We start from the raw sequence: 288,358 nt of genomic DNA, 5'->3' as shown, positions 1-288,358 counted from the left end.
TATGTAGTTTTTACCGACACAGTCTATACCATTGCCCTTCACGAACTACCAGAGATGTGTAACCCATTATTGCTTCCCTTCACTCAAACGTCTCTCAGGCCATCACTGGAGGGTCAAACTATGTATCAGATTGGAGCGACATTACTTATTGAGCGCCACGAGACTCCCGATCATTGCGAGTGTAGATTCTTGGTAATGGTCAAGGGGCTCTCCAGACATGTGCCTCAGTCTGAATGATATGTAGATGGTCTTACTGTCCACATGGTCATCACTGGTGCTCTTGTCATAGGTAGAGAGAACAAGCAACATGACCCCCCCCATTTCCCCCCCAAACAAACAAACTGTGAAGTAATGTCCGTGTGACCGTCAGCTGTGTTGATGACGTCTCTATCCGTAAGTTGTATCCCAAACTCTGACGTTAACAATAACTATATCAGCTCTTTAATTACTTATACTGATCCCGGTTTTACCTTGAGAAATGACAAACGTGGAGGAAAGTTATTGAGAAAACGTAGAAAAGACTTTGAGAATTATCTAAAGGTGTGGACGAACAGCAAGGGTCTTGATCATGAGAGGTAGTGTGATCCCAGGTAGCATCATGACTGGTATAGAGAAGTGGTCAGAAATAAGCAGCCAGGTATAGTAACTCTAACCTAACCTGTTGTGATGGCTGCCTACATGACCTCGGGGGGTGGGTGGGGGCACAGCTGTTGTGGTTAAGGTGTTGGCTGCAGCACCGTCGAGAAGTGTGTCAAGGTCAACAAGTAAACATTCACCTTTTATACACGGAGTTGTTTACCATCCTCCTAGCTCATGTCACTCACTTCCCTCATGTCCCTCACTGAAGGCGGGGACCAAGCTGCTGTATACAAGAGTGACAGATGAGACTAACTAACTAACCAAGGAATGAGTTAACAAAATTCTTGGGGCAGGAATAAAAAAAATGACTAAGATTTTGAAAACTTTTGACAGTTAGATGTAAGCATAAATTCATGGGGTGTGGATTCATGATGTTAGCAGTGTCTTGTGTGTGTCTTTGTGACCTTTCCTACTAGCTGCCATAGGATGGACATGGTGTGCATAATGAACTAGCCGCTCTTGCAAGACAACCAACGAACGTGTATAAAACTGGACATTATTCTGCGAAGTCCCAATGACTAGTAGAGCCTAACAGGGAAAGGACATGTCTTCACCATTTCCTTTCTGTCTATAATGACCGTGGGAGAGTAAGCAGATTGGGAAGTCTTAACCCCCTCCCCCCCCCTTACTATACTGTACTTAGGTGACTAAAATGGTTGGTGACACTGTCGTTACTCAAGATACTTTCGTAAATATACGCTAAACCAAGCCTACGTCACCAGTTCACATAAATAGCATTTCATCATTCGGGTGAGAAAAGCTCTCTCCTCGACGGCCGGGGTTCCCCATAAGATGCGTCACAAGATACCTGGTAAAGTGGTAAGACTGGTGGTGACTCCATGGTGGTGCGGCTGTCGATGGCCACTCACCAGTACCTCGTGTCAACAGTTGATAAAGATGGCATTTAGTTTAACTTGTGTCGTGATGCATCTCGAATTTTGTCACATTTTATAACCAAATTAGGATAGTGTTTGTGGTGGCGTCGTCATGCTCGTTTCCTGTATGGCGCAAGTGTGTTAAAACATCCTGCCTGATAACACGGCCGTCTATGTTCCCCCCCCCCCCCACATGTGTTATGTGTCCCACGGCCTGCCTCATGTGCCCCCTTGTTATGTGTCCGACAACTGGTTTGTGTGTGTGTGTGTGTAATCTATGCTATGTGAACTTGACTGTGTTGTAGGTGTAGCCAGGACGGGTGTAATACAGTAGTTAACAGGCTGTGGGACAACATGATTGGTGTGTTGTAGGTGTAGCCAGGAAGGACGGGTGTAATACAGTAGTTAACAGGCTGTGGGACAACATGATTGGTGTGTTGTAGGTGTAGCCAGGAAGGACGGGTGTAATACAGTAGTTAACAGGCTGTGGGACAACATGATTGGTGTGTTGTAGGTGTAGCCAGGAAGGACGGTGTAATACTGTAGTTAACAGGCTGGGGACAACATGATTGGTGTGTTGTGTGTAGCCAGGACGGTGTAATACAGTAGTTAATAGGCTGTGGGACAACATGATTGGTGTGTTGTAGGTAGCCAGGAAGGACGGGTGTAATACTGTAGTTAACAGGCTGTGGGACAACATGATTGGTGTGTTGTAGGTGTAGCCAGGACGGGTGTAATACAGTAGTTAACAGGCTGGGGACAACATGATTGGTGTGTTGTAGGAAACAGGACGGACGGTGTAATACAGTAGTTAACAGGCTGTGGGACAACATGATTGGTGTGTTGTAGGTGTAGCCAGGAAGGACGGTACAGTAGTTAACAGGCTGGGGACAACATGATGGTGTGTTGTAGGTGTAGCCAGGACGGACGGGTGTAATACAGTAGTTAACAGGCTGTGGGACAACATGATTGGTGTGTTTGTGTGTAGCCAGGAAGGACGGGTGTAATACAGAGTTAACAGGCTGGATAACATGATTGGTGTGTTGTAGGTGTAGCCAGGACGGACGGGTGTAATACAGTAGTTAACAGGCTGTGGGACAACATGATTGGTGTGTTGTAGGTGTAGCCAGGAAGGACGGGTGTAATACAGTAGTTAACAGGCTGTGGGACAACATGATTGGTGTGTTGTAGGTGTAGCCAGGAAGGACGGGTGTAATACAGTAGTTAACAGGCTGTGGGACAACATGATTGGTGTGTTGTAGGTGTAGCCAGGACGGACGGGTGTAATACAGTAGTTAACAGGCTGTGGGACAACATGATTGGTGTGTTGTAGGTGTAGCCAGGACGGACGGGTGTAATACAGTAGTTAACAGGCTGTGGGACAACATGATTGGTGTGTTGTAGGTGTAGCCGGGACGGGTGTAATACAGTAGTACAGGCTGTGGGACAACATGATTGGTGTGTTGTAGGTGTAGCCAGGAAGGACGGGTAATACAGTAGTTAACAGGCTGTGGGACAACATGATTGGTGTGTTGTAGGTAGCCAGGAAGGGGTGTAATACAGTAGTTAACAGGCTGTGGGACAACATGATTGGTGTGTTGTAGGTGTAGCCAGGAAGGACGGGTGTAATACAGTAGTTAACAGGCTGGGGACAACATGATTGGTTTGTTGTAGGTGTACAGGACGGACGGGTGTAATACAGTAGTTAACAGGCTGTGGGACAACATGATTGGTGTGTTGTAGGTAGCCAGGACGGACGGGTGTAATACAGTAGTTAACAGGCTGGGGACAACATGATTGGTGTTGTAGGTGTAGCCAGGAAGGACGTGTACGTAGTAGGCTGGGGACTTTGGTGTGTGTGGTGCAGGACGGTGTAATACAGTAGTTAACAGGCTGTGGGACAACATGATTGGTGTGTTGTAGTAGCCAGGACGGACGGGTGTAATACAGTAGTTAACAGGCTGTGGGACAACATGATTGGTGTGGTGTAGCCAGGACGGGTATCAGTAGTTAGGGGACAACATGATTGGTGTGTTGTAGGTAGCCAGGACGGACGGGTTACAGTAGTTAACAGGCTGTGGACAACATGATTGGTGTGTTGTAGGTGTAGCCAGGACGGACGGGTGTAATGTAGTTAACAGGCTGTGGGACAACATGATTGGTGTGTTGTAGGTAGCCAGGACGGGTGTAATACAGTAGTTAACAGGCTGGGGACAACATGATTGGTGTGTTGTAGGTGTAGCCAGGACGGACGGGTGTAATACAGTAGTTAACAGGCTGGGGACAACATGATTGGTGTGTTGTAGGTGTAGCCAGACGGGTGTAATACAGTAGTTAACAGGCTGTGGGACAACATGATTGGTGTGTTGTAGGTGTAGCCAGGACGGGTGTAATACAGTAGTTAACAGGCTGTGGGACAACATGATGGTGTGTTGTTACGCTACTGGTGGTGTTGATGGTCGCGTTTATCTCCACACTGTATCCTGTTGTGTGTACTCCACCACCCTTACTGTAGTGGCACTGTACACCACCACCCTTACTGTAGTGGCACTGTACACCACCACACTTACTGTAGTGGCACTGTACACCACCACCACTCACTGTAGTGGCACTGTACACACCACCACCACCCCTACTGTAGTGGCACTGTACACCACCACCACCCTCACTGTAGTGGCACTGTACACCACCACCACCCTACTGTAGTGGCACTGTACACCACCACCACTTACTAGTGGCACTGTACACCACCACCACCCTTACTGTAGTGGCACTGTATACCACTACCCTTACTGTAGTGGCACTGTACATCTCCACCACCCCTTACTGTAGTGGCTGTACACCACCACCACCCCTTACTGTGTGGCACTGTACATCTCCACCACCCCTTACTGTAGTGGCACTGTATACCACTACCCTTACTGTAGTGGCACTGTACATCACCACCCTTACCTGTAGTGGCACTGTACACCACCACCACCCTTACTGTAGTGGCACTGTACATCTCCACCACCCTTACTGTAGTGGCACTGTATACCACTACCCTTACTGTAGTGGCACTGTCTCCACCACCCTTACTGTAGTGGCTGTACCACTACCCTTACTGTAGTGGCTGTACACCACCACCACCCTTACAGTAGTGGCTGTACACCACCACCACCCTTTGAGTGGCTGCATCTCTCCACCACCCTTACTGTAGTGGCACTGTACACCACCACCCTTACTGTAGTGGCACTGTACATCTCCACCACCCTTACTGTAGTGGCACTGTACACCACCACCCTTACTGTGGTGGCACTGTACACCACCACCCTTACTGTAGTGGCACTGTACACCACCACCCTTACTGTAGTGGCACTGTACATCTCCACCACCCTTACTGTAGTGGCACTGTACACCACCACCACCCTTACTGTAGTGGCTGTACACTACCCTTACTGTAGTGGCACTGTACACCACACTACCCTTACTGTAGTGGCACTGTACACCACTACCCTTACTGTAGTGGCACTGTACACCTCCACCACCCTTACTGTAGTGGCACTGTACACCACCACTTACTGTAGTGGCTGTGCATCTCCACCACCCCTTACTGTGAGTGGCACTGTACACCACCACCACCCTTACTGTAGTGGCACTGTGCACTACCACCCTTACTGTGCTGTGCCACCACCACCCCTACTGTAGTGGCACTGTACACCACCACCACCCTTACTGTAGTGGCACTGTATACCACCCTTACTGTAGTGGCACTGTACACCTCCACCACCCTTACTGTGGTGCACTGTACCTTCACCACCCTTACTGTGAGTGGCACTGTACACCACCACCCCTTACTGTAGTGGCACTGTACACCTCCACCACCCTTACTGTAGTGGCGCATCACCTGTAGTGGCACTGTACACTACCACCCTTACTGTGGTGGTTACACCACCACACTACTGTAGTGGCACTGTACACCACCACCACCCTTACTGTAGTGGCACTGTACACTACCACCACCCTTACTGTAGTGGCACTGTACACGACCACCACCCTTACTGTAGTGGCACTGTCACCACCACCCTTACTGTGGTGGCACTGTCACCACCACCACCACCCTTACTGTAGTGGCACTGTACCACCACCACCCTTACTGTAGTGGCACTGTACACCACCACCACCCCTTACTGTAGTGGCACTGTACATCTCCACCACCCTTACAGTAGTGGCATGCACCACCACCACCCTTACTGTAGTGGCACTGTACACCACCACCACCCTTACTGTAGTGGCACTGTACATCTCCACCACCTTTACTGTAGTGGCTGTACACCACACACACTACAGTGGTAGGTGTGGTGTGAGGTACTGACAGGTGTGTGGCTTATCTTATCGCTTAGAATCGAGGCGCTTCCTGTGGGAGCCAGCTGGTGTTGGCTTATTGCACCCCCTGCTGCTACACCTACAGCGGAGTGAATGTGGTTGTAGGGTTGAGGCAAAATTTGGCTCAGTCCCGTTATTGGATCGAGACGTCAAAATCCATAATAATTGTAAGTAAACAAAAGATAAGTAACTGCCATTGTGAGGTGTGTGTGTGTGTGTGTGTGTGTGTGTGTGTGTGTGTGTGTGTGTGTGTGTGTGTGTGTGTGTGTGTTAAATATATTCATTTCTCTTATGATAGATAACAGACGCAGCCCTTCCCTCCTTTCTCCTCCAGCGGGACTAATGTAGACCATCCTCCCTCCTCCCTCCTCCCTCCTTCCACCTTCTCGTCTTCCTTCCGTCTCCCACCCTTCAACCCTCTCTTCCTCCAACCATCCCCATCTTTCCCTCCCTACAATCACCTTTCTTCCCTCCCTCCCTCTCGATACCCTCCCTCCCTCACTCCTTGCCTCCCTGTCTTCCACCCTACAATCAACCTCCTCCTCCCACAATCAACCCTCCCTCCTCCTCTCTACACCCTCCCCCTCACCCTCCCCCTCCCTCCTCCCCTCCCTCCTCCCTCCCTCCCTCCTCCTCCCTCCCTCCCTCCCTCCCTCCTCCCCTCCTCCCTATTTGTACCAATTTACTGATTGTGGTCTGAGATTGTTGGGGATCCGACCTTCATCATGTAGAGTGACAGGTCGGGGTGTGGTGAGTGGAGGCCGGGGTGTGCTAGTGGAGGCCGGCGTGGAGTGGAGGCCGGGGTGTGTGTGGGGTGGGAGTGGAGGTGGGGTGTGTAGTGGAGGAGGCGTGGTAGTGGAGGCTGGGGTGTGGTAGTGGAGGCCGGGGTGTGGTGTGGTGGCCGGGGTGTGGTAGTGGGCCGGGGTGTGGTAGTGGAGGCCGGCGTGTGGTAGTGGAGGCCGGGGTGTGGTAGTGGAGGCTGGGGTGTGGTAGTGGAGTCGGGGTGTGGTAGTGGGGTCGGGGGTGTGGTAGTGGAGGCTGGGGTGTGGTAGTGGAGGCCGGGGTGTGGTAGTGGAGGCCGGGGTGTGGGGCCGGGTGTGAGTGGGGCGGGGTGTGTGGTGGAGGCCGGGGTGTGGTAGTGGAGGCCGGGGTGTGGTAGTGGAGGCGGGGTGTGTGGAGGCGGGGGTGGTGTGGTAGTGGAGGTGTGTAGTGGAGGCCGGGGGTGTGGTGAGTGGAGCCGGGGTGTGTGGTGGAGGTCGGGGTGTGGGTAGTGGAGGCCGGGGTGTGGGTAGTGGAGGCCAGGTGGGGTAGTGGAGGCCGGGGTGTGGTGGTGGAGGCCGGGGTGTGGTAGTGGAGGTCGGGGTGTGGTAGTGGAGGCCGGGGTGTGGTAGTGGAGGCCGGGATGTGTGTGGTAGTGGAGGCCGGGGTGTGTAGTGGAGGCCGGGGTGTGGTAGTGGAGGCCGGGTGTGTGGTAGTGGAGGCCGGGGTGTGGTAGTGGAGGTCGGGGTGTAAAGCCACCAGTTTAATATAGATGGAATAAGGAAAATGAAGTTCTTAGTTATATGTGTGTGTGTGTGTGTGTGTGTGTGTGTGTGTGTGTGTGTGTGTGTGTGTGTGTGTGTGTGTGTGTGTGTGTGTGTGTGTGTTGTCAGTAGTCCCTCAGTGTCATTATTCCCTCCCCCTGTGCCCAGTGACGCGTGACTCCCTCGTTCCTCCCCCCTCCCTCCTCTCTTCCCTCTTCCCGTTCTCCTCTCCCTCCTGTTATTATTGTATCTTACTCCTCCTCACCCTTCATTCTTCCTCATCTTGTCTCTCTCTCTCTCCTCTTAGCCTCTCGGTCTGTACATCATTACTCATGTCTCTCTTGTTGTTTTGGTTGTTGTGGTTGTTAGGGATCTCAGTTAACTTGTTTACCGCCACACACACACACACACACACACATGAAAGAACTAAATTCATAAACAAACTAATAAAAAAAAACCTCAGCACACCATTCGATTATTTCCTGGGGGTCAAGTCAGGTCACGTTAATAATTCTCAGACTTTGACCTGAGTGGAAGAAATGACAGGTTATCAACACGTAATCATCTCTGACCTTGTTTCTTCCACCTGGAAAACTCCTAATGAAGAGGACTTGACTAATGAAGAGGACCTGACTAATTTACCTGTGATGAGCGACCTATGATGACACCTGTTTGTGCTAATTACTTCCCGTCTCCTTGTGGTGTAGTGCTGTTGATGATGTTGTTGATACTGAGCTTGTTACGAGGCTGCCACCCTCCACCCACACCACCCTCCACCAGCCACACCACCCTCCACCAGCCACACCACCCTCTACCAGCCACCACCCTCAGCCACCTCCACCAGCCACACCCTCCAGCCACACCACCCTCTACCAACCACACCCACCCTCCACCCACACCACCCTCCACCCACACCACCCTCCACCAGCCACACCCCCTACCAGCCACACCACCCTCCCACCACCTCACCACCCTCCACCCACACCACCCTCCACCACCTCCACCCACCACCCTCCACCAGCCACACCCCTCCACCCACCCCTCACCCACCACCCTCCGCCCACCACCCTCCACCCACCCCTCACCCACACCACCCTCCACCCACACACCCTCCACCAGCCACACCCTCCCACCCCACCAACCTCCACCCACACCACACCCTCCACCCACCACCCACCACACCCTCCCCCACCACCACCACACACTCTCCCCCACTACCCACCACCCTCCACCCTCCCCTCACCCACCACACCCCTCCGCCCACTACCCCATACCCCACAATTCATGTTAAGCTCTCGTTCTCTTTCTCATCGTGATTCTCTCAATCATTTATATTCACATGTTGTTTAGCCTCGTCCTTCCCACCCCATATTTATTGTTCCTCCCCCATGCGCTCACCCGCCCATGGGTCTCACACCCAATAACGGATGGACTCTCTTCCTCCGCCCTCCTCCTCCTCCGTCCTCCTCCTCCGTCCTCCTCCTCCTCCCGTCCTCCTCCTCCTCCCGTCCTCCTCCCGTCCTCCTCTCCTCCTCCCGTCCTCCTTTCCTCCCTTCCTCCTCCTCCCTTCCTCCTCCCTCCCTTCCTCCTCTCCTCCCTTCCTCCTCTCCTCCCTTCCTCCTCCTCCTCCTTCCTCCTCCTCCCTTCCTCCCTTCCTCCTCTCCTCCCTCTTCTCCTCTCCTCTCCTCCCTTCCTCCTCTCCTCCCGTCCTCCTCTCCTCCTCTCCTCCTCCTCCCCCCTCTTCTCCTCTCCTCTCTCCTTCCTCCTCTCTCCCTCTCCTCCTCGGAAGTAACAATGCGAGGCAAATTGTGTCTACTTGCGCTTTATTGTTATACTCTTTCACCCCCTCTCTCTCTCTCTCTCTCTCTCTCTCTCTCTCTCTCTCTCTCTCTCTCTCTCTCACTTCTCCCTCTTTCTCTCGCCACCCATCACCCTCCTCACCTTCCCTCTCTCTTTCCCTCCAACCATTACCCTCCTTTTCCCTCCATTCCCTCCTCTTCCGTCCACTTCTACTCCCTCATACCCCTCCCTCAACCCCCTCACACCCTCCCACCCCCTCCTCGCCCCCTCACCCCCTCCTCTCCCCCTCATGGTCCACTGTGTGATTGTGTTAAGACTCTGAGTGACAAGTGTAGGAAAATATTCGATTACACGACTAAAATTTATGCTGTTACATTCATCTGTGTGCGAGCTGCCTCTTGTTGTGGCTATATTACTGCTACTACCACTTGATGACCTGTTGTGGCTATATTACTGCTACTACCACTTGATGACCTGTTGTATTGTTTGTGTTTTTTTGTTTTTTTGTGTTTTTTGTGTTTTTTTGTGTTGTTTTTTTGTTGTTGTTTTTTTTGTGTTGTTTTTTGACCTGTTATTCTGCTATACCTTGCCTGTGTGTTACTCTACACTCACGACCTGTTGTATATTATCTGATGCTGTTGTATTGACCTGACTGTTTTTTACCTTGACCTGTTGTGGTATATTACTGCTACTACCTTGATGACCTGTTGTTATATTACTGCTACTTGACCTGTTGTGTATTTTTTGTGTTTGTTGTGTGTTTGCTGATGGTTGTATATTCTCTACTCTGTGTGTGTGTATTTACTACTACCTGACTGTTGTGTTTGTTGATATTACGACTTGTGACCTGTTGTTTTTGCCTTGTGACCTGTTGTGTATTTCTGCTACTCGTGACCTGTTGTTATTATTACATGATGACCTGTTGATTTATGATGACCTGTTGTTGTTATATTACTGCTGTGACTGTTGTATTTACTTACATGATGACTGTTGTTTATTAGTATATGTGATTTGTGCTATTTACCATTGTGATGTTGTATATATGTCTTGTACTGTTGTATTTCTACTACTGATGACCTTTGCTATATTACTGACTACATTGATGATGTTGTATTTCTACTCCTGATGACCTGTTGTTATTTCTTACCCTTGACTGTTGTATATTACTACTTGATTGTTGTTATATTATTTGATATGTTGTCTATTATTACCCTTGATGACCTGTTGTGTATATTCTGACTGATGACCTGTTTGGCTATTTTTTTACTTTATGACTTATCCACTACTATATGACTGGTGGCTATATTACCACTACTATATGACTGATGGCTATATTACCACTACTATATGACTGGTGGCTATATTGGTGACACTTGTGGCTATATTACGCCAGTAGGGGGACAGTAACAGGGAGGAGAGGATGGGTTCAGTCCCCACAGTGATGGCATCAGAGGAGGTCAATTTGGCGTTAGATGTTATCCAGCTTCCTGCACATGGAGTACTGTGTCTCTCTCTCTCTCCCCCATACAATTATGATATTATCCTCTCTCTCTCTCTCTCTCTCTCTCTCTCTCTCTTTTCTCATCCATCATTGCCTCCCTCACTGTCCTCCTCCACCAACAGTTCCTCCTACATTGCCTTCTCCAACAACAATGCCTCCCTCACTCTCCTCCTATAATGCCTCCCTCTCTCTCCTCCTACAATGCCTCCCTCACTCTCCTCCTACAATGCCTTCTCCAACAATGCCTCCCTCACTTTCCTACAATGCCTTCTCCAACCATACCTCCTCCAAGTATGCCTCCCTCACTCTCTCCTCCTCGTCAGATTTACAATGTGTATTTATGGGATGTGTGAAGCAGTGGCGGTGGAGGGCGTCCTGTCAATTACAGATCAATTATGGTGATAAGTCAGCAGTTCCCTCCCCTCCCTCCCTCCCTCCTCCCTCCCTCCCATATATGTTCTCTCCCCTTTCATAATTACGTCCTTCCTCTGCCTACTTTCTTATTCCTACTTCCTTCTTCCTATTCCCAGTCATCCTACACATTAACACACACACACACTATTACTACTATTACTACTACTATTTTTTTTACGGGAATTACGGGCGCAGGTCACTGACCCACATCGGGGCCTGGGGGAATGTAATAATAATAATAATAATAATAATAATAATAATAATAATAATATAATAATAATAAATAAAGAACAGAAATAAAAATAAAAAAGATCAAGAGTGAGAAACAATATATGTATGTTGTGTTGTCAATAGTAAGAGAAACAATTGAGACCCTGCAATTGTGTGTAAATGAGGCAGAAAGTCAGATCAGCAACCTGGGACTTGGTCACAATTTTTGTGATGCCATATGGCAGCAGGGTCTACCATTAGACAATGCATTATGCTTCCAATATCTTCCCAGGCGGTAGTACCTCCCTGTTTGGTAGCTGCCTACTACTATTACTTTGCTGTCACTCGGAATCGAGTATGACGATCATCCAGCTATGATATAATGATATGAGTTATTAAGGATGTCTCCTTCATTGGTGAGTTCTGAGGTGCCGAGAGGCCGATAATGGACCGGCAGAGTCGTTCACAGATGTTGCATGTGTGGAGAGCTACATCTAGTGCGGGAGGGGCGGCAGCAGCGTCTTTCCAGTGTTGGCGCTTGTCTGCCTCGGTTTGCAGTCGGGCTAGCTCGAAAGTATTGACACCACCTTGTGTGGTGCTCCTCCAAGTCTTACGATGTGGAGTAATCGACTCCCAGGTGAGGGGGTCGATTTGGCACTTTTTCAGGTTTGTCTTAAGACTATCCTTATACCTTTTCAATTGCCCGCCGGCATTATGTTTACTATTCGTTAGGTAACTGTAAAGTAGCTGCTGTGGCAGTCTACTGTCGTCCATGTAGGTAACATGGCCAGTCAAGTAGTTGTTAATGGATAATGGTAGCCTCGATGCTCCTACAGTTGGTGTCAGCAAGAATACTGGCATTTGTTCTCTTGTCTTCCCAACGAACTCGAGGATGGAATTTCGACTACGTTGGTGCAAGTTTCAAAGTGCCTTGAGGTGCCTCCTGTATGTGACCCATGTCTCGCTGCCATATAGCAGGGTGGGAGAACCACTGCTCGATATACGTGCTACTTTGTAGATAATTTCAGCTCCCCAGCTGAAGACACGTATGGGTCTGCCAAAGGCTCGAGATCGATCTGATCGATGTTGAATCTTCATAGATGTCCGCGGTGGTGGACGGGTGGAACCGGATACTGAAAGTGGGTAACATTAGAGAGGGTAGTACCGTTAAGCTGGATGGATGGTGGAGGTGTGACTGAACCAGGGGCAGGCCGAAGAGGAATCTGAGTCTTACATACATTCTCCTCAAGGCCGAAGTGTGCATACGCAGCTGCATCGGCTGTTCAGGATCTGTAGGATGCATTCAGTGTGAGCGACAAGGGTGAGGTTGTCCGCACACTGAAGTACAGTAATGAAAGCTGCCGACACCTTTGTTCCTGCCTGGAGTTGTCTTATGTTGAAAATGCCCTTCATCCAGTACTGAATGTCCACCCAGCCAGCTAAATTGGCATTGGCATGAGCAAGGCAGCCAAGAAAATGGAGTTGGTGCCAATACACGTCCTTGTTTTATCCCCGTTTGGATGGGGAAAAACTCAGACTGTGTGCCGTTGTACAGGACACTGCCGTTCATGCCATTGTGGAGTTGCCTCACAGTGGCAATGAATTTTGGTGGGCAGCCAAAAAGATTGAGGGTTCCCCATAGGGCTGCCCTGTTGACCAAGTCGAAGGCCTTGGTTAGGTCAATAAAGGCCATGTACAGGTCACGACTGTTCTCTGCACTTTTCCTGTATCTGGCGGGCAACAACGATCATGTCAGTGGTGCCACGTGATGGTCTAAAGCCACATTGAGATTCTGGGAGGAAGGTATTCACCTCAAGAAGAAGTCTGTTTTGAAGGATTTGGGCTATAATCTTGCCAGCTACGGACAGCAGCGAGATCCCACGGTAGTTGCCACAGTCTAACCGGTCTCCCCTGTTCTTATAAATATTGATGATGGAGGCGTCTTTAAGAGCTTGGGGATTTTCCTTGTCCCATATATTCTCCAGGAGAGGTCCTCCTGCTTTATACACCTCGGCTGGGATTCCATCAGGCCCTGAGGCTTTGTTATTTTTCATTAGTTTAATGGCAGTAGTTACCTCATCCGAGGATAGAAGATATCTATGGTGGGTCAGCTCTGGATGCTGAGGGACCTGCTGGGTAGTCAGGGCATCCACATCGGTGTTTTGATTGAGCACCGAATAGTAGAGCTCTTTCCAGCACTGAAGGAGGCCTTCTTCGTATTTAATTAGGGAATTACTGCCGGATGAGCAGAGGGAGGCTTCGCCATGAGTGATCGGCCCATAAAATGATTTAGTGGAATTCAAAAATTAGCGCATCTTGTGTTGATCTGCAAGTTTTTGCGTTTCACGTGCTATATTTTTAAACCAGCCATTCTTTTGATTGAGAAGTTTGTGCTGGGCCACCGCTTTCTTCTTGCAGAAGGTATCAGACTGAGGGTTGTTTTGCCAGTCAGTTACAGCAGCATGTTTGTCATCGGAAGTACATTGATTTCTTGGTCATTCTCATCAAACCAGTCCTGGTATTCTCGATCTAGCCAAGGGTCTCTGCAGGTTTTTGTCATGACAGTGTCGAGAATACCTCTTTGGGCACTAGGATTTGGGTTGTTTATCAGCCCATGTTCGAGCTGTTCTCTGAAAGATTATGCTACCGCTGGATCTTCCAGACGCTCAGTGTTAAAACCTTGTAGCCTTCGCTGTTTTGGGGCTATGTGAAGTGAGAGCTTGCCTGACAAGCCGGTGATCAGTGTCACAGTGGTCTGAGCCACGCATGGCTCAGGTGATAGGACATCTCGGCGATCTCTCTCTGACAATGATGTAGTCAATGAGATGCCAGTATTTGGATTGTGGGTGTTGCCACGAACCCTTGAACTTGGTGGCCTGCCTAAACAAGGTATTGGTGATAGTGAGATTGTGTGCTGCACACTTGTTGAGGGGGAGTAGGCCTTTGGGATTACATTTGCCTAGTCCACATCTCCCTATGATTCCTTGACAAATTTCGGCATCTCTGCCAACTCTAGCATTGAAGTCACCAAGGAACACAACCTTATCTTCTGGGGATAGAGGTTAGCACTCTGTCAAGGTCGGCGTAAAAGGCCTCCTTGATGTCATCCTCTGCATCTTGTGTTGGGGCGTATGCACTGATGAAAAGTGGACTCAGAGTGTCATGAGGCGCTCGTTGATGCATTGCCAACTCCATAGATGCGGTTTCTCTTCACAGCAGGCTTACCCTTCCAGAAGAAGGCATAGCCAGACCCCCGTTCTGTGAGTCGACCCTCGTCTGGGAGCTGGGACTCACTAATGGCTGAAAGGTCGATGCTATACCTAGCCAGCTCTTTTGCCAAAAGGGTCGGTTCATCTTTCAGGACACTCATCTGTGCCTTTATCCAGAAGGGTCCTTACATTCCATGCAGCGACCATAAGAATTTATATAGTTTGTTTTTTGGTATGATCTGTGATTATGATTGTGTTTTCGACCGCAGAAGGATGACCTTGCTGGGTGCGGTCGCCCACTCAGGTTGGTTCTTTTGGCAGGCTGTGTTTAAGGCACCTTTCTCAAGCCCCCCCCCATGTGGGGTGAGCAGAGTGGCTTCTCGAAAGGGCTGCTCAGTCGCACAGACAGGAACTGATTGCACTGCTGCCTAGATCCCAGTGCATAAACGACCATCTTAGCTGTACCGCCATGTGCAGAGTTGTGACTAGAGACTCCCGGCAATTATCTCTGCCTGTCCCCGTCGCCACTCTTCTATCGCCATACGACTTTTGGGGGTATAGGGGTTTTGGTGATGAGAAGAAGTATGATGAGTTGGATAATGGCTGCGCGTGAGTTGATTTATGTGGGGAGGCGGGAGTGCAGGCTGGAACCACGCATCTTGGCTCTCCTTTACCTGATCCAGTGATGCAACACACACACACGGCCCGGGACAGGAGGCCCTCGAGGCCCCTCTTGTAACATTTACTTAAACGTCACTTAATCTGGAGAATGGACGACGCCTTGACACACCCCATTTATCCCTCGCCATCCTAATTTGATCAGTGGAGGGGGACAGTTAGCACCCATCTGCCTCCCTGCCTCCCCCCTATTGAGTGTTTCCTCATGTTGAGTGTGTGACTCGCCTCCCCCTGTTGAGTGTGTGACTAGCCCCCCCTGTTGAGTGTGTGACTCCGCCTCCCCTGTTGAGTGTGTGACTCGCCTCCCCCTGTTGAGTGTGTGACTCGCCTTCCCTGTTAGTGTGTGACTCGCCTCCCCTGTTGAGTGTGTGACTCGCCTCCTCCTGTTGAGTGTGAGCTCGCCTCCCCTGTTAGTGTGTGACTCGCTCCCCCTGTTGAGTGTGTGACTAGCCTCCCCTGTTAGTGTGTGACTCACCTCCTCCTGTTGGTGTGACTCGCCTCCCCCTGTTAAGGTGTGACCTGCCTCCCCTGTTGAGTGTGTGACTCGCCTTCCCCTGTTGAGTGTGTGACTAGCCTCCCCTGTTGAGTGCCCCCCTGGGGTGTGACTCGCTTCCCCGGGAGCGGGTAGTTTGTGATAATAAATATGGAATGTGTGTAGGGTGTAGTACAGTGTGTGTATTTTGAATGATGTGTAGCGTGCAAAAGGTTGACTGTGGAGGATGTTTAGGATATAGAATTTGTAGTATGTAGGATGTGTAGGGTGTGTAGTGTGTAGGATTTGTAGGATGTGTAGGATGTGTAGTGTGTGTGTGTGGTGTGTGTGGTTGTGGGATGTGTGGGATGTGTAGTGTGTGGGGTGTGTGTGTAGGATTTGTGGGATGTGTGGTATGTGGGATGTGTGGGTGTGTGTGTGTGGGTTGTGGTGTGTGGGATGTGTGGTGTGTAGGGTGTGTGTGTGGGGATTTGTGGGATGTGTGGGGTGTGGTGTGTGGGATGTGTGGGGTGTGTGGGATTTGTGGGATGTGTGGTATGGGATGTGTGGTGTGTGGGATTTGTAGTGTAGGATGTGTGGTGTGTGGGGTGTGTAGTGTGTGGGATGTGTGAGTGTGTGGGGTGTGTAGTGTGTGGGATGTAGTGTGTGGGGTGTGTAGGATGTGTAGTGTGTGTGTAGTGAGAAGGAGAACAAAATGATGCTTCATGTTGTGGGCGCGGACAAGTGGTTGTGCTCCTCCTCAACCAGCCCCTGGGATGGACGGCACCTATTAAGATGATCCCAGTACCACACTGTTTCCTATGACCACTTGGCCTAAGGGGTAATTCCCCTTGGCCAGGATGCTGTGCTCTAGGCTCTTGTCATACCCAAGTGGTGATTTTGACGATGGAATCCGGAACCATTGCTCATGTATGGGTGTGTGGACCGTCTAAGTTATTGCCTTTATGGATTAACTGTCACTGTGTCTCTCTCTCGCTCATAAATGGATGTCTCAGATAAGCACCCAGTTGGATATTTTTGCCTCAGTTGCTGTATTTGTTACGGTTACTCATATCTTGCCGGGGTGGTCGAGAGCCTGAGTGCTTCCTCCTAGATCGATTCGATGTCCTTTTAGTGTGTGACGTACGATCATCGAGTGTTTACCAACGAAAATATTGAACAGTATTAAGATGATATTGAAAGTGGGGAGTATTTAGTAGTTTGAAACATATCTTAGCGGGAAGAAACTTGGTATTCTGTTGTTTACTTTTTATATCTAAGGACATAAATACAGTAGAAATTAAAAAAAAAACAATATTATGTTCATTTACGTATTGTAGAGTCAATGTGGGAGGGTTGGTTTTCGAGTTGTCTAATCCTCCCAGTGTTAGTACAGCTCTGGGGACACATCTTGTAATTCCACTCATCCATCCCAGTCTCTCCTTTACCCTCAGTTTACTCATTATTGTCAACCAGCATCAATTCTTCCCTATTCATTTTCCAAGTATTCCTCTAGCCCACACACAAGCACGAGGACACGTGGCTTTGTACCAACCTTTTTACTCAAACTATAACAAAAGGGATAAACAGCAATGGAATGAAATGAATTTGATGAATGAGAGAGAGACCCTCGCCATCCCAGACAATGACTGTCTAGGAGTGTCTGTCCATGCTTCCTGTTTATGTCTCTGTCTATACTTCCTGTCTCTATTTCTGTCAGTTAATGTTACTTGTTACTTTAAGATATAAATTATAACATATATTTATTTATTTTCGTCTTGTTCTTTCAGACTTGGTGAAGCGAACGACCAACGGGAACCAACTGACTGACTGACTTATTGTGAGGTTAGTTTTGTTGATTTCAGGGGCAGAGGGGCAAGCAGGGAGCAGGCAGGGAGGGGGGAGAAGCAGGGAAGGGAGGCAGGGACATTATTCTGGGACACCCTATATAAGTTGGGTTAGGTTAGGTCTTCCCTGTTATCCTCGTAGGCTCATGTGCCATTGTTGGGAGCATCTCGTCACGATTCACTCCAGGTATCAACACAACAGAGGAATGATGGCGTATTCCTTTCAGTGTTCTTGTATTTTTATTAATATTGTTGATTGTTGTGATGGCTTTTTTTTACTACACCGGATCCAGGAGGGTAAGTGCCCGAACACCATACCCAGCCCACAGTGCCCTAACACTATACCCAGTCCACAGTGCCCCAACACTATACCCAGCCCACATTGCCCTAACATACCCAACCCAGGCCCAACACTATACCCAGCCCACAGTGCCCGAACACCATACCCAACCCACAGTGCCTAACACTATACCCAGCCCACAGTGCCTAACACTATACCCAGCCGTGCCACCACCCCAGCCCCAGTGCCCTAACACCATACCCACACAGTGCCTAACACTATACCCAGCCCACAGTGCCCCAACACACACCCACAGCCCACAGTGCCCGAACACCACCCAACCCACAGTGCCCTAACACATACCCAGCCCACAGTGCCCCAACACCACAGCCCACAGTGCCCTAACACATACCCAGCCCACAGTGCCCTAACACCATACCCAGCCCACAGTGCCCTAACACTATACAGTCCACAGTGCCTCAACACTATACCCAGCCACCGTGCCCCAACACTATACCCAGTCCACAGTGCCCCAACACTACCCAGCCCACAGTGCCCTAACACTATACCCAGCCCACAGTGCCCCACTCGTCCTTGCAACACTATACCCAGCCCACAGTGCCCTAACTGCCCAGCCCAGTGCCCCAACACTATACCCAGCCCACAGTGCCCGAACACCATACCCAGCCCAGTGCCCGAACACCACCCAGCCCACAGTGCTAACACATACCCAGCCCACAGTGCCCTAACACTATACCCAGCCCACAGTGCCCCAATACTATACCCAGCCCACAGTGCCCGAACACCATACAGCCCACAGCCCTAACACTATACCCAGCCCACAGTGCCCTAACACTATACAAGCCCACAGTGCCCTAACACTATACCCAGTCCACAGTGCCCCAACACCACACCCAGCCAGTGCCCTAACACTATACCCAGCCCACAGTGCCCCAACACCATACCCAGCCCACAGTGCCCCACACCACACCCCCACAGTGCCAACACCTGCCCAGCCCACAGTGCCAACCCCAGTCCACAGTGCCAACACCACCCAGCACAGTGCCTAACCTACAGTTGCCCCAACACCATACCCAGCCCACAGTGCCCAACACCATGCCAGCCCACAGTGCCCCAACACTATACCCAGTCACAGTGCCAACACCACACCCAGCCCACGGCCCTAACACTATACCCAGCCCACAGTGCCCCAACACCATACCCAGCCCACAGTGCCCTAACACCATACCCAGCCACAGTGCTAACACATTCCAGCCCACAGTGCCCTAACACTATACCCAGCCCACAGTGCCCCAACACCATACCCAGCCCACAGTGCCCCAACACCATACCCAGCCCACAGATGAGAGCCCGCATGGTATACATAAATGGCAGCCATGAGTTGTCTGGTACAATATTGCCTGGCACTGTGACTAGAGTCCAGGCTTCAGTGTGGCAGTAATGTTTGAGGTTCTGAGGAAGTTTGCCGTGGCTATCTCATTGGGCGCCAGTGGGGGTAGGTGGTGGGTATGGCGTGAGTGGGGGTAGGTGGTGGTGTGTGGCGCCAGTGGGGGTAGGTGGTGATGTGTTGATGCAAGTGGGTGGTGGAGTGTGGCGCGCTAAGTAGGGTTAATAATAATAATAATTAACGGTTTTTGAAAATTTCTGCAGCCGAGGCTGAAAATATACATTGGACATATATGACTTAATACATACATTGGTGGTTTAACAAAAGCCTTCATTAGAAAGGTAAAGGAACATACAGTGAACATACAGATTAATGTGGGTGTTGAACAGCAAACATGTAGTGTAATAACTCCCTCCCAGATGGTGTTAGGAGGGCCTCACGTGGTGTAGTAGTTCCCTCACAGATGGTGTTATGGGGACCTCCGTGGTGTGTAATTCCTCACAGATGGTGTCATGAGGGACATCACGTGGTGTAGTAATTCCTCACAGATGGTGTCATGAGGGCTCAGGAATTCCCATCACGTGGTGTGGTCCTCACAGATGGTGTTATGGGGGCCTCACGTGGTGTGGTAATTCCTCACAGATGGTGTCATGAGGGACATCACGTGGTGGAGTAATTCCTCACAGATGGTGTCATGAGGGCATCACGTGGTGTCAATTCCTCACAGATGGTCATGAGGCCTCGTGGTGTGTTTCACAGATGGTGTCATGAGGGACATCGTGGTGATAATTTCACAGATGGTGTCATGAGGGATCACGTGTGTGGTAATTCCCTCACAGATGGTGTTATGAGGTGTGACGCCAGTGGGGGGTAGGTGGTGGAGTGTGGCGCTAGTGGGGTGCGTGGTGGGTGTGGCGCCAGTGGGGGGTGGTGGAGTGTGGCGCTGAGTGGGGGTAGGTGGTGAGTGTGGCGCCAGTGGGGTGTAGGTGGTGGAGTGTGGCGCCAGTGGGGGTAGGTGGTGGGTGTGGCGCCAGTGGGGGTAGGTGTGGAGTGTGGCGCCGGTGGTGGTGGTGGGCAGCCGGTGGGGGTAGGTGGTGGAGTGTGTGGCGCTAGTGGGGGTAGGTGGTGGAGGGTGGCGCCGAGGGAGAGTAAGTGGTGGAGGGTGGCGCCGGCTTCGTGGTAGCGGCGCGGGTGTTGGTGGTGGCACCGAGCGCCACTCGCCTCACTCGCTAGCTGTCCGTCGCTACTTACCATTGTCGCTACTTTACCCTGGCGTGGTACACAGTATAGGATGGTTGTGTGGTGGTGGTGGAGGAGGACTCTTGAGTGCACCGACGGAAGTGTTGGCGAGTGTAGTATTTAGCGCCAAGCTGAGCAGCAACCCCTACGACCCCAGGTAAACATTTCCGACCCCCTACAAGCTGAAATTATCGCCCTTGCCCCCTCAAAGTTGAGATAGTCGTCCCTGCCTTCCTACAAGCTGAGGTAGGCATCCCCGTCCCTCCTACAAGCTGAGGTAGCCATCCCCGTCCCTCCTACAAGCTGAGGTAGGCATCCCCGTCCCTCCTACAAGCTGAGGTAGCCATCCCCGTCCCTCCTACAAGCTGAGGTAGCCATCCCCGTCCCTCCCTACAAGCTGAGGTAGGCATCCCCGTCCTCCTACAAGCTGAGTAGCCATCCCCTCCCTCCTACAAGCTGAGGGTAGCCATCCCCGTCCCTCCCACAAAACTGAGGTAACCATCCCGTCCCTCCCTACAAGCTGAGGTAGCCATCCCCGTCCCTCCTACAAGCTGAGGTAGCCATCCCCGTCCCTCCTACAAAACTGAGGTAACCATCCCCGTCCCTCCTACAAGCTGAGGTAGCCATCCCCGTCCCTCCTACAAGCTGAGGTAGCCATCCCGTCCTACAAGACGGGTAGTCGACCCCCTGTACAAGCAGTCAAGTGAAGGACGTCCACATCCGTCTTAGCTGGAAGGTGGAGGCGTGAGAGGGAAGTAGTCATGATATAAGACCGACTTAGGCTTGACCAGCGGGATTATGGGGATGCCAGCTCACTCACTCACAGGAAATTATATCACCAACAAGTGTAATCCGTGGGTGTTATGTGTAGATTATTCAGTGTGTGAGTTATCTACATGCTGATCCTAGTTCTCAGAATATATAATATCGAAGTCTGTTGTATTTTCTACCGTAAAAATTTGGTAGTTCTTTAAGAAGTTAGAAAGTGCTTTACCAGTATCTTGGTGGTGAAAGATATGGTGTTGTTTAGATGGTGTGTATATCATCACCACAACACGAGTGACGCTGGTAACAACACTCACTTGTATATTCAAGAGATTTCAATGTGAGTCTTGGCTCTGTAGCAAGTGAGTCTTCCCGGTCGCCTCCCGACAGTGGGCGTGTAACTCCGCCCCTCTTTCCCTTCTCTACCAATGGTGCGTCAGCTCACTGCTCTTTGCCCACTATTCCAGCTGCCCCGCCCCCTCTGGCCCTTCCTAGCTCCGCCTCCTGCGCCCTCTGAAGCTTTTCCCCTCCTCCTTCCCCCGTGTTGCTCCCTTCTGATCCCTCCTCCTTGTTTCCTCCTTAAGACCCCCCTCACCTACCCCATCTTTCCCCGCTGCTTGTTGCCCCCCACCTTGTCTCTCCCCACCGCCTTGTCTTCGCCCTGTAGCCTTCCCTTATATTATTTCTTGTAGCCCTTCTAGCACGGCCCTTGTGAACCTCAGTGGCTGGTGGTCATGGCACTGTTCTTTACATCACCCTCCTCCTCCCCTCTGCTTTCCATGTCCTCCCCTCCCCCCCCCCTCGCCTCTGCCTCGCTGATTCACCACTATAGTGTACCCACACCCCCTAGGACCAAGGCATGTGTGCAGATTAACGGGAGATGCATAATTTGAGGATAGAGTTAATGGCATTCTTATGTGAATCCTGGGGTGGGTTGCGCCATTCTACCACGTCGGGAACTTTTACTTATACCAATGGCAACAGGCAGGATGTTCTTGCCCTCAGTGTGGTGTTTGGGGGTGAGGGGGGGATATCTGATGAGATAATACATTCTAGCTTCCCTGGAATGTCTGGAAACCTTACTCCCCCAGGCAAGAAGTGGATTCTTCCAGGAGTGTTGAGGGGCAGGGATTGGTAACAGTATCATTCCGGCACACGGAGCGCTACGATTGGTCAGGCAGTGTGCGGGCTCATGCGGATTCGACGCAGTGATGGTTGAGGTCGTGCTGTTTCTTTAGTCCCTTGTAAGACCTCCCAGTGACAACAGTACCTTGTCCAATCCCCAAAAGTATCGTGTGAAGAATGGCCTCTCTACTCCCATTAAGCACATTTTCTATTAGTCTGCCGAATTTCCCTCAAAATAACAACTTTGCCTTTGAGAAGCGACACTTACGACTTTTACAGCTTCTCACCTTCACAGCTCTTCATTGGAACAGTGACTTAGGTGAGTATGTTAAGCTCTTGCAGTGAAACTTTCTCTTCAGTTTTCACCAATTTTTTGGGGGTCCTCAACCAAAATTGGAAATCTTGTACAAATTTTGACCACACGAGATATGTTTGATAAAAGTACATATTATAGGGAAACTTATTGTACTGAAAATAACATTATGGTAGTGACCTTTAAGAAGAAGTAGTGAACCTCAAGACGTTTTTAGGATTTTCTTGTCGTTTAGAAAATTTTTTGTGTGTTACTGATTTGTGGTGGACGACACTGTTTATGTTTGTGAGGCTGAACCTTTGTCCAAGAGGCTGACCTTACACTGTTCTATGTTTGTGGGGCTGATGCCACTGTCCAAATTGTGGGGCTGACCTTACATTGTCAAATTTGTGGGGCTGACCCTTGTCCAATGTGGGGTGACCCTACACTGTCCAAATTTGTGGGGCTGACCCTTACACTGTCAATTTGTGGGGTCACCTGACATTGTCCATTGTGGGGCTGACCTTACACTGTCTAGGTTTGTGGGGCTGACCCTGTGTCCAAATTTGTGGGGCTGACCCTTACACTGTCCAAATTAGTTGGGGCTGCCTTACATTGTCCAAATTTGTGGGGCGTACTTGTCCAAAATTTGTGGGGCTGACCCACTTCGTGGGGCTGACCCTTGCACTGTCAAATTTGTGGGGCTGACCCTTACACTGTCCAAGTTTGTGGGGCTGACCTGACTGTCCATGTTTGTGGGGCTGACCACACACTGTCCAAATTTGTGGGGCTGACCTGACACTCCATGTTTGTGGGGCTGACCCTGACACTGTCCAAGTTGTGGGGCTGACCTGACACTGTCCAAATTTGTGGGGCTGACCCTTACACTGTCCAAATTTGTGGGGCTGACCCTTACACTGTCCAAATTTGGCCAGGCTGACCCTACACTGTCCATGTTTGTTGGGGCTGACCCTTACACTGTCCAAATTTGTGGGGCTGACCCTTACATTGTCCAAATTTGTGGGGCTGACCCTTGCACTGTCAAATTTGGGGCTGACCCTTACACTGTCCAGATTTGTGGGGCTGACCCTTACACTGTCCAAATTGTGGGGCTGACCTGACACTGTCTCGTGCTGTATTACTGCTCTGACCCACTGCCTTGCCTGTTGTCACCTGTCATGTCTCCTGCCATGCATCCTGTAGCTCTTATCACCTGGCATGGCTCTGTCTGCCTATGTGTTCTTATCACCTGTTACTGGCTCCTTATCACCTGGCATGGCTCTTGTCACCTATCATGGCTCTTGTCACCTGTCGGCTTTCGTCACCTGGCATGGCTCTTGTCACCTGTCATGGTTCTTATCACCTGTTATGGCTCTTATCACCTATCACGGCTCTTGTCACCTGTCGGCTTTCGTCACCTGTCACGGCTCTTGTCACCTGTCACGGCTCTTGTCACCTGTCATGGTTCTTATTACCTGTTATGGCTCTTATCACCTGGCATGGCTCTTGTCACCTGTCACGGCTCTTGTCACCTGTCACGGCTCTTGTGACCTGTTATTACTGTACCCACCTGCCATAAATTATCGCAATGATTATTTAACAAAGTCTTATTACTTATTTGATGTACAGAAAACTTTGTGTGTGTGTGTGTGTGTGTGTGTGTGTGTGTGTGCGTGTGTGTGTGTGTGTGTGTGTGTGTGTGTGACCCTGTTTTGTGATTGTAGGTTATATCCTGTGTTTTGAGGAGAAAAAGCGTATGTTAATCTACATCACGAAGATGCCGGAAAACCAGATTTTTTAGGCGAGATAGATTGTAAGAGTATGGAAACACAGAAGAAGGCAGAGCATTCCACAGTTCGGCTGTGTGAGGAAGGAAGGATGTACTCTAACGGGTTATTCTAGTGTGACCGACAGCCACAAAGAAATGGTGGACACCGCTGGCAAGACGTGTGGTACGAGCCCACGGCCTTGCCGGCGGTACACAGGATGCCAAATCCACCGAACATTGCCCGTTAAAGTCCCTGTAAAAGAGAGAGAGTGAAGCAACATTGTGGCGAAGAGAAAGGGAAGAAAGATTATCAACTAAAGGAGGAGAGTTAATAAGACGAAATGCATTTGATTCCACCCTATCTAACAGTTGGTCAGAAAAAGAGCCACCCCAGATATGAGAGCAGTACTCCAAGTTAGGACGAATGAATCCTTTATAAACTTGAAGCAACTGCTCAGGAGTGAAGTAGCTACGGGATCTGTACAGCATTCCCAGCTTTCGGGAGGCAGCTTTAGCAATGTTGTGGATGTGTGGCTTCCATGACATATGAGAGGAAATGATTGCGTCCTGAAATGTGATTGGTGGAAGATCTTCTATTTTTGAAAGTGTAATTGGTAAATACTGTGTTTTATTACTATTGAATTTAACCAAATTTCTACCTTCCCATTCGGAGATGCTGCACAGATCCGCATTGATAGATATAATGATATCAGCTCTAGAAACAGATCTAGTTTGAAATTAGGGGGAAGGGGAAAATGAGAAGAAGAGTGAAGAGTAGAATCATCAGCGTAAGAATGGATAGACTTATTCGTAGTGTGAAGTAAATCATTGATAAAAAGAAGGAAGAGATTAGGTGTTGTGTGTGTAGAGGTTGTGAGTGAAGGTTATACGCTTGTTATAGGTACAGGTGTTGTCTGGGGTTGTAATAATGAATTTTCACAACAATGAGGATAGAACTGACAGATTAGGGTTGTAATACATAACAAATTAACAACAGCGTGGAAACAAGTACAATACGCTGATGTTGGTTGCCAAATTAGGTTTTTTTTATTATTGTTTTGCTTTTATTTTTATATTTTTTAGCATTTATTTTATTGTATAATTTTTAAACATGTTATTTATTTATTGCCATCATTTATTTTACTTATTTTTGTCCTTTTTTTACTTATATATATTTTTGACGTATTATTGTCAGATATTTTTTCTATTTATTATTTTATTTTTAGTATTGTAATTATTTTGTTTATCGTTATATATTTGTAACTTATTATTTTATTGTTATATATATTTTTTTAAGTTCGTATTCCCTGTTAGTTTTGTGTAAGGATCAAGATGTCGTCTGTGCCTTTACTTGTGAGTATTTCTGAAACTGATTTTTTTAATTTGTCAAAACCTGATGACGTGAGCGCATGGTTAATGGTTAGGTTAGGTTACGGTTAGGTGAGTTACGTAAGAACTCAGTGGCTCCCCAATGTGCAGTTCGCGGACGTCAAACCATATTATAGAGGCCACAAAGGTTTGTTAGAAAATTGTGAATTATTTGGGATTCTTTGTAAGAGTGAATTTTAAAAAAAATATGTAATAACCAGATACAACTATATAGTTTGAGAGAGAGGGAGGAACTGCTCGTTTGTCGGAGTCTGTCGTGTACAGTACTTGTGTATTTACCCCACACCGGGCCCAGAGAGAGAGAGCCAGCCTTCTCACTGGGGTAAATACACACGTCCTGTCCAAGAGGAAATATAAAAAGTATGTAACTGGTAACAGACGTGTAGAACTGCAAACAACTGTGCAGTATATAGGAGATTTTTTTCCTTCTTGAATGTAGATCCAAAAGTTTGGCGCCGTCCACTATATTTACAATGATAAATGTTGCCCAGAGCCTACAAAGGTTGGGGACCGCTGCAAGTACGGTTAGGTTAGTTTAGGTTTAGGTTAGGTTAAGGTTAATTTAGGTTAGGTTACTTGGGACTAAAAACTCAAACAATTCAAGTGGATATTGTGAAAGATAGTGTGTGCACGGTCACCAGGACGACTGTAAGAGTGTGCTCGGTCACCAGGACGACTTTAGGAGAGTGTGCACGGTCACCAGAACGACTGAACGAGTGTGCACGGTCACCAGGACGACTGAACGAGTGTGCACAACCCTGGGACGACGCTGCCGTTAATGTGCACAGTCACCAGGGCGGCTGTAGGAGTATGCACAGTCACCAGGACGGCCGTAAGGTTGTACACGGTCACCAGGACGACTATTACGAGGTGTGTGCACGGTCACCAGAGACGACTGAACAGTGCACGGTCACCAGGACGACTGTACGAGTGTGCGGTCACCAGGACGACTGTACGAATGTACCACGGTCACCAGGACGACTGTACGAGTGTGCGCACGGTCACCAGAACGACTGTACGAGTGTGTGCACGGTCACCAGGACGACTGTAAGAGTGTGCTCGGTCACCAGGACGACTTTAGGAGAGTGTGCACGGTCACCAGAACGACTGAACGAGTGTGCACGGTCACCAGGACGACTGAACGAGTGTGCACGGTCACCAGGAGGACTGTACGAGTGTGCACGGTCACCAGACGGCTGAAGGAGAGTGCACGGCCGCAGACGGCTGTAGGAGAGTGTGCACAGTCACCAGAACGACTGTGGGTGTGCACGGTCACCAGGGCGGCTGTGGGGTATGCACAGTCACCAGGACGGCTGTAGGAAGTGTGCACAGTCACCAGGACGGCTGGCAGGGGGTGTGCACGGTCACCAGGACGAGCTGTACGAGTGTGCACAGTCACTTGGGACGGCTGTGGGAGTGTGCACGGTCCTGCAGGACGGCTGTGGGAGAGTGTGCATGGTCACCAGGACGGCTGTAGGAGAGTGTGCACAGCCACCAGGCGACTGTGGGGAGAGTGTGCATGGTCTGGGACGGCTGTGGGGAGAGTGTGCTTTGAGTCCTGCAGACTGGCTGTAGGAGAGTGTGCATGCTCACCAGGAGAGTGCACGGTCACAGGCCATGGTTGAGCATCGGATGAGACGTATTTAATAAGACATAATAATAGTAATGAGTCATTGAGATTATCATCATCATCATCATCATCATCATCATCATCATCATCATCATCATCATGCCTCAAAGTATTGGTATAAAAATATAAACAAGTAATTATCTGGCCTTTGTTCCTCAGTCACACAAACAGTTAGGTGATGGACAGCGGGTGAAGGTTGTAAACAGTGTTATAGATATATCTCTTGTAAGTGTCAGTATAGTATCTTAAAGCATTAATAAACCTCCTTTATGACGGCTCCAGGGGTGGCAGTTACGGTATGACATTATTCGCCTTCAGCTACGCCTACAGGAAGCTCACACGGGGTAACAGTTCACTCCAGCAGGACGAATATGTTGGTGACGCGAGAGGACGAGTGCCGTGTACCTCAAAGTTCCTCGTGAGTGCCGTGTACCTCAAAGTTCCTCGTGAGTGCCGTGTGCCTCAAAGTTCCTCGTGAGTGCCGTGTGCCTCAAAGTTCCTCGTCTTGGTAATCATATCCTCCACTTGTCTCTTAAACGCAGCGTTGGTCCCTATGTTAACTCTCTCGTCAGCACAACTCCCTCTCGTCTCGGCTTATTTCAGCTGCGCCACAACTCCCTCTCGTCTCGGCTTATTTCAGCTGCGCCACAACTCCCTCTCGTCTCGGCTTATTTCAGCTGCGCCACAACTCCCTCTCGTCTCGGCTTATTTACTACGGTTACTTGGAGCAGGGGTTTCCCAAGTACGTCTTCCCTTATCGTCTTCTCTGCGTTGTAGTTGATAAGGTGTGTAGTGGATGAGGCGGGTAGCGTGTTGTTGTGGTTATTGTATCACACCAAGTACTCGTGTCTTCTTCATCTGTCGTGGTTGTCTGTCTTGTGGGTAGTTATCAATTGCTTCTGTAGATAAACGTTGTGATTGTTACGTTGAAGAGTTCCCAGTCATTTGTTTCCTGTTGAAGGATTGGTATAGCCGTTAGGGATTATATCCATCACAGGCAGGTGTTGAGGGATTGATATAGGGATTATCTCTATCACAGGCAGGTGTCCGGCATTGAAGTCACCCAGGATGGAAGTCGAGGGTTGGTTAAACAATGATCTCACAGTTCCCAGAGTTATGACTTCATTATTTACTTGGGTAGGTTAGGGTTTGGGGGTTAAGTTAGGTTAGGGTTGGGTAAGGGTATAGGTTAGGCTAGTGTTAAGTTAGTGTTAGATTAGGGTTGGTTGAGGTTAGGTTTGGTTTAAGTTAGGTTAGTGTTAGGTTAGGGTTGGTTTAGGTTAGGTTAGTGTTAGGTTAGGGTTGGTTTAGGTTAGGTTTGGTTTAGGTTAGGTTAGGTTAGTGTTAGGGTTGGGTTTGGTTTAGGTTAGGTTAGTGTTAGGTTAGGGTTGGGTAAGGGTTGGTTTAGGTTAGGCTAGTGTTAAGTTAGTGTTAGGTTAGGGTTGGTTTAGGTTAGGTTTGGTTTAGGTTAGTGTTAGGGTTGGGTTGGTTTAGGTTAGGTTTGGTTTAGGGTTAGTGTTAGGTTAGGGTTGGTTTAGGTTAGGTTTGGTTTAGGTTAGGTTAGGTTAGTGTTAGGGTTGGGTTTGGTTTAGGTTAGGTTAGTGTTAGGTTAGGGTTGGGTAAGGGTTGGTTTAGGTTAGGCTAGTGTTAAGTTAGTGTTAGGTTAGGGTTGGTTTAGGTTAGGTTTGGTTTAGGTTAGTGTTAGGGTTGGGTTGGTTTAGGTTAGGTTTGGTTTAGGTTAGTTTTGGGGTTAGGTTAGGGTGATTAATGTTTTTTGGGGGAGAATCTTCATGTAATTAACGCCATGATAATAAAACATCAGGTAATGGCTGGGTAAAGTACACCTCTTTGGGAGTAAGATCAAAGGATACCTGGAGTGTCTACCTTACTGCAAACATCTGAGTGACATTTTTTTTACCTTAATTATTTTTTCACTGTCAACTTTAGATATCAAAATTAAGACAGTGTTTACAGCTATATACACCTGTTATATAAATCTTCCGTAATTAACACAACTGACTATTCTTACCATGTGGAGTAGTCGCGTGTTTGTCGTACGAAGGGAGTAGTCGCGTGTTTGTCGTAGGAAGTGTATCATAGTGTTTACAGTCATGGCAGTTTAATATAAGCCATCAAGTTTAATTAACCCTTGTGAATTATAGCCTTAATGTAATGGATATACCTGTAGATGTTAAGGTGTACTACGTCCACCACACCTTCAGGAGACTATAGTATACTTGGTCTTGAAAACATACAGTGGTGAGGTGTTTCGTTCCCTCGTTTGTGTTCCTCCCCTTCCTACTACTACTACTACTGCTCCCTCTGCTCAACGAACCTCATATCTACGTCTCAGTGATTCCTTTTGTTTTAGAATTTCCTCCTCTAATCTGTATCCTGTGTATCGTGTTAGGCGTCAGTGATGTGGTGTTGTCAGGCGTCAGTGGTGTGGTGTTGTCAGGCGTCGGTGGTGTGGTGTTGTCAGGCGTCGGTGGTGTGGTGTTGTCAGGCGTCGGTGGTGTGGTGTTGTCAGGCGTCGGTGGTGTGGTGTTGTCAGGCGTCGGTGGTGTGGTGTTGTCAGGCGTCGGTGGTGTGGTGTTGTCAGGCGTCGGTGGTGTGGTGTTGTCAGGCACGTCAGTCACTTCTGGAAAAAAAAATAAACCGTCCTTTTGGTTATTTAAGGCAGAAGACAAATCCTGATGGGAAGAAAGTCAGGTTGAATGAAGATCGGTGTTCAAGAGGATGTTACCCGTCATGTGTGTTGATGGTTTGTGGGAATTTAATATTGTTTTATTCTTTTCGGGCGTTGTGTTTGGTATTTGTAGTTTTACCATCCTCCACTTTTCAGTTTACTAACCGTTCGGGTGTTAGCTACGACTTTCATTGTCTGGAAACTGAAGGATCAAAGGAAACTTAAACTATACTTAATGGGGTCTCACTGAACAACGTCCATGTCGCATCTGACCCGGACGAGAAACATACCCGGGACACAGTAGTGAGAGGAACACATCGAATAAACCAGTTACAAATCTCATGAAGCGGAGAGGGAGGTGGGTGGGGAGGGGTGTACCGGTTTTCAGTAAGGCGCTGGTGGAGGCGAGTCGTCCCTAGTGTTACAGACATTGGTCACTGAAGAATCCTCATATGTTCCACGAGTACATTATGTCAGTGATATTAACCAAGTGTCAGTGTGTGTGTGGTGGTGAACAGAGAGAGGCCTGCGGACGGGGTGAGTGACGGCGCGGCGGGTAGGAGAGTGGAGCAGGCGAATATCGGGGTCATGTTTACGCGGCGGAGAATGGTAATAGTAGTAGTAGTAGTAGTAGTAGTAGTAGTAGTAGTAGTCAGTCAGTTTTTAAACAAAGATAGCCCAAAGGAGACAAGTAGAAGCTTCTGGTCATTGGGGTCCTTATGGGAGATTGGGATAACTAAGCAGGTAACAATGTGAAAACAAATCATGTACTGAGACTAGCGGCTCCTTTTCACAATACTGTACAACAAACATTGGTTAGCAATATAGAAAATCACTCCCTTTTATTTTGAATTATTTAGCATTTACTGGAATTCATCTACAGCAGGAAATAAGTTTTTATTATTATTATTATTATTATTATTTAAATTGACCGTTATTGTACACCAAACGCTACAAAATTATGTTTATTGCCTCTGGTGTCTTATTGATCCAGGTCCTTAATTCTTGAAGTAAAATATTCTTGATACAAACTGGACAATTATAAACACTAATATTAATTTAACCTTTTCACCAAAATAAACCCCACCATCGTGTGTATAATTTGTAGATTGTGTTAAGGCAGTGTACCATGATGGAGTAATCCAAATGACGGGACGTGAGAGTATCTTAAGTCCTTTGGGCCTCAGCTGGCAGACATTGGGCCTTCAAAGGAGTGGTAGTTACAGGAATAGCGAGGTTATCCTAAAACTATAGCTTGCGCTTGTGAGACCTCAATTGGATTACGCAGTTCAGTTCTGGTCACCGTACTACTGAGTGGATATAGAATCCCTAGAAAGCATTCAGAGGAGAATGGCAAGACTAGTCCCGGGCATTAGGAGCATTGAGCACAGAGACAGATTAAAGCATCTTAATTTGCACTCCCTCGAGAGACGCAGAGTGAGGGGCGATATGATCGAGGTGTATAAATGGAAGTCAGGGATAAACAAAGGTGATATAACAAAAGTACTCAAACTATCCAACCAGGAGCGAACTCGTAGCAATGGCTTTAAATTAGACAAATTTAGATTTATGCGCGAGATAAGTAAACATTGGTTTGGAAATGGAGTAGTGGATGAATGGAACAAGTTACCAAACATCATCATTAACTCGAATTCTCTGGATAACTTCAAACATACAGTAGGTTGGATGGATATATGAGCGATAGGGGTTGGGTTTAAACGGGGCTGCCCATTATAGGCCAGTAGGCCCGCTGCAGTTTCCTCCATTCCTATGTTCTTTCTGTAAATATATTTTATCGTAGCATAGCCTTTTTGTGCAGTGTTATTTATCACCGCCTGTAACACAGATATTGATGTTCTCTCTAGAAAATTAGTTTAGAGTTTTTCTGTGTTTCAGTAAAGCACAAACCCAATGTGGCCAGGCGATTACCCCGGCCAACCGTCCGTTCCTCAGGCTACTCCGACCTTGCGCCAGTGTCCTGCTGGCAACACCACTTACCCTTATATCACTCAGGCTGTTGCTGCTTGTAACCTAACATCTTCACTGCAATATAGTCATTATAGTTTATCAACCATTATAATGATTTTTTTCTTCAAATGAACGGCCTGAAACCCGGAGATCAATTACCCCGCGGAGCACACGCCAGCGTACGACATCCGGGAATATGTAGAGTTAAAAATAAATGACATACACCAAGGATTCTATACTGAAGGAGTATAGAATCTTTCCATACACATAGTTTAGAATTTAAATGAAAAAGAAATAACGTTTTAAATTCCCGTCAAACGTATTATTAACTTTCAGTATAAATCTTTCTCGCAGTCAAACACGCCATTAAAAAACAAACCGCAACTTATCTGCGGGAAGCCTCATCCGGTTTTGGGCGTGGCTATAGTTACTGTACCGGCTCCGTCGCTGAGATACCGAACTGTGTGGGGGAACAGGAGGAGTGTTAAGTCTTACATGATATCCCAAAAGATAAAAACCGTCAGATATAGACAGATAATAGAGATAAACACAAGATAACACCGTATTGGAAAAGGTAATACTTTATAACCTGACACTTGCATAATTTATCAATGTTTAACCTTTATCAGTTGTTTATCTCGTGTGGTTTACATATATTTATGGTCAGGTTAATACTGAGTGAAATATCCCTTACAACTAGAAGTATCTTTGCTGTAGGTTATTGGTATTGGTAGTTTTAAAGCAGCTATTTTTAAGTCATCATTGTAAAAGTAATCTACCTTACAGGTGAGCTAACACTCCCAGGGTAGGTTAGGTTAAGTTAGGTTAGGGGCATAAGTTTCATAGTATCTGGTGACAGTCAGGACTCCTGTCATGGGATCAGAAGGCTCCCCCCCCCACCCCTGGGCACTCGTAAGAACATAAGAATGGAGGAAACTGCAGCAGGCCTATTGGCCCATACTGGGCAGTCCCATTTACACCCAACCCCTATTGCTCATATAAGCATCCAGCCTATGTTTGAAGCTATCCAGCGTATTCGAGTTAATGATGATATTTGGTAACTTGTTCCATTCATCCACAACTCTGTTACCAAACCAATGTTTACCTATTTCACGCCTAAATCTAAATTTGTCTAATTTAAAATCATTGTTAAGAGTTCGCTCCTGGTTGGATAGTTTAAGTACCTTTGTAATGTCACCTTTGTTCAGCCCTGACTTCCATTTATTACACCTCTATCATATCACCTCTTACTCTACGTCTCTCGCGGGAGTGCAAATTAAGATGCTTTAACCTGTCTCTGTACTCAAGGTTCCTAATGCCCGGGATTAGTCTTGTCATTCTCCTCTGAATTCTTTCCAAGGATTCTATATCCATTCTGTAATACGGTGACCAGAATTGAACTGCGTAATCCAAGTGAGGTCTCACAAGTGCAAGATATAGTTTTAGGATGACCTCGCTAGTCTTGTAACTAACACTCCTTTGTATGAACCCAAGTACTTTATTAGCCTTGTTTCGAGCAAATACACATTGTTTACTTGGCTTAAGGTTCCTTTTTATCATTACTCCTAAATCTCTCTCGCAGTCGGATTTCTCAATGGTATCGTTGTTCATCTGGAATCTGGTTTCTCTGTTTACATCTCCTATACTGAGTACTTTACATTTGTCCACATTGAATTTCATCTGCCATTTTTCAGACCATTCGAAAATTTTTTAAATCTTCCTGTAGTTTTGCGGAGTCCTCGTCAGATTTAATAACACGTCCTATTTTAGTGTCATCAACAAATTTACTTATGTTGCTGTCTATGCCGATATTTATGTCGTTTATGTATATAATAAATAATAATGGTCCAAGTACTGAGCCTTGGGGAACTCTGCTAGTGACGTTGCTCCAATAGGATTTAGTGCCGTGTAGATATAAAGGACCTCACTTGGTCATGGAGACACCGGGTGGTGTAGGGTGGTGTCACATTACCTCACTCTCTGCTGGTGGTGTGTGGTATCTCGTAGTCAGGTGTAAAGCCGACCCACTGTTCCCGGGGTGGACTAATTAACACCTCCTGGTCAGAAGATGGTGGTCAGTTCTCAGGGGTGTTTATGTCACTGGTGAATCACTGCTCTCGCTGGTACTGGCTAGTGCTGAGTTCACTGGCTTAAACACTGTTCATCACTCTTCAACACTGATCCCACTTTTTTCCGAGACGAAATTGTCACTTTTGGTGGGATTATGTTGATATCCCGGTGGTGAGGATGGGTCGAGGAGAGGGACTTGAGGAATGGGCCTACATTGACGGGGAGCAGCAGGAGCAACCCCTGATAGCTCTTGACCCTCCGGTGATCAAGGATGTAGTGTGTGTGTTGTAGACATAAGCCAACATATTGTATTTTAAGTTTACTTGGTTCAAGGACACTTTTGTGGTGGCCAAGAAGCGGCCCTGCCACTCCTGGACGGTGGATGAAGCCACACCATTCATGGCCGAGTGAGTTGCAGCCAATGCCCCGCTTACAACAATGACATCACTATGACGACACGAGAACCCGAGGGCGCCCAAGGATTAGAGAAGGAGGCTTGAGTCGTAACTCCAATGTGAAATAATAGCAGAATGACAAGATTCCCTCCCAATCAGACTTAAATATCACTCATTAATGTCACCATCAATATAAAGTATCTGGCCAGTAGCTTGACAATTCAGTACTGGAGGAACTGTATGTAGAGCAGCAGACTCATGTTTACAAGTTCCGTTTTCTGTTGCACCGTCGCGCGGGCCCAGTACTGAATAACTGTACTGTACCAGTCTAGGCGATATTATCTATTCAAATTACTTTTTTCTCTTCGACCATATAAACTCGTATGCATTTTTATCGAAATTATAATATTTAGAATGAGAATTTAGAGACTAATTTATCACCTCCATTTGTCTGTTTACTAACCATTCCGCCAATTCTTTGTTACGACTGTCTTTGTCAAGTGTTAACGCAGGAGGAAATCGGAGAACCTGGAGAAAACCTGCCATGGTTGGTACTGGTTAGGGCCACACTGAATAACACCCTTCTCATATCCGACCCAGGGACCGAACCCGCGACAAGGGGGTGAGATGCAAGTGGGCATTGCTGTACTTGCGAGATTAACTGATTACAAAACTCCCGCACCATCGTATATCTTCACACTATCATACCTGTAATTGGCCAAGACAACAGTAGGGGGTGTACACCGTGAGGAAGCTTGTGTTTGTCTCTTTCCTCATAACTATCACAATTAAATTTGATAGTCAATAAATTTTCAATAAACATTTCTTATTCACGTTTTTATGGGATCGCCGCCACTAAACGAGACGACCTGCGGACACAAGCCGTACATCGATTATTCGTTTGTATTAAGTGTTTTCGGTGTGGCAGCAAATTATTTACCAAGCCTGATTTTATGTCAGTCATAAAATATAATTAATTCAATTTTCAATAAACGTTCCATGGATACAGAAGCATGGACACTTACGGCAGACACCAGAAAGAGGTTGGAGGCCTTTGAAATGTAGTGTTATAGGAGAATGCCAAGACTAAGCTACACCGACAGGAAAACAAATGAAGAAGTACTAAGATTAGAAAAAACTTCAAGAGAAATACTTGAAATGTAGAGAAAAAGAAAAATGAGATACTTTGGTCATATAATTAGGGATAAGGGAATAATAACAGAAATATTAATGGGCAAAGTTGAGGATAGGAGGACCAGGGGGAAGGCAGAAAGATACAAAACCTAAGAGGATTGGTAAAAACAGCCCGAGAACGTTTGGAGTGGAGGACTGTGGTCGCCAACCCTCAGATATGAAGACCGTACTTTGTCACCAACTCTAGAGTGGACGCCCTGGGGCTATATTGTCAATAAACGATTTGTATTATTTTGCATTGTTTACGTCACATATACGATTTATAATTACATAATTAATACACTACGGAAAATTAAAACTGATTGTTAAACGTATGCATCAAACACTAATTCCATCTCGTTAGCTTGTACTGAATATAGTTCCTCGGCTTGAGTGGATGGTTATTGGGCCTGAGTGGGTGGTTACTGGGCCTGACTGGATGGTTACTGGGCCTGAGTGGGTGGTTACTGGGCCTGACTGGATGGTTACTGGGCCTGACTGGATGGTTACTGGGCCTGACTGGATGGTTATTGGGCCTGACTGGAGGGTTACTGGGCCTGAGTGGATGGTTACTGGGCCTGACTGGATGGTTACTGGGCCTGACTGGAGGGTTACTGGTGACTGGATGGTTACTGGTCCTGACTGGATGGTTACTGGGCCTGACTGGATGGTTACTGGGCCTGACTGGATGGTTACCGGGCCTGACTGGATGGTTACCGGGTGGGGGTGACTTCTTGATGTTGTGGGGGGGGGGGTGATCTGTACCTCCCTATCATCACCAGGCCTTACAAACAAACGTGATTGCTCAAAGGTTACCATGGTGATAGTGGTCATTTGTGGGTTGACAGCTTCCCTTCCTCTCCTCACAGGCCCTCACATTCACCCACACCTAGACACACACACACACACACACACACACACACACACACACACCTAGACACATACACACTCATACACTGTTCCGGCTGCGTCCCCCTGAACCCCAACATGTCTGTGTGTGTGTGTGTGTGTGTGTGTGTGTGTGTGTGTTGGATATTTAGTATGTGTCCGTCATTATTTTTATCTGTATTTCATCACCACCTTCTCCACTACCTCCTTCTCCATCATCACCACCACCAATTTCTCCACCACCACCAGCACCTTCTCCACCACCACCAGCACCTTCTCCACCACCTTTACCACCACCACCACCTTCACCACCACTGCCACCACCTTCACCACCACCAACTTCTCCACAACCTTCACCACCACCGCCAACTTCTCCACCACCTTCACCACCACCACCACCTTCTCCAGCACCACCACCACCTTCTCCACCACAGCCACCACCACCTTCTCCACCACCTTCTCCACCACAGCCACCACCACCATTATAAGTGATGGCCCAAGCCTCTCCCTTCCACTCTATTTGAATAATTTGTTTGGGTGATAACCTGACGTGTGCATATATAGCTTTCCACACACACACACACACACACACACACACACACATATGTTATCTTGCCTTATTACGCACATTGTCATGAGGCAGGTGTCGGGTGTCTTTAGGCAGGTGTCATGGATCAGGTGTCATGAGGCAGTTGTCAGGTGTCCTGGAAATGGCACAATATAGACTGGTCTTTCAAGTCAATATATCTCAGGTTTTCATAGAGTCACCCAATATATATTTACGTGAATGTGTTGGTACTCTCAGCTCTTCATCTGTCGAGTTTGGTTGTGTGATAAGGCATGACTATCTAATCAGACAGAGGCTTAGAGAATATATAAGATTATATTTAAAAGGTGATTGCATAAAGTGATAAAAGTCTTAGAAGATTGTTAAATAGAGTTTTAATTATAATACGGTATACAGTAGCTAGTATAGTGTGCGTTTTACTACAGTTTATTACAAGGAGAGATATAGTACTGTACTGAACAAGAAGGTGATATGTTGTGCTGGTCTCTAAAACAATTTTTTCCCCCAGATATATTGTAATACCAAAAAGAAGAAAGCAAGATGGCGCTGGCACTGAAGATTCATATTGTTGAACAAAATGTGAGAAAAATGATACAGTTTGAGCCCTCCACGATGGTGTACGACGCCTGCCGCATCATAAGGGAGAAAATCACTGAAGCTAATTTAGGCCAACGTAAGTACTGTTCAATATTAGCAGCAGTTCGTTTACTATAGTATTTTTGTTACACACACACACACCCACACCTTTTTCTAAGCAGGGATATACAAATACAATACAGTACTGATGACAGAACTTAATTGATTGATTGTTGAAATATATCCTGTACATGTATAAAATTTTTTGGGGAATTTAGGATTGTCACAAGTCCACTGTACTGTATATAGGAAATGTTACTTTTACCTACCACAAGATACTGTAATATGTAATATACTCAATGTACCGTGATATTTTAGTTATTTTATTTATTTATTTTTTTTTTCAGCCAAAGATTATGGTTTATTCCTGGCTGGAGATGAGGGAACAGGAGTATGGTTGGAGCCAGGCAGGAACCTCAGTTACTACCTTCTAAGAAACCAGGTCTGCTTTTTATTACTCATGTTTACTTATTATTGTTGTGTTAGGAGCAAGGTGTGAGTCACTGGACTGTAGTTAGTTTATAAGTTTCGCTACAGATACAGTGAATGAATACAGGCAGTACAGTAAGTAAATATATGTGTGAAAACTGAAACTATTGAAACAAAGTTCATTATGAGTCACAGTATAAATAAGGACTCTCTTCCCCCTTAAGAAATGCCAAGTTTTTAACAGACTCTCTTCACAGGATGTGGTGGAATATAGGCGGAAGGTGCGCACATTGAAGGTGCGTATGTTGGATGGTACCGTCAAGACCCTCCTGGTGGATGATTCTCAGCCTGTATCACAGCTTATGGTTGTTATCTGCACCAAAATTGGTATGTTGAAACTGTCATGTGTTGTTTCTCTAACTCATTGATATTAACTTTAGTTTCATTAGTTGAAAATAGATTACCAGATGAACAAGAATTCTTAGTTTACCTATTAAAGTTTTATTGGTGGCAAGTCTTCAAAATATGACACAGTAAAAAAAAAAAACTTGCCAGAAAATATTACACTACTTGTGGTATTAATTTTTTATTCACCCACAGGAATTATGAATCATGATGAATACTCCTTGGTTAATGAAATTGAGCAAGAGGAGATTGAAAACAAACCCAACTTTGGAACTCTAACACTGAAGAAGAAAAGAGAAGGAGACAAGGATCGTGATGCTAAGATGGAACAACTGAAAAAGAAATTACGCACAGATGATGAAAGTTAGTTTCTGGATACTTATGTTAATTTTTAATGGGAGTAGCTTGACCAGTTGTATTAGCCTATTGGTCCCCAGAAGTATACCAGGTCAGAGCCAGTTATTGTTCTGGGAGCTTGTAACTTCTATACTGTACACTCACAAATACCAATGAAAAGTTATTTTTTATCCAAAGACACATTCTGGGCTGCACACCACCAAAAGTACATTATTTCCTGAGCTCCACACCATACTTAACCTTAAGTGTTTGGTGTTTTGAGCTCTGACAAGGGAAGAAACAAACACTGGGCATTTAAAAGTAAGCTCACATAAATAATCCTATTGAGACGATTTCATATCTTTGTGATGCAGTTTATGTATCTACTGTACAGGGTAGTGATTAATAGGTGCAGTACTGTATACCTCTTCATACTCTGTAAGTTAGAAATATTATTTGTCATGTAATATATTTTATTTATTATGTACCATGTGTGTGTCATATCATTTTGTTGTAGTAGATTATGTGCTGGTCCAGTACTGTGTCTGCTGAAGTTTTGGAGGATTATCTTGCATATGTGTTATCATTCAGTTTGTATTAGTGTATAATTAAGTGATTATTTACTGCTTTGTTAACACAAGAATATATCTTCCTTTGATTTAATATTTTTTGTTGTCCATTGTAAGGAGCAAATGTGTGCAACTTTGCATCTTTTAAAGTAATTGCTTATATGAAAAGTAAAATAAGGATATCAGTTAAAACTATTATATTATGAACATTGAACTCATTATTTGATGCATTGCAGTTAACTGGGTTGACCACAGCAAAACCTTGAGAGAACAAGGTATTGATGAGACAGAGATCTTGTTGCTCCGAAGAAAATATTTCTTCTCAGATCAAAACATTGACTCCAGGGATCCAGTTCAGTTGGGACTTTTGTATGTTCAGGTAAGTACAAAATAATTTTTTTGAAGAATGAGAGCACAGGGAGTAAAGTAAATGAGAAAATTACATAGAATATGAATAGATATACACTGTACAATATGACTGAATAAAAACTTCATATATTAAAATAGATACAGTAGTGTAACTACAGAAATAGAATATTCACTGGTTAAGTTAAGGATGAATATGACTCATTTGAACAGATGGAATTGTGGTAATAGAGAGAACACAAGCAGACATTGGGAATCTTACTGTTTACATGTGCATCAGCCTTATACCCTTCCTCAGAGTCCTTATGTTAGGTTTTATTAAGAGAAGTGAAGGACCCTGGAGGAGTTAGTAGAAGCACAAACCGTACCATATATACTCAAGTATAGTTCTAGTTTTTGTGATAAAATTTTTATGCCCAAATTAAGGGATCGAGCTTCAGTATACAGTATACGTACGTATGCGTAATATTTTTGAGGGGTTAAAATTCATGCATTTCCGTGTGTCATTTATGGTGAACCATAGCTACCCAGTACATGCTTGCAGTACGCTAACTTTACCACTAAGCTCCTTTATCCTGGACTGTACCCCTAGATTCTTTCTTTAAAATTTTTTCATGAACCTCATTCATTATATATGCCGCTTTAAATTTATAAATAATGATTCAGATGAAGATTTACATATAGCTTTCTTTTCATTTGTGTTTGTTAACATTGTTGGTGGCATTGTTGCCAAGTTAGACTCGTCACTGTAGCTATATCTCCTTAGCTGTCTCGCTACCAGGCTGAGCTGTGAGCTGTGTTATGGTTATTTTTCAACTCGTAATTTTTGGTAGATTTAAATGGATGTAACTTTTTTTTATATACTCAATTACATGTGCACACAATCCTACATACAGAATGTGCACACAAAAAGATATTACGTATAGGTAAAAAACACAAAAGGAATAAACATTTCTTTTGGGGCAAAAGTTAACATGCTGAATAGGGGAGGAGGTAGCAGAGCGAGGGAGCTCCGTTGCTATGGCAAGCATTGACTCCAGGCAACCAGCGTGTCTGAGACTGACATAGTGTGTACATTAACTTGTACAGTATCTTTTTTTTTTTTTGGTATACTTCCATCAATGTTATTTATTTGCCTGCAAGTTTTGATGTTACAGTGTACAGTTAAAGCTACCTTTAGGGATGAATCTAGTAAATATCAAGAGGAGATGGTAAATGGCAGCATTCAGTTTCAGGAATGGTAACACTATTCATAGCAACAGCTGCCGTGGTGGTGATCTAGGTTCAAGATGCGTTGTGAGAATCGGGTGCCTTGCTACAAAATATATCTAGGATTACACCTGGTATTTCTCAAAAGCTAGCATTGAATTACACACGAGGTATATGAAAAATCAAGCTGCTTTACTCCAAAAATCATTGGCCGGATTATATATGAGATAGGCTTATGCACGAGTATATACGGTATACTGAATTTGTCCTAATAAATAAGATGTGAGAGAAAGATAGATAAAGAGAGAGTTACAAAATGTTATTTCTTTGTATCATTATTTACTTATTTGCTCTTTTGCTTTAAAATCTCATAACAGTGTCGAGATGCCATCATTGATGGAACACATCCTGTGACCTTAGACCGAGCCTGTAGGTTTGCAGGCATTCAGTGTCAGATACAGTTTGGTGACTATGTTGAAGCAAAACACAAGGCAGGCTTTCTTGAGTAAGTTATTCTTCTTGTTTTATATTATTTTCTTGTGAAAATTTCATAAGGTTGAAAATTGTTATATATAAATGATGTTATTTATCATTTCAGCTTGCATATAATATTACTATCTCCTTCAAATTCTTCCCCACACAACACATCACTTTGACCTCATTATCCCATACTTCATCCCAGCAGAACCTTCACACATCAATCACACTACATCTAGTACAGTGGAATATGCTATAACGAATCTAATTGGTTCTAGAACCTTGTTCGTTATAGCATTCGTTCGTTATAGGATTAATCCGTTCCAAGCCCCCAAATACAACCACTTAACACTGAAAAATATAATATAAAATTGTAAAAATTTAAAAAAGTGCATAAATATGCATTTAAACTCCTGAAATAAAGAATATCATTAATACTTGTAATAAAAAACAATATATTCATAAAAAAAAACTGTTCGTTGTAGGAGTTTCGTTCGTTATAGCATTCTCAATTTTATAGGTAAAACTGTTCGTTATAGGACTATTCGTAGTAGAATCCGTTCGTTATAGCATACCCACTGTACCTCTCCCAACTTTATGTTTGCCACTTGTATAAAATTATATATTCTTCACTCCATAATGAGGGAATGATAACTAAAAATCTATTTTCATAATATCTCGCCATTCCAGTGACCAAATCTGAGCAAAAACGAAATAGCTGAGCTTTCTCACATAATATAGATCCACACAAAATTTAATAAGTTTTGTCACTGTTTATACCAACTATCATTGTTGACATTACACTTAATTAATATTTTCAAAACTTTTCATCACTTTATGTGTGTGTGTGTGTGGCGTGTCACATTCTTTTATATATGCCTGCCTTTTTTTTTATAAACTTGATACAGGTATTAGGTCTGTTTAATTTATTTTTAGTTTATTGCCTTGAAGGAGAGGGAAGCCACTGATTGTTTAAAAGCCCATTGTTCCTGATGAATTTATCCTTCATCAGTTAAGTATCCAGTGATAGTCCAGGAAGAAACTCATGTACCTTGAGAAAAACTGTGATGCTTTATAGGGTCACACTAAAGAACTTTCTTACATCTGACCTGGGGACTGAACCATGGATGTAGTGGTGAGGGACAAGTGTGTTATCACTGTACACCAAGGATTTTATACAGTAGAGCTTCAAGATGGGCTAATTAATTCACAAGTAATTAGCACAAGAAAACAGTGTATACAGGAAGCCTCCAAGAGTACAATGTTAAGGTATCTTAGGTTTTCATTCTCTTGTGGATCATTTTGTCATTTTCTCTGCCATATTCCTCTTTGACCCCCAGAATTGTTGCTTTCCTCCCAAAGATGTTAAATAATTATCTAACTCTTCTGCTAAAATGGAAGAACTGATTGAAGGAATGTACTGAAATAGGCAAGCCAAGGTAGATGTGAGAGTAGAAATCAGATTGAACAATGTGCTTTAAAATGGTGGTATTGGGGTCAGCTATTGTGTCTTGGGAAACATGTTAGGTACAGCTATCAACCAATACTGTACCAATTAAAAGTTCCATTATTCACATTTATATGTTTTCTTTATTTTCCTTATTTCAGCCTCAAAGAATTCCTGCCTCAGAGTTATGTGAAGACAAAGGGCATTGAGAAGAAGGTTTTCCAAGAACACAGCCTACATTCGGGTAATAATGAGCTGGATGCCAAGGTGGGTAAAAACTATTTTAAGTTATGGATTTAAGTCGATCATGAATATTTTGTGCCACAATTCAGGGGGCAGTTGACGGTGGGAGCTAATGTTTATGCAGTATGACCGATACTAGTTTTATGGAGAATACGAGTAATCTTTTAATAGTTACAACCAACAATCATTGGCAATATTAATTGATAAAAAAATAATAATATTTTTACAGGTTATATATGTTGGCGAGGCCCGATCTTTGAAGACCTATGGTGTAACGTTCTTCCTCGTGAAGGAGAAAATGAAAGGCAAAAACAGACTTGTGCCTCGATTGTTGGGAGTGACCAAGGACTCAGTTTTACGTCTAGATGAAAAAACCAAAGAAATTTTGAAGACATGGCCACTTACCACAGTAAGAAGATGGGCAGCATCACCAAATACATTCACCTTAGGTTAGTAGGAAGTAATTTGTTAAAAATTCCTAAATATTTTTACCCTTATGATACAGTATTTGGGAAAGGGTAAAGAGAGGCCTTGTGAGATGGTATGGTATGGTCATTGTAGAAGGATATAGGAGGAGGGAGATTATTAAAGAGGAAATTGATATATCAGATGCTTTGGGTAGTAGGAGTCTGACTGCATGGTGGGAGGGAGAGGTGAAACAATATATTCAGGAGAGAACAGGGTAAGGGGATAAGAGAGTATAAGGAAGATTTGTAGTGATAGGGCAGCCAGTAGAGAGCTCTCTTGTGGCCACCCATGGAGTAGTGAGGCCAAATAGCTAAGAAGAGACAAATAAGATATGATAGAGTAAATAGTGTCAGAGGAAAAGAAGAAAAAGTAACAAGGGATGAGTAAGAGACACTTGTTGTGAATGAGCTGATGAATAGTAAAGTGGCAGGAGGAGATGGAATGGAACCACTGTTTTTATGTCTATAATGAGAGGTGGATTATTAGTAGGAGGGATGATGAGTGTGCAGATTATGTATGACCGGAAAAGGTACCAAAGAAATTGCAAAATGCATGTACAGTTACCACATATAAAGGGTAAGGTGGTTCAAGGAAATCAAAGATGTCATACCCTTTGTGCCCCATCTACTGGAGTAGGAAACCCCCTGTTTGTAATGTCATTCCAGTGTTTACACATTTTTATTTTATGAACTAATGAAAGGTCCAACAAAGAGTCTCCACTCCATATTTCAAGAGTTTTTATTCAGCAGTTCCTGAGGTATAAGGATTTCATAAATTTGCATATATTTTGGTCATAGTGACCTTCGACTTTCAAGGTCCAAATTTTTATGTTACACCCCAAGGAGTCTCCCCAATTAATATGTATAGAAGATAGGATTCAAGATATGTGTTATATATATTTATTTTTATTTTTTGCGTTCTATTCAGTTTTGTCAAAAAAATCATCTCTAGCATGATATTTTTGAGAAATTTTATACTGTATAGAAAAATATTTTAATGACACTTTTGATGTTCCCTTCCTTGAGGAATGTAATGCACTATGTCCCAGCCTTGTCTGATGCTTCATTCCAGAGTTATCATGAAATTGGGTTTTTGAGCTTTTGATTGACCATGATCTCCCAAAAAACTTCAGTGCTTACTATATCCTCAACATAGTTCATTAATGTTATATGATCAGAATTGGTGCTGATATGGCTAAGATATGCTTCATTATATTATTGACAATAGTGCAGATAAAAAAATCACACACAGGAGTCATTCTAACACTTCCCTTCCCTTTCGGTGGCAAGATAATTAAAATAATTATAGAGGAATAAATAAGTGTTCCTGGGAAGTATATGGTAGAGTTACTATTGAGAGAATCCTAACAAGAATAGTGGGTGTATTAAGGGAAGAGCAATGTGTATTCAGAAAAATACGAGGATTTGATGATCAATTCTTTTGCATAAAAAACCATAAGTGAAGGGGGAAAATATGTTTGCATCACCTAAGGATTGATGGCAATGTCTTGAGTGTACTGGCATGGTTTTGTGTATAGCTAGGCTGAGATGGTTTGGTCATGTGGAGAGAATGGAGGGGAGGAGAACTAGGGGCATTCCATGAATGACTTAGGGAGAGTTTGGAGACAGATACACTACCTATATATACACACACACACACACACACTCACTCACTCACTCACTCACTCACTCACTCACTCACTCACTCACTCACTCACTCACTCACTCACTCACTCACTCACTCACTCACTCACTCACTCACACACACACACACACACACACACACACACACACACACACACACACTGCATATAAATAATGTAATGTAATCTCTTTTCTTTTCACTTTTTTTTAACTAGATTTCGGTGACTACTCTGATCAGTACTACTCTGTCCAGACTACAGAAGGTGAGCCAATTGCTCAGTTGATTGCTGGTTATATTGACATCATTTTGAAGAAGCAACGAGCCAAAGATCACATCGGCATTGAGGGAGATGATGGCTCAGCAATGGTAGAAGACATGGTGTCCCCTATTAAGTAAGTACAATATTCACACCTTTGTTGCATATGTTGCTTTCCTTATTATAATACTTCAGCTTTTTAGTGATCTCTTACACATCATGTGAATATCAACTCTGTGGATGGGAGGAGCTAAGAGTGGATGAGTTTAATGTATTATGAGTCATATAGACTCCCATTCTATACCATGTTCAGTTTGAGCCACTTGATAAGAGGTGACTGAACAAATACTGAGTATACTTAAAAAAAAAAATCCTAAAAAATTATCAAAATGAAATGAAGTCCTTGGTAGGCAGTGTCTTATCCACACTTTGTTGGAAAATAATTATTATATGTACTACTGTATATCTTTTCATATATTTTTGGTCTAGAGTTGTGGCTCCATGGGTGGTCTTGTAGATTGCCAGGAGTGACGAACTATTTTCAAACAGATTTTTTAGTACAATAGTCAGGCAAGTAGTTGTTAGAAGCTTTTATATATAGTTCTGTAACCAGTTGGAAAGTGATTATCCAAAATTCATTGATCATAGCTAATAAGAGCTGTTTGCTTGCTTTTGTAGGGCAAGCATACTTCAACATGGAGACACTGGGGGAGGAATCCATCATGCAGAGGAGGAGTCTATTGCTAAGCCTGCTGTTATGAGGCCTGGAGTAAATGGTAAGTTTACTGTACTAGAGTCGGCATAAAGGACGATAATTAAAGACCCGTGAACAGGACTTGTTTTCTCCCCCTGTGGAACAAAGTGGATACATCTGGGTCTCCACTAATATGTAAGATACAGTACAGTACTTTCAAAATTGGAATGCAAATTAGATCCCAAGTGTGTTTTGTTTATTTGCCCCTCAGATTTTTCCTTTAAATATTTTTTATATATATTTTTGTATGGGTAAAGAAATATAAAACTTAGTTCCTCCTCTTTCTTCCTGTCCAATAATACCTATCTAGACTAGAGCATTTCAGATCTTGATGTATATATATATACACACACACAGTTTTATACAGATTCTCAAACCCCATATGTTTCATGATTTATTAATGTGTGAGGCGAACTTCTGCTGTGCCGTCTTCCTTAACTTTGTGTTTAAATGGAATTGATATGATACACTTCAGTTTCTTCTGTGACACTGTACAAGTTATCCAGGTGCTGCTAAGTTATGGTAAGATAGATGAAGCACAGAAATAGTGAGTTGTTGAACAGTAAGACAATTGATATAACATATACCTGTACAAGTATTAGAGCATTCTTTTCATCTACTCGGGTGTCACCTATAAACTGTGCTAATGGTGGTTCATGCTAGGGGTATGTTTGCGTCAGAAATGGCTTGCAGAAGTAAAGTATTGCAGAATGATATTTGATTGTAATGCCATGATCAGGACAGTTATCTGCCCTAACACCTACCATGGTTAATATGTTTGAGAGTTTTTCTTTAATAATTATAGTATTTAAATCATGGGCATTCATATATGTGTGTGTGTATATATATATAACAGAACAGATACTAGTCTGCTACTTCCTGCATTTAGCTGAACCTCCAAAAATTGTCTACATATACAGAAAGTACATAATGATCTCTTACCAATAATTGTTATACCTTAACTGCACTCCCAAGTTTCTTGTAAGCATCTAGGTAATTTCATTAGCATTTTCAATTACAAAAAATCATTATATTTGTCCAGAGACATGCAGTCACTCATTCACAGATAAAAAATGAGATTTGAAAATTTTGTTTTCATATATCTGCAACATACCTTGTTCATTATATTTCTACTTCTTACATTAGCTTTTTTGTTTCTACTGGTAGCGCACTACACATCCACACATTACTGTACCTTGATATTGGTGTACATAAAATTGATTAGCACTGTGGTGTAAAACAATAGAGGGAACCTTGGTCACGACTCACTAACCTCTTACGTTTTTTTAGGAATATGGTTGTAACGCAGATTAACTACTGAGGGTAATCATTAGATGAGTATTAACAAGCATTGTCTTAGTGGGTCTTAGGTTTTAATCCCATAGACTTCTTAGGCATTGCACAAAATGCACCAGACTCTGTGCTCAGTCTTACGGGAATTCAGGATCAATCATACTTTTCTAAGGCAAGGATTGGATGCAATTAAACAGTCAAAACCTTTCCCTGAGCTGGATGCTGATGTAGATAATGAAGTAGTCCCAGATAGAATAACTCCCCTCCATCTGCAGAGACAAACTTAGAAATTCAGTTGTCTTTATTTTTATCTTTTTTAAACCAAATAGTCAAGGGCCTACTGCATATGGGTAAATCATGCACATGACATGAACTAGATAATATTGAATGATTTATGTTATTAGCAAGTCATTATTATGAATTTTTTGAACAAGTTTTGTGATGTTTTTAAGAAAGTTGAAGATATTATGTCCAAAATTAATATGTGTTGACAGACAACTGTTTTAATTATTTCTGCTTTTATGAGTTTTGAGAATATGTAAAACACACACACACACACACACACACACACACACACACACACACACACACACACACATCTATCTTTCAGTCTCTCTATATACACGTGCTTTTTATGACTCGGTTTTTTCTGTTATGGTGTATTTTGAGTTATGCATCTCCTTGGTAGGCGCGCAGAGCTTCGGTACAGGGTCCATGCCAGGGGTGCAGTCAGTGGCCATAGTGGGGCAGATCAACCTTGCCCACCAACCTCCTTCGGTAAGTATAATTCACTGAAAGACATTATGATGGAAACACTGAGTAAGATCTCAAAGTTAAGAACTGGATGTCTACTGTATTACTGTATCCAATATTTTACAAAAAATTACCAAGTGGAAAATAGTTTGGTCTAGGAAAAGTCTACTGAATCTCATTAGTTCACATTGTATTTGGTAGGGATTCCAGGATGAGTATTGAGAAAATTTTCCTTAGAAATGCATGTTGGTTTTACTGTCTTACGGTGTCATGTTCACCTTCTTCTTAGTAAAACGTTTAATCTTGCTTTGCATTCTACATGTACAGTTTTTGTTTGCTTTAATTTCTCCATTTTAGAGCAGGACAATATATTCATCACACAAATTTATTAAGATACAGCCCAACATTTTCATTCCTAATTCATCTGAAAATAGTGGTATGGTAATTGAAGCTTCATAGGATTTATAAGATTTCACCCTCTTTATCAATGGAGAACTCAGTTTGTGGAGGTGAAGGAAATGAGGATTGTTCTGTATATTGACGAAATAACCCTTTTGGATACCATTGGTGGAGGAGTCTTCTGAAGGTGTGAAAGGAGCGTTCACCATTGTTACCACCAATCCTGTGTGTTAAACAGGATACTCTTGTTGATCTAAGAAAGTAAAAAATGGCCATGTGCTGTCTGTAAGAAGGGTGGTGTTAGTAATTTCATAATGTGGAAGATGTGTACACAAGAGATACAATTAAAGGAATTTCTCTGTACTTCTCTCAGTTGAAGTTTGGATATTTTCAGATATGGAGTGACATATTAATGGATCTCTTGCAACAGATCCTTGCAAGGGATCATAAATTTGTTTCACTCAGCACTTCCTAAAACTGAAATAGCTGTTGGCATATTTTTCTTTCCTAAGTTTAATTAATACCAAAGGTTTCAACATATGCCTTCAGTTCCCAGTCTGAGTAACCAGAAAAGATGAACACCAATGTCTTTGTCAACGTATGATGTGGTGTGGTGAGTACAGTATAAAGTATTCCACAAACCTTTGTCCTGGATCATCAGTTGATGTTAAGTCGTATAAAGATGACTTATTAAATCATTAATGTGGCACACCTGGGAGTGGTGATTAAGATTATGTCCTCGGGGATCTCTCTGAAGAACATTTATTATTCCTTACATTTATGAAGAGAAAATGTTTATTCTGTAAGACTGGGTTGGCCAATTTAAACCAATAGTTTAAACCAAAAACCATTGTTTATTTTGTTTTGTTTTTAATCTAGGCCTTTTTTCTTGTGTTTAATACGCTTTTTGCTGATTGTTATTACTTACAGATAGTTTTAATGAATTGTAGTAGATTTGGAAAAGACATATGATGGGGTGAACAGAAAAGTATTGTGGGCGGCTTTACTAGTGTATGGGGTGGGGGTAAGGCTATTAAGTGCAGTAAAAGCTTTCTATGATGACAATAGCAGGGCAACAGTAAGAGCAAATGAGAAAGAAAGTGAAACATTTGAAATACAATGTAAATGTGGGTGTTAGACAGAGGTGCATTGTGCCCCTGTGGTTGTTCAATATAGATGTGGATGTGAACTTTTATACACTGGTGAATGTGGTGATAATAAGCTTTCTTACAGCGCTACACACATCTTAAATCCTGATTATAAGGGAGCCAAGTTAAAGCATTTAATTTTTTTTTTTTTTAAACAATGGTTTTGGTTTCATTTTTATAAACCAATGGTTTTTGCCAACCCTGTTTTAAGGACTTTTCTCTCAAATTCTTCAGGAGAAGTTTACACATGTTGACTGCATGGCACTATGAAATATTTAATGTTAATCATTATCTATGCTATGGTTTGCAGTTATTAGATTTTGTGAATACTGTACCTGTAACTCATTTTTTATTTAGCAGTTCTAAAATGCTAATCATTTGCAAAGCCTGTATGTGCAAATGAGGGATTGAATCCTGAACTTCTAATGCGGTTGAGGATGAAGCAAATGATTTGGCTCCTTCTTCCTCTCAAGGGATGACACAAAGGTGGTTAGAAGTACAGTAAGATCTTGCATTTCGCGAGTAATATAGAATGGAAAAATTGCGCCAAATGCAAATACAGTACATAAACTAATGGGAAAAATAACAATATAGACTGGCCACTGTACATCAACCTCTGATTTTCCCATTTATAACCTCCAAATGATACAAATTCTGCCTTTATTGACTTGATTGTGCTTTCCGGAAACTAGTTTTTAGGCCTTCCTCAAGTAATTTAATCACACGCTGCTTATCCTGCATCAAGTACTTGGCAAACTTAACTCCCTTATGATAGTCCCACTTCTCCTTTTCCTTATTTGGCCGCTTAGGTGGGTCTGTCCCACCCCCACCAACACCAGTCCAGTAGAGGTAGAGGTCATTATCTTGACTCGACAGGTGGTAGCACCACCCAAAAAAGCACACAATAACAGCCCAGGCGGCCACTAGGATGGCGCGGGCTACAACACAATAGTTTGCGTTCTTGTAAACCTCTTTTACGTTCACCACCGGCAATTCGATCACCAGAACGCTTCTTGGAATTATTCTTTTTACCTTGTCTTTCCGTATTCATCGCTAACACAACAAAATTGGAGAAAATAACAAAAATCACGGAGTAATTGACAAACCGCACAATTCAACTGATCACGTGATGTAAACAGAGAGCGCTGTTGTAAACCGTTATTAGTCCTCACTGCGAAACATTCTTTTAACTTATTCATTTCATACAGTATTTATGGGTAACATCTAAATTTGCAAAAAAATAAAATAAAATTTACAGGGTACCTCTCAAACAACACTTCACAAACAAAAGACACGAATCAATTGAACATGCGATGTCAAACATGAACTGTAAACATTGCATAACCCCGCGCCACGCTTAAAACGTTGAGAATGGAATCAAAACGTTGAGGATGGAATCACGCTATAGCCAACATTCGTATGCAAAAGTTCACGTTTTACAAACAGCGTTCCCCTATTCATCAATCGCGTTGCAACCAATTTGCGTTGACAAAATACGCTTTGTAGCAGAAATGACTGTAACTGATATGGGGGCTGTGACGTCATTCAAGATGGTGGCCAGCATTCAGCTTGCTGGATCTCGAGAAATTCACGATATTTTACGCCAAATATAAGACTTGGTTACTTTAGGTAGTGCTCGCGAAATATGAGAACTTTACGTAACCTTTATTTCCTTTAGACCTTTTTTTGGCGGAGGAGTCAAGTGAATGGTACCGAGTGTGTGGAGGCTCTGGCCACAAATAAGTAACTTTTCTACCTAATATGATAGCAACCATCTCACAGGAGGACCTTTTTCTTATGAACCAAGAGATCCAATTATGGCAGTAGGGCAACTCTTTCAGTAACAATCACTGCTTTGTCCAGTTGTGACAAGGCAGCTCTGTCATGAAGGGTTAGTGAATTCTATAAATCATCCTCTGTCACAAAAGGGTATTTAAGGATTCAGTCTCCCATTTGTCATTTAACTTCATTTTGTAAGTGAACACATAAATCATTGTCTTCATAACACAGGAGTGAAGGTTGGATGTGTTCTTTCCTTCTTAATTAAGCAGCAGTATGTTGTAGAGCAGATCCCATGAGAAGTTATCTGTACTATCATTGTAGTTGTATTGTTATTGGCAGTGTTTTCTTTCTTTTACAAGCTCCTTATCTTGGAGTACTAAGATTACAAGTAGGTGTCCTGTATACACCTGACTCATATCAGTGGTGTAAGCATGAACATAAATGTACTGTATTATTATATGCTGATGAGCTTTTTATTAGTAATACTATTATTCATAGTGTTCATGTCTCATTTTGTGATAAACTGCTTTATATAAAAACATTTGATATAGTTTCATTTTTAAAAGAAATTAATATTATGCATAAAATTCTCCTCTTCATTTTCCTGCATTATCTCCTCAGGCCAAACATCCCCAAGTAACAAGTGTCCTGAGCAAGCCACAGAAAGCACTTGTCTCCACAATAGAAACTGGGCAAGTGATAATTGGAGAATGTGCACAAAGTTTGGAGACAAAGGCCGAGCTTCCAGAACTGGGCACAGATCCAGCTTCTATCAAGTGGAAGCAAGTGACCCTCGACTCCAACAAGCAGACCGTCACAAGTCAGATTGCTGCCATGAATGCTGCCACAGCTGAAGTTGTCACACTAACATCATGTAAGTATAACTGGAGCACTTGAATGTATTTTTAAGCTAAAAATGGTTCTGTTAAAGGATGTAATGGCAAGATATGAGCAAGAGTTCATGAAAACTTTAAATTGATACAGTATCCCCATGTGTACGGTCAGACCATAAGTTTTATTGATCCCTGCGGCGTCAGAATAATATGACAAACCAGTAAAAAAAAACATCACATCCAGGGGCCAAAGTGATTTGTGGTCTTACTGTGCATTAATACATATTTTTTTTATTATTTTATGTTTGGTCATTAAAGTATCCAGCATATATCAGCATTAATGAGTAAGGGAGAGACAGTCAAGTTTGTTCTGTAAAAAAAAAAAAAAAAATCTGCACCTTTACGGTATTATATGATATGACTTGGTTTTGGAGGTGAATTTTTTAGATAACAGATGATTGAAAAATTCCTCGCGTTTTTTTCTATGAGGTTAGATATTCTTGATTTCCTAATAGAAAACTTCATTTTGGTTAAGAAAATAAAAAGAGAAATTGTTGGAGTCATTCACTCAGTATAACAGAGAGATGGATTTTCTTGTCACAGTCATATTTCAGTGAAGCAGACCTGATACAGTAACACTAGTATTTTATGGCTGCATTTCTTGTACCTATTTGTTACCTAATTAATATTTTTTTGTCTAGTGTAAGACAATAAGCTATTGCACAAATATTAAAGCCACCACTTGGGTGTAAAGTTATCCAAAATTTAGTAATAAAAACAGTAAAAACAACAAGAAGAAATTCAACATTATTACTTTTTTCTCAACTACCAAACAATACTGCTAACAGCAAATGGACACGACTCCCAGAGCTATAAAGAAGAAGTATCAACAACCTTATTCTCAGTGGTACAGCACTGAGACAGGTGTGAGTAGGGTCATCAGCCCACACATACGTGCTCGCCCTTCCCTTATTTAACTTATTAATTTTTTGTTTGTTGCTTCATATCAATATTTAATTGTGCAAAAGTTAAGAGTTCTCTATTTTTTTTAATACTGTACTGTACAAGCGAAAAGGTGAGTGAATATACTGTACAGAATCATGGCCTTGTCTTGGTTTTATACAGGACTGTATTACCAGTATAGATATATAGTATCTTGATCATTGTTTAAATGATATTCCTTCTGTAACTGTTGTAAACTGAATATTCCTTTCAAAATTATCCAAAAACATAATTTCATCAAACAGTTAGTCAGTCAGAGACAGACAGACAGGCAGGCAACAAGTAATAATCCTGCACCTTATGTTGTGTTGTGGTTAATTAACCTTATTCTCTCTGTTTCAGCTGTACATGAAGAGGTAGACCATACTGCTGTAGGCGCTGCTATACATACCATTACTTCTAACTTACCTGAAATGACCAAGGGTGTTCGCATGATTGCTGCCCTTCTTGAGACTGAAAATGAATCTACTAATCTGCTAGGTGCAGCAAGGGTGCTCTGCACTGCCTTTTCTGATTTGCTGATTGCAGCTGAACCTGAAAGAAAGGAACCACGTCAAGGTTTGCTGACAGCTGCTTCTCAAGTTGGAGAGGCATCAAATGCTGTCCTTCACACTGTTGATGCTCATCTTGATCACGAAACTCAAGATATTCTTCTCGGACTGGCCAAAGCTGTTGCTAATACCACTGCAGGCCTTATTCTGAAGGCTAAAGCAGTTGCATCACGTTGTGAAGATCAGGAACTTCAAAATGTTGTTATTAATTCTGCCACTGCATGTGCCTTAGCCACCTCCCAACTGGTTGCATGTGCAAAAGTAGTAGCTCCTACCATTGATAGCCCAGCATGCCAGAGTCAGTTAATTGAAGCAGCAAAGGAAGTTGGTCGGGCTGTTGAGTGTATGGTTCAGGTGTGCCAGCGTGCTACTCAGGATGATGTGCTTCTCCGTGATCTCTCTCTGGCAGCAGCTGATGTAACTAAAGCACTCAACGACCTTCTCAACCATATCAAGACTGCAGGTGAACAAAAAGGACGTCTCAGTGTTCATGATGAAGCTGTGGAAACCATCCTTGTATCAAGTGAAAAACTATTTGCCTCCCAGGGTAATGCCTCAGAGATGGTAAGACAGGCCAAGATCTTAGCACAGGCCACATCACATCTTATACAAAATATTAAATTTGAAGCAGAGAGCCAAGGAGATGCTGATCTTCAGAATAGATTGTTAGCAGCTGCCAAACAGCTTGCAGATGCCACTGCAAAGATGGTAGAGGCTGCAAAGCAGTGTGCTTCTCATCCTAATGATGAAAGGAGGCAATTAATGCTTAGGGAAGCTGCAGAGAATGTGAGAGTTGCAACCAATGCTGCTGCAGCAAATGCATTGAAGAAGAAGATTATTAAACGCCTAGAAAATGCTGCTAAGCATGCTGCTGCTACAGGCACCCAGTGTATGGCTGCTGCCCAAGGAGCTGGTCCACACAACACCAGTCCACCCACTCAAGATGAGCTGATATCTGACTGTAAGTCAGTAGCAGATGTTATTCCACGACTAGTAGAAGGTGTGAAGGGTACTATCAATAACCCAGATTCCCCACGTTCTCAGCTGGCCCTCATTAACTCATGCAATCAGTTCCTGCAGCCTGGTACAAAAATGGTAGCCTCTGTAAAAGCTGCTTTGCCCACTGTCTCAGACCAATCTTCTGCCCTGCAACTGAACAATTCTTCTAAACAATTTGGTCAAGCCCTGGTTGACCTTAGATCTGCTATTGGAAAAGCCCAGGAAGCTTGCGGATCATTAGAAATTGACTCGGCATTAGATGCCATTCAAGGTCTCAGTGATGATCTTAGTGACCTTAGGAACGCTGCAGAAACAGGTACTTTGCGACCTTTACCTGGAGAGACTCCAGAGAATGCTGCACAACAACTTACCAACTCCAGCAAAAGTGTAGGTTCCACCATGGCTCAGTTACTGACATCATCATCTCAGGGTAATCAACATTTTACAGGATTGGCTTCCCGTGATACTGCATTAGCCCTCAAAGACTTTTCTTATGCTGTTCGAGGTGTTGTTGCTACATCTGTTGATCATAATCTGAGAGATCGCTTGATCGAAGCTGCACGTGAAGTAATGATCAAGTCATCAGAACTAATAGAAGAAGCCCGTATAGTGGTGCAGGGTCCTCAGAGTGTTGCATCACAGCAGAAGCTCGCTCAAGTAGCTAAAGGAGTATCCCAGGCTCTTAATATGACAGTCAATTGCTTACCTGGCCAGAAGGATGTTGATGATGCTATAATGAACATTACAGACTCGACCAATGATCTAAATGCTGGCAGGTTCCCACGAGGTTCCAGGCCATATGGTGAGCTACAGTCTGAATTAAGCAATGCTGCTGCTGAACTCAACAGTGTTACATCTGAAGTAGTGACATCAGCTCGTATGTCTACACAACATTTGGCCACATCATCGAAGAAGTTCTCTGGGGCATTCGGCAGTCTGATGGGCGTTGGTATGGAGATGGCTGGTACTACCCAAGATTGTGAAGTGCAAGGACAGATAGTTGTTAGTCTCAAGAGTGTTTCTATGTCCTCATCTAAATTATTAGTGTCTGCTAAAGCAGTTTCTGCAGACCCTAATGCACCCAATGCCAAGAATCAGCTAGCAAGTGCTGCTCGTGCTGTTACAGACTCTATCAACAACCTAATCAATGTTTGTACTTCTGCTGCTCCAGGCCAGAAAGAATGTGATAATGCTGTCCGTGCTATTCATTCGATGAAGCCACTTCTTGATCATCCTACTGAGGCTGTCACTGATATGTCATACTTTGAGTGTTTGGATACTGTTATGGATCGCTCAAAGAGTTTAGGAGATGCTATGACTGGTATTGCTAACCATGCTAAGAAATTGGAACATGGCAAATTTGGCTATGCTGTAAAAGATGTGAGCGATGCCATCTGTGGATTGGTTGAAAGTGCTGCTCAAGCTGCATATCTTGTTGGTATATCTGACCCAACAAGTGTTGCTGGACGTCCAGGATTAGTGGATCAGTCTCAGTTTGCCCGTGCAAATCAGGCAATTGTTGCTGCCTGCCAGACACTCATCGATTCTAACAGCAACCAACAGCAGGTCCTCAGTGCAGCAACTATTATTGCTAAGCACACAAGTGCCCTGTGTAACAGCTGTCGTGTTGCCTCTGCTAAGACCAACAATGTTGTGGCCAAACGACATTTTGTGCAGTCTGCAAAGGATGTTGCCAATGCAACTGCTCATTTGGTCAAAGAAATTAAGAGTAAGTATTATTATGTGTTTATATATATATGTATGTATGTATGTATGTATGTATGTATGTATGTATGTATGTATGTATGTATGTATGTATGTATGTATGTATGTATGTATGTATGTATGTATGTATGTATGTATGTATGTATGTACGTACGTACGTACGTACGTACAGGTACTTCCCGACTTCTGACCGACTCGACTTACGTCCACCTGCACTTACGACCTGCCTCAGTCGTACCAAAATGTTGTCAAATTATGTATTTTTGAGTCTCAAAGTCAGTACACAGACAAAATTTTCATCTGTAATTCACTTTAAAATGGCTGGCAAGCTTAAAAGTGAGTGTTTTGTGGTGCTGAGAAGAAAAAGAGACCCAAATTTTCGATTTCCTATGTGTTATTTAAGCATTTCCGACTTACGACCGTTTCGACTTACGACCCGGATGTCGGTCCCTAACCCCGTCGTAAGTCGGGGAGTACCTGTATTGTAATGCAAAAATAGTCAGTAAGCACATATTGAATGGCTTCTGGACAAATGTGGAGGATTGATTCCTATACTGTATCCCATTTTATGGCCAAACCTTGTACATGTACTCTACTAGAAGGCTTGAAAAATCTTCCTTCCTGTTATGCGTTAGTGCGGAAATCTGCCAGGAATTAATAGGATCATATCTTGAAGAACGGGGTGGTTGACCCAGACTGCAAGGTCTGCACTTGCTTTTAATTACATCACATGCTCATTTGACCACCACCTTGTATTGTCTGTGAGGGAGAAGCCTTTGTTCCAAATACTGTACAGGTACTTGTTTAAGTGTTATAATGCTGGTAATAATAGGGGAAGTTTACTAGTCATTTAGATTAGTGTCAGCCACTAATATCAGGTCTTTTGGCTCTAGAGTCTAGACCAATGGCATGACCATATGAGGGAATATCAGGATTAATCCTTAATTTAATATTATTCTTTCTCAGTGTTCTATATTTTATCTCCTGCATTAGAAACACGTAAAGTAAAGTAGTTAAAAAAGAATAAGGTGAAATTCTTACTTGTCCACACATTCCTCTGATGTCATAATTTGCTTGTGTTGTATTAATGTCTTTTGTCTTAGCACTGGACCAAGACTACAGCGATGTAAACCGTGCTCGCTGCAGTGCTGCAACCAGGCCCCTCTTAGAAGCTGTTGAAAATCTTTGTACCTTTGCAAGCTCTCCAGATTTTGCTTCGGTTCCTGCTAAGATTTCCGCCAAAGCTCGTGAGTCACAAGTACCGATCACATCAGCAGGCAAGTCAATCATCACTGGTTCTTGCTCCATGATTGAATCAGCAAAGAGCCTGGCTGTTAACCCTAAGGATCCACCCACTTGGCAGTCTTTGGCAAGTCATAGCAAGAGTGTTTCTGACAGCATTAAGAGTCTTGTGGCATCCATCAGGTAAGATAATGTTAACTCAGATCATTTTAAGGTCTAAGTAAATTTAATATAAGAAATTTATGCTGTAGAAAATGTATATTATAATTTGGTATTAATTTAGTGTTCTGTTTTTGCTACTTTATTATTGAATGTATATGAGGGGATCAGATATGTAAACCTTTGATAGAATGCTTTGTCTGTCAGCTGTAAAAATAGGTTGTTTTGAAAGTCCATTAAATTTTCCTTCTGTTAATTCTCATTTCCAGTTATCTTTCTTTTCATTATATTTTTGTAGTTGATGATGGACCATCCTTCTCTTTCTTTTCATCAACAACCATCTTTCCTTAAACCAAACTCTCAAGCCTCATTCCATTCTCTCTCTTACTGCTACTGTAAATTGGGATCTTATAGGATTTCTCAATAGGGTGAAAGTAGTTCAGTGACATTAAATACCTTTTGGCCAAATATCTTCATACTGTATTTCTCTTTCTAAAACTCTATGTGCCTTTCCTGTTTCCTTTGCCCATATGACAATTGTGTATCTTATTTATTTCTTTATCATTAAATCTGTCTCTGGTTGAAGCCTGATTAAAAAAGTGTGTATACAATTCGCTCTATGGAGTACAGTAGTGTTTTGGGCCTTAGTTATTAGTGGAAACACATCCATGGACTAAGTTAATGTTCATTTCTAGCTCCTTTTCCATTCTTTTTTCCATATTAATGAGATTGCAATACTGTACTGGTGTATGTGATAAAAAGGATTTGAGGTATGCGGGAAATACTCGATAACATATGAGGAAGAACTCCGGAAAAACCTTGAAAGTAACTTAATTAAAATTTTTGCAGGGATAAGGCTCCTGGTCAGAAAGAGTGTGATGAAGCTATTGATAAACTGAACATGAATATAAGAGACCTGGATCAAGCTTCTCTCTGTGTGTTGGACCAAAACCTACAACAGCATAATGAAAACAGCCTTCAGGTATTTCCTTCACTTTATTATTTCTTCCAGTTTTGACCTCAACACAGTGGTTTAAATTGTTTTCATAATTTTGACATATTAAGGTAGAATGAAAACAGTAGAACTAATAAGAGCTCAGTCTATTTACTAGGCACGAAGTGAAGTCCTATAGAACCATATATGGGCATTAAAAAGAGGTCATTCATATTGTTTTTTTTGTCTGAAAGTTTAAAAGTTTATGATAGTCTACATAATTGTAAATAATTAAGCTTTACATCAATTGATTTTAATTTCAGTAAAAAGTTTATAGGCAACATTAACATTTATACACTTGTCATAGTTATGTATATACTAATAATAAAAATATTATTCATACAGGGATACAATGAACAAGTTGAAAATGCCGGTCAAGCACTTCTGAACAATATTGAGAAGGTACGAAATGCTGCCAAGAGTGAAGCAGAAAATCTTGGTCATTCCATTACCCAGATGTCCAGCTACTTCGACCCCATGGTTACAGCTTCCATTTGTTCAGCATCAAATATGCTCAACAGGTAAATTCATTATCACATTATACTTCCATGTCTGTTTACTGCAATTAGATAACTTTTGTACTGGATATAAAATATACAGAACCAATATAATTATATCTTAAATTTTGTAGCAAATTGGATAACACAGAATACATAGAAATACTTTGTTTGTTTCTTATGACCAGCAAACAGCAGATGTGTCTCCTAGACCAGACCAAGACTGTGGCTGAATGTGCTCTGCAATTGGTTTATGCATCCAAAGAGGCTGGGGGTAACCCTAAGGCTAGACATGCTCACCCAGATGTTGATGATGCAGCTGACACAATGAAGGAGACTCTGCAGGTGGGTGTTATCATTAGTAGTATATTTTTTGTTGTACAATTGAAACAAAAATTTGGAAAAAAATTTATAAACTATTTGAGGATAATGTAATTTTCACACCATTTTATAGGAGCTGCTGTCAACTGTGGAGACAATTGCAACAGAGGCTGGTGTTGTCTCAGGATTAGTGGAGTCTATTACTACAGCAATGCACCAGATTGAAAGTCATTCTGTAGTTCCTACAGATGACAGTGACACCTTTGTTGATTATCAGACACGTATGGTCACAGCTGCCAAAGAGATCGCACGACTTGCTCAGGATATGGTAAGCCAGAGATTTATAATTGAAAGTATCTCCAGTGTTAGATCTGTTGAAATTATTGACCCTTGGGAGCACTACCTCAGTGACGAATTATACTTACATGGGCTACAGCAGCATACAGAAATCAGAACAGTCTTCAGAAACTCGCGCACCATTTTGGCAGAAATTTAGAATGCCCAAGTATTTGATTTTTGGATGTTGTAAGAATATGAATATTTCAGACTTAAGGATTTTCTGAAAATTAAACAGTACATTACTAGGTTAAGTGTTGGTACCTAAAGTTTGCACATATTGGGATTTTTGGTAATATATATTTTATTAATTATTTTTTTTGTTTGTGTGTGTTGGAGATTTGTAGAAATTGTATTCAATATTGAATATTTAATGGACTGAATTATTAATTTTTCTGGAAATTTTAGGGATGAAGGTCACTGTTGCCTAAAGTATGAATGAAAAGAGATATAGTGGCATGCATTAAATTATCACTGTCCATTTAATTAAAGGTGTTGTGAATGGTTTACCAGTATACAGCACTGTAATATTCTTTCAGGTGGGCAAGGCCACAGCTGATGCTTCACAACTCGGAAATCTGGGAGCTAGTGTGTCTCACCAGTACGGTTCTCTCACCTGTGACTCAGTTGGGGCCATCCGACAGACCACAAATGTTGAAGTAGCAAGCCGACTGCGCACCAGGTCAGCATTTCAATAGTAATCTTAGTTATGTGTATTGCACATTGGGACCAGAATTCTCTATTTCCTCTTCTTTTGGGTTTGCTTTATTGGGTCTTGAATATACTTTATGCAATCCAAAGGCATCCCTTCCTTTTGTAGCTTAATGTTGGCCTTCTAGGGTTTCATCTCCCCAACTGGTTCAGTTTTTCCCAAATCCTGTCCCACTTCCCTCATTGGTTTTAAGTGAGAGAGTGAGGGAGGATGTGTTCATGTACTCTGGTCTTCAGTTCTCAAGTTTGTTTTGATCTTTTTGGTGCTGTTTTTATGTTCTGTAATTATGAAGATGTTTGGATCTGAACTTTGAGTTTTTTGGAATTCATTGTGAGGAATATATAATACTGTACAGTATATCAATCTAGTTGCACTCATTGAACACAGGATCTGTGTGGTGATGTGTCATAGTTGAATGTTCTATATGTGACTCAGGCCTCATAAGTCTTTCCCACTGTGAAGGATCTAAGTGTTGACTGTTTTAGTAACTGTTACTGGCCCAGCACCTCAGGAATGCTGGTGGAGGAGCAACTGCCGCATGATAAAAAAAATAGCTTGTCCTGTCTGAAATTTAGGACCAGTTGTAAAAAATAAAAATAAAAATTGGCAGTAAAGGAGAGAGAAGTAGTGATTCAGATATGCATTTTGTAAAATATAAGTACAGTACTGTATAGAACAGGAGTATTCACAACAATTTTTAAGCTCTGATGAAGACAGAGACATCAAAGCTTTTCTTTGTATTTCCAAGATAAAAATTTGTTTAGTGGTGGTGATGAGAGGAGCTTAACAGTTACTTTAGTGACATAGTTCATACATAGAGTTCATTGTTAGTTTTCAGCTTCTGCTCAGTCTTGTCATAAGAAGTATGGAAGGTGCTGAGCTTGTTAATGCTACAACAAAACACCACCTCATGTAAACTAGGGTAGTGCCGCCTTGTTTGGCCAGTTCTATCGTCCAGATTATAATCTCATAAGGGTTTCATAGGCTACCTGATGCTTTTATTTATGTGTGGCTAAGTACATGGCATATTTGTGAGCTAGGAAGGATACAAACTGTCGTATGAGATCAAACACCTTCATTAATCAAGGCTTTATTCAACTCATAAATCCATATACATCTGCAACAGAACAAAACAAAACCCAATTAGAACAAGAGAATATCTAGAGTAAAGGTAAACACAAACATAATTTATTCCATAATATGACACAAATCACATTGCATAAAGTTTTCACAGAATAGTTGCATCATCAAAGAGGGTAATGGTAGAAGAAAAAAAAATCAGTCATAACAATATTTGCATTTTAAATATAATTTGCTAAGAATATTGTATCAATCTTTTCTCTCCTGTGTAATATTCATACAGCTGTAGGTGGATCACTTTCTTTAGAATATATAAATGCTATTATCATTTTATCTTAACGGAAATGAAGGTGAATCTTTGATTTCAGTGTGCATGAACTTGGTCAGGCAACTATTGAGCTAGTAAAGGCTGGAGGATCTTGCCAGGCTGCTTCACGTGACACCTTCAGTCAGCGAGACTTGGCTGAATCTGCTCGTCATGTTAAAGAGAAGGTTTGTTGAAGTACTGGATTGAAGTTGTTTAACTGTAAAAATTTTATTAGTTGTAGTGCAACACCAACATGTCTTGAGTTACTGTTATTGATTTTTTTTTTATAAATATCATTCATTCAAATTTCTCCATCTTAATCATTTTCAATGTTTAAAATTTCTAGGCTTCACATGTCTTGGCTGCACTCCAAGCTGGGTCCCGAGGGACTCAAGCGTGCATCAATGCTGCCTCCACTGTGTCTGGCATCATTGGTGATCTAGATACTACTATTATGTTTGCCACTGCCGGTACACTTAATGCTGAGAAAGAAGGAGAAAACTTCTCAGATCATCGTGAATACATTCTGAAAACTGCAAAGGTAATTGGAAGAACTTTCACATTAATTCATATTTATTCACTTTGGTCATTTACCCCTTTTTAACTTGGCAGAGGTTAGCATGTGAGATCAGAATCATACCTGCCACACTGTGTGCCAAGTAAGTACTGTATGAGAAGTGGGTGTGATGAAAATTATAGTGATACCTAAATGAGTTTAGAGGAATACAGACCTTAAATATTACTTTTTTCACTGATTGAGATATGATGATATCACTTGAGAGTTAATATGTATCTATAATATACAGTATGTACTTTTTATCAGAACCTGTAATGTACTCCGGTAAATCAATGTAAAAAAATTCACCCCTGGGTTAAGTCTCATGTTTACTTTCAATAAGTCTGCTTATAATCACCACTGGGAGATTGTCCCTTTTCTGTGTGGGTGGGGGAGGTTATTCCCTTCAATCACCAAACATTTTTAGGAAGTTGGCAACTTTTCATGAACTGCTTCCTAGGTTAATCTCTATTAGCTTTGTAGGACTTGGTTTCCCCTTTCTTTGTAGTAAGTCATATTGTAAATTGAAAACCTTTTATTCAACTTTCAAACAAATGTTGGATCCAGAGATATGATATTACCCTCTGATGAGAATTAGAACAGGAACTTCCTGAGGGAGGAAATGAGTTCTCTTGTTTCTCTTCCTTCTCTCTTGGGTGGGATTCAAAATTAACAGAAACTGAGGAAAATGGAAGCATGAAACATTAGTTATAGCTGAATGGGTTTGGAATGTACAAAGTCCTGTAGAGTTCCCAAAGCTTCATGTGGGCTTTCAAAGGAACCACTAGGATAGGTGCTTGTAGGAGTGATTCAACTATGGTTTCACAGGGCAAGGATTAGGTGCATTCTCTGTCTGGATAAATATCATGGTGTTAGATGTGTGAGAGTTCTGTGGGCGATGGAAGGTTCTGCCAGGAGGTGTCTTACGATATAGATTTCACAAGATACTCATTTCTTCCTTCTGTATAATGGGATATCATGCTTCAGTCCTCCATTTTTATTCATTAGTATTAAAGAAACATACTGTATTTTCAAATTCACAAAAGAGTTAGAACGTTGTTTCTTCATGAAGTCATCTTGCACATTCCACATTTTTTGCATTCATTGGTTTTTCTTCCATGAATTCAACTAATAACTTTACTTGTCAACTTGCCCACCAATAAAGAAATAAATCCTAAATATACTTTATATCACAGGCACTAGTTGAAGACACCAAGACACTCGTGGCTGGTGCAGCATCTTCCCAAGAACAGCTCGCAGTTGCTGCTCAGAATGCAGTCAGTACTATAGTCCAGCTCTCAGATATTGTCAAAAGTGGAGCCTCTTCATTAGGAGCTAACAACACAGAACCACAAGTAAGAAAGAAATAAAAAAAGTTCAGTAAGAAAACCGTAAATAGATACTCCAGCATTAAAAGCGTCATTATTTACTTTATAATTCTTGAGTATCTCACAAAATATTTAAAAAAGTAATAGGCCAACCTCACTACAAAAGGGTAATTATAATTTATTACAGGTGGTCTAATATCAAGGTCACTGCCAGAATAAGGGACTAACTTTTAGTCAAGGTCACTGTGAAAGGTCCAAACAGCATTGTTAAGAGCCAGAATAATGTACTGTATTAAGAGTGTAAACATAGGAAGAAAAGGTAAAAATTGGCAGATTCATTTTTTATATCTATTTTCATCACATTTCTGTAAGTTTATCGTCTTCATTTATTATTTTGGTAAATTATTTTCTGTTTCTAAGTACAGTAGGTTCTCAAATTTTGCGAGTTTTAAATTCGACGTTTTTTATTTGGACACAAAAAAAAAACTACACAATTTCAAATTTCGATGGCGGAAACTCGATTTTCGATGGGTTTAAGCGGCCCGCCAACATTCAGACGTGCACAATCGTGTAAACAGCATCATTTCTCTTATGTACAAAAGGTTCATTATTGTTTATTATTGAATGTCTTTTTGATTGAATTAATGTTTATGTGTGCAAAATGAACAATACAATTCATTAATAATACGTAGAATATTAAAACACACGAGGAGACGAGATGGCATTGTTTTCGTTAATGTTTACAAAACCAGTGACTGGTTCTACAAATAAAACTGAAGAAAGTAATAACCTGGTTGTAGCTGTAGTAAAATTAATGTAAAAAAATAATATGGTTGTTTTAAGTAATGTTAATAAATGGAACAATAGAATGAGCTAACCATTATTGGCAAAGAAAAAAGTGAGACTGCGCTTATGTAAGTGCGCACATCTGAAAACATATCTTCATTACTCTACATAAGAATATGAAAGCAACACTTATTTACTGTTCAAATATGTTTTAATTAATGTTTCTGAATTTAAAACAAAAATTCTACTCACCAGTTGTGGTAAAGTTGAAAACATAAGGACCGCCAATGTTGTTGTGTTTGTTTTTATTCGGATGAAGAAGTTGCCAAGTCATCATTCAACTCTAGCTGAAGCTGTAGAACATAAGAACTTTTTCTGTGTTGTTTTTAGTTTTTATTTAACTTTATCTGTGATATTTTTGTTGGTTTATTAGGATGTTGCTTTATTACAGGTAGTAATTCGCCAAAAAAGTAGGGTAAATAAGGCAAAATTTAGCCTTACATCGAAAGTACCAGACTCAAATTAATTTTCTCCGTAGGAAGTTGTATTTAAATTTGGACGATTTGAATTTTCAGAGGTTTTTACAGTCTAAATAGGTGTCCAAATATGAGAGCCTACTGTACAGTAATAACAAATAATATGTGTAAATTTGGGGGAAGAAATTCCACTATACAGTTATGCACTACTAAATATTTACAAATAAAACACAATGCACCAATGAGCACTGTAACATATCTCACCGTCTACATCATTGAGAGAGGCTGTCTCAGTCTTGTAAGGTACCAGTTTGGTGATGAGGTGGTGGACTTCTCAGTGTACCCAGAATGTTAGTTTTTATTTTGATTTACTTGGTCCTTTTCTCATCTATTCAATACTACAATAATATGCAGAACTTGAAACCTTTATTTTAATTCAGTCTCCTACTCATAGCATCTAACGTGAAATAATAATAGACGAGATGATATGGATAACTTTTGAAGATTGACTCCCTGCTATACAAATATCAGGAAAAGCAAAGTCTTTGTCATTTTTATTTTGTGTAAGGAAATATAATATTGTATTCCATCCTGCAGGTGATGTTGTTGAATGCAGTCAAAGATGTCGCAATGGCTCTTGGGGATTTGATTCATGCCACCAAAGCTGCTTCAGGCAAATCTCTCAATGATCCTGCAATGACTACACTGAAGGAATCTGCCAAGGTAGGATCTTGTAGTTTAATTATAATGTTAAAGCTTCCAGTCTGTGATATGTCTTTAAAATGTAGGACATAAAACAAAACAAAATTAGAGGGAAAAGAAAAAAGGTAACCACAAGGAATTGCTGAATTTTCTATCAACAACTCAGGCAGTTCCTTCCTAAAGCCATTATTACCGAGTTGAATAATGGTATCATTGTCAGAACTTTTGTGGCTCTTGTAGGAAGTTCAGAAGGACTATGTTGACAGAAGGAACCTGAGATCAAGTTTTATATTTTACTAAGACAAAGGTAACCATACAATGCCCCCTGAAATCACCCTATGTCATACACACCTAAGGTAAACGGTTAAGAACTGTGATGGTTAGTTGGCTGTATCCATATACTGAAGGTTACTTAATAATATGTCTCTTTTTGGTGTTCATTTTTTTCTTTAGTTTTTACCAAAACTAGACCCCAAAAAACAATGCGATTTTTTTCAATAAGTCAATGGTAAAATAGGATTAAATTTAATGTTGTATTGCATAATGTCATGTTTGCCAGGAATACATCCCCAATATTGAAGACTTACTGTCTTGATATACAGTGTGTTATCAAAGGCCATCAGATCACTGAGTTATATTCTATACTGTACTAACTAGGCACCAGACATTGCTTGGGTTTTTGACAAAGTTAGCATAAGCATACCAAATTTTACCATGGCCAACCTCCTAGATTGCACCTTTAATTACATAACCATGCCAAAAACAAAGACACAAACATACTTGAATTAAAGGGGCAACTCGTAGCCTATGTCCGTCTTAGGCCAAAATTAAGTACACATGCAAAAAATGTCCACACCAAATTTAAGCTCTTGTGTTAAAAACTTTGGTCATGGGGAGACTGACCCCCATTTTAGATGTTTGTGAGCATTCTCAGGGCTGTTTACCTAAGCATACCAAATTTCAGCTTCAGCTACCAGTCTTAAAAACTATTTGTGCATAGTAAAGAAACAGAAAACTGGAAGTGCTTTTAATGAGGCAGTTCCATCATTATGGTGGGGGGCAACTCCCCAAAATTCCAGTCATGACACTTCTGAGGCAGCTACGATTCTCAAAAGTTTATACAATAAATATTCCTTATAACTGAAGGTGTAAGAATACGCTTAACAGGTTGACTTCAGCTAAAACACAAAAACATCCAAATGATTTTGTCTGGTGTTAAGTGAAAATGTCTGACTGTGAACCAAATGGTACTAGCACCCATGTTGGGCTTCCCGTACAGTATTTGTTCCTCTGTTTTTCAATTGTTTTTAGAGTTACCTAAATGTTTTTTAATGGTTTTCAGGTTATATTATGAATGTTTTAATATACTGTATAGTGAGGTTTGTAAATCATTGGGCTGGGTAAGGTGTTTTTTTTTCTTCATTCCTAAGTGCTTGTACAGGTGGTGTCTGGCAGGTCAGTAGGGGATGTTGACAGTGAGGGAAGTGTTATCATACTTTAATGAAGTACTGTACATCTATGAAGTATTTAATAATCTTTATTTCATTCTCTTCACCTAGAGGAAAGAGTTATATCACTGCTTCTCTAAACTTAGGTTTATCAAGGGAGCACAAAGTTTTAGTTATTTTAGGCAGGGGACCAAACTTATTAAAATTGTTGAATTAATACAAGTGAAAGTTTTCAAAACTTTCAATACTGAAAATTTAAAGACAATTTACAGTATTTTCCCCTTAAAAGTAAGTTGTTAAATCCAGTACTGAGTGTGTATACCAACATCCCATATTAAGCTTTGAAAGAAGAGTTACAACCTCTATATCATTCAGGAATTAATATGATATATTTAATAGTCTTAAACTTTTTATTGTGTTTTTCTTTCTCTCTCTCACTGAGCATATTCATGTGTACTGAACAATGTAGCAAAATCATTACAATAATACATTGACAAGCAATTCTGTTTGAGATATCATTGTATTGATCCCTTTTAATATCTAATATCTTAGCACTTAGAGTGACTAAAAATCTTTAACATGACGGCACTGCATGCTACCTGGGAGGGTGGACTTTTTGAGGTTTTTATGTGGGTTTAATGATTGCCTGGCCTGTTGCGCACGTTCTGTGGTTTCCCGAGTACATTGTTTGCATTTTCCTACCCTAACATTTACTCTCGATGAATATAATTGCGGCAGAGAACCAAGATATGAAAGGTTATCAAAGTCCACCTACTCCCAGGAGAATGGGGTGTCTGGTCATTGAGGGATATTACACAATAATGCTCTATATTTAGGATTTGGTTGATAAAGTGTGTTTTATATAAATAACTGAGAACTGTTAAATATGGATTTCTCCATTATACTAAATAAGATATTGTATAGTCTTGATGAAGGCATTGGCTTTCAAAGTCAAGACGCTAAACACAAATCTGGGTTCTCTGCCGAGCAGGGTTGGTCCGACTACTATGAGTCGGATCGGGAGTGGCTCATGTCAGATCAGGAGGAGGAATTGATCCGTCTACTCTCCGTAGAACACATCCCCGATAACCGTCATCTGACCAGTGATATTTTGATTGAGACCGTTTAATGTAGATCTGTGATTTATATATTTTTATGTAGGGATTAAAAAAAATTTATTAGGAGTTATATGTGTAAAAAGGTTATTCATAACACTACTTCTCGTAACACCACGGATACAGTCCATGTTAAGTGGAATTTATTGTATGTTTTCAGAAGTATATTGTGATCCATGTAAATGTTTTAAGAGCAAATGCTTATTTTCTCAATTTAATGGAAGGATAAGTATAAATGTATTATCTGATAGTGTTCCAAGCTTTTGAGAATTAATGTAGGTGAGTTAGTGTCAGATATGAAGTTGTTTCTTGAAGCATTATACAGTATTTGGTTGGTTCTTCTTCAGTATTGAGGTTATGCATCAGAGTATTGAACCTATGCCAGGAATGTTGCCAATAGTGAGGCATACATATGCCAGTATCAGCATCTTACCTTAGTATTTCACCTTTTTCCTGTTGATGTTGAATATTAAATTTAAAGTTAAAATTTGTTGTAGCTACAGTATTTCATATAGGAAATATGGGTGATACGAAATCATTTTATTTTAACATTAATGAACGATATCAAGATATACATTAATTTTCATTTGTTTAACGTTGCCTTGGGAGCAGCTTCTTTGAATCTTACTATAATACTGAGAAGTTGTTATGAAATTTCACAGCAGATCTCAAGTAATAGAGTTTACTGTTAATTTTGCTGTGTCAGAGCTTATCTTTATTTCATAAATATATTTTAAGACATTGACTACCTGTCAGATATCCCCACTACCCTCCCACTGTCATTTTTTATTTAATGATTGTTATATCTCTGTTGTGCTGTGATCATATACTACTGTTTACATTTTTCTCTAGATCTTGTGTTAATTCCAATAAAATTATTATACATAATTTTTGAAGAGTCTAAACAAATCCCTTTCTTACGATATTGATCTTGTGGGAACAATTGTAACCAAGGTAGAGGACCGTTTTGGAAATTATACAGAAAATTATCAAACTAATGAGAAAGGGGCTGTGTTTACCGTAAACAAGATGATTAATAGAATTTGGTTATTTTTACTCCTGCAAACTGTGTGAATTATATTTGAATACACAATGCAGCTTCTCAAAAAATATTAATGATCTGTACTTTAAATTCCAGATATCTTTGCATATACTGTACTGAGTTGTTGAAATTTAACTATATTATCTGATAATTAAATACAATTTGCAGTGGATGGTTTTATATAATATATAATACATACTACTGTACATTACAGTAATTTTGAGACATTTCTCTAGCATAAAGTTTGACAGAATATTCTGCTACCCAGTACATATTGAGCTAGTTTGCACTTGCAGCTAAAATTACATGTTTCTCATTAAGTGATCCTCACACACACATATGCATGCATGCACATACATATGTGAGCATGCACACACACGTACACACACACATGCACGATGCATGCACATATACATGCACACACACACACACACACGCAGAAGCCATATTTTGAAAATTAAAATGTAATATTGTCTAGTCATCATTTAATAATAGATAGCTAAATATCACTGGTCATGATGGTAAGAGGAAGGTGAGCTGGGAACCTTGAGATGAACGTGCCACTAACTTTTTTTTTTAATTTTTGTCACTAGTTTTAAACAAATTCCCTCCTACCCCAAGAAAGCTGTTTTTTTTTTTTTTTGTCTTGTTTGGGAAACTAATGGCATGGTTTTTTAATAATTACCATAGTAGTTTAATATATGTATCTAATACTGGTGTTTTTCCAAGCTATACCATACTCGCAGATTTTTTGTCATCAGATGGTATAAGTTGATATTCATTACACTGAAAACAGTCCAGAGCACACTGAAAAATGTCTTTGCTATACTCAAATTAATTTCAGTAATAAATGAAATACAGTAATCTCCCTCTTAGCTGGATTAATTGGTGCAGAGTGGTTCGGGGTTTGAGAAATATCCAGACATTGAGACGAATTTTCTTATCCCTGAAAAAAATTGCATATAGTATATGGATTTTTTCCGACACTGAATGTTTCCACATCGGACTGCAGTAGGACAGACACAGAGCTGTATTTACTTATACAAACACTAATGTATACACTCTACTGTACTCACCAGCAGATGCTGTCATCTTGAGCTTGTAATGCAAGCAGGCCAAATATTGGTATGGTGATATAGGATGGCCTGCCTTTGTCCTGTACCATCTACTGCCACAGGTGTTAATTATATACTATACATACACCCTCTACACACTAGCCTACAGTAGGTATACACTGTTCACTCTGCCATGTACAGTACTGTACATATGGTATTTTCACATTTACTGAATGTACAGTACAGTAGACATAACTGTAATGATATTTTACGTCTTAACAATGCTAACCCACTCACATGCTCAGCACATGATGCAATCTCTCGGAAGTTTGTTCAGATGCCTGGAGCTGAGAGATTTTTCTCAGAAATTTTCAGAGCGCTAAAAAAAAAGGAAAGACTATCCAAGTATTGGAAATTTCCAGGGATTGAAGATTCCGGCTGACAGGGAGATTACTATATTGCTTGTGTATTAGCTGTATTTAGAGTTTGTATCTAATAGTGTTAAATTACCATATGTCAACTCACATTCTGATATATTTTCTAATGATTGATCAGGTATTAGTTTTAAGTCCTTGCAGTTTGTCATCAGTGAGGTATATAGTGCTGTACACTCTTATGCTCTTCTAATAGATTTTCTGGTGCTGAATTATTTAAGTACAGTATTGTTGAACAACATGTTCAACACACAAACAAAGTTCTCTTTTTGAAGTGATGGCACAACTGTTCTAGTTATTGTGCGTGAATTAACAACTATTGTGGATGTTTCGTACACTGTTAATGGGACTTTTATTTATGGAAAATTATTTTTATGAAATCTAATGTGAAAATACCATCTCAGGACAATGGAATGTTATTGCAAATATGTTAAAATGTTTGAAGCTTTTAATATTTACTCAGTAATAACAAAGTATGTGCTCTTATGACATCTAAACCAACATGATGAATTTTGCAGCAAATGCTTTGAGTGTTACTGTTAGGCCTTTGCCTCTGTCATGTGTAAAGATGGGCTGTGACTCAAGTGTTTGGAGGAGGGTCAGTCTGAGTCATCCTGTAAGAGTCAACTCATCACATACACATAGACTAATATAGTGTTAACCTTATACAGTATCACAACCCTAAAGTTTGTTCCTTGTGTGATTAAGAAAATTGGCATTTATGAATTCCAAGGCACTTGTGCTGAATTATGCAAGTCATTGAGTACAGTATTGAATACAGTAATGTGCTGTGTTTTTTTATGTAGTATATATTTTTTAAATTACTGCTGGGAATAATGGGTAGGGCTTTGTATTACCATCAGACATGTTGAAATTCTTTATCAATACATAATTGTTGTATTATCTTTTAAAACTTTACAGTTACTAATTGTACAGTAGAATCCCAGCTATCCGGTTTCCAGGCAACCAGTAGATTCAACTAACCGGCACCAAAATTAAATAATAATAAAAACAGAATTCCTCCAAAATCAGCTAGAATCGTTTGTTTGAATACCGTGCACAATGGGGATGAGCTGCCATATTTATTGCTATGATAAACAATAAAATTAATACATAGCATATCATAAAATACAATAGCACATATTTTATGTAAAAAAATTAGCTCCTTCCACACTCAGACCATCCACTGAGCAATGCGACGCAGTTCAGGCAATCAACTCAGATGTATGGCAGCTGCAATAGCTTTGTGTGTATGCTGTGGCATCACATCGGGAGGGAGCACAGCCATGCACTTATAGCTCAGTAACCCACTGCATCATAACACATTTATTTCCCACACTTGCTCTTAATTTTTCTTATTTTATAGTTTTATATTATATTTTATTTATTTCTAAGCCACATTAGAGTATTGTAATGATTTTTCGTCGTTTTTTATAGTTTCATTGCACGTAATAATAAACACGGCAGCTGAGCTGACGAGTTGGAGACGTAGTTATAGCCCACCACCTCCACACACACACACACCCATGCTCTTCAATTTTCTTATTTTATAGTTTTATATTACATTTTCTTTATTTCTAAACCACATCTTTTATATAGAGTGGAATAATTGTTAAAGAAGTCCATTTTTCTGAGATACAAATTTGCAAGGTCGGCCTAAATCACTGTGCACTGTAGGATTTATTGTGGAATTCTAAGAGTGAGTTTCAACTAACCGGAAAAGCTCTACATCCGGCATCTCTCAATCCCCGTAGGTACCGGATAACTGGGATTCTACTGTATTATGGTTGATTAAAGAATTTTGCCTAGAGAAGGTATTTCTAAATGTTGAGAGGCTTTCTCTCCACATATGGCAACAGGATGTGCATCTTGATGTGCCTCTCCATTGTCATTTTAGCTTGACACTACAATACTGTGTTTTCATCCACCACATTACCTGATGTAAGATTTAACAGGGAAGCAAAAGGAGTCTTGTAATTATATGCCGTAATGTTCTTTACACGTGAAGGTTTGTTTTTTAGATTTGTTACCAGAAACATTTACCATTTGAAATTATTTGTGTTTTGTTTTGTCTGTATTTTTTTGTGCTGTAGTTACAGTATTCAGATATTTGTCTATATTTCAGCTGTGAAATCTCTTGCATTGCAGAAATTATGCAACTACTATTAGTTAATATTTAAAGTAAAATGTCAGTACAATTAATCTGAAACAGTATATCCTAAAAATCTTTAAAGTTGTTTAATTTTATATTTGTGTACTGATTATGTCTTCTTAATAACAGGTTATGGTGACCAATGTAACATCACTCCTAAAGACAGTGAAGGCCGTGGAAGATGAACACACACGGGGGACAAGAGCTCTGGAGGCTACAATTGAGGCCATTGCACAAGAAATTAGGGTAAGTTAAATTTTATTATTTATTTATTTATTTTTATTTTTTTGCTGTTTCAGTGACTTTACCTATAGTTTACATGTAACATTGGCTAGACACACAAATTCTCTCTGTGGTTGATAAGAGTTAATATAATTACAGGCCTTTGATTCTGATGAAGCCCCCAAGACCAAGGCAACCCCTGAAGATTTAGTTCGATGCACCAAGCCCATAACACATGCTACTGCCAAAGCTGTTGGTGCTGGCAATAGCCTCAAGCAAGAAGATGTCATTGTAGCTGCCAACATGGGCCGCAAGGGCATCTCAGACATGCTTACCACATGCAAGGTATGTGTCCAATACTTACTTGCATTAAGTCAGTTATTTAGCTCATCTGCACAAATTACAAAAGAGCTTCAGCTTTACTTCAGGCACAATTCTTCATTATTGTTGTTATCACTTTTGTTAACAAATGTTAAGTTCATATCATTAAGTTAATAGTTCAGTAATTCAGCTCAACACCATCTCCAGATTTGAGGGATATGACCATCTAATGTTGCTAATCATCTTCCTTAACTCACTGTGATATATACCTTAAGAGAAACTATAGATCATGTGAAGTTTTATGACTAATTCTGCTTTTACACTAATGCAATATGATAAAGCCTCAGTCACCAGACTTTATATTCTAATGATACTGAATTACCTCCCTGCAGACTAAGGTAATAGTATGACTTTTTTAAATACTCTAGGTGGTGTTATGTCTTATGTCCGACCCTGGTTCTATGTTCACGCAATGTGCCAGTCACTGTACTTGATGTGTATATTCATTTAAATAACACTGTAGTCTACTACAGGCACCAGACTTCATGAATATCATTGTTTAATTATTCGTAGTTATTTGTATATCTGCTTTGTTGATTTTGTATAACCTTTTGATAAGGTGAAGCACAATAAACTTATAAGAGATCTTTGAAAATATAGGCATTAATGAAGGATATATTAAAATTCTAATGAATCTTTACTGGCAACAGGAGGCTGCAGTGTTAATAAATAATGAACTTATTAATTGGTTCATAGTTTGAAAGTAAGACATGACTGTGTTCTATCTCCAACATTGTATAATATATATTAAGAATTCTTAATGAGAGAAGTTATAAGTGATAATGAAGGAATAAAAGTCAATGGTAAAATAATATCAAATATATGCTGTGCAGATGATCTGGTGAAGAGGCATTACAAAAAAATCATTAATAGATCAATGGAAAAAGGTGAAAAATATGGTTTAAGAATTAATGCTGTAAAGACTAAAATAATGGTTGCTTTCAAATTGGAAATAAATCCAAAATAAAAGTTATGGGAGGCAACAGGGAACTTAAACAAGGGAAAAGTTTTGTGTATTTGAGAAGTAACATTAACCGTGACGCTAGATGTGTGGAAGAAATCATAAGAATAGATCAAGCTAAAACAGCATTTAATAATCTAAAAGATTTAATGAAAACGGACATTAACTTCAATTTGAGAAGAAGGTTGTTGGAAGGCTTTAAGGGCAAGGACTGATGTATGGGTCAGAAGCGTGGACACTTTTAGCAGACACCAGAAAGAGGTTGGAGGCCTTTGAAATGTGGTGTTATAGGAGAATGCTAAGACTAAGCTACACTGACAGGAAAACAAATGAAGTACTGTACTAAGATTAGCAAAAACTTCAAGGGAAATACTTGAAATGTAGAGAATAAGAAAAATGAGATACAGTCCATTGTATTGATGTATCGGTACTGTATACTGTACTGTATCATATCAAGTATAGTATGATAATGAGGTCTTACTGTACAGTGATTTCTGAACATTATTTCAGTGATTGTTCTTAATCTAGATAATTTTAATTTGGTTACTTCCTATGATTCGATCTTGAAATTATAAAATATAATTTGTCTTGAAGAAAGGTGTGCAAGAATTTCTTCTCTCTACTAATACCCCCTCACATAACTGATGTCCTCAGACTTGTCATCACATCTCATTTGGTTTTTTCAGCATCTTATATTTTTATTTATTTATTGTAAAGAAGTGGTTACTGGTTATGGTTTTCTTGATTTTTTATATTAAATTAAGTCATTACTATCAAACATGAACTGTGTAAACCTTGTAGGCATCACTGGGAGTTTATATTCTTCAATAAATTTTTTAATAAATTTTTTCATTTCAGACTTGACATCTCCGTGTGTCAAATAGTAAATTATTTTTCCTCAGGATTTGTTCTTTAAAATGGGTTAAGGTGTACTCCATTACTTTGGAGGAGAGAAAATGGTTTCTGTTCTAAAACAGGAATTCCTTTTATTCTGCAGGCTGCAGCATGGTGTGGTGAAACCATTGAGCTTCGCTCAAAGGTGATGACCGCTGGACATGATTTGGCTGTGCAGTATCGGGAACTTCTCCAGATGGTGATGCATCTTCTACACAAACCAAGTCCTGAGGCCCGGAATGCTCTGAGCACAGTGTCTCGCAAGATTGCCCAATGTGTCACAGACTTGGTGGCTACAACTGAACCATTGAAGGGTGAGCTAAGAAATTTAAATATAGTAATGGGTGGCTTGTTAGATGGTATGAATATTTATATTTGGTTTGATATGGCCTGCTGTTTGCTGTTGGCTTTGTCCCAGTTGGTTTTAAAGTCACCTAGGGATAAGAATATCAAGAGATTAGCTAAGTTAGAGTTGGATAGCTTGCCTGTGTAAGGGAAGAAGTAAACATTGTAATGGTGAATGGGGTTTTGGGTTCTACAGGTATGCCACATAAAATTTATGAGCTGATAAAACAATTGTTTCATGCATGATGTTTGGCATCGGTTGAATTGCATGGTTTAAAAATAATATACCTGTATTAAAGTTTGCACTCTTGGAGGGTTTGTTTTGTAGTAAAAACATATTACTCAAGTCAAGAAAATTAAATTCGTTTCCCTAGAATTTACTCTGTCTAATAAGGATGAGATATAAGTGGAGTATGGCAGGAGGTCATCTTGTGTACAGCAGGCAACAACACAATCACCTCTATCAGAATATCCTGGGGCTGGGGTTGTACACTCGGTAAAAACACTACCGTACAGGTGGGGTCCGATGATTTTCCAACTGAATATTCCCGTTGTCTCGCGAGGGTTGGCAGGCCTGAATGCGAGACATTTCGTACTTAATTTGGTAGGCCGAAATTAGCTATTTCCTGGACAATATTGAATTACTGTGTTACAATATGATTGGAGAATGTCAGTACAGTATATCTAGATTAGTTAAACTGTATGTTATATTAAATGTTCCACACACCGTGGACTACAGTAAACATGGAAGTGGATGAGTTGTCATATAGGAATGCATTATATGTTTGGCAGAATTAGTGGATAGAGTAAAGGTATAAGATTATTTTACAACCGAATTTTGAATCTGTATTTGTATTGCTACTTCACTTTGGGCTGATGCCACATTATGTTATTCTTTATTCGCATTGGAAAATATACCACGCTGTTCCGAAACATTTGAATAGCTCCATAGTTCATATAACATACACATTCTTTATGTTAGATCATAGGAAATGTTGGTAGCACTAATTACGTAAATCACAATATTAGGCTGCTACAACACCACTCACAATGTGTATTCCACATGGAGAAATGAGGCATAGAGTTCCGATCAAGTTTCAGATTGTGTTAGTGTGGCAGCACTAACTCTGACTCGTTTCAGAGTGCCGATCACTTGTTTCGAGCACGTGTGGCCGAACTCATACACACTCAGGGCTACCAATGTGAGGAATGCCTCAGGGGCCTTTTTGAAACACTTCGTTTGTAGTGTCAGTTTGTTCCACGCAGGACTTGTAACGGTATTTGTTTTTACCGAGTGTACTTCCAGCCATTTTGGTGATATAAGAGGAATCATAATAATAATAATAATAGCTGGTCTTTTGTTTCTCAAAAGCTTCAGTTCTTTTAAAGAATTAACTAGCACTCGAAACAGTACAAAGTCAAGGACTTGAGAATAAAAAGAAATACTGTACTGTACTACAATAAAAGATAAAAAAAAATGTCAACTGTATGAAAATCCATTTTAAATGTGCATACAAGTGATATGAAAAAGAAAAGATTATTTGTACGTAGGACACATTTAGAATTTACCATTGGTCACATGCCTTTTGTTTCTTACTTCAGTATTTAGTAATATGTACAGTACAGTATATGGGTTTTATGTGGCTGGTTAACCAAAGCAAAGATTATTGTATAGTGTGCTAAGAACTGTTGCAGTGGGATTTATGGATATGTATAACCTATGAAACATTGGGAGTGACCTTATCAATATGTTATTAACTAATCACTGCCAAGCACCTTGGACAGAGGTTGCCAATGCCCAGAAGGCATCCATTACCTTATAGCAAGTTACACTATCCACATGGACAGTATTTTGCTGCAAGTGATCATGTACTGCACCCTTCTCACCTAGAAAAATATGGATTCAGATTTTGAATCACAAGTTGTCTCAGCAATAAGAAATGAGTTCAGGTCAGGGGTCTTCAAACTCTTGACCTCATTACCTTTGAAGTGCACCTGATCACGGGAAATTTATGCTTGAAACCTCGGTATACTTCAACACCTTCCTTATGAAACTGACACTATGTGTTCAGTCTGAAAATCTATAAATGCAAATTGTTGTATAATATAGGAGTTAAACCAGCTTAAGGCTTCTGAGAGCTGCAGCTCTTTTTATGAAGTACTGTACATGAAAAGCGCTTCTGGAAATATACTTTGAAATATTCCCACACTGGTTTTAACCAAGTACGTATAGCAAGTACTGGTAAATGTGGTAGGATATGGTTTGTTTTGGTGTAAGTACAGAGGTGGAAATGGACAGTCAAATGAGGAAGTCAGACATGACTTTATCCCTTTTTTTAACTGGTTCCAATTACATTAGCCATCAAAACCAGTCATTAGATCATTAAAGGAGGATTAATTCTGAAATCCATTTTTACGACCAAGCCTGAAACAGGTGACTCATTCTTCCCCTTCCCTATTAGTAGATAAGGTGGAAGTTAGGTTGGTCCTGTAGGCTGAACAATATGATCAGGCCAGCATGTGTGGGTTATTGCTGGGTTTTTACCACTTTTTTTCATATATAAATTGTTTTTTAAGCATTTCATGAGTTGTCTGATACATTTTGGGTTATAAAAAGGAATTTCAGGATCATGCTTCCATTTTTTATTATCTAGCAAACCATTTATGCTATACTGTAGAGTGGTTGGATAGGTGATTCCTCAAGCAAAGCCTTTTGGCAGGAACATAATTTTCCATGTGTTTTTGTGAGGTTTCAAAGCTACCTAACTCAAATTCTTCACTGGTCACCAAGACAGCTGGGGGATCCTAATCAGAATCAGGAGTCATAGCAGTGAGACAGCTGTATTGCATCAGTGGTTGGAGCAAATACTCTCTACCTGGATAGTACTTGTCCCCTGAACACTGGCTGACTCTGGTTAGGGGATGTTCACAGTTTACTTGTTCATTTCTTTAGCCATAAATGGATTTCAAGTCTCAATTAATATTTTAGAAATTTAATGTTTTTGTGTATCTTACAATGCTGTACACAGTAGAACCATGCTGAATTGGAAATTAGCTTTATCCGACACCAGTCACCCACCAGACTGGAATACTTGTGTGAATCCAATATGTCTGGTGATATTCCATTAGCCATCCATACTTGTTTTTATGTGTTGGCATTCACAACCATGTATTTTGTCCCTAAGTAAATGACAAAACTGTATAATATTATATACTGCTGTATATTTTTAATTCTTGTAGATATTCAGTATGTTGCATATGTCTATTTACACTGTAATATTACAGTATTACTGACGTCCACCTCCACCCCACATAACTGTATTAACAATAGGGAGCACCACAACTACACACAAAACACACAAGCTATGTCAAACTACAGTACAGTACATGATCTCTCAAGCATAATGTCTGTCAAATGCAAATCAATAATATAGACTAAGCACTCATATTCTTAGAGGAAGGACAACTGACTTAAACAAGTGACAGATGAGTGGCAACACGTTAAACTGTAGCGATATATGATTTAATCTTGTACATTTTCCAGTTTTTGTGGGGAGAATCTAAGTGGACCGTGTATTGAAACAAACTGATGAGTAGAGCCAGATTAATTTTTTTTCCATTTAAGTACAGGTGGTTCAGAAAGATTATAGTTATCCAGGTTTCTCGTAAGTGATTTTAATTTAAGTGGGAGCTTACTGTATTATAATGTAATAAAAGCTCATCACAGTGAGAGTGCATGTGATACTGCAGTTAATCATATGTTCCTTGCAACAGGATATAAAGGATTGTAGTCATCTTTGCAGCACATTAAGTTTGTTTATCATTTTGGGGATTACATTATATCTCATAAAAAAAATTATCATTATCATCATTTCAAAATGTGACTTCAGTTGGGTATACAGTTTTTGAATGAAGCCTGTATAATTATGAAAAATTTACTTTTTTCATCATATTTTTCGTATGTGCACTACTTGCAAACTGTTTTCATTACTTTTACATTTTGAATCTACATAATCTTTTTTATGGCCTACAGGCCTTTGATGAGTGGCCTGTGTATACTGAACACCCCATGATATAGGCCATTGGCATGTCTGGGTAAAGTCAGTCAGTGGCAGGGATGCCTAATTCATGTGAATAATGTAATTGCTGCAAAGCAGTTCTTCACTCATTTGCACTAGGAACCTTTTAATGTTTCCAGTGCTGTGGTGGCTTCCCTAATGACTAATGGAACATTTCAAAAAGATGCTAAACTCTCATCATGTGAAGCTGCTCAAAGCAGTCATGGTGGTACAGTAGTATATGAATTTTGAAATGATGCAATTTAAATTGCAATTTATTCCTAAATATATATCAGTAACAGTTGATGAAATGGAGAAATTAGAAATGATTAAATTAAGGATTATCATATTTATTACTATGTATAGTAATATGTCACAAGGAAAATTATACATCACTCAGCCTGTTGAGTGCAGTCTTATTGATGTTCCATTTCTAAGGGAGGAGGGGCCGTTGGATGGTCATGAAAGGGTTAACTGCAAGATCATTGCTTCCTACTGTAGAATTTTTCTGCTTGATAACATAATGAACACCAATGGAATATTCGATGGGTGAGGATATCTGCTGTAATGCTCACCAAAAGGTTACAAAGCCAAAATTTGGGATTTCAGGTTTCAGTCCTCTATTTATGGATTAGGATTGAGATGCATGACTTGGGTTTTCTCCCCCATCCCAAAGGTTAGAATATGGAACAATTAGATCTTAGGGTTGGACCTTGAAAGCCCCCTTTGTAACATGAGTGGTTCACAATTTACCAGACTGTTATTGAAAATTCAACTCCTGACTACATTAAATGTTTGACTGGACCTTAATGCAACTATCTTACCTCTAGGTATTTCCTTAAAAGGCTCTAGATGTAATTTGGTGCAGAACTGCAATTCTTCCATTATGTTATTCAAATGAATAATTATCTTACCACTGACTGTACTTTATGATACTCCTGGACTGTTCACATGTGGTGCTCACTACATTGATGTCATACGGTTCAGTAAGCTCGGCCCATAGCCACAGAATGGAATTTCATGCTTCAGTTCTTCATTTTGACATTTCTTGTAATTGACAAGCATATTTAATAACATTCAAGTAATGAATCTCAACCCTTACCAAAGGTGTTTTGATATGCAGGGTTTGTGAGGTACTGTACCAAGCTGCACAACCAATGTATCTGTATTGCCTATTCCTGTTTTGTAAATATTTAGATATGTTTGTATCCCCCACCATAAGTATGGAAGGTGCACATGCTGGCCTGATAGTCAATTCATCCATTACATCACATGTGGTTCTGTTCAGTAACCAAAGAATGGATTGAATTACATTTTTTATGCCGCTATATATCATTCGTGCTAAGGCTGATAATGATAAACAGAAATTTCCATATATAATTACTGCAGTTCTGGCCCCTTTACAATTTAGAGTTGTTGGCAAGTGTATAAATGCCTTCACTGATAGTCTAGTTTCAAACATGCTGCATTGGAACAAGTGATTTTTATAGTTTCAGCACTGATGAACTAAAGGAGACAGTGTAAAGGATACTTTTCACTTGTTCTGAACTATTTTTCTAAATATCTAAAAGCATGAACTACACACATCCATCACATTTTTCTTTCTCATTCCCTCCCACAAACACATCTGACTGTATCCCCCCTACAGCGCACTTCAAATGGCACGAGGCTGGCGTGAGTCCGCCCAGTGGTGAGTGAAGCATATTTGTATACATGATATTTTACCATGTGTAGACTGGCATTGTGCATGTCAATTACCCATATCTCTGGCATTTGCCTTTCCCTACAACAGTTTCTTAAATCAAGCTCTTGTGATACCCTGATATATCCATGGAATTATTTCTTTGCACTCTGTAATCATTGTTTTAAAAAGACAAAACAACTCATACGTGGGGCATTTTCACAAGATCTTGATTGTATTCAAAGCTTTAAATTTATTTATTTCTTGGGAATGATGACTCAGGTATACAAGTATATTATTGCTTGATTAAGTCGATTTTTCCATGTCTGACTTTTCTTTCCAGCTCTTGTACCATAGGTGGTAAGAACAACCTGACAACAATGTATAAAGGTTTATCTTTTTCAGCTTGGTAGAGGGTTGAAGGCTGTTAAATGCTTATATGATAAAGTCATCATTTTTGAACCAATATTTATGTTTCATTAAGGTTTATATTTTGTAAATACATAACTGAATCTTACTGAACTGTGATATGAGGCTCAATAGTGATGATTCAAATTCTTACTATTGGTCGAGGCATGAAAGTTGAAGGCAAAGAAAGCCTTGTAAGTTTATCCTCTCTGGTGTTTGATGTCTCTCATTCTTTGTTGATACCAAGTCCTCATCCTGCTGTTTAATCTGTGTAAATACGTTAAACTTAATGGGATTTATTCTTATAATGATCTGGCATGACAAGAATCTAGTAACAATAATTTTGAGAATGAATCTTCCTCCTTAATTAGTAGTCTTCCTCTAAACTCACTTGAACCAGAAATTCAACCTTCATTGCAGCTTTGTAGGATAGAAAGTCTGCTCCTGCTTCAGTAGTATCCCTTATATCTAATGTTCATTACTTTTAATTGACATAAAACATAGCAGATAAATAACAATAAGTATGTATTAAGAAAGAACTTTAACAAGGTTTTAATATTAAGGTATTGTTTCCTTTAATAATTTATTATTAGTCATTTTTGCCTCTTTTCTTTGTGAAATACTTTTGAGTTTCAAATGATAGGAGTTCCAGCAGCCACTCATGAAACACTGTGAATGAAAAAAATGTAATATAAGAGTTGCAAATGATGAACCTAAGAGAAAAGAAATGTTGGATATTTTTAGACAGGAGTGATCTGTATGTCTTGAGAATGTGTGAAATAATAATGAATGGCTCTGAAAATTTTATAAGAAACGGTGAGTGTTGCAAGATCTGTTTTGCCCACGGATGTTGCAGGAAATGGCAGAGAGGGAATGGGACTGTTTATTAAATGAGAATGGCATGAAGGCATGTTTCCTAGTAGTTGTGTAAGTTTGGGAATGTTAATTTAAGATTTAAATTGGATATACGTAGGGGAGAGATTGACTTTGATTGGATATATGAATTGTTGGATAGATGATACTACAGTCTGTACAAAATTTAAAGCAGATTACATTGAGTGTTTGTAGCAACAGCATACAGGGGAGTTTTACAACAAGTTTGAGGACACCTCAGTACCACCTGTAACTGTTCTTTAACCACCCAAGCCATAACAGGGAAAACACAAGTGTCTTGACCCAACTCTTCTGTCAGCTCTGGCTTGATAACATTTAAGTGCAAAAGAGCTGCACTTTCTATAGACATCTAACCTGATAAACATGAATGTGTGCAGGAGATGTTGTCACAAAAGTTCGCACTATTTTAAACGAAGCGCTTGAACGCCATACTGTATTGGCATTTAGATTATATTTGGTCCAGCAGGATATGTCACCAGATAGAGAGATAAGTTATTTATTCAGTAAAATTAGCTTGCAAGTCATGAATGCCATTAAACATTTTAAGGCAGCACTGCACAATTATGTATTTTAAGTCTCTAACTGATAGTATAATTTCTTTAACACAGTGTGTATGCAAGAAGTCAGGAGTAAGTATTAGTAAGTGTTGGAGTTAAGAGTTAAAATTTCAGGAAGAATATATACTGTAATAAATCTTATTTGGTCATTCCCTTTTCTTATACAGTATCACAAAGACAGACACAGGCATTGTTGCATCATTATGTGTACTACTGTTGTGGCATTTTTTGCTAGATTTAAAAAAATCTAAATGTATGCATAAAGATTTCAAGAGCCATTTATACCGGTACAAAATTTTTAACTCGTATGATCATAAAAAACATTATTAGTCACCTCTCAGGGTGTGATCAGTAAGTCACTTTGACAACATTATCTGTTAAGATTTCCATTTCTCCCTTCATAACTGGTTTTAAACTCACAATTCACAAAGACAGTCCTCATTAAAATACGATTGAGGTACAGTGAAAAACATAGCAAAGTTGAGTTAATATTAATGCTTAACTAATTTGGATGGATGGTTGGCAGTCTTAAGGGGAGTAGCCTCATTGCTGATTGGTCCACAGTGGAGATATGTTGTGAACCACTTGTGTCAGTTTGCTGCAAGGTGATGGTAAAACAATGTGAGTGTCCAAAGTGACAAGGGAGTTCTTGGTCAGTTTCTCTGACTTTAATTATTACAGTACAATGTACTGCACACACATATGTTTATTTGTTTACTGTAATTGGTGTCTTCATTGCCTTTTCTTAGTCCAAGTTATTATATGTCTGAGAATATACTCTACACATTTAAGCAGTCACTGTGTCAATTATCTTAAAAACTGGTAAGTATTTGCTATCTCTTCATCAGTGAATACTTGGGAGTCTGGAATATACATCCTTTGATGTACTCTACAGTATATGTACTGTACGGAATGATCTCCCATAATATAACTAAAAGCTTTACTCAGATACTAGTTCAGTTTTGTGCTTTGAACCCGAACAAAAAATGACAATGGAACACACTATGAAAAGCACAGTATGAAAGGTTGAGGCAAGTCTCAACAGGGTTCTCCCTTCATCATTTAACTATTCATGCTCAGAATTTCATCCTAGTCATAGAAAGGAAATATACTTGCAAAGTTCCTTTTAATATGACCAGAGAGGAATTAAAACCTGATTTACGCCCACCCTCTTCAGTCTGAACTTGTCCATTGCCAAGAGTACTGACTCATGACACTTATGTATTCCATGTTGTGGCTTTAGGTGGTGTGAGTGTTATATAGGGAAGGTAATGAGGTGTATCAAAACTTTTATTTTAACTTTTCTTGTGTCTGTACCTCCTAGCCCTTGATACTCTGAACTTTATTTATTGTAGCTTAAGTTGAGAGGTTGATGTGTGTCAGTAATCTACCATTAGTTTTAATAAGTATTAATTGGCCAGCCACTCTTCACTAGGCAGTTCAAGTGTTATCCTAACACTAAGCTATTGGTTTAGACCCACGAGACCTGACATTAGTGGCTTGGACTAATCTAAACAATTAGTCTGCTTACCCATTGCAACCATCTACCTGAAAGGGAGAACTAGAAACACATGTTTCTTTCATAGACAGTTATTTAGAAGGAGTCTCCCTAGAGACTGTAATCAGATAAATACAGATATCTGCAGAGTCCATAGAGAAAGGGTGGGTGGATGGAGGGAGGGAGGAGTGATTCTTCTTTTCAAACCTGCAGTGGTTTATAGGCACCTGGTGGTGAGTAAGATTTAGGGACAACATTTGGTGCTACCTTAAATGAGTAAGTTTATAGTGAGCATTTCTTTATTTCAGATTTTAAACTCTGATGCTCAGAACTTTTTATTCCTTTATGGTCAGTCCTGCTTCGGAGATTTATAACTTAAAGCCAAGTACTTATTGTGGGAACATGTTGAGACAGAATCCCTAGTTTTGCCGACTTCCCCATGAATTGTATAGGAATTTAGGAAAACTCTCCTACACATGTGCATAAAAAGCAATTAATTTGGAAAATTTCTTTATCGTGACAAAAGTGAGTGTTTGAAATTGAAATTTTGCAGTTGAGGCATCCAACATATTAAATGAATCAACAAGCGTATTTGATTAGAGGCACCTGTGCAGTAAAATGTTTGCCTAGCTAGTTGTCTGCCATCAGTTGTGTTTTATCCTATTAGTGAAGTGTTAGTTAGTCTTGAATTCATTAGTTTTCCACATCTAATTTGTATTTATTTGAAAGTGTTCTCCTCTGCTTGGTATGCCAGCTTGGTGGCTAGTTTTGATTGGATCTTAGATGGATTCATCTAATAGATAATATGAAATACCATAGAGTATATACTTGTGTATAAACCAATCTCATTTACTGTTGAATTTGACCCTGATTTTTTGGTAAAAAAGGCCATTTTTTTCATACCTCTTGTATAATTCAACACCTAACTTTTGAGAAATACTAGGTATAATCCTTGACATAATTTGAAGCAAGACACCGGATTTACACCAACGAGTTTTGTCTGTGACCACCACAACGACCACTGTAACCAACTCTGAAACAGAATTCCCGCCATTAACCAACTCCTATGAGGAATAAGATAAAATAATTTATACCAGTAAATGTTAGGAATATATTAAAATAATATCAGTATATAGAATAAAACAAAAAATAATGTACGTACGTGTATTGTTATTTGACTGCTGGACGACATTTGTCAATTGTTTCACTACACATGGGAGGCAGCTCATAACAGCTGAGATTCTTCATTCCCCCCTTGGCGTGAACTCTTGACACACACAAAAATTATTCCTTTTTATGTTTTTGACCTGATGATATTTCTTTATTTTATTTTAATTTTTTTTTCACATTCTGTATACAAGATTGTGTGCTTGTAACATAGTAAAAAAAAAAGTTAAATAAATAAATAAAAATACAGCAAATATATCTACCTGAAATTACGAGTTGAAAAATAACCATAACACCTGGGCTTCAGGGATGGATGTGACTACAGTGATGAGTCTAACTGGGCAACAATGCTGCCAGCAATATTAACAGATGCAAATGAAAAGAAAATAGTCTGTAATGCTTCATTAGTATCAGGTATTTGTAGATTTATAGTGGCATATGTAGTGAATGAGATTCTGCTCTTCATGTAGCAGCATAACTATATTTGACCCACAAAAATACAGCAATTTTAACCCCTCAAAGGTACTATGCATATATATTTCGACCCCCTACTTTTTGCATAAAAACTTGAACTGTACTTGAGTATATAATTATGGAATATGGAGGCACTTTTAGGATCTATTAATTTGGTGAAGCCAATTCTTTTTCTCTCTAAAAAATATGGAACATCCAACATGGATGATTAAGACTAACTGTAAGTAAAGGATCATATGGTTCTTCTCCCAAAATAGGTAATATTTATTTATTTTTTCTGAGGGGAAGAATGTGGGCCTTAAATTATTTTTCTTATCCCAGAATGAGATGTTCAGCCCCCCAGACCAGATTGAATTAATTTCTCTGTTTGGAAACTGTAGTATTCCCATCATTCCAAACACTATACCCACTGGGACTACTACACTACTACGGTATACTGTTTGAAGCAATTATTGATAGTACAGTAAATCATATGTTAAGTATAGAGATTCCAAAGCTTTGTTTATAAACTTATTGTCAAAGATATTACAATACAGTAACTTGTAATGACTGTACACATAAGAGAGTTTTCCTCAAAGGTCTTTCATTCTTCTTTGATTTTCTGAGAGGGCTTGTCTGTACAATATGTCCCACTAAGAGGCACTGGGTCCTTAGCATAGAAGTTTGTCATTCACTAACTAGGCAAGGAAACTACTCTGAGGAACTGTGCAATGTTGGGGTGTTTATTCATTCCTTTTCCGAGTTAGCTTCATATACTCAAGCCACCTAGTAAAGGGCGGGGCCAGAAATGAAGGTTTGACCCTAAAATCCCAATTCATGGTTGAGCCCAGAACTAGGCGACTCAGAAACCCTCCTCCCATGGATTGGTGTGGAAGTGTGCCAGGACTGATTTGGGATAACCGCTTGGAGAATCAAGTTCATCGACTTGAATGGAAAGGCAAATTGTGTATTGGCTAGTGTAACGTGATGTACATGTTCAGGCTTCTTGTCCTCTATTGTCTATGATGGAAATATTAACTTCTCTCATTTCTCAGAGTGATGGTTGCAACAGGGTGGTATTTTAGACTAGTTACACCAACTAATGGTGGGTCTCCTTGGTCTCGACTAATGGTTTAGTGGGAGCATTATACTTAAGCAACCTAGTTCTGGTCTTGGCCATGGTATAGGATTTCAAGATCAAATACAGTATTTGTATTTCTTTCTGATGGTCATTTTAGCTTTACTCCACATTTGTTAAATCAGTGACCATTTTGTATGCATATAGGAATATTTTTTTATATTTTGATTGTTTGGGCTAACCTTCTCTCATTTTTAATATATTCCCACTTTATATGTTATAAATGGACAAAAGCATGAATAGATAAATAGATCCCAAATATCAATATAATATGTAGTAAAAGGCATTGAAGAGAGGTATTTTAGTTTTGTAGTTTTCTCATTATTTGATTAATCTCAGGTCATGACTGGGAGGACCCTGATGACCCAACAGTGATTGCTGAGAATGAGCTTATTGGTGCTGCTAACTCGATTGATGCTGCAGCCCGTAAGCTAATGATACTTCGGCCACGTCGAGCAGAAACAAAGGTATTTTTATTATTTTTCATTCTTTTTAGGCACTTGCCTGTTATAGCACAATGGTCAGAACCAAGTGCACACACACACACACACACACACTCTCTCTCTCTCTCTCTCCTATCAATCACATATACCATTGCTTATTATATGTCCATGCCCCTGACTTTTAAGTACGTAATCTAAAAAAAAAAGCTATTTCTTCACTTTTAACCATTTTCTTGCTATAATTCAGGGTGGCAGGAACATGGACAAGCAAACACACAATCTCTCCTTTTATTTGTTGTTATTAAGTTATTATATGGAAGTTAAACTTTTTCCAGTCAGACTAGAGGGGATGGTGAGGCTTAAGCAAATAATATAAAATTAAAGGTGAGGCAGCTGAGCAGAACAGAGTTCACTGACCCTAATAAGTTATCATGCCTAAAAGGTTTATTATGCAGAGTGAGACTATTCTTTGTCTCTTCTCTAACGAATGTTTTTGCCCTCAGAGTGATTGTACCTATCATGGCCCGTGCAAGTTAGATATTCATTTGTTCTGTTTTTTTTCTGTATTAATTCCTACTATGCAGGAAGAGTAGGTTATACCTTGGGGTGTATTTGCTCAGCTGCAATTAGTAATGATGTTTTCTTCATTAATTCTGTGTTTTAAACAATAAATTGTAAGTAGTAGTTGGCACAACACTGTCTTCTATTTTTTCTTGTCCCAATACACAAATTATTGTATTGATAAAACACAGGCATACAATTTGTAAATAAATAGAAGGATGTAACTGTATGTGTGTGATTAAGTTAGTGTAGGTTCTTGCCCAAGGTATGAAGACAGAGAAGATAAATTATGTTATTAGAATTGTTTATTGAGAATTATTGACAATAGAAAATGCCTAATGTAATAACCAGAATATATAAGAAAAAATTCTGTAGCTGTAATGGGGAACAATAATAGATAGGTAGATTCAGGGGTGTTGTACATAACATTACTAATTGTGCTCTTCACTAAGGAGATATAAGATTCATATGTAAAACAGAAGGAGTGGAAGAGATGTGAGTAACAGGGTATGTGTGTGTAAAGAATAAATAAAGTGGAAGAATAAATGTCTGCCATTATAGAATACCTGTATTAGATATAGGATGAATATTGTTTCAAGAAAGAGGTGTGTACAGTATACATTGTGATGTAAACAGACCTCTGACAATATCACATAGAGTACAAGTTACATTATGTGAGAAATTTTAATATCATTACAGTATCATTGTTTGAGTTGAGAAGTTTATTGTAATTAGACAAAAATATATGATCTTTTAAACCTGGAGGAAAGTGCTGGGTCATAATGTGCTAAACCTGGAGGAAAGTGCTGGGTCATATATGATGTGTTAAACCTGAAGGAGAGAGCTGGATCATATATGATATGTTAACCTGGAAGGAAGAGCTGGGTCATATATAACATTTCCTTACCTTGACATCACTTCATCAAACAAGTTGATCATTGGTGCTGTGAGATATGTTTGATATTCTTGGTTGTTGATTGGCTTCGACTAAGAATCAAACATATTATCATAGCACAATGAAAGTACAGCATTGGAAGATTTTTACATGCCCCGGAGGAAGAGTGTGGAGTGAAGAAAATCAAGAAGGAAGACAGTTTCTAACAAGGTGGATGATGTAGCTAAATGTTTGTAATATTAAACTAGATAATACAGAATCTTTTATGTTATTTTCTCTGATATGTGTTTAACCCTTAAAAGGCAAGTAAGGATTCCCTAATCTGTCTCTATATGTGCAAAAACTATAACACAAAGAACATGAAACATCCATTGGTGTTACCCACCATCTACCAACTAACAGCAATTGATGTTGGCCACTGTTTAAGGGTTAAAGACTACAATTTATTTTAGGAAAGATATTTTATAAGTAATATAATTGCTATTGTGAAATTCTCTTCAACTTTACTACCAATCACCCTCAGGTAGAACTTGCCACTGTTTGGGAGAGATGCAGTGCCTATTAGCAGGAGCACAGTACCAGTTGAAAAAAAAAAAAAAATTAAATCCAGATGATGAATGGGTTAGGGACTGAAGGGCCAGTTCAAAAGGTGGTTGTTCAGAACTCTAGCACTAATTCCTTCCCCATAGAAAAAATATAACTATACAGGTTAGGTTTTGAACTACCTCACAAACCCAAATTTTGCAAAGATTTCATCTACAAATAAACATATATGCCTGGATTCCCTGTTATGAATTGTCCTGCATCAATGTCATATATTTCTCAATAACATTATTTTTCTCATTTTACAGTGGTAGTACAGTAATTAAGTTATACAGTATACAAGAAATGTATTCTTAGGCAACCTCTGATCATAAATCTTAAATAGCTAGCCATTTAAGCATATCTGTCAACTCTTCCCAATACTGTACAATGATGCTACACCACTTGCCTTATATCATGCATCTCCATAATATACAGTAATGCTCCTCTATCCCTATCCACCAAACTCACCACAGTATATTATGTCTGTAAGCTCTCTTCACCATCATACCGTCTGGTATCCTTTACACATGAATTGTTACTGTAGAATAAAATTTTCATGACAAGTGGTGTACAGTACAGTACTGTATATGCTGAGAAAATTTAATTTTGATTCCTTCTTCTGGTTTATATTGTATAGCTATGCTGCTGTTACTCTCATTTTTATATAGTCCATTCATCTTATTCATTCACATACTCATCATGTGGAATTTTCTTTGAAAATTTGTTGATAAAATTTATGTGTTACAGGAGGTTGACGAGTCTATGAACTTTGACGAGATCATCTTAGAAGCCTGTAAATCTATTGCTGCTGCAACTGGAGCATTAGTGAAGGCTGCATCAACAGCTCAAAGAGAACTTGTTGATTCTGGGCGTGTAAGGCGCCGTCCTACTGCTGCATCAGATGATGGCCAGTGGTCAGAAGGATTGGTGTCTGCTGCACGCCTTGTGGCAGCAGCAACTCATTCTCTCTGTGAGGCTGCCAATGCATTGGTTCAAGGACAAGCTAGTGAGGAGAAGTTGATATCAGCTGCAAAACAAGTCGCAGGCTCGACTGCACAGCTGCTTGTAGCATGCAAGGTGAAGGCAGATCCTGATTCAAATGCAACAAAGCGCCTGCAAGCAGCTGGCAATGCTGTGAAACGTGCCACTGATAACTTGGTTCGGGCTGCTCAACAAGCTATTGAACATGATGATGAGGTCACAGTTGTTGTACCAAACCGTAAGGTTCCTAATATGTCACAAATAATTGATGCACGTGCAAGAGTTTTTGAACTGCAAAGACAGACACAGTTAGCCCAAGAAACTTTGAAAGTTCTTCAGATCAGTCAGTATAAAGATGGCAATGAATCAGGACTCTCTGATACAGACCTCTCTGGATATGATTCATCCTCAAAGTGAGTATAAATTTTTATTTGTAAAATACTAATTTTGTGTAAAATATTTCTTTTACGAGTACATTTACAGGGCTTGTCAGGTTTTGTGCAGTGTGGCAGCCCTGTGTTTGTTTACATTCAATAGAATGAAATTAGCAATAGTAAACATACTGTGGAATCAAATTAAAACAACTTTAAAACAAATATCTCAAAGATAATGATTTGTAAAATTTTTATATGAAGAGCCCCTGTAAACACCCTAGTGAAGGGGACTGGACATGCATTCGAAAATGAATACTCCATCCCTGGAAGTAATAAGTGTACAGTAGAAGTACAGTCCCCCCAAAAAGTATAGTTACTCATGGGGTCGATGTGGTTTTGTGAGCAGTGTTTGTCCACTAGTTTCGGAATGGTTCGTACAGTCGACCACAGGTATTGGTTTACACCATTATCTGCCATGTGGATTAAATTATATGGTAACACTTCCATGCAGAGAACTGCCAGAGTTTCAAAATTACCAGTAATATAAGTTTTATTTAAAAACAGAGATAGTGTAAGGAGAGTAAATGAAAGTTTGTCTGCTCTATAGAACTGCACATGTGAAGTTATTAGAACTTTTTTATGTTCCCTACAATCTTATCTTTTATATAAGAATGATAGCTTTTTAATATTTACATTGTTTGTCATTTTTCATTGCAGATATGACTCTTCATATGAAACATCAGGAGTAATCACCTCTACCCGTGCTATTAAGGTGAACTGCAAGCCAGAGCTCCCACGTCCCCAGTTACTGAACCAGTCATACACAACAACATTCACCTCCAGTCCAAATCGTTTACAAACCACTTCATCTCCTGTTACACATTCTCTCAGACAGTCACTGAATCATTCAAATGGTGGAACAGCATCAATTGATACTTCCTTTAATCTGTCAAAAGTAAGTGACGGTGGAGCTGAATTTGATGATGGACCAACTTTCAGGGAAGCCTTGCGAGCATTCCAGAAAGATGGAAGCTCCTCTGTTTCATCTTCTGCCAACACTTCCTTCAGTAGATCCAACAGATCACTCACTGAATCACAGCAGGTCCTCACAAGCTCCACACAACAAATTGAGCACACCATGCACTTGACCAGCTCCAATAAAAGTTATCATGTAGAGGAGAGTTGAAACAATACATGAAATGCATTTAATGTTTTAGATGTTATTATGTAGACTTAGCTATAATTGGTTATGTAATGTCAGGATATAATCACTGTTGTCTCTGAAGAATCTATTTTATGTAGACAGACATTTAACTTACATATTACACATATATATCATCATTTATACTGGTGCAGTAACTAAGAATTCTATATCAGGCTTTATGTAGCTTTCACCCAAGTGCTTTTGTGTCTGCATGAAAGATAGGAAAGCCAGTTTAGTAATGGTCTTGGAAATCCTGGTGCCTTGAAGTGTCCATCCATAAACAGCCAACCCAGGGATGTAGGAAGGAAATTGGAACTCCTGCCTTAAAATTGGGATATTCTACCCAATTGCCAACAGGTGTTAATGCATTTTTTAAAGATGTTTGTCATTGCCATAATGCTTTAAATCCAATTAAGTAGTTTCTATAAGGTATTATTTTGTAATTTGTAATATGTGATTAGAATTAATATATTGAATTCTTTATTTAACTTTTAAGATGACATTTTCAAAACTATGACTCCAAAGTACAGTATACAAATTGGAATGTTAATAAGTTTGTACTATTCAACTTATGAAGTATTTCCCAGAGATGTAAATGATTAACGGCTTACAATATATGCTTGTAGTTTGGTTATTTAACACTTTGGTGCTGATATTTTTGTTCATATAATAGTCATATTAAACATATCATGATGTACAGTTGTATTGTATTCCATTGTAATGTAGCTTAGTACAAAGAAGGTAAAATGGAGAAAGGGAGAATTATAGTATTGTAAAGGATCCCAAAAGGAATCCTTTCTATCCATTAGCTATAAACAGGAAAATAAATATTTGCATATATACATATAATATATATAGTTCATCAGATTGAATGGTGAATTTTTTATGTATATTTCTTACAAAATTATAATGGTTCCTTCTCCCTCTCTCTTCGCACTGCCCACCACCTTCTTCTTGCGAGCCCACTCCAGTAAATCCGTCGCAAATGATACAGTGCCTAGGGTCATGAAACCCTTGTGTCTTACCATCTAAAATGTAATGTGTAATAAAAGTGTGTTTAAAAATCTTGTATAGTTAAAACAAACTGTCCCATTGAAAAGAACTTTTAATAGATTTTCTGCAAGAGATTAAACATCTCGTAGGAGTGAGTGGAGGTACAGTATTATATAACGAAGGAATGGAAAGCCGAAGGTATAATACATGGCTTTTCCTACTATGCTGAAAGATGGTAATAGTTAAAAGAAACAGATTATTCTTTCACTTTCCTTCTATTAAATTACTCTAACGGCTGTTGACATCCACATAACCTCCAATCATTCAAGTGACCTCCCACTTCTTATGTCCATTCCCCTCACTTTAGTATTCCCTTCACCCAATCCTCCCATCCTCTTTGTCTTCTCATTTACTATCTATTTTGGCTTTAAACTCTTTTCATTAATCTTTTACAACCGTCTCTCAATATGTCCATACCACCAAGGTAAATGATGGTCAGCTCTCAGTATACCTCTTTCATTTAAATGTCTAATTTCAGCATATGTAATTTTGTGCATCTTGTTTACCCGTTACATTATTTCCTGTTGCTTCTAATTTCCCTCATTGCATTCAGTGTTCATACTTCACCCTCAAAGATCCCTAATATTACCTCCTTTGATGCATATCCTTATCTCCATACACTTTTGTGACACATGACCTAAGCTGTTATGACACCAGGGATGTAATTACCACAATCAATCAATCAATCCATACACTTCTAAATACACCTACAGTACAACTTTTTCTCTGCTACAGTGATTCATTACCCACTGTTCCATTTGTTAACACAAGCATTTCACTATATTTGAAATACCTTGCTTACTACATTCCAGGTAAAAGTATTTCTCCCTGTCCTTCTCTACTTAATTCAATCACTTTACTTTTGTTCTATTTACATACTTCATGATGTCTGAACCTAGAAAATCAAGTTGAAAATTACAATTGTAGGTATTCGTCCTACACTTCCTGATAACTAATGGTCTCAGGCATTGCTGAGAAGAAGAATGAAATTCAAGAACTGTTAAATAATGGCTACAAGTTATCCCTTGTTTTAACAGAGACAAAGGAGAAAGTAAACTCAGTCATAACGATGTCACCTGAAATATAAAATTCCATAAAGAAGTTTCAAGGATATGTCTATAGGTATCCTTCGTTTTGCAATTGGGATGCATTCCTCAAAAAACGGATCGCTAAGTGAAATGATCGGTAAGCGAACAAAATCGAGAAATAATATTCTAAACAAGGGATAACGAGGAATATTATCCATGGAGATGGCACGTAATTGTGTATCCGAGTTCTTGACTGGCCGACTCACCACCCAGTAGTACTCAAAACATTTGAGGCTGAGCTGTAAGCTATGTTATTGTTCAACTTGTAATTTTGGGTAGATACATACAGAATGTGCAAACAAAGTTAAAAAAATAATAATTACAGTATCATAAGGTCAAAAACATAAATGGAATTAACAGCTCTTACATGGTCTGCAGTTAGCCGACAGAGCAGGGGAGGGAAAGCAAGGAGCAGCGTGGGGGATCTCTCAGCTGTTCTCTGTCTCATGTTCCGTGAAATGATTGTCAAATGCCAAGCAGTATTTTTTTTTTTTTTTATTCCTCACATTTACTGGTACAGTATACACACAACACACTTTTGTGTGTACTTTCCTCCTGTAGCCATAGTTTTCTTAATATATACAGTACAGTACCAGGAAATGTGAGGAATAAATAAAAATAATAGCAATAAAAAATCTGTACAGTATTGCCAAATCAGTAAATAAAAGCCAAATGATAGTTTAACATAGTCGCTATTTGCATACACTCCCTGTTTCACCAAAGTAATGAAGACCAGCTGCGACACCGATTCCCTTGCAACGCTCACCGCCCCTCTACACCAGGTCCCCAACTTTTTGTAAGCTCTGGGCCACATTTACCATTGTAAATATAGAGGGGAGCACCAAAACTTTGGATCTATATTCAAGGAATAATAAGTTATTTTCAGTTTTACACTTCAAAGTTTTAACTGTTACCAGTTACATACTTTTTACATTTACCCTTGGATATGCATTCTCAAAAACCTCCACATCCACACCCCTCCTCCATACCCACACCCCTCCTCCATACCCACATCCCTCCTCCATGCCCTCCATACCCACATCCACATCCCTCATCCATGCCCTCCATACCCACATCCCTCTTCCATGCCCTCTATACCCACATCACTCATCCATGCCCTCCATACCCACATCCCTCATCCATGCCCTCCATACCCACACCCCTCATCCATGCCCTACATACCCACACCCCTCATCCATGCCCTCCCTCGAAATATCCAGTACAGCTCCTCCCCGACTTACGACGGGTTAGGGACCCAAATCCAGGTCGTAAGTTGGAAATGAAAAATTAATACATATAAAATCTAAAATGAAATACAGTACAGTAAAAGTAATCAATAATGAAGAATGATACAGTGTGACTGTGCACTTACCTTTAATGTAGTCAGCTGAATGCACATGGGGTCCCCATAATTTTCTATTTACAGGATACATGGAGACTATATTAATTGGATGAAGCAGAGGAGGAGACAGCTGGGTGGGTCATCAATGTTGCTTTCTTCAGACAGGTTTATGTACATGGGAAACTTGCTGGTTGAAGGTATTGGATCATCTTTAGGGAAGAGGCAGCACTGGTGGGGCGTGAGGAGACAGCAATGGGGGACTTCTTAAAATAGATGTCCAATTTAGACTGCACAGTTTGCTTTTTCTTTTCATTATAAATTTCCCTGTAGCAAGCAAGTGCATCTTGGACCATTCTGTCAACTTTGGCAAAACGCTCATAATTTTGATCCATTCCGTCAAACCTTCAGTAGCAGCAACAGCCTGAGCGAAGGTGGAACATAAATAATACGCTTTAAAGGCAGCAATAGCACCTTGATCCATGGGTTGGATGATAAGAGGTAGTGTTAGGTGGAATGTAGACTACCTTAACAGCAGGGTGCATGTCGTCCAGGTGTGGTGTGTGTCCCGGAGCATTATCCAAAATTAGCAAAATCTTGAATGCAATCCCCTGTTGCAGACAATACTCCTTGGCTCGAGGAATGAAACAATTCATGAACCAATCCTCAAACAGTAATAGGGTCCTCCAGGCTTTCTTGTTAATGCAATAAAACACTGGCAGTGTGTGCTTGCTGACATGTTTAAAAGCCCTGGGGTTCTCTGAATGATAGATCATGAAGGGCTTTATCTTGAAATCAGCTACATTCCCTCCCAACAGAAGTGTAATTCGGTCCTTGAATGCCTTGAATCCTGGCATTGTTTTCGCTTCTTTGTAGATGTATGTCCATCCAGGCATGCGCTTCCATAATAATCCAGTTTCATCCACATTGAATATTTGCTCAGGCAATTAATTTCCTTCCACGATGACACGATCTAGCTCCTCCTTAAAAGCTTCAGCAGCAACATCAGCACTAGCTGCCTCTCCACACACCTTAACATTATGAAAACTGCAGCGGTTCTTAAATCTGTTAAACCACCCATGACTTGCTGTGAAGGTTTGCTCACACTCATCTCCTGCCTGCTCCTTCAGGTTTTCGAAAAGGCTTCTTGCCTTAGCCTGTAGGGTTAGAAGGCTTAAGGGTACACGCTTCTTTATCTGGTCTTCCATCCATATCACAAGTAATTTTTCCATCTCGTGAATGGGACCTTGTCTTTTCTTCGTTATTGTAGTTCCCTTTATAGGTGCTGATCCTTTCACTACCTCACGAATACGTTCCTTTTCCTTCAGAATAGTAGATATGGTCGAGTATGAGAAACCTAGGTCGCGTAAAATTGTTGCTACAGTTTTTCCATTTTCATACTGCATTATTATCTTCATTTTCGTCTCACAAGAAATTTACTGTCTCCTTTTCTTCTGAGCACTACCAGCACTCACACTTGTACGCTTTCCAGTCATTCTAAAGTCAATTAAATACAAAAATAATGTCAGTACACAGCGCGATCAGTTGCGGATACAACGACAGCCAAACACCAACTAAGCGCTCTACGGCGTCGGTGCTGTACCCACGCGGTGACCCAAACCACGCGACGCTCTCGTACGGGACGGAAAAATTTCGGTATAGAAAATGCATGCGTCATTTGAAAAAATTTTTGGTACCGACTGTGGCGGTCGTATGTGCGGATGGTCGTTACGGACTGAGGCAGGTAGTAAGTGCGGGTGGTCGTAGGTCAAGTAGGTCGTAAGTCGGGGAGGAGCTGTACTTCCATCCAATCCTTGATGACGACAAGTACAAAGTGGCTGTGAAACCAGGTGTGGAAGATGTCGCGAGTGAACCAGGCAGTTTTATTCCCCTTGTATATCACTAGTCAGGTGTTCATAATGTTTTTTAAAGCCCGGGGCTCGTTTACCTTTCGCACAACTATCGGTTTCAGCAGGTGGATGCCATCAGCATTGGCACAGACAAGAAATGAGACTCGATCTTTTGTCATCTTCCAGCCGGATACGTGTGCATGGTGCATGTAAGCCTGGGTGTTGGAAGGTGGAGCCTTACAAAAAAGGCTTGTTTCATCAGCTGACCAATAACTGAGCATCTTCAAAAGACGCTTCCTGAAGGGCTCAATACTTCCTTCGTCAGACTCGGCAACAACTTTCTGGTTCACCAAGCAATGACAGCTTCTAAAATTGAAAAGCCAACCTGCACTTGCATTAAAGCCTTTTATCTTGAAGTGTTGTGCAAAGTGAACTGCAGCATTTTGAATGTCCACGCCTTGTACATTGACACCAGATGCAAGTTCTTGCTTGTACCACTTGTACACAGCTTGATCCAAGTCACTAAACTTTACAGGCTTAATTCTTTTCTGCAATTTTCTGAGTTGCCAGGGTCCTTCAAACTTAAAAGAGGACTTCCAAAACTTGTCCAGATTTTTTTTTTCATAAAATGTGCTAGACTTGATCCCAAACTCGTCACACACAATATTTATGGATGCCCCAGCATCACCTGTCTTAACACTCTATTCTTCTCCTGAAGATTCAGGAACTTGAGCTTCATGCCCTTCCTATAGCTCTTTGAAGGTGCAGATGCCATATTAATGATGTTTGAAGAGGGAGAGGACAAGCAGAGAACAAAATGTGGAGAGACAGCCAGCACACACCCGACCATAACAAGATATGTTTTAGCTTGCTTTTGTTACTTGAGTCACCAAGCAGTGACACAATTCATAAATGAAGGGCTGATTCTGAAATCCCATTTTTACAGCTTAGTGACTTATACACCCTCTCTTCTCTCAATAGGTATGAAAAGTTTGTTGGAAATGAATGGATGATACTGGAATCCACCCAAGATTGGTGACCTGCAACAGCTAAGGGTGTCGGAATATTTTACACCCCAAGTGACATCAATACTTTTTATCCTTTTGCCCTCTCCTGGCTGTGAGGGAAACCTTGGCTTCTATTCTCCCTTATCTAAAGATAATATTTGAAATGGGATTTAGTCAAAGATACAGTTGTACCCCGCTTAACGCGGTCAATTGAACCCACAGGGTACCGCGTTAAGTGAAAACCGCGTTAAGTGAACAACAGAACATATGGGATTAATTCCAATAGAGACTGGCCCGACCCCCAAACTCCACTTTTTGACGACACACAACTATGTTGTAGTAAAAATATTATCTTCACTTTATGATGGTATGCACACACAATTAATAATTAAGAGAAATATCAATAATATTAGGTTTTTTAACACTTACATTAGTAGAAAAAATGGCTGGGCACACGGGGATGGGGGGTTGGTTCCGAGGCAGAGGGCAGATTATTGGCCCTCACCTGTATCACCTGTATCAATTGTATCACTATCCACCACAGAGGCTTGCAGGGCCTCTTTGTCAAACCCCTCAAAGTCCATACAAGTCCATATCCTCACTATAATTATCACTATCACTGACTTGGGCCGGCTGTGGTGGGTGGCGGGTGAAGAACTCGGTAATGTTTTGATGACTGGGCGACCTTGTGCGCATCGTGCCCGCGCCGCTTCCCGCGTATATGAGTAGATGAACCGCGTTAAGTGAAACCGCGTTAAGCGGGGTACAACTGTACTTATAATATGGCTTTCCCCAGGTCCTGAACCTCAAAACATTAAGAACAAATCACTCAAGTCAGAATGCTGCATGCTAACATAATACTGTACTCTATTTGGCTTCAGGACCAATCATTCATTTATAATTCTTTTTGATATATACTTTTTTAATACTTCTGCACTTGGGAAGTACAAAAACAGCAATTCACTTTATTTTTTACACATAGAATGAAGGAATAGTAATAAATTATAAAATAAATTGCTTTGCAGTCATTTATTATGTTATCAAGTACCTTAAGTGCATCCTTAAGTTGTAAGCTTGTAGATAGTGCTAGGTTTCTTCTCAAAACTTTGTCCTACAACCAGCTGATTAAAACACTCGAGTGTGTATACACTAGGACTTGACTCAAATCATAGTTCCATAAGTTTTAATAAATTTATCTATTACTGTACAGTACTGTATTGTATTCTATGAAAAATACTGTTGGTTTATTTTACATTAGTTTTTTAATGCATTTAATATTACTCTTTACACCAATCATCATCATCATTTTATGACCATTCTCTATGTTTGTGTGTGTTAGCTGTGATGACCTGATGGTTGCTCTCCAGGCAAATAAATTTAATGCTTTTACAACTACATAAACCAGTATACAATACAAGTACGGTACCTGTCTTGGTGCACTTCAACATCCACATACTTGACATCCATGATTTTGATTACTCACAATGACTTAAAACATACAGTACAAATACTGTACCATTTTAACACCAGTGGTAAGGGGTTTCAACAAATTGTGGTCTGGAGGTTAAATATGGCAAGGTATTCCAAAGCAGATCTAAAATAAATTGAAGTATATAAAGAAAGTCATTTAATAATTACAGCTATACTGTACTGTACTTGTATGGTACAGTACTTCTACTTTACTATAATTTATACTCTTTTTCTCTGGTTAACTCACCAGCCAGTTGAGTGGTCAGTCTATTCTCAGTTATGCACTGTTTGTAGGTACTGGGTATATACGGGCACGTGAATGTAGCTAAAAGTGCCAGCGTTGGTCAAGTCTGGTTAAATAAACTCATACTCAGTGCAATCACAACATTCATTGGTAGATTATTTCCAAGAGTTCACATCCCTCACTCCAAAGAAGTTATAGTTCAGACAGTTTTCTGTATTTGTGGCTTCATTAACTTGAGGCTGTGACCCCTAGTGGTGCTGCCATCCGCTAGCTCCGGATATAAATGCTAGACTGAGTAATGTCCTTTGAGGTGCACATAAATTGTTTCTTGTGTTCCAACAAAAAAAATTAAACTAAAATACAGGTAGCAAGGCAAAAATTAGCATTCAGCATTAGGATAAGTGCATAAAAGCAATAATGCACCCAGCCCCTCAACTCTGTCAGCATCTGACATACCTTTCTGAATGAACCCTATAAGTAAAGATGTCATTAAACACTTTTAATGCATTTGATCTTTACATTCCTGAAGAGTCATCTATGAAAGTCTTAATCATGCCCCAAAGTGTAAAATAAGTGCTCAAAATGATTCTGATACAAAGATAAAGAAAACATTGATGCCTTTTTGTGAAAATTTAAAATTATTCAATAATGAGTGGATTAAAACCACCATCATCATTGGAAAGTTCAAGTAACGTTTTTCTTTTCACTATATCTTTACTGTATTTATTTATTCTTAATTTATAAATTTTTAACACCTGTGGTTTTGAGGTTTATGGCACTCACTTGAATGTTGAGGTCCACCTGTCCTCAAGTGTTCTTATGTTTAACTTTTCCAGTTTCCTGTACTTATTTTTTCTATGCAGAAGATATTGACAAAGATCTTTGTTTTAAATAAAACTGTAAACGTCCTTGAACCAAATTCAGTACTGTACAGCAAGATCTCATATTTTGCGCGATTTAATTTCGCGTTTTTGAATTTTGCGAGCACTACCTAATGTAACCAAGTCTTATATTTGGCATAAAATATCGTGAGTTTGCGAGATCCATCTAGCTGAACGCTGTAATATTTTATGTTGCAGCATAACTATGTTTTTTGGTAACTGGCCAGCCACACACTCCCTCCCCCCATGTGTGAAGTCAGGGCATACAGGCAGCAGCCACACACTTCTCTTGAGCCAGTTTCATGACTGCCTGGATGAAATGTGCCACCTTTATACTGTACCAGTATATGTGAAGAATACAGTAAATAAATATAATTATAATAAGTAAAATAAATAAATACCGGGTTGCCATTTGGCAATCATTTCACAGGACACGAGACAGAACAGCTGGCCACCGTCTTGTATGAAGTCATAGCCCTCGTAATAGTTACTCCCGCGCCATGCTACCGACTGTTAGGGCTGTTATTGTATGCTTTCTTGGGTGGTGCTACCACTTGTCGAGTCAGGATAATGGCCTCTACCTCTACTGGACTGGTGCTGGTGGGACAGATCCACCTAAGCAGCCAAATAAGGAAAAGGAGAAGCGGGACTATCATAAGGGAGTTAAGTTTGCCAAGTCTCGATGCAGGATAAGCAGCATGTGATAAGTTACTTGAGGAAGGCCTAAAAACTCGTGAGATAAGAAAGATTACTGGTTTTCCAGAAAGCACAATCAGGTCAATAAAGGCAGAATTTGTATCATTTGGAGGTTATAAATTGGAAAATCAGAGGTTGATGTAGAGTGGCTAGTCTATAACATTATTTTTACCATTACTTTTTGTACAGTATTTGCATTTGGCGCAACTTTTCCAGTCTATATTACTCGCGAAATACAAGATCTTACTGTACTCAAATTTGAGGGAGAGAAAGGACAGAATATTACAAATGATTCAATTTAACACCCCTCTGATAAAGGACTCACACTGAGCAGTCTACTGCCTGTGGTATAAGATATTGTCTTGCTCCCCCTACACCCCATAATAAACATTACAGCAGGTGTTAAAGTCCCTATACAGTTTTCTCTCATTTACCTCCATTATACATAATAGCATACATCTACATACTGTAATTTTACATTACATTATACAAGCCAGTGTGTGTATATATACTCACATAACAATACCAGCGGTAGCAACGCACACATAATATTACCACCTGACAAGCAGTATGTCTCCTGTACTGATGGAATAAAATGCTATTTCTTGCATGTCATTGTCCATTGGAATTTCAAATGTTTCTCCACCCTGAAATTCAAGAGGGATAATAAATTTCATGTAATTATAGAAACAGTACAGGTACATAAATAATGAAAAAAAAATCAATTTGCATTGCTACAATTGGTCAAATCCTATACCCCTGTACTGTAATGAGAAAAAAGCAAACTGTGATTAATATATTAGGGACTCCTTATTAATTTTTCATCTTACCAGAGTAGCTAGCAATATTACAGTACATGTAAACAGATAATCATGTTTTATCTGTAAATGTTCTTCAAAAGCCCTGGCAGTTGGCATTTTTCTCAATTACATTTGACTGTTTTGTATTTTTTTCTGTACTCTAGAATATAATATATGAACTAATCAAATTAGTTAAAAGTTTATTTACTAACTTCAACATTAGACACTGTGAAAATGTGTGACTAAAAAGGACAGGGAAGATATCTTTACAAACAATGTTCTGGCATGGCTCATGGCTGATGATGATGCCGTGGTGGTCAGTTCCAAGGGGATACAATGAGTTCTGCTATAACGCGTGTTTTGATAACGCGAATTTGCTCTAACGCAATTTATGAATTAGGAACGATATTTGTATAACGCGAACGCTTGTTTGCTATAACGCGATTTTTGCTTACTATTTCTCCAATTTTGTGGTATTAACTGTGAATATGGTAAAGAAGAATATCTCCAAGAAGTGTTCTGGTGATAGAATTCCCGGTGATGATCGTAAAAGAAAGGATATAACACTTGAAGAGAAGCTCGATTTTATCAACCTCAAAATCACCCTTCTCCCCCATCAAGTTACATTCATATTTTTTCAAGGTAAAGTGTTACATTTACTGTATGATTTCATTATTAGATATGAATGTAACATTTATTTAGACTGCTATCCTTTGTGTTCGGCTAACTACTAAATTTTTTCCATTTCGAGTAATCTGCACCTAACCCTATTTTCTCCATAAGCCCTGTTATTTCTATTACGCGATTTTCTATAACACGATATTTTACAAGAACACAATTATCGCGTTATAGCAGAACTACCTGTACTATATATCAGTGCACTGTTTACTGCATAAATATATTTCAAGTACATATTAGAATTACAACAAATGATTTTATAATAGATGAGGAAAACAAAAAGAAAACTAATTTGATATACCAAGTGTCATCTGGTTTTGTGTTAATGGTAAATGGAACAATTTATGAGAACATGGTTTTGGCAATGTTTTTTGTTGTTTCTCAGCCATAATACATATTATTTCTGACCTTTGTAACCAAATTCCTTTAACTTATCATTTTGTTTTAGAGAAGTATATACAGTACAGCATCCTATAATTTCCTCTGAAAAAGGCATCAACAGTCTGTAAAGCACACGAACAGTCTTTCTCTCATATTTTTAATTTCTAGTCTCATGCTGACCGCAAATGCACTCTCACAACCTGGTCTTGACTACCCAACATTCAAGACAGATTTTATTAGTTTTTTCAGTACTGCACCGGTAGTTTAGGAGGTTTCATTGCATGGGTCTGTAGAATGGTAGATTGTAAAGGTCTGTAGACAACATACAGTAGTTGAAATGAGATCCCAAAAATTCCCAACTGTCATCCTCAAATTGGATTGACTAGAGATAATAAAATAACTAGACAACATGACACAAATTACAGAGTCCTGTATGTACAATGTTCTCTGGTTCTACAGGATCCATAAATGGAAGTTCACAAAGAAGAGTTCACCACATGTCAACTATGCTGATAAGATTTACCAGAGTTCCAAAAACTAAAAACTACTTGAGCTAGAACTCTCGCTTCAGAATAACCACAGAAAATACAGGAACAAAACTTAAGGAGAGGGTGACCTACTGCAACATTTGTAAGAAAAAGGAACACTATTTAGAGAAATGTTGGTTCAATGGCCAAAGAAATACATGGAGTCCTCATTATGCGAGTACAGTGCACTAATATCAGTCACTTCACATACACTTTTGTACATGTGCGTCGTCTGCATCATCCACTATTTTATATTTCCCATATATATACACCCATACTCTTCATTTTTTTTTTTAGTTTTATACAGTGAACCCTCGAAGATTCAGACCCTGTAAATCCAGATTTTGGAAGATTCGGACAAAAACTTTGTGGGTTCTGGGCTAAGAAGCCTCCCTAAGAAGCCTTCTCAAAACAGGGTGAAGGTAGTTTTAAGCTTAAAATTTTTATCTTATAAAATGTTACAGACTAATCTTGGCAGAATATAACTTGCATTGCTGGAATCCTTGCAAGATAGCAAATAATTTGAATATACAGTAAACATCACATAGTTTGCACAAGAGATAAAAAACAATTCCTTTCCTGCAGTATACATTTGAGTACAACAAAGTGTGTTGCTCAAAATGATGGCTTTTTCACAGGAAAAAGTCTGGATAACTAACCCAAGTGATCAGGATAATATGTACTGTATTTTTGGTGTTTTTTATATCATCATTTATCGTTTTTATACATTTAGTACATTCGCCGGAAGATTTGGACAGTTGTTTTTTTTCGGACAGGTGGCCCCCTTTTAGTCCGGATCTTCGAGGGTTCACTGTATTATACTGTACTATTTTATTTATTACTAAGCCACATTAGAAGACTATACAGTATTGTAATTTTGTTCTTCTCAAATGAGTACTGTATGGACAAGTGATAAACACGCTGAGCTACAAAGAGATGCTGGGTGAGTTAGCTCCTGCGAGAGAGAGAGACTCAAGTGTAAGGACGGCTCAGGGGGTCAGACGCATATAAGTGAGGACGAATACTCTGACACCCCATTGTACTGTATTGTATTGTTAATCTGTATAAGTCATTTATTGTCAATTAACAACCACCATAAACTGTATTTGGTTTTATTACTATACTTGTTAATGGTACTGTATTTCATGAAATTTCAAATTTTTTTCCAAAGAAAACATTTTTTTTTTTTTACCTTTTTCTTGGAAATTTATTTCCATTCACCCAAAATCTGATTTCCCCACATAAAATCCTGGATCCACCCCTGATATTTTGGGGACCTAATCCTTGAGTAACCAATAACAGTACACACAGACCACGCAGCAGTGACGGAGCTACGTATTTCACGGGAAGAACCTTTCTAGACACCTTGCCCATTGGTATCTGACCATACAAGAATATCCACTTACATTCAAACATCTTCTAGCTAGTGCGAAAGTAGTGGCAGACACACCATCTAGAAATGTAGTTCCAGTCACAAATCTCACAAATTTTACCCTTCGACGGTAATTAATGCCTTAGAATTGGGAGATTAAGTAAACCTTCCAAAAGTATCTCTGCCTATCTCTAAGTCTGCGCTACAACAAGATGTACTGCATCACTAAACAAAAATATCAAAGATGAAATATTCACCCTGATACATCATCCCAAACAGGGAATCCAGGGTAAGACAGATGTCTCACAGAGACTAGAAAAAAATATTATTGAAGAACTAAGCAAACTGACATAGAGCTACATATTGCGAAATGCTTATCATGAGTCCAGCACAAAGGAACTATTGTACTGTACAATGAAACCAGCTCCAATATTAGAGTATCCGACCTCAGAAGGACCACAGCATACCTAACTGACAGTGTATCACCAAGATCAGTCACTTTAGCATAAATATATTTCCAATATCATAAGTAAACAAATATTTTTGATAATATATTTAGACATAATGCAATAACAAAATTCACAAATTTATATAAAATACACATACTGTAGTAAATTAATGGATAAAGGAAGAAATTATTTTGAAATGAGTACCATTGTCTGTTTTTATACACTGTACAGTAGATCCTTGCCATTCGCAAGTTTGTGATTCGCGATTTTGACAATTCGCGGTAAGCAGATGGTGGCTATGGTAGCTAGCTTGCAAGCCTTTACCTGCAGCACAACGATTCACCCTATGCAGCATCTCATGTTGTACTCTCAAAATTTTAGTGTTTCTGTGTGAAATGGCCCCTAAAAGACTGTCTAATGTTAGTGCTAGTGATGCTAGTGGAGTGAAATGTAAAAGGCAGAATTTAGTGATGACCCTGACAAAGAAAGTTTTATTATTAGATAAGTTAAAAGAGGGTATGAGTGCTGCCACGGCTGATCAGTTGTTTGGTATAGGTATACAGTAGTGCACTAAGGTAGGGTAGTACAAGTTGCTATTCACGGTTTTGCCAATTCGCGCCATTTCTTGGAACCTATCCCTCGCGATTAGTAAGGGTCTACTGTACTCTAGAGAATAGCCATAAATAAACAGGACAGTGTGTGAGAACATTATTTTGACATTAAATATCTACTTTCAGTGATAAACAACACCACTCACTCCAATACAAATGACTCAACCCTTCACAGACCCATCTCTATGAATGCTTAAGTTTCATGATAACATTTCTAATGCTCTACAAGACATTTTCTTCTCTGCAGGAAGACCTCATCCACATAATTAAGCAGAGTACATCCAATTTGGTTTCCTTCTATGCTACTAAAACAAACTACAGTATATAATATTTTTGTTTTTGTAAGAGGCTTGATGCTACACCACTCGGCATAAATTCTGAAAACTACCAACCAATCATCACACTGCATTGAGATTTAGAAATCACTCCTACGTCAAGTCTTACCATGAAAACTTTGTCAAAAATTTAGCCAAAACTACTCCAATTAAACTTGAACTTATGTTCAGAGTGAGGCCCTACCTTACAGATGTACAGATAGCAACCATTCAGGTTAGCTTTATGCATTCGCAAATGTAATATTGATGTGACCTGTAGGCTGGGTTTGGTGCTATGGTGCTTTGCCTCCTCAATTCAGTGCAGATCGAAAACCATCAAAACAATCAACAACAATAACCATACCAGATCACTTTCAGCACTGCACATTTATGGGGATACTTCATTTATTTCCCTGTTCTATAGATATTATACTTAAACAATCAATGGTCTGATGAGCTACATTCAATAGTGCTATCATTAAATACTTTCCACCAGCCTAAAAGGACATCTAGGAGGGCCTTCAACTTTTTGTTGAAATTCCATTTTGCAGAACCTTCTTCCACAAAAGCTCATTTACACCTCAGACTAACAGTATGTTAGACTCCCTGCCACAGAGTACATATTTCCTGTCATATAATTTCCCTCAGCTCAAATTAACCTGTTTCAAATATCCTCAGTCTTTAGGAAACAAGAGAATGCCTCGGTAAACAGATTTGACTAAGACACTTGTCTCATCTCTCCCTGCATATTTTATGAAGAAAAAAAATTATTGAATGATCCATACACTTTAAAATAATGCTGAAAGACCGCAAGATAAAATGTATTTCATATCAAAATACTGTACTAGTTATGTATCAAGGAGTGGGGTTGTAAATTATCACTGTACACTATATACTGTATTTGCCATTACATAAAAACTCACCCTACTTGTAGAGTAGCTAAGCTTCAGATCAATAGCAGGATTGATTTTGAGGTGCCTCTTAATCATCATTTTCACTTTTGCCACTCTGGTTGATGGCAAAAATGATCTAAAGCAGGGTTCTCTTTCATCATCATCAAGAGTAACAATCTTTAATTCAATCTTGAGGTCTTTCAATTTCTGACTTTTCTGGTTAGTGCAGCCAGTTTCATCCACAGGTGAGCCAAGATCTGTAAAACACCAAAAGTTGTGAAAAAGATAAATAACTGCCTATACATAAGTGCAATTAGCCCCAGGGACATGAGGCTGGTATCATCACCTCTGTATTTTTGTTACCAAAATGAAAAAGTGAAGTAAATGAAAGTACATAACTGCAATGACCATGAATAAAAAGGAATGACTGGAGTTGTAATGAATGAAAGGAACGTGTATGTCCTGACATTGAGCAAGACAAAGTACAGTAAAGGGGAAAAGGAAACTTGCTCAGGATAAATGAAGGAGTAAATAAGTAAAGAATGTTTACACTGTTAAGAGAGAACAGAAGTGTTGTTTCCTGTTCAAGTGATGAAACACGGTGTTTCTTTATGAAATACAAAGCAGTCATTTCCAGAATACTATACATTAAGACCAAAACTTGGGTTATTATGATTAAAGAGCAGTATCAATACTGAAGTACAGTATACAACACCATTCAAAATTTGCTAAAGTTTAATTTCACCAACAACTGAAGTTCAAAGTTCTTTTCACTGATACATGAATGATGGCATGTAAAAATTAGTCCTGAACAGCTTTAATATAAATATAATGACCCAAAATAATTTTTTTAGGTAAAATTCAACTTAATTACAAGTAGAAGTACAACAGTCGTTCAAAAAACCCTAGGCATCAGGAACAAACCTCTGGTTCATTTCACAAACAACTTTTATTTTCAGAACTTTAGACTTTGAACAGAATTCATCATTCCTTCCAATGAATACAACGGAACTTTACCATAACAAGAAAAGCTACCAGAACATCTTATCTGGATGTTTGACAGTTTGGTGAGAGTGGTCCTGTCTTGATGGTTCAGGGGGTTGATCAACATAACCTTGCTCCCTCTCACACATCCACAACAGTTATTCAATACTGTAAACCCTTGTTTAACGTTGCCCCCGATAATGTTGTTTCATTATAACGTCGCTATTCTTTAGATACCCATAATTCGGATAACATCCCGCCGATTCAGGATAACGTCGTCACGGACTACTTAGTACGGTGCATCTTCCTCTCTCATCTTGGCGCGCTACGCTCTCACCCACGGAGCGTCACGGCGTCTCCAAATGTCGCCAGTCTTTGTTAAGCTACCACAGCGTTCATGCCTGTTTAAGTGTTTTTGCTCTTAATACTGTACTCTAATCATTCAAAAAGGCTTCCAAGCATCCATCAAGTGCTACTGATGCTAGTGTTGTGAAGAAGCAACGTAAGACCATTAGCCTTGCTACGAAAATGGAGGTTTTAAACTGGGAGAAGGAGCCACCCACTGGGTCTCAGTGACTTGCCACCCTCCTCCTCCACTCCACTACCCACCACACACTCGCTCCACCACCTCTGTCCATCAGTGAGTCCAATACAAAATGATTTAGTTTATTTATATATATACAGTACTATTTTCTATGTCATTGAATGTCTGTATATGTAATGTATTTTATGGGGCAAAGGAAGACTGGGGAACGTAACTCCCGTATTTTATTTATTTCTTATGGAGAAAATTAATTCATTTAAAAGTTGTTTCCATTAACGTCACGGTTTTCAGGAACGGAACCACGACGTTAAGCGAGGACTTACTGTACTTGCAAAACATGAATATAAAAGTGTTCAAGTGGCCAGGGAATTTATCCGATTTAAAACCCATTAAAAATATCTGGACCATCTTCACAAAAAGACTGACGAAGAATTTTTTATGACCAAAATCAGTGGTGAGTGAGAGATCTGTGGTGGGAAGTGAAAAATGGGCATGTGCTGTCTGTAAGAAAGGTGTTGACAGCAACTCAATAATGTGTAGTGAGTGTGGAGGGTGGGGACACAAGAGATGCATTGGTGTAAATGACAGACTGCAATATGCTGCTGTTGTATGTATGCTCATGTAATCATATGACCTTGGCAAGAATGGAGGAACTCAATATTAGGGATATATCCTTGAACTGTGTTATCAAGTTCTACTCCCTGGGCAACATGATTAGAGCTAGAGGTGGTGCTGTAACTAACTCAGTTGCAAAGATTAGAAATGGCTGGAGGAAGTTTAGGAGCTGCCACCTCTACTAATGACAGGAAAGGAAAGATGTATGCAACTGGTGTGACAATTGTGATTTATGGCAGTGAAATATTGGCAGTTAAGGAGGATGACATATATAAGCTCAAGCAAGATTAAATGAGAAGGGTGAGAAGAATATTTATTGTGACACTGAAAGAAAAGAAACCTTATTCAAAGCTAGGAGGGCAGCTATGTATTAGGAGTATTTGTGACATTTTAAGTAGAGGTAGATGGCCACAAAACAGTGATGATGATGATCTGCTAAAATTAATATGGGTTATCCAGTGAGGATTAGTCCTGGCTCTAATAAGGCAGCACCAACTAAAAGATGGAGTGATGTACAGTATAGGTGTGAGGGAGAAGTGTTTCAGATGCCAGTATTAAAGCTAATCCAATACTTGCTCACTGGTCCTGCCATATAAAAGGTTGGAGCAGTACATAAATGTTTAACCTTTGATGAATAACATAAGGAAAGGAAAAATTCCATTCCTAATTTAATTTGACATCTAAATCTGTGGGTACTTGTATGCAATTAATATGGTGAATAAAATTTTTTTATCATAATTCTACAAGTTGGGAGTGTGGCTTTATAGCTTATCTGCTCTGTTTACAAAGTAGTGGTTCCGAGGAGCAAATTCCTATGAATGAAGTATGAATATAAGATGAATGCTCGGATTTATATCAATAAGAATTCATGAGTGGAAAATGGCTGTAAAACTGAAATGATGATGATGATGACTAATAATAACAAACGTAAATGTTATAACTATATAACAATAGGGTAAAAGACAGATAGCTTGATAAGTTTAACAAGCTTTCCTATATAAACAATCTTGTTAAATTCCCAAGATCTCTTTATATTAACATTTACCTTTTACAAGCTGCAGATACACAGGATGTTTACGCTTGAAGTCATCAGTGAGGACATCAGTACATCCATCTTCTGTGCCCCCACACTTGTAATACTCATTACTGAAGGACTTGAGATAGAACAACTCACAGTCTCTTCTCTCCTTCCGAGTTACTTTGGTCCGATTCAATACCTATAAGAGTATTTTGGTCACTGTGCTGCTAAAATAAGAGCATAATGTAAAGTGGTTGAATGAAAATTTGAGAAATATATTACAAATGGAAACAAAAAAAAGTAATAAAAGTTGCTCTAATAACAAAATTTGATACAATACATTCCATTTACAGATCAAACAAAGGACTGACGTATGAAAACCAATTTTACGGTCAAATGGAAAAGACAAAAGACTTGCCAAATAACCTTACCTGGACACCATCTAGCAAACAGTTACCTGCATTCTGAGACATGGATACATACTGTTCTGTTAAATCTAATCAAAATGCTGTATTAGCGGCTATAACCTGGACTGAACCACAGTTTAAGACGCAAGCTCCAACACTGATTTGAAAGTAAAAAACTTGGCTTACAAATTCATTCCTCTAACACTTTCCTGCCAATGAGAAAATCCACCCAGGGAAAGCTTGGCTATATCTAGGACACTGTATCCACCAAATTGTATACTGTTTCACTACAACAACTGCACTAGCTTAGAAAAGCAGTTATATTTACATCTCATAGCTGGCCCCTCATTTCTAAAAAATGTGGGTCTCTGAAGAAAATAAGTGTTGCTATTCAAGACTGAAAAATTAGACGACAAAGAGAGTTCCCCTTAAAATTATACCTCTGCTTCACCCCAATCATGTGAATTGAAACTGTATCTAAACTTCATTTTATTTGTCCAAAAGCCACCAAGTCTGAACTAGAAGGGAGGCTGGGAACTCGGGCCATTTACTCACCACTGGTAGTCATGTAATAGCCCCTGTCTTATAGGCAGAAGTATTATATAAATGGGTTAATTACATTTGATTTCTATATTCTATCACCCTCTGTAACTTTCCACTAGCTATGAGGTCGCATGTTCAGAGCACGTGTTAAGGTGTGCCCACGGGAAGTCGTGTCACTTAGTGCTGAGCTAAGGCATTAAGTAGCCGGCTTTCTGGCCACCTCTTGCGGCAGTAGTTTGATATCCTTGACGAGAGGAAGACGTTATTGAGAGCCATCATGGATGGTTCCGTCTTCCCTCGAGGGAGGACGTACATTACCGTTCTCCCTCGACGGGTATTACAAGCATTGTCACTCAACCCCTCACACCAACCGGACGTATTTAGAAGAGCTCTTTAACAGAGCCTCCGTCCTCATCTTAACACTTATAGCTACAGTGATTAAGTGACGGTGATATACACTTGAACTATATGAGATAGTTCCTCAATAAATAGAGAACAGACAATTGGGTTTCGCTACTAAAACCCCTATATAATTTACATGTTCCAGCCCCATTAACCCAGAAGGAATCAATGGTTAAAGGGCCAGCTCAGTCACAAAATGGATTTCAGGATCAATCCCCCATTTAGACCAGGCATTTGTTTAATGATTTAGTTTATAAATGCAAAATGAAAACTGGAAGGCCCTGGATCTAAATAGAAGAGAAAAATGGAGGACTGATCCTGTAATCCAACTTTGTAATGAAGCCATGATCAAACAACTGTGTATCATCAACAAATCTAGTGGCCATAAACCAAATCTCCATGGCCCCAACTTATGACTAGGATCTAATAATTGAATAAATTTAATAAACTGATTATCCATCCCTCTTCATATCAGAGTCCTGAAGGACATCTGCTTGATAAGAAGGTGAAAGTCAGCGCCAAAAGCCTAATGGTTAATTGGCCAATCAATAATATTCCTTTCATTACACATATGTGTTATTGCAAGCAAAAAAGGATGATAAGTAATCAGGTTTTGGAATTCAACTAGAGATATCTGAACTGTGGAGAGTCCTACTGGTTGTATGGAGGGCAAGACTGTTTGAATCCCATTCCTATGGTCAGATTGTTAGCAGATGACAATCATCATATCATCTAGGTTCAGTGAGATTTCTGGCCTTCACTGGCAAGAATTATATCACATGGACATCCATAGATCCAGATAAGGTTGACATGATAAGCTGTCTCACTACAATTTAAGGGCACGATAAAAAACATCTACATCATGCTAGCTAACCTGCTGAGTATGGCAAATTAATGACTAAACCTCTTGATTGTAAAAATTATGGTAAACAAAAAATTATTTTACTTCTGTTACCAATTAACTATATTTACCTTGAGATTAGTAATGCGAGCAAATGTAAACTCCTGAAAGTAAGGCGAGATCTTCATATCATAGCTGATAACTAATTCTTCCAAACCGGGTAACTTGTTGAGCTCTTCTATGGATGCCCACTGGAAAAACACAAAAACAAAATTACAGTACTGTATAACAATAATTAATTAGCATTCTAAAAATTCTAAATGCATTGAAATTATTTCAACAACCAATAAATATTTTTTTACTCTATATCCTTAACCAGGATGTCAAGGAGAACCTTTGTATGAAATTTGAACAAAATCTAAATTTCGACCACTTGTTCCCAAATGCAGGGTAATACAGTAGGTCAGCAGGCATCTTTTAAGCTTAACACTTTTTGTCTGGTGTGTAAAAATTCACATGTTTAAACGGTAAAGCCAGTCCAGATTCATGGTGAAACATATAAAAATATTTAAAATTTACTGGCATTATGTAATTGGCATTTTAAAATTCTAAATACTGTACATAGCTGGTATATTCTCGGTACATTACAGCTGTAACAAATGAACCCTTAATAATATTGGGGAGGTGCCTGTCTAAAGCTACAAGGATCTCTGAGTAAGTCGGGCTGTAAAATGAGCCACATGCCCGAAGAGCAATAGCCAGAAACTGATAAGTCAATGCACTATTATTTTTACTTCAATAAAGGTGTGAGAGAAAATCCATGTACAATTGAAAGGTATTATTGTTTCATTATGGTGTTTGATAAGATTTACCCAAGTTATGCTTAGTTTCAGAACTAAGTACTACAAGGATAATGATAATGTGTGACCAGATAATCATGATTAATCACCAGCAAAATAACTGATCAACAATATCCTCATGTGTAAAATCCTGGTAATTCTGTCAATTACCCTAGTACTGTATAACATCAAAAAATGAAAGAATATAATCAGTATATATAAATATGTTTTGTAATAATTATAATTGCAAAACTTACTGTTTCCAAAGGGTTGTTGGCAACCATCAAGTGCTTGAGGCTTGGGAAAAGTGTAGTCTTCTCTGATGCACGTGTAGAGAAGAAGTTTATCGTACTCAACTGGCAGTTGTTTGCATTTAGATTCTCAAGCCTGATTGAAAAGAAAACAATTAAAAAATAGTATTGCATAATCAAAATACTGTAGATAGAAATAGAAAACAGAGTGTAAAGTCTTGAAAATCATGAACATTACCCAGAAGGAACATGTCTTGTTACAAATAATTTGCCCTAGGAACACATTCCCCAATTATAACAGTAAGTCTACAGCAAAAACTTGTCCTATATACAGTACATCAGTATACAACAATATCCATGACATAAATCAGCAACTTGCTCACTATCATACACACAAACAAGGGTGTCCACACTACAGAGGTGATGAGGGATAACTGAAGAGTGTTTTTATTTTCTTATTATTTTTTTTAAGTGCAGAAGAGATCACGTGTGTTGAGCACCATTGGTGTCATCATAAAATCTTTAACCCTCTCAGCCTTACACGACGCCATTGTGGCGTCGATCATAAAAGCCGAAAAAAATTACGCTCGGCCAATGGGCTATATTTTAAATAACTCAAAAACTATTCGGTGAAACTGACTGAACTTTGGACGCAGCATGAAGCCAGTTCACTCTGGCCATTAGAGCAAGAGGAGGTTGTGCCGCTCGGCCCTTTAATTATTCCATGAGTTTTTGTGTAATATTATTTTTCCTTATACCACGATATTCTACATGCTTTGTTCTTTACTTTAGTTTATAGTACATATCAATGAACACCATAATACAAGGAAAATGTGAATGGAAATCGAGATGTTAATAAACATTTTCCTACTTTTCAACTTATACTCCAAAAAGTGGCTTAAATTTCAAGATTGTTAAATTTTTTATGGTTTCATAAAGTTTTCAGACAATTTTATGACAGAAGAGACCCTCTTTACAATTCATAAAACAATTCCATGGCAGTAAAATGAGAACCTAAACAAAAAAAAAAATCAAAGATTTTTTGGCAAAAACCTCCGAGGCTGAGCATACGTTTTCATGCACATATGTGTCTCAGGCTCCGAGGCTGAGAGGGTTAATATAAAGCTTTGACATACAATACATAAATGTAAATGTATCCCCAAAATATGATGACTTTTTATGACTGCTGTCATGTTTCAAAAATTTCTCTATGATAATTATGACCAAATTTAACAAAGACCTTGGAAGTGAGCCCAAATGGCAGATTTCTTGCCAAGAAGAGATGGGGTTGACTCCAACATCTATTTCTTCTAGTGATTGCAACACACCAGCAGGAATTGGGCCAAGTATTTCCAAGTTGTTGAAAGCCATCTGCAAAATTGATATAGTAAAAAATTTTAAAAGTAAGACGTAATGTTTACACATTTTTTCAAACCTGTACAATCACCAACTGAAAATATATTATTCAGTAAAACTAAGAAAAACTAATAGTAGTAGTACAATAGATTCTTCTTATCACTACTTAATGTGTTCCTGGAAAATGTCCGCATGAAACAGTCGACTTTAAAAAGAGTAATGGAAACAATGAGAAAATAAGGTTTATGTTCCAGCCCCAGACACTCAACAGCCACCCCCCCCCCCAAAAAAAATTTGATACTTTTAATAACTCCTGATTTACTTCAGTACTGCATTTGGCAATATCTCACCTGTGCTTCATCAGTCCTTAAGTTTTATTTTACAGTACTGTATATCAATGTGATCTATAATATATGTATACCAGTAATCGTGTCTTTCATTATCTGCAAAATAAATGTATTTCGAAGATAACTATGGTATGTAAATATATGTGAAGTTATGTAGGGTTGACTTCAAACTACTGTACATCTGGTATGTCCAGTAGATGATCTGGTCTATTTTATCTCCTACCTGTAATTTTTTGAGTGCTGGAAACATTGCACAGCATGTGAGTAATTCTTGCCAGGTATACCCCATCATATTGTTGAGAACCAAATGCTTGATATGACACACACTTTGCAGTAACTCATTTGGCTGCTCAGGAAGGCTCAATAAATTTCCACTGAAATGAAACCGTGTACACCATTACTGCTTTAAATACGTAAACTAACAGTGCTTAAAGGAAATACTAATCAACAGACCCAAGATATTTAGGCAGCAAAAAACTTTAACAAGGAGGTAAATAGTAAAAATAACGTTCCTGTGAGTCAATTTGAAATTAGAAAGATGCATTTACGATTTTGCTTCAAAAAATCACCAGACAAGCACATTGCATAATACATTGCTATTAGTGAACACAACAATAAGTAATTTTGTGATTGGTTGCAAAAATAATAAATTTTAATTTTATTTCTCCATTGAAACTTTGCCTCCCCTCAAAGAGATGATGTGAACAAAGTAGCAGATACAGTAGTACAAGAGTTGAATGCATATAGCACGTTTCTGTAAACTATCTTAACTATTACAGTAAAACCTCCATACAGAATAACAGGAGCTTTATTCTTACTGAAATACAACAAATTCTTAATTATGATTAACTGTGTACGATGCTGCTGACAGTAATAAGAAGTGTTTAACAACAATGACTTAGTTTAGCCAATAAGGCAGGTTAGGTGAGGCACAGTACTCCTTGACCCCTAAAGCTCAGGCTAACTTGGCAGGATTTTTTCCATTCAAATTTTGGATACCAACGAAATCTGAAGAATCGGATTTTAGAAGTTTGACTGTACTGAAATTTAAAATCGATTCACTTATTTATTTGATAAATACCATCTGGAGGCCCTCGGTATTTTCTCATCCACAGCATAATTCTTGTGCAAGAATCAATTGTGTTTTGGGGGAATACAATGTGCTACATCTCTTGATCCCTAGCCAGGGAAACACCCCTCCAAGATAGGCTTAGTAAATAAAATAACCATATCCAGAGCCAGGAAGGTCACCCTTCTGTGATATGGGAATCATTACAGTGGCTTATGTTTTGCTCTGATGAAATATAACTAACAAGACTGCATTTTGTTACCAAACATATTTCTACTGAAAAATTATTATTATTTAAGAAGTCACAAAAAAATTTACCTGATATTTAAGAGCTGAAGGTTAGGCAGCTGACATGTGATGTCTGCAACAGCCTTCCAGGATGAGAGTAAGGAGTTAGAAAGATCAAGGTAATGAAGCCTCGGTAAAAGTGTAAGCAAGTCACTTTCATCAGTACCATTAACCTTCCATCCATTTAGTACTACAATTTCCAGCTCTTGTAAGTTGCTGAAAAGAAAAAAAAAGTAAGAAAATTGGCTTTTCAAAACCACTGGACCAAATGCTGAAAACCATTTTCCAGTTAAGGTGAGTCACCCATGATATTCCAGCACAGTGAATTCTTCATAACACTGGTTAGTCACAGCACTCTCATTCAACAACCAAAAGACAACATTCTTGCAAATAATGTAATTTATGTGAAAGCACAACTCACCCACTTACATCCAAAGCCTAAAATGGTATGCATGGATAAAATGGTTGCCTGTTGTGGCCATTGTTTGAGTCAAGAGATTAACTCTCAAGTAATACCACCACCTTTCATGAACCACTGTGCCATGCTGGTAGCTTTACAAAGATCCATTTCCCACTCCAAGCTATCTAGTGTTTAAATCTTGTGAAGCCTCTCTCATCTTGGCCCATCGACCTTCAAAAGAGAAATGAAGAGTAAAACAGAAGATTTAGATTGCCCATGAGGGGGCTAGTTTATTGGGCACCCCCTTACATCCTGTGCAAGGTGAAGCGCAGAAGCGTTTACAGTGCCCATGCGGAGTTCATGTTTGCCTTTATGGCTCGTGCATTAAGGGCGTAAAAGCCTGAAGGGTCATGGGTTTTGTCAGCAAGTTACATAAAGTGACAGAATGATGAGTGTGTGGGGGGAAAATTACCGGTACAATTTATGTTTATGGCAAAGCGTGGCAGGTCCCTAATAATGTTAAGTACCAGGCCTGTCACTAGGAGGAGGGATATCTGGTCAGGGAGGGAAGAGGTGTTGGCTGGGGACCTGTAGGAGGAGGTCATAGGGCAAGTGAGGATGTAGTGAGAGAGGGTGTGAGAGTCAGTTGACCACAAGCTTCCCAGCATCACACAAATTGGTTTTCACTGAAGAACCTTGAGATATAGGTCTTATCTCAAGACCAGGTTCTTCATTGTAGAAATAAAAGAATAGACAATCCCTTCAGTTACTCTGAGAAAGAATCTAAACCCTTGAGAGTAAAGCTACATAATCAGAATGAGTGAGTTTTATCATTACCATCATCATAATCACAATTTTTCAGCTATTTACCAAGTTTGTATCAATTAGCCATGATTACATGATGACAGTTTTTCATCCTGCACAGTCTCTTGTAACCCATCTCATCAGGATCTTAACTCTGATGTCATTTCTTACAACCTCTGCCCTATGTCATTCTATATCTTGACCCAATTGATCTCCTCCATTATCACCACATGACTGAACGGTCTCAGCCTACCTCTACACAAAACCTTGCCAATTCTCTCAACACCCAGCTGCCCTCTTAACTCTGAACAAGGTTTCCTACCTTTCAAGATCACATTACATATTCTGCACTGTATATTATCAATATGTTAATTAAATTTCAGAATGACCAATAATTTTAATGTAAAAATGCAAAAATATTCAAGAGACCAACAAACTCGATGTTCACTCCACTGTAAGCAAAGTTAAACTGAGAAGTGTTGGTGGGTGATTCAATCAGCTGATGGGAGCACAAAAACTGTTCCCTGTACTGTATACCTGTATATTATCAATATGTTAATTAAATTTCAAAATGACCAATAATTTTAATATAAAAAATGCAAAAATATTCAAGAGCACAACTTTCTTTATATTTACTCCACTGGAAACGAATGTAAACATAGAACCAATTCCTGTATTGGAGGACTAGCCAATCAGCTGATCAGCTGATGCGCACAACAAAGCGTGTTTCTCGTAAGGCTGTCGCTAATCAAAGTTTTGTTCGTTAATGGAACTGAAAATCCTTATGGGAGCTAATTCATTAACCAAAATTTTTTTAATTGAACCGTTTGTCAATCGAGGGACCACTGTACTTACTGCGACTCAAGGCAAATTGCGACCTCTAATATCTCATTTTTAAACAATGTCTGTCACTGGGAGCTGAGTCACCTGAAGATTACCTCCAGTAACACAGTCTAAGGATTTACATGGTAAACCCTACAGCCTTTAGAGCACATATTCACAGGTCACTCTGAACTGGGTTCATCCTATTAACTTCATTACAAATCACACAAGCTTTATTATAGACAGGTTTATGAATTTAAACTTGCCTGAAACACAGTGTACTTACCTCTGTTTCTGTGCGACCTTGTCCATTCCTACAACTTCAACAAATCTTGCCTTTATTGTTCTCTGCAGCTGTTCAGTTACCTAGGATGAGAAAATCCAGTTTAATTTCATTTATCTTTTATTTGTTTTTTCTTTGTATTTTATTCAAAATTCATACGTAAGGTACTGTGTCAACAAGCCTGTGGATGATTCCAGGGTTCACTGAACCCCTCCCCTACTTGCACCTGGGCTATATTGTAGAAATCTAGTAAAACTAGAAGGCTAGAGAAAGGATCTCTCATAGCTCAGCTGCAGACCCTATAAAACTAGAGTAACAATTATAAGTCAGTTACCAAAAGCAGAAGTAACCACCATACTACAGTCAAACTTTTCATGATGAAACAAAGTTATAAAACAGACCACATGCTCAATCATCCTTAGTTCACATCTCACTTTAGCATCCCCAAGAAGGAAGGAAGGGTCTACTGATTAGCTATAAAATGGAATTTCAGGACTAAACTCTCATACTTGAATGATACTGTAGATTATTAATTACTGCATGTACCATTATTATTATGTTATTCAATATCCCCGAATTAATATTCCTTAGATTTCCTATTTTTTCCTCAGTGTCTAAATTTCCTAAAAATCAAAAAAATTCCTCAGAAGTGGAAACACAGCAAGGGACACCAACAAGTATGGATGGTGATCATATTAACATCAGAAATACATTCATCCCCCGATATCTGGAAGGCTCAGGTTGCATAAAATCTTGCCATAAAAAAAAATTCTGTACATTGAATCCAATTTTCTCATATACAGTATACAGTACTATACTCCCATTAAGTGGAGATAGGTTCCTACATAACAAACTCATGACTCTACAATGTAACCACTACACATAATAACACAACAAACTTTATTAATACTATCCTCAATATAAACACACATAATAATGCAGCAATTAAACCAGTGGAAGAGAAAGATGTGTGTGTGACTGAAAGAGTAATAATACTGTAGAAATCCCCTTATAACATGTTGCCAGTCAGCTGTGAGATGGCTCTGCACATTGCCATTGTTAGAAATAAAGAAAATATAATATAGTATAGGTATAAAAAAAAGAAAATAAAGAGCAGGGCTGTGTATGTGTGGGGGGTTGAACATATGTGTGGAGGAAGTGGAGGGCTGTAACTGAACCGCCAACCAGCTGTGCTCCCTACCAATATGACAACATAGCATGCAAACGACACGGCAACAGCAGACACACATCTCTGAACCAGCTGAGTGGCCGGCAGAACTGTGGTTCACTCTCGGCATCACCCAGAGTATGGTTTGAGGGCAGAAAGAACTACCCAGCACGGTTGATTACCGTATACCAGATTTTATTCATTTTTGGAAGGAGGAGGACAATCTTAAATATATACTGTATATGGTATATTTTTGTTTTCTTCTAAAATATTAAAAAACAATTCAAAATTTCCATTATAGTAAGTTTTGCTTTCTGTTTATCAAATTACAGATATAAATTAACCATTTCCGTTATACACTAGTGAATCTCTGTAAAGCAAATTTCCAGAAATAGAGGAATGACTGCATTGGAGTCATGTCAATATACAAGTACTACTGCATTCCTATCCAGTGGGTAATTAGTATCTGATAAAGCCTATTTCTGATATATCAAGTGTCCAATGTGGTGAGGTTTTGTTGTATTACTGTGTATCATTAATATCCTTCCTTACTTGTGATGGAATTGTAGAATCATCTTGATACCTGCCACGGATTGCTGCCTCTAAGCAGATCCCAGGGTTTAATTTCGCAGGACGGATAAATGACCCAGATGTGGGGAATCTGCAAATAGGAAGAAATTAAGTCACAGAAACAAATGCCTTACCTTTTCACAATTAATTTTATCTTACTCTCCATTCATGTGATCCACCTCATGAGAGAAGTTCCACTCCCCCTAAGATAGAAGAGTGAATAGCTTATAATTACAGTACAGATATCCCTCCATACCGTATACGAATAGAATAGGTTCCAAACAAACCATTCGTTAAGTGAATTTTCGTATCTTGATTAACAGAACGTATGGGAAAAATAGGGTTCAGTTTCCCAATGACAAAAATACCCAATATCATACCCCCCAAATACACAAAATTGATTCATAAACAAGAAATGACCCCTACCTAACTAGTGATAAATAGTATACAACTGCTGTACTGTAATTTACACATTAAAATAATAATAATATACTATCTAGATGAAAATATGCAGCCAAAACCATTAAGAAAAAGCTAATTCAAAGTTTAACACAGCTGCCAGCGGTGCCATTTGCATAGACACTGGCTGCTTCACACATGGCTGCCCTAAAGCGTCTCCACAGCAACCAGTCTGGCAACTTCTGCCAGCTCTTAGCAATTCTCCTTCCCCCACAAAGAAATATTTATTCCCTTTATATTTTTTTCCCTTATGATAGTTATTTCTTTTACCTTTTTTTTCACATTATGTCTTTAGGATTGTGTGTGCATGTAAATGAGTAAAAAAAAATGAAGAAAGCTAAGTTAATCTATCAGAAATTACAAGTTGAAAAATAATCATTACATAACTTACTAAACTACCCCAACTCATCCTGCTAACTCTCACTGGTGCACGAAGAAATATTTATTCCCTTTATGTCTTCACCTTATGATAATTTCTTTTTTTTTTTGCAGCTTCTATGTAGGATTGTGTGCACATGTAACTGAATGAAAAAAAAATGAAGAGAGTTGTGTTTATATACCCAAAACTATGACTTGAAAAATAACCATAACATAACTCCTACCTCAGCCTGGTAGGGCGAGTGCTAGACGGGTGTGGCCACCCTAGCTGACTCCCCGGGGGCACATGATTTGAATTTTTGCTGGGACCCAAATTTGTATAAGCAGGGGAAGCTTTCGTAACACGAAATAGTGGTAATTTAGGAATGGTTGTAAAATGATGGATACCTGTACTATAAATACAAATGAATTATAATATCAACAATACACTACACATAATAGTATCAGTAATTTCATATAAAAGTGTATTCCAGAGCCAAAATATGTGAGAATCTTTAATTTAGTTTCTAGATGACATAACCCCTAAATCTAGTACAGCTCATTGCACAGCATTACAGCATAAGTACATAACATTTTAAGCAAACTTTCTGAACTGTTGTCAAGTTATCATTTAGAAGCAAAGTCCCCCAATGATGCAGAAAATTATCTCCTATACTGGAAGCCAAAGGGGGCAAAGATACTGTAGTGGAATTCTCCCCTACAACTGCGTAGCAGCCCACCACCAAGCGTATCCGCATTCCAATGTGCCGCCTCCCCTAGCAACCAAGCGAGAGCTGTCCCCAGATGTTACCGTATCTTAGCAACGAAACTAGTCACCGGCTACTTCTCGGGTTTTCCCACCATGACTCATAGAGCTGGCTGCTGCTGGGTATATAAGCTCTGTCTCTCCATTGAGATTCAGTCTGACCAATCTTCTTGAACAAGCAACACCTCCTCCTCTGCCGCTGCCTGGCGACCCTCGCCTCTCCTCCGCCTGCCTGGCGGTCCTCGCTCCCGCCAGCGAGCATGTCCTTCTCTGAGCTTCCTCACCAACCAACTCTCATTCTGCCCATTTTCCTGAACAAGCAACATCTCCTCCAGCAAGCTCCACGCTGTTAACATTTCATTCAACCAGGAGGCCAGCAACAGGCAACACCTTCTCTAACGAAGCTCCTGCACATCTACCTCCTTCAACACGATACTCCCGAACGTCTTCTACTGAGCTGCTCCCCACCACACGGCATCTCCAGCACCAGACTGTCTATCATATAACTTATATATATTATATAAGAAAACCACATTAGAGTTTCCTTCCATCCTGAGTGCTAGACAACATTAATATCTCGATACCCCTACAATACCTCATAATAAATACTGAATGATTCCAAGCATGTGTAATCTCTAACAAGAATTGGTTGAAGCATTTTGAAGATATTACTGTGTGGAAATTTATGGAAGAAAAAGGACATCCAATTAAAACACTAAGGCACTCTGAATTATTTTACCTTGTTTCAAAATATGTGATTCCATTATGGGTTCCATTATGCCTGCCCCGACTAGCATCATCCCAGTCAACACCATACCATATTCCTTCTGTAGTTGGAACCTCACCAATCCATCTCACTGTTCCTCTTGCTCCATCACTCTCTACCCGATTCCCAATCCTCAATGCTGTGCGATCCATCTGCAGAGAGTGTTAAAAAACTGTCACTTTTTTGTTGGCTGAAGTTGAAATGGTTGTTCAAGGAAAACTTACTGTCCAGTAATGTAAAACCCACTTCTCTCAAATAAATGCGATGGTCACCTATTCTGGTTTGGCTGATTAGTAAAATAAATACATAATCTATCCAGGTTGGCAAACTTTATTCTCACAAAAGGCAAAAACCATGAGGGTCTATGAGAGTATATATTAATAAAATAATTGTAGTCCTGGTCTACTGTCATCTAATTATAAAACTAAATAATTATAAAGTATCTGGTGGCATATACAGTACTGTACTTACTTTATTCAGCTAGTCCAAACCTAACTGGACCTTGTGCAGTTGAAAGATCAACAATGGTTCCTCTCTGAGTTACAAGAATAAGTCCTTCTTTAACCAACTGTGTTCCAATCTTGCGAACAGCTGGCATTAAGTCTCTCCAAGCTTTTGGTGAGAGAGCTCTTGCAACCTGCAAATTTTTTCCACACTTTTGTAATTCTTTTATTACTCAAGATAATTCTTATACAGTATGGCAAAAGTAATACAATGAAATTAAGAATATTTTACACTTCTGAATCTTGAAACTTTTCCATTAATTTTTCCTCTACAGGGACAGCATAAGGCAAGCTGGGCCCTCATACTGTACTATGATTTGCCAGTGACAATGTCAACACTGGCCTCAAAATTTACACATGCCCAACTTGCACATGTTATCAATGGTCATCAAATTTAACTAATGTACTGCCAAAATGGCTGTACAAATTTCCAAACATACTTTATTTTTCTATTAATAACATGTAAAGCAGTTAAGAACAGTCATAGCATATAAAGAAATTTATACTAAAAAATATTACTGATAAAATACCGTATATAAAACAGAATAATTGTGAAATATGAAGAACATAAAATTACCTTCTTATTCTGAGGAGCAAGACAAATGACTTTCACAATACTGTACAACAGAAATTAAAATTACAGTTTGCATAAAGCCTGATTTAATATTAATGTGCTTTTTTATATAATTCATGTGACATGAAATCTTATGCAAGTGACTCACCTCTGACGGACAAACTGTTTTCTTGATACCCCTGGCTCGAACTAGCTCAACAATTTTAGCACGGATAAGAGCATTAAATCTTTCTGATAGGCGCTGCTGCCTCTCTATCAATGATTCTTGACTTCTCTTTGTAGCGTAAGTGTTGGCAACTGTAGGTAATGGTCCAGACACAGTTGGAGCAGGAGAATTAGTAGAAATATAAGATGTGCTATATGATATAGCAGTGTTTATAGAGGTGGTTGAGAATGCTGTGCAAGTATTACTGTTGTCTGAAGTACTACTGTTATATGAAAGCAGGTTATTGTCTGCAGCACTGTTTGAGTAGGAGATGATCCTATTGTCAGCTGTAGCAAGTACAGGTACAGCTCCAGTAGAAATAGTATTGGAAACACCAACTGAATTATTGCTGGCAATAGTGGCCTGATCTGTGACTGGAATAGATGTTGGGACAAAAGGCTGGGGACTGGCAAGCACAATATTACAAGGAGATGAGTGTGGTGTAGGTTGGGTATAGGTTATGGTTCCTCCAAGCAGACACTGGTCATCTACTGCCCCATGATCAGTCTGCACTGCCACTGCCACTGCAGTAGGGACTGCTAGGGTCCCTACTGTTGATACACCTGATGATGCCCCTATTAAGGATTCTGCTGTTGCTGGAGTCAAAAGCTGGACAGTTGTCAGATGTTGTGGTTGAACCAAATACTGTGAAAAAATAATAACAGTAAATATAAGTTCATCCCCGTCAACTGTAGACTGAACAAGAAAATCATATCTGGATACCGGTATATTGGTACAGTAATTCTTGTACCTGTAATACATGCCTTTTGTGAGCAGAGTAAATGGTGGGATTGATCCTGAAATGTTTATTTCTGGAAGAAACCTTAGCAATGCGGCTTCTCATAATACAAAATATGCCAATTGAGACTTCATCATCCACAGAAAACCCCCAATCATCCAGCCTGGGGTGACAAGGGGCAGTCAAAATGTTTAAGCTGAACAGCCCAGCATCAGCTTATCAGCAGACCTAGCGACTGTATCATATTGTACACTATACTATACTGCATATAGAGATGTCTTCTTTCAACAAGTCCTCCTGTACAATATTTCAAAATAAAATTTATTAATAATGCATTCACTACATGTATTGTACAGTATACTAAATTTAGTAAGGTCACAGTGTAAATTCACTCGCCAAAATGCAGGTTCCACCCCCATTTATGCCAGGGATTGTGTTCTTAGAAAAGGCTGCTAAAAAGTATAGTATAGACAAAACCATAATAAACAAACACAGGTTTCCACAGTAAAAGCAGGGTCATGTTCTCAGCCACAGCTGTAATCCCACATCTGGATTCTTTTGACTTTACTTTTTCTTTGTGATGTAGAATGCGATTCCTGAATGATTATTTTACCATAAACTGTGAAAACTAAAGACACAGCAGTAGAGGGAAGAGATCCTCATAGATCTGGCATGACTCCTAGGGTCCTCGCTGGTGATGATACCACGATGGTCAGTTCCAGGGGTGTGTATTGTCATGGCATTTCTTACAGCATAAATATATTTTTTAAATGATAATTAACCAGTTGATATTTATCATTAGAATATCACAAAAAATAATAAAATATGAGAGAATCAAGTGTAAACAAGAAAAAGAGTGTTAATTAGAGATATAAATGAGAAAAAAACATGTACTGTACTCAATTCATCAAATTAGATGACATACACTACATCCAGTCCCCAAATGTTTTTAATTAACCAGAGAAGCTGTAAAATAAGAAATACCCCCTGTACTGTATATGACATTCTTAGCGATCATTAACATTACAGTCTTTCTCTTGGGTACTGACACCGCTTCACATGATGATAGACATCTTGGTGAAAACACGATGACACAAATCCACAAAATGATTTGCAAAACACTGCACAAACTCTCAATGGCTGCAGTGTTGTATAAAAGCAATAAAAAATTAAGATGGCTGGAACAGCAAAGTTCACTTATTATGACCAACGAGATTCCCAATTCATCTTTTATAACTGATTTTCCCCACACCTGTCAAAACTAATCATTGTTAAAAATCCCAAGACCATAATAACAACACAGTCTGGGCAGTCAGAAAAGGTAGTGAATGAATGATCAGAGGACAAGGTACAGAAAACTTTCCTGTTACTGGTTCCTCCCCAGACCCTAGCTTTGGGGTGTGTCTTATCACAGTGTTAAGTTTCTTTACACCAGTACAGTACTGTACAGGGTCATTCCATCGTGAGGTTCATTACATTCGCAGACAACTTATTCATGTATTCCCCGTTATATTACTGAAGTAAAACTGTATAATCAAATGGTTCTTACACCACTTATTACTAACACTTTAGAGTTACATCATGCAGTTAATCAGAATGTCCCTGTGTTGTTACTGTGAGGGTCTTTACCACTATGCTACCCATCTAGTTAATCCCACTTGTTCACGTAATCATTTCTGTGAATTGACAGACTCGATCAGAGTGCTTCATATCAGTAGCAAGTCAATGAATACGGTTCATGACCATGCCTGGCAAATTACATTAGGTAATGTATTCAATTTAGTTTTGAAATTTTTTGGAAAATGTGACTGAAGTTTATTACAGGAAAACATGAGGGTCGTTACCATGCAATGACTGTACCATTTCTTTAATATGAATTTTAACTGGGAATAGCTTATAAAATACATTGTAGCAGTACAGTATAAATATTGAATATCTGAGGAGTGTTTTGGTTCACAAAACTGCCACATTTGTAGATTGATATTTTCAACCATGGCACAAAGACGTCAACTTGTGAAGAGTTTCTAATGTACAGTACTGTATTACGATGTTTAAATTCTGGCTGAGACACATAGACATGTGCAGCTTTTTTATAATCACAATAATAACACAGGATACTACTGATACAGCAAAAAGTCTTCTTTCTTTAGTTTCCAGAAAGTGCACACAGAATTATATAAATACCGTAGTGGAAAAATCATTAATGTGCGTGTGAAGATCGTTACTACTGCAGCATTAACGACACCTAATATTGAACATATAACAAACCTCATAGGTCTTTGTGGGATAGCAAAGGCTCTCAGAGAACATTCCAGGGTCACATTAATATGGTAATATAGGATGCCTATTTATAATATAAAATTAATTGGAATTTCTCCAAATAATAAGCTTTGTATTGGAAAATGTAAAAAAAAAAATTGAGATTCAATACTTTGGAACTACAGTACAGTTCTCACATTTCAAACATGTCAATGAAAAACTACACAAGATTATTAAACATTCTAGCAGTGTTTACAACCTAACAGGATCCTTGCCATTGTGTATCATTTTATAAAAGCCTCAACTTATAGATATTTTGGCAAATGATTATGGTAAATGCCCTATTTTAGGTACGGTAGTTTTGTTTCTTCTGTTATATAATATGACAATTTTGATCATAGCTGTTTTTGTGGCTGTGTTAGAGACTTACTCTTTTCAGATTCATAAAATTCAATGGGTAGATTTTCAGTTTTGGCCATCAAGTTGACATTTTCATGGAATGACCCTATATGGTATATGCTGTATGATGTGTTATCATTACTGAAATACTGTACTTAATTTAAATATTGTACAATCAAAGACAAAAGTCGTGTCGCGGTTTTGTCCGAAGATTAAATATAACTCGTGAAACATTATGAGAGCTCTACCACAAGGCAGAGCACACCAAAAGTTTTAGCCCTTTCTGCATATGTTTTCACCAAATTTCAGGACACGACTTTTGTCTTTCATTGTACAAAAGATGCACTGATCATTTATTTAGATTCCAGTACTGTATCCTCAGATCAGCCAAAAACCAAACCCCATAAATATTCGGAAGTTTGCAGTTAATTCCTTTTACGCCAAGTACAGTTGTAATCAAAACTAATTACTTTACCTGTAACAATGACATGGGTTTCCATTACAAATCACCAAACACAAAACTGCATCTTAATTATCAATGGACACTGAATCAAATCAAAGAGGGATATCGCAAGTTCACAACAATTATTTCTTGCAATGTTAAATTAAAAAACAGGGTGACCACTGCTCTTATAAAATACACCAAGGACATATAATACAACAACGCTCAATAACATTCCCTGACGTTTTCCTTCACTACTAAATATTCTACAGTAGAGGGATCATTATACATGTCATTAGCATTTAGTTTTCCCTTACCTGATCAGAAACAATGGATGTTGGTGATGCAAGTCTTTTCACTGTCTCCTCACCATCACACCCTTCTTGTTTCCTCTTCATTTAGGTGTCCTCTAGAACATAAAAATCATATTAAACAATTGTTAATTAGATCGAATCACTCATTACAGGGTTAGCCAGAAGTTAGACTGACCCTGCATTCCCATTTTATAACTGAGCTGGTACCAGGCATGAGAAGAGAATGAATCCTCAGGTTTTAGAAATCCGATTTGTATTACAGTGATCTAAAATTTGAATGAAATGAAATATTAGTTTATCCTCCACCTTCAAACTACAACCCAAATGAATGTCCCTTTGCATAAAAGTGCTGGTAATAAAGCCAAAAGGAAATAAAACTTAACCTGACTTAGCAGTTTCCTTGGAAAGCAAACCTGCTCCTGAAGTTACACATTCATGATTAAAAGGAGACCTCTCTCTCCCACCCAGCTCAGAACTAACCTCTCTGATATTACAAGAAGGCAACTCAGAAACTATGAGGGCAAACTTTTTTGGAGTAAGAATTGTAAGGTTTTGGAACAATCTCCCAGTGAGTTGTGATGGCATCAAGTGTGAGCTCATTCAAGGCCAGACTTGACCTACACTGGAGCAGGTTCCGATATATTCAGGAGCCAGGTCATGCCCAGTATCTGCCAACAGTGCGTAACAGAGACATGAACGACCACCCAAGCGGCTAACGAGCCGACCAGTGGCGAAGAGGATAAAAGTTAAAAAAAAAAAACTGAAGGACTTTTGTTGTCCTTTTTAATTGAAGGAGTCAAATTACTCCTTCTGAGACTCACTCCCCTCACCACCACCTCTTCCTCTCTTTATCAAACGTTTCAATGACAGTCCTGAAGGAAGGAAAGTGATAATACCCTAGAACAGTACTGAAGGTTAGCCAGGAACTGTAGGAAATTGTTCTAACAAAGATAAATGCTTTCTTACCTCATTGAAATCTCATAAATTATAAGGTTTTTCTATTTACATAACATTATTTTTTATTTGTTTTCATCCTGAATACTAATGTACGTCGAACACGCTACATCTCTTGGTGACACCATAGTCACTGTTTACACAGCAAGTGTTTCATTTCATACAGTTCAATACACACAAACAACCAACAACTTTACATTTGTGCTCAGATGATAACTTTCCTATTAAGCATCATCATGATATTTTAGTGACATAAAAAATTACGGATTTGCAAATTTTGTACAGTACTGTAAATTATTTTCACAATTCTATCCTGAACAGTAGTTCATACATGAGACCAATTCCACAGAGGAAAATTTACCAACTTCTACTATATTTTATGAGTTATTGGAAGTAGGAAGAACCATCCTAACCTAGGATAGGTAGGTCAGGTTGGTTCATCATGTCTGATAAATAATATAATGTCATAGTAGATGGTATTTTTTTTTAGAAAAGCTCCTGTGTAAGAAACGGCCATGTTTACAATAAAAATTTCATTGCTGAAAGAAAAAGGCTACAAATATTGCAAATCACTGTTATTTTATGGAACTTTCTTGAGGTAAGAAAGTTTTTATTTTTTCTAAAAATAATTCCAAAATTTCCTGGTAAACCTACAATATAAGACTGTTCCTTAATATTACCAACAAACCATTTCAAGGTTGATGGAATTACTCTAGACATTCACAGAAATGTATATAATAATTGTAGCCTTCCTAGAGGAACCCAAGTTTACAATAGGGCGACTCCAACTGGAGACAAGTTTACTTCCACCTTGTTTTCATAAGTTTACAAGTAACAATTTCGTCCTAAAATTTGAGGTAGTTTAGCCCCTTGAGTTTCCTTAATTATTACCACAAGTCTATCTAATTCTATAATTAACATAATTCTTCGACTAAATCAATCTTACTTGAGCACTTCATACAAGACGGTGGACACACACACACCAGTGTTGTTTACAGGTGTCAACTGGTGCAGCCTACCTCAGGGACCCACTGTACAAACCTCACACACCAGGGACCACCCTTCTAAATTCTCCTCAAAACTATTTAAATGCCCACATGTTTACTAATGGCCATATTTCATATCTATAAAGCTAAAAAATTAGTACGGGGAAGGAAGGCAAAGAAACCGTAGAGGAAGAGAGTAGTTTTCGAGATGAAGATTTAAAACAATGGGTTTAACATTATTTTTACTATACCGTGTTAAGATTCCCCCTGCAGTCCAGGGTATGACGATGTATCTGCACCAGAGGCAGATCTAGCAATGATCGATTGTTCTGCTGTCTCCTGTTGCTTTCTTATTCTTTTGTTTGTTTGTTATAAATGCATTACCTTTTGACTTGCAATAAATATATATTAAATATATTCCTTTTTCCCATACATCCTACTCTGATACAAATTATTTAGTGTGTTATTTTTTACGTGTACTCTACAGTATAAAATATAATCTAATGACTTGCAATAATTTTATGCTCATTCAACCTCTTATATTTGTTCCTAATATGAGACTAAAAACACACATCAATATTTCAAACCCTTTTATCTGGAAAAACGATTAAAATTATTTACTTAATATTTTGCCTGCTTGATAAAATTCAATCGCATGAGTCAAGAGTCGTACCAATACTTTACGTGTGTCAGCTAGTGGCATTCTTCTGGGAAAATGCCTAAGCATATATATTTACATAATCTATATCTCTGTCATAAAGAACATGGGCAGTGCCAGTCTATTAAGTACATCCTACTTAAGCAGTCTCTTCAGAGCAGATTTGGCAGGACCGACCGAAGAAGACACTTTTTAAATTCGGATGGGTGGACACACAACACTTGGTCATGTAAAATGTGCCATACATGATACATATGAAATCTTGTATGGATAGTTTCAGTGGTTGTTACGGGGAGGGGTTGACCTCTTGGTGGCTACATTTTTCGTCCCACAGTCGAAGCTGTGCATCTAACGTCTGGTAGATGGGAAGCTAGTCTTTGTATATATTGCAGATCTTTCTTTATGAAGATTTTTCATCCTCTCAGGGATGGCTGCCCATCCCTGAACCACGTCCTGTGGTCATCATAAAATTATAGCTCTGAAGCCTCTGGCTCAAGTGGCCCAAAATGGTTTTGTTCACATTGGATGACGTTTTAGGTCTGTGGAGTGGTTGTGGGGTACGAGATATTGGTTGGCACTGAGCTTGGTGGCTGGTGCTGGGAGGAGGCAGCGTGGTTACAAGCGTTAAGTAGGGAGAGCTGGTTGGTGAGGGTGCTCAGAGGAGGTGTTGCTTGCTGCGGCTGTAGCTAGAAGAAGGGCAGGTCACGGCCAGGTGAGGTCTTATATAGCGGGGATAGGCGTGGCTTGATTGTAGACCTCCGCTTTGTTCGGAGGCGCTGGTTACCTGACCTTACCCACGAGGTGCAGGCTGGTGAATTCGCGGGGGGTCGGCTAGTCAGCGACATACGGCGTTTGTAGGGGAGGAATCCACTACATGGTGGCTGGTGCGTTAGGCCTGTTTCTTTGGCGAACTACAGGTCTGGGGTACTATTAAGCCACGCCTACCTCCGCTATATAAGATCTCACCTCGTGGTGACCTACCTCTTTCTACCTACAGTCAGTCTTCAAGCAACACCTCCTCCTCCACTCCTGCCTGGCGGCCCTCGCTCCAGCCGGCGACCATGGCAACCCACACCTCGTGGTGACCACTCTTACTACTCACAGCCACCAGCAAGCAACACCTCCTCCTCCTCCTCCTGCCTGGCTGTCCTCGCTCCCGCCGGCGACCATGGCGACCCACAAGCTGGTCCTCCTCTGAGCACCCTCACCAACCAGCTCTCTACTCAACGCTTGTAACCATGCCGCCTTCCCAGCACCAAGCTGCATTGTACATCCAATACAACATGTATACAGAGAGCACATTGTGAGTTTCCTTTCTCCATCCCATCCTATACTAAATTATTTACATTTTGTCAGGTAATAAGAAAAGAATGACGAGGACTGGATAATGGCTGATTAAACCCTGATTCGAATTTCGCAAGTTCCATTTCCAGACAGAGAAACACAGCACCTCTATATTCCAAAAGTACTGTACATACAGTATTCTGACTTGAAACTAACATTATTCGTAATACTCAATATGCATTACGCAAAATATAAAATACCGATTTCAGAAAGCCAAACTCCCATTCGAACCTAATAAAGCCATACAGTATTGCATAACACATTTTCCCACATTGCCATTCCTGCCATTCTAATTTCGAAAATATCTATATTTTAAGAGAAACTAGTAGAAATTACTGAAAATGATAACAAAAGAAATATTTAGGGCTCTGCTCTACAGACTGCAAGACTGTCAGTTGATTGAAAACGTCCAAACATATAAAAAGTTGATCAAGCACCAGTGACAGTGCTTTTGTCAGGTACCAACGAGTGTCTACGGTTGCCTAGCTTAATAATATAGACGGGCAAGGGATGGTTTAATATAAGTTTATAAGCACCTCATCGGACATTATTCAGCCGATTGTTCATATTTGGAGTTAATTAAGTTCAGAAAATTGCCAGGGCTAATATAACTCTTGAAATAACCTACCAGTGTTGTGAAGGCACCGAATGTCACCTCATTTAAAAACCACACAGACTTAATCAACACGGGCACAGGTTCATTACTGTGCACTGTACATTCTGGAGCCAGTAGTGTCTGTATACCCACGTTGCCCAAGTACATAACAGTAACACGAGACATGACCGTCTGAAAAGCTGATTAGTGGCGAAAAGGATAAAGTAAAGTAAAGTAAAGTAAAGATAAATATAGGTCAGCACGATACCGGACGCTCCTGCTTGACAGTTGCTGGCAATGTTAACAATTTACAGTACAGTACTTTGATTCTGCCAACGAATTTGTTTCCTCACTAAAGGCTAAAAATTAAATTGGAAGGGTACTGAATTAGGGGTCAGTTTACTACTTGGCTACTGAGAAAAACAATACTAGGTAGAGTAGCAGCGAGGTAAATAAGATAAATAAATCTTAGGTTTTAGTAACATGGGTAATTCCAGGATTAATTTATGATAAACTGTAATTGCCACACATTTTTATTACGTATTTTTTAAAACTATATTAAATAGTTGTAGTTTCTAAGAGTTACTTAATAAAACACATGTACAGTTTGAAATATTTTTTATTAAATAGTTTTGTTGTAAATGAAGTCTAAGAGAATTGTTTCATATAGATGGTAGGAAGTTTACCTCAAGGACTCAGACTTAAGGAATTTCTTCAACGTTCCAATAATTTCTCAAATGACATCATGAGCTCAAAAAAGAAACACCATTACTAACTTGATTTTGTGAGAGAAAAAACAGTTCTTATTTCATACATATTTTTATCCTCATAAAAATAGTAATTAATACTGACAGAATATAATTTAAATAATATATATATTTTTTTATAAGAACTACAAATATGTATTGGTACTGTTGTTTTGTTTTTACAGAAGAGAGAGAGAGGTAGAGAGAGAGAGAGAGAGGCTGGAGGGGCTGCTGGGGCACACTGTGTACACCATGATAGGCGGTGACACGCCTCGACCACCTTACTTACCTGTTAGTTATTCTTGCTCCGTCCCTTCAGCAGTAGTGACCATCATTTTAATGTGACTGTTGAGAGACGTGTGTCGACATGCCTGTGGTACTGGACAGACTACCGCTGCCTAACCTGACCTGGTACACAGGGCTCAGTGTGGTGTTATTGTCGTGTTCTGTGTATTATGCTGGCGTCCAGGTAGCCCTCAACCCCAACTGGAAGGAAAAACTCTTAGAGAAGAGCAATGCTTCACACTTGGATGATGAGGGTGAAGTGTCCCTGTATCACGTCAGTGATCATGATGGACTGTCACAAGAACGACAGATGACTCCTTACCTTATTCCTGAAGTGATCAGCTTTATGTTTCACGAGCCACTATGTATATGGGTATGTTTATCTCACCTTTACTACACACAGTAATAAGATATTGTGTCTTGAAAAATATTCATACTTCTATTTCCAATATTGTGATGAATTACCATCACCATCAGAGGAAAGTATTTTTGGTTCAATAAGGCACCTTTTTTACATTTGCTTCATTAATGGTTTGGGGAAAAATGTTTTAAATGAACGTAAAATCAACAACGCGGTCTGGTGCGGCTGGGATAATGCTTCAAGTCCTTCCATAGACCAATTTTTGTTTTAGAGATGATAATTATTTTAAGCTATACACTTTAGGGTAGTTTAGGTCAGGTTGGTTCATTTTACGAACGAATATTCTTGGACCTTGGCGACTAATTCCACCTTCCGCTAGAAACTTGACAACTGCTACACTATTTAATTTACAGTTCATACTGTAAAATTAACCAAATTAACCTACCCAACCTAACCTAATATAATACTTATCTTCTGTTATCATCTAATTTTTTTTATTTTGGGGGGCCAATATATGAGTTGTGGCCGTCAGCAGTTTGGTAATTATGGGGTGTGTGTTCAGAATGTTCCCACCACGTGGTGTAACAATAAGGGTAACATTCTAGCTTCGGTCATCTCTATGTTTTTCCGATGGTTTTTGGTGTGTTTTGAATGATTTTGATATTCCCTAACCTAACCTAACCCTAATCTATCCACAGATACCAGGAACTCTATTTAATCTAATCTAAATTCCTTAGCCTCCCCGGATGACAGAAACCATAATACAATAATACCAAAATAAGGCCCAGACCGTGATTTCCATCTGAAAACATAAGAACATAAGAATGGAGGAAACTGCAGCGGGCCTATTGGCCCATACTGGGCAGTCCCGTTTACACCCAACCCCTATTGCTCATATAAGCATCCAACCTATGTTTGAAGCTATTCAGCGTATTCGAGTTAATGATGATATTTGGTAACTTCTTCCATTCATCCACTACTCTGTTTCCAAACTAGTGTTTACCTATTTCACGCCTAAATCTAAATTTGTCTAATTTAAAACCATTGTTACGAGTTCGCCCCTGGTTGGATAGTTTGAGTACCTTTGTAATGTCCCCTTTGTTTAGCCCTGCCTTCCACTTATACACCTCTATCAGGTCGCCCCTTGCTCTACGTCTCACGAGGGAGTGCAAATTAAGATGCTTTAACTGTCTCTATACTCAAGGTTCCTAATGCCCGGGATTAGTCTTGTCATTCTCCAGCTGTCACAGTATGAATTGGATGTTTGTGGATCAGTACGCTTGTACCACAAAAGAAGATTTTGGTATAGAAGGGTTAAAGTTTATCAAACTTCATTAGTCTCTTGTCACGTGCATATATAAGTAATTGCAGCTGTGATTGATCCCCATGTCACAAAGAAGCATGTTGAAGATGAAAACATTGGAAAACCAAATGTAGGAAATTTGAAATTCATCCACCCAGGGTGGATTGGTTTAAACCAACGTTTAAATCTGTTTGGTTTAAACCATTTTTTTTAATAAATAAACAGATTTTTTTTTAAATTACTCTAGCATTTTTCCAAGTTTTTATTTCATAACAGCATGTTTTCTCTACCTTGCATGTACATGTGCATACTGAGTTCCTTTTGTGTTGTGGGGGAGGCCTGGTGGACCATAATTATGCATCACCCTTTATATAGGAATTAAACTAGATATTACAAATTACTGTAATACAATTAGCCACGATAAGTGTCAACACTCCCACACTTGAAGCAAGAAGTGAACTGAGAAACAACCAGATGTGTCACAACATAGCTGCTGTCCTACTTATCTGCACATGTAGTGTAGAGAAAACACATTGTTATGAAATACACCCTACAGTATACTGTACTTGTACTCTAGATTTAATCATTGGTTTAAACAAATCCACCCTGAGGCTAAGGGGTGCCACACCCACCAATTTGTTTGTTTTATCCTGTTGTCAATCATAAAAGGCAGTTTTATATGATATTTTAAGACGTGAGATTCACTCTAGAGTATGCAATTTCTTAAATGATTAAAATAAAATATTTTTTCGACAAATTTTATACATCAGCTTCATGTTATGGTAATATTGTATAGTATTCTTTTGAATATTGGTGAATCACATTTTTTATATGACTAATTTCTATAGGTATCACCAACTAGTGTAATTTTTCTTTTACAGACTCTGATCAACATGGCATATTGCGTTCTCATCCTGCTGGGTACTTTAATTCAGCGCCTAGTCTTTGGAGAGTTACGTGTGTCTGAACAGCAGCACATAAAAGACAAATTTTGGAATTTTGTGTTTTACAAATTCATCTTTGTTTTTGGTGTGATGAATGTACAAGCAATGGATGAAGTTGTGCTCTGGTGTTCCTGGTTCAGCGTCTTGGGTTTTCTTCATCTCCTGGCCCAGCTTTGTAAAGATCGCTTTGAATATGTAAGTTGAAGTATTTTATATTAAGTGAGTTTATTATTAAGTTTCAGTAGTGTTTCGCAAAAAAAATTAATACTATATCTCGTCAAATCCTAACATTAACCTAAAAAAAATGTACAAGATAACAATATGGTATCCTTAAAAAGATTAAGAATATAGCCTAGATAATATCTAGAAATATTAATTCAAATATGTACACTTGGTAAAAAAACTACCGTACAGGTGAGGTCCGTTGATATTCCAACTGAACATTCCCGTTGTCTTGCGAGGGTTGGCAGGCCTGAATGTGAGACATTTTGTACTTAATTTGGTAGGCTGAAATTAGCTATTTCCTTGACAATATTGAATTACTGTGTTACAATTTGATTGGAGAATGTCAGTACAGTATATCTAGATTAGTTAAACTGTATGTTATATTAAATGTTCCACACACCGTGTACTACAGTAACCATGGAAGTGGATGAGTTGTCATATAGGAATGCATTATATGTTTGGCAGAATTAGTGGATAGAGTAAAGGTATAAGATTATTTTACAACCGAATTTTGAATCTGTATTTGTATTGCAACTTCACTTTGGGCTGATGCCACATTATATTATTCTTTATTCGCATTGGAAAATATACCATGCTGTTCCGAAACATCTGAATGGCTCCACAGTTTTGCATGCCGTCATAATGGAACCTGTCCCAACGACGGTTACCATACGGTCGATAATTCCTGAAAGTCTAGTGCTGGGTTTCGTTTCAGAGTGCCGATCACTTGTTTCGAGCATGTGTGGCCGAACCCATACACGCGCAGGGCTACCAATGCGAGGAATGCCTCGGGGGCCTTTGTGAACCACTTCATTTGTAGTGTCAGTTTGTTTCGCTCAGGAATTGTAACGTTAGATTTTTTTACCGAGTGTACTCAGTGCAGTTATTTTATTTATATCGTGTACTGTAGTTAATATGTACAGGTTTCCATTGTTTTGTCAGCTTTGCTAGAATTATCACTCAAACACTGGAGCAAAACATATACTGTATTGTACTTACAGTAAATTTCCAAATTATGTGAAGACCTTAATTATTTGTATTTTTTTCTATACAGTTCTCTTCATTATGGTTTATACATAAGTCAAGAATTTATAATAACTTATATATTTTGAAAAATAATAGGGGAAATGTGAGGGAGTATAAAGGTTGTGAGAATATGGTTCAGGTGTATGGAGTCAGCCAGCTTGAGTGGCCCATGCAGGTATTAAATCTTGCTGCTACATTTACTTCAGCTCTCCAATTTTTATAACCTTTTTATTTTTCAGTTGTCATTTTCTGCAACAACACCTCGCAGAACACATGTGAGGCTCCTAGGGCTGCTGGGTATTATCCTGACCATAGCCACCTTTTGTCTTCTCATATGTGTTGTGGTTGGCTGTCATTCAGGCATTAATACCTTTGCATTTATGGTTGCTGAGGTATGTATATTCTGGTGGTTTCCTTCCTCAGTTATCCACACTTTTTCAGCTTTGTTATGACTTCTTTGATGTTTTTAGTTTACTCATGTATTTTGTACATAGTTTTTGTGTTTTGTGAGGATATTTAGCATAAATTTGGCAGGGAAATTGGGCCCTGTATAGTGAGAATTCTCCTAAAGAACACACACAGCTTGTTAAGCATGCCTTTATCGTAACACCTCCACCCAGCATTATTGTTTTATTCTTAAGTATATTACATCATGCACTTGTTATTTTTAATACCTGCACAGCCTTGAGCTATACATTACAGTACAGTATAGTGTTGAAGGTATGTCTCTCAGGGGTCACTTTCCTAAACCCCTTATTTTCCATTAGACTGAGTCCTTGCAACTTGATAGTCCTGATTCAATAAACATTCACACTGTGCTAGGCTAGAAATATCCTATGATGTTGGCCACGGAAATCACTGGCTACTATGGGTAGCCAGTGGATGGTTAAACCTGTAGTCATGAAGAGAATTACAATACTGTACGAGATGACTCTACTTGTTATGACTCATCTATAAGTTCTCTTCACAGGAATTGTAGAAGTGTTGAATGAGAATGACACAGGTAGTGAACAGACCGACTAGATCAATGTACATACATGACTGTGCGTAGGGCTGTTGTTTGTTCAGTGAGGGCACGCAACGTTCAGTTTTACAGAATTCAAGTTGCCTCTTGTGGCAGTGATCAGAGAAAATTGTACAGTATGCAGTTATGAATGGGCTGTTAGGCCAGAAGTCTGGAACTACTATGTCTTCTTCCACTTCAGATGCTCAGCTTGCCTCAGATTTTTCCTTGTTTTTATGACAAAAATATCATGTATAGGAAATGACCTTGATGATCATAATTTAAATGGGGAATTTTCAGTTGAATTTCAGCCGAGTTACACCATAGACCTCACTTTTTTCTTGTTTTGACCTGTAGGGGTGAACAACATCCTGCGATGTATCAAGGATTTGAAGACTATTTTCATCTTGATCCCATAAATGTATCTAAGGTATCACTTGCTTATGAACATGCTGCAGACTTTATTTGTAGAATCATAAATAAATGCTTTGCAGAGGGCAATTTTGTGCTATCTGAGAAACAGGTTTTATTGTGTTCACTTTTTTAGAAACCTGGTCTTGAGACTGAAAAATATGTCAAATTATTGTCCAGTCTCCAATCTCTCATTCTTATCAAAGATCATCGATCATGCTATGATGGATCAGTTAATTCCTCTGTGCAAAAATAAAAGCATTGTGACCATCACTGTACTCAGTTGCCTTCACTTTCATTATCTGTAAAGTTAGGTACCCATTTACAGCTTCATGCACTGGGGATGCCCTGGGTGTGAACCCAGGGCTAAGCATTTCTTTGCTGGCGCAACCCCTTCCATTCAGTCGTATCTCACACTGAAAGCACCCCTCCCTTAAGCAGAAATGCGGGAACAGTGGACCGGCCCTATCAGCCACCAAATTCCTCCCACTAGCCCACAGGCTGGCAGATCTATCTTTAAGGGTGCAATTTGGGTTTGGGTCGCTCTACCCAGTGTTTACTAAAATGGAATAACTGTTTCTGTTACCGATGCAACCCGAGTCGAAAGACTGCGAGTGGATGAGATTTCCAACCATGGCCAAGAGTACCAGAGGGTTAAGGCAGGAGGCGAGCGCTTGGTCCACTTGGATAGACATGGCTGACAAAAGAGCTCCTGTCTCTTAAGTACATCTTTTAGACTTGATCTCCTTTGTTTTGGGCTAATGAGTGTGATGGGAGGAAGGAATGAGTTAAATACTGTATTTATAAAATAGGTAAATGAATAAACTCTGGCTGGCATACCTTCAGCATTACAGTAAGCCTCCAGGCTCTGGGCTCTGCCTTATAAAGGAATTTTGGAGTGTTCTTCCATTGTATAGCATTTTTCCTCTATATGTTTAAATAGGTATCATATTAGGCAAATTAATATCAGAATTAGTTTTGAGCTTGAAAAACACTATTAATTTATTCTTCTTTTGTTTTTGTGTATTCCAGTGCATTCTGTTGATAGTACGAACCTTGTATGTGATTACCCGCTACAGTATCTACCTCTGGGATATCACACACGAAGGACTTTGGGAAAAACGAGGTAAGCTCACTTCTAGCAAAACAATTTATCATCATTCATGGTGTACATGCTTAGTGGACAGTCCATGATACCACACTGGTTCTCATGATAGCTCCAGTGTATCATGATCCTGAGCACAGTGGCATTGCTTTGAGGCAACATTTTCCAACCAAATTTGGATTAATTAGTTCCCATATGGAAAAGGGGCACCAATTGATATAGATTTTGCCATGCAAGGCTAGAAAGGTTGAGAGGCTTTTAGAATGCTGTCACCTTGTCTGACCCTTGACCTTTGAGAACTTGACAGTTTACAGTTAAAGCTACTTTTATGGGTGAGTTTAGTGATCTGAACTAAGTATTCATAGGCAGTTAAAAAAAAAAAGGCCTAGCTGGCAGCCCCCAGGTCTTAAGCACGCCGGATAAATGGTCCTATACATGTACAATATATGGATAAATGAATATGCCCAAAAATATGTTCTCTTATGGAAATGCAGTAAAGAGAGAAAATCAATAAATGAAGAAGCACACAAGAACAATTATATAGTATAGGATTTCATAGTCAGATTTGCAGTTTTACAGAACTTCACATTGAATATGACTTAGCTATTTAAGTAGCTAATGCAATTGTTTATTTCATTTACTTCATGTTGTTATTGCTACAGGAACTTATAGTAATGAAAAGGATCTTTTTTTTTTTTACTTTAGTTCATAAGTTAAACTAATATTTAATTTAAAAAAAAATAGTAAAGTGACATTTAAGGCAATTAACTTTATCCCTTTTGTGACCCTCAGGGCGTTGTGTGTATATGACAGAGCTGATTTTTGAGCTGAGTGAACTGGTAATCGACATGGTTCATCATATCCACATGCTGGTGTGGGGCAATATGTTACTGACTATGGCATCACTTGTCATATGTATGCAGTTGAGACTTCTTTTTTACCAGCTTCAGCACAAAGTCAAGTCTCACCGCAACTACCTTAGGGTGCTTCAGCTTATGAATATGTGAGTACCATTATTCATCACTGACTTATAGTAATCTGTTTGATACAATTCATAGACGATTTCTCTTTTTTGATACCCAATTTGTTATGTTTTAACACCTTCACTACGGGATGCCACTTTTAATATTTGGCTAACTCCAGACGATTTTATTCAGCTCAAAGGCGACACCGTACACATGGGGTTTAAATCTCAGGGTTTATTCTGCAATGCTACATACAGCGATCCCTCGGTTAATGAAATTTCGGTTAACGAATTACCTTCCATAAGATTCTTCACTTCGGTTAACGAGCAATCCCTCGATTAACGAATTCCTTACGAGCGCCCCTCAACATGTTTTCGCTTGCTCACTAGCTGTCTCATTAGTCCGCCAACACAGTAATCGGTTCTAGGGCTTAAATTCCTTACTATTTTAGTAAATATCAAGAAGGTTGTACTATTCAATCATTTTAAAAGTTTTATATTAATTTTTTTAGTAATTTTAACAATTATTGAACATAATTAAAGTACAGTACAGGAAACTAGTTTTATGCGCGCCAAGCAGCACTCAACACGCCAAGCTTGGCGTCAGTTTGCTTACAGGTTCAGAGGAAGGAACATCTTGTTTGAGACTCTTCAACATAAACGCTTTTTTTCTGTGTTTCCAGTCAAATATTGGTCATTTTGAAATATATTTTACATATTGATAATGTGTAGCGCAGTGCAGTGTTGATTTAAAGAAAATAATCTTGAATTACACCAAGTGATCTAAAATTTTATGGGTGAAATGGCGCATGGGGTGACTTCTCTTCCACCCCAATGCCTTCTCTTCTCCCTTCTCCTCCAACCCCATTCTGATTCCCATCATCATCAACCAGGAGCCTGCTACATGCACACCTCAAAGTAAGTGTACTTTACTGCATTTATTTTTTGTTTGTATGTAATTTTCGGTGAGTTGGAACCAATTATACTCAAAAACCCATTGAAACAATGGTTTCAGTTAACGAATTTTTCGGTTAACGATCAACCTTCTGGAACGAATTGTGCTCGTTAACCGAGGGACCACTGTATATGTGAAGTGGAGTACAGTATATAAATGTTTAAGATGCGTGTTTCTAGACTCATTTTGTGATCTTTGTATTTTTTCTTTGTCTGATAATCTTCAACAGAAGTTAATTTTGCCTGAGTTAAATATAAAAGGAAAATGAACAAATCTGTGTGATTTATTTAATTTTTTTTATTACCTGTTGGATTACAATCACATATATTGCTGTGGTTATTGAGGCCATATACTAAAGAATGGCTGGAGGTTTGCACTTAGTGAGGCATTGTAACTTTTTCTAAACAGTGCTGGTAATCTTTGATTACTTCAGGGAGTTATGATCCATCCATGCCAGCTGAGAGGGCGCTTGGAAGTCCTACTTATAAATGCCCAGTTCTCGTTCTGTAAAAGTGGGGTGACAGAAGTAAGGGCATCCATCCGTAAAATCTGCTTCAAATTTGCCTAATGGCAACCGGGATACCAGAGCTGTCTTTCCCCTGCTCTATGCTGCATTATCTGGGTTATTATGTTGCTGGTACAAAGGGTACTGGGTGAGCATTTTCGAGGATGACACTTCCTCTTGATAGTATATGGAGCCTGCTCCATCATCTAGCACACAATACTGCAATCAGCTTCAGTGCTTTATTGCTCGTAGGAGGGTGCCCCTAAAGCTGGTCGTGATGGCTTACCTTGGTGCCACTGGATTACTTCTGCTATGGCATCAGGTTCTTTTGTGGGCCTGTAGTGTACTTGGGTTTGTGATGGTGAGCAGTGGGTTACACATAAAGCATCTATAGGGACATTCTTGATTAATGTAGTAGATTTTTTTAGCTTTAATTGTATTTCTTAGTTCCCAGTTATTTTTTTTATATCAATCTGGTGTAGTAGAAAATTTAGCATGTCTTTTGCTCTATGTATATATTCCTTGTTTTTTTGTGAAGTTCTTATTCTGTTTATGACCAGGAGATTTTCTCTCCTCTGAAATATGTCTCACTCTTCATGCCAAGAGCTTAAACCACTCTTATAGGCTTTCAGGAGAACATGGGACATCAAATCCATTTCATCATTGGTTCTGTTTTAACATATGAAGATTTTTTGCTGATTCATGAGTCACATATTTTAAATCTTTTATTTTTATAGAGTTTAACCACATGTTAAGAAAGAGATAATTCTTAGTGCATCATTTCTAGCCTGATAATGCTGCTTATTTAAGAATAAAGATTTATGGCTAACCCACACAAATATGGAAAATGGTAATGATGATTGGTTTGCCAAGACCTAGAATATTGATTTATATTATTCTTACCATCTCAGGTACCCAGAGATTAGTGGTGATGACATCCTAGCAGAGGAGAGTACGTGTGCTATTTGCTGGGAGCACTTGGAGACTGGCCGCTGCCTCCCGTGTTCACATGTCTTTCATGCTTCGTGTCTGTTGGCCTGGCTACACCAAGACTTGTCTTGCCCAACATGTAGACATAAGTTATATAAACCAGAACAGGTACTTTTCTCTTATTTTTTGAAAAGTATTTAATAAAATTTTGAACAAGGACATTTTGGTACTAGGGTAATGATAGCTTCCCAACCAAAGGCAACATATCATCAGGTTTGCAAATAAATTAACACATCATTCTCCTACACTCACAGTGTTCATGCTGCTAATGATATTTATGAGGTAGCTCTGCAGTCTGCCAAAATTTGAGGGTCTCAGAATAAATAAAAAATAAATTTAGAATCATAGTACTGTACCACATGTAAATCTGCAGATAAACAATATACTGTACAGGTTTCTGGTGCTGGGAGGGAGAATCTTGAAATAGGGGTGACAACAACAGGAACTTATCACAGGCCAGTACAGTATATACTGTGTACACACACACAGGTATGGGGCCGTTTATCTGGTGTCTTGGTATCTGGAATGCTCCAAAAACCGGCTACGTTCTGGAACAAATTATTTGAAATGCGCACCAAGTAATTCCCAGGCCGAGCGGGAATTTCCAACCGTTCCCCACCTGTTAGCTGTATGTTATATAATGGCTATTTTTTAACTCATAATTTCAGGTGGATGTAATTTTCAAATTTTTTTTTATTCAGTTAATTACACATACAGTCAGTCCAAGAAAAAAAACTTACTGGGTAAGTATCATTAGGTATAAAGTACTTTTCAACTCATAATTATGGTTACTTATATACTTTTTTTTTTATTCATTGATATGCACACACAATTCTACATACAGAAAGTGCAAAAGGAAATTAAATAAGTAATTATCATAAAGTATAATGTTTTAAGTATATACGGGTATCCACCGTCAAACCATGTGGAGGTCGGAGGGGTTGTGGTGCAAAGCACCGTTGCTGGGGACACTGCTGCATTGTTAAGGTGAGCGTCAGGGGCGACTGAGACACACTTTGTACAATAACTTGTACTTTATCGATTTTGCTCTTTTTATGCTTTCATTAATGCTATTTATACATTTTCATTGTTGCCTTCTATATGCTTACAATTTTAAGTACAGTATTAATGTTACAGTGTGCAGGTATCCCTCATTTAATGCTTAGGATGCATTTCTGAAAACCAATCGTTAAGCGAAATGATCGCTAAATGAAGGATAACGAGAAATAATATCCTAAATGAAGGATGACGAGGAGTAATATTTGTGGACATGGCATGTAATTGCGTAGCCAAGTCGCTGACTCGTCACCCAGAAGCACCCAGATCGGGTGGGGCTGAGCTGTGAGCTATGTTATTGTTCAGTTCATAATTTCAGGTAGATATACAAAAAAATTTTCATTTTATTTTACCCTGTTACATGCACACAGTTGTTTATAGAGAATGTGCAAACAAAATAATCATCATAAGGTCAAAAACATAAAGGGAATAAACATTTCTTACGTGTTCGGCAGTTATCCCACAGAGAGAGGAAGGGAGAGGGGGAAGTGACACGGGGGATCTCTCAGCTGTTCTCTGTCTCGTGTCCTGTAAAATGATTACTTAATGGCAATGCAGTATTTTTTATTTTATTTATTATTAATTTTATTTATTCCTCACATTTACTGGTACAATACAGTATACATACGACACAGTTCATCCAGGCAGTCACCAAACTGACTCAAGGTGACGTGTGTGGCTGCTGCTTGTATTCTGTGATGTCACATAGGGGGGAAGGGAGAGTGCAGCTGGCCACAGTTACAGCTCACTGCCACAATACATACATTCACTTCCCACACATACACACTCATGCTCTTCATTTTTCTTATTTTATAGTTTTGTAGTACAGTATTGTATACTGTATACAATAGTACTCTGAAACTATAAAATGCTGCACTGTACTGTGTACAGTATAGTACCTGTATTGTAATGATGCACACTTGGAGCACAGAATCCCAAGTTTTTCCAATTTCCTTCCTTAATTTTTCCCAGTGGGGTGAAGATCACTAAACAGAAAATTGACGATCATTAAATGAGAAAGGGTGTTCTAAATATTTAATTGCTAAACCCAAAAAATCGCGAAGTGAAAAAAATTTAAACGAGGATGCCTGTACAGTTAAAGCTAGTTTTAGGGGTGAATTTAGCGATCTGAACAAAGGCTTCACAGCCAGGTACAGAGGTTTTGCTATACATTTCTTACATTTTTGGCCTGGTGCTTCTAATTCCTGAAAAAACCCTTATCCAGTAGTGACCAGGTCCCATGCATGCTGGATAAATGGTCTCATACCTGCACATGTAATGCTCAGATCCCTGCCTGTAAAAGGGGGTTGGCAATAAGACAGGCATATCACCATAAAACTTGCTTCAAATATGCTTTACCACAACTGGAACATCATATCATCAAGTGATTGTGGCCAACCAACACAAGCTTGGAAAATAGTTATAAAATGATTAGGATGATTACCCCTAATAAATTTGCTTTGTATACATTAGAGCTGGCTAAACCTCTACAGTGAAGTTTATCTGTATGTCAGGGTTGTATTACTGTAAAAGAAGGACAGTGATGTGTCATATGGCAGAAAAATGCATAAAGTGAAGCTTTCATAATTGTTGTCTGTTGATAATTGTGTTTTTGTTAGCTGAGTCAGCATATAATTGATAGTTACATGAATTATGAAAAGAATGATCTTGATTATCTTGCATTTTTTTGCTCAACAGAATGATGCAGGGTCACTGTCTGGTTCCCTGCTAGATGGTTTTCTTCCTACCAGTGAAGAAAATGGTATGGGACAGGAAAATAGTGTTAGAAATGTTGGTCATGGAGGTGCAGGAACTTTTCCATCCCCTGCTGCTCCTGAAGGTTCTCCTGGCACGGCAGGATGGCGGTATGTGTCGTGGCTTCCCAGTTTCAGTGTAGAACAGAGTCACACGCAACTACCTCGTCATCACCAAGCTAATTCACAACCAGCATCAACCTCTCAGTTGGATAGCCTTGCCAGACAGGTGAAGATTTTTTCATTATTTCTTTTTCTTCCCATTAGCTGTACAGTATGGCATATGAGGAGGACTGCATAATGTTTTTAAGGAAGTAATGAATGTGCAAGAAACAGTGGTGGTTGTTGTGATTGGTTCAGTTAACTGTTGGAGTATGCTAAGGCTGTGTAATAGTTTAAGCTGTTAGATATAATTATGGAGGGAGAGATGGCATGAATGGAAGTGAAAATGGAAAATGGATGAAGGTAGAGATAAATAGTTAAACCAGGGTGGTACATAATGGATATCTTTAGTTTTTGTAAACAGGTACAGTAGTAGTGTTAGATTAATATATTTTGGTAGAATGATAAATTGTTTTGGTGAAGTGTGTGGGCAGCATTTTCTGGAGGTGCAATAATTATATCAAAAAGATCATAGTGTGGTATTTGCAGGAGATGGACAATCTAACTGTAATGTCAGTGCATATTGAGAAACACTGGCAATGAGAAAGATGAATTTGAAAATAGATTTTATCAGGAATAAATGCAGTGAAAGACAAGGATAAGAAATGAATAACTTCCTATTGGATTTTTCTTCGAGAAGAGTTTTTATGCAGAAAACAGAGTCATTGTTTATCAGTACTGTATTTTCCTTTGATCAGTTATCACAAGTCAAGGATGAGGCTTAAAAAAATATTATTGTATCAGGGAACATAGTCCCAATTTCAGGTTTATTGTCTTGTTTTCCTTTCATTATGAAACTTTTGTTTCATGTTATCTTCTTTAATCATGAAATATGGGTTCCATAGTTTTGACAACCCAATTAGGATAGAATAGATACACACTCTGAATAACGAGATGGTTTTCAGTTCACAAAGATTGAAAGAGGCAATATGACTGGGAAAACACTTAACAGCCTTCTCCTCTCCAACTGTAAAATTAAATACCCAATCACAAGTGGTGGACTTGGGGTGTCTTGGGGACATACTCATGACCATCAGGACTGGAGGCAAGGAATATATCCATTGAGCTGCCACAACTTTCCTTTTTATAAGAACTATAATATTTGTCAGTGGATGTATGATAAATTGGGAAGGTGTGACAATATAATAGCATTCCCTTATCTGTTTTCACACACTGGTACTGGGTGCCAACTCTGTGATTTTATTAGCCACCTGAAAAAATTCCAAACCTGTGAAAATCTTGGGATGAAATATTGGTTAAGTGAACATTCTGAATACTTGATTTCTGTGAGCCTGGGCCTCACTCAGGCACATAGAAAATATTTTAGTTTCTGATTTACTCAATGATGACACAGTTTATAGTAAATTTCTATGAATTTATCATCTATGTCATACTAACAGAGCCAGATTTTATAAACACTATATACTTGGTTCATTTATTACAGGTACAGCAAATGTTTCCTGATGTCTCATATTCACACATATTGGAGGATTTACGCCACACTCATTCCTTAGAAATAACAATTGATAATATCCTTGAGCAACGCTTGGTTAATCCACCACCCATGTTTACTTCTGACGAAAGCTCAAGGTATGTAATCCTTTCTATACGAAATTGCTTTCAATATCATGAACCTGGTACTTTATTATGGTTCACTCAATCATATGCTGTTACCTTTCCGTTGTTTTCCTTGTTAATGATACAGTACATAGCCTCTGCTGAGTACTATGCATTCTCTAGAAAACAGCCATCTACTGTACTGTACATATAACCTCAGAAATCTGGAGATGTTTGACCCTAAAAGCTTGCTGGATTTGTCAGTTCTCCAGTTTTCTGAACACGGTCACTCCTACTCTTTGAAAGCATGAACAAATTTAGTTTTGAATTTCTTCAGGTAAATTGTAGTTTACTTAAGTGGTGGAGAACTTTAAAGTAGAAGTTTAAAAAAAATAATATGCAGAATATTGTATTACTTTCAAACAACAAATCACCTTGTCAGAACGATGAAAAATGAGTCTACTAAAATAATGTTAAACTGGCATATTAAGTGCCATGACAAGATGGTTTGTTGTTTATTAGTACAGGTATCCCTCGACATACGAAAATCCGCTTATACGAATTTCCTAAGTTTCACCACTAATTTGAGATACAAAAGCTTCCCTCGCTTATACGAATTTGGGTCCCAGCAAAAATAAATATAAAATAAAATATTAAATTATTACAATGAGGACAAAACATAAAGAGACGACAAGTACAAATTTCTTATGACAGCAGGAGTAATTGTGTAAATTGTGGGAGGGGCAGACAGGAGCGGGTGGTGGGGGGGTGCGGTGTCGGTGACACACAACCACACCCCCCCCTCCCACTGGGCCAAGCTGTTAGTTGCGTTATTATTGTTTTTCAACTCATGTTTTCGGGTAGATGACTTTTTTTTTTCTTTTTTTTTTTTGCATACGCAATCTTCATATAGAATGTAATATCAAATCCTTACCGGGTAGTTGAAGTTTATAGTACTGTATTCCTTAAATAATACACATTGATAGGCTGATGTCTCTCTCACTGAGAGAGGCTGCCTGTCTTGCTGCCTCAGCCACATGTCCATAATAATTTTATATTCACTATTTGTTGCTTTGAGAGGGAAAGGAGCCATTGGTATGTTTAATACCCACATCATTCCTGATGAGTTTGTCCTTCACTGTCCAGTGTTAGAACTGGTGGAAACAGGAGTACCTGGAGAACCCCCTCCCCCCCCATGTTTGGTGGGTCACTCTATGCCACCAACACACCCTGGTGTAGTTATGGGGTCCTTTTATTTTTAATGCAGCTGTTATAATAAACAAAGTTTTAAGCTCATATTTTATTTAAATTTTCTGTTCATGATGTATAATAGTGAACAGCAGTAAACAAATGATTTGGCTGGCCTATGGAGGGTGACACACACCACAACATTTCATAGCTAAAATCCATTAACATTTGATGAGCATCTATTGAGTATATTAAATATTCCTAAAGTTTTTAATCCTGTATCTAGAAAGGTAAATGAAAATTGTCATTTTGTAAAAATTGTTCATAATAATGAACAGTTGATTAATCTTTGATAGACAACAGGATGAGTGATCAAAATGTATATAGTTACATATAGTAGTCTTACTAGCCAGCTTTATAGTGTACTGAGTATTGTTCATGAAGTTTATGAAGATCTGTATTCACAAAGCCCAGTGTCTTCATCTTGAATATGCTGTATGAAGAAACAAAAGTAAGTAAGATCAGGGTTGCCTATTGTGGATGGTGGAGGTTGGTACTTAATCTTATATTTTATTACTAAAACTTATCTTTATATGTTAATTATTCAGATTTTGTAAAGGAATATTCACTGCTATATTTTAAGTATATCTTATGTTCTGAATGTTGATCCTGGGGCACTTATTTCCTCCTGTAAATCCACAAAATTACCAAGCAAACATTACTCTGCTGATGATTGTTTGCGTATTAATGGTTCAGTAATTATTTTACATTTTTATTATTACCTTTCTATAGTAATAATTATCTAGCCCCTTATTCGAAGCTAAAATTTTTTCCAAGGGCCCCTGTTAATTGATTTCAAATTTTTTGAGGTTTTACTTTACCTTATTACATCCCACATCCTCTGAATAGAAGTATAATTCCTAGGTACAGCCACTGACTCCTGTTCCTCTCGTATGTGGCCATAAGCACAAGGGAGGAAGGGTAATTTGAATGTCTTAGTTTTCAAAGCCGCTGTGAAAGTTACCTAGTATTATAAGAGCTACCTGGCAGTGGGTTTTACTAGATAATTAATTCAAAGATGAACCCTAGATTTTCCAAGGTCAGGGCAAACTCGTATCAAGGTGATGAATCAGGATAGAATTCTCTAGATAGGCTCTAATGGATGTTATAACCTTACCCAAGCTATGAACATTATCAACCTGATGCACACCTGCCTTTAGACATCTTATGACTGGCATTTTTACATCCCTACTGGTGCTTTTCCATAACTGCTAAGCCACATTGCCAGCGATATTCCTTGTACTGTAGTTTCTTTTAAAGATTATGGATAAAACAATAGGTAAAAAATAGAGTTACTGCTGTGATGGAGTAAACACACCTGCAGGAGCATTGAAGTACTGTATTTTTATTAATGTTCTAAGTATTTTTTTATTGTTAAAGTTTCAGTTCTAAGTTCGGTCTGTTTTTTTCATCCCTCCAACCTAACGTGTTAAAAAAAATACAACCTATGAATTAATTTAACATAGTCTTAAAAGCCATAAAACATCATAAATAGAAAAATAAACTTTGATAAGCAGCTACAGTCCCTTTAAGTTCCTTGGTGATAGAATAGTTTGGGCCACAGTGTCTTTCCATCAATTTACAATTTTTTTTTGTACTTAAGCCAAACTTCGTCATTTATATCACTAGTACTTTCCATTAAAACTGTGTGTCTACGTCTTCTCATTTCGCTGTGTATTCATGTTTATATTTGCATTTACTAAAATGCACATGTTATCACTGTGGCTGCCAGATCCATTTTCTGATAAACATCTTTCTGCCGAGGTAACTGAGCAATTGTGAATTATTACTGCTGGTAACATATGTCATCCTCTATGGTTCATGGCTGCTCCAGGATACTTGAAACTGGGCAGGAAACATCAGCCCATATCTTGGACTTGGGACTCTGGTCTCAAGTGTGTGAGGTACTTGGGGTAGGACTGAAAGGGTAACATTTTGTGGAAAATGCAAACTATGGGACTTTTTGGTGAACTTAAACAAGTTGGATCACAAGTGAAATCAACATGAATTAAGCCATTTTGTGAAGTACCAATTAGTGATCTGGAGAGGTGCTCCTGTAATGGAATCACTTGGCAGCTTAACAGAGGACTCTCTTGAAGTAGCAGCTATGAAATTATTTTCCTTCTAGCTTTAACATCAAGTAGAATACCAAATTCATGCCCTCTGAAAGGATCCTAAATTCTCATCATGTTGCTCTTCAATATGCTGTAGTAGCCTTCACCCTAGTATCAGTACTTATTTAAAATAAAATCCTAAAATTTACACATAAATGTATTTAATTCTCTACTCAGAAAACCAGTAAGGAGAAAAACATCTCTACCCTGTGTTTGTTGTTGGTTCCTTTCAAGGAATTATGGAACACCTTAATCAAAGTGCCTTAATCTTGAGTCATAAGTCACAGTCTAAGACTGATAAAGTTTATAATATATATGTATGGTAATAACTCAGATCACTAAATTTATACAAAATGGCTGCAGTGCAAGAGTTCATGTCCTCAGCGGCTTCATTTTTTACATGACTTTCCTAAAGTGCTTCTGCAAGGACCATCATCTCAAAATACCACAATGAGGATATAACACAAGTTGAGGTGCATAGCACTGGGAAGTATTAAAGGTTAGTCCTTGCCATCCATGTAGTTGATAATTCAGTGAATAACTCAGCTACCCAGTGGAGTACATTGTTTGAAGTATTAAGATTCTCTTTTTCCAGCTTTGCTCTCTCACAAGCTGGCTTTTGTAAAACACAGTCATTCACAAGGACTACAATCATAATTTGGGGATTGAATCCTAAAATCCCATTTTATGATTGAGAATGGAATGAATGACTTTGCTGCATTTCACTCCTTCTAGGAGTATAGCATGAAATGACAAAGTGGAGACTCTCCTGGAACTCATTGTACTGTATTGGGGGCATTCGTCCATGATCAAGTAACTTTTCTACCTCACATGTTGATGCCATTTACCTGGAGGATCCATTGTGAGATCTAGTTATGGCTAGAAATGTAGCTGTTTCAACAGCATTAACTGCTCTGTGACTCTGTCACAAGATTAGCAAGCAGTTTAAACCATGAGTCAGTCACTCAGTCCTCATTCATAAAATGGGATTTGAAGATTTAATCCCACACTTTAGCAATGGGTGGGATGCTGGAATTGACTGCTGTGGCTGGATTATCTCACAGATCACTTGTCTCTTCCATTTGGCAATAAAATAATTCTTCTCTAATATTCTGCCCCTGTGATGGATGTGAATGAATTCCAGTAAAATTTGTAAGTGTTTATTTTATGCCACCTCATTTGTATGGCCATCTTTTGGGCACATAAAATATTTGCTCTGATTTTAGTAAGGTGACTCAGAGCTTTCCATCTTCCAGAAAATGTATTAGTCATTAGACTTGTTATAAGGGACTTGATGGATTGTTAAGAGTTGAAAATACACTGAATGTTAATTTTGTATATTTTTCAGCCTTTTATTTGATGTTAAGCAAGATAAAGAAGACAACCAACAAATAATGAAGCACGATGAAGATATAGAGGAAGAAGAAGAATATTTTCAAGATGCTGAATCACTGCCACTCTCAAGGCTGTGTATGGAAGCTCTGGCTCTCACACATTCTTCCACATCAGATGACTCCAGTGACACAGAATCAGAAGGGTCAGTTTAAATGGAATATTTATTATTTTCCTGTTTTGGAATTGTGATGTCTCAGTGTCTATAGAGTGTCTGCCATTTCCTGCCTCTTCATCCCTCAACTTTACCCATTAGTATTTCTACCATTATCCCTCTATCCTAAATTACATGACCACAGTTTCTAAAAAAATATATAGAATTTATGTTTCTAGTATTTTATTCATTGCTCTAACCAGTCTTCATGTGTCTCCATTCATTTTTATAATACAGTGGAGTCTCGATAATTCACGGGTTAGGTACTAGAAGACATTGTGAATTCTCAAATTGCGAGTTGTAGTTTATTTGATGTAGGTAAATGGAAATAATTAGTTTGGTTCCAGAGGCCAAGAAATACCTATAACTGTTCCAAAACTGCTTTAATAAATGCTAAACATCGTACATAATACAGTAAAGCCTCGAATAACGATGGTAATGTGTCCTCCAATATTGCAGTGTAAGGCGAATCATCGTATCGCGAATCATTAATTACCATTAAAATAAAGCAATAATAATGAGATGCATTCCCAAATGTGACTTTTTCATATCTTTTGTGTGACTTTTTACCCTCTTTTCCCCCAAAAACAATACAATTAATGAAAATTGCAAACTATATTCTTTAAATAATGTTTCTGAATGCACCTTATACAATATAAATGAATAATAATATGGTCACACAATCCCACTTGACAATCCCACACCTACATAAATGAACACCAAAAATATTACTTACAGTATTAAATCTTTTCCATTAAGCTTTCCATTATCCTCACTTCACTTTTCACGTCACTAGCAACCCATTTACACTCACCTTAGAAGTTGTAATCTGCAGCAGAGTCGGCTGCTTTCTCGTCACTCACTCAGAAAGACTGAGCGGGTGAGCGTGAATTCGTGAGTGAGCAGCCACGGTGGCGCCTCTGGTGAGCAAGTAACGCATTTGTTTGCCATGGCGGTACATTTGAAATATTTCCTGCCCGATTTCCCTCGCAAAATAAAAAAATTATCACTATAGTATATAGGAAAATTTGGATAATTTTGGTAGCCGCAATATAAAAAAATCGTTATAAAAAGTCGCGATATATCCCAACCCTCTTGTAGTAATAGAGGTACCCGCAAATTATCGAGACTCCATTGTTAGTAATATAACTTGTTTTCAGCACTCTCCTGTAGTACCACTATATAGAAACTTTTAGCCTCCTTCTTGTTGACTTTATGATGTTACTGTGCTTCAACAACTAAGGTCTTTAAGTGTGTACAAGGTTAGTAATTATACTAGTCCATCAATGATTAAAAATTATCAGAGACAGATGTATTTGTTTAGCCTCCTTCAGATGTCCAGACTTCTCACTCATACAATAATACTGATCATATTGTACAGTATATCGGATTTTAGCATTGTAGTGTATAAGGAATTAGAATTTTATTATTTATGAATTTTTAAGAAAACTTGAAGGAATATATTTCTATAATCTCTCTTAATTGCATGAGTTAGGCTGTGATAATATTGTATATTTAAAGTTTTCTCTTAATTCTCCCCAGGAGTGGTTATGGGATCGGATCATGTGGTGCTGGGAGTCGTTTTAGTAAATCTCCACAAGAGAGAGAACAGATGTTGGCTCAGCGAAAGACTGCTCTGCTCAACCAGGCCCGCCGTCGCTTTGTCACAAAGCCAAGAGGTAGCAATAGTGTAGATGAAATAGAGTTGCTTGAGGATGGAGAATGTGTAGAAAACTCCTGAAGTAAGATTCTGCTGCAGTAGTGGCCATAAACTTTTATGAACTAAATGTGTATGGCAGTTGACACATTACGCATGTTCTTTGATACTAAAGACTTTTCTGTATTCCACAGTACAGTTTCTTAGTGAACAATTTTCAAAAAAGCTAAATTTATTTTGTTATTTGTTTTATCATTATCATGTTATATTTTAATCATGTGAAAGTTTACCAGAAGTAGAGAAAACTACAATAAAGAAAATAATTTGAAAGTTTATGACTCGTGATGATTGATACTTATAGCGTATGTAGAGCAGATCAATCCATCCTGTATAATGATGCAGTAGTATGTTGCTCTACTGGACTGATTGTTGCTGGGTTATTCTAGCATAACAGAGTCTTTACCACTTCCCTCTCCTCCCAGCACTGTGCAGTATAACTTGTGTACTTGACCTGTTTGGGGGTTGACACTTGTTTCAGAAAGTTTGCTTTACACAACATTAATATTTGCTTAATTAAATAACTCACAAAGATTATATTAAAATGGTATTAAGATATTTATAAATATTCAGAGGTGGCTAGTAATGAAGTAGGTAAAGTTATTTTGTTATCGTCCCCCTCTAAATATTTCATATCAGTACGTATATGCACTATACACTAATAACTGTTAAAGTGACTGTGCTACTGTATTATATTACAAGGTAAATTAATTAATAAACACATGCAATGTGTTGGACCAAATTAGCAGCTGTATCTGCTGGGCTGCCCAACTTAGCCATCTTTGACTTTATTACTCAATAATGAGAAACATCACTTGCTACTATTATAAGGCATGATCTAACTTGCCACCTTGCCATACACTATGGTTTATACTTATTAAGGAAACCCACCTTCATTTTTTGTTCTTCACTTGTACTGTATTTTTCATTAACATCAATATGAACACTAATTCTTCTGTTAGGTAGCATAGTATAGATGACTTGTGTACATAAGTTAGTGTTAGGTTAGCTCAGCTGTGATTTTCATGTTCTTTACTATGCCATGTCATGGATTGACCTCACTCTCACAATGTAATAAAATACAAACTACTGTTAAGCTGTCTCATAACTTTGTTAATCATTATTTGAGTAAGTCACAACAATTTGCTCTACAGATAATAAAGAAAAATATGAAAATAGTGGAAATGAATCTAAGTCACAAACAATTGCAGTCATCCATACATTGTTTGAACTCTGGTATATTCCATGGTCTTCAAATATGTATTTTCCCCTTAGAATTTCAGTATAAAAGCTTTTATTGTTAATGAATGTGCAGTATACATGTATTACTGTATTATATTATTATCATGTAATTACACTTACTGTACCTGTACAGTACAGTACATAACTATATAATTATACTGTATAGCCTCTAGTTTTTACAGAATGGTCGACCAAGAACTTCACCCTCATAAGTTTGGTGTAATATTTGATCTGATTGCTCCTGCAAGGTATATTAATCAGGCACATAGCCAAGTGCTTCAGTCTTAACATAGTACAGTAGTAATCATAGAGTATAAAGTTGTTCTTATGCAGTTTATTCTGCATTTTTCATACCATAATTTCAGTTGCTAACCGGGAGTAAGGTGAGAGTATATTACCCTGTATGTACATTATTTTTATATTTGTAACTATTAATATATAATACAGTAAATACTTTGATGTGCAGATTACTATACTGTACTTTATCTGCTTTCCTCAGAGAAAATAGCAAATTACTATTTTTTTTTTTTGCCAGATTTTATTAAATGCCTTGAGCAGTGACTGAGAAAGGTATGAGGTGACCTGAATGGTAAAAAGATAACTACACTTATGCTGCTCATGAAAGTTGTACTTTATGAAGGTAAATTTGAAACTCACTGGTCAAATGAATAAAGAACCTTTCAGGTTTAGATGGCTGAGTGGTTTAAGGCACCAGACTCAAGGTAACTTCCTTTCACTTCTTTGTTAGTTATGGAGACAACAGTAACGGCAGTGCAATAGTTGGATTGGTACTTATAAACTCGTAATAATTAAAAAAAAAATCTCTATCAGCAATCTGAAATTGTTTTATGTAATTTCATGTAAATTTCATAGTAAACCCTTGATAACTTGTAATGATAGTAAAATATTTAGCTGTAAGTTATTTTTTTAATTTTTTTTTTTTTACAAAAAAAAAATAAGCTTCGCATAACTCACAATATTCCGAGATATGATGGCGCAATCTTGGAATGACGTAACACGTGCGACCTTACACTTGTGTGAGCTAACCCACCCGGCATCTCTTGCTAGCTCAGCATGTTTATCACTTCTCGGTGCTCGTTTGAGAAAAAATAAATAAATAAAATAATTTCAATACTGTACTCTAATGGGGCTTAGAAATAAAGAAAATATAACATAAAACTAAAATACAAAAAATGAAGAGCATGGGTGTGTATGTGTGGGGGGAGACCGCGAGCTGTAAGTGTAACTGCGTCAACCCCTCCCCCCCCTTCCCCAGTGTGAGTCAGCTGGGTGGCTGAGCGGCTGAACTGTATCACATCACCCAGAGGAGCTATTCTTTTGTACATAAAATAATAAATATTGTACCAGTAAATGTGGGGCATAAATACAGTAAAAATAATACTAATAAATAAAAGAAAAGAAAAAATATTGTATTGCCATTTGGCAATCTTTCACTGCACACAGGACACGAGACAGCGAATAGCCAAGAGATCCCTCATGCCACGCCCCGTTCCCCTGCTGTGTGTGATAACTCCCACGCACATAAGAAATGTTTATTCCCTTTATGATAATTTTTTTTGCACATTCTGCATGAAAATTTTTGTGTGCATGTAACAGTAAAAAAAGAAGAATAAAATTATGTACTGTATATGTACCCAAAATTATGAGTTGAATAATAGCCAAACAAAAGCCGCTCTGAGTGCTATCTCCGGCATTTTTCTCTCTCACTGGTTCAGTGAGCACCTCCCAGGCATTCCCTGGTAAAGTTGGTGCTATAAGTGCTTACTGTATATACTATCCTGTAGTGCAGTGAGCCCTCCCATCACCTAACATATGGCACCACAAACTTGAATTATCCTCATCCTTCACCAGCAGTGCTCGTAAGCATTAATTTTTGTGCAAGTTTTCTAATTATGGTAGGTTATTTTGGCCAAAATCTTGGGTACAGTATTGGGGTGGGATGAAAGACCTGGAGAATAGTGCCTTCATAACTCAAAATGGTTAGAGCCCTATATATTGTAAGTTATCAAGGGTTTACTGGACAACTTAACTTTGAACTACTGAGTTGAACAAGTGAATCAGTATTACTATACTGTATATTACTTTTGGCAACAAATCTTATAAGTATGTTTTCTTACAGTCAGCTCCCTTCACTAAGGAACATTAGTATAATACACACACTAAGCCATTAGAGACCAAAAAGACCTGACATTAATTTTTGGGACTATGTAATTGATATTGTTGAAACTGTTGTCTGTGGAAAAGGAAATGTGGAAGTAAATTTTCACTATTTTCATTGGTGGCTCAACGAGTGTGTGATAACACACTGGCTATTTCACACCTCACCCCCCTGTTTGGGTTTGCCATCTTGGTTTTCCTGGCAGCATTCTCCTTTCAGTCCCAGTGACACCTTCGCACAATAGTTTTTCTCTCTTCACTCCACTTCCTGGCAACAGAGATGTGATATGCCTCTTATATTTAGCACAGATTTTATGTAGTTTATTCCATTATTTATTTTGCACAATGTGGGTTTGTTTACTGTTTGCAACTGATGAAGTTTTAATTCAGTTTGCTTGGTGGTTGAGGTCCAGCACTGCTCACTGTGTTTAGGTATAATCCAAGTTCATGATGAGTAATCCAGTCCATTTCTTGTAGTTTGTTATTCCAGCCCCCCAATGTTAGGAAGAAGTTTTCTAATATTCTCTGAAACAGAATTCCAAAACTTTGTATTTTAGAAGTGGTTTGGGGAACTCCCTGAACTTCTGCCCTAGGATTGTGTGCAGCTTTGCATAATACTTCCTGTTAAGGGGGTGTTATGTGCTCTTCTTTATTTTCTAATTGAATATAAAGAAACCCATTGGGAATCTAACAGCTGATTTGTGTGAAATGGGATTATTTAGCAAAAGCAATTAAGTCATTTAGGATTCTCCCAAAACTGGGTTACATCTCCCCATAATGGCTCTACCACACAAAAGGTGTTTCCAGTGCTTTTATCCCAGTTCTTGCACCCTAGGAAAGTTTAATTATGGATGAAGTACTGTAATTCTGTTCTCTTTGTTGTTATTATTAGCCATGTAATGAGTGGTTTGCTAATCACCTTTGTTTTGTTATTTTTCATTAAATTTTGTTGTAAAATTCATTGTATCAGTATTTGTTTTGTGCACATTGAAATGACATAGTGGTTAATATTGTATTTGTCATTCACTGTATTATTAATCAGATGAATGTTGATGACAAGACCTGTGCAGTTTTGGTGTGTTGAAAGTTGCACCATGATAGGACAAGTACGTATTAATTTATACTGTGATGTAGTCTGCTTTGATCCTGAGGAATATTGGGCTTGAAGTATAATTTTCTGTTTCTTATGAATTATTTTGAATTGGGAGGTGCACATTCTATTATGACTTTACCATAGGTTCTCAGTAGTAGTAATTCTTTAGATTAAGGAGAGCCAAATGAAGCTGGTCCTGACCCAGACAAAAATTGCTTCTCTAGGTTTCCAGTAGTCTTTTCCTAAATAATTTTTAGGTTTTGATTCAGGATGGGAGTATAAGGTTAGTTTGATTCCTGTTCCCTGAGTCTGAAGAATTCAAGTTTGAGCTTTTCTTAAGAGGTAATTATCTACTAGGTATGATAGTTTGGTAGCTAGTTTCTTGTTAGGGTCTCTCAAGGATTCTATTGATAAGCAATTAAAACTTCATTGTCACTTTCATATACAGTACAGGTATATGTTTGGTTGGTGAATTTGGAAACTATGTTGATTTCATTGGTGTTAGATTTTATTCATTTGGGATTTTAAAAAATGTTTTATATGTAAACAAGTTAGTAGTCAACAAGAAATTGTGACTAGGCCAATGAGAGAAGCTTTTGCTCTTGATCTCTCTTTTAGTCTTTAAGGATATTTTCCAGATCCCCCTTTTTGAGGAGACTTTTACAGCCCTGAGGAGGAGGGTTTCACATATTATGCTTTGAGTTGGGGCTCTACTTTTGTCCTTTTAGTCCTTCTCTAGCGCAAGTGAATTTCAGGCTGAGTCCCCCCCCCAAAAAAATTATACTGTACACTAATGATTCTTCATTAATTTTGCCCTGTGAAAAGTATATACCTATATATTTTTTTTACCTTACCTTAAGTTATGGATAATGAAGCTGGCTCCCATTTGCATTCCTAATTGCAAGAACGCCTGTGTTTTGGGGGAGGTTATAAAGTGAATTTAAAAAAGACTTTTCCCGGTCTTGTTAAGATATTGTAAAGGTGTGGTGTCGTGATGAAGGATGCTTATGTTTTTGTACTAGGCTGTTTTCCCCTGTGATATTTATAATTGCTACACTTTTTCCTCTTTCCTTACCTAAGTGAGTTAAGCTTCAGAACAGGTTACAGTCTATGGCTATTGTGGCTTTATGGAAAAATAGTTATGAAATCAGAGGTAATTTTCTTTTTATAACAATGTTGCCGTGCTGCTCAAACTCAGGAAATTTCTTCCATTCATCTTTAACAATTTTCAACTCGTCCTATTGCGAAGTGATAGGTATGAAATAATTGTTCCTACCAGTCAAGTGGCATGAGTGCACAAGAACACCTGTCTCTTAAGTTGTCAAAATTGATTATGAGAATATATAATTACTTGTTTACCACAGGCAGTGATCATACGGATTCACTGCTTAGAAAATCTGATTACACTATGACAAAGATAGTGTAGTACCTGTACAGTATTATTGTGGAGGTGAAAAGTCTCTTTAAGCTTCAGAATTATTATATAAGTAAGTTGTTGATGTCTTTTCCAGTATATTTACCCTGGCCTTAGGATTTTTATGAATGAAGCAAGATACACTATATTATAAATATCTGCTGATGTTTTTATGGCATGTAAGTCCTCAAAAGTGACCTATGAGATACAACTACAGTACTATCACATTTATTTCATTCTTTCAACCATAAAATGGGATTTCAATCTTCAGTTTTGACAATATGCCAACAGCTGTATTTATGTTGAAATTTCTCACATTTAGTAAATATACACTTTATTCAAACTATATGGAGGTAAGAATGGGTCAAACTAGCTAATAATTCAGATGAAAGGAGTAAATCTTTCTCTTGCCTTACAGCATAACCAAACTGCACTGATTATTTTGGAAATTCTGTGAGTTAGCATAATACTGTACATACCTTTGTAACCAGTACAAGAACATGTATAAATACATACTGTACTGTACTTTTGAATTTTAGAAATTTGAAGTTTAGAAGAATAAAAAATGACCTCTTGGAGATAATGATGGTGTTGGCCACAAGTGGTGAGTGGGGGTGGTGGTAGTAAAGAGAGCATTATCATTTTACTCTTCTTGTGTATCATGAAACGAATCGCATCAAATCAATGGAAGCACTGTTTGCGTTGGTGATATGAATCGCTTCATTAAAATGTAAAAAATCTCTATTTCCCCCCCAAGGATAATTGTGTCAAATTTTCACTTCATAGATGAATGCATGATCTTGCAAGTGAAACATCCAGAAAGTAGCAAAGCGCTGGTGGAGTTCAGCTGACCATTAGTTTCCTCCTGTCAGCTGTGCTGGTAGGCCGCATTTGACCTTTATTTCCTCTCCCGCCCTCCCCAAAATTTGTCGTTTGTGAGAAAATACCGAGATATGATGCTGGGAACACCCCCCTTCCCCATTTTTTCGGAGTAAAAAAATTGTCTTCTTGTCCTATTTATTTATTATTATTTTTTGCTTATGTTAAAGCCAAAACATGAGTGGTCCCATATGACTTATGTTGTGGTCATGGAAACTTTAAGCCGTTTTGCTAGAGGGTTAACCCCCTCGAGTTAGGTTCTTGATATATTTAGCCTGGTGCAGTACTGTACTGTTAAAGAGGACAAAGTACAGTACAGTATATACTGTATTGTAAAACATAAATTTTGCTTCAGTTGTCTTGATTATGTGTATGATCACCTTATTCATTCCTTTGGAAACTTGCTCTAATGACACCACTAACAACAGAATGCACAAACACAACCAAAAAATTGTACAGTATATTACATGATGCACATATTATGGCAACACTGTCCATGTGTAGGCAGAGATGAGGGGCAACTGCCTCCCTTGCACATCTATCATAACATAAAGCTGCCACCATGTGGCAAATGTGAAGAATGAAGTAAGAGCTGAACTTGTGAGTAGTGAGTTGAAATAAAGCAACTACTGTATATATATATATAATTACTGTACAGGTAATTTGAAGAATGCAGTATTTCTTCTATTGTCACCATGCACCACTAATTCCAAGTTATTCTCAAATTGGTGTGAGAAATGTCATCAAGGCTTTAACTATATACAAACCATGGTTATTCCTCTTTAAATGTAAACTTTATATATTTACTAATATATGTGGAGAAGTGTTTTTAACTTCACCACATTAGTTATCATGATTTTTGTTTTATTCATATTACAGTGTGTGGGGAGGAAGGCAGTACATGTAGCTCAAACTCTACTGCTGGTTGGTTAGTAACTAGAATGTGCTGGGTTGTGAATTATTATATATATATATATATATATATATATATATATATATATATATATATATATATATATATATATATATATATATATATATATATATATATATATATATATATATATATATATATATAAATAATATTTGTTCCTTTACCATACCGTATTTTATACTGTAGTATCATGAATTATCGTTTAGCTGTATGTGTTATCAATATAAATTTGCACAAGATTTAATTCCCGATATAAGTTTGGAGGGACTCTTTCTAGAATATTTATTTAAAAATTACAATGGGAGTGAAGCCTCTGATCAGCTCAAGACATGATTTGTCATGTTGGGTTAAGTTAAAGGTAAACTTTGCTTAACAATGTTGTGATGTAGTGGAATACTTTAGTTAAAATATATATTATTTTTAATATTATTATGATTATCCAGGTGGCTATTCCACACACCATTGTTTCCAAGTTATATGCATGGTGAATATATTTTTTTATTTGATTTTAGATGAACTTTAAGTGCATTTCTGCATGTATTTCTACATATACAAGTGAAGACATGATATTCGGCAACAAGGGGAATATGTGTTTTTATGCTCTGTCAGAGTGACTGAATATTCTACATACCTGCACAACCTACAGTAATAGTTTATCTTACCAGCAGCAGCTTCCCACACTCACTTGTCATTGCATTCTACTAGAAATAACCTTTCCATAGATACCAAATTTAGCTTTCTAAATAGAGGAAAAACATTAATTGTTTAACATAGCGTGCATGGACTGCTAACTGTTAATACTTAACGTTACCTTGTGAGAAAATTAGGAAAAATATTGCACCTTTTGCCTTTTTAAGTTTTAAATTTTTGACAAAATAACTAGATATTAATGACGCCATCAGTTGATCATGATCTCATCAGCCTTTTCTGTTCCTTTTTACATGGCTTATCCTTTTTGCTATTTTCATTCTTTTTCCTCTTTGAAATCATGTTGCACATGTTTAGGACAATAATAAAAGGGTAAAGTCAAGTGGGGCATGTGATGTTTATAGGTTAATAGCTTATTGGGAACTGAAGTGGGGGTTGTGGAGTGATGGGTGTGAAATTAACAGTTTTTGGTACCAGGGTGGGACATTATGTGGAAAATAGGCATTCTATGCCCATTTGGCTATCACAGCAAACTATAAAGTTTATACTGTGTACAAAAATAAATAGTCACAATTATCTGACCATGTATAAGTTAAGCCATGCAAAAAAAAAGAAAAAAAGATACAATTGAGGTTATATTGTACAGTCCCCTGAAAAGTATTGTTACCTTTTCTGACATTACAATTTGAAATACAGGGGGCCCCCCCAAATTTGTGGGGGTTAGGTGTGTGTAGACACACACACATACAGTATATACAATACAGATAGAGGAAATTACTGTTTCTAGAACGAATGGCTCCCTGTCCCAGCCGCAAAAATACCGGCAACTTTAAAACTACCCACAGACATTCTTGGGTACATCCAGAGTTTCATCCGCGAATAATAGAGGACCGCTAAATAAAAATCCGTGAATTTCGGGAGGGGGGGGGGGGCTGTACTGTACAGTACTCTATTGGTCAAATGCATTGATAAACAGTATTCTTCAGTGCATCATCATATGTTGGTATGCCTGCTGCCCATATTGGTAACAACTGGAGAATGGGTACTTATAAAATATATATGCAGGGATAAAACTTAAATTATGGATCATTTTGAAACTGGCAGTTCTCTGTACAAAAGTATTACCAGATAGTATACTGTAATATGATTCATATGGTGTATACTGGTATCCCTCGTTTAACGAACATTTCAGATACAAAGATTTGCTTGTACAAATCTCCTAAATTAACACATTTTACAAAAGTATTCCCCACTTATACAAATTTTCGTCCAAGCAAAAAATTAAAATCGCATGACCCCTGGAGTCAGCTGGGGCAGCTACATCCCCCTAGCGCTCTATCTACCAGGTTGAGGTGTGAGCTATGTTATGATTAATTTTATAACTCTTAATTTTGGGTAGATATACAACTTTTTTCATATTTGTTTTATTTTTTTTACTCATTTAAATGCACAGAATGTGCAAAAAGAAATAAAAGAAACAATTATTGTAAGGTCAAAAACATAAAGGGAATAAAAATTTCTTCATGTGTTAGCAGGCTGATGGGGGGAGGGGGGTTATGTTATGGTTAATTTTCAATTGGGGTAGATAAACTTAACTTCATATTTTTTTTTAACTCAGTTACATGCACACACAACCATTTTCATGTTTTTCGGGTATGATATTGGGGATTTTCGTCATTAGGCAACCGAACCCAATTTTTCCCATATGTTCTGTTATTCGAGATAATGAAAATTCATTTCACAAATGGTTTTCAGGAACCTAACTCATTCTTTAAACGAAGGATACCTGTACCAATACTTGTGTTCAACTGTATCAACTGTTCTGAAATTTGTGGGATAACACTGCTCACAAAACCATGAATCACAGCGACCTCATAGGTAATGATACTTTTTGGGGGACTGTACGTGTCAGGCTTCAAAGACAAAGAATTATATTAATGGAAATCATTATTTAAAGGTTAATGAGTATGTTTGGAGCATTTTGCTTACATTTGAGAGAAGTAGGGTACTCAAGTATGTGGTATGTTTGTGCCTGAGTGAAATCCCCTTTGATTTTAGATGAAAAAAATTAACCAAGCAAGGTACAGAGCCCATCTCAACATCATTAACCTGCCTAGTTTAGGATTAACTTTCTGGAATCGGTCTTCATTTTGTAAATCATAATTAGATTCTGCCTATGAGAAAGAATGATACAGTTTCATATGAGTGTAAAATTGTCTGAATTAACACAGTACATCCAGATATACCCCATTATCTTACAGGTTTATATGGTACTGAAGGAGTTAAATTTTCTTTATAAATCAATATTCAGTACCCGAGTCTCACACCAAATGCATAAATATGGACACCACCAAAGGCCTTATATTTTTACGAAAGTCTTTAGTGTTACATTATAAAGGAATCAACTGATTACACCTTGAGGTTTCATTGTTGAATTTGTCATGATCCTGCTGTAGATCATATTATTAATGTAAGTGGCCTGTAAAATGCATAGAGTACGAAGGTAAAAAGCTTCTGAAAGGTGTCCAGATGTTTGCAGTTTAGACTTGATCAAGATCAATGTTTTGTAAGTAGAGCCAAAGGTATTCATTGTGAAAGGGAAATTTGGAGCTGCCATGTAAGCTACCAGTTCTTGCTGTCTAGCTGTCAACCTTAATTCATTTTCATTCTCCTGGGATGGAATGAAAGCTTTAAAATCATTGGTAAAGCTAACAATCACAAGAGTTTTCCTTTATAATTTTCCAGCCTAAATGTACTAGCCCTTGTTGTTAGTGAAATCACTGTATGAAGATATAAATCAAATGTAATATAACCATTGTATACATAAGAATTGAAAGGTGGTATTATGTGAAAAACAGAATGTATGTATTCTTGGATAATTTTTGACAGTACAGTAGTACAGTATTCAGCAGTTCATACCTGATGATTGTAAATGCCAGATGCTAGGATAATCCTTTGATACTGAAACTTGTTATTGTATTTTTATCCTGAGTCTTTGTATGGGTGATGAAAATGAACTTGTATTGATTGAGAACATGATCTATAATGATTGATTAATATGTGATAAATGATTACAGTATTGATTAATATGTGATAAACGATTATTGATACCAAGCAGTACTGTCTGAATTTCCAAATAAAGAATATTAGATAAGTGTGTCTCTTGGCAATTTGTGGTACAGATACAGGTATTTTCATTATGCTTACACTATACCCTTGTTAATTCGACAAAAAGGGGCTCTGGGTCACTCAAATTACCGAAAAATCCAAATTACAGTAATCCAGTTCGGAATATTTTTATATTATTTGACAATTTCTGAATTTTTGTGTTCGATTATTCATTCATTTTCTGTTCAGTTTTTGCACCTTATTTGGATTATCTGAAGATTGTTCCTCAGTATTCCGACCAACAAACAAACTCAGTTACCATGCCTTGACTGCAACATAAAATATTCTATTTATAATTACTGTGCAAACTATTTTTTATTTATTTTTAATGTACATACAGTAATAACAAAGTAAAGGTGACAAAGCACTTACACAGTACACAGATTAACAGCACTACTAAACCATCATCTTATAACATTTTAATTTCTGTAAACAAGAGGCTGGGGATACTGTATACTATAGCACAATAACTCATCTGGGATTTTTTGGGGGAAATTAAGTGTTTTGATAAGGTTTTTTAACTCAATACCAAATGAACCTAAGTAATATGAGAATTACTGTACAGTGAAATTTCATGCTGTCATTATAAAGGGATTGTGGGCTGAGGAGCGCAGGAGGTGTGTTGTCTTCTGAGTCTAACCAGCACTCCTTCCTTCCTCTACCACCAGCCACCTCCTCTCCCCAGCTATGCACCCAAACATAGTTTTGTATATTAATATAATTCATATTTCATTCCTATAATTCATTCAGTTTAATCCATTTCATAATATATTCCTGTAATAATCGTCCAAGTAGGATGACACCTGAACCAAGCCTGCTTAGGAAGCCGCGAGAGCACACTTGAATCGACGAGACTGAAATTTCAAGCCCATCGCTGCACAAATTTTCAGAACCAATTGATTATTTCAGATTCATTCCAAATTTAAATTGTTTAATTCATTTTTGAAAACATACGAGTTAAGCCAAAATACAAATTATAACAATCCGAATTATTGAGGGTACAGTGTATTCTGATTTAAGTGGGTATTCTTGGAAGAAAGAGAGAGAGAGAGAGAGAGAGAGGCTGATTCAGCAAGTAGAGTAGATAGAGTATGGAAAGTTTCATTAACTTTGTTATAGCGAGGAGAATTCTTCTACTTTGCAAGTGCCCAGAGAACACAATCCATATCAGTGAAACATAACTTAAAGAATGATAAATGTATGTGGAAAGATTTAGTTTATCCTTTCTCCATTTATGTATCATACACAGGTAATAGTATTTTGGTCCAAATGAGTTAGACCTATTACATACATTAGTACATGGTGCCTATGTCATATATACCAAATTGGAGATGACCTTTAATAATCTACACCCGATACATACATTCCTTTACATGATCCACACCTGATACATACACTCCTTCACATGATCCACACCTTCACTCTACACATACATCTCGTCACATAATCAACATTAGTGATTATGAACAAAGGTGGTGTATGCAGTAGCCTAAATGATCAAATGTTGTACATTAGTAAAGTTGATCTTGAGCTGATCCACACATCAGCCTAGATCAGGGGTCACCAAACTACGGCCCGCGGGCCGGATCCCAAGTCCTTCCCCGGCTCGTGGTAGCTCCGCCTACGCTCTCACGTTACCAGAGCTTTCGTTCTGGCTTGCAAGTATTGAACAGAATGATTATGCGGCCCGCGCTCGTCATTCTTTCAGTTATCCGGCCCACTGTGAAAAAAGTTTGGTGACCCCTGGCCTAGATCATCAAGGCCAGATACATACATTAGTTTAGATCATTAAGACCTGATACAGACATAAGGGTAGATATATGTGTTTATCCCTAGGAATAAGATAAATATAGATAACACAGATTGGAATATGTGTACTGTATAATCATACCTAGTAAACAATAATATGGGATGCTTAATAGAGCGATTACTTTATTAATGTACTAGGGTCTTATTCAGCAAAATTTGAAATTCATATAGGCAATACTTATTTCATACTGTGTTAACTTGTTAGGATGCCATCAAATGGGCACTGTATAGCAAAAATATACCTGAACCAAGTGAATATAAAATTATCAATATTATTATGTAACTTCTAGCAAATTGTTTTGGGTGCTAGGTCACTTAGTGATAATGTATGATGTGTGTGTATTGACACACATTGGAAGCACCTTTAATGCTGTTGTAAAAGAACATTGTTGTCTGTACCAGTTACATTTTATATATCTTATATATAAATGTAGACTTAGCTGTTATCTCTGCTTGTCAGATAGTGCAACTGACACTTTATATCATTAAGTGAAAATATAGCATTTTAAGGATAACTTCTGTTTTCAGAATCACATAACTCAAATTAACTTGTGGTAAGTAGGCAGAGTTTATAGTTAAGCTTTGCAGAGTACTCAAGAGTTGATTATTCGAATGTTAAGCTCTGTTATATTTTATCCCATCATGCACAAATATTTACTGTCATATTTGGGGAAAATATAAAGTTGAATTTTTCATAAATTTTCTTTATGAAAGTGTGTATGCTTGGTAAAAGTATAAAGGGTCATAAGTATAAACAACAAACTTAACTCTTGTTGTACTTATGTTTCAAAGGAACTGTTTACACTGATCCAAGAAAATAATATACTTTTAGATTTATCCTTGACTTAGAAAAAAAATACAATATTTTTATGTCATGTTATGTGGTAGAAGATGAAAAGCAATAGTTATTAAATTTCATATAATTGTTTGTATCTGAAACTTTCTCCCCAAAGTTGATTTTATAAAAACCATGATCTTACTTTACTTCCAGGAGCCAACCTGTTTGTTAACTTAATGTGTGTGAACTTACTGTATTGTTTCCCCAGCAATTCACACTGGAAATGAATGTTTTAGCTATGCCAGTTATTAATAATTGAATTTATTTTCTATATCAGGAAGATTAGACAACTGAACCATATTTTATCATGTTTTATGAGTAAAAGTGCACAAACTATAGAATACTTCCAGCCATATTTGCCAGGTTCAAGGCACAAAGCCTGATTTTACTTTGATGTGTTTTGAGGACTCATTATGGAGTTATCATTACATGTGAATCAGTGTAATCCAATTGTGGAATTAGAATACATGTGCTAAGCACCTCTTCATTATAGAAGAGGGAATTTGTATTTTGTTTGTTTATTATAAAAGAATAACATTGATTTCTTTGCAGATCATTGTTCAGTTTTCCTTTTGAGAAATTTATCTCTACTTGGTGATACACATTGGTGCTCTGAATGGTAGATGGTAGCAGTATCTACAGTATTCATTGATATTCTGGTTTCTGAAACTAATCTGGTCCTTTAAAATTTTAAGCTTTGAAATTTTCATCATAGTGAAGGAGAATTGTTTTCTTTCCATAATATGAGGACCCTAAACTGACCCAGTTGACAATTTTTTTTGTAAATGTTAATGTGTATGACATGCTTATGGTTAATAGCCTGTATCTACACCCAAGGCAGGCACATGTCTCATGCCAGTGTGATTATTACCTCATTAGTTGGGGAATAGCATAACATTAATAGCTTTAATGATTACCTTCACTGTAAAGTCAGAAATGTTACAATATTAGCAAACATCTGGATTTAAAAGTACTCTTATGATTTACATGATCCAAAAGAGTAAAGATGTACATTATGAACTGTTAGTTTACAATACAGTACCTGCATATCATGCATTTATATGTAATTTAGTACCTAATGATGGAAAAGAGGCTAAGATCTCATAATTGGAGGATGCAGAAAGAAGGAGGGAAACTGAAGTGCAGAGAGAAATAAACACAGCAGTAAGCATTTTGAAATTCAAGAAACCTCTTGGAGTGCATGTCAACAGGGCAGAAATAATTAAATGAAGGAGAGAAAATAATAACTACAGTCTGTACTGTATCTTAAAGAGTGTCAGATGGGGTGAAAGGTAACAAGAAAAAGTATAAATTTTATAGAAGTCATTCTGCTGAATAAACCTGGAAGTTGTATACAGATACAGTACTGAGATGTGAAAGATTAAGAAAAATAATAGATTGCATGATAAAGGGTGGAATACAGAGGATTTAGAAAAGTGAAGGATGTATGGTATAGACTACAGTATATTTACAATAAAAATGATCACAAAAGAGCAACATAAGAAATAGGAAAGGGTAAATCAGAAGGTGCAGTGGAAAGTGATGAAAATTTGTGAAATAAGAGGAAAGCTACTGGTACACCAAAAGCCTTCTAAAACCATTGTAAGGCATATGTTTGGGTAAATGGAGGACTAATTGAAAGTTTAGCATTAATTCACTTAACGTTAATTTGGTTTAGCGATAATTTTTTTTTTACACCCATTCTCACTTAACGTTACATCAAAATTTGGTTTAATTGATAGCTTGACTCCCTTAGAAGGGGAAAAATCTGGGGATGAAGTGGCCTGTTAGATGGCATGTTGCCATTGTTACATGTAATGAAACTAAAAAAAATTGTGGAAAAATCATTACAATACTCTAATGTGGCTTAGAAATAAAGAAAATATAATACTGTACAGTAAAACTAGAAGATAAAAAATGAGGAGCATGTGTGTGTGTAATATATGTGAAGTAAAATTATTTGTAGAGGCAATGGACTGTAAGTGCATCGCGAATGCAGCCGTGCTCCCCGCCTCCTTCCCCCAATGTAATGTCATGGCATAAACACAGTGCAGCAGCAGCCACACAACTCTGAGCTGAACTACATAGCATCATCCAGAGGATGGTTTGAGTGTGGAAGGAGCTATTTTTTTTACATAAAATATGTGCAATTGTATTTTATGATATGCTATGAATAAATTTTATTGTTTACCATTGAAATTTTTTGCATTTTTGATGTATGCGTTTTGAAATGTGTACAAATTAGGCTTGCCTTTTGCTCACTAAATCATTTAACTCTGAACTATGTCAGTAGGTAGTAGGCAGCTATCAAGCAGGGAGGTACTACCGCCTGGGAAGATATTGGAAGCATAATGTGTTGTCTAATGGTAGACCCTGCTGCCATATGGCATCACGAAAATTGTGACCAAGTCCCAGCTTGCTGATTTGACTTTCTGCCTCATTTACACACAATTGCAGGGTCTCAATTGTTTCTCTTACTATTGACAACACAACATACATATATTGTTTCTCACTTTTGATCTTTTTTTTTCATTTTTGTAATTCTTTATTATTATTATTATTATTATTATTATTATTATTATTATTATTATTACAGGTAGTCCCCGACTTATGACTGCTTGGACTTGCGTCCATCGGTACTTACGACCTGCTCTGACCATATGACCGTTGGGATATACGACCGCGGCAGTCGTGACCAAAAATATTTTCAAATGACGCGCGCATTTTCTATACCGAAACGTTTCTGTCCCGGGCGAGAGCGTGGCGGGCTTAGGTCGCCGAGTGGGTACACTCACTCAGTGGAGCGCTTAGTTGGTGTTTGGCTATCGTATCCTATACTGATCGCGCTGTGAACTTTTGTTATTATCGTATTTAATTGACTTTATAATGACTGGAAAGCGTAAAAGTGAGAGTGCTGGTGGTGCTCCAAAGAAAAGGAGACAGGCAATTACTTTTGAGATGAAAATGAAGATGATAACTCGGCATGAGAATGGAAAAACTGTAGCAACAATCTCACGTGACCTAGGTTTCTCACACTCTACCATATCCACTATTCTGAAGGACAAGGAACGTATTTGTGATGTAGTGAAAGGAACAACACCTATAAAGGGAACTATAATATCAAAGAAAAGACAAGGTCCTATTCACGATATGGAAAAATTATTGGTGATATGGATAGAAGACCAGATACAGAAGCGTGTACCCTTAAGCCTTCTAACCATACAGGCTAAAGCAAGAAGCCTGTTCCAAAGCCTGAAGGAGCAGGCAGGAGATGAATGTGATCAAACCTTTACAGGAAGTCATGGGTGGTTTGATAGATTTAAAAAATGCTACAGTCTACACAATGTTAAGGTGAGTGGAGAGGCAGCTAGTGCCGATGTTGGTGCTGCCGAAGCTTTTAAGGAGGAGTTAGATGAAGTGATTGTGGAAGGGAATTATTTGCCTGAGCAAATATTCAATGTGGATGAGACTGGATTATTGTGGAAGCGCATGCCTGAGCGGACATACATCCACAAAGAGGCGAAAACAATGCCAGGATTCAAGGCATTCAAGGACAGAATTACACTTCTGTTGGGGGGGAATGTTGCTGGTTTCAAGCTAAAGCCCTTCATGATCTATCATTCAGAGAACCCCAGGGCTTTTAAACATGTCAGCAAGCACACACTGCCAGTGTTTTATCGCAGTAATAAGAAAGCCTGGATGACCTTAACACTGTTTGAGGATTGGTTCATGACTTGTTGCATTCAACGAGCCAAGGAGTATTGTCTGCAACAACGGATTCCATTCAAGATTTTGCTGATTTTGGATAATGCTCCGGGACACCCACCACACCTGGACGACATGCACCCTGATGTTAAGGTAGTGTACATTCCACCTAACACTACCTCTTATCATCCAACCCATGGATCAAGGTGCTATTGCTGCCTTTAAAGCGTATTATTTATGCACGACCTTCACTCAGGCTGTTGCTGCTACTGAAGGTGAGAAAACGCTCAGAGAGTTTTGGAAGGAGTACAACGTTTTGTCATGTATAAAGAACATTAGTACAGCATGGGATCAGGTTACAAAACATTGCATGAATGGAATATGGAAGAAAATCCTGAAAAGATATGTGAACAGTTTCAAAGGATTTAAAGAAAATGAAGTTATTTCGGATATTAGTAACAAGATAGTGGAGTTAGGTAAACAGCTGGAGTTAGAAATTGATAATGAAGATGTTGAACAGTTGGTTGAAAGTGTAGCAGAAGAGCTCAGTAACGAGGATCTTATTGAACTAGATGCACAGAAAATTGCAGAGCAAGAAGAAAGACAAAATGTAGAAAAAGAACCTGCACCTCCCAAAAAGTTTTTAGTGAAACAAATGGCAGAGGCATTTGCTACAATTAATAAAGGAATGCAAATGTTTGATGGCATGGATCAAAATTATGAGCATTATGCCAAAGTTGACAGAATGGTCCAAGATGCACTTGCTTGATACAGAGAAATTTATAATGAAAAGAAAAAACAAACTGTGCAATCTAAATTGGACATCTATTTTAAGAAGTCCCCCATTGCTGTCTCCTCATGCCCCACCAGTACTGCCTCTTCACTCCCTCAAGATGATCCAATACCTTCAACCAGCAAGTTTCCACAGTACATAAACCTGTCTGAAGAAAGCGACATTGATGACCCACCCAGCTGTCTCCTCCTCTGCTTCATCCAGTTAATATAGTCTCCATGTATCCTGTAAATAGAAAATTATGGGGGCCTCGTGTGCATTCAGCTGACTACATTAAAGGTAAGTGCTCAGTTACACTATCCATTCCTCATTATTTATTACTTTGACTGTACTGTATTTCATTGTAGATTTTTTTTTTATCTATGTCGGACTTACAACGAATCGGACTTACGACCTGGATTTGGGTCCCTAACCCCGTCGTAAGTCGGGGAGCACCTGTATTACAGTGTTAGTATTATCATTATTATTTAATTTTTAATTTTGTAATTTTTATTATAAATTTTATTTGCTATGAATAATAATAATTATTATCATCATCACATTTTCGCCCCGATGTGGGTCAGTGACCTATGCCCGGGTGGGCTAATCCCCGTAAAAAATAAATACAATAAAAATAAATGGTTTAATTTCGAAACAATTTATAATAAACTTTCTTATTATTATTACGGAGTACATTACTGTACCCAGTGTTCACTGCCTTGCCATTTGAACTTGTTGTTTGCCCTCCATGCTTTGCTGTTATCTCTCATTTAGCAATAATTTCACTTAAGTTTTTCAGGAACCCAACCCCACTGTAAAATGAGGAATACCTGTACAGGTATCCCTCATTTGCCAAAAGGGTTATGTTCCTATGAAAACCAATTGGATAGTGAATTTTCAGATAGAAATATGGTTCCTTTCCTTCCCTCGAATACAAGAAAACTCCAATATTATACCTAAAAAAAATATTTAGAAATTAGTTCATGAACAACAGAAAACCTACCTAACTTCAAGAAAATGAATTTAAAAATGCCGCAATTTCACTGTGTTTTGCAGTAGACATTGTCGTATTTTGGGAAATTATGTTAAAATGGGGTTATTTATAAATTAAACCTAACCCAACCTAAGTCGATAAGAAACACAGGCGGCTGAAGTATTGTTAGCAGACGGTACCAACCTACCTAACTTCCTAGCTGGGGGGGAGGGCTCCACTCTAGACCCCCTGGCATATTAAACAGAAAAACTTGTAATTTAAATTTTTTTTGTGGATGTGAGACTGCTTGGATGGAGCTGTTCAGTTGTTGCACTGAAAGAAATAAAGAACGGATAACAACATCGTGTCGATTGGGCTGCCATACCGTTTCACTGCCAATAAAAATGAAGTATTGCGAGCCTAGGGGTCTAATTACCTACCAAACGAAGCATTTGCCCAAGAAATGAATATTATATCCAAATTCAGCGATGAAAATGTTTAAAAAAAAAAATTCATCAAAACAAATTACACCGTAACGGGTATGGCATCAATATTGCCCCTCTCCACCAATACAGTACAGTACAGGTACTCCTCAACTTATGACCTACAGGTAGTTCTGCTATAACGCGATAGTAGTGTTCTTGTAAAACATCGTGTTATAGAAATTCGTGTAATAGAAATAACAGGGCTTATGGAGAAAATAGGGTTAGGTGCAGATTACTCCAAATAGAAAAAAAATTCGTAGTTAGCCTAACACAAAGGATAGCAGTCTAAATAAATGTTACATTCATATCTAATAATGAAATCATACAATAAATGTTACACTTTACCTTGAAAAAATATGAATATAACTTGATGGGGGAGAAGGTTGAGGAGTCATGAAACATCAAGCTTTTCTTCAAGTGTTATAGCCTTTCTTTTACGATCACCAGAGTGCTTCCCAGAGATATTCTTCTTTTCCATAGTCACAAGATTGGAGAAACAGTAATCACAAGTCACTGAGGACACTTCAAAACTTCACACAGTGTGGAGTAAACAGAGCGCGCGGGTCTAAAACGTTATGTATTTTGTTTTTCTCTTATTTAAAATTTTACATTTTACATATACTGTACAGGTATACTGTATACATAAATATTACATAAATTATTTCTGCAATTCTTCACAAGCAAAACACATAAATCAATTGAACATGTGATGTCGAACGTGAACTGTAAACACTGCATAACCCCGCGCCAAGCCACAATGTACAGTACACTTTAAACGCTACTTATTTTGTTTTTCTCTTTTATTTAAATTTTTACAATATATATATATATATATATATATATATATATATATATATATATATATATATATATATATATATATATATAAGTAAATTGTAATTTCCATATTATTCATATTACGGTAGAGCGCCACAAAACATGAGAGCCGTTTGAGTCCCCCAGTAGAGGTGTCGTTCTCTATCCACTCCAGGATGTCCGTTTTCTTTTTGTGTACTCGCTCAGGGACTCAAGTATTTCTGTATATGACACAGGATGATAAGGGAATTTGAATTTATTTGTTTATTTATTTATATATAATATCCTGTAATATATTAAATATACTGCAAGTACAATACAGTACTCTTTTTAAAAGGCTTGACATGTTCTTGGTAGCATGACCTGGGTAACTTTCAGTTTATGAGCTCATACAGCCAACCAACTCACGGGAGGAGTGCTGTATCTACAGTACAGTTGTACCCCGCTTTAGCGGTCAATTGAACCCACAGGGTACCGCGTTAAGTGAACAACAGAACATATGGGATTAATTCCAATAGAGACTGGCCCGAACCCCAAACTCCACTTTTTGACGACACACAACTATGTTGTAGTAAAAATTTTATCTGAACTTTATGATGGTATGAACAAACAAGTAATATAGAAGAGGTTAGGTTAGGAAAAATAAAGGTTAAGTTAGGAAAAATAAAGGTTAAGTTAGGAAAAATAAAGGTTAGGTTAGGAAAACTAAAAGTTAGGTGTAACACTTACGTTAGTAGAAGAGATGGGTCGGCACACGGGGATGGAGGCGGAGGGGAGGGAGGGAGAGGCGAGGGAGGAGGGAGAGGCGAGGCAGGCGGGAGCGGCGAATCTAAAAATAGCGTCTCGAGCCGGACACTCTGCGCGTATATGGGTAGATGAACCGTGTTAAGTGAAAGTTCGGTTCTGGCGAGGCACCGCGTATATGAGAAATCGCGTTAAGTGAAACCGCGTAAAGCGGGGTACAACTGTACTTGGCTGCCAAACCCTCCTCTGGATAGCGTAACCTGACATTGAACGGTATGCTCTCTCACAAGAACACAATGAGGGTGTTTAATGGCTGTGTTCCCAACCATAGGCACTAAAAGAAAAAAGTGTAGAACAAAGTGAAATTTAATGCCTAGTACATAGCTATTACATGAAGTACAAAGATTATCATAGTTTAATAAGGTTAATATCCTAGTCACTGTTTCCTACAATGCAGTAACTCAAATGATTTACCTTGTACAAAATTCTGATGTATAATGATTGACTTGCAAATTTTTTTATAATACTTTATACATCAATAGAAAGCAGGGGATTGAATCCTGACTATTAATTATATTGATATCTTTACAGTCATATAATATATGGTAATACTAGACATTGCTATTGATCATCAGTGCCACAGCCTAAATGTTAGTTATTGCAAATTTAAGTACTGTACTGTGAATCATTCTTTCTAATGTACAGTACCTTAAAATATTAAAACTTGAGTCTTATCAATAATATATCGGAGAAGAAATATGGACTGAACTTGTCAAGTCCCAATTTATAAACACAAGTAAAAAAAAAACTGTCAACTGCTTTGCTAGATGGTGCCTTAAGGTCAACAATCTAGATCGAGAGAGGTGTTGACGTTCTTGAGTAAACCACATCAATGACAACACCCCATGTTTAAATCGGCTACCCCTGTACACAGTACTGTATATACTGTAAGCATAAGACCAGGTTGAGGGGAAAAATTATTGCGAATCCTTTCTATATTCTGAATGTCTTAAAATATATAACAAATTGAATGGTGGACCTAGGTATAGCTTATGAGTTTGGGTTGTTTTGTTCCTCCATGCCATGTTATGGGACTTCACAAGTTCAGTTCATTCTTTATGGTTGTACTGGATTTCAGAAAGAGTCCATGGCAACAGAATAGAGGTGTGGAGTCTGTTCTATGTGACTACAGGTAGTACCGTACCATTACAAATTCCATTGTGCCATACATTACAAGTTCAAATTGTTTAATTAATTTTTGAAAAACACGAATTAAGCTGAAATTCGAATTAACAAGGGTACAAAGTATTTGTGAAGACCAAAGAAAAATAATTTAGGCATTACTTCAATTACAGTTTATAGCATATGAAATTCATGGTATATTACTTTCTATCATTCACCGAAGTTGGGACCAGAGGGGTGATTTTTGGAAAACACTGAGTCAGGGTAAGCAAGACTACACAAATATTAACCAATTTAACTTTATGTGTATGCATACTATATACTACTGTACTTGTATAAAACTTACCCTGCTTTAAAAATAAAAATAAATTATAATAAATACCTATACAAACCACAATTATATAAACTACATACTATATATGATAATAGCAAAATTATCCTGTAAATGTATTAAAAATACTGTATACTATAATAAATCTGAACTATAATACAAGCTGTATGAAAATGTGGGGTTCTATTTAGGTCCCTGACAACATGATTTTGAGCTGAGGCATGGTACTAAAACTCAGTGGAATGCCTGGATGTTTTGTTGTGGGATACTCTGAAATCAAGAATCCAAGTACACAAACTAGCATGCTGGCACACTAACCACTCCACCACCTAGTACTATACTGTATATAAATTAAGTTATGTTGGTTCACTAGGCATCATCTGAAAATAGCAGATCCACATTCCACCATGACTGTATCTCACTGCTGAGTGGGTGTTTGTTTTATTTATGTCACACACAGTATAGAATATACTGTATTACATGCTGTATTTGGTTGGCAATACCATATAACGACTTTCCACAGAAGACAGTAGGATACTGATTAGTCGAAAGTGTACTATTAACATAATTTTAACCTTACCAAGAACATCTAATAGTTGAAACAATTGTATATACTGTACATTATGTAGAATGAACAGTGAATTATAAAACATTATCGGTACATTTTTTTTATAGATAAGGTATTTATGTAACCTCATTCATGAAAAGCCCAAATGATAATGAAATGTTGCCAAAGCCTATAATATTGCTTGAAGTCTGGTATGAAAGAGGGTCTCATAAACCTGATTGCCCATTTGGGGCAATGCAGATACAGTTTTCTGTAAATTAGGCCCATTTTTTATTTTTTGGTACACAACAAAACAGTGGCTGTCACTGCATTTGACTGCCTTCAGCTCCCTAGATGCAAAGTTAGATGTCCATTCACTGCTGGGTGAACTAGGAATGCCCCAGTCTCACACAATTAACCAACAGGAGAAGAGGAAAGCTCTGGATCTACTTGGCCTATGTAAGTTTAATAAGTATTTGGGGGAGGGGGGATTATTGTTATATCCTGCATTTCCAAAACTGATGCACTCATACAACACGCAAAGTACAATTTCTTCAAATATTATTAGCTAAATAAAAAGGTGTTTCTCTGAGGAAATGAGAAAACACACATTGTATGTGACTGGAAGCTTCTATAACCAAAATGATGTTGATTAAGGAGCTCCAATTAAAGGTTTGCTCCATTTGACTACCTATCACCAACTACAAACTATGATACCGTCCTTATCAGCTAACTACAGTACAAGCAAATCTAAATAGCTTCACTAATATGTGGATGCCATGTATTGCTGGTTTGAAATCATACTTAAATACCCTAGTATATGCTATGGCTGTTACTTCAAAAGAAGTAATGACAGTTTATACCAGCCTTCATGAGCTGCACAGCTAAATTACTGAAAGTTGGCTGTAAAGTTAAGGCTAATCATTGTCTACTGTAAAGTTAAGGCTAATCATTGTCTATTGTAAAGTGAGGGTTACTCCTTGTCTATCACAGCATACCTGGGGAAGGAAGAAGGCATCCATCAGAACAATCATCCAGTACTATCCTGAAGTCTGCGTATTTGATATATACGGTAGATCTCAAACAAGATCTTAATTACTGTATTTACTGATCAGCAGAACAGTGGTCCTAGCTAGGAGTCTCAATATCCTAATCCTCATCAGGTTTTAAAATTTTGATAGTTATTCCCAGTTCACATCTCATTGAAAAACATGGGAAAACTCCAATTTATCCGGTACAGTATCTTATTACAATACTGTATCGAGAGACTTACCAAAACCTGGCATGTTTGATACTAGGGAGTTTTGTCAACAACTTGTAAATGGTAAGGTGGGTAATTTTATTTCCTGCTGCCTTCTTTAAATGTGATAGCCATTAACTATGATAGTGTGGGTTTGAAACATAGAAAGGATTCATAAAAGTTTTTCCTTGGTCCAGTTTTATGCCTACACTTGTGCAGCTGAATTAAAAATATTGATTGAAAACCTTGTGGGCCAGGTCTGAAATCCAATGCTAAGCCATAAAGTAACGGTCCACATTTGTAAGCCATAGTTTTGCCATAAAGTTTAGAAGTTAAACATTTACAGTATTGATGCAAATTTCACGTGAAACATTCTGACACCACAGATGATGGATATTGCAAAAGGTCATTTCTCACTTGCTAGCAACATTTCCTGTTTTATCCATAGTAAGTATTGTTATAATACTGTATGCACATTCAGAAGAAAATAGATTAATCTTGCGAACAATGTATGGCGTGGTTCATGTTGGTGGTTACGTTGCAGCATAGGTATATTGATCATTTAGGAAATCATCGGACCCAATGTGCATAAATACTTTTTTGATCGTGTACACATTATTAAAATACGTGACCAGAAAATAGAATAATTAAAATGTATCCAACAGAATTTTATAAAAGTATGAAACTTCATTTTATAATAAAATTTGTTAGGAAAATAATATATGTACGTATACGAAAAAAAATCATAATGCAGTGTTTTGATTGATTACCCATCATTTTCTTGAACCATAAACTGCTACATTATATTAATACGGTTATCTTTAAATAATCTGCAATACACTCCCAATTATCAACCATTTTTTATTGCAGACAGCACTAAACACTTATTCTTAGGTTCAGAGTGAACTTTAATGGATGGTAAAGTAGAATGCTGTACTTGCAAGAAAACATGGCAGTAAATAATGCACTTGGCTAAATTGATCAGGAAGCATGTGGACAATCACTCAATAAGGAATACAGTGACAGGAGATGTGAGAAATAGCAGGACCTCAGGGCAGCAATGGTGCTACAAGAGGCAGCTTTCAGGAGTAAATAATGTGAATGTAGCAGCTTTAGAAATGATGGATGTGACTACAATGTATTTTATAAATAACATGTAAAATTGGCAGCTAGTTGCCTGCCCCAATTATCTCAAATCAGAAAAATCCCAGTTCTCTGAGGTTTTTGGATATGCAGTGACTAGATAAGTGGGAGTGTACTGAACAGTGTTTACTAAAAATTTTATAAATCCATAAATCTATTAAGTATATCATGCACAGCCTATTTGTTCACAAACTCTATCATAAAGGTCTACATAACTGAACACAATATATAATACTAAACTTCTCATGCATGATTAATTAATGAAAGCATCATCATGCACAATAGGTAAAGTGTTCAAATAATATCAACATCCTTGTCCTCATCATTAATATCTATCACAAAACCTAAATAATATTTTTCTTACTAAAATTAATATTATTTTCAGACACTTAACATTATTAGAAACATGTCTCATATCTTTCAACTATGATACTCTAAAAATAAAGTACAAAACGTTATTCTATAGCTTGGAGGAGGTAGGAAGTGAGAACATTGCCAGTAAACTCCACCTCCCAGCCCTTCAGAGAGGATATTTTAATAAAATACCAGATTACATTACCCTGACGCACAACCCAGGATAATGAAAAAGTTGCAATAAGCAGTACTTCTTGCCCACTTGGTATCAGATCATTAAATTCCATGAACTAGTGGTTGGCTTGAAGTCCAGCAATGATTCAGAGTTACCAAGTCAAACAACTTCAATGTAATTCACTAACTCACTTGGTGCGAATCACTTCAGCCCTAACACAGATCTTACTTCTTTCTAAATCAGGGGTTGTTGATTTATGAACTCACTGAGGAAGGTGGGAGGGTTCCCTTCCCTTGATCAACAGATTTTGTACCACAATCCTTCATTTGTGATTTATCGGTACAGTACAATAATTGCAAGTGAGACCTTAAACCAAGTAGAAATGGGATGGAAGAGATCATTTGTCAAGACCAAGTGAAAAATCCTAAAGGAAGTAACCTTTCTAAACAAAAATTAAAACTCACCTTGTCTACTTCCTATTACCACACAATACAGTACGGTATTATCCCTGTCCATGTTAAAATACCTGGAAATACTGTGATGACTTTAGTAGAGGAGTTTGTGCTTCTAACCATAACGGATCTGACTGAAATACAGTACAGTACTGTACTGTGCTGTGAACAGAGGCCATAAAAGAGATGGAACCTCTGAGACCATCTTTTCCTGGTTTGCTAAATACCTGAATGAATTTAATTGACTAAACAGTGTATGAGAAATATCTCTCCAATTTGCATTAATTCATACACCAGTGATGAGGGATTGTTTGAAGAGGTTTTGTAAAATATTGATACTGTGTTATATATGAACCCTCTTGCTGGCTGATAACACAGGTTGAATGGCTTGTATCAGGTACAGCCACAAACCCTCCCATTACACAACATCCCGAGACATCTGGCTTTATTGAAACATGATAACTGCCTCATTTGCAGAAGGAAGTAAAGTGCTTATTCCTTTACAATTCTCAAATTAATTGGGAGGTTGAGTAAAGTGTGCATATACAGTACAGGTAATACTAAGATCATAACTCTGGGATATATATAAGTTAGCCTCACTTGCCAACAGACAGCAGGGGTTCACTACAGTTACAAAATGGAATGAACAACATGCAATGTGAGCTTCAATTCAACAAACATCATCAATGAATACCATTTAAGTGAACCCATTACTGATACTCTCCGGTATCTGTGAACGTAACTGAAGCACAATTTCAGATCAATCACACCAATGATAAAACAATGTCCATTCTCATCACTTATCCTGCCATAATAGAAGGTGCTGTTTGTAGTTAGACTGACAAGGTAGAGTTGGTGGTGTTTATCAGGAGGATATCGTAACAGGTAACTGAATTGATGGAGGTATGAAGTTTGTTATGTCTGCAGTGGGTTCAAAGTGAGAGCGAAACTGCATTAGTTGACTCAATCAAATACGTGACCCTGAATCCTAACTTGGCTTTGAGCCTGATAGAACCCAAAGTTCAGGTACCAGGTGGTTGTGAAGTGCTGTGTGTAGCAACCTTTTCCATATTCAGACCAGTCCATCTGGGTAATGTAGCCACCCACTTAGCTAAACGCCCATTACAAAAGGAATATTCAGACTAAGTCAAGAGGTTGTTCTCACAGTCACTTGCAACTACTCACATGTCATAAAACATTATTTATATTTACAATGACAAGTGTTTTTTCAATTTCTTTAAAAAAAAGAATTAACTAATCAGAAGGTTACACTATCATCACACAACTAGTGCCAGTGAAACATACATCTAAAATCTTATTAAAACCAATCCAGAACATTTAACATATAAAAACAATTCTCACAAACCATTCAAGGGGCAAATAATCTTGTTCATGCACCTTTTATTGTTACTCAATTGTTGAAAAGGTCCAGCTTGTAAGTTAATTGCTTAAAAGTCTCACCAAAATGTTAAAGGTAAAACAAAGTAACAATACTTGACCATTATATCTATTGGAGAGGAAAATTTGATTATTTATAAACAGGATCCAAAAATGCAAGCAACTTGTTATATTTGTTTAGGTGTTTGGTAGGTAATTTTACTATTGAGTGCAATAACTTAGTTAGAGGTTCATCAAAGATATAAATCATAAACTTTATCTACATCACTTATGTACTTAAACCATACATCATGCACAAATTCTATTCAAGTTTTAAATTTTTCTAATAGCAGATTCAAGCAGAATACAAACACTCACCCCTCTTCTCATAAACCATGTTATCAAAAGTTACCATGCTATAGTTTATCTCTAAATTTTATAAAAAATTGCACAGGGAGTATATCACAAATCCAGTACACATAATACGATAAACAGAGCACCGTGAGCTAATACAAATGCTCATCTGTTTAAGGCTACTCGGCTAAAAGCAAAAACTAGACCAAAAATGGTGATGTCAACATTATGACATTACAGTAGCTCTTTATTTTCTTTGAAATTGAATGTAGTATCAGAAGCAGACAGAACCCAAACAGTGGAGAGAAAGAGAGAGGAGGGGGGGAGGGTTAGGATTAATTGTCTAGTAGTTGAAAAATTACCCTCCTTTTCAAATTATTGATTTTGGTTCATACTGTAATCTATCTTCATTATGTAATTAATCACTTAAATATATTTACTATATATATAAATGTACAGTATGTGTTTTTTTCCTTATAAATTCAATGATTTTAATTAAAAAAAAAATTAACACCAAATTTTCATTCAATATAAGGAGGAGCGATCCTGACATCCTATATTCCAACTGAGTCTCTAGCCAGGCAGGTCTTATTAATACAAAAGACATTTTTGGGTGCATAACAGTAGACTGCACCCCCAGCTAGCAGCAAAGGGGCTGATGTTATGATTACCCATCCCTTCCTGTCAACAAAATAGTCCTTAATAGGGAGGTTGCCTAGTTAGAGTATAGGTATGTATATACCTTGCCAGTACAGTACACACATCAAGCCTGCCATTAGGACTACCATCTTAATTCCATGGTTCATGTATGAATTGGCAATAAATATCACATGTAGGCACATATTATTCCCAAGGAACAAAATAACAAAGCGATGTTGTATCAAGATCTATTGAAAACCCAGTAGGGGTTGTATCGAGAGCGAGAGAGAGAGAGAATGTGTATATGTGTGGGGTCAGAGGTACTTGCTTACAATAATGAGGTTCACAGGCCCCATGCTAAAGTTTGGTCTATCTTGTTGACACATCAGGTTGAGTCCAAGAGGGCCAGGGAAATGTAAACAAACCTTTTGAGAAAATACAAGACAAAATAATATTCTCACCTTATGGTAAATTGACTCTGAAATCAAGATGGTGACCCTAGTGACTAGCATAATGGTTGGGTAGATGCATGTGCAGCCAATCATAAGATCATCCCCAGCTGGTAGTTGGGGACGTGGTCAACTATCCTAGATCCCCCAAACTACTTGTGCATTAATGAGACCTGCCTGGCTGAGGGTGTCAAGCTAGATAAGTTCAGCTTAGCAAAACAGTTTTACACTCTGCTTAATCTGAGTGAAACAGTTCCTATACTGTATAATGTAAATTACAAAAAGTCACATTTCAACTAAAAAAAAGTTTAAGTTAAGATTTTAAGAATATTAATGAGAAATAGGGAACACTTTACCTTAAAATATTCTCTTGCTCATGCAGGATGACTCGTGCTTAATATACGTTTACTTAAAATTCTGCCTCCTGTTATTCACTTCCTCTATTTTTTCTTATTTTTAGTCTCACTCAACTTCTCTTTTTCTTCACCTTGCAAGTCAAGATGTTCTGCATAAATCTATTTCTCGAGGTACTAAAGGCCCACTTTCATCTCTTGTATTAGATGTAAAATGTGACACATAACGGCTTATATAAAGATAAATATACATTGAAAAAAAAAATATCGTTTCATTTGGCCTTTAACAACTTCCTCTTCTTAAACTTGATATCAATAAATCTCTACCGGTAGTTAGTACAGTCTGACCTCGCATATTTGTGTCTCAGAAGTCCATTTTTCCACAAATCTGTGCATTTTTTTATGATCATTCCCCAATTACCATGTCTATCACTTGTCCCTGCTTGTTTGTGAAAAATAAAAAATCATTAGAATACTCTATTGTGACTTAGTAATAAACAAAATATAATATAAAACTATAAAATAAGAAAAGTGAAGAACCTGGGTGTGTATGTGTGGGAAGTGAACTTCTGTATTGAGGCAATGGGCTGTAACTGAATCACAAAGCGCAGGTGACTGCAGCCACATGCCTCAGAGTCAAATGGGTGACCGTCTGGCCGAAATGTGTCATATCAGCCAGATGATGGTTTGAGTGTGGAAGGAGCTATTTCTGTACATAAAATATGTGCAACTGTATTTTATGATATGCTATGAATCAATTTGATTGTTAATCATAGTATTTTTTTTTTTCAATTTTGACCTAATGCAATCAGAATTTTTTTCAAATTAGGCTAACCTTGTGCTCGCTAAATTGTTCAACTCTGAACCACATCACCTATATAGAGCAGAATGAGTGTTAAGGAACTGTCCAATAAATATGGCATTGGAGTGTAAGTTTGAAACAATAAAGATTTATGTTGTTCAATTAGATTTAGTTTTTTAGCAAATGATAAGCAAATTTTCCTATGTTCCACAAATCCACACCTTTCGGAAATTCAGTCACAGTAGGATACTAATTAGCACAAATTTGCGAGACCAACCTGTATTCTCTCAAAAACAAATTACATCCTACAAAAAATAACTTATTTGCTTTTCTTGTGAATTTCTCATTGTACTACTCTGGACACTTCAGAATTTGTGAACACAATTTTCTTTATAAATTTGTGTCAGACAGTTGAAATGTACAACAAAAATTTCTTGAGTAATTATTCAGTCAATAAAACAAACTACAGTATGTGATAAATATCTTCAGCAACAGTTTTGAGTTTCTAAATTTATATTTTGTGAGTACATTGAAAGTACATGTAATATATTTGTTATAACCTAGCAGAAGATGAGGTAAACTTGTTAATAATCAATTACCATTCTAAAAGGGTATTAGGTTACTATATTGTATAAGAAATGTGATCTAGGAGCATAAAGGCTTAATGTGTTATACTGTACTGCACTAAAATGTAAGAGAATATATATATATATATATATATATATATATATATATATATATATATATATATATATATATATATATATATATATATATATATATATATATATATATATATATATATATATATATATATAAAAGAAATTAGGGCAAAAATAATGTAAACCCCTTTTCTATACCATTGTTGTAAAAAACTGTAATGGGAAAAACACCTATTATCACCAGTCAACGTGTAGATGTGTGTCACAGTGTTTAACTTTGAAGAATTTGTACAAAGCCACATGCACAGGGAAATCAAGATGCCATCTTTACAGTTTACTCTGCAGCTACAATGTGTTCTGTAATACCCTACCAAAGTACTGTACCATACTGTGCTCATTTTAGAGGTGAGAAATTGGTTTCTAATTAAATTATAAGAAATTACTTAATACATTACTCAAACTCTTCCTAAATATAAAGGAAAATAGTAAACTTACTATTATGGCTCGTCAACTAGGACAAACAGAGACTTCAAAGGAACTGGTAATTTACATTGGATATTGTCCATTATATAACTTATATTGGTATATATTATCTAATTTTTACAGATATCTATAAATTAATAAAACAGTAATAACAAAATAAATGAAATATATAATGGAACTAAATATATAACTGGTACTAGACACAAACATTACCTTTCATTGGTATATTTTAATATTAGTGTAAAATGTAATATAAATTCACTTGTTCAATAAAATTTCTTAATAAAACAAATAGTTAAGAGCTCTGTCTAGATATCAACTATTGTTGCAATAAACAACTCTTCCCTTGGAAGAATTGAATCATAAGACATAAAACATAATTATTTAAAAAAAATACAGTAGAGTCTCAGTAATTCCGGTTACAAAATACTGCAGTTTGGGAGATTTTGCAATGATGGTGAAAAAAAATATACAGAGTTTAACAATCTAATGGTTCAATAAAATTTAATGCACAATATTTATTCCATTCTAGGCAAGCCCTTCATTCCAGTAAATTCATGAGGATATCCCAGGAGATGCAGGTGAGATCCAGGTTACTTCTTACTGGATCTGCTATGAGTCTTCAGGTTCAAAAACTCATTTATAATAAAATGGTGTTCAGCCATCATGATCCATGAATCAGAAACCAGCTATGAAAGATGGCAGACACATTCTTATCGAAGATTATGTTGTACTTTTTAAGGTTTCATATATATCATTGTGTGGGTGTGTGTATACAGCTACTGACTGATGGAGGCTGGGGAAGGGATTACTATAATTTCCATGAAAATCACAATTAGACAGTGGGTTTGGTCCCAAGCACTGTGTTATACAGTAAATCATCTATTTACATCACTCCTAAGTAGTTAATTTTGCTCAACTACTGCTGACATGTCAGGGAACAAATTCCAATTTAAATTGCCACCACTATTTTAAGCAGCCTCTACAGACAATTTCCTTTGCCATTTCTGGTGTGTTAAAATTTTATTTACTCAATACATAGCATATTTCCATGCATAATTAAGGCTTAGTTATATTTGTTTTGTTATTAATATGAAATAAGATAAAAAAATGCTTTTGGCTCAATGTCTGCCAGCTGTATTGTTACTGCCAAGCAACATTAATTCATATAATTTTAACATAATTGTTGCTCGCCTTTACTTCCTTTGATTTAAGTGTTACAATTTGATAATTTATCTTGAAAAGTTTAAATTTTTAGTTAATATATACAAAAAAGAAAACACCATAAGAATTGAATTAGTTAACATCTCTGCCAACAAGCTGTAGCCTGACTCACCTGGAACAACACATCAATTAAGAGAGCCCAAAGCACACCTCAACTCCTGTACTGTACAGCAAGGATGTCATGCAGTACTGCACATACAGTATATTCCAACTTCAATCTTCAATATTTACTGTTTTTTCTTAGCACATACCAGTAAAGGTGTGGTATTATTTATGTTTGTGCATACTTGCTACACTACTGTATCTCTTCTGGTATGGTAGTTATTTAATATTTCTTTCTGTAAATTATCACCAAAATATACCCCCAAGAAAGCATTCTCCATTTATAATACATGTACTTAGTCTCTTAGAAAATATATACTGTAACAATTTATGTGCTAATGTAGAGCTTTCTAGGAACACATCCACAACATAAGTAGAGGCCTTACTGTCCTGTACAGTACCGAGACTCTACTGTATTTCACAAATATATTTGTCTTCGTATAACTAATAAAGCTATTAAATGAAACTCTGCATACTATAATAAGATCAAATACACAAGATAAGTTGAAATAAGACCTATCTATGTGTTCTATTAATATACATGTGTAATTCATAAAGAAGATTTTAAGTTATGACAAACATGTTTTTCAACTATTCAAAATATCCCTTCTGAATACTGTACATCTGAATTAAGTAATCTGAACTCTTTAGTTATGGAAAAAAGTGTAAAGTATAAGAATAATGACACCACCTAACATGTGGAGGCAGCTTAGGAAGACTTGTCACTCTCTTCTTCAGAGTCATCTTCATCGTGGTGATGTGTTACTCGCTTTGGTGTCTCAGCCCGGACGTGTGGCACCAGAGACTCGGCTCTCTCCAGAGCCTAAATATTATGGAACAGTTATTATAAATAGATTAAAAAACTAATACTGTATTTACTTACTCAATTATAAATGGTACCAAAGCATAAAAAAAAGAGGAAGTGTTAGGCTACATGTAAATGAATACACTAAGGCATGTTGAAAATGGGGACATAATGTGGGTATCACCAGAGCCCTGCACCCTGCTTCATATCAGTTTTTGTTATTTTGCTTAAATTTTTTTTAAAGCAATCTCAAAAACTTTACTCTAAGTGACTTTTGACATACAGTATAACACCAGTTCTGATATTTTCTATTATTTGTTCAATGGGTGTAGATAGAGGCACAGCTGCAAGAACATAAAATTTGTCTAAGAAAACAGATCATGAGTGTTGTGATTACAAGTGCACAACAACAACTACTGCACTACTGCCTTGAATTATCCTTCAACTTCTTGAAAAAATCTCTGCCAACTGGCTAATTATATTTGCACTGGCTTTCCACCTTATCTTGAATGGACAGGCTATTATGCTTACTTTGGCACTACAGGTGCTCCTCTACTTACGAACGAGTTACGTTCCTGAGGCTTGTTTGTAAGTCCAACTTTATGCTTGTAGATACCAAATATATTGTAAAAAATTAAAAGATTATGGATATTTAGTACAGATATACCGCTTAATACACCCTTAAAACTTGGCTTACTCCTCTCCTCTTAGGTAATGTTTGTTCTATCTAGAATTTTCTTCAAAATAATCCAGTCTCATCCACATTAAACACCTGTTTTGGCAGGAAACCCTCTCAGTGATGATATTTGTATCTCTGAAAGTTTGTAAGTTGAACGTTTTTAAGTAGAGGAGCACCTGTACAGTATTTGTACTTCTTACTGGATGATTTGAAGCCATAATACAGGGATTAAACTCCAGTGATGTGCCCAAGAATGAACGCAAAGCCAGGAGATATTTGACTAAAGCAAACAATATGGTAGAAGTGAGACTGGAGATGATACTACAGTGCTACAAGGCGGCCAAGAACTGACCTAATCACACTGGACCACAGGAGGTGAATCAGCATTCCTAAAAATTTCTGGACCACAAAATAACAGACTAGATAGGTTCAACCACACTATACTGTACAGCTCCTCCCCGACTTATGACCTACTCGACTTACGACCATCCGCACTTATGACCTGCCTCAGTCGTACCAAAATTTTGTCAAATTATGTATTTTCGAGTCCCAACGTCAGTACACAGACAAAATTTTCGTTTGTAATTCACTTTAAAATGGCTGGCAAGCTTAAAAGTGAGAGTTTTGTGGTGCTGATTAGAAAAAGACACCCCCATTTTAGATTCTCTATGTATTATTTAAGCATTTTCGACTTACGACCTGGATTTGGGTCCCAAACCCCGTCGTAAGTCATGGAGGAGCTGTATTTACAATTTCCACACTACGCCAGTTATTGTTCAAGTTTCAAATCACATTTTTCTTTGCATGTAACTCTTCTGAAAAATTTATAGTAACTAGATAAAGTGGGGCTGATGAAACATTCCTATTATTATGGAACTTTAAATGATTCTTACAAAACTGGTAATTCAGCCCCTCTGGTGTTGCAGATATAGAGAGATTTTAGGAACAGGAAATAAATTCCATTTGTCAATGGGGTTCATTATTTCCTTCTTGTAAGTTGCAAGTGATTACTTACCCTAATCTTTGACCTCTTGGATTGTATATGATCTACATTGTCACCTTGAATACTAGATGCTCTTGAACGAGTTGAAACTGGACCATCCCCAACTTGGAATCGTTGTTCATGTGCCACTGTTGATTCATGGGGCATCTGTAATGAAACAATGAAATATAAAATGTCACAGAAATGATTGTTTTAGTAGCTACTATATTACAGAATTTCAGTATCTAGCATTATAAAACAAAAGTTATATCTGCGTGGGTAGTCTAATGCATTTATTCACAACTTTTCACATTTACCACAATTTTTTAAATGAGTTAGGACTTGAGGAATTAGGGAAGGTTCCAATTATCACATCAGTCAATGACATGATGACTCAACTTGGCTAACCAGTGAGCCGAGACATCTTGGCAGTACGGTATTTGTTTTCTGGGAACAATTGTCCACAGCATTCTTTTATCACTAAGAATACATTGTAGATTCAAAACAGGTGTACTGCCCTTAAAACCCAATACGTACTCTTATACCACATCATTAATTTCACACACCCAAACAGATTTGCATCAATACAAATATTCTTCCTTAATAAACTTCTTTTACTTACCATCTTCGATTTAAGTTAAACATTTTAAGACTAGTTACACTGTACAATAAACTAACCAGCATGGCAGGGGCACGGAACATATAACTGAAGGGATAGTATATCAGGTTTAGAAGAGTAGATGCATATACATCAGCATATCTTGACACCTGTGGAGCAAGATACCATACATATAAATTATATGATGTCTAGAACAATGTCCTACCTATATATCCACAAAGTAAAAATTTAATATATTCACCTATAATTAGCAGTACACTAAGGTGACAGAGGGAAGCAGTAAGTTGTTCTTAACCTTAAGTTTCATTTTACCTTATACTTACAGGTACACATAATTCACCTCAAGTACATCCTTATTATTTCTTCAAACTTACATGAACTCAATACAGCATACTGTTTTCTATTTTGTTTCATGGTACACTTTCTTCACAGCATTTTAATATTATAAATGATCATTTCATAATTGTATATATTATAAGCTTCATATTTGGTAAATTCTACAAACCAACAGGTATTGAAAACAATATAATACTTTCACTTATCTAATTACAAATTTCATAAAATAAAACTCACTTGTGTAGAGAAGTGAGTTTGTCTAGAGCCAGACCTGAAGACTGATCCAAGCATACCATAACTCAGATCCATTTCATGTGTAACTTCTTTGATGGCTCCTCTAACTTTAGTTAAATCTGGTCTCTCATATGTGCTCGAGTCCAAGTTTCTAGAAAAGAAATAAAAACATCCTTGTAAAATAATATTGACGGCAGGAACCAAGAGCGAATAAATTGGGAAAATATGGTTGCAGGAAGCAAGGATGCCAACAGTTGGGGGAGCTGTGGTGGCAGAGAACAAGGTTACCAACAATTGGGGCTGAAATGATGGTATGGATTGAACCAATTACAGTACCCTTAGGACAGGAGGCTAGCACTGTATCCATTGCACCCTAAACATCCGTAAAGAGTTCATGTAAAGAAGAAATCAAGCATAAGTGACAACACAAAGAATCTAACACATATCTGTTCAGGTATCACCTGATTTGCCATCTCCCTGTATACGATTTTGGGTGGCCATGAGGCCACCTGATGCACTACAGTACTAAGCTTTGTTCCATTGTGATCTCACATGGCCATCATTGTGTAGCTTAACAATTATCAGTCAGTATCGGTGTTGTTACTTTTTTTTTTTTTTTTACCTTACAGTGAGAGGACATCACTAACATTCACATTATAACTCTGTTTTGGTAACTGTGAAGTAATTTTTGCAATTTTTTTTTGTGATTGTAAAGTGCTTTGCCTCTGTTGTTGTGAACATGATGTGAGCAGTCAGCTGCATTAACATTATCATCGTTCGCTGTTTTTGTGACAAGTGCTTTCTCTCTGCTTTATGACTGTTAAGTGAGCAGTGTAACTTCGTAAATGTCTGGGAAGGCCAAAGCACCCAGCAAAACCGTGTCTCTGGAGGTGAAGCTTGATCTTGTGAAGCGACATGTGGTGAGTGTTGTTAAATTTTGTTGTAGGTATAGTACTAGTTTTTTTTTTTTCGGCGATACAAGTGGGTGCCGGACTGGCTGGGAACATATCCTATTGAACCCCATGTTATAATGATCCCCATTCAAGATATTTTGATCTGCGTTGGGTTTTTCAGGAAGGTAACACTATCATAAATAGGGGGATCCTGTACAGTCATCAACATAACATCCAAAAATCTTGAGGCCTGGAGATATCAGGATAATAAAAAAGTCTGGATAAAAGTATGGTCCCAACATACAGCAGCATACAGAAATGATCAAATTTGGATAAAATTTTACTTGAAGAAAATACCGTAGCTTAATGCCCTTACCATTTTCACAAGCAAAACACAACTTAAGCGTATCATCTTTTTGTAATATCACCTGCAGTTGACTTTCCAAGTATTAAACTTACAATGAATCTATATTCTAGACATACTAAGCTTGATCCATTATGTCTAATATTTGTTCCATTCTGAGTACTATACCTTATGCATTCTCTTCTTCCCCAGGAGCTTTTTGAAGCAATGCTCATGTTTTTGTCCAATAATGTGATGGGAATTACTGAATTTCAGAAGATATGATCCAAGTGTGAGGCTGGAGGCAAGTAAAACACTGGTTTCATTAGCACTAACTGAATTAAAACAGTAAAGACTCCATCTGATAGCTGAATCATGAACTTCCACATTCATGATGTGGATGTTTTTGTCCAAATAAGACTTCTCAAGGATAAAATGGATAACTAGACTTTCTGGGTAATAGATATCCAAACACAATATATCCTCCATATTTGCTATGTCATAATTTGGCCATTTTCAGAAATTAGTAACCTAAAAGTTTGCATAAGTCAGTATCACATAACATGAACAACTACAGTATTCTGTATTAAACCAGACTCTTTTATACCAGGTTTGTGACATTAAAATAAAAATTACCTAATAAAACAAAATTATGACCATAAAACATTAAAATAACAATAATAAAAATAACTTTAATAGTTCAAACAATGTAATAAAAAAAGTTAAATAAATTGCCCAGACAAGCATACAAAACAAAGAAAAAAACACGTAATCATGGAAAATGACCATGAAACACAGATGCTGCCGATATACTGTCCAGTAATCTCCATGTTTGCCGGAATCTTCGAAACCTGGAACTCTCCAATATCTGGGAAAATTCTGTTTAGCCTTCTGAGAAAAATTTCTCCATTCTGGGCATGGGAGTAAGGATCCAAGGATGGAATCATACACATTTCTGAGAAAACCTCTCTCTTCCAGGAATGGAAATGAATTTTCCAGGAGTTCCAAGAGATTGCATCATGCTCCAACGTTAAACAAGAAAGGGTTAAAAATTTAATATCACAAAACCAAAATATTGCTAAATGAATGAATGTTAAATGAGGGATAATACAGGACCTGTATATATAGTATTATTTAACCATATTGCATTATGAGTAACTGACAGACACATTGTACAATTACAGTATTATCCTAAGAGTACTGTACAGTTGAGTCTGGATTTACGCGGTATTGGTTTACGCGGTTTGTCATTTACGCGGTGCCTTGCCAGAATTGAAATGCTTGATTTACGCGGGAAGCGGCGCGGGCAGGGTGCGCACAAGGTCGCCCAGTCATCAAAACATTACCGAGTTCTTCACCCGCCACCCACCACAGCCGGCCCAAGTCAGTGATAGTGAGGATATGGACTTATATGGACTTTGAGGGGTTTGACAAAGAGGCCCTGCAAGTCTCTGTGGTGGATAGTGATACAGGTGAGGGCCAATAATCTGCCCTCTGCCTCGGAACCAACCCCCCATCCCTGTGTGCCCAGCCATCTTTCTATTTATGTAAGTGTTAAAAAACCTAATATTATTGATATTTCTCTTAATTATTAATTGTGTGTGCATACCGTCATAAAATTAAGATGTTATTTTGACTACAAAGTACGTATTGTGTCGGAAAAAGTGGAGCTTGGGGGTCGGCCCAGTCTCTCTTTCAATCAGTCCCATATGTTCTGTTATTTCATTTACGCGTTTCTCGTTTTACGAGGTACTCCGCGGGTTCAATTGACCGCGTAAATGAAGACCCAACTGTACTGTATTACAATCCTTTCTTAACTTGGGTTAGTAAGGGTAAAACTAAACTGTAATCACTGTATGTCCAGCTCTTTTATTTAATTAAGTCATGCATTAGATATGTGAATTATAATTCTATTTTGAGATTGAAAATAGACTTCACACTGAATGAAAATTTAAAATTTAAGATATATTTTTGGAATCTATAATCGTTTTATCCCACTGAAAACATTCTTTAGTATCAACTAACTTGTAGAGATCTCCCAGCATAACATCCAAACTTTGAAGTTTGGTGAAGAGAGAGCACTTTTCAGTCCACACATGGAGTTCTTGAACCAACTCAGGCACTATCAAAAAGGTGCGCCATCCCCGAATCTTTTTACTTTTCAAAATATCACCAAAGATATGGTCACCAACATACAACACATCCTTCCCTTTAGCTCCAATAAGATCTGTGAAGACATCGCAGCTTCCTGGAAAATAAACATGAAGTACAGTACAGTACCGTACATCAAAACACCATATGGATGAACAACAGTACATTGCCACAGAGACAAGTTGAGTGAGATCATCATCTAAGTCACATGACAAATACATATTGCACAGGTCAGTAAGAAAAGAAAGAATTCATAAAAAAGAATAAGGACACAAGGGGAGTAATATGGAGAGTATCCAACTGAAATGACAGACAGATTAGGAAGTCTTAGTGATATGTTAGGACAGCCCTCTATGTGTCATAAAAACTGATGTGCAGAGAGATACAGTCAGATCCTACACAGAGATTCTACCAGATCTTTACCTAAGAGAGAAAGTGAAAGAACTTTGGGCAAAGATTCCTGTGGCTTCTCCATCACCATCTTATTGTATCCTCTCAGTGAATATCTGTTGTATGTTTGTTGTAAGAAGGTTCGTGAAATAAAACCAGTGACTTGTTCCCGAGAATTATGTTCAAGTACATCTCCCCTTATATGAGAATGAAGTGATAATTTTGCATTGAATATAATATTCAGTACCCAGTGGTGTGGTGTGTACCCCAACTGTTACCCACTCCCCATCTACCTTCCCCAAATTCCTCTCTCTGCTTTTCCCCAATCTTCAGAGGCGAGACACTTGTAGTAAGTGGTGTGGTTACTCTGCACCTCAACCTCCTCCAACACTCCTCCTCTCTCCATCACCGAGTACTGTGTTGGGTTAATGTGAATTGAGAAACTAGACATATAAAAATATTTGATAAACAGAAACTTGGAGAAAGATATATAAACGAAGGGCTGACACTAACTGAAAGACTTATTCCCTATTCCCAGAGTAAAGGAAGATTTATTAAAGTAAATGAATAAAAACAGAAGACATAGTAAGATGGGAATAAATCAATGAGGATTTTATGGAGAAGTAAGCAATAAGTCTTACATTGAGAACTCCTTTATACCTGTATATATTTATTATCAATAAATACCCCTCACTGTTAACATTATGGTGTTTTAGTCACACAACTTATTAGGAACAAATAGTAAACATAACCATTAGTTTCTGGTAAACAAATAATTTTGGGCTCCTATGACCAATGCTAAGTGTGGGCTACTTTGACCAATGCTAAGTGTGGGCTACTTTGACCAATGCTAAGTGTGGGGTATTTTGACCAATGCTAACTGTGGGGTACTTTGACCAATGCTAAGTGTGGGCTTCTTTGACCAATGCTAAGTGTGGGCTTCTTTGACCAATGCTAAGTGTGGGCTTCTTTGACCAATGCTAAGTGTGGGCTTCTTTGACCAATGCTAAGTGTGGGGTACTTTGACCAATGCTAAGTGTGGGCTACTTTGACCAATGTTAAGTGTGGGCTTCTTTCACCAATGCTAAGTGTGGGCTACTTTCACCAATGCTAAGTGTGGGCTATTTTCACCAGTGCTAAGTGTGGGCTTCTATGACCCTAACACTTTCAGATGATGGCTGAATTATTGAATAACCGATGAAAGGTTAGAGGCTGTGAATTTTTTTGTGGATTTATTACATTTTCAGTGATTAGAAATTTGGATTAACAAAGATTTTCCTATACCTGTACTTTACTGCATTTCCAAAGCTACAAAAGTGAATGCCAATTTTATTTGTCTATTTTACCTCAACTTAGTCTGAAAACTCAAATCAAAATCCCAAGAACACAAATAATAGCAGGTGTCATGAGGTCATTTCTGGTCATCCAACACACAAAAATTCTGGGAGCTAATCATCTAATTTTCAAGAATAATGTAATCCACTATTTACTTTTTCCATCTTCAAACTTAATTATAAGATTAACATCTATGCCATTACTTTTTCAAGACTTTTACATAATTTGGATTTTTGGGTCTGTAAATTTAGGTTTGAATTGTACTAGGAATGTGTTTTTCTGGCCGCCACACCATTACAACTATCAGAACTGGGGAGATTTGTACATCAATGAAGACACGCGATATAATGTACTGTATTCCTGCATGCCATATTTGTACACTGTCCACCTATCACACTTTTGGTCTTAACCCTTCGAGCACTTAACTCAACAAATGTTACATCTAATTGTTTTTGGTAGTGGGCAATATCAAATTTTGTCTGTGGAAGAAAAACTTTTTGCCGTCAAGACTTAATTAGTCTGCCAAGGCTCAGTAAGCCTACCAGTACAGCATACAGGGACATCAGCTTTACAGTTCTGGTGAAAGTGGTATACAGTGGAACGTCGATATAACACGAGATACGTTCCAAGAGAGGTCGCATTAAACCGAATTTGCACTAAATCGAAGTGTTGTTTCAATGGAATAATTCAGTTTGGTACTTGAGAGAAACACAAAATACTAAAAAGACCCAGATGCACCTCAGCCCATCTCCTAGAATAAACAAAACATTGTTTTTTGTAGTACAGGTATTATGTTAAAACAAACACTCATAAATCAACACAGCTAAAATTATGGGACGGTAAATGGTCTGTTTACTAGCGATCAGCTGATGGGAAGATGGGGGGGTGAGGTGATATGTTTGACAGTTGATGCCAAGGTCTAGTGCTTATTTATTTATCTGTCCTAAAGAGTGACTAAGTTTTTCTCTTATAATTGTCACTGAACTGATATGTTCTAATTAATTTTATTACAAAGGGCTAAAATTTTTATCTCTTGTGCAAAATATATGACGTTTATATTCAAATTATTCGCTGTCTTGTATGGATTCTAGCAATGCAAATTATATTCTAACTTTAGTCTGTGATATTATATAAGATAAAAACTGTAAGCCTATAACCACCAAACCCTGGCTGAGATGATGAGGGAGGGAGGGAGGGAGGGAGGGAGTGACAGTGACATGTTTGACAGTTGGGTCGAAAGTCTAATGAAGTATTTATTTGTTTATTTATGTCCTTTAGATTGAGTTTTGGTTTTTTGCTTATAAAATGTCACAGAAGTGACCGGGAAGAATATAATTTACATTGCTGGAATTCTTATAAGATAGTGATTAATTTAAAAATAATCATGCTATAGTTTGCACAAGACAAAAATTTTATCCTTTAGTACATTATTTTGAGTACATGTACAGTACAGCTTTGCCCTTAGGACAGTGTAGCGTGCCCAGAGAAACATTAGGCGCAATTTTTAAATATGATGCGTCAGATAGACTCACGCAAAATAGGAAAGATTTGCTTTAAATTAAAACATTGTCCTTAATTGTGGGTGTCACTTTAAATCAATATTCTTAACTTGAATCGCTTTAAATCGACGTTCTACTGTAACTCAAACTTCATATATCTGTACTGTATACAGTACAGAACTAATACTGTCTACAGTATATGATTACAAGGGGCCCCACCAAATTCATGGATTTTTATTTCACGGTTCTCTATTATTCGCGATTTGACAGCCTGGATGTACCCAAGAATGTCCGCTGGTAGTTTTACAGTTGCCGACATTTTCGCGGCTGGGACAGGGGGCCATACGCTCTAGAGACAGTAATTCCCTTTACCTGTATTGCAAATATGTGTGTGTGTGTGTAGACACACACACACAAAACACACACAAATAAATAATAATTGGAAAAATTCTCCCGCCCCCCCCTCCGGTCAGCAAATGTTATTCCCAGATTTGATGATCCGCGGCCATTTTGAGAACCTAATTTCCGTGAATTTGGAGGGCCTATTGTACTGCATAATGTATCAATTGTACAAGTATTTCATTTATAAGCAGTTATAATTCTGTATTACACTTATATGAACTATGCTTGTAAATTTAAATGCTTTTTTTATCATTTTGACCAGTTTTTCTTTAAACATAAAAAATAAATAAAACAAAAAATTTAAGTTCCCAGTAAACTATATACAGTATATAATTTTTAAGCTTAGGTATTTATGATTTTCAGGCAATTTGAATGGCATATATAAAAACTTCATCATCACAATCACTTGGGAAATACCCCCCAAAAATGGTGAAAATTTCACTAATTTGGGGAGGAAAATCATAGGCAGTGCTCAAAGGGTTAAAGCATAAAAACCCAAACACCTTGGGTAATAACTCTAGCTAATTAATATAATATGATAAAACTGAATAAAAGCAAAACACATACCTCCAGAATACACTTGTCCTATTTTTAACTTGCCAGTATGTGTACCTAATTTGAGAGCCCCAGTGACAACATCTACTTGTCTCATAATTGTCCCATCAAGAAAAAATACTGGCTTGCACGCATCAACACCTACGAAGTCAAAGTATGTTTTCCAGTCTCTTATGTCACCATTCTGTGAAGTAAAGGAAATATATATAACAACAATAATATCTTCAATATCAATACAATAGAACCTTAGAGTATTGAAATTTAGGTGATTTTACAATTATAGTAAAAAAAAAAAATTGTAGTATACTAACAAACAATTATTTTTTAAAGTTCACCACATATAATTTATTTCATCCTAAACCAAACATACATACATAAAGGAGGGAAAAGACATCACAGTATAGAGGCAGTGGCATAGTGAGAGGGGTGCAGGGAAGGGGCCTCACTAGTCCTAGAGGCAGTGGCATAGTGAGAGGGATGCAGGGATGGGGCCTCACTAGTCCTAGACGCAATATTTAACATTTCTGACATTTTCATATTTTTTCATTTACCGTAATCATTTTTTGTTTCGTTAAAAAAAATAATTATGAAGAGGTTAATTCAGTGTAAAGGAACACAAAGAAAATGAAACATACACAGTAATGATGATGGCCGCCATCTCTTCCTACAGCTTACATACATTTATAATGGCTGCCGACTAAGGGTTTATGACACTTTACTACTGTAATAGAGCTTTATCTTTATTTTCCATTATAAATGAGTCTTATTATGACAGGAACCTAACCAATGGGCCCCATACTTATTGAATCCTTAGATTGAGACTCGTTTTATATTTTCCACTGAAATTAGGTTTTATTAGGGGAGGGAACCCAATGGATCTTCAGGCCTAAAGGTACCCAAAAATTTGGCTATTTTTTTTCCCTCGTGGTCACATACTGGTAGCAAGTCCCAAAAAATTCAAAAGTACTACATGTAACTAGAAATTATCCAGTGGAGGGAAAATTCATATCTTGTTAAGATAAGTTGCCAAGTAACCTTAATTCATGTGATTACCTTGTCGGGGAAACTGAGAAGATATTCCATAATGGCATTTGTGTACCAGTATTCTGAGTTAGTGAGGAGGAAGACCTTGGCTCCCGAGTCCCTCATCCTGTCCAAGAGTAGTGGCAGACGCTCATCCTTGTGGACATATAAATCAACACCTTCCACAGTTTTCTTCTTCAGGCTCCCCTGTTGATGACAATATTAAACTTAAAATGTTAACTTTGGACTCCATAATATAAACTGAAATAAATATACAAATAAAATTCACTTAGTTCTTCTGGAGAGCTACCAACAGGTAACCACTGCTATCCCACAAAGTATAAAACAGTGATGACATGATGATGATTAATTAGAGTACAGCAAGCCCTTCAAATTCGCAGGGGTTAGGTTTTCAAAATGGCCGTGAATTGCCAAATCTGTGAATAAAATTTATTGACTGGGGGGGGGGGGGTTACATTTTAACTTGTGTACAAAGAAATGTATATTCCCTTTAAGTGTTTGCCCTTAGGACAATTATTTCTTTTACCTGTATTGTATATATGTGTGTACACACACACACACACACACAAAACACGTACGTACAAATAAATAATAATGTTAAAATACTCTCACAAATAATCAAACAAAAGTAGTATTAGAAATGTTATATCCTCAAGTCTACTCCGTGCTTTGTTATTAATAAAGTACGGAGTAGACTTGAGGGTAGACTCAACATTTTTAATACTGTACTACATTTGTTTCTAATTATTTGTGAGAGGATTTTCCCATCAGTGATATCTCCGCTAGCCGGAACAATTGGTGCAGAGCACTTCCGGGAATGAGAGATTTCTGGGTAACGAGACAACTCTCTCAAAGCCGGAAAATAAATCCTTCATCCCAGGAATTTTCCGTGCAACGGAAATATGTTCTCGGAAGTTCCAGAAAATGCCCATTACACCAACTCTCGCACCCTGAAAAAATCCCTCATCCCCGGAATTTTCCGGGCAACAAAAAATTTTCTCTGAAGTTCCATCTCTTTAACCCGGAAAAAAATCCCTCATCCCCGGAATTTCCGGGTAACGGAAAATTTTTATCTGAATCTCCCGAAAATGCGCCTGATTTTCATCTCTCAAACCTAGGACAAAAAATCCCCCATCCTGGAATTTCCCGGGTATCGGGAATTTTTTTTAGAAATTTTCCGAGAAAATTTCAATTCCGGCTATCGGAGAGTTCCAGGTTTGAGGGATTCCGGCTAACGGGTATATTACTTTATTATTCATTTGTTTGAGTTTTGTGTGTGTGTGTATAGACACATATACAATACAGGTAAAGGAAATTACTGTCTTTAGAACGAATGACTCCCTGTCCCGGCTGCGAAAATGCCAGCAACTTTAAAAGTACCCGCAGACATTCTTGGGTACATCCAAGGTGTCATCCGCGAAATAAATATCCACGAATTATACGGGCATACTGTATTGTATTAGAATGATTTACTGCATTCTCATAGTTTTATTTACTGTTATATTATGAAAAAAATATTTGATGCCATAGAAAAAGTAAAATCTTCAAAATTAGAACTTACCAATATACTGTACTGTAGTTCACACAGTAATCCCGCCCACCAACATAGAACATACAGTACATAATCCATAGCCAACACAAAACATAGTATAATATCTCGCCAACATTTCTATTTTGTTTATGTGTTTGCCCTTATGACGATTATTTCCTTTACCTTCTTCACAATATGTATGTAGGATTGTGTGTGCATGTATATGAGCAAAAAAAGAAATGAAGAAAGTTACGTGTATCTACCCGAAATTACGAGTTGAAAAATAACCATAACGCCTCACAGCCCGGTAAGGTTAGCCTACCGCAAGCACGTCCCAGATAGCTATTATTGTTCACTGTAAATGACCAATGGAAATGCATAAATTTTAACCCCTCAGAAATACAGTACTATGCAAATATAGTTCGACCCCCTACTTTCTGCATAAAATTTGAACATAAAAACTTGAACTATACTCAAGTACAGTGATCCCTCGGTTAACGACATTTCGGTTAACAAATTACCTTCCATAAGAATCTTCAATTCGGTTAACGAAATTCTCACGAAATCATGCCAACATGTTTTCGCTTGCTCACCAGCTGGAATATTAGTCCGCCAATACAGTAATCGGTTATAGGGCTTAAATTCGTTCCCATTTAAGTAAATATCAAGAAGGTTGTACTATTCAATAATTTTCCAAGTTTTATATTAATATTTTTAGTCATTTTAACACTTATTTTACATAATTGCAGTACAGGAAACTAATTTTTGGTGCGCCAATCAGCCACTTGACTCACCCAGCAAGGCGTCAGTTTGTATCTCTGGTCAGTGGAGGTAACATCTTGCTTGTGGCTCTCTTGAACATAAACTATTTTTACGTTTTTACAGTACAATTATTGGTCATTCTGAAATTTATTTTACATATTGACAATATATAGTGCGTTGCAGTGTTGATTTAAAGGAAATAATCTTGAATTACACCTAGTGAACTTAAAATTTTATGGGTGAAATGACGGCATGAAGCATGGGATGATTTCTCTTCCACCCCCACTTCCTTCTCTTCTTCGTTCTCCTCCACCCCCACTTCTAATTCCCATCATCATCATCATCATCATCATCATCAACCAGGAGCCATCTACATACACACCTCAAAGTAAGTGTACTTTACTGCATTTATTTTTACTTTGTATGTAATTTTTGGTGAGCTGGAACCAATTACCCAAAATCCCATTGAAAAAATGGTTTCGGTTTACGAACGACCTTCTGGAACGAATTGTGTTCGTTAACCGAGGGACCACTGTACTGTATATATGGTAGATGTACTGAGACATATGGACAACTTGGTTTATTTTATTATGCTGACAAAATATTATATCAACGTAGTTATAACTCAACACTGGCCGAGCCTCAACATGACTTCATTAAGAATTCATAACCCTTCCTGCGGGAATCAGCTGAGTACAGGTAACTCGCATTTTACGCACGTATGATTTAAGCGTTTTTGGAATAACGCGATTGTTCAAATAATACCAAAAGCTAAGTTACGCGCACCTATTTTTGAAATAACGTGTTCAAGACAATTTAAATTTGTCGCACGTATTCGCCTGGTCACCTGGCAGTGGAGTCGCGTGTGATGCCTGGTGAGGTGCTTGTAAATTATTACTATAAAGTCGCAGTCATATCAACATCAACGATTTTAATATTATTATTATTAATAATAATTATTATAATAAAGTAATAATAAAGATTATTACTACTAATATTGAAGATAATGAAGTAGTATTCTGTACAACTGTGACGACGTCCAACAAGCTTTCTCAGTTCACACCAGCACTACCTTTTCTCTGTGCTCTCATTTGCATTGTTTGTTTATCAAGTATCTTTTTAGTGTTAAACGCTGTTTTCCCCATTGAGCATGTTTGGAAAACGTCCATCTGCCTCCTCTAGGGCGCCTAAAGCTAAAAAGGCACAAAAAACAATCGCAATGGACGTAAAATTAAATGTGATCGCCCACCTTCAGAGAGGAGAGCGTGTGTCGGAGGTTGGCCGCGTGCTTGGTCTAAGTGAGAGCACTGTTCGTACCCTGTGTGGTATATGATGGTTCCCCTAACTTGTACCATTTACATGTATTCTTATGGGAAAATTGTGTTTAATTTACACGTTTTCTAATTAGGCGCTGGTTTTCAAGAACGTAACCCCCACGTAAAACAAGAGGTGGGTATATCTGGCAATTCTGTAGGAGAAAGGTAGATCTTGTAGGATTGTGGCTGGGAAGAAGTGAACCTCCATTACAAAATGAAATAAATATAATTACCAGAAAGCTTATAGCACTTCCTTGGAATTATTTTTACTGGAACAAAAGGGGATTACAGCATCAAACAAACCTTGGAAAAGGGCTAAAACTATGAAACACTTAGGTTGCCTCATACCTTCATATGAACCCAGTCAACGGCTCCCCTAATATCCTGGAAAATGCTTTTGAAGCTCATATAAAGGTCTCCAGACTTGATGCCCTCTGTCAACTTAACATACTGCGGAGAGTTACTGAAGAAGTCAATAAGGCAGGCAACCATGTAGATCTCTGGGAGATTGAATAGAGTGTTCATCACATAGATCCTGGACTCATCCAGGTGGATGAATTTGTTAGGATACAATTCATGAACTTCTGATCTGTGGAAAAAAAGAGATAAACATAAATAAGTAAAATTAGCTCTAAATTATGACTCGTCCATGAATTAACTAAAAAATAAATATCATTCCACTCACCCAATGCAATAAAATACTTGTTTAAAAATTACAAAATTATCAATGTGAAACACCTCATAAAGTCATGAGGATTACATTATAAATCAAAAGGAAACTATTAAAATCATGAAAGTTTTGAGACAAAATACTGTATATTTACCTACATCTGCAGGAATAGTCATAACTCAGAAAGCAATATATAATACAATAAAATTAAAATAGGCTACAATAAATGAGGAACTGATCCTAAAATCCTAGTTAATAATGTTAGCAAATGGTCCAAGATAAAACACTGACTACCTTATCTTAGAGAACCTTTTCATTATGTATATACCCCTGTACTGTACACTCTAGCACTAAAGTCACTGACAACTGCTTGGTCATGAGGAAAATCGTAAGTTAAAACTGTGACATGATATAATTAAATAAGAATTTTAATAAATTTAAAAATCTAAATTAAAATACTACTTTAAAAATATGCAGTTAAGTACTGTACACCTATTGCAGTAAAAAAAAATTCCTTATTACCAGAGGTGACTAGTGCACAGTAGGTTCTGTGCCACTGTCCATGAGTTTAGTCCTTGTGTACAATAAACACTGTTCACTGTAAATTTTCAATCCATTTTGCCAATTTATGATCCACTGAATTGTAGTATACAAAACATGTGTACTGAGTACAAACCTGGACCTCCTATGATCCAAATTATAAATTATAGTTTGAATACTCTGAGAAGTTATTAATGCTACCGGTACACATCATAAAACATACTTCATAATGTTTAGAGCTAATATACCGTGAAAGGTCAACAAATTAAAGAGTTGTTTACACTACCATCTTGTTTTAAATCTGCAGGCAATGTTAAGTATTTAAAATTAATACAGTGCAACACTGTAGTTACAGTTATGTATAAAACACATTTTTCAATTTACAGTCACGACAGGCAAAAATAATCTTTGATGATAAGTAGAATTGAGGAAGAACAGCACAGAACATGTACTGTATAATCAGGAGTGAATAATTAATCTGGCTAACAACATCTGATCAGTAGTATTGCTATATCTCAAAACTAATTATGGTAGCAGATGAAAATTTAATTCTCTCATGATTAAAATGTACTTTTATATTTATAAAAAAAGCCAAAAAATTAATTTAAGAGTCTAAGCAAGTGATGTAAACATGTACTGTACATTATATCACAGGGGAGGTGGAGAATAATGTAAGGTCAAACAACCCAGTGTTTACTGTAATGTACAGTAGCTAAAACAACTATCTGTGCATACTTTGTGGGAAACAATACGAGACCAGACAATAAATTTTAGTATATGAGGGCTATCACTAGTCACCCGTAAAATTTCGGAGCATATCAACCCCACCTGCACAGATAGTTGTTTTAGCTACTGAATACAGAAATGACACACCCAGTTATACATACTCTACAGACACACACACACATTCTGTAGCTATAGAGGAAGAAGTGAGACAATTTAATGATTACTGCTGTAATATGGAATCTAATTCCAAAGTGAAAATGAAGACTAGAATACCTTTACAATACACCCAGTAAATACTGTACTGTATATAACAACATTATACAACTCCACACAGCTGGTTACAATCTGTTGATGACCGTGGTGGAGAGTAATGATGTACAGTAGCACTATGCACTTCATCACATACAGCACTAAATTTTTTCTTTAAGATTTACTTTCACAATAGCCTTTTATTTTTTGGATATTTCTACTCCTACTTGAATAAATTTTAGAAAATATACTTTTACTCCACTACATAATTTTCAAAACCTCTCCTGGCTTGTTGCTGCACTCATCTGGTTGTCCAGATGATGGTTGTATTACCTTTGTCTCATCAACAAGTCAATGGGCATGTATTTTTATAAGTTTAAACTCACTAATCACAGATATTTACCAGAAGTCAGGTAGTGCAGTACATTGACTTGTGGACAGTTCATCAAGTAAGGTGAAGAGGTGACCTAACTTTCAAGTGACAACACAGTCATGTTATTGTTGACTATCCCTGACAGTATTCAACCCCTATATTATGGGGATTCCAATTTTATTATTTGGGTAAGACCAGACATTTCATTCAGCTCAGAGGTGACTCCGTACACAAAGGGGTTAGTAGGCTATCTCCACTAACCCCCTTCATTAAGGGGATGCCACTTTAATGTTTTATTTAGCTAATGGCAGACGATATTATTCAGCTCAAAACCGACACCATACACAAGGGGTTAAAGGATTTATTTTCACCAAAGAAAACCATAAGAAATTTGGTAAATATAAAGTGTGTTTGACAAGAAAAGTGGATATAACAACTTCTGTCAACTCTCCCTTACAATTAAGGAAACAGATTTATGTGACCAAATTTAGTTATAAATATTTTAATACCTGTATGGAAATTTCTTTATATTTATTTTTTAAACTGAAGGAAATTAATTCATCTAGATTGTGGTAATTTTTTTGGTAAAATTAATACAGTGTACCATTAAAAATTTTTACGAGTATATGAATATTATTCAGTACTACAGGATTTTACTTTGGTGATTATATTCATTTTTTATACAGTGATCCCTCGGTTAACCAGATTTCGGTTAACGAGTTACCTCCCATAAGATTCTTAACTTCGGTTAACGAGCAATCCCTCGGTTAACGAGTTTCTTACGAGCCGACCTCAACAAGTTTTCGCTTCCACTTGGCGGTCAACCAGCTTTACTATTAGTCCGCCAATACAGTAATCGGTTCTAGGGCTTAAATTCCTTACTTCTTTAGTAAATATCAAGAAGTTTATACTATTCAACAATTTTAAAAGTTTAATATTAAATTTTTTAGTCATTTTAACAATTATTGAAGGTAAAGTGATTAGTTTTATGCACGCCATCCAGCCTCTTAACACAGCAAACAAGCGTTAGTCTCTCTCTGTTTTCAGTGGAGGTAACATCTTGCTTGAGACTCTCTTCAACTAAACGCTTTTTTTGTTTCCAAGCAAATTATTGGTCATTTTGAAATTTATTTTACATATTGACAATATATAGCGCAGTGCAGTGTTATTTTAAAGAAAATATTCTTTATTTACAGCAAGTTTATAACTAAAAGATCACGTGTTGATATTGTTTGAATCCAGCATGGGGCCTAAGAGATCAAGAAAAGCGATTTCAATCCAAACCAAGCAGGAAAATATAAGAAAACATGAACAAGGCATTAGAGCAAATGCACTATGCAAAGAATATGGCAAGTCGACATCAACTGTGTCGACAATTCTTGCACAGAAAAACAAATTTAAAGAAGTGAAAGTGAGAGACAAATCTACCAGTGTTTAAAAGTAGATCCCTAATTGCAGAAACTGAGAGGTTACTTCTCATCTGGATTAGGGAAAAACAGATGAAAGGTGATTCAGTTTCTACTGAAGTCATTTGTGAAAGAGCCAGGGAGATTTACGAACATTTAAAGACAGATCAACCTGGTTCTTCAGGCACAGAATTTGAAGATTTTCGGGCCAGGAAAGGCTGGTTCGAAAAATTTAAGAAAAGAAGTGACATTTTCAGTGCTGTTAGGCATGGTGAAGCTGCCAGTGCCGATAAGGAAGGGGCAGCAAAGTTTTTAGTTGAATTTAAAGAACTGATGGAAGAAGAAAATTATCTTCCACAGCAAGTGTTCAATGTGGACGAAACTGGGCTGTTCTGGAAAAAGATGCCCAAAAGAACATTCATCACCAGAGATGAAGCCACTTTACCTGGGCATAAACCCATGAAAGACCATCTCACTCTATTGCTTGGTGCCAATTCTTCAGGGGATTTCTGACTGAAGCCTATGCTTGTCTACCACTCTGAAAACCCCAGGGTGTTCAAGCAACAGTAAGTGGTAAGAACAAAGCTTGGAGTTTATTGGAAGTCCAACCCTAAGGCATGGGTGACAAGACAGCTCTTTATTGAATGGGCTGTTGATGTGTTTTGCCCTTCTGTCAAGAGCTACCTAACCACCAATAAACTCCCTTTAAAGGCTCTTCTCCTCATGGATAATGCTCCTGGTCATGACCCTGAACTTGCCAGAAATTTGGAGTATCAATTTGACTTTGTGAAAGTGTTGTTTTTGCCTCCAAACACTACATCAATCATACAGCCAATGGACCAGAATGTGATCAGCAACTTCAAGAAGTTGTACATGAAGAAAATGTTTAGGAGGTGTCATCAGGCAACTTCCAATGATCCTGAACTAACACTGAAACAGTTCTGGAAGACACAATTCAACATCCTGGAGGCTGTAAAATTGATTGTGTCATCATGGCAAGAAGTCTCCACTAGATCCCTCAATTCTTCATGGAAAGCACTGTGGCCATCAGTAGTCCATGATTTTGAGGGATTTGAGGAAGAAACAGAGTTGGACCAGGAGATTGTGTCCATTGGTCAGTCATTGGGCCTTGAAGTGGAGGAGGAGGATGTAGAAGAGCTTGTGATGTCTCATGAGGAGGAACATACTCCTGATGACTTGAAGCAACTGGATGAGATGTTACAGGTAGAAGCTGACAGTGATAAGGAGGAAATTGAAAGTGATGACCATATGTCAAATAAAGAGTTGAAAGATGTGATTTACCACTGGGAGAAGTTCAGGGAACTGGCTTCAAAGCACCCAGATGTGGAAAAACTGAACTAACTTTGTGTCATGTTGAGGACTCAATGGTCTCTTTCTTTAAACATAAGTTAATGGTGAGGAGGAGAGATGCCCCACAGACCACAATTGACAATTTCTTCAGGAAAAGGCAGAGGGAACAAGATGCTATCCCTCTGTCTTCCACTTCAAGGAGAGAGAATGATGCTAGCCCTCAGCCTTCCACTTCAAGGAGAGAGGATGTTCATGGTGGAGAATCTGTCAGTCCAGAGGTTCCTGACATTTTCATGGAAGGTGATTCACCTTCCAAGAAGCAGTAAAATGCTTCTCCTCCACCTCCACTTCCTTCTCTTCTCCGTTCTCCTCCTCCACCTCCCACTTCAAATTCACATCATCATCATCATCCAGGAGCCTTCTACATACACACCTCAAAGTAAGTGAACTTTTCTACCTTTTTTGTTGAATTTAGGCAATTTTCGGTGAGCTGGAACCAATTACCCAAAAACCCATTGAAACGATGGTTTCGGTTAACGAGATTTTCGGTTAACGAGCAACCTGCTGGAACGGATTGTGCTCGTTAACCGAGGGACCACTGTACTATCAAAAAATTTTCATTAAAATATAACCATAAATAAAAGCACGAGATTAAATCCATCTAAAACACAGAAATACGAGATAATCACAAAGGCACGTGCTACACCCATGAGTGCACGCGCTTTGGGATAACTGAGAAGTGTCATACATACAAAGCAGATGAACTTACTGATAGCCTCAGCTTTTTTGTGCATGTTCTCTACCCTTACTTGTATTATCTCATGTCAAAAAACTACATTTTCTGGAAATGTATTGTTCATACACTTATTTATGTATGAAAACCTTGTATGGTGTTGAATATTTACATCACTATTTATTTTGAACTAAATTTTAGTAATGGACGCTCACCTCCTCCTCACCCCACTCCTACGAAATCTACCTTTCTCCTACAGACTGCTAGATACTTAGCTGAGTTCCGCACGAAGGGGTTATGAATCTTAAATGAAGTTCTCTTGAGGTTTCAGCCAGTGTCGAGTTGTAGCTACGTTGAATCTTCTTAATTGTAAAGTAATATAAAAAAGACTAAGTTGTTCTTCTTTCTCAGTATGTCTAGTTGTGATGGTGGTGTAAGCAGCTCTGGCTTCCAGACTCGAGCAACAGCTCACTCTGCCAAAAAGCCCACCCAAAAAATTGGCATCACTATGTGACACGTTGTCACTCATTAGATTTATGGATTACTTGGACAACCTCACTTGTTACATAAAATTAATAAAGTTTAGTAATTACAATACAATTTAATATAATATTAGTGTATTTATATAAACTAATTCACCAGGATTAAAGCGATATACTTTTCCCAACTCGGTGAAATCATCCGATGGCCACCTATGCTCATCAGACTAATTTATTCATAATACTGTAGTAATAATCCAACACCACTAGTTATATTTTATACAGTACAAGTGAATCATGGACTATATAAATTACACAAAAATCCATGATATACCCATAACAAGAAGCACATTCAACAATTTTTTAATACAGAAGCCCACCATCCACATATACGGTGTTATAATGCTCCTGGTGGCCAGTTGACAAGGCAATACAGTATTTATAAGTTATTAATATTACGTGGAAATATACAAAATAATTTCCACATGGGGTATAAAAGCATTTTTCATTGCTAGGAGGAGCTTCAAGACCACGTACGGCATTAGAGGGAACTGCTCCATCACAATGTTTCATACCATGTACTTATTTTCAAGAACTTTAGGTGTATCTTTCATTCACATTTAATATTCTGCACAGTACACCATTTTACTAATGACAATATTCAGTTTCGAGTACCTGTGGGTTTCCATAGCGAATGCAGGAGATCTCTAGCCCAGCATGGAGGGAATATTCACTGGATCTAGTCATTTCGTTAATACTGATGGTTTCATTTTACTGTACTCATGTTCCTCAAACAAAAATTTATCATCATTTACCAACCCCAGGTCCTCTGCCTTCTCTAACTTCTTAAAATTAATTTGCTTATTTTCATCCTTTATTACTGTATATGCTACATGACTTTCTACGGTCCTGGTAACAGTCATCACTTAACACTCACAAGGTCTGGGGCTGCGGAGACAGCCACTCATCTTGTGGTACAGGTGTATGGTATAGTACTGTGTATAGCTAGGAGTGTTAAAGACATGATCCATCAGTCTCACTCTACAATCTATACATTAAATACTTATGAATTGGTTGAGACCAATGTAATATTACCTTAGAATTCATTTTTGAAACAAAAAAATTCATATACAGTAAAGGTTGTACTGTACTAGGAGGGGAGCGTATCGATGTGACAAAAAGTTTATTATTTCTAGTAAATTTTATGATCAGTTCTTTCTGTATGGTTGGTTTTTCCTCACACCAAGAGCATTTATGGCGTTCTGTCCTGCGGCTTAAACTGTCTGAGGATTGTGGGCACACCTCTGGCAGTGCCATGAAACCACCAAAGAAAAAGAAAACATTCAAGACTCTTTTGGAAATTGTACAAATTCTCATGTGTTTGGATGCTGGGAAAACTGCCAACCACATTGTTAAGGAATATGGCAAAACGAATCAACAATAAGGGCAATTAGAAAAGACAAGGAGAAGATTCAGAAGGCAAAAGTTTAGCCTTTCATCACTAGTGCGGGATGGCTGGAAAGGCTAAAAATAACGCTACCACCTCAAGAGTGTGGCGTTGTCGGAGGAAGCAGCCAGCGCTGATCATGAGGCAGCCGATGCATTCTGTAGTGGGGTACCATTTTGTATGCATTTACAGGCCCTCGTCACTGAAATACGTTAATAAATAGTTAATTTACGGACCAGTAAAACTTTTTTGCGTTTAGTTTTGCATTTCAGTGTACAACTCATGCTATATTAGGGCTATAATAACATGTATTGGGGATAAAATTCAAGCAGTGGATGGTCTCACAGACTTAAAAACATGAGCCCCTATTTTCCCATTTGTTAATGGATTTACAATTGCATAATTTCACAAATGTGTAACTCCTTTAGGGATGCAACTTCTCCCAAAAATGAGGATTTACTGCACCCTTGTGAATCACATTCAGATAAATTAACAACATAGGATGTCACTATCATCACTCTTGGTTGAATGATCCATCAATAATTTTTTTTTTTAAATAAGTATCCTTCTTTAATATTTCTTACATGAGCTTGCCGAGGCATCAGCTTTATGTTTCTGGCCAATAGCTGATATCTTACAAAAGAGGGCATGTGATGTTATAATGTAAAGGGATCTTGGAAGACCTCTTCATTATACACACACAAGCTCACACATAAACACAACTTGTTTGAGTGCTACAACACATCTTTTTATACTTTAAGTTGTAAAACACAATACAGAAGTAATGCAGTGTTATATATCTATAAATTATATGACCTATATTGTGACACAAATTATGCGTAACATTTAAAGACTTTATTCGTTGCCAAGATGGTCAAGCATGAGATGATGTGTGGAGGTGTGTGATGTGTCCCATATGGTGATTCACTGTTTGGCCCAGAACCAATATTTAAAACTCAGGATACATTCATAATAGAGTACTAAGCATTACTCAACACATTTATGTGAATAAAATTTATACAGAGGTGCCTTGTCCTTGTTAGCATACCATACCTCAAATTCTGGGGCTATGAAGGGCTTTAACAAGCTGAGTCTATCAGTGCATTGGGGTGCCAAGAAAGAAGTGTGAACATTAAGTATCTTTTCAGTTATGGTACTTTAAGTGATCTATGCCAACATGTGAGGATTGACTACATGCCCAAGAACAAATTATCCTTGCTTCAGCCCAAGAATCAAGGGATAATTGCCACCTTAAATTCCTTCTATTTTAGAAGATCTCTCTGCCAAATCATACAAGCCACTGATGGGGAAGAGAATCAACAATAATGGAATTCTGGCTCATACATAAAATCATGAGTACTGTTGACAACATTGCTAATTCGTGAGCTGAACTGAAACAGTCAACTATGAATATTTCATTTGGAAGAAAATCTGGCCAGAGTGAGTGCACAACTTCAAAGGACTTCCGACAAGAGACAATCTGCAAACAATTCAACAACATATAATAACTTTCATGAAAGACATTGGCTTTGAGGTAGTAAAAAAAGCTGATGTTGTTTAATTACTCGAGGCAATTGATGAACAACTCAGCAATGATGATTTACTGATGCTAGCAAAAGAGCAGCTGCAGGAGTTCAGACATTCCAGTAGCCCCACATCAGCTGACCAAAGAACAATTGCCAGAAGTCTTCAGTAGTTTTGACCATGAACTTGATATCTTGATTGAAAAATGACCTCAGCCATGACTGTAGCCTCAAATTAAAGAGATCGACAGAGGATGCACTCAGCTGCAGACTGAGAAGAAGAAAACAGCATATCAATCAACACTGGACTCATATTTCAGACCAGGACCTACTCTTCTAATGCTGTTACCACCTAAGGAAAATGATGTTGCTGATGATCTACAGGGGCTCTTACTGCCCCTCCCTCACCCTCCAATATCTCCTCAACATCTTTGCACATCAAATTCACAGTACAGTACTGTATCTGGTTAGTAAATTAGTTTTGTTTGTCAATATATTGCTGCTAACCCAATAAAGTGTGGAAAATAGCCATGTGACATTGATGATGATGATAAAGTACACTGCCGTTTCAATATTTATGCATGCAAATATTTAAGTTGTGTTTCAAGAAAATATTTTTTGAGGAACATATCTCCCAATTTATAACAGTAATCAATGGATAAATATGATTCAATATGTGGTTATTCAATTCAAGCCAGGGTTTTTTGGAACCAAATCCTATTGCAAATCAAAATACAGTATACTGTACCCATATCCATCAGGTCTCAATAAGAAACTTGGATATGTCAAGAAACAATCAACTCCTTTCTGGATTACTATAGTTCCAGTCATAATTAGGTAATGAAAACCTTGGGTTTTCACCCCATGGACTTGTTGACTACAGTATATGTTAGATGCCTGAACAAGGTATATAAACAGGTGCTTTGACTTTGGTACCCCTCATGGGATGCTCCTGGTTGAATTTGGTGATAAAATTTAATGAATAGCTGCTACACTGACATACCACTGCAGAATATAGGTGATTCTTCCTCTTAGAAGCTCTTGACAATTTTTTTACACAAAATTGAGAGACTGAACTACACACCAGAGAGAAGTCGTTTCTCTCTGCCACACCATCAACCACACAAGTTGTTAACTTATGTGAAAGTGGGTCCAAAGGGCCAGATACTACTGTATAATGCTATCACTGAGCTTCAACAACTAAGGTCTTTAAGTGCATAACAAGGTTGGTAATTACTCTAGTCCATCAACAATTAAACAGTATTAGAGATAGTAGTCTGTATTTGCTAAGTCTTCAGTACACAAGGAGGCAAAGTAACCAGCACTGCATTCAACAGTTTTCACTTCATTGATTGCATAGCTACATACTCAATCATAGCTGGGTGGACTGGAGGTGCCCAAGGTATGAACCAGCAATTGTATCCACTCAACCACTGCACCCCTCTTTGTAAACACTTGCAAAACGGTGTAAACTTGCGTAGAAATGCAAACTAACCTTATACAGTGTACAGCACAACATCTAATACTGTGGAGGACAGCCCAAGAGCCAGGCCCCATGTAAAAATATGTAGGGCCAACATGAAGTCTCCTTAAATAACAGTCAATACGCTGAGTATTGCCTTGAGAAGATTGGTAAATGGAGTGAGTCAGCTTTATAGATTATGTAGTAAGCTGTAAGACTATCATATAACTCTGCAGACTTCCTTGGCTCAAAGTTGTCCTGTTTTGAGGGTGATGGTTTATAAATGGGAGTAGGTTAATCTTTGGATTAATCCCAACTGCCAGAGTTTAGGGTTAATTGACCCAAACCCACCCAGCTTCAGCAGTGGGCAGATTGTCTTTGATTACCTCAGGGAGTGGCAACCATGCCTTCACAATTGTTCCCACCCTGTAGGTTGGCATTAGGAAGGACATCCAGCAATAAAACTTTGCTTCAAAATGCCTGATGGCAACAGGGTCACCAGAGCTGTTCCTATCTCACGGTCTCTGTTGCTTCTTCTGGGCTGATGCCCTGAATTTGCAGCAGTGAGCTGGGGAGGGTATCCCATTCTGGTTTTACCCAACAGCTGCCATCAGGTAATTGCGGATATCCTATGCAAGCATTGAAAATGGCCCTAAAACATTGATGGTGATGATGTAGCTCACATGCATGACTGACCTGGTCAAGTACAAGCCGTTGTCTGATGGCGGGTGGACACTCGAGGAATGCTTCAGAATTCTTGCTTTCTATGATCAGATGAAGTGAAAGAGTGGTCAGAGGGGGTAAGCTTCCTTGGTCTTATGGTTTTTCTGCCTTGGAAGACAACATCTATGCCTATTAAATACTGTACCCTTTTCCTTTCAAAACTGAAGGATCCAGGTAAAGCTAGTTGGAAAGACAACTCTATCACATTTGCTTGTCAGTGCTTTATCATGGACCCACCATCAGCCTCAAAATAAAATACACACACACACGCATACACACAAACACATAAAAGGGACTACCAGATTATTGAGGACTACAGTGCATCACAATAATAGTAATACCTTAACTACACTGAGAACAAGGATATATATGCAGTATAAAGATACATATTTAAAAGGTTAACTTATGTTTGACATCTCTTATTTTCTGTAACTTACGGCTTGAGGAACTTGAATCCATGGACACACACCAGGATGTTGCCAAAGCCATCTACCTTGAGCAGGTTTCCATACAGGCGATCAAACCAAAGTCCCCTGGGAAAATGAAAACACAATATATCATTATCATAAACAACTCATACATTCTTTTACACTATATCAGGAGCCATACAGACGAGGAGGCAGAAATATACACGAGACTTCACTCACTCTCTCCCTCTTCTCTTCTTTCTTACTCTTATTCTCCTCCTCTCTCTCTCTACTGTCTCCGTCTCTCTCATTTCTACTTTCTTTTTCTCTATACATTACAGTACTTGTATTACTAAATCTCTCTTTACTACATAATTTCTTTCTCTTCCATTAACTCTATGCTAGTTCCCCCTCTCATACACATCTTGAATCAAATAATTAACTGTTGATTTGTTCTGTTTTAAGGAATAACTCACACAACTCTGTACACTACGCCCATATTGATAAGATACAGTACAGTACATTTTGTTGAAATTAGAGATAGCATGTAGTCTTCAACTTGTCTAGCCAATATAACTTGTATTGTAGAGGGGAAGGTGACATACTGGGTGGGAAAGGTGATTTGTTGGGTGGGGAAGGTGATATACTGGTGGGGAAGGTGATATATTGGTGGGGAAGGTGATGTGTTGGGTGGGGAAGGTGATATACTGGTGGGGAAGGTGATACTGGGTGGAGAAGGTGACGTACCTGGTGGGGAAGATGATATACTGGTGGGGAAGGTGATATACTGGTCGGGAAGGTGATACTGGGTGGGAAAGGTGATATACTGGTGGGGAAGGTGATACTGGGTGGAGAAGGTGACGTACCTGGTGGGGAAGGTGACATATTGGTGGGGAAGGTGACGTACCTGGTGGGAAAGGTGGAATCATACTCGAACTCTGAAATCTCCTCCGGGTAACCTATGTGGATGAGTCTCTGCTTGAGGAGGTTGAATCCCAGAGTCTCATACTGTGGTGACTTGTACTCTGAGGGTAAAGTGGCTCTTGTTATTACTTGTAGTGTACATATCCTCTCACCTTACATGAGGATGGGAAAAAAATATTATAATAAGTTATCTAAATTCATGTTACAATAATCTTTTTTAAAAATTACTTCTTGATGTATTGTATAGCTAATGTAATGAAGCTTAAAACTCTACACTGTTTAACCACCTTGATATACAGAGCTAAAGGAATATTTACAGCAGACTGTACTTAGACTATACTGTACATTCTTGGTGTGAGATAACGTATCAGGTACTGCATTGTACAGTATTCACTTTGTTCGTGTGAGAATATATAATGGTGCCACAAGACAACATGTTGATATGACACAGTCAGGCATGGGGCTGAAGCTGGCTTTGAAGACAGACACATCACAGGCTTCAGCTTTGAAGCCAAAGGCATAGCACCAGCTTCAAAGCTACAGGCCTGGCTTCAGATTTCCATCTTTACACAAACACACTGACCATATTACAGTACAGTATATAATTGTATTTTTATAATATTAAATAAATATGTAATTAATGGAGGATCCAAGGCGGCAATTTTGACCTGACTAGACAAGTGATATGGTTTGTTGTGTCGGCGCCAAAATTACTACCAGTATTTCAGTGACCAGTGCCGACACAAGAACATTATGTCACAGGTCAATCAAGTCAGAATTTCCACTCCAGGTAGTGCCAGGGAAGGTAAACTTTAGATGAGGTCAGGTTATATGTGAGTCAGCCATGTGACCCTGATCTGACCTTACATGAACTGTGATCCATACTGACATTACCAGTCATCCCTGCTGGTCTATTCTCACAAGGACCTGACCTAAATGTTGCTTCTCTGTGATTTGTGACTAAGTTATGACATTTATGTATGGTATTATGGACAAAATAAACTTAGAAAGATATATAATTACTATAAGTAACCTTTTCAGTCTATTGGGAGAGTCAAAACTAACCCCAAGAACAACTACCTTAAAATAAAGTCAGCTTATCTCAAATCCTTGCTGAAACTTAGAATACCATAGATATTCCCATCAACATACTATACACCTATAAGGTAATACAGCAAACAGTATTATATAAATAATGGTGTTAAGGTTTTACGAAGCCTTGAAAAGTTTTGGCTTTGACTTCAGCTTAATGACTTTTTAATGTCTGGCTTTGGCTTTGTGACTTTTTTATTGTTTCTTCTTCAGCTTCATGACTTTTTTAATGGCTTCGGCTTTGATACCAGAGGCTTTGTTTAGCCCCCGTGCCTGGACACAGTATTGGTGTAAGACAACAAATTGTTATTGTCCAAACCCAAAATGAAGGTGAAAGAAACCAGGCACTTGGTATAAATAACAGAGGACAATACTGTATTAGCATTACACAACATATCATAAAAGTAAGAAAACATATTATTGGTGTGAGACAACATATTACTGGAGTGGAATAATATATGTATGAGACATCACAGTATACTGTCAGTGTAATGCAACAGTGTAGGGGTGAGATTAAACAGTGTAGGTGTGAGACAACACAGTGTAGGTGTGTGAAATAAAGGTGTTAGCATAAGACAGTGTAGGACTAAACACTAAATGGCGAGCCAAGACAGTGTTAGTGTGTGGACGTAAGGCGACACAGCTAGAACAGCATAAGACAGTGTACACATCAGACAACACTTTGCTGGTGTCAGAAAACATTGGTGAAGGTCTGAGGCAATGACTTGTACAGTATTGGTAAGACAACACAATGTTAGTGTAAGGAAAGACAATGTGTAGTGAGACAACACAGTGTTAGTGTAAGGAAAGACAATGTGTAGTGAGACAACACAGTGTTAGTGTAACGAAAGACAATGTGTAGTGAGACAACACAGTGTTAGTGTAAGGAAAGACAATGTGTAGTGAGACAACACAGTGTTAGTGTAAGGAAAGACAATGTGTAGTGAAACAACACAGTGTTAGTGTAAGGAAAGACAATGTGTAGTGAGACAACACAGTGTTAGTGTAAGGAAAGACAATGTGTAGTGAGACAACACAATGTTAGTGTAAGGAAAGACAATGTGTAGTGAGACAACACAATGTTAGTGTAAGGAAAGACAATGTGTAGTGAGACAACACAGTGTTAGAGTAAGGAAAGACAATGTGTAGTGAGACAAATAAATATTTCTGACGACAGAGATTATCAGGGTGAAGAAAAAGTGTCAGGGTGAGGAGAGACTGTCAGTGAAGAGTGACAGTGTCAGGGTGAGGAGAAACTGTCAGGGTGAAAAGAGTGACAGGGTGATGAAAGTGATGGGATGAGGAGAGACAGTTTCAGGGTGAAGAGAAGGTGTCAGGGTGAGGAGTGTCAAGAGGAAAGTATCAGGATGAAGAGAGACAATGTCAGGGTGAAGAGAAGGTGTCAGGGTGAGGAGAGTGTCAAGAGGAAAATATCTGGGTGAAGAGAGAGTCAGGGTGAGATACAGTGTACGGGTGAGGAGAGACAGTGTCAAGGGAGGAGAGACTGTCAGTGAGGAGACAGTGTCAAGGTGAGGAGAGATTGTCAGGATGAAGAGACAGAGTCAGGGTGAGAAAAGACAGTATCAGGGTGAAGAGAGACAGTGTCAGGGTGAAGAGAGACAGTGTCAGGGTGAAGAGAGACAGTGTCAAGTTGAAGAGAGACAGTATAAGGGTGAGGAGTGACAGTGTCAGGGTGAGGAGAGACAGTGTCATGGTGAGAAAAGACAGTATCAGGGTGTAAAGAGACAGTGTCAGGGTGAAGAGTGTGTGTCAGGGTGAAGAGAGACAGTGTCAGGGTGAAGAGAGACAGTATAAGGGTGAGGAGTGACAGTGTCAGGGTGAGAAGAGACACTGTCAGGGTGAAAAGAGACAGTGTCAGGGTGAGAGAGACAGTGTCAGGGTGAGAAAAGACAGTATCAGGGTGTAGAGACAGTGTCAGGTGAGAGAGTGTGTCAGGAGAGACAGTGTCAGGGTGAGAGAGAGACAGTGTCAGGGTGAGGAGAGACAGTGTCAGGGTCAGAATGTCAGGGTGAGACAGTGTCAGGGTGAAGAGACAGGGTGAAAAGAGACAGTGTCAGGGTGAAGAGATGTCAGGGTATCAGGGTGAAGAGAGAGAGTGTTAGGGTGAAGAGAGACAGCATCAGAATGTGAGACAGTGTCAGGGTGAAGATATAGTATCAGGGTGAAGAGAGATAATGTCAAGGTGAAGAGAGACAGTGTCAGGGTGAAGGAGGACAGTGTCAGGGTGAAGAGAGACAGTGTCAGGGTGAGGAGAGAGTGTCAGGGTGAGGAGAGACAGCATCAGAATGTGAGACAGTGTCAGGGTGAGAGACAGTGCCAGGGTGAGAGAGACAGTGCCAGGGTGAGAGAGACAGTGCCAGGGTGAGAGAAACTGTCAGGGTGAAGAAAACAATTTCAAGGTGAGAGAGACAGTGTCAAGGTGATGGTAAGCGGTCCGACTAATTACCCAAATGTACCCAAATGTAGCCAAATATAGCCGGAATGAAGTCAAATAATGGTCCTAGATGAATAAATCGGACTGCCAATCACTTCTCGACTAGTATTTGGTGTCAGAAAGTCACAAAAAATTGGAAAACTTACTTTAATCTGAGTTAATAGATCGTGTGCATGTACCGAGGGAGCGAGGAATTACCCAAATGTAGCCGCAATGAAGTCAAATGATGGTCGTACAAGCGTAAATCGGGCTGTGAATCACTTCTCGATTATTATTTGGTGTCAAAGTAAAAAAAAATTGGTAAACTTAATTTCATCTGAGTTGTGTTGTGTTAGGTTAGGTTAGGTTAGGTTAGGTACATGCACTTGATCTATTAACTCAGATTAAATTAAGTTTACCAATTTTTTGTGACTTCGTGACACCAAATACTAGTCGAGGTTAGGTTAGGTTAGGTACAAGCACTCGATCTATTAACTCAGATTAAATTAAGTTTACCAATTTTTTGTGACTCTGTGACACCAAATACTAGTCGAGAAGTGATTTGCAGTCCGATTTATTCATCTAGGACCATAATTTGACTTCATTCCGGCTATATTTGGGTAATTAGTCGGACGCGATGGTAAGTGTCAGGTTGAGAGCCATTTACAACTGTCTTACCTGTTGTATGTACAGTACAATTAACACGCATGCATATCATTAACACGATCAAAGTCTAAAGTTCTCCTCATATCATACAAGATCACAATGATGAAAACAATCGTGATCAAATTACAATAAAATAGTAAAGTAAATAACCCACAGGAACACTTTTAACAGTCATCGCCACGAGCAACCTTGAATGGTGCCTTGTTATCGCTCAACATGCGTGCACAACACAAATAACTATTTACACTCAGTGAATATAAGAGTTTTTAATGGGGGGGAAGCAACCAGCACCTTCACGTGAATAAATAGATAAATAAATACAGGTTCTATGGTGCTGGAGTACGTACATAATACACAAATGTCTATCCCTGAATTTGTTAATGTATAATGTACAAACAAACTAAGAACCTTTATGATGATGTGAGTCACTATATATTACTCTCAATTTCAATAAAAGCAAAGTAATCCAACTATAACCCAGCGTCGCCATTTTGCTTTTAAGAACTTGTGTGATTGGAGTCGCACTTTTCCCGCCGAAAGGTCGTAGACTTGCGCAGTATTTAGTGCCATGAGAATAGAGGCTGCATCAGGACGAGATAATCAAATGTATGGGATATTATTACCTGCCAGAGTGTAGTCCATGTCGAAGCCATAGAAGCGGATTTTCTCGAGGTGTAGACTCCGGTTTACGAATACTCTGTAAACAAACAAGCCATCTTAGTGACCTGTATACTGTTATCTGTAGACAAACAATACCTCTTAGTTACTACCTGGTGGGGGAAAAAAACTCTGATCTAGAACTGAGAAATGCAGAAACCTGATAGTTGTAGCATTAGTAAATATGACAAATTTTGTGACGAGAGGTACCGGTATGGTCAGCATAAGGACAGAATCAGACAATGTGATGTAGTCGTGGCCAGAATTAGGCTAGGATACAGACACATCTGGCAAGTTAGTAATGCTGTACCCATACCGGAACACTCAGCATGTAAACTTTGTGATAAACCTTTAAAGCATACACTTGAACACTATATTATTGAAAGTGACACTGTCAAAAACTTCAGGCCACCTGGCTTACTGTATCATGAACTTTGTAATTAAAACATTGAATCGGGGGTGCTTGAGGACATTCTTGCTGTTTATCCCAAATTTGCTAGTCCACACTGATTAGTCTTCAATTAGAATATGACGTCCAATGTATGTGAACCACTGACCTATATATACTGTTAATGAATATGATGTATTTCTTTGTGTATGAATCTCTGTCCTGCATGACAGTGAACAGTGACATTACCCACATGAATCTAACCTATATATACTGTTAATGAATATGATGTATTTCATTGTGTATGAACCTCTGTCCTGCGTGGCAGTGAGAAGTGATACCACCCTCAGTGTCAAGACCTGACTGAATTACTCAGAATAGGCAAACTGTACTCCAAGCTTTGTCAATAAATTTGTTAAAGTAAATAAAAAAATGGCCCGTCCACTAATAATTGCATTGATGTTAATAACAATAATGGAGTGTGAATCATAACATATTATCGACTAAACTTTGTATACCAGCGTCTGAAAAAACAAACAAATAATGCGTAAATTTATAGGGAGGGGGTATAATTGCTGGTTGAAGCGAAGGATTACCACTCAATTATGTTTCTTTGTCGATTGTTCATGCAATGTACAGTACAGTAAATATTTTGAAACTTACCAGTGCTTTGGATAATTAAGGACTATTGGTGCGTTGAACAAAAGGAGGAGAGAATGGGACTCATTAAACCGTTCACACATACATACAGGGTGTGATCAAAAGGTTCTGGGACGGAATGTATTATGTGTGTACAGTATAGTGCAAAATGAGTTCGTTCCACTAAAATGGTAAAAAAAAAATATCAGTGTTTGATTTGGACATTATGGCACGCCAAATGGGTTGAAAATAGTGGTAGGTTTATGAGGAAGTTGCATCATGACTATGCAGTCTCAGTCCTCTCCATATAAGAAGTCTTAACCAAGCACAGCATTCCACAGGTTAGCCAATATATTCACCTAAAGAACACCATCAATAGGAAAGAGACTTCAGGAATTATCCCGATACAAAATCTGACGTGGAAATTCAATGTCATCCCGAGCAGCGTACCAGAGATGCTTCAACAAACAACAGGAAGGAGGAATCACTGTGTGCAATCAGGGGTGGACTACACTGAGGGTAATGTATACAATATATAAGTCAGACTTAAACAATCTTTACCACGGCCGAAATAGCCTAAAGGCAAAGTGGTCAGTAATCCCCAAAACAAGTACAATCTTTACCATCACTAACCACAACGACACGATACGGGTCACAGCCGAGTAGCTCCTCACTCCCACCACTCCTATATCCTGTTTTACGACATTTTAACTGGTATGTAATATAGTTAATGGTTATGTACTGTATTTTTCTTACATATAGGTTTTGAGTCTGCTATTACAGCTACTGTACTTGCGATTTTGCTGTGTGTTAAATGTATGAATTTTGGCAACTACTATTTTTGTTTTAGTGTCTTGTTTAAGCTTTTTCTTAGGGCGTTTATAGTAGGGTATAGTCAATGTTGTACCGGTAGTTGATTTTGTGTCAAGCTAGGATTCCATTCACGCGTTACCGGTTGCGTTAGCGTTAACGCCAAAAATAGATAACATTGAAATGTACACGGTTGTTTCCATTGATAAGGCTGCGTTAGCGTTATGCCTTTGCAGTACATGGCAATCGCTCACTGTAGCGATTGAAAATGCAAACGCATTGCAAACGCGTGAATGGAATCCTAGCTTCATATACAGTATCTTATTTAATATACATTAAGTCGAAGGTGGTGATGACAAGTGTCGAAATAATCACCGTATACATATGCTGCTGTTATTCATCCTACGTATGTGTGTGTGTGTTTGTCTTACATACTTGAGAGCAATGAAAGTCTCATTTGCTAACAAGACTGGGTACAAGCGTGTGGCTACTGTTCAGCGCGTGCTGACCCACATGTTTACTTTTATCCTCTTCGCCACTGATAGACAAGTTAGCCGCTTGGGCGGTCGGTCACGTCTCTTTTACGCATTGTTGGCCAGTACTGGGCAGGTACTGACTCCTGAATATACGGAAACTTGCTCCAGTGTCAGTCAAGTCTGACCATGATTGAGCTCGCACTCGGTAGATTGTTCCAAGAGTTCACAACTCTCACTCCGAAAAAGTTTGCCCTCGCAGTTTTCTGGACTTGTGGCTTCTTCAACCTTCAGCTGTGACCCCTCGTGGAGCGGGCGTCCGCCAGCCCCAGGTAAGTATGTACACTAGACCGAGTAGTGCCCTCTGAGATGTTTATACACTTCAATTAGGTCACCCCTTGCCCGTAAGAAGTTTAAGCTAGGCAGTTGCATGTGTTCTAATCTCTGGGTAGCTGAAGTTCCGTAGAGCAAGCACCAGTATAGTAGCCCTCCTTTGGATATTTTCATCAATTTTGGTTTACTGCAATCATGCAGATTTGTACGGAAGCTGTGATTTCTGCAACTCTGTGAATTTGTCATGCTCGTTCTGCTGTACAATATTGTAAGACGCTAAAAGCATGAATAGGTTTTACTAGCCTGTCTATTCCAGTAATTTATCAATGCGGACACGCCCTGGCTATTGCTATTTTTTTTTTTAAACGGGGATTAGCCCACCCGAGCACAGGTCACTGGCCAGCATCAGGGCCTGGGGGGCGAAAATGTAATGATGAAGATAATAATAATTCATAGTAAATAAACTTTATAATAACAATTAAAAATAAAATAATAATAATAACTATTACTATAATAAAAATAATAATAATAATAATAATAATAATAATAATAATAATAATAAAAAGAACCATAAATACAAAAATGAAAAAAAGATCAATAGTGAGAAACAATATAAGTACGTTGTGTTGTCAATACAGTAGTAAGAGAAACAATTGAGACCCTGCAATTGTGTAAATGAGGCAGAAAGTCAGATCAGCAACCTGGGATTTCGACAACATAATCTGCTGTTAAAGAATTTATTGGTTTTGTTTGTTTAACATGCAAAATGAACGAGCTTTTATACGAATATATATATATATATATATATATATATATATATATATATATATATATATATATATATATATATATATATATATATATATATATATATACACACATATATATATATATATATATATATATATATATATATATATATATAAACACTGATAACGGGATATTAAATGTTAGATATTAAGGTCATGACTTTGCTTGGGAGTTGGTATCCCCGCATCCCCTGAGCAACGCTCTCGTGCATTATGCAGAAGACCCGACAGCCGCACCCTTATCCACCACCTCCTAAGATGTCCCCACACACAACGCTTCCGTGACGCCTGCTGGACCACCACTCCACGACCCCCTGACGGAGACAAGATGATCCTCCCCATACTGCCCAGATATTATGTAAATAACATTGATTATGTGTTAAAGGAATATCCTTCCTTCCTTCCTTAGGTTTTAGTAAGCCCCTTTATAGTATTTATATTGTATATACTTGTCACACTTGCCAGATGCTTCTGGTGTTATTGTACAGGGGTACCTAGTGACAGCACTAGGATCCCGCTTCCTCTATCAAGGAATAAACAATTGAAATTGAAAACAAAATATTAAGGTCATTCGTGTCGGAGGTTAAACAAGTGAACAAATAAAATGAGTGACTTATACGTGACATACAAACAAGAGATGCAAGTATCCTCCATCACAGTGTTTTGAAACGTGTCGTTTAAGACCTTCGTATTAATCATACAGCATTGATGAATGTAATGTGCGGCAACCACGATAGCTCACAATGTCCAAATTTAAATATTCTTACGTTTCTTGAATTCTAGATATGCATATATAACTAGAACAGACTCCATTTTTTAGATATTTACTTTTGGAAGAACGCTAGCTTTTTCATCTTCAGGTCAGACAACGTACTGACACAGCCCTAAAATACAAGTAGGCTTTAGTAAATACTAAAACACAACACATGCGATTTATTAATGCTCTTTCATACATTTGACTTTTGCTTGATGTCTTCAACCTGAAAACACTAATAAATGTATTCATGTTGGATTTTAGTAAGTGCATCATCACCCGTTTTCCGGAACTCTTCGGTTTGACGAACGGCATTTTTTTTTAATAAAAACCCATTAATCTGACGTAAGAGGCTAGCCTGTGAAACGTAAACAAACGTCGAGCAGTGGTCATAAAATTTCTAGCTAACCTAACCTACACGAACTTTCCGAGTTCAAATAATCATTTTGGTACTTTCTACTATTTTCTCTGTGAAAATAAATACATTTTTGAAACGAGAATGTAAACCTACGTCTGGCTGATGTGTTTTTACTAAAAACAAATAAATGCGGCCCATCAAACCGAAAAGATCCCATTTTCCTTAACTGACAATTACTGAATGTAAGGCAGACTTTTTTTGTCCATTTACATATATAAGCAGAAGTTATTTTATTTTGAGGAACATCGTGTTTACATAAACCCTTCAACTAAGATATAACCCCGCCAACAGCACACACAACCCCGCCAACAGCACACATAACCCCGCCAACAGCACATATAACCCCGCCAACAGAACTTACAACCCTGCCAACATAACCTATATCCCCCGCCAACAAAACATACCGTACAACCTCACCAATTGCGAACGAGTTTCCGAGACAGCTTAAATAATATTACACTGTACACAATTTATCTACTTTACAACGAGACGGCAAAATTAAACGTTAAACTAACAATAAGATACATATTTACATAATTATTCTTTCTTACCTTCACCCTTCATCTCATACTGTTCCACCTTTATTTAATATCTGCTCACAGGCGTACCTCTTGAGCTAATAAATTATTCCAAATAAACCATTTTTAACAATAAAAAAAAATAATGGCATGCACTAACAACATTCACATCAAGAAGTCTAACAGAAAAATAATAATCTTGTATTTCAACAATAACCTCGGCATATTTAGTTCAAAGTTCGCCCCTTCCTCCCCTTGGCAAATTTCTGGGTACGGTTCGCTATATCTGCCTCACACAGGATCTTTTCTATTTCTAGAATCTCATCCCGTTTATGTTAGTCTATTCTGGTCCATTTGTTTTGTTTCATCACCTTATGTCACCTTGCATTACTTATATTTTAGAAAATCTCTTATCTTGTCTACCTATTTTTTCAGTTCCTTATGAAGTTCTTTATAAGCCTTACTCCCTCCGACCAATTTTTTTCATTCCTTTTTTCAAATATTGTATTTGTGGTCGTCAATTTTAGCCTCGTTACTAGTACAGTACCTGTATGTCCTATAAGGTTTTACCCCTCTTATATATTCCATACTGAATTAATGTAAACAAGTTATGGACACGGGGGTAAACGTTGCACTGTAAACAAAGTACAATTAATTCGTGTAAATACTGTTAAAAGCCCACTGTGATTAAGTTATTTTTGCTGGGACAGTATAAAAATGCTATAATATAAATAACTTGTGTTTAGACATGGTATATACTGTAGACATGCTGTAAAAACCTTTTATACACTTATACTGAAAATGAAAGTTGGTCCAACAGGCCGTAAGCTACAGTGCAATAACAATACACTTTGCCTTTGGTACCCCAAGAGACAGGGAGGCCGACACTGTACTCGATCGCATTCACTGTCCCAACTTTGTAAAGTTGTGTACACCCCCCCCCTCCCCCCCAAAAAAAAGTATTTTTACTTTTTCCATCTTTACAATTTGAAATGCTTTGAAATATTCTTGAATGCACCATCGTATGTTGGTATTCCCGTTCCCCATATTCAAATATACACAGAATATGTATTTATAAAAAAATATCAACAGGAATATTTAAATTGATGGTCATTTTGAAATTCTGGCAGTTCTATGCACAAAAGTGTTACCAGATAATTTGATCCATATACTGTAGTAGATAAAGGTGTATACTAATAACTTTGGTCGAGTGTACCAAATGTCCAAAAACTAGTGGACTAACACTGCTCACAAAACCATGAACCACATCGAACCCATAGGTAGATATTTATTTTTGGAAAAATGCACCCACTTACAGCTAGGTTGACTGGGAGTGACCCGACATCGAACCAGCGACCTTTACAAGAATCGAGCGCACTCACCTACACTGAGTCGGCAGAAATAATATGCTGTAAATAAGTTGTGGTTTAAATATAATTATGTAAACAAGTTCTATCCTTTATGAGAATAGCCGACACGTACTACGAGTGCAAATAATATTTTTATGTACGTAATTTATATTGTATACGCTAGCATTGTAAATATTGTATCATAGTGATTATAAAAATATACGAGTGTGTGTAAATAATAATGCAAATAAGTAAGTCATAAACACTGAAGCAGTAAACAGTGAAACAATGTTATATCAATCGATAATATATAAGTGATTATTGTTCACTGAGTTTAAGTAATGTATCCCAGTACGCGTTACACATACTGTAGTTAACACATAGCGCCACATATAGACATCCTGGCAGTGTGCATCAGACCCACACACCCCGGTGGCGTAGTACCTGTGGCTCAGCTGGCGCTTGTGCATTGACACTTTGGAGACGTTCAAGAAGCTGTCAACTTCCTCCATCTCGTTGGCCTCAGAGATGTAGCGTAGCTGAGAGGCCCGGGAGTTGCTTGGAGCTGTGGTGCGTTGATTACTACACTCTCCATTAAAGCCATATCCACCACCCAGCGGTTGTTTACACACTGGTACTGACATTTCTTGATGACAAATATATTAAAATATCAACAAATCACCGAACGCAACGTCTAATGACACACACAACCTAATAGGTGGATCTTTCACTATAGTATAAAGTAAAAAAAAATCGTTTAGAGCTCTCCAAATTAAAGAAATATACTCAAACAATAATAACTACTATCAATAGCCTACCACCATATCGACCGAGTAAAATATCAACTAAACTGATAATTTTGTGCGCGACTCTATATATCCTCCAGCTGGCTGTCACAGTTGCCAACTAGTTTCATTCTTAACTTTAAAAATTAATTTTCCATATCTCACTTAACGCATCACACCTCACTATTTATATACAAGAATAATGTAAATAAATATAAAATAAACCATGTTATGATAAAGGTTTTATAGGTTTAATATACACCGAAGGAACATGATTTCCGATGCATAAACCAGTACCTTGGTGCGCGATGCCAATAGAAAGAGACTGCTGGTGTGGCCTTCATACAGTGTTGCGGTGAACCTGCTGAGCTGTAGCTCAGTACGTGACTCACCTCTCGTTGTTCATGCATCTACCTCCTGACTCACACCAACTGACTCAAACTACCTAACCCACCTGCCTCACTCCACTCAAGTTATGCGACTGAACATTTGAAAAACCTGATATAAGTTAAACCGCCCCCTCTCACACCACACCTTCATCACTTTACTCACAGAATTTCAGCCATCACCGTGAGTAAAGCCAACCGACTCACCACTCGCCATCATCACCATGAGCAAAGCCACCTGACTCACCACCAGCCATCATGAATAAAGCCACCTGACTCACAACCAGCCATCATCACCATGAGTAAAGCCACCTGACTCACCACCAGCCACCATGAGTAAAGCCACCTGACTCACCACCAGCCACCATGAGTAAAGCCACCTGACTCACCACCAGCCACCATGAGTAAAGCCACCTGACTCACCCACCAGCCACCATGAGTAAAGCCACCTGACTCATCACTAACCATCATAAGGCCACCTGACTCATCACTAACCATCATAAGTAAAGCCACCTGACTCACCACCAGCCATCATCACCATGAATAAAGCCACCTGACTCATCACTAACCATCATGAGTGACCACCACCATGAGTAAAGCCACCTGATTCCACCATGCCACCTGACTCACCACCAGCCACCATGAGTAAAGCCACCTGACTCACCACCAGCCACATCATAGTAAAGCCACCTGACTCACCACCAGCCATCATCATGCCAGACTAACCAGCCACCATGAGTAAAGCCACCTGACTCACCACCAGCCATCATCATCATCATAAGTAAAGCCACCTGACTCACCACCAGCCACCATCATAAGTACAGCTACCTGACTCAACACCAGCCACCATGAGTAAAGGCACCTGACTCATCACCAGTCATGAGTAAAGCCACCTGACTCACCACCAGCCACCATCATCATAAGTAAAGCCACCTGACTCACCGCCAGCCATCATCATCATAAGTAAAGCTACCTGACTCATCACCAGCCATCATGAGTAAAGCCACCTGACTCACCACCAGCCATCATCATCATAAGTAAAGCCACCTGACTCACCACCAGCCATCATCATCATAAGTAAAGCCACCTAAGGCAAAAGTGGATAACCTTCAGTTGATGTATAAGGTAACACAACACGTCTCACTGGTCAACCGCCACCACCGTTATCGACATATTGACCAACTGACACACATACATATGGACACCCCAATCACCAGAGGTATAATGTGCGGCCCAGTATACTCGTGTACGTGTAGCACACTGTATATCAAGGCTACACAACTCGGCACAACACGGCCTTTAGATTCATAAGTGACTCTACGTGTGACAAACAACTTTACACAACCCAATACAGTACTGTTACATTACGAATAATTTTTTTTCACTATTAAAGATCTAAATGTGGTTTCTGAAGTAACTACAATCTATAGAGATAGCGAAGAAAATAAATTATGTACACTAATAGTCAATAGTTACGAAGTTGTAAAAAAATATATTTATTGAAAACAAATACCTATGTTGGGAGGTAAGATGCGCGCTATAGACTTACACTAAAGTGGTTGCCAATTAGTCTTAGCCATTACCCCCAAAACAAGTCTGACAACAATACTCATGACCCCGGCATAGGTTTGTCAACTGTTTATTTCCAAACTATTTTTTGTCGTGTTCAGTACGTGAAGCTGACACAGTTCCAACGTGGGAGAGTGAGGCAAGAGGTACAGTTATGGAAATTTGTTCCTACATCCCCTGTGGTAACCCGTCTCTCCAAACGGCAACGTCGCAGTGGTAGTATTACTGTTTATGAATTAATGGGTCTTGGTCGTATAACGTTGGACATGATTGGTGAATAGATTTGGTTAAGGCAGGTAGGTTGGCCATTTGAAGATATGGGTTACCACAGGGAGTGTAGGAACATTTCCTCAACTGTACCAACTCTGCCGTGTCCAGCACGCGTGTGAAACATGAAAGACCAGTGGTTGTGTATAGAATCAAGAAGCAGGAAAAATATGGTTATATCTCCTGGGCTGTCGATACCCCCGAAAAATGTCAAATTACCCCCATGGGGGTAATTTGCCCCTAATTGTAGTATGATGCAACACTAACCTTAAACTACCATCCACCGACTACCATAAACCGCCAGAAAACTATTGGAAGCCATAATTACACAATAGGATAATGATTTTCAACATAGCTGCTAGAGAGCATTAGAGTCTTACAAACAGAAAGTAATTCTTTTCAAGTGTCTTGGAAGCTGTGATGATGATGTTATTTACCTTGACTCTGGCAAAGCTTCTGATAAGGTTCCACGTGAAATATGAATAACCTTTTGATAGGATTCCCCGTAAAAGATGAATAAGCTAACAAATAGGAAACAGAGTATTACATTAATATTTCAAAATGTAGGAAAACTTTTCAAAGAGGTGTACCCTACAGCTCAGTACTTGAACCTTTACTACTCTTCATACAGAACAAGAGTAAATGTATTGGCGAAATAATTTACCATCTATTATTTGATACAGGCGAAGAAAAATAAAAGATTAGAGGAAAACCTAAATACATCTTGAAGTGTGCACCAAAAAAAAATGGCAGCTGCACTTAAATGTAGAAAAATGAGAATCGCCTTTAGATTCTCCCCCAACTAATTTCACCCAAAGGTTAACCTACAGCAATTAGCCTATTCTCACCCGCAATAATTATACTAACCCACCTATAATAATTACTCTACTCTCACCTACAATAATTACTCTTATCTTAAACCGGCGAAATAAAACCCCAATTAAACATGACATAACTGATAACGACTACAGTCAGATCCATACCACATCCTACTGAACACAGGTGCGTTATGTAGTTTAATCCATACCGAGATAACACGCGGATCTCTAGTACCCACACAAATATAATGATTTTAAGTAGCAAACATTAATTCAGTAACGTATCTTAAGTAAAATTAAGGGGAATATAGTGTGAACCCCAAAGATTTTAAATTGTAACTTGATATACAGTATATAAGAGAGTGGTGGTAGTTCAGTTGGCTCAGGAGACGTGTTTGACCGGCTGCGAGACGTGGTTGACCAGGCTGTTGCAACTCGAGAGCCTACTACACACATCCAGGTACCAAGATAGGCGGAGTCACCTGCAGTCTACTGTACGTCAGGCCAGGTACACACAACATGACGCATACTGTACAGAATCTCATATAAACAAGACATCTCCCCACACTTAGGCATAAAATCCTGAAAACTTACACCCACAACAGCAAACATATTCAAAACACACTCAGTAAACACATTAACCCACGTCCTCAAACATAAATACACAAAGTCACAAGTATACAAACACATACATAACCAAACATGAGTGTACGAATAACACATACGCATTTACAAACTATTTACATGGACACGAACAAGCATAAGCGCAAACTATCTACGCATGATTTACCACACAAACATGTACACATACACAGAGCAAGGAAGCGCAGCTGGTCACCCTGATGTATACAGAGTTGTTAAATGAGTGGATTACAGCTAAATGGCCTAAACTCAAGGTTCGTAAGAGTCTTGGCTCTGATGGTGCAATGCATGCCAGGGTGTTAAGGGTTGTGTAACGAGGTATGACTACCCCTTAAAATCTTGTGCAGCAAAAGTAGAATGAACAAGATTCCTATTGAATGTTAATTATAATATGGGAGTTATATATTTAAAAAAGACGACTGTGATTGGACGAATAATTACAGGCACGTGAAATTAATCTGCATAGAGGTCAGTGTGGTGCGTCTTCATAATTGTACACATGTTTTCAGAATCAAACAAATTTTATTGTTGATATCTGTATTCTATTGGTACAAACCAAAAGTGCATATACCTATATAAATTGTAATATAATTAGTATATAAGAATGGCTAAAGTGCAAATTAATTTAAACACCAGAGCAACAGCAGAAAATATGAACACAATAACTATTACTGTTCGAAATTTGAACAGGAACCACATTCCTGTTAATTGGAGCCCTTGAGCTGAACCATCACTGCGCTACTAAGCATTACTCACACACACACACAAAAATCACGGTGCACAAACATAATAAAGTAAAGGCCTAAAACAATATAACATAATGACATCATTTGTCCAAAATTCTTTACAGGAGAATTTGACCGAAGTTTTAAAATAACTCATTAGGTAAAATCAGATTTTCCTTAACGACATTTATATAATAACACCACTTTCGTTCATGTTCAGCTTGCTCACAAATAATGGGACATGGATTAATTCCGGGAGACAAATTTTAATAATTTTGGGTACAGGTAGCCCAAAACCCGTTATTAGGGGAAGTAGACGTATAAGAACCTGCGCCGGGCCAGCATAATAATTAAAACTTCTCATTCAGTGTGAGTAACAAGGATTGGTGCTGGTATTTATAACAGATATTTCAGTTGCTGCCACAGGTAAATAATTTTAAGTTTTATTCGCTTTGGTTTGGTGGCTGTACTTGGCTAAAACAGCTTATCACGTCTGTTAATAAGTTGTTGGTGAAATTAACATGTAATCTACGGTAACACCAAGAAAACAACATTATCAGGACAAACTCCAGGAAACAAGGTAGCAGTAATATACACAATACAGTAGGCTTTCGCCAATAACGACTTCCACAATAACGTTTTCGACAATAACGGTAAGTTACAATAGATGTCCATTTTCGATAATAACGTCTGGATTCTCTTGAACAGAAATTTCGCGGGAGGCGTCCGAGCGCATCAATGATAGTGCTTGTTTGCCGCCGTGTTGATGATGTAGTTGTCCACTCCGCCTCACTCTCACACACGCTCAGTGGAATACAACGCTGCGCCCACGCGTGAGATTTTCGCCTCTATAACCAGTGGTTGTTAGGGTCGGTGATCAATAATGGCTTCTGCATTTTTGCCTGTGGGGGCTAGGGGAGGTGGTGGAGGGAGTGATTTGCCACCTGAATGACTGGGAACTTTTAAAGTGAGGAAATTGAACTGTCCTGTGTCTACAGTGCGAAATATTAAGAGGAACTTAGCGGAGACCAAGAAGAGTATTGCGCTGGCTAAAAATATTTCGGTAGTGATGGAAATGCGAGGCGAGCTATGAATGATAAAGGCGATAGAAACAGGTTGTTAGTTATAACAGAGCATTTTCTTGTGAAATGGTTCGCTTGTAGAATGAAAGACAGTGCAAGTGTTAGTGGCCCTCAGATACGGAACAATCATTACACCAAGCACCTCAAAAACTCCCCCAAGCTAAGTGTTATATTACTCAAACTCTTTATTTTGATGATTGAATAGCAATTCTTTTTATTTCAGCTAACAAAAAGTGTTAGGAGGGCTTCAAGGGGAAAAAATGGGTGAAATTCTTGTGGCGGTGGCACCAATAAACTCTTTTTACATGTATTTTAATGTCACACAAATAACGTTTTCGCTAATAACGGTGTTTTTCAGGCACCTATTAAACGTTATTGGTGAGAGCCTACTGTAACATGCACAATGTGAGGATGATACAGGTGGTAGTAAACTGATTAAGTTGAATCACGTCAGCCTAGGGATTTTTTTTTCTCCGTGGGTGACATAAACAAAGAGTCTCGGACAAATGCATTACGTGCCTACAGAGTATCGTGTGGATTGTGTGAATGTCTGTATTACACCACCAATGTTGTCCTCACTTGATGTGCAGGTCTCCCACAAGTCAAGACAATGTTGCTGTTGTAATACAAGCATTCACGCGATATTCAAAAGATGTTTACTGGAAATTTTTTGACATGTTTTGTTGAATTTAGTTTATGATGGCATACTACATGGATTTAATGGCTTATAACTGCCTGTTAGATAATTATTGGTCTTTGATAGCAAGGGACTGGGAAGCGGATACGTAGTTGGTGGCGCAGCAAAAATAATGAGCATATTAGTGGAGGTTGTGCAAGTTTGGTTGTCTTTTATTAATTTCTCCTGTAGATTATTTTTTCGACGTAGATTTAACAAATCTTTCTTTCTTTTATTTTATATTCTTTGCAACTAATTCACACATACTCACGCACACGAAAAACATGCACGAGCACAGTACACATGTTTACGTACGTAATTACAACTCAACAAAATTGCACACGTGTACGTATAAAGCGCGAATACACACACCTAAAACAGGAGTATGCTTAGCATTAACCTAAAGGAGCCATAACTGGTGTTACAATGCTCTCATTCCACAGAAAACCTGCTGACTGCATTAAACAAACTAATAGCACCAATACAACATCAATAAAAATAATTCGCAAAAGACTAGCTTGTAAGAAACATTTGTCAGTCTGTGTGGCATAACATGGTTGCGCCCCTGTTCCACTGTGGAGAAACTTTTTTTATAACCACTTCTCAGTTTACCCAGCCGTTCGTGCGATTGGTTCGTTCTTTGTTACTCTGTGAACCTTGTGTCCAGTGTTAATACAGGAGGAAACCCGAGTACCCGGAGGAAAACCATGTTTGGTAGGCTCACACGGTCACACCCTTCCCAGGTGCGTCCGGGCCAAGCAGGAGTCGAACCTAACACAAATGCGCGTTACCGGTGCACAGTGATTTACAAGACGAGGGAAAAGTATTGCACAAGGGTAAAATGTTATGAGAATAACTAAGAAAACTGGGAGAAAAGAAAACTAAGAAAGGCAACAAGAACAGGAAGGTATAACCAGATGAAAATTTGAGTAAAAACAGCGGGAAAGAAATAAGCATAAAAGAAGGGAGTGAGGAAAACTACAAGTGAAAGACAACAAGAAGAGAGCGAAGTGGAACCTCTCTGGGACCTACAGTGTATAATTAAATCCCATTCACCCACCTGTCTCCGCCTTGCCTTGGTTCTCTTATCATCAATTTCACCCATTATTCCCTCATCCCAAATTACATGGCTAAAATATGTTTCTTATTCAATACATGTACACTGTAGATTAAGGTTGCCATACGTCCGTATTTTCCCGGACATGTCCTCCATTTAGGTCTCGAAATCTTCATCCGGAAGGAATTTTTAAAATTCTTCAAAAGTCCGGAATTTCAGCTTCCATCATTTTCTCCACGGAAAAAAAATGAAACTGCAATGACGAGAGAGAGAGAGAGAGAGAGAGAGTGGAAACCGTAGAGATCTCGTTCAGTTTTTGTCAGCTGATAAGTCACTTGTACGCCTGTATGGTGTTGTCAACTTAGCTGTCAAATATTTGATTGATAAGGGGGTAGAAGTTGATGAAGTGTTTTGACCAAGTTAGTAACCTGAAGCAGTTTGTGGAAAATTACAAGTGATGAAGAATTTAGTAATCTGCCAACACAAAAAGTGGACCAGATATTTTTAAAAATCAAAGAACATTGAATACCACTCAGAATTGCTGAGAATTGCACAATTCTTCTTTGCTATATCATCTCGCAATGCAAATGTAGAAAGAGTTTTTTCACTGATGCAAAGTCAATGGACAAAGGAAAGGAACAAATTGAGTGTTGAAACAATGAAAGGCATTCTGAAAGTACAGTGCAACTTCCGAGAAACACCTTGCAGTGACTTCTATACCTTTCTAAAGAGCAATCAGCCAATACTGAAAACGATCCGATCTACAGAAAAGTATGCATGGGCACACCAAGTCACACACAGTGGGGGGAGAAGACTGCAGCTAAGGGAATGAAGATGTTCAGCCTTAAGCAAAGGTAAATTTTTTTTTGTTTTTAAGATTTCTATACCATGTATTAGCCTGTGTGTGCCGGGCGGCTGGGGGGGGATGTCTTCAGGAGCGTCCTCTTTTTGAATGTTCAGATATGGCAACCCTACTGTAGATGGCCAGGACTTGCCTAACATTACATCAGCACCTAAATGATCACCCTGCAGCATATATAGTTTATGTTTTTGCCAAATAAAGATAACTTAGGTTTTATTAGCGTGACTTCATGTAAATTAGTTTGAATATGCTAAACGTTTCGCCGTTTCATTTAAAACGTCATTTACTACTAAACCCAAACTATACGTTAAATAAGTTTGGTAAAATTATTTAGTCAGTGGATATAAATTTTTAGTTTGAATTATAATTACGTGTATCATCATACATACGGTAGATACAGAGAAGTATTAGCTTGTATAAAATTAATTACACCGAAATTACCGTTCTTTCGCAATTATTCCTACTCAGCCTGACTTACAAGGCGTCTACAAACTCCTTGAGCAACTTTATACGCTTTTACTTTGTATATACACTTGACAGCATCAAGGTGTAAATAATCATAGGAAAGCATGAATCAATATATATCTAATGAATAACAACAGTTCAGGGAAGCCATCTTCATGGACCTCCTACACCTGACGTCACTAGTGGACCATTTTTTGGGAAGCTTGTGAATTTTTTTTGTTTACCGATAAAAATATCCTTGGGTGAAATTACACCTATTATCTCGAAGGCAAATCATGAAGTCACTTGCGGGAACTGGAGGATGTTTTCAACCAACCAACTAGAAAATGAGCTTTAATGTATCCTGGAGTGAGGACGGGATTCTTAGAACCTTTATGTATTTAAGCTTTTTTATGACGTCTACAGTGTTTTGTTATGTGTACATCCAAAGCTAAAGATGCTTAAAATAACAACAACTATATATATATATATATATATATATATATATATATATATATATATATATATATATATATATATATATATATACACACACACAATAACAATCACCAACGTCTACAGCCATTTTCCACGCTTGCGTGGGTTGCCTGTGATTACCCATTGCAGTTCTCCAGGCTGAACGAGGTCTTGCACCTTTTTCTAGTCAGGTGTTTATCCCCGAGATCATTTCTCAAAATTCCCCCAAGGTTAATCTTACTTTATCCTAGCTCCTCTCCTTCTACATTCAAACTCATGCATTTCTTGACCCAGCTGATCTCCATTCTCTCCATATGCCTGAACCATTTCGGCTCACCTTTACCCAAAATTATGCCAAAACTCTCAAAACCCATCCACCTTCTTAGCTCTAAATAGGGTTTCCTAACTCTCCGCACCACATTACACATCCACCCCACCTTTATCATTTCAGTTTCACCAAGTCGGCATAATTCATCCTCTTTAACAGCCAATGTTTCACTACCATAGAACACCATACTTTTACTGTATCGTTAATCAGTACAACTCTCTTTTCAAGCGAACATGACGTTTTGAAGTGAAGACCCCAATAAAAGCAACAGCTTTCTTAACTTCTTCCAGCCACTTTTGACTCTTGTAATTGAGCAAGTTTTCAACACCACCTCTAGCACTGATTATGTAACCCAAGGAGCAAAACTCATCGACATAACAGTCCAAGGATATACTGTATACTGTATTATCTCCAATGCTGTATTTCACGCATACCGAACACTTAAGTCACCACCAAAATTCTGCAGTGTGTCAGTTAATCACTGTACCTGTTACGCATCCACATTCCACACACACTGCCAATTACTGAGCACAGATAGAAACAATCTTTCGTTGTTTTATTCAGAAAAGTGTACAGTTGACCATGTGCACACACACAAGGATACGTGAATAATTAAACACACACACAGGTTTTATCCATACAATATATATATACAGGGTGTCCCATAAATTTCCATACATAGGAAAAATAAATTTTATATGAAAATCCATTTTTATTTATATAATATGCTCTACATGACTACCATTCTGTTGAAAACACTCTTCAATGCGTGTCCTCCACTGCTGAAGAACACGTTCAAGCACAGCTGGAGTTATGCTTGTAATGGCGTTGGTGATACGTTGTATGGAAACTTATGGGACACCCTGTGTGTGTATATATATATATATATGTGTGTGTGTGTGTATAATATATATATATGTGTGTGTGTGTATATATATATATATGTGTGTATATATATAATATATATATATATATATATATATATATATATATATATATATATATATATATATATATATATATATATATATATATATATATATATATATATATATATCATGTAGATCCACAATGAAAACGTGGATAAGATAAATCTTGATAATATCACACGGGAAAAGGGAAACAATGGAGCACCTTAACTTTCGTCTTTATTCAAGACATCTTCAGAGGCAACTGGATTACATGGACAGAGAGAGGCTTAAATATACAGGGTGACCTTAAAAACATGAGGTTAGGTCATAATGATGTCATCCACTAATCCCCACACCAACACACACGTAGAGGAGCTTAAGAGAAGGGGGCGACGTGACTAGTCAGGTCAGGTCAAAAATAAGGGACCCACTAAATAACTATCATACATCTAGATCAAAGGTTTTCAAAGCATTTTTAACCTTGGGCCACTGACAAATAAATTTATGTAACATATTATCAGTTTTGAACTGACCATCACTAAGGTTTATTGATTTTAATTCCTTAATCAAACTAGCTTCAACCAGAAGTCTTTCTGTGACACAAGATGATTTAAATACTTCTAAGCTTTTTTCCCAAGCAATGGGGTGATTATTATTCCTAACATGAACAAACAAGGCACTGCTTTCAGATGCTGTTCTGATATTATACTTATGTTGTTTGATTCTGAGCTGCAGTGTTTTTCCTGTCTGTCCTACATAATTACAATTACATTTGCTACATGGAATACAATAAACACTTCCATTTACATTCAAACTTGGGCTATTTCTTATTAACATATTGGTAATGGTTGAGTCATACTTGAAAACAACATTAATATTTAGAAGCTTGAGGGACCAAACTAACGGGACAAATTCATTACGTCTGTAGGAACGGAATTCATACATAACCCGAAGACTGCCTAGTTATAAGCAGGTTGTGTTTAGAATCACAATCAGCTCCCCTAAAGTCATCTCATGAAGTGATTAGTTTGTATGTACGTAGAGTACAGTATTCGAATAATATTGAGTTTTGAGAACGTTTCGCAAAGAATATTAATTTTATTTCATAATTATTACTGTATTTAACTTGATGTCAGACAGATGCTGGAAGCATTGTTGGGAACAATGCTGCAGACATATTAGGCAAAGCTGTGAGCTTTGCTAGCAACATGCCGAGACATGACCACGGAAATGTTTGTATCAATGTTGACAAACGTGTGGGATTGACACTGCTGCAAACATGTTGATTACCATTGTTACCAACTTATGCAAGAAACTAGTGTTGCTAACATGCCAGTCACCTTGTTCACGACATTGTTGTTAACAAGTTTGCCAACAAATGTTTTCGGCACGTGTGGACACACCTTTACACACACACATCATACTATTCTTCACTGTAAAACATGTTTTGTATAAACTTAAAGTAGGAAAAAGTTGGATATGAATGTTTTTTTTTTCAATTACTGTATTTGTTGATGTAAAAGATGCATTCCAAACCACAGATAAAACGGACATGTATGGTAGGTATAAAGATCAAACATGATAACCTTAATCATCACCGTTTTATCTTATTTCTATCTCCAATACCTAATAACTAGGGGTTACGTCTATGACCCACACACATATGAATGATATGCCAATGTGTATTAATGCAACCTATGTGTAATATGATTCCCGTTTTCCTGGATTTCATTTAACCAGCACAACTTTTTATAAATCTTTCAAATGACATACATGTGGATTTAATATTGTGCATATGCATACCCAGCAGCAATGCCTTGATTAAATCTGTGGCATTGTCATAATCTCTCCAATCCAATTACATCCAGCTTCATTCCACAGTCCCTCCCAAACTACTGTTGCTCTGTTCACCAAGGTGGCTCTGCTGCATGGAACGAAATCATCCTCACTAAATTTCTGCATCATAAATGCCTAGACATTTTCAATAGGATTGAGATCAGGGGATTTTGGTGGATGTGGTAGTACGTATACTGTAATTTCTGGTTTATTCTTGAACCAACATTTCACCGGGCACGGGGAGTGGATGAGGCTGTTATCCTACATCAGGTAAAATGGAGGCTGTTGAGGACCAAGCAATGATTGCACCGACGGCAGCAGAGAAATCTCCAAAATATCAACTTATCTGGCAAGCTCCCTACCTACTATGGCAAGCGATCCATCCAAACATTCCTGCTGTGACACCCCCACTTCTCCGGGTACCCTACACATGGCTTTGCTCGTACAGTATCTGGAACGTCATTTATTTAGTGTAATATTTTTTGTTGCAAAGGTGAATGTTAAAACTAATGTGCACAGACACACTTTGGTTTCTACTTAAGCTAATGCCAGACCCTTTTATTAAGTAAGCAGAACTCATGACAAGCACAAGTTTTTATAACTACCCCAGTGTGCCAGTCCTGCGCCAAACTTTCTTCATCATCTCATTACCAGAGCTGAATGTTTTTCGTTGCCAAAGATGATGACTTAAAAAAAGCTACAAGGTCAGTCTAAATATTCTAGTGCATATTCCATTTGACTTTCCATATTACTATCAGTCAAGTCTGGCATTCTTGCAGCAATACAGCCATACAAGTTAAAAGAATTGGTTCCTGGTGGTTTGCAATGTGTAGGGTATCTGTAATTGCCTTCGTATGGCGGTAGCAGTGGTGAAAAGATTTTCATTGACAGCGGCTTCAATTTTATTATCCAGTTCCTCTGTTGTGCAGTGATTATGGCCTGTCTGGGAACAGTCCTTGGCGGCACCAGTTTCTGCATAGCAAGAAATCACATACTTTTGCATGGTAAAGAATATTAGGGGTATATGTACAGTAAGGGTGCCAACCTAACACATACCAGGAGTGGTTGAGGTATTTGCTCATTCCCAGTTCCAATAACCCCAGGGATGCATTTTTTTTGACTGTACAGTACCTCCTCTCTAGCAAAGGGGATGATATCAGGAAGCTCCATGATACCTATGTCAGTACCTCAGTTTCCTCCAATGATACCTAAAGAGTAGCTTCAGGGGTTTATCTGTACAATATAGCACAGGATAAAAATAAATAAAATCTTTGAAAATTCATAAATCTGTCATTCGTAAATTAGGGTATGTCCATACAGTACTCACCTATGTGGGGGTTTACTGTAATACAATATTGATAGTCCTGAAAGGCCTTAACTCTTCCATGATAGTAAAAGAAGATGACAACTCTCCATAAGTCACAATGCCAGACCAAAAAATTGGATATACAGTACAGTAATATCTTCATTAGCTGGAATCCCTTTTAACAGGAACTCTCCGATAGCCGGAATAGAAATTTTCTCCGAAATCGTTCCCAAATCCGGAATTTTCTGGCTTTGGGAACAATTTTCCAAGGGGCACATTTTCTGGAAAATTTCAAGAAATTTTTCCAGTACTCAGAAAATTCCGGGTTTAAGAGATGAATATCAGGCACATTTTCCGGAAATTCTAAGAAAAATTTCCCGGCACCCTATTTTTCCAGGTTTGATAGATGATATACCTTATTTGCCTGGGTATGAGGCACGGCTTTTCCCCCAAAAAATGCATCACAAATTACCCTGAGTCTAATGCGCCCGTATTATGGATGGGAGGCCGAGAGCCATAGGCGGAGGTGCCTAGCTATGGAGTCTGGGACGAGCAGTAGTCCACTAAGCAAAAAATTGTGTTACTAATAATATTACTGATAATAAAATACTGAAAAACAAGTCAAATTATCAGTCTATTATCACAAACTTACGGAAAATTTGCCGAAGACGTAAATAATGGCTTGCATTGGCTTAACGGCAGAGAGAAGCTCACAACATCTCACTGTACCTCCTTCCCCAGCATACATAACCCACACCAGATACATGTCTTACATTATTTAACGACTATGTTACCTTTAAGAAACATTTGTTTATTATATCTAAATGAAAAATGACCAAAGAAAGATTAAAGAAATGCTAACAGAAAGTTCAGCCGCCAGTCAGCCATTTGCAATGAGTCGATGACGCCAAAACAATAGCGATGGTGCTACACCCTGGTGGCAGATCGCGGCAACAAAAAACATCACAGCCCAAAATACGAGTTTCACATCCTGTCGTCAATTCTCTTGACCAAAATATAAACAAGCCACACAGCTGCTCTGATCAGAGGTAGAGTTGGGTTAGTATAATTTTATGATACAGTAAAGGCTCCGATAACAACGGTTCGACCAACAACTTTTCATATTTAAAACCTTAGTTAATTTAAGAACCCAATTCAATTTACATCCTTATTTTATTTGTATTTACAACCAAAATATAATAAAATTAAAATGAAATTACATTTTCATATAAATAATAACTAAATCCTGATATATATATTATAAAAAATATTGCGCATAGAAGCTGCCTGGCTAATGAGCGGTAAACAACAGTCGGAGCTTGGCGGGCCTCTTGTTTTCACGCATCTGGAACAGGGAGAAAAACTTTCTCGAGTTTTTCACAGCATTTTTGCATCCCTATTCAACATGAGCAAGAGAGCAAGTGATGGTAGTGTTGGTTTAAAAGCTAATAAAAAGTGCATAAGCTTAGCCGTGAAACTAGATGTGTTAAAACAATATGAAAAAGGTGAGAGGTCTGTGGATATTATATGGAGCAAGCAATGAACATATTTTCTGAAGTGGATCCATTAACAGAACTAAGCATTAAAATTTAAATAAACACAAATGACCTCTACATAAGGATGTATAATGAGAAAAGAAAGCAGCTATGCAAGGTTCTTTCGACAGCTTTATTATTCGAAGGCCTAAACCTTCAAAATCAGCATCATAAGCTTCAACATCAACTTCAGGTTCAGTAACAGTTTCAGCAACAGCTTTATGGAAAGCTATTATTTAAAACATATATGAACAGTAAATAAGTGTTGCTTTTCGTATTCATCGTTAGCGTTCTCAATCGTCTCGCCTTATTTCTTTGCCATTAGTGGTTAGCAACTTCTATTGTTCCATTTACTGTATTAACATTAAATAACGTTACTTAAAACATATACAGTATATTAATTTTTTTACATTAATTTTACTACAGCTACAACCAGGGTCTTATTTTCTTCATTTTCTCGTGTAGAACTATCGTCCCGGACTCCCGGCTGTAAACGCAAACAAAAACAATGGCGTCCCATCTCTTGTGTGACCATATTATTATTCATTTATATTGTATAAGGTGCATTCAGAAACATTATTTAAAGAATATAGTTTGCAATTTTCATTAAATGTATTGTTTTTGGGGGAAAAGAGGGTAAAAAGTCACACAAAAGATATGAAAAGGTCACATTTGGGAATGCATCTCATTATTATTGCTTTATTTTAATGGTAATTAATGATTCGCAATTAGACGATTCACCTTACACTGTAATATTGGAGGACAAATTAACGTCGTTATTCGAGGCTTTACTGTACGCGATATGATTTCCTACTTGATTCCAGAATACAGCTCCTCCCCAACTTACGACGGGGTTAGGGACCCAAATTCAGGTCGTAAGTCGAAATGGTCGAAAATGCTTAAATAATACATAGAAAATCTAAAATGGGTGTCTCTTTTTCTTCTCAGCACCACAAAACTCTCACTTTTAAGCTTGCCAGCCATTTTAAAGTGAATTACAAACGAAAATTTTGTCTGTGTACTGACGTTGGGACTCGAAAACACGTAATTTGAAAAAATTGTGGTACGACTGAGGCAGGTCATACGTTAGACGTGGTCGTAAGTCGAGGAAGTCGTAAGTCGGGGAGGAGCTGTATATTTTATGTTTCCCCCTACAAAACCACTTTAAAATCACGATCAATTAATGTATGATGAAACGTACTAAAAAAAATTCCACAAATTATCCTTGTAAAATAGGGGTGCGTCTTACCGGTGGTGCTTCTTATACACCAGCAAATATGGTAATTGGCAATTTCTGGAACTTCCGAGAACATTTTTCCGTTACCCGGAAAATTCCGGCAAAGAGGGATTTTTTCCGATTTTGAGAGTCGTCTCGTTACCCAGAAATCTCTCATTCCAGGAAGTGCCCTACACCAATTGTTCCGGCTAACAGAGAGATATCACTGTACAGTAGTAAAAATATACTGCAGATCCCAGGTTTAATGAGACAGCAGTATCTAAAATTTTCAGGTTGGGGGTTTTCACTGATCAGAAGTTTTCAGCATACCCAATCTTACTGTGACAACTTCACATCTAACTAAATATCACCATACCTTAAACCAGTGGTCCCCAACATTTTTTAAGCTCTGAGCCACATTTGCCATTGTAAATATAGAGGAGGGAGCCAAAACTTTGGATCTACATTCATGAAAAATAAATAAAAAATAACATACAGCATACAGTTATTTGTACACAAGTTATTTTTACTATCTCTCTCTCTCTCTCGTCATATTAAGTTATTAGATGCAGTATTTTCATTATTTTCACTAACAAAGAATTGCATATGTATTTCAAAATTTTCTAACTGTGGGGACCATTGCCTTAAACCCTCCCATATGTCTTAACTACGTACAATTATAAATATTTCTTAATACTGTATTGTATGAAGTCAATACTATATCTAATTTCCCCCCCCCCCCTGCATCATACTGTACTGTACTCCCATTTGTGGTTTCTCTCATGCAGTTAAAGGCCACATCTTCTCCTTACTCCTATGACATTCCCAAGGATTAATACCATCAATACACAAAGACGCTTGAGGAATTGTGCATACCAATATCATACTTACTTTAATATTCTTCCACAAACTTTTCACCAATATGTTTATTAACTTTACAGGATGAAAAATTTATTACTGTTCTAACTTAGTAGACTTGAGTGGGGCAGTTCTATTGAGGCTTTAAAATTTAATGGAATGTGTTTCAATAATATGATTGTGAGGATAAATGTTACCATCCAGCAAAGTATGCCTACCTGGGCAGGGTCCTCAAGAGGTAGGTACTCATCTGTTTGGGGCTATATGGTACAAGTACAATAAACCCTCAATAACTCAGGATTTCATATAACTCGCCGTGGATATGATCTCGGAATGTACTAGTATAACTCAGGAAATGCCAAGATATGTAAAATTACCTGGGAAAAGCTTGGCATTTCTGGCCACCTGCATCACCTACCATGCATCTGTGTCACCTACCATGCATCTGTGTCACCTACTATGATGTTTCATTCTTCGCCAGCAGTGCTGGGAAGTGTTACTTTTTTCCATTTAGTAATCACATGTGGCTCGATAATTTTTTATTGTTGTATTTTTGTAGGAGGGGAAGTGCCTCGATAAGTCGGAATTTGGGATAACTCGGCAAGGCCAGAGCCCCATATGTGCCGAGTTATTGAGGGATTACTGTAGTACTAGGAGCATGTACGGTACTCACCTGTGTGGAGCCTCACGGTAGTACTTCCGGCAAGCAAATTCTGAAGAGGAAGAGGCAGAAATTCCACCACAAGAGGATGGAGTGAGTGGCTCCAATGGAGTAACGACATCACACTCTTCACTCATCATGCACCTGTATGAAGACAAATATCTAAAGTTCTTGCTACACAAAATACGTATACTGTTTGCAAAAGCCATTTTTACTTAATCATATTATGTTTCCATACAAAACTTATCTTTCTAGTCACTTGTAATTGCACAAGCTGTTTAGTCACCCACTTCTTGGAGCCTAACTGTTAACAGGTACAGTACTGAATACATGTATAATACAGAGGCTTCTGAATATGCATAAATATGTGGTAATACTGTACTGGTTTAATTTTGCCTAAGAGGAGTTCACATTTGGTGTTACATCACCATAAACTGGTAGATTATTCAATTAGATTACAAATCTCACCCAGGGAAGTTCTGACAGTTTTTTGTGTTTGCAAATTTTTAGCTAAAGGCCGTCACCTCTAAAGAGAACAGCCAAAGCCTAATTCCCAATCCAACTGAGCAGTTCCCACTGTGGGGCTTATACACATAGTACCGTATACCAACAATATTCGTTACACAAAGGGAAATTGTTGGGCAAAAACATGCAAAAGAAAAAAAATGACAAAAAGAAATCTAACCAAAGAAACCAAAAGGACCTGATCTAACCTCCTAGCCACGGGGTTTTCACCCTCCTGTGCCCCCTGGTATGTATAAAACTTGCCCTAATTATCAGATGCAGGAGGATAAAGGGTAATCCTGGAGCAGATGGCTAACACCAGAACACTTTGCTCGATTTCGTTCATTTTTCCAGAGATGTTCTTTGGATAATAGCAAGTAATAAAATGATATGACAATGTACAGAACCTAATAGAACCAGACCTAATCAACCAAAGAAACCTACCCAACTTCCTAGCCAAGGGTCAGATCCTCCCACCATATTAAACAGAAAGTACAGTACCCTGTACTGTACTTACTTTAATATCTGGTACTATACCAATAAAAGCAATTTTCTTGAAGCGGCACAGTGTAATTTTGCGTGTTTTGTGGACACGAGAGTATGCACGGACCAGGCGAGCATAAACAAACAAAGAGCAGATGACTAGGTTGATAACACAAGCCGACACGACAGATTTTTCGGTTGAATATTTACGGTAAATAATTAATTTATTCACAAAGTACATAGAGATACCATTTTTCACCGTGTTTTAACCTGCAATATCCCCACCCTTCATACTCTGCCCTCTATAGGTGATTATGATCATTGATAGAGAACTAAAAAAGCTGAAGATACATACTTATAATTCAAATAAAAAGTTGTATTTTTTATCACTGTACTCACTATCATCCAAAAAACATGTGGAAAAAAATTGCAAAATCGAACAACTCCTCCTGTGTCAGCCATCTGCTACAGTATGACTGGATAAAGTGTTAATACAGGTGTACTTGAATGAGGAAGTGGTGCAGTATGGTGTTCTCATATTTGTGATGAGCAAAATATTGGCAGTGATGTTCTTTCATGTTGTTGGCACACAGCACCCAACTGACATAGAGAGACGCTATCTTGCATCTACGCATTTCAAATTCCAGAGTTAGCGTATGCTCACAAGTCTTCCCCTGATTGACTCGCAAGTATCATGTGACATACAAACTTCCTCTGATTGGCTGAGTATTAGGTAAACAATGAATTTCCCAGTGAACTCTTACTAATGTATATTTACTTTACAGTAAGTCCTCGCTTAACGTTGTGGTTACGTTTCTGAAAACATGACGTTATAAGAAACAAAATTAAGCAAATTAATTTTCCCCATAAATTACTTTGTATTGGTACTCACCAATGGGCGGCGGTCCGACTAATTACCCAAATGTAGCAAACTGTAGCCGCAATGAAGTCAAATAATGGTCTTACATGAATAAATCAGACTGCTAATCACTTCTCGACTAGTATTTGGTGTCACAAAGTCACAAAAAATTGGAAAACTTTCTTTAATCTGAGTTAATAGATCAAGTGCATGTACCTAACCTAACCTAATCTAAACTAATCTAACCTAACCAAACACAACACAACTCAGATTAAATTAAGCTTTCCAATTTTTTTTGACTTTCTGACACCAAATACTAGTCGAGAAGTGATTGGTAACCCGATTTATTCATGTAGGACCATTATTTGACTTCATTGCGGCTACATTTGGGTAATTAGTCGGACCCTATTAAACCAAATACATCTGTGAAGGACTTAAGGAATGCATGGAATGAAGCCAATCACTAACACATACTGCTATCACTTTAGTCAATTAAATTTTATCTAAAACTAATTCCCATTAGAGAAACTTACCTTTTAACTGAATAACAAGACGAAGTTGTTGCAGCCTAAAGCCGGGAGTCCTCAGTTACTATACTTATCTACAACTTCAATTCACTTTTTATTTTCCTTTCCAATCAACTAACTTTCCAGGTAGTGTTAAAAAAATACGATATAATTCATTTATCTTAAAATCTTCCGCAGAAATAATATACAATCAATAACTATGAAGTCTTCAAGTAACAATTTTCATTCAGTAAGTTTCATATCCGTGTCCAGGTGACTTAGTGGGATTATAATTAACAGGAGTAGACGTCCCAGGTGGGTGATGGTGGAGGCCTCAGGTAGTGGTCGTCTGCTCTCACCCTCTCATTATCACTCCTAGTATGAACCCCAAAATCATCCCGTATAATTGGTTGACTTTATTGAAAACTATGTTCATATATCTAATTAAAAATATCCCCATTTATACCCTCAATTAGTATATTAAATGAAAATGAGTAGTTTATAATCTATTAAATTAGTGATTCAGTTATATCTCAGTACAGGGTATTCGGATTTATTGAAGTTCAATTTGGAGTACAGTATTATTTGGCGCGTAAAGTAAAAAATAAATAGTAAGCAACAAACTTTAATGTTAGTGATGTCAAGAAATATATATCCCACTAAAATTCTTAGCTGTTGAAGGAGATCGGTCGTGGTTTGTAGTGTTTCAACTTTACTTTTTTTACTTACTTTTATCCTCTTCACCACTGATCGGCTCGTTAGCCGTTTGGGCGATCGGTCACGTCTCTGTCAGGCACTGTTGGCAAGTACTGGGCATGCACCAGCTCCTGAATGTACCTGAACCTGCTCCAGTGTTGGTCAAGTCTTGTCTTGAAAGAGCTCACACTCGGTGCCGTCACAACACTTTCTGGCAGGTTGTTCCAAGAGTTCACAACTCTCCAAAAAATTTTACCCTCACTGTCCAGGTATGGACTGAGAAGTGCCCTTTGAGATGTTTATACACGTCAATTAGGTCACCCCTTGTCCGCCTGTAGTATAAGCTAGGTAGTTGCAGGCACTCTAATCTCTGGATAACTGAGGTGCCGCAATACAGGCACCAGTCTGGTGGCCCTCCTGTGGACATTTTTAATCATATCTCAGAGACCAGACGGGGTGACAGTATTCTAGGCGGGGAAGCACCTCACTCTTGAAGACCTTCTTATAAGACCTAATCAGAGACGTGACCGATGGCCCAAGCGGCTAACGAACCGATCAGTGGTGAAGAGGATAAAAGTAAAAGTAAAAGATTCACCTTCTTCTCACAGTGGCCCGAGAACTTCATTTAATTACACTGTCTTCTTTGGGTAAATGTGCTTAGTCTAGGACTAGTTTTGTTGCTTTACTCTATGTTGTAGTTTTCGAGTACAGTACAGATAATTTGATATCTTTGGCTAGATAATGTGACCAATATTGAACGTTACTGTAATGTCACTGTGGGCTTGACATTTGACAAATACAGTGGTACAAACGCAAAATTGAAAGTAAACTCTATCTACCGTTAATTTTAGCCGAAAATACCATAGACTACAAGATGATGATTTCAGGTCTTTTACTTACTTTTACTTTTATCCACTTCGCTACTGATCGGCTTGTTAGCTGATAAATTGGCGAAAATAATAGAAAAAATAGTGTTGTTCCAATCAAGTTGTGGAATTGGATATTGGTTCGATTTTAATTTCAGCTATAAATGTAAACGAAAATGCACATCTGGAGGCATACCTTCCATACAGGATAGATGAATTGCACATTGAGCTATCTAGATACAGTTTTTAATATACTACTTGACTATAAGAGCCCTAAATTATTACCATTATTACCTCCATATTCCAAACCCATTATCCCTCAGGAGGTTCGGGGGTGACGGCACCGAGTGTGAGCTCATTCAAAACCAGACTTGACCAACACAGGAGCAGGTTCAGGTAATTCAGGAGCTGGTGCATGCCCAGTACTTGCCAACAGTGCGTAACAGAGACGTGACCGATCGCCCAAGCGGCTAACGAGCCGATCAGTAGTGAAGAGGATAAAAGTAAGTAAAGTAGACCTAACCGACCCCGGACCCGGGTTCGTTACTCCACTAACTCCAGATTCTGAAACCGCGCGGAAGATAAACACTGCGGCCAGGACGTGAAGGTTTACACTAATTAGTCTGAAGAATATTAATGAAATGTGAATTGATTACTAATACAGCTCTAAGAAGTGTAGAGTGCATATATCAAGTGGTGGTTAATTAATATCACCAGAGGGTTTTATATAACTGCTAAACATTTTCCTCCGAGGTGGTTATGTCATAGGAGTATGTTATGTTAGTGAGTTAAGGTGCTGTGGTAGTGAGGATATTACTTTAAGTAGGACCAAGTCAGGGGGCTGTAGATAGTAACATAAGCCTTCATTAATTATAATGGTTGTTCTCTGTCAAAAGCATACTGATTGAACTGAATATATGTCCATTGCTGAGTAATTACAGAGGTAATCGGTTAGACTATGGACCGGAAATGTGTAGGTAAAGGGTGACATCTTATTAGTACTGTGAAATTGGAGATTAAACTAGGATTACTGATGATAGAATATTCAGTAAAGGTGTAGACAATGGCTACCACCAGAAGGAATTGTCGGAATTGGTTGAATTTTTTTCTACACTAATATATTAAACACAAAAATGGAAACGACAATGCATTGAACCCAATAGAACCTGACCTAACATAACCATAGTTTGGGTATGTTAGGTCAGGTTTTATTAGGTTATATGCATTATTAAACACAATACACATATGATATTAAACACAAAAATGGGACTCATTAAAGGTAAGAAAATTGTTTTTGGCGTTACAAATGCACCTAGAGACGTAATTTTAATGCCATAACATCAGTGTTTGCTGAGTTTTTACCCCGTAATTCCCTCATCCTTCATGCCCCGCCCACTAACAAGGAATTTATGGTCAAAGGATAGAGTAAATGAAAAAAATCTTAAAAATACTTAAAATCATAATAGAAAGTTTTTGTTTCTTTTAATATACTGTACTTAGAATCATCAAAACAATAAGTATAGGAAAAATAAGGAAAATCAACAAACAACTTCTGGTGGTAGCCGTTGTCTACACCTCTACTGAATATTCAGGTGGTAGACATGATATGCCTCATTACACTTTATTTGGTTAGGCTAAATTACCAGTCACGGTAAAATAGCCTGACAGGCTGTTTGGGGATATTTTACCAGTCCTTTGTGTGTGTATTAGAAGTAATGACAATAGCATTTATTGTAGTACAGTACTAGTATGCAAAGAAAAACATGACATATGATATTTATGTAAAAAAAAATTATTTCTTAGGTTAGGTAAGGACCGGCAAAATAGCCCAAAACAACCTGTCGGGATATAGCCGTGACCGGTAGTTTAGCCTGTCATGCTATTTTGCCATGGCCTGTAATTTAGCCACTGCCTACATTATTGGTGATGGTGCAGAAATACAGACAGGGTCATTCCAATACCTTGAATACCCTAATGGAAGTTAGGTGACTACAGTAACAGTTATGTGCCTGAACCAGGAACTTGAGGACATTTCTTACCTCACGAGAAGGCCAAAAAGTGAACAAGGATTCAAACCTTTTTTTGTTATATAATTTTTAAATTTCTTCTGTCCTGAATGTTATACAGTATATGTGAAATGAGAGCTACGACAGACACCGTTGCACCATTGCTTATGCCTGGGAAGTTTTGTTGGCTCATTTCATAGCTAAGAATTTATTTTATTAATGATGATAGAAGATGATAACTCTTAATTTAGGTTAGGTCACTAGGTCAGGTCATTTTATGTACAAATATTCCTGTTTTTTTTTTTTTTTTTTATAATTTTTACCATTTATCAGCACACTAGCCATTCGGGTAGTTGGTCTAGCCTGTGTTAGTACAGGAGGAAACTGGAGACCAGGAAACCTGTGATGTTTGGTAGTGTCACACTGGATAACACCCGTCTGATGTGCGTCCAGGCAGAGGTTCAACCCTTGACATATTAGTGAGAGTTACAAAGTTACCACTGTACCATCAACACCCATCACCTTGATAGTTTAAGAAAAATTAAGACCCTAATCTATCAAAACTACTTACCCTAACCTGTGCTGTATTTTAATTACAGGAAGATTAAATTTACCTTTGATTACAAACCAAAGTTTAGTAAATTGAATTGAATAGCAGATGGTGCCATACATAGTTTGAAATAAATTATGAAGACTTATAGAATTCATCGACTCATCTACATAATAGGATTTTTGGTAAGTTATATTTTAAAGTTTTCTATTGCTAATGATATATTACAGTTGCCATCATAATCACTGTTTTGTGGCCTTTTTCCATACTTGTGTGGATTAGCTGTGATAACCTGATGGCAGTTTTCCAAGTTGCAGGGTATCTTGCAGCCTCTCTTGTCAGGTTCTTGTGTCTGAAGTCATATCTTACAACTTCTCTCCATGTCATTCTTGGCCTACCCGTATCTCTCCTCCCTTCCTTATTCAAACTCATGCATCTCTTGGTCCAGTTGGTCTCTTCCATTGTCTCAAGTGCAGCATGGCTAACTTATGCAATCATGGAAAATTACTAAAAAATGGTAATGATGATGGTCTCTCAGGTCATTTATATCTTCCTCTCAGTCATAAAATTAAATTTCATCTCCGGATCTTCATTTATGAGAAATTGCTTTTCAATTAAGAATACTGTAATTTTAATTATGGTATGAATAGTTAAAATACAATGGAGTAAATCTTATATAGTATTACCATCACAATAATTTACTCTGATTTTAATCTCAAGACAGTGAAATTGAAAATTTTCATGCAATTAAAATTATACTGTTGTTTTGGCACCCAAGAACTAATACTCTTAGTATGTGCTGACTGTTGGCATACCACTTAAGAGTAAGTAAAAAGGATTAATGCACAAATATAGTACAGTACTCTTATTTCAGGACCTGTTTGGAGTGAGCCTAATTCTCCCCTTGATTCTGCCATTGGTAAAGAACTTGGGTGTCTCCCACTTCACTGCTGGGTGCGTCACATCCGTCTATGGCGCTATCCAGTTATTAAGCAGTCCAGTAGTGGTATGTTTACAGTATATTATTTCTGTCAATGTGTTCTTCATGTACAGTGTCTCAATTTTGTCTCAGTATTTATACTGTACTGTAGTATCTCTAGGTGTGATGACTTTAGTTTCAAATATGGTAGTGGCCCCTGTACTTTAGTTTTCTCTGAATAACACGTAAAATCAAATTAATATGGGATGTGGTGTGTAAAAGGGTCAGTGTTATTTTTCATGGTTATGTCCTAAAATATATGGAGGATACTGAAGCGACTGATATTAGGGAATATTTCCCCGAAGAGTTAATGGAATAAGTGAATAAGGGGGGGGGGGTAATTTTCTGTTTGTTCCTAACATCTTTCATAAAAAAAGAAAGGGGAATTTTCTGTCATAAGATTTAATGTAATAAGGTTGAGTTACCTTCCAGTTCATTGCCACTGTACCCTATGATGTCCAAACAAAGAATAAACAAGCAGACACCTTTAGAATATATAGTTTGTTGTTGTACTCAGCGTTGTTGTTTTTGTAGCCAAAAGTTTAGCAGCGGACTTAGCTCTCTGTCCAACTTTACAATTCATCTTAATCATGGAATGACTAGTGGTAGGAGGCAGACTCATCATGTGGGTGATGAAGACTGCATTCTCACCACTGTCAACTCTTTTTAAAACTTCTAAGTTTAACTCTGATGTTCTACTTTTTCTGTCCCTCATACACTCTGACACACTCTTTGTACTTAACACATGCTTTAGACCCATGATGACAATCTAACACTGAGATATAGAAGGATAAAATGCACAAATACCTTAACCCTCGTACACACAAAGATACAGTCAACCCTCACTTTACGCGGTTAATACAACCCACAGGGTACCGCGGAAAGTGAGAAACGCATAGAGTGAACAACATAACATATGGGATTAATTGAAATAGAGACCAGGCCGACCCCCAAACTCCACTTTTTGACGACACACAACTATGTTGTAGTAAAAATTTTATCTTAACTTTATGATGGTATGCACACACAATTAATAATTAAGAGAAATATCAATAATATTAGGTTTTTTAACACTTACATTAGTAGAAAAGATGGCTGGGCACACGGGGATGGGGGGTTGGTTCCGAGGCAGAGGGCAGATTATAATTATTTCATGCAAATAAAAAGTATGTAGAAAGTTAACTACAAAACATCATCCGACTTCTCATTATTTCTGTATGGCATCTTTTTTTTCCTCAGTTTTTATAGTCTGGGCATGTGACATCTCACAAAGGATAACCATGTGGCATCTCAGTTACAGAAAGTGTTGTTTCACTTGTCCACATGATGCTGAAAATAAAAGATATCAACTTCATGTAGTACTGTTTACAAAGCAAACAATAATGCATGTAGCTCTTAAGTGTCAGCAAACCCACCTCACAGATCACAAGCTAAATGTCAGCTGATCCTCCGTGTTGCCAAATGTGTCCAGATTGAGCAACTTTGTATTGTGTTTTCCATGTGGGATGGGAAACAAGAAACATCCGAAATTGTGCTTCTGGACTGTTGCGAGACAGTCGCGCAACAGTCCAGAGACAATGTTGCGCAACAATGTATCTCTGTGTGTATGCTGCCTTAGATACACTGTACAGTATAGTGTTTTCAGAACAAAATTATGAAGCTGGTGTGTAACTGCACATTTCACTAAAAAAATAATTTACAATATTAATATTCTGTACTTCATGAATTAGTGTACAGTACTGTTACAGTATCAATACAAACCCACCATATATAAGATATTTTATAAATCTGTGCACAACATAATGGTGACTGAATACAATATCTTGTTTATTTTAGACACAACAGTAGTGTACAGCTGCACTGGGCTTACATAAGGTACATACCAAAAGAAATTAAAAATAATAATACATTTTATATTTCTTTATTAAAAATTACTTTTATTTATGTGTTGTCTAATTATTCTGCCTGGCAAGACAGTACAAAGGTCCAAACAACAAATATGGGATGTAAATGACAAATAAAAGTAAAGTGTTTCCTAATTTGTGAATGACAAAACTCCTGTATGTTGAATGACAAACAAAGGGGAGATGAATAATGGGGCCCCCCTTGTGTATTACTCCCCCCAAAAAGCGCTGACCTAATATCACAGGTGGACAAGCTAATTATGTGCTTGAACATATGAGGCAGAGAACTGGGGAGGGTACTTTTTCACGATGAATTTATTGAGCCAAGGTTTGCAGAGATGTGGTCAATGTGCTTGAATATTCTTAGGCTGGCACGAGAGAAAATAGCTCCCACGGACCATAGCATTGTATGGTGTGGAAGAATACGGGTGCAATTTTCTTCCTCAAAATAGCAGCATCAATCTACACATGCCCGGCACCCTGCAGGATAAATGCTGGTTGGCTTTAACTGGGGACTTGGAACCCTTCAGTAAGCTACTCTGTGTTATGAGAGCTGCCGTGTTATAAATGCTCAGCCAGAAAAAGGGGTTTCAGGATCAGTCATCCATTTATATAAAATGACTGAGGTTGTGCTGAGATTGTCACCTAATTTTTTTAAGTACGGTAACAGTGATATATCCGTCAGCCGGAACAATTGGTGTAAAGCACTTCCGGGAATGAGAGATTTCCAGGTAACGAGACAACTCTCTCAAAGCCTTTTCGACTTACGACCTGGTTGTCGGGACGGAACCCCGTCGTAAGTCGAGGAGAGACTGTATAGGGAATATTTAATTTTCCATTACAGTACCTATACTGTAATGTATAAGAATTGCACTGTCAAATAAAGCTAATTTTGTTTCCCAAATAATTTTTTTTTAATATAGTATTATGTATACATTAAAATAAGTACTGTACAATAATTTACAAAAGCTCAAAATATGATGTCTCTTTCAAAACTGACTAGGGTCGGTGGAGTGATAATGTGGGCAGGCGACGAGTGATACTGGTGTGTCTACTATTGACTGCCATCAGCTATTTTGTGCTTGGGTCTTCACAGTCTCTGTTGGTGATAATTTTGGGCAGAGGTATTGCAGGTATGTTATTAAAGACAGGTTTTAATATGATGTCTTTACGTGTACAGATATTTCCACTCGTCAAGTAATATTCGTGTAAAACTAAAAAAAAATCTTAAGTAGCTGAAACAAAGCTGTGTTGTTGGTGTAAAGGAGCAATATATGATGTCTAGTACTGTAAAAAGTATTTGAGAGTTTTAGATACAATGCAGTACATTACTTAGTTATTTTAGGTACAATACATTACGGTACTTAAATAGTGATTTATCGTGCCACACTTGAGATTAGTAAGTTTAACTACAATTGAAATATCATTGTTTTTATTAAGACAATATACAGTAGTCCCATTCAACTAAACAGTGAACCCCCATAAGGTTTCTTACTCTCCCATGAGAACACAGAGAAACACACAATATAATTTGTGAGAAGAATTCTATTCAGGCTCCCTCCTTCCTTATTAGGGTTTCCTATGACACCTTTTCAACCTCAAACTGGATATTCTCTCCCCTTGGAACAGTTACCAAGCCAGTTGATAAAATATTATCCTATAAGATAGGCTGAGTTACTTACACTGTGGGTTTGGGAAATTACCCTTGACCACATGTGTACAAACAGGTTGGATCTACAGATAAATGCAAGGTTAACAACACACTTTGATTATCAACACAATTTAAATAATTCTTACAATTCGAAAGAGAGACTGGAATTTCCTTTACTACCATATATGAATAATGCAGGAGTTGTGTGCAAACATAACTTACCTGTATTAGTGTGTTATAAAGCAGAGCTGTCCAACAAACTACTGTATGTACACTTAAACCCCACAATTCAAAAACTTTGGGGCTCTACCCTGGTCAAATTACCCAAAGTTGAGAGATGGCTGGATTGAGGCCTGTTTCTGTATATCCAGTTTGGCTGACAGTGAACAAGGAAAGATGCTAACTCAAGCTACAGTACTGTAGTACTAAGACTCAATTAGTTTTCAGCTTTTAAGCCATAAAATGCCTCCCATACTCCTTTCCAAGGGTTAAGATTGTGATGAAAAAGTTGTACTAATTGCTTTAATTAATGCTCACCATTAATGTTGAGATTTAACCTCTGCCACAACCTGTAGATTTCATGGATTATGGGATGTAGTGTCCCCTTCCTTTCTTATCATTTCTGTAATGTAAAAGTTGTTATTGCTGTAACTACTGTATTACAGTACTGTTGTTTTTGTAGCTCTTACTACATGACTGCAAAAATATGAGGAGACAGAATAACCCTACCCCCTTGCTTCCTACAGGCCTGTCAAGACAGTGATAATGATCCTCCAGCTTGATGTTATTTTTAGATATCCAACTTATTTACAGGAATATTCAAGCACAGTCAGACAGTATGTCGGGCTTTACTAGCAGACATAACTTCTCCAGAAGAGAGATCACAGGTTTTTGGGACATTTAATGCAACATCTAGTATGGGCTTTATCGTAGGTCCCATGCTTGGAGGTAAGACTATCAGTAGTACATGTACACTGTATCCTGTGTTTAGAGCAAGACTTAGTTATTATAAGCTCTTGAATAAGGTTCATACTTTGAGACTTTTTAGAGCAGTTTGGTTTGTTGCAAGAATTATGCTGCTGGTGTTGAATTATACAGTATATTACAATAAAATAGTGATTACTCTTATAGAAAGCTTAATATTTTGGAATATCCTTTACTGTACACATCATGGTTCACTCCCCATCGATAAAATGGATTTTCTGGAATTAATCTTCCTTTTTTTTATTTCAGGTCACATTGCAGAACTTAAGGATGGATTTTCTGTTGTATGTAACCTGGGTGCCTTGTTCTTTCTGCTGGATTTTGGTATGTTGACATAATTTGTAAGTAGGGAACTTTATTAAATACAGTAGAAGTCTATGAAATCGTGAAAATTAGTACGTATTGATTGCTAATTGAGATTACTTGGATGGCCTAGGTGTATGTTGCTTGTAATATCTATGAAATTGCCACCTTTCCTATTGTAATCCTAGTGGAGGTACTGCTATTATAATTATATTTACAACACATTTCTAGACCCATCAGTTCTAACATGGAAAGTCTCTCCAACAGAGGAGCCTCATAATATCATGGTTGTGTATGTTAAAGTTGCTACATTGTATCTGATTAGAACTATAAGTCACATAGTTTGTTTGTATATTTCTGATATATTTAACATTTTATTCTGTTTTTAAATGTAAGTCATCATCATCGCCATTTTGTGGGCATTTTCCACACTTACTTGGGTTAGTTGTTATTAACTGATGGCATGGTATCCCAGTTGCTGCCATGTAAATGTGAAGCAAGTTTTATGTCTGGATGTCCTTCCCAGTTCAACAGAGTGGGAGTTGGGTATTATATGTAGGACTTCTATGTACCCTCTTAGTTGGCAAAGTAGAGTCGCAACTCCTTGTGGACAGATATAACAATATACTGTTTATAATGGTTGTCTCTTGTGTTCGAGACAGGCTGGTCCACCTAGGCATGAATTAGTTTAAAGTGCAGAAGCTTTAGCCAACACAACAACTACACCCTAAGTTAATGAGTTGTATAACCCAGTGTCAAGGAATAATCCATGAAGACCAGACAACTCGCCAACTACAGTGGCTAACCATAGCTCCAGAATGCAATCTGCAGATTGGTTGACATCCAAGTCCCCAATTACTGATGAGTAGACAGATGCATATGACATAAAGAAGCTAAACTTACTCATAGTTTCTCTCTGCATGGATATTGAACCTGGGACCATTCACTTGCAAGCCAAGCATGTTGACCTACAGGTTGTCATGGTGACCTTTTTTAATCTTTGGCTATAAGGTAGGTATCAATAGATTTTATGTAAAGCATGTTGACAAACTTGTGAATCGATGAGATGGGGAAACCTGACTGGATAAAGCATTAAAATCTAATTACTGTACTGCTTTTCTGTTGTGCCCTAATCTGTGGAAACCATTTGCCTAAATGAATCTGTTCTAACTCTGGATGATCTTGGTAAACTACAGATTTTAGGTTATGCTAAAGGAAGACTTCCACAGAAGTGAGGTCTGGAGTGGAGAACTTGATGGCCATTCAACTGGTTCTCATCACCCAATCTTTGTTGATGTCATTATTCTCACCTGAAAAAGACAAAATATATTAATCTTTTTATGGTGCACACTTTATGAGATGCTCTGTACATGTTTTAATGTTAGTAAATCAAGTTTTGATTTTTCATACAATAACCTATAATAATTTTTTCTTCCTCAGTGCTGTGTTGGATGATCATCCCAGATACACTCCAAATGCAACCACAGTCAGCAAAGACAAAACTTGAGAGTGGTAACAGGAGTCAGCTATATGCATTTATGAAGGATATTAATTGGCAGACTTTTTGGGATGTCTTTCTCATCCGATTTTTCCTGAGCTTCTCTACCCTTGTGTACAGATCTAACTTTTCACTTTTGGTTGTTCAAAACTTTGGAGCCAGCCCAAAGGTTATTGGATACCTCATTTCATTCCAGGTAAGAATTACGTGATTTACTTTTAATCTTTTACTACTCAAAGTTGAATGAAACTATTTCAAATAGTTTTCATAAATATTTACAGAAAGTAATCCAGTTTTTATTCTGATCCATGGTTGGTCAGTTGAAGTACGGCCGTATGAGAGAGAACAAGCACACGCCATTAAAAAAAATACCCTCATTATCACAACTTACATAATTCTTGTATGCACTCTTACATTTATAATATGATTACTGTATTGTGTTAAGTTAAGACTACTGTCAGCCATCTGGGGTATGTAGCGAGTCAGAAGTCTGGGGGCTGTGGGGGAGGCATATTGGCCCTTTGGTGCATCTGGTGGTGAGGCCAAAGGTGGTCATGTCCCCTTTCGATGACTGGGGTCACTGGCTAGGGAGTTCCTGCAGTATGTGCGGGTGTAGGCCAAAAAAAGTTGAGGTAGCATCTGCACCAGGTACAGTTCATGTCCTCTCTTGAGGTTTCATCATGCCATGGGGAGTCTTTGGTTGGTGGCTCCTGCTGGTGGAGAGTGTTATACCTTATGTCCTCCCCCATCTGTTGCATGTTGGAGTTCAGAGGTGTGTTTCGGATCACCGTGCCTCGTCTTATGTGGTGCACTACATATTATTAAATTTTTAGGGTTTTGTTAGGGTATGACTTCATGTCTGATGCATTGATGATCATGGTACTGTAAAACTACCTTGCCCCTGATTAGAGGTACTGTAGTTCACTTTTGATTCTTAAGTCATAGGCTAAGGTTATTGTTGTGTAACTAAACTGAATTTTGCACTTTTCTGTACTTTTACTAAATTCATTGTTTACTTCCACTTTTGTTAGCTCTGTTTAATTTTTATGACACTTGCTTTATCAAATGAATGACAAGGCCAGTGCTTACTAATTACCTTTAATTCATATAACTATTTCAACAGGGGATTATCAGTGCCATGGCTGGTTTCTTCATGGGCCCAGTATCAAAGTTCTACAGAAACTCCCAGAGAGAACTATACTATGGCTCCCTATTGCTGACTTTATCTCTGTTGGGACTCACTGTTGCTCCATCACTCACTTTACTCATGGTATGCTTGGTACCATTATGTGTTAGCTCAGCAGTTATACGAGTCAGTGGCACTGCTGTCACAATTAGTCGATGTGAGCCATCAAAGGTAAGTTTAGTCCGTCCTGCCCCTTTGTAAACTTTGTACTGCACTGTATTTAGTATCTTAGCATAGTACACTCAAGTGCCCACAGGCAGTCATGCATCTGCTTGTCGGTGCTGCTCAGAATGGATAAGCACACTCAAGTATACAGACTATTTGTTTGTTATCAATATAAACATGTTTTATCAATCTCAAGAAAGGTCAATGGAAAATTTTTTGAATTTATCTCTTTAAATACCCGAGATTGCAGAAATATTATCTAAATCTGGGATCACACGAATGCTTTTATGAGCAATTAATTTGAAGCAAGAATTTTGGAGCAAGAAAATATTTTTAAAAATTTCAAAACGTGGTTACACGGGTGGTTCTTGCTCAAGGTTCTTAAGCATGAAGAAAACAAGAGTATGCTGCCATGTAAGTAGATGGGAGACAGAGCATCACAACAAGGCTAGATAATGCAGATGACACAGCATCTACCCTTGGTATTTTTTTATTATTAAAATGAAATGAGAAATTGAAGAAAAACGATTGTGGACTCGTAAGTGGCTGGCAAGGAGGAAGACTAATACTGTAGTGTTATTATAGAATGGTTAGAAAGTTGAGCTTGGAGCACCCAGAGAAGGGTAACTTCTCTACTTTGCTCATCTTGTTGGACTTTAGTTTGGAGCTACAGTAGGAAGGGCTGTATGAGTGTGAACGGCTGCATGCACTTGTGTTTTGTGAACAAACACATCAAGTCAGCACCCAAATTCTAAACTCCATATGTCTTAGAAAATCTGTTAGTTTATTTTATATACAGTGATCCTCAGTTAACGAACGGTTCGATTAACGAAATTTCGGTTAACGAATTACCTCCCATAAGGATCTTCAATTCGGTTAACGAACAAAACTTCGATCGACGAAATCCTTACGAACATCACGTTTTGTTGTGAGCATCAGCTGATCAGCTGATGGACTAGTCTGCCAATTCAGTAATCTGTTCTATGTTTACATTTGTTTTCAGTGAAGTAAATATCAAGAAAGTTGTGCTCATTAATATTTTGCATTTTTTATATTAAAATTATTAGTCATTTTAACATATTGATAATATATGCAGTACAGGGAACTAGTTTTTTTTTGCGCCCATCAGACGCTTGATTCAGCCACCAGGTGTCAGTTGGGCTTTGTTGACAATGGAGTAAACATCTATTTTGTTGGTGTCTTGAATATTTTTGCATTTTTACATTGAAATTATTGGTCATTCTGAACTTTAGTTAACATATTGATAATATATACTTGTAGTGTAGTGCAGTGTTGATATAAATAAAATAATCTTGAATTACACCCAGTGAACTTAAAATTTTATTGGTGAAATGACGGCATCAAGCATGGGTCCCCTGAAAGGTGATTTCTCCTCCATCCCCACTTCCTTCTCTTCTCCCTTCTCCTCCACCCCCACTTCTAATTCCCATCATCATCATCAACCAGGAGCCTTCTACATACACACCTTAAAGTAAGAGTACTTTACTGCATTTTTTTTTTACTTTGTATGTACTTTTTGGTGAGCTAGAATCAATTAACCAATATCCCATTGAAACAATGGATTCGGTTAACGAATTTTTAGGTTAACAAACGACCCTCTGGAACTAATTGTGTTCGTTAACCGAGGGACCACTGTATGATAATGTTATTAACCTATGTTTTATATACAAGTACAGTATATACTGTACAGACAGTGCAGTACAGTTGGTCCTCATATTACGCGGTTAATGTAACCCGGAGGGTACCGCGGAAAGTGAGAAACGCGTAAAGTGAATAACATAACATATGGGATTAATTGAAATGGAGTCCGGGCCGATCCCCAAACTCCACTTTTTGACGACACACAACTATGTTGTAGTAAAAATATTATCTTAACTTTATGATGGTATGCACACACAATTAATAATTAAGAGAAATATCAATAATATTAGGTTTTTTAACACTTACATTAGTAGAAAAGATGGCTGGGCACACGGGGATGGGCGGTTGGTTCCGAGGCAGAGGGCAGATTATTGGCCCTCACCTGTATCACTTGTATCAATTGTATCACTATCCACCACAGAGGCTTGCAGGGCCTCTTTGTCAAACCCCCCAAAGTTCATATAAGTCCATATCCTCACTATAATTATCACTATCACTGACTTGGGCCGGCTGTAGTGGGTGGCGGGTGAAGAACTGGTCATGTTTTGATGACTGGGCGACCTTGTGCGCACCATTTTCGCGCCTCTTACACAACATGGCGGATGGCGGGAGGTTTGGATCCAAAAATGGCGCGGCTTGCCAGCCGCTCTCCGCGTAATGGGGTTCACGACCGCGGAATGTGAAAATGTTAGGTTCTGGCAAGGCACCGCGTTAACGGTGAAACGCGGAATGCGGGACCGCGTAATATGAGGACCAACTGTATATGTAAATACTTGATAAATAAGCTTTTTGTCATTGAATATAGTATTAACAGTGTTAGGGCCTGGGAAACTTGCTCGAAATCATGCAGAATTGATGATCATGGTCATCCAATGAAATTTCTCCCAAAACTTTAGTGAATTACTGGAAAATTGCTCGAAATAAGTTTCAGTACAAAAATTGCTCATAAAAGCGCTCGTGTGACCCCTTAGGCCTATTGTAGAATATGCATGTGCCTATGGCAACCACAGTGCTTCTTGTCCAAATTATCTCTGCTCTGTTACTTTTTCTCTGAAGCTTGAGGTCATTTGTGTACATATACTTTGTTGTTGATTGATACAGATTTTTTTTTCTCAATATCAAAGAATTAATATGATTCTCGATGGCAGATTGGATCTGTGACTGGATTCGGGCAAAGCATCACATCAGTGGCTCGTATGGTCACCCCACTCATAGCTGGGATCTCTCAAGAAATTAGTGTGTATGGTCCAGGCATGATGGGAACTGTGTCAGCAGGAATAGGTGCTGCTCTTTCAGGTTACATTGCATGTAAAAAGGCATTGAAAGAAGATTAATACTACAGGGGGTATTTTATTAAGATTTGGTGTGACTTTGTTTAATACAGTACAGTAAAACCTCCATAATTTATAACTTCATCATTCATAATGCATTATAATTTATTTATTTTTAGAGCTTACTAACCTAACCTCAGGTTTGCATAAACTGAAATCTCTTAAAACAGTCAACTATTTAATTCCTTGTATACGGCGATCTCTGTGCTGAATAAATTTGTCTGGTGTTATCCAAATACGGCCTGTAATATAACAAAAGTGACTTCTCCATTTTGAAGGGGCTAACTATGAAAAATAGGGATGAGGTCCACAACCTATATTGTACCTCCCCAGACCAATTCTGTTCCTGTTCAATCAAAATATTGTCCTCGTATCTGAGGTTTAGTGACCACAGTCCTCCACTCAAAACTTTTTTTTGGCTGTTTTCACTAATCCTCCAAGATTTTGTATATCTCTGGGAACCCAGTTTTTTATTTCATTAATTCATCCCAGTCCCTGCCTTCTCCTGGCCCTCGTACCCTCAACTTTGCCCATTAATATTTCTGTTATTATCCCCATATTCCTAATTATATGATGAAAGTATTTAATTTTTCATTTTGTCTACATTTCAAGTATTACTCTTGGAGTTTTTGCTAATCTTAGTATTTCGTTTATTTTCCTTTCAGTGTAGCTTATTTTTACCATATACGTATAACACGTGTTTGCTGAAAGTGTCCATCCTTCTAACCCATACATCAGTCCTTGCCATATAAAGCCTTTCAGCAGCCTTTTTATTTTTCAATTTGAAATTTATGTCCCTTTTTAGTAAGTCTTTTGGATTATTAAATGCTTTTTTTTCCTTGCCCTATTCTTGTTATGAGTTCTTCCGTACATCTACCTTTACAGCTATTGTGACTACCCAAATACACAAACTTTCCACTTGTTTACGTTCCCTGTTGCCTACCATAATTTTTGTTTTGGATTTACTGTACAGGTATTTCCAATTACAGTACTTTAGTCTTTACAGTGTTAACTCTTAAACCATATTGTTCACCTTTTCTACTAATTTGTTAATAACTTTTTTTTTTATAATATCTCTTCACTATCTGTAATAAGACCAGTATCATCTCCATACAGTAGCATATACAGCTAGACCCCGACTTATGACGGGGTTAGGGACCCAAATCCAGGCCGTAAGTCCGAATGGTCGCAAGTCCGACAAAGATAAAAAAAAATTTTTTTTTTTTAATAAAAAATCTACAATGAAATACAGTACAATAAAAGTAATAAATATTGAGGAATGGATACAGTACAGTGAAAGTAATAAATAATAAGGAATGGATACAGTGTGACTGAGCACTTACTTTAATGTAGTCAGCTAAATGCACATGGGGCCCCCATAATTTTCTAATTATACATGGAGACTACATTAACTGGAAACATTTCGGTATAGAAAATGCGTGCGTCATTTGAAAAAAAAAAATGGTCTCAACTGCGGCGGTCATAAGTCCCGACGGTCGTAAGTCGAAGCAGTCGTAAGTCGGGGTCTAGCTGTATTGTATTTGATATTACTATACCATTAACTTTTCATCTTTTATTATCACTTATAACTTCTCACATTAAAAATTATGAATATTTATGTTAAGTTATTAGAATATAAATGGATATAATATTGATGACCTAAGTGCTTTTAATTCATCTTAGTCATGTAGTGTGCAGACGCACCAGATATTATGTAATGTACACTTGGTAAAAAAACTATCGTACAGGTGAGGTCCGTTGATTTCCCAACTGAACATTCCCGTTGTCTTGCGAGGGTTGGCAGGCCTGAATGTGAGACATTTTGTACTTAATTTGGTAGGCCGAAATTAGCTATTTCCTTGACAATATTGAATTACTTTGTTCCAATTTGATTGGAGAATGTCAGTACAGTATATCTAGATAAGTTAAACTGTATGTTAGGTTAAATGTTCCACACACCGTGGACTACAGTAACCATGGAAGTGGATGAGTTGTCATATAGGAATGCATTATATGATTGGCAGAATTAGTGGATAGAGTAAAGGTATAAGATTATTTTACAACCGAATTTTGAATCTGTATTTGTATTGCTACTTCACTTTGGGCTGATGCCACATTATGTTATTCTTTATTCGCATTGGAAAATATACCATGCTGTTCCGAAACATCTGAATGGCTCCACAGTTTTGCATGCCGTCATAATGGAACCTGTCCCAACGACGGTTACCATACGGTCGATAATTCCGGAAAGTTTAGTGCTGGGTTTCGTTTCAGAGTGCCAATCACTTGTTTCGAGCATGTGTGGCCGAACCCATACACGCACAGGGCTACCAATGCGAGGAATGCCTCAGGGGCCTTATTGAACCACTTCGTTTGTAGTGTCAGTTTGTTTCGAGCTGGAATTGTAAAGGTAGTTTTTTTACCAAGTGTACTCACTAATATTCCGTCCAGAACATCTTATTGAAAAAGCACAATACAGTACTGTATGTATTTTAAATTACTAATTTCAATACAAACCCACAGAGACATTTTGATGTAAATATATGGAATAGCCAGGTTATTTCTCTATGGGAGGGGTTAGAGTTTTGGGTGGCAGGTTGAGTGAGGCTTGGTGTGTGTCAAATTTTAAATAGTGTTCATGTGATAACTCATGCCAAATCACGTATTGGCTGGCTTGCCTTCATAAAGGACAGATTAGTGTAAAATAATTCCACATATACAGTACTGTATAAGCAGATTTATATTGTGCACTCGCATTTGATGAGGAACAACTGTACTGGGAGGCAGAAAGTATGAAAGACCATGATTTAACATGTTCAACCACATATGCTAAGACCAAAATTATCTCCCGTAGTGAATTTCTGGCAGAATTAGGGGCCTTTCCTATACCCAAATTTGTATATGCTGAACTTTTAATATTTACAGTTTTTATTCTACTGTATTACATAAAACACTAAATACTGTGATTAAGGAATGCAAAGAAGGTAAGTACGTATTACCTCACATACCCTTACTGGCTGAACTAAATCATATTGTAAACCACTAATGCTGTATACAAAAACAACTGATAAAAATGCAACTACTGTATAATAGGTTGTGCGTTAACTTTATTGGCAGCGTTGTAAACAATTGATCATAATTCAGATTTTGCCTTATTTTTGCAAGGGTAGAATCATTATTCTGAGTTATGGAAGTTTTACTGTATACATGAACAGGTGTCTGTTCTTTAGTTGTCTAGCTGGAGTTATACTGCCAGCAGATTCTAAGAAAAAAAAATGGTTTATTTAAGAACTGCCGAGCCAAAGAGCTCAGCAAATCATATCATCTTCCAATCGAGGAAAATCCTAAAACCAGAAATCTTTCTTGTGCCACTTTATTGGATCTGTTTACTAGAATGATATACTGTACTACATGATGACAATACCTGCCATTGGTTGCTCCTCAGAGTTTTTTGATATAATATGTGACTTTATTGACTTAAAATAACAGAATCTCACTGTAACTTACTGCACATTTGGCTTATTATGACAGTGTCTGTACCAGATAATTCTTGTATTTAACCATCTGGTTTATGAGTTGGAAACCTAGTTTGACCCTCTACAGTAGTGGCTGGGACTGCACATAACTTCATGTTTAGCCATAAACTATCATTCCAGGCTTTAGATCTTAGTTCCAGATTGTTCCAAGCAAAGCAGATGTCTCAAATTATAGCCTGACTCCTTAAGGCACAAGAACGCAGACACTACGCTGAATATCATAACTAGTAAAGTGACCCATTTGATCGATAAATATATACCCAAGACCAAACCCAGTGCCTCTAGAAATACAAGGAGATCCCTACACATGAACCATGCGGCGGTCGACAAAGTTAAGAAGAAAACCCAGAAATTCAAGACGTGGGTTGGGTCAAACGATGAGCACGACAGGAGGATGTATGCAAGAGCCAGAAACCAAGCGAAGGTAGAGTGTAGAAGGGCTGAAAAGGAGTTCCAGAGGCTGTTTGCAAGCGAGGTCAAGTCAAACCCAAAGGCATTTTACCGCTATGCAAAGTCAAAATTAAAAATCCGAGTAGGAGTATCTGACCTGAGGCTTGAAGATGGTAGTTAAGCAGATTCTGACTGGGATAAAGCTGAGGCATTGAACAGCTTCTTTTCCTCGGTGTTCACAAGAGAGGATGCGATTAACCTTCTTGCATTTGAGGACAGACGGTTCGACAGCACTGACCCACATTGTGTTCACAGAAGAAGGTATTAGAAATAAACTCAAAGCAAAAGGTCCATAAGAGTCCCGGCCCTGACATGATGCATCCGAGAGTGCTGAGAGAGTTGCGTAATGAGCTTGCCGAGTCCCTGAAGATCCTGTTTTGTAAATGCCTCGATGAACAAAAGGTCCCCAGTGATTGGAAAGTGGCTTATGTGAGTCCTATCTTCAAGAAGGGCGATCGTCACTCCACGAACAACTATAGACCGGTGAGCCTGACCAGCATTATATGTAAAATACTTGAGAGTATAATCAGAGATGCCTCGATGAAACATCTACAATTGCTCAAAATATTGGATATTTGGACCCATATTCTGGAATGGGTGGTAATTCGACAATATATACCTTGATTTTGCCAAGGCTTTCGACAGTGTATCCCACGAAAGGCTGAAAATCAAACTGGAAGGGTACGGAATTCGGGAAATGTCCTTTAGCGTGGATAGAAGACTTTCTACATGACCGCAAGCAGTGTGTGGTGATTAATGGCACGAAATCATCATCTGTACCTGTCACAAGCAGGGTACCACAGGGCAGTGTATTGGGCCTGCTGTTGTTTGTTTGTTTCATAAATGACATGCCTGACATTGTTCACTCCTCTATGCAAATGTTTGCCGATGACGCCAAGTTATTTCGGGAAATCAAGAGCCATGTGGACTGTGAAGAGCCACAGAAGGACCTCTGTGAGCTCCAAGAATGGTCGAAGAAATGGCTGTTGAGATTCAATGTCACGAAGTGTAAGAGGATGCACCTGGGGCGTACCAACGGTAAGGAGGTGTATCATATGTTCTAACAGGATGAAGAAACTGCCCTATTTGAGACTGAATGTGAGAAGGACCTAGGTATGTATGTTGACAATGAGCTGAAGTTCTCGGGCCATTGCGAGAAGAAGGTATCTAGACGGTCCATCCCTCATAACGATCTTCAAGAGTGAAGTGCTTCCCCATCTGGAGTACTGTCTGGTCCCCGAGATATGCCAGGGACTGTCAGTTGGTTGAAAATGTTCAGAGGAGGGCCACCAGACTGGTGCCTGCACTTTGGCACCTCATCTACCCTGAGAGATTGGAGCGCCTGAACTTGCCGAGCTTATACTACAGATGGGCAAGGGGGGACCTAGTTGAGGTGTATAAGCATCTCAAGGGGCACTACTCAGTCGAGTGTCCATACTTGGAGCTGGCGGACGCTTGCCCCACAAGGGGTCACAGCTCAAGATTGAAGAAGCTGCAGGCCAGAAATCTGTGAGGGCAAACTATTTCGGAGTGAGAGTTGTGAACTCTTGGAACAATCTACTAGAAAGTGTTGTGACGGCACCGAGTGTGAGCTCTTTGAAGAACAGACTTGACCAACACTGGAACAGGTTCAGGTACATTCAGGAGCCGGTGCATGCCCAGTACTTGCCAATAGTGCGTAACAGAGACGTGAACAATCGCACAAGCGGCTACCGAGCCAATCAGCGGTGAAGAGGATAAAAGTAAGTAAAAGTAAATTTGCCACATAACCAGGAGTAAAATATAAGGACGAAATTAGAATAATTAGTGTATTTTAAAAGCATCCAAAGGTCGCTTTTCTTATTGCTTAAACATGAGATTTGTACATTTATTGTTTTTGTGTGTATTTCGATATCATTACAATCAATATATACTGTATATGCACTTTATATGATGTGCAATATGGCAACATAATATGGCATTCAACCTTTGATTGCAATACAAAATCCCATCACGCTACAAATAATAGATGAAACGTGTAATATAATTTTCAAGTTAATGGAAAATACTTATTACATCAAGAAATTATTAACCATTGACGTGTTAAATGGGTTTCAATCAACTGTTCGTCCCACTGATCCTTCAACATAACAGGAGAAAAACCAACTAATATTATGGTCATTATCTGCCACTCTTAAAAGGTATATTTTAATACAGGTGTGAAGCTGAGAGGAACGCACAAACAAAACATAGACAACACAGATTTGAACTTCCCATAATGTGACAGGCTCATCCATACATAAGTGCAACTACTGTATATCGTTATTCTTGCACGGTATATTACTCTCCCTTGTGGATTGGCGGTCCAGTCCTTATCACTGTTAGATAATGTTTTGAGATGCTGCCTGGAAGAACCTGAAAAGTACCACCATGCCCATAAATCTTGATTTTTATCAAACCATTCCCCAAAACCCAAACACCACAATCTACCTTAGCTTAGATTAGCTTGGCTTCCCTTCCCTTGCTGTAGTGGACATGAACTGCTGGCATGGCAGACTTAACCTTGTCCCCACGAGGTGGACAGCCCACCTGCTATCAATCTCTCTCTCTTTATTTGCCACTTCCTAACCTTTACCTTCCTCCTACACCGTCTTCCACCTTCCTGAGCCAATAGGCTCTCTTCTCTCCATCCCATTGGATCGGATCGAAGGGCATTCTACTCAACACTCTCAAACACAGCTACTCCCTAGCACTGTATTGTATATATATATATATATATATATATATATATATATATATATATATATATATATATATATATATACATATATATATACATATATATATACAGAGAGAAAACGCCATTGCAAGTTTCCCTTCTCACCTCCATCCTTAGTGCGAGATCTACATGTACGTATGTATGTGAGCCTAACAAAGAGAAATTTGACAACTGGCCGTATACTACACGCTATAAGTCCTTTACTGTTAGTTCTTTACTTGATATTTTATCAGACATTTCAAAATCATATCTATCATTATAGTTATCCTTTTCAACAGGTCATTTTCTATGATATTCACCCGTGGTATCATTCCATTTTCTACTTGAACTCTTACTGTATATCTCTTTTATTCAATCTTATACTGCTCCACCCGATTTTAAAGTTGTTTAAAAAAATCTATTGTGCAATATTTCATTCAATATATATGAATAATACTCGTAAAAAGGAAATAAATTGTTACTGATATCCTATATGTATCCAATTAAAGAAAACGTTTTTCTGACCTCATGGGCCAGTAGCCAGTCACAACGCGAGGAAGGTAACCAATCAGAGCGTCGGTAAAACAGTTGGAATTACGGCAGTTTGCGTACAGATCTAACTCAAGTCTCCACGTTTACTCTGTGTTCAAACTCACTGGATTACTTTCGCAGCTATTTTTGTGTTTGTGGCTTGTGGTGAGAAGTGAAGTGTACCTGGGTGACAATACTGATGTGCTATTGCGTGGCAGGAAGAGACAGGAGGTAAGCCAAGTGTGACCAAAAAGTAAAATTCTGGCCTGATACCACCACCATGTGTTGTGGCTTCAGTCTATTAGTAGTAGTAGTAGTAGTAGTATTATATTTTCACCCTCCAGGTCAGTTGGTGGCAGCAAAGATATTCGTTGTTTCTTGGCCGTGCTGGCTAGGTTAGGTTATTATTTGTTTGTATTACTAGGATATGCAATATTAAGCCAGTCATTTAATGTTTACGCATCTCGTGTGGTCGTTATTCTGTTTTGCGTTTGTGTATTGTGTGTTTAATATTCGTTGAGAGCTAAAGCGGTGTGATTAAAGATAAAAGAGAACAGAGGTGAGGCGTACATTACTGTCGTTGTAAAATTGAACAGCCTGCTGCAGTATGTGTTGTGGCGCTTGTAGCTGTTTCTGTAATGTAGGCCTAGACAAGATTAAGGATGGTTACGACAAGTTTTGGGCCTATCTGTCTAACCGTGTGAGTTCAAATGACAAAACGCAGCCACACCATAGATAGGGTTCTCACACCACTTCACAAATGGACTAACATCAGTAGTCATGGGCTGTAAGTACTGTAGTTATTTAACAATAATGGTAACATTCATCTGATAAAATACACGTTTGGTAATTTCTGAGAAGAGCACTACCACCAGAAGTAGTTCGATTTCGTTCATTTTTCCACATGTTCTTATCATTATAGTACAATAATTACTTTAAGAGAGGTGTCAACTATTTATTTTGTTTAAGATTGGCTTTATTGACGTTCCAATAGAGATATATAATAGTTTGCTATTTGGATTTTAGGTATAGGTTAGGTTACTTTTCAGCATTCTTGGATAGTCATTATTTTAGAGGTAATGTCAAGGAAGGTACTGTACAGTACTCTGCCTTCCTTGGGTAATGTCGAAAGTTGAATTATTTACCGTAAATACTACCACAAAATCTGCGAAGTCGCCGCCTGTCATCCGTTTGTTTACAAGCCACCTCAGTTCTCTCACGTCCACTAAAACTGTAAAATTACACCATGACGCTTCAACAAAGTTACTTTCATTGGTACCAGGTATCAAAATAAGTACTTTCTGTTTAATGTGGCTTCGGGCCGGGGGGCGCCGGCTAGGAAGTTAGGTAAGGTTAGGTAGGTTTCTTTGGTTGGTTAGTTTTGTATGGCTTTGACATTGCCTTGAAAAACACTAATTTCCCAAGGAAATATCTCTTAAAATTATATCGATCTGGTTCCCCTTGCTTTTTTCTATTGCCATTATTTGCGTTATTGTAGATATTGCAGTTAGGGTATTTCTATTGGGCATAAATCCATGTTGTCTATTGTTTGTTTTCCCCTGTTGTGTTAAAAAGGTTATAAGTCTTGAATTATTTGTTCCAGTAGTTTCCCGGTAATTTCTAATAAAGATATTGGCCAGTAGTTTAATATTTCCTTATTGCCCTCACCCTCCTTGGAAATAAATATAATTTTAGGATATTTTAGTTTGTCTGGAACGTAACCCGTTATTAAGCATGCGTTATAGATGTTCAATAATGTTTTAAGATGTTTTCCTGTAGATTTATGATCATATTTCGTGGAATACAATACCCGTGAGCCCGGGGGCCTTTTCTTTAAACTTCCTCAGACACTGCATCATTTCTCCCATAGATATTATTTGATTATTAGGTAATTAGTTATAATCTATATTATTTTATATATTGTTTTGGGGTGATTCTGTGTAAGTGTCTTCCCATTTAATCTTCTATCCTTTCTTCTTGTTCACTATCAAAATCTTCATTTTCCTCATCTGATATTTTAAAAACTTTTACCCATTCCCCTTTGAATGCTAACCCTTGTTCATTTTCCTCGTACAGTTTTATTCCATTATGGTCTTTAATGTAGGGTGTTTTTTTGCTTGTTATGCCCCACCATCTTGTTTATGTAAGTCCAAAATGTTTTTGTGTTTTAGTCGTGTCGGCCGCCATTATAATATTTAATTTTTTTTTGTTTGCTTTCTTACATGCGTCTCTTAATTTTATCTGTAGTGCTGTCTGCGTCGTATATAGCCGTCTGTTACTGCCGTGTCTTTCCATGTACCTGATTATTTCATTGTAATGGGTTTGGATTAATTTAACGGCCTCTGCTAGTCTATTGTTGGGTAATGTTCTGAAGTGTGAAATTGGAGTGTGTTGTTGGGTAATGTTCTGAAGTGTGAAATAGGAGTGTGTTGTTGGGTAATGTTCTGAAGTGTGAAATAGGAGTGTGTTGTTGGGTAATGTTCTGAAGTGTGAAATAGGAGTGTGTTGTTGGGTAATGCTCTGAAGTGTGAAATAGGAGTGTGTTTTTGGGTAATGTTCTGAAGTGTGAAATAGGAGTGTGTTGTTGGGTAATGCTCTGAAGTGTGAAATAGGAGTGTGTTGTTGGGTAATGCTCTGAAGTGTGAAGTAGGAGTGTGTTGTTGGGTAATGTTCTGAAGTGTGAAGTAGGAGTGTGTTTGGTTATAGATGTTTTTATTGCTGAGTGCAGTCTGTCAATTTCTGAGTCTATGTCTTCTGTTGTTTCCCTTTGTAGATTAGTCGAATGGTGATTACCCGAGTCTTTTTTTGTAACTGTCCCAGTCTGTTTGCTCATTTTCAGTCTCTTTTTTATTGGTATCTGTATGGGGCTTGTTGTCAGTGTTCGTATAATTGGTAGATGGTCGCTGCCACATTGCACCACTAAGAGATGGGTGGGGGACGTTCGGTATAAAGCCAAGGCTACGACTTCCATGGAGTCAGGAATAGGGGTAGAGGGTGCATCAAAACTATGGCGCGTGAGTGAACATACATAGGTTGACTATTGTTAACCAATTTTAATAGGTCTTCTATAGGTCGTCTCAGTGGCAGATAAGTAGTAGCAATGATTATGTCTCTTTGAGTTGTATTTATTTTTATTGCTAGAAATTCATCCTGGAAGTCATCGATTAGTTTATATTTTAAGTTTCTTTTAACCGCTATAGCTACTCCGTCATTTTTCTCTCCCGATTTATTTCTTTGGTTTACATAATAGGCTACCTGTAATTTAAGAGTTTTATGTTGTTGTCTTTCTCACCGTGACTGTTTATTAGTATAATGTCAGGGTCACTTTCTTGATGTATATATTACTTAGCCATTATTCTTAAAGTTCTTACTGTTTGTCTGTTGTCCATTATTTCTTAAACTTGGATTGTGGCAGTTGGAGTGGAGACCTATCGTCCTGTTTCCCGCTTCTAACTCTTCTAAACTCTGACGGGTCTAGTATTTTAAAGTCATTGGTCGTAATCTTTAGTTTGTCCATAATGATTAGTGTCCAAACGTAGTCTTCGTTGAGGGATTTTTCTTGATATGTTCACTTGTATATCCCTCCTTCACAGATTTTAGCTATTGTCCCTCCTGTTGGTCTCGATGTTGGGATTCCATGTTTTGTTGTAGTGATCACTTTTAATGCAATATCTTCAGCAGATTCAGGTTGTCTGTTGTGATCAGTCTCCATCTTCTCTTTTCTCCTCTTTATCCCTTGTCTTGTAGACTGTCCTTTTGCTGTTTCTGTCTTCTCTTTGTCACTTCTAGTCATTTGTCTGGGGTCTCTATCAGTCGCTTGTATTTCTTGCGTATCAGCTGTTGCACCTTGTCCACACCCTTTTCCTAGCAGTAGCCTTTCTCTCAGTTCACTTGAGTATGTTGCCTGAAATAATTTTTCGGATTCTGGATTCTCTGGGAATATCATCTCCGGTAGGTTATTCAATTTAAACATTTTCCTTAACTCATCATTGTATGATCCTGGTGCAATGATATTGTGCAGATGTGTTTAAGTTTAAGATGGTTTATTCTGGTCTGTGAACCTCTTGGACAGCTCTCTTGGCTATTTCAATGTATGTCGTGTCTTTCTTTTCTTGTTCCTTGTTGGGCATGCCATTGCTAACGTCCTGTGTCCTATATGTGCATTCCCGTTTCTCTTACAGTTGAGACAGCCAACATGTGTGTTCTTACATTCAGTGTAGGTATGGTCGTCGCCTGCATAGCCTGAACAGTACCTTTTTCTCTTTTTCTGGAGTCTCTCGTTGTGTGTTCTTCATACTTGTAACAAGAAAAATAAGTTTGCAGATTGATGAATGTTTCCTTCTTTATTTGATGAGGTGTTATAGACAAGTTAAGGATTAGAAAACCTTGTTGTAATACTTTTTCAGCCATTGAAACTTCTTCGAAGGTAATCTTGAAAACATGAGTGTAGTCTTTTATTTTGATAACTTCCTCGATCTTCACCCAACTGTTTTGACGTTCCAATTCAGATCTTCAGATGTCTTCCTCCCGATCTCCTGATCGACTTGGCGAACAAAAATTTATTTTTTTGCTTTTTGTTCTGGTGGCATAACAACAAGAAGTCCTTCATGTAAAAAACATCTCTTGCTTCCTTTGAGAGGATTTTGTCTGAATCAGTCATATTTGCATATAACTTTGAAACCTTCGTTGGTACTAAATATTCTTGTTAATGGGACTTGTAATTTATTATAGGTGATTTCTGCCACGTTTCCTCTTCCAATAGGGTGACCCTTATCTCTATGCTTAATCCTAATGCTTGCGGTCATCTTCCCTGTTTACATCACACTCCTGCCTATGACACAGGGCTCCTGCCTGGGAGCAGTGCCCCCACCCCTCTTGGACGGACGTCGGGCTCGTAGGGTTCTGCACCCATAAACCACGCAGCAGAGAAAATGCAGGATTACACAGCTCCGAGTCCTGCAGTCTCCTTCACGATGATGATGATAATGGAGATAAAATGGCAATTCTTTGCCATGGGAAGGGAGAGAAGAGGAAAGATAGAAGGAAAGTTATGAAACGGGATTGGCTGTGGTGACGGCCGCACCAAGAGGTCGCCCGAGCTCAAAGGGGACAAGGAGGGGGGGGCGGGCTAGCAAGGAGATATTTGTTATTGTGTTAGTTGGAGAGGTCTACTAGGTTCTTGTGTAACTAGTAGAACACTCATCTTTCATTTTTAATATTATGGTCGAAAATAAGGTGTGACTGGCGTCAAGAAGTTATTTATACTGTGGTGTATAATGGGTCTGGCTCTAGGGTGCTTGTTAGTGTTGGCCAAAAGGAGGTGTAGATAAGGATGTGTTATTTGTTTAGTGTACAGTAGTTGTGGCTCTTGAGGGTTATAGAGAAGGCTTTGAGGCCACCAGTTGTGTGATCTTGTGGTGTCCTCTGTTTTTAGTTGAGTATATATTTCGTCTTCTATGACTTCTAGTTTGTACCATACTCCCTGTGCTTGTTTGTATGTTCTTATGATTAATGGCAAAATGTTGTATTTTTCGTGAAGCTCTTTTATTTTGGTTGTGTATGGGGGACGTTGTTTGGAGGCTTTGTGGGTGGCTTTGTTTTGTGTTGCCTGGAGTTTTAATTGGTTGGTACGGCTGATCGTGTTTAATGGTATTGGCGGGGATTCATGATGGGGGCGGACTAGTGCTTTAAATAGGTGTAGTTGTATTTTCTCTTCCATTTTACTGAATCTTCTTAGTTTTGTAAGCTGTATTTGGGCTAGTCTATTACATTCTGTTGTGTTTATACCTTCAAGGCGAGGCAAGGGGGTATTTTATGATTCTGCCAGGTTAAGAATCGAGGCGCGAAGATGAAAAACACCGCTGATTGGCTGAGGTGAGGTCGGCAACTGGCCAATCACAGCGCAGTTTGGAAGTGAGGGCTGCCTTGTGGAACTCGTTGCTGGTTGGCTGAGGAGAGGATGGCAAGTGACCAATCAGCAGTTCTAGGGGAGAGTATCCACTACAAACTCATTCGTCTATCTGTTCATTGGTTTGTCAATAATGACAACCTGTTGAGTCTTCTGTAACGGTACATTTCTTAAATAAAATTCGACGGAATTGTAAAGTATAATAGTACCGTAGTATGATGTTCAAGCAAATAGTTAATTACTTTTGAAATGGATATGTGAGGGCTGCTATTGTCCTGCAATACTTCACTTGTAGCGTTCTGTGTTGACAATAGTGCTGGGTCCTCGTAACTCGGGATTTCTGGGTCTATGATGATCTCTTACTGCCAACTGTTTTCACGTACAATATTTTCTTATATAACAAAGGGAAGATACAGAAGACAAGCAACAACAATAACTTTTTAATGTGTAGCAATAGTCGTAGTTAAAACGAGAAGTTACAACAACAGTAACGGAAGTAAGAGACACTAAAACAATAACAGGCGAGACAAAACTACAACAGCAGTAGTATAATAAAAATTAACAACAGTAGGTACATTAACAACAACATGTATTTTAACAGCATCACCACCACCAACAACAACACCAGATACAATAACAATACCACCAGCAACAGCAGTACAATAACTGCTATTTTCATCTTTATTCATTTTGTTTAGTTGTGTTATTTCACATTTGAAATTCAAAGAGAAATGGGGAAAATGATCAGTGTTGGTCGTTTCAATAATTGACTCTCTTGTTACAGTAATAGAGAAGGAAACAATAGAACAAAAGCTGTTGTTGGCGGCGACGATGACACAATGGGGTACCAGATAAAATACATCTTGGGAACATTTTACTCTGCACCTCAGTTTGTCTCTCTGTGATCCAGCCAAACATACTTCTGTCGTCTAGTGGTCGCTATGGTTAACTGAGGAGGAATAAAACAACGATCTGCTCCATGAAGTAGCAGTTTGTCCACCTGCCTCCAAGTAATGACTGTGCGCAGAAGTCTTGAACCAAAATTATTTCCAGTTCAAAGACTCACAGTCTGAGTGGTAACAGGAGTCAGTGTCCATCTGTACTGCCCTTAAACGGCTCCCAGACTTTGGGACTGGGTATGGAGATATAACACAACGGTTCTGCAGACGGTACACATCTGTGTCATTTTCCAAATTTTCAGAATAAACGTTATAGACAAACCCAGCCTTACCCGTCGCGAGTGTCGGAGACCTGACTTGGGCTTTGTGGCGAGCGCCAGTCATATATTCTTAGTGGCGCCCATTAATACGCCAATTGAGGCCTTCTGGAGCATTTAATGGTCCCCTCTGTGTAGTTTATTACCTGCCGTCACCAGCAGGCAATAAAGGCAGGTTCAGCTCGCGTTATAATTTACTGTACTGTGGCCTAGGTTCACAGTATTGGGTCACCAGATCGACGCCCGTAATTACGGTAACACAAGGACCTCTCTCCGATGTAGCTTGTCCTTTGATGATTCTAATAGATAGCCTGTCTAGTTCAAAGTTTAAACTAACGGGTGTAGCGCCTTGAAACACACGAATGAATGCTAAGTAAGAGTACAGTATTGTTATTAATACGTAGCTAAATCATTCAATGTTGGACAGGACAAGGCTTTGAAGTAGAGGGAAATTGTAGGGTGAAAACACGCAAAAACTGACGAAACCAAACTAACAAAAACTAACGACTCAAATAACCTAACCAGAGAAATCAGAAGGATAAGACAAAAGAACAAAGAAGGTAACCTAAAGAACCAACCTGAAATTTAAAAGTACTTGTAAAAACGTACGCACGAGTATCACGTTAAATAGACACTTCCGACGGAAACGCTACCAAGTATTGTGTTTTGTTCTATTTCCCTACAGTATATAAGAGTCAATATAAAATTCTTGGCATAGTCACTACTGAATATTAACCCGACTGTGGACCCTACGTGACGCTCATGGTTGTGAATAATGTTTTCAGTCATACTGGGTTTTACGTATTGTATAATATTTTGAAAAAGTTTCATACTTCTACTATCACTAGTACTATTATACTACTACTACTACTACTAAAAATAATACTCCAGCAGTTACCATCACTATCACTAATGATAATATATTCATCAGTCAGTACGACTATAAAGAGATACGGACAGAGCATAAGACAGACAGACTGAAACAGACAGATAAACATAAGGACAGAAAGATTATATGGACATACAACTCATAACACACCGCTGTCTCGGAGACAAGCGGAGATGCCTGGATCTCGGTTGGTGTATTATCAAGCTGTGAGATAACACCCCGGAGATTTCAGCAGCTCCATCAGCCCAGCCATAACCCTGCTGGAGGCCCTCTAGCAGCGCTGTCTGGCGCCACTTGGTTGTCAGGCGTCGCTACTATATGCTCCACCACCCAGCATCTCAATGTCCATGGCCATAGATGAACACTGATTGTGTTAGTCTGGAGGTATGAATATAAAACTGGACTTAGTGGAAAAACGTTATATATTCCGGGTTATATTAGGACAGTGTCTCGCTCTTGGACTCAACCAATAGTCAGTGACACATGTAGCTCAATTAGGTAGTCATCAGCGGACGTCAAACCCTCATCTAATAACATCCGTCGCTCTTCCTTAATACCATCCCGCCATTTAGCCCGGTACATTAGTCCTGAGACAAGATAATGTTGGTCGTGCAGGAGGACCTTCCCACGTGGGGGATACTATGTCGAGCCCTCCTGCCTGGCTTTAATATACTGAAGAACTGTCGAGGCTAGATGACCTACAGAGTTTGTCCCTGTTTTCAGAAGTTGGTACGTTAATTTTTTTGTAATTTCTTGGTTTAATTTTGCTAGAGCCGGGTGTAGGTAGCCTGTCCACTATAAACAGCGAGTGCACCTGAGAAACCTATTTCGTGGTACTGTAGTATTTTGTCGTGAGTCAATAAAGAATACAAGTGGTGTGAAGCTACGAGAAACATCAGTAATCCTCATAAGACTGTTCTCTCTCCCGTCAACAATAGTAATTGCGGAGGTAACCAACTCTCACTTAACCAAACCAAACCTAATCGAGCTAAATTTACGGTGTTAGGTAAGGTTTTATAAGGTTAGTTTAGGCTTGGTTATGTAAGGTTACGTTAGATACGATATACAGTAGTTAGTTAGGATAATTAAGTAATATCTGATCGCTTTCTGTCTGTTGTCATAATGGCTAAACATCGTTGCCTCAGTAACGAACATTATTAACAGCTACGACCAATAGTATGACCACATCAACCTTGTCTTTGTCAAACCTATTTATGTAAACGCAGGTGGGTACTTAACTTTACAGATGAGGGATTGAAGACAGCCAAGTTTAGTGCTGGCTACATAGCATCGACATACAGTGTGCTGTACCCGAGCTGCTCCTAAGGGACCCACTTTCAGTTTTCAGTACAGTTCACAAGGAAACAATAGTTATTTCTTGAAAAAATTAGTAGTAGCTTAATATGCTATATACGGCAACTTATGAAGTATCGTATTGTGTATAAGAGTATATGCAGTATGTATACCGGCGTTAACTACATATTTAAGCTATTCTGCCTTCGTTCTTGGTGTTTACGGCCGCTCGACTGATTTAGTTGTCCATAAAGATAAAATATGAAGATAACAACCACTTTACCTCCTCCAGGAAGCACGATCATCTCCTCCACGCTGTAAGATAACAGTATATTTGTTTGTAAACTCATACACTTACTTTAAGTCGACTCAATGTATCAGCTGTTGTGAGGAGGTCGATTTATCCCGCTGTGAACATTAATGCCTTAACTGGTGAAAAAATATACACTGCCGTCACACACACACACACACATACACATACATACATACATACATACATACATACATACATACATACATACATACATACATACATACTTATATGTAGTAGCCCTTCTATAAACATTACAATAACAACATAGTATGAACATTGGCAGAACAAAGGGATCATTTGAAGGATCTCCACCCCAATTTACTTCACCTTAATATTAACAACCCTAAAACGATATACATTGTTAACGACATTCATTATTCTGTAGTTACTTAATTATATACTTTGTTAACGGTGTTCATTATTCTCTAGTTACTTAATTATATACTTTGTTAACGGTGTTCATTATTCTCTAGTTACTTAATTATATACTTTGTTAACGGTGTTCATTATTCTCTAGTTACTTTATTATATACTGTACACCAATACACATCACGTCAGCTTGATTATGTGGCAGCATCGTCCAGGTTTGTTAATTGAGAATCAGACTAGTCACTAGGATGTCCCCATGCAGAGTGCTGTGGCGTGAGCATTGGTCAGCACAATGTTTAGCGATAACTTTAATTAATGATACTGAAACAGTCTTTGGAAATCACCATACATCACTGTTCACATCTTTCATAAAGTATCTTACAGTACTACCTAATACCATACAAGAATGTTATTAAATTTGTAAACTTAGCTGCTTACGGGAGAAATTTATAAACAAGTGCAGTCTTTTATATTTATGGTAAACTTCTGGTTAATAACATGCAAACACGGCCTAATTTTTCTTTATTGAGGGTTGCAAGGGAGACGAGGCTCTGATTATCATGTAACTAAAGTCAATTTGCCTTGTAAATTGGCCTATTTTGGTAAATTTCTGGCCTGTTGACAGAGAAACCGCTGTCATAAAGTTTCTCCCATGAGAGACGCACTAGGCAGGAGGGCAGCGAGCCGCCACCGCTGACGTAACACTGATAACGGGGCAGGAGAGTTAATACCCGCTTCTATTATATTACTCTGAGAACTGAAGAAACTTGGGTAATACCTCATAAATCATAACACTGAAAACCCACCGTAGGAGAAGATAAAACAGTAAAACGAGAGGACCGTATTATTTCAACCGTAACGAAAGGTCCTCTTCAATCAATAGGTTGAAGAGGACATTAGGTTACAGCCAAAATATACAGTGTGTTTTATCTTCTCCTGCAGTGGGATTTCAATGTTACTGTGGGAACTTTCGAATAATAATTGTTTTTAAAATCTTTGACAATATAGAGAAAAAGAGCACAAGAACTCACAGAACAAAGGCGCAGAGCACCATTTACAGCAGTGCTCACAATGTATCAATGGAAATAACTACAGGTGCGTTGGTTTTGGTGCTATTACTATGAGTGTGCTGGTGGGTGGCTGCCTCCTCAAGACTCTCGATCTTTTACTCCTGCAACAGTCCCAGGGTGTTCTGGAAAGCTCCTCCTTACCAGTTCATTGGATAGTATGCAGGGGAATAGGCATGCTGGTGTTGTAAAGCGATCTGGGAGGTTTGACGGATTCCTCCCAGGCTGGCCAGGAGTTGATTGTTCCCATTGAGAGTTGTGAAGAGAGAGGTTCAAGGCTTTTATGAACTTAACACGTTTATTGTCCCTTTGAAGTACTGTACTACGTTCTGTGTGTTATATTTTTACCATTAGTCCCATCAGTAATGACAGATTTATATAAGAGGATACGGATTAAAAAAAAAAAGCTTAAGTTACTGTAAGACCTTTGGATGGACGTAGTTAAATGTATTGCGGTGGTTCTGTCCCAGTGTTTACTGACTTCTGGCTGCGAGGGAGACAGGAAAGTGCGTGTGTGTGTGTGTGTGTGTGTGTGTGTGTGTGTGTGTGTGTGTGTGTGTGTGTGTGTGTGTGCTTGTATTTATGAGGATTTATGAACCGAGAAATATATTACCAATTACCCTCCCGTTGTCAGCATAAATCTCCTCTTGAGATTTTTGCTAATATGTTTTTGCTGTTGTTGTTTTTTATATGTTAAACTTCAGCTGACAGGGTTCTCAAGCAAGGTTCACTAAGTAGTATTTACAACACACAAGTCAAAAGTTTAAGAATTGTTTGGTGCAATTATTCAGCCAACATGACTTAACTCTATTTTAGTTTTGTGTGAGATGCATAAAGGTAAAAAATTCTTACAATATAAAACAAAAAACTATTGATTACTATTTTTTGTGAGGGGTGAGAGGAATAACAGCTGGGGAGGACAGTGATCATTCATATAACAAAAGTTGAAATATCACCAATGTATCATCAGTATGGCGGCCCAACTAGTTCCCAAATAAATATTCACACCCATTTGTCATTCTGATCCGTGGCCAAATTAATTGATTAAAAAAAAGGAAAAAAATAAATAAAATATAGATACCAGTAAGTGAATAAAGGTGTGAGTTTTCTAGGAGCAGTCAGTCGAAGATGAAGAATGGGAAAGCTTCGTGAGTGTGAAAGGACGGGTAATATAGCCCACCGAGGCTTGTGTTTAACCGAAGGACACTGTTGAGGAAGTGTCTGGCCTCGCGAGTCCTGCTGTGATCCTTTAAGTTTAGTTGGACGAGTTTATCTGATTCAGGGGGGTCCTTCCTCTCTCTCTCTCTCTCAGGAACAAGGCAGCTCCCTGGCCTCAAACACTAGCATCCCATCCGGTGAAACTAAAGATGTTCCCAAGCACTTTTTTTTTTACCCTGTTGTTAAACCACCACATACAAAGAGACCGTTTTATGGATCTCCCCCCCCTTGTTGTGTCCAGGCAAGATGATGGCGTGCATAAATAAGCAAACTTCTGGGATTGTTGTTCCATGCCCGTAGTTGACGCTCCCTTACCCAGCTGAAGGTAATACTACAGTGAGTCTAGTTGTATTAGTTATCCGTCCACTGTATAAACATTTGGTTAGTCTAGGTTAGGTTAGGTTAGGTAAATCTTCACATCATCATTTAGATTAAAATATTGCACGCACTAGGAGTAACTTGCAGTGTTTTATAGGAATCTTCAACCTCTTCCTCGTGTTATCAGACATTTTAAGTGAGTTTACTTGACCTCATCTTCTCCTTCCATTCCTCTACGCCCTAAACTTCCTCCCGACTTTTATATCCCGCTGTTTCATAATTACCAACCGGGGAGGAAACTAGTTGTTACGTCTACACCAACAAGGCCACAGAACCATGGGCAGTCGACCTGGTAACAGAGTGAGAGACACAATTAGCCCTCACGATATAGGGGATAGAGTCTCAGTATTGTCAGGCAGTCTAGATGTGTACTGTATGTTGTTATATACTTTTTTATAACTCACTACCTCACTGGCCATTATTACCTTCATTTTCTTGACTGTTTGTGTAAGAGATGTTGCTTTTGAAGTTCAAGTTTTCTTTACTGATAATTAGGAATTTATGCTCGGAATGATTTTAACCTAATATATTTCAAACCTTTCACTATTAGTTATATGATGGTATTATTATTTTCAGTGTATTCTAAAAGTATTTGTTTGGTATCGCAAGATGCTTAGTGACTGCTCTAAACCCTCAAGAACAGTTGATATATACCTGAGATGGAGGAACATTGATCATGAGCAGGTAGTCTACAGTGTCTCATCGTGTAGGGGTCATAAAGGTGAAGTCTGTCCAGCTACTCATTATTGTGTCTTTGTGTAATCAGTGAGTCAAAAGATCAGATGATAATTTTCCTCCTAGTGCGTCACATCAAACCACCTTTGTTGACCTGGGTTTGGAGTTTAGTCTGAAGATGAAAATAATGAGGAATTGTCTTGTTCTTGTATTCATCTGTGAAGTGACGTGATAGAATATGGGTCATCACAGGTTTTAGTTTAAAGATGGCAGCAATCTCGGATATTCTGTGTGGAGCGTCAGGGATAAGCTTGAGGGGGAGAGTGGTTGTAGAGCGCTTGCTTCTTAACTCAATCTCCGAATCGATTTACGCGGTAGACCCAGCTGCAGAATGGCTCCGGTACCTAACTAAACAGGTTAGGCAGTGGAAAGCGGTGAAGTACAGTGCCAGCAACCCGGTCTTCTTGTGTACTAAAGGCCTGGTCTCCAGTGTGCTTAATTCACAATACTAAAGAACCTAAATGACCCATTCTTCGATTACCTTTCATGTAGTGTGATGTTATTTTATCAGTGTTTGTTTACTACAGTTTATTACTTATGTTTC

The 288,358-nt window shown here is 38.4% G+C and overlaps 6 protein-coding genes across 15 annotated transcripts in view; 3 read left to right on the top strand and 3 right to left on the bottom strand.

The window, feature by feature from the left end:
- LOC121855574 (talin-2-like) overlaps positions 1–94,410 on the top strand; it is a 178,305-nt gene extending 83,895 nt beyond the window's left edge. For 4 of the 6 annotated variants that reach the window (XM_042350580.1, XM_042350581.1, XM_042350578.1 and 1 more), the window contains 31 exons: positions 17,477–17,531; positions 37,689–37,853; positions 38,164–38,258; positions 38,503–38,632; positions 38,846–39,013; positions 39,792–39,934; positions 41,508–41,635; positions 43,216–43,321; positions 43,527–43,746; positions 45,624–45,801; positions 46,344–46,441; positions 48,401–48,489; positions 52,416–52,668; positions 53,972–56,908; positions 58,008–58,329; positions 59,155–59,287; positions 59,645–59,820; positions 59,985–60,141; positions 60,251–60,445; positions 60,993–61,135; positions 62,614–62,737; positions 62,899–63,093; positions 64,305–64,463; positions 66,296–66,421; positions 73,776–73,892; positions 74,028–74,213; positions 76,208–76,418; positions 82,156–82,197; positions 88,643–88,770; positions 91,535–92,181; positions 92,860–94,410. In XM_042350580.1, the coding sequence (XP_042206514.1) occupies positions 37,721–37,853; positions 38,164–38,258; positions 38,503–38,632; positions 38,846–39,013; positions 39,792–39,934; positions 41,508–41,635; positions 43,216–43,321; positions 43,527–43,746; positions 45,624–45,801; positions 46,344–46,441; positions 48,401–48,489; positions 52,416–52,668; positions 53,972–56,908; positions 58,008–58,329; positions 59,155–59,287; positions 59,645–59,820; positions 59,985–60,141; positions 60,251–60,445; positions 60,993–61,135; positions 62,614–62,737; positions 62,899–63,093; positions 64,305–64,463; positions 66,296–66,421; positions 73,776–73,892; positions 74,028–74,213; positions 76,208–76,418; positions 82,156–82,197; positions 88,643–88,770; positions 91,535–92,181; positions 92,860–93,328 (8,208 nt within the window). In that variant the 5' untranslated portion in view covers positions 17,477–17,531; positions 37,689–37,720 and the 3' untranslated portion in view covers positions 93,329–94,410. Of the gene's footprint in view, positions 1–17,476; positions 17,532–37,688; positions 37,854–38,163; positions 38,259–38,502; positions 38,633–38,845; positions 39,014–39,791; positions 39,935–41,507; positions 41,636–43,215; positions 43,322–43,526; positions 43,747–45,623; positions 45,802–46,343; positions 46,442–48,400; positions 48,490–52,153; positions 52,183–52,415; positions 52,669–53,971; positions 56,909–58,007; positions 58,330–59,154; positions 59,288–59,644; positions 59,821–59,984; positions 60,142–60,250; positions 60,446–60,992; positions 61,136–62,613; positions 62,738–62,898; positions 63,094–64,304; positions 64,464–66,295; positions 66,422–73,775; positions 73,893–74,027; positions 74,214–76,207; positions 76,419–82,155; positions 82,198–88,642; positions 88,771–91,534; positions 92,182–92,859 lie in introns of all 6 variants that reach the window. The other 2 variants (XM_042350583.1, XM_042350582.1) reach the window with 2 other exon arrangements.
- Positions 94,411–100,697: 6,287 nt separating this feature from the next.
- Positions 100,698–125,511, bottom strand: LOC121855460 (tubulin-specific chaperone E-like). Its single transcript, XM_042350400.1, has 12 exons — positions 125,370–125,511; positions 124,872–125,050; positions 122,533–122,641; positions 120,816–120,895; positions 118,534–118,719; positions 117,370–117,520; positions 116,684–116,814; positions 115,450–115,579; positions 114,485–114,604; positions 112,188–112,359; positions 109,030–109,256; positions 100,698–103,621 (listed from the first exon to the last, which is right to left on the bottom strand). Exons 2-12 carry the CDS (start codon positions 125,048–125,050, stop codon positions 103,526–103,528), a joined length of 1,581 nt encoding a protein of 526 aa, XP_042206334.1. The 5' UTR covers positions 125,370–125,511; the 3' UTR covers positions 100,698–103,525.
- Positions 125,371–130,417, bottom strand: LOC121855497. Its single transcript, XM_042350473.1, has 3 exons — positions 130,337–130,417; positions 126,124–126,825; positions 125,371–125,535 (listed from the first exon to the last, which is right to left on the bottom strand). Exons 1-3 carry the CDS (start codon positions 130,415–130,417, stop codon positions 125,371–125,373), a joined length of 948 nt encoding a protein of 315 aa, XP_042206407.1.
- A 5,391-nt stretch (positions 130,418–135,808) lies between these two features.
- On the top strand, positions 135,809–171,588 carry LOC121855459 (E3 ubiquitin-protein ligase AMFR-like). 2 transcript variants are annotated; one of them, XM_042350398.1, is made up of 10 exons: positions 135,809–136,274; positions 138,447–138,704; positions 140,000–140,152; positions 142,207–142,300; positions 143,072–143,282; positions 145,615–145,801; positions 148,448–148,732; positions 150,110–150,255; positions 154,933–155,121; positions 156,673–171,588. In XM_042350398.1, the coding sequence occupies exons 1-10, from the start codon at positions 135,984–135,986 to the stop codon at positions 156,869–156,871; spliced, it is 2,013 nt and encodes a 670-aa protein (XP_042206332.1). In that variant the 5' UTR covers positions 135,809–135,983; the 3' UTR covers positions 156,872–171,588. The 2 variants fall into 2 exon arrangements, with proteins under 2 accessions (XP_042206332.1, XP_042206333.1); XM_042350399.1 differs by lacking the exon at positions 156,673–171,588 and adding an exon at positions 154,000–154,083 and having other exon boundaries at positions 154,933–155,049.
- Positions 171,589–178,892: 7,304 nt separating this feature from the next.
- Positions 178,893–252,141, bottom strand: LOC121855458 (cytosolic purine 5'-nucleotidase-like). 3 transcript variants are annotated; one of them, XM_042350397.1, is made up of 13 exons: positions 252,123–252,141; positions 249,054–249,185; positions 224,076–224,149; positions 219,244–219,361; positions 218,367–218,462; positions 206,636–206,876; positions 202,688–202,864; positions 201,647–201,818; positions 197,328–197,550; positions 194,070–194,217; positions 193,556–193,645; positions 192,911–193,045; positions 178,893–191,234 (listed from the first exon to the last, which is right to left on the bottom strand). In XM_042350397.1, exons 2-13 carry the CDS (start codon positions 249,179–249,181, stop codon positions 191,121–191,123), a joined length of 1,716 nt encoding a protein of 571 aa, XP_042206331.1. In that variant the 5' UTR covers positions 249,182–249,185; positions 252,123–252,141; the 3' UTR covers positions 178,893–191,120. The 3 variants fall into 3 exon arrangements, with proteins under 3 accessions (XP_042206331.1, XP_042206330.1, XP_042206328.1); XM_042350396.1 differs by lacking the exon at positions 252,123–252,141 and adding an exon at positions 251,421–251,773; XM_042350394.1 differs by lacking the exons at positions 249,054–249,185; positions 252,123–252,141 and adding an exon at positions 231,045–231,434.
- Positions 252,142–253,447: 1,306 nt separating this feature from the next.
- Positions 253,448–267,940, top strand: LOC121855457 (major facilitator superfamily domain-containing protein 9-like). Of its 2 annotated transcripts, none has more exons than XM_042350392.1 (9): positions 253,448–253,562; positions 255,561–255,696; positions 256,386–256,517; positions 259,398–259,527; positions 260,859–260,993; positions 261,279–261,353; positions 262,773–263,026; positions 263,954–264,187; positions 266,992–267,940. In XM_042350392.1, the coding sequence occupies exons 2-9, from the start codon at positions 255,649–255,651 to the stop codon at positions 267,175–267,177; spliced, it is 1,194 nt and encodes a 397-aa protein (XP_042206326.1). In that variant the 5' UTR covers positions 253,448–253,562; positions 255,561–255,648; the 3' UTR covers positions 267,178–267,940. The 2 variants fall into 2 exon arrangements, with proteins under 2 accessions (XP_042206326.1, XP_042206327.1); XM_042350393.1 differs by lacking the exon at positions 253,448–253,562 and adding an exon at positions 253,594–253,708.
- Positions 267,941–288,358: the final 20,418 nt, after the last annotated feature.

The sequence above is a fragment of the Homarus americanus genome, unplaced genomic scaffold, assembly GCF_018991925.1.
Source record: "Homarus americanus isolate GMGI-L3 unplaced genomic scaffold, GMGI_Hamer_2.0 scaffold48406, whole genome shotgun sequence".
NCBI classification, from domain to species: Eukaryota; Metazoa; Arthropoda; class Malacostraca; order Decapoda; family Nephropidae; genus Homarus; species Homarus americanus.
This window is presented reverse-complemented; position numbering and strand designations above follow the sequence as displayed.

Coding starts and splice junctions, on each gene's coding strand:
- LOC121855460 (XM_042350400.1), bottom strand. CDS start 125,050: ATGGATCGCACAGCATTGAGGATTGGGAATCGGGTAGAGAGTGATGGA. Junction 122,642..124,871: donor ATCACATATTTTGAAACAAG/GTAAAATAATTC, acceptor TCCTATTTGCAG/ATTCCCCACATCTGGGTCAT. Junction 109,257..112,187: donor GTATCTGCAGCTTGTAAAAG/GTAAATGTTAAT, acceptor GGTGTTTTACAG/ATCTTGGCTCACCTGTGGAT.
- LOC121855497 (XM_042350473.1), bottom strand. CDS start 130,417: ATGAAGAGGAAACAAGAAGGGTGTGATGGTGAGGAGACAGTGAAAAGA. Junction 126,826..130,336: donor CATCCATTGTTTCTGATCAG/GTAAGGGAAAAC, acceptor ATTTTTTCACAG/TATTTGGTTCAACCACAACA. Junction 125,536..126,123: donor AAACAGTTTGTCCGTCAGAG/GTGAGTCACTTG, acceptor AAAAATTTGCAG/GTTGCAAGAGCTCTCTCACC.
- LOC121855457 (XM_042350392.1), top strand. CDS start 255,649: ATGAAGACTTATAGAATTCATCGACTCATCTACATAATAGGATTTTTG. Junction 261,354..262,772: donor GTTCTTTCTGCTGGATTTTG/GTATGTTGACAT, acceptor TTTCTTCCTCAG/TGCTGTGTTGGATGATCATC. Junction 264,188..266,991: donor GTCGATGTGAGCCATCAAAG/GTAAGTTTAGTC, acceptor TCTCGATGGCAG/ATTGGATCTGTGACTGGATT.
- LOC121855458 (XM_042350394.1), bottom strand. CDS start 231,244: ATGTCAGTACCAGTGTGTAAACAACCGCTGGGTGGTGGATATGGCTTT. Junction 202,865..206,635: donor TTGACTGGGTTCATATGAAG/GTATGAGGCAAC, acceptor TGTCATCAACAG/GGGAGCCTGAAGAAGAAAAC. Junction 201,819..202,687: donor TTCTCAGTTTCCCCGACAAG/GTAATCACATGA, acceptor TTTACTTCACAG/AATGGTGACATAAGAGACTG.
- LOC121855459 (XM_042350398.1), top strand. CDS start 135,984: ATGCCTGTGGTACTGGACAGACTACCGCTGCCTAACCTGACCTGGTAC. Junction 136,275..138,446: donor ACGAGCCACTATGTATATGG/GTATGTTTATCT, acceptor TTTCTTTTACAG/ACTCTGATCAACATGGCATA. Junction 138,705..139,999: donor GTAAAGATCGCTTTGAATAT/GTAAGTTGAAGT, acceptor TTTATTTTTCAG/TTGTCATTTTCTGCAACAAC.